This window comes from Lepidochelys kempii, chromosome 11 (assembly GCF_965140285.1).
Source record: "Lepidochelys kempii isolate rLepKem1 chromosome 11, rLepKem1.hap1, whole genome shotgun sequence".
Taxonomy (NCBI): domain Eukaryota; kingdom Metazoa; phylum Chordata; order Testudines; family Cheloniidae; genus Lepidochelys; species Lepidochelys kempii.
The window spans coordinates 78,192,745-78,481,102 of NC_136390.1; the positions used below are offsets into that span (position 1 = coordinate 78,192,745).

At 51.2% G+C, this 288,358-nt stretch overlaps 1 protein-coding gene across 10 annotated transcripts; it reads right to left on the reverse strand.

Annotated features, from left to right (window-relative positions):
• Window positions 1–1,020: 1,020 nt before the first annotated feature.
• On the reverse strand, window positions 1,021–240,098 carry COL18A1 (collagen type XVIII alpha 1 chain). 10 transcript variants are annotated; one of them, XM_073306919.2, is made up of 44 exons: window positions 240,058–240,098; window positions 239,905–239,972; window positions 70,363–70,907; window positions 57,131–57,214; window positions 55,987–56,046; window positions 51,409–51,556; window positions 50,073–50,188; window positions 48,913–48,939; window positions 47,469–47,684; window positions 46,610–46,636; window positions 45,641–45,703; window positions 45,396–45,482; window positions 44,017–44,070; window positions 43,654–43,803; window positions 42,783–42,845; window positions 41,530–41,574; window positions 38,906–38,992; window positions 37,284–37,424; window positions 36,173–36,244; window positions 35,616–35,642; window positions 34,586–34,630; window positions 27,723–27,785; window positions 26,651–26,686; window positions 25,991–26,080; window positions 24,648–24,677; window positions 24,487–24,513; window positions 23,570–23,632; window positions 21,974–22,048; window positions 21,158–21,193; window positions 18,403–18,456; window positions 17,300–17,362; window positions 16,329–16,394; window positions 15,265–15,307; window positions 13,818–13,880; window positions 12,561–12,604; window positions 11,841–11,963; window positions 9,373–9,517; window positions 9,133–9,212; window positions 7,390–7,521; window positions 5,583–5,618; window positions 5,156–5,428; window positions 4,338–4,535; window positions 3,895–4,010; window positions 1,021–2,800 (listed from the first exon to the last, which is right to left on the reverse strand). In XM_073306919.2, the coding sequence occupies exons 1-44, from the start codon at window positions 240,066–240,068 to the stop codon at window positions 2,587–2,589; spliced, it is 4,206 nt and encodes a 1,401-aa protein (XP_073163020.2). In that variant the 5' UTR covers window positions 240,069–240,098; the 3' UTR covers window positions 1,021–2,586. The 10 variants fall into 10 exon arrangements, with proteins under 10 accessions (XP_073163020.2, XP_073163019.2, XP_073163014.2 ...); XM_073306918.2 differs by lacking the exons at window positions 239,905–239,972; window positions 240,058–240,098 and adding an exon at window positions 100,240–100,955; XM_073306913.2 differs by lacking the exons at window positions 239,905–239,972; window positions 240,058–240,098 and adding an exon at window positions 99,313–99,754 and having other exon boundaries at window positions 7,390–7,518.
• Window positions 240,099–288,358: the final 48,260 nt, after the last annotated feature.

The window sequence follows — 288,358 nt, forward strand, 5'->3', positions numbered from 1 at the left end:
CTGGTCAAGTTCAGCCATCTGATTTTAAAAGGTCAATTTCATGCTTTCAGATGTGTTGGTGTAACCGTGGGGGTCCCAACCCAAACCGGGGGTCTGTCTTTGCAGCTGGGCGGCCAGAGAGCAGCGGCTGCTGTCCGGACACCCAGCTCCAAAGGCAGCAGCCTGGCCAGCAGAGCACAGAAGAGAGGATCACAAGGTATGGGGAGTCATCACTTTTCCGGGGGCAGGGCCGGCCTTAGAGGAGGGCAACTGTGATCATGACACCATGGTCCCCCACAGCCTGCTCAAGGCCCCTTTAACCTGAGTGCTGGGCCCAAAGCCAGAGAAGGGCAAGGCTGAGGGCGCCCCAGCCAAGGGCTCCTACCATGAACCAGGCTCCAGCTGCTAGTCCCGGCCGGGCTGGGGAGAGATGGGACTTCCTCTTCCCCGGCACAGACAGCATCAGACCCACCTCTGGGAACCTCCCCCGGCTGCAGGAAGCTCCACGGCTGCTCTGACTCCACAGCCCACCCTCACATCTGTGCTGCCCTCAGAGCTGGGCTCCCAGTCAGCCAGGTCCCGGCCCTGGGAGTGGCCTCTGCAGGAGAGGAGGAAATCCCTCCCCAGCCCAGCCCAGGCACTGGAGTCTGGCACAGGACAGGAGCCCCCCTCCCCTAAAACAGCAAGATTTCACAGTCCCTGATGTGTTTTTCATGGCCGTGAACTTGGTAGGGCCCCAGTGATGACATTCTGGAAGGGACAGTAAATCTCATGTCTCAGGGTGTCAGCCAGACTCGAATAGAAACCAGAATGAGACCAAACGTGGATACTGCACAAGACGAAACTCAGATCTGCTCCTTGCAGGTGTTCCTCTGACCTTCCACTTGGAGGAAGCCAGAGTCCAGCTGCCTGCATTTCTTAAGGGCTAGCGACCATGCATTCACACCCTCTTCGCAGCCAAGTGACTGGGAGTACAAGAGGAGACGTTCCTTTATTCAGTGCCTTTAGAAAAGGTTTAAAGAACACAACTGACAAAAAAAACAAAAATCCACAGGCTTTAAATTGCATTAATTACACAAATACAGTAGACAAGAAGAAATGGAAATTGTGTGACTTGCACAGCCTTTATGGTAATAATTTCAGTACAATAAGAAGCTAGTTAAAAATTTAGCACCTCAGATTTCCAAAACTGATTAAAAAATCCTTTAGACATTAGTGCTTCACAAGTACGGTACATGAGGAGTATAAAAGTGTGTGGAAGGCTTCTGGCTTGGAGGTGGGACGTTCTCCTGGAGATGATGCTCAGCTGCAACATGGGACCTTAAATCCCACCCCCAGACTTGCCCGTCGCGGGCTGGGGCTCCCTCTGGCAGTCAGGGTGTATGGCAGCGAAGAAGCACCTCCACCCCGTAATGCTCATGGAGGTCACAAACCCTCCTGGCCCTGACGCTCAGTATTGCTAGAACAGGTACTTTTCGATCTGCCCTCTGGAAACTGTCAAACTTCCCCCACCCCCAAGCAAAGGAGAGTACATCCAGTCCCCTCGTCAGCGCACGCGCCCTGACCAGAGTAAGGCACATGGTGGCCAGGGTTTGGTGTGGATCGGCTGGGCTAGCCTGTGGAGGGGACGCCCGGCTAGCCAGTGCCCTGCGATGGAGAAGGCACTGCCCAGAACAGTTGGGGTGGGGAGTCGGGCTCTATTCGACTTTCCTCTTATAACAAACCCGTTCCGTTCTTCCGAAAAGGACCCGAGTCTGCTTTCAAAGGACAACCCGCCCCTCTGAACGGCTCCCAAAGTACTGCCCCACTGCCAGCTTACCCATGCCATGGGGGGAACCCACTTCTCACTACCCACTGCGGGGAGCAGGGCTCTGCTGGCAGGAACCCCACTGCCAGCTCAGAGGCGCCTGTGGCTGGGGGCCTGGCCCCACTCCAGCTGCCCTGGAACAGGGGGAAGAGGGGAGGTGAAGCCAGGGGCTATCAGACCCAGCCGAGGGGGAAGCCGACCCGCAGACAGGGACACAGCTAGAGACTCGGGGCCTTTCGCCCAGCTGAGTCCCTGCAGGGTGCGTGGTCCGCGACAGACAGCAAAGCCCTGGGATGCCCTCAGACCGTGCGGTGACAGCCCACCCTGCTCCGGCTGCTCCCGAGGCCAGAGTGCTGTCCAGCGGGGGCAGTCACCCACCCCACAGCGCGAGGACCGGCCGTGCAGCCAGCTCTCCAGCTGGGCCTCCCTGTCTCCACGCAGAGCATCTTGTGCTCCAGCACCCTGCGTGGGGACCGCGGGGCCCTCCCTGGGGCGACCGTCCTAGCAAGGGGGCAAAGGGAACCAAGGGGAGTTCACCCAAGAATACAACTAACCTGGTTAAATATGAGGGGGATTAAAAGAGAGCGCCCCGCTGCATCTGCAACGGAGATGAGGAGACGGTCAGCACAGCCAGCCGGCTCAGCCCTCCACATGCTGGCCGGCGCCGGGCTGGAGTTTCAAACTAGCTCAACACTCTTTGGCTTTTCATCTGCTTCTCTGGGAATGGCTGTGTGAAGGGGGAAGCAGCTGCCCCATGGGGGTCCCACCTCTCTGTGCTCCGAGGCGCGGGCGGGGGCAGGTCACTTTTTGGAAGAGGTCATGAAGCTGTTCTCGATACACAAGACGATGAAGGCGTTCTGGCAGCTGCTCACCTTCTGCTCCAGGAGCTTGCCCGAGGCCAGCGAGGAGGCCTGGCCCGTCACCACGCTGTTGTCCGTCCTCCATGTCTCGCAGTAGCTCTCTGTGAGCCGGTGGCCCTTGGCGTCAGAGCCGTGCCACACGTTCTTCTGAGGCCTGCAACACAAGACAACAGCTCACTGCCAAGCCCGTGGGCAGGAGCAACGGCTGGAGAGACACGGTTTGCCGAGAGACCCTCCCAACCAACCCTGGCCTCCCTTCCAGGAGCAGCAGGCTAGGCTGGAGCCGCCAGTGCTCCCTCCCTGCAGCTTCCCGGGTGGCAATGAAACACAAAACCCCGACTGCAGGGAGGGGGGATGGGATCAAACCCACCCTGGGGAGGGAGGCTGGAAAACCGGAGTTTCCAGAGCAGCCCAGCATGGAGGCCCCCTGCTCAGCGAGTGTCACTCTGTTTGCACAAGACCCCCCACCACCACATCCAACCCCCCAGATCCCTCCATTCCCACAAACAAAGCCAAGAGAGGCCCTGAGGAATACGGCCCAGTGAGCTCCCCCAGCCTGGCGGGGGTGGGGGTTCTCCCACACAGAGGGGAGCTTGGCTGGCTGGACACAGCCGTGCTATCCAGGCAGGAAGGCCGGCCCAGAGATCACGAACACCGGCCACACGTGGCCCTGTTTGAGCCAGCACTAGCCAGAGATCTTAAAACACCCGGACCAAGGAGATCCGCTCCCTCACCCTTCCTTGCCCGTTACCGGTTACACAAAGGTTCTGGCCCCCTGCCCAGCTTGGTGACTGTGGGCACCTCGCAGGAGTCAGCTCCCCACCACCAGCTATCACGGCTCTGCTTCCCCGCACGCAGGGCAGATCCGGGGAGCAACATGCAATCCAAGCCCGTGGGAATTAGCCTGGGGTGGGAACTCGGCCCAGAACTACCCAGCACACAGGCTAACTCCAGCCCCTAGCACTGCACTTAGCCAGGAGGCGGGCTTGTGCCCCGTGAGGAGCCCAGCACCTGCCCTGGGAGGCTCACATGCGCTGTTCCTACAGCAGACGGCTCGTTCCTGGCAGACCCAGCAGCTTCTGCCCATGGCATTCACTTGCCTTGCGTGATGCCGGTTGGGAATCATGAAACCCCATCCCCTTCGATGTCAGCCCGAAAGGGGACCCCCTGTGTCGTGGGGACCCCACAGCTGCACAGCAATGGGTCGCTCCCGGCAGCGGCAGGAGGCAGCCGTTCTGGGACACCTACCACGCAGAGTCTCTCAGGACATCTCTTCCGTCGAACGAGAGGATGCGAGCGCCAGCTTGGAACTGAGCCTCCGTGCCCGAGAACAGCGCCTCCCAGTTGTTAAACAGCACTTCATCCTTCGGGAGGAAAAACTCGTCACAGCACGTAGCATCCGGTCTGCTGGGACAGCGCACACGACAGACCAACCGGAGCCCCTCTCCTGCACTCAGCGGTCGGCCGTCGGGAAGCGGGGCGGCCGGCCCAGTTCTGCACGAGGCTCCCATGCTTCCCGCGAGGTGCTACGCGCCCCGATCCCCATCTACCGTCGTGGGAGCGAGGGCGCTTGGTGCCGCTTGCCGGATCAGGCCCTGCCGCCCCAGGTGATGGGTGCACCTCTCCGAGCGCTAGCAGGCTAAGCCCAGGGTGTGTACGTGCCCTTGCCCCGCGCCCACCGCCCTGCATACCCGGAGGTTGACGATGGGCACCCCGCTCCGGTCGGCCCTGCGCACGATGCTGTACAGGTCTTGCAGCCGGGAGGACAGGAAGGCTCGGAACGTGCCCGTCAGCCCGACTGCCCGGGCCTGCTGGAAGCACTGGAAGTCGGCTCCCCGGATGCCGCGCATGCTGCCGCTCAGTGGGGCATTCAGCGCCGCCAGGTGGAGCTGGAACGACAAGGCGAAGAGGACCCTAGGTGGTCAATGGCCATTGGCATCTTGCCCTCGCCCCCAGAGCCGCTGCCCCACCCGCCAGTCGTGTCCTCCCAGCGCCACGAAGAGACTGCCGCGCTTGGGAGCAGGCAGGAGCGCCCCAGAGGTCACCTCCTCCAGTGCTAACAGCAGCATCTCTGCAGGATGCTCCCCCGGACGCCGGGAGCTAACGCTGCTATCTCTGGTGTGCCCAGCCCCAGCCCAGGGCCGCGCGTCCCTGCCCCTCCCCATGCTCTCCTGCCAGCCAAGGGATCTAGTCTGGCTGGCAGGCTCCGAGCAGCGGGGCAGGGCTGGCGGGCCGGGCACAGTGCTGGAAGAAGGGGTGCGGGTGGGGACTAGGGGCATGGTAGAGCTGAGCACGACCCTTGGCGTTAGCACCCACTCTCAGCATGAGTGCAGGCGACTGCATAGCCCGGGGGGCCCTTTCCCTCTCACGCTTCCCAGGGACAGCCCCCGCCCCCCGTCTTGGACGGGTTGGGCTGCCATAGGGTGGCTTAGGGCACTATCCCCTCCGGTCTCTCTCGCTCGGCGGGGGCAGCTGCCGGGGAGGGCGGCTGTGGCTGGCCAGTACTCACGGCGGGCTGGAAGTCGTGGTGCGTGTGACCAGCGGAGGGGGCGCTCTCGCCCCGGCGGCGTGGGGGGAAGCTGTCCAGCAGCTCTTGCTGGGGCCGGGCGCTGTGGGGCGAGTGGTCGGGAAGGCGGTGGTGGTTGGCGACGCTGTCGTCCGCTCGCCAGGGCCGGGCTGTGGAGGAGGGGTTGTGCTCTCGGCGCGGGTGCAGGGAGCCGGAGGAGTCAGCACCGCCATGCGAGTAGTGGACACTCGGCGGCTTGTCGTACACTTCGTTGTCCTGTTGGGAGAGAGCGCGATGCTCACTGCCCAGCCCTGGGGCTGGCGAGCAGCCCCGGCCAGCTGGAGGAGAGATCCCTGGCTCTGCGGGGCAGAGTCGCACTCCGTGGGCCTGAGAGCACAGCCCTCGGGGGGGGACAGAAGGGCTCACTTACCAGCCCCGGGCTGGAGAGGGAAGTGTGTTCCTCCAGCTGAAACAAAGCAAGGAGGCTCACGTTACTGGGGAGTCAGTCACCCTCTGTCCAGGCAGAGCCAGGCTGCAGGCTCCCTGGGCAGCCACACCACACCAATGAGAACAGTCAGTAAAGGGAAAGATTTCGGGGGCCGTTCCAACGCAGCTGGCGGGAGGCTGTGGCCCACGGGCTGCCCAGTGACCACCCCCGCGTCAGAGGGTGCCAGGCTCTGCGGAGGAGCGAGAGGCAGCATGCTCCAGCTCCATGCAGACCACAGGCTTCACCACAGACCGGCCAGGGCCGAACCCCCCTCAAACCTGTGCCAGAAATCCCATGCCTGGGGCTACAGCTCAGCATGTGCTTACTATGTGGGGAGATTCCCAGTGCAGTGGTGGGGTCCCTGAGCGTGTGGGGCGTGGGAGGGGATTCCCAGTGCAGTGGGTGTCCCTGAGTGGGTGGGGTGTGTGTGGGGGGGATTCCCAGTGGGGGTCCCTGAGCACGTTGGGGGAGATTCCCAGTGCGGCAGGTGTCCCTGAGCGGGTGGGAGGCCAGTCTCCCTGAGCTGGAAGGCAGAAGAGGCTGCCAACGCTCACTTAGCAAGCAGCATCTGGGGCTGCGAGTGGCCCAGCAGTGCCAGGGGCTCCAGCAGGAGTGATCGGGAAGGGGAGCTGTGGGTGCTGGTACCCTGGGGGTCAGTGCAGTCCACACCAGGGGGACGGTGCAGAGCTTCTAAAGAGCATTCACTCCCGTCCCTGGAGAGAAGAATTCTCTGGATCTGGAGAGTACTCTGCAGCTGGAGAGTACCAGGGCCCCGCACCACCCCCGCTTCCCAGCCAAGGGAGCCACACGAGTTTGCTGAGAGGGCCTGGCGCGGGCACCCCGCCCACTAGCTGTGTGTCATTAATCCCCAACGGACAGGGCTGGGGTGCCCTTCCCGCCAACGGCTCTGGCAAGCCAAGCCTGGGAGTAGCGGCGGCACTAAATCCAACCTGCCCTCCCCATCAAACTGCCCCGGCCCCACGCGCTGGGTGTGCCAGGAACAGGCTGGGCCATAGGCTGCATAGGAAACGGCCCCTGCCCCTGTGCTGTTTGCTCCCCTTGGCACACAGAACAGGCACTGCCAGGCTCGGTTTCTGGGGCTCTTCCCTGGGAGCAGCAGTCCCAAGGATCTGCTATATGTCAGTCTCACGCTCAGCCCTCATTCAGCCTGGCTGAGCCTGTCAGCAGAGAACGGCCGAGGCTCTTCTCAGCCCCATTCTGCCCAGCACGCAGGGTGACCCTGCATTGTTTATCCGGGAGCCGGATGGTCAGAGGTCTTCAGATTTCACCTCTGCCCATGGCTGGACTGGTAGCAGGCCCAGCTCCTGCTGCTGGAAATGCCCAGGAGGCTTCTGCAGGGCGAGGGGTCTGTGCGAGCAGAGCAGGCTCCACGGCTGGACTCGAAGGCCCCGATCCTGACAAGAGACACATGCTCAACCATACCCACTGTGGGTCTTTCCCTGCCCTCTACAGGACTGCTCCAAGGGCATGTGCTGTGTAGGCCTGGAGCCTTTGCCTGGCAGCGCCTGGCGCACAGGTCTGGCCCTGGCTGGGCCCCGGCACACCTGCGGTGCTCTTCAGACAGCTCTGGACGCAGGTATGTGCATAGCAGCCTATCCTCCCATAACAACGTCGTTCATCAGCCCCAGGCCCTCCCTGGCCAGGCTCACAGGCACCTTCTCCTGTATGACACCCGCACAGTCACTCCCCAGTAGCCTTGCCAGGCTCGGCAGAGCCACCCCGTACTCACCCGGACTCTCCGGAAGCCGCTCCGCACCCGGACGTACAGCTCTTCTCTGTCCTGTGTGAAGACCAGCCAGCCCTCGGGCACCTCCTGGGCCGTGCTCAGCATGGACTGATACGATGGCAAGATCCGCAGCTGCTGGGACACACAAGCGTCAGCGCACAGGCAAGGGCTGGGCTCAATGGCAGGAGGAGCCTCTGCAGCCCAGCACGGAGGTACAAGGCACAGTTCCCGACGCCGGCATGGACTCGGAGGAGAGGGTGGAGAACGCCATGAAATGGGCTCAGCAGCACTGGCATGCTTAGTGCTCCGGCATCAAAGGGCTCAGAGGTCACCCCTCAAGGAGGCTGTCCAGTGGATGCTGGGTTTATACCCTGTGTTCTGGAGCTGCCCTGGTGCATCAGACCAGGGCCCTGGCGCATCAGACCAGGGCCCTGGCGCATCAGACCAGGGCCCTGGCCAGGACAGCGGCCAGAGGCTTTAGGGAACAGCGTGAAACTCCTCCGGACAATTCTGCCATCACCCACCCCTGGGGGAGGCTCCTTCCTAACGCGGCTGCTGTATCTCTTGGCATGAGAGCGGATTCCCCTTGTACCCTTATTCTTGCCACGGTAAGCATGCATGCTGCTATTCCTACAGCGGTCCAATCCTTTTCTGAACCCGGCGTCTCTGTCTCTATAATATCTTGTAGCCCCGAGGTCCACAGGGCAATTCTGCCTCAGGGGAATCAATTTTACTTTGTCAGTTTCAGATTAGCTGCCCCCCTATCTTATCGGATGTCTCCTTGTTTTGCTGAGGAGGGCTTCACGCCTGGCCTTCTCCATGCCACTGGGGTATATCTAGTTAGAGTCGCCCCCATCTCCTCTCTGCACTGAACAGCCCTGTCTGTCTCTTCCCACCTATGAGTGTTTCTATGGCTTGACAGCTTCCACTGCTCTTCTCGGCCGAACGGCGGATACCTGCCCCTCACAGTGGGCAGCGTGGCCTGTGGCAGAGAAGTGGGCTCTCGCCGGGACACAGGGCACTCCTGGCACAGAGTGGCACCGCAGAGGAACCAGTCTTGCAGCCACGCTGCAGACGCACAGGAAGGACCCGCTGCCTCCCTAGATAAGCTGTGCCAAGGGTTGATTCCCCTCACTGCTAAAAATCGGCCCCTCATTTCTCGCTGCAGCTCCCAGGCGGGGGGCTTCTAGACTGGAGAGCCCCCTGTGCCACAAATCTCCTAGGGGTAGGTACTTACAGTCCCCGCCCCCCTTCTCTTGGATAAAGGCAGGGGTCTGCACAGATCCCCTCACGAGCACAGTGCCGTCAGCTCCATGAGCCCTACGGCATGGGGCTTTCGGTCTCCGGTCTCTGCCAGTCCTTCCCACGTGGCTCTCCTCACAGCCCAGCTCCCGCAGCGGGTATCGCTTGCTTTGCGCTCAGTGTCCGTGCCACTGGCAGCCCCCCAGCCAGCATGAAGCAGAGGTCAGTGATTTTCTGACTAGTGCCACCCCGGCAACCTTAAGGCCTGGCCTCTCCTGCTCCTCTGGGGCCCCCATCTGGATCCCACTCTGCCCTTCACCCGGGATATTCCTCCTGAGAGCAGATTTCTGAGCTCTCCTACTAGGGCTTGTGTCTGGGTCTCCCCACTGCATTGCCCCCGCCCTCTCCCGGGCCTGCTGGGCAGCTCCGGGCACGCTGCTCACAGACAGGCCCTGGCCCAGACCGCACACGCCACCTGTCCCCTCCCCACAAGCCCTGCCTTACCCCGGAGGAGGTCAACAACCCGCTGGTCCCTGGAGGTCCCGGTGGCCCTGGCGGTCCAGGTGGGCCAGGGATGCTGACAGCTGGAAGGAAGAACAGGGTGGCACTCTGGGGGGTTTAGCACCTCGGTAACCAGGCAGGTCTCAGGCCTGGTGGGGGTGAGTGGGACGCGAGGGGCATGAACGCGTGGGGAGGCAGAGCGCGGGGAGGGGCACAGAGATGACTTCCTGGGCACATACTCACTTTGTCTGTGGGGTCCTGGAAAGGAGGGGGGCCCGGGAGGCCCAGGGGGACCAGGGGGGCCCTGCCGCCCCTCGTATCCAATACCAGGGGGTCCCTGAGGCCCTGGGGGGCCAGGCAGGCCTCTAACGCTGTCCCCCTTGGGACCCTGGGGATGCACAAGGGAGAGTCTTCTTCAGGTTAATACACACAATCACTCAACCCACCCCTCCCAGCACCACCCAGCCCCTGCAACCCCCCTGCCCCCAAGGATGCAGAGCGCTTGCTTCCCCCTTGCCGACCCTCCCACCCCAGGATGCCGGGCGCTTGCTGGCCCCACTGGCCTCGTGAGGCCTTTCTCCCTGGGCATTGGGCAGCCGCCTGACTCTGTGGTCAGTCCCATCTATACAGTGGAGTAACATTGTATATCAAGGATGAGGTAGAATGTAAAGAAATAAGAAGCGATGGAATGGATAAGACAGAGTCCATCTGGGCAAAAATCACATTGGGGGAGAAAACTATTAGAGCGCCCCCTGGGATCGTGCTTGGGGTGTGCTATAGACCACCGGGATCTAATTTGGATATGGATCGAGCCCTCTTTAATGTTTTTAATGAAGTAAATATGAATGGAAACTGTGTGATCATGGGAGACTTTAACTTCCCAGATATAGACTGGAGGACGAGTGCTAGTAATAATAATAGGGCTCAGATTTTCCTAGATGCGATAGCTGATGGATTCCTTCATCAAGTAGTTGCTGAACCAACGAGGTGATGCCATTCTAGATTTGGTTTTGGTGAGTAGTGAGGACCTCATAGAAGAAATGGTTGTCGGGGACAATCTTGGTTCAAATGATCATGAGCGAATTCAGTTCAAACTGAACAGAAGGATAAACAAAAATAAATCTGCAACTAGGGTTTCTGATTTCAAAAGGGCTGACTTTCAAAAATTAAGGAAATTAGTTAGGGAAGTGGATTGGACTGAAGAATTTAGGGATCTAAAGGCAGAGGAGGCCTGGGATTACTTCAAGTCACAGCTGCAGAAGCTATCGGAAGCCTGCATCCCAAGAAAGGGGAAAAAATACATAGGTAGAAGTTGTAGACCAAACTGGATGAACAAGCATCTCAGAGAGGTGATTAAGAAAAAGCAGAAAGCCTACAGGGAGTGGAAGATGGGAGGGATCAGCAAGGAAAGCTACCTTATTGAGGTCAGACCATGTAGGGATAAAGTGAGACAGGCTAAAAGTCAAGTAGAGTTGGACGCATCAACTAGAAGTAACGGAGGAGGAGAAGGACCTTGGAGTATTGGTTGACCACAGGATGACTATGAGCCACCAATGTGATATGGCCGTGAAGAAAGCTAATGCGGTCTTGGGATGCATCAGGCGAGGTATTTCCAGTAAAGATGAGGTATATAAGCCACTGGTGAGACCTCACCTGGAATACTGTGTGCAGTTCTGGTCTCCCATGTTTAAGAAGAATGAATTTAAACTAGAACAGCTACAGAGAAGGGCTACTAGGATGATCCGAGGAATGGAAAACCTGTCTTATGAAAGGAGATTTCAGGAGCTTGGCTTGTTTAGCCTAACCGAAAGAAGGCTGAGGGGAGATAGGATTGCTCTCTATAAATATATCAGAGGGATAAATACCAGAGAGGGAGAGGAATTATTTAAACTCAGTACTAATGCGGACACAAGAACAAATGGATAAAAACTGGCCACCAGGAAGTTTAGAATTGAAATTAGATGAAGGTTTCTAACCATCAGAGGAGTGAAGTTCTGAACAGCCTTCCAAGGGAAGCAGTGGGGGCAAAAGACCTATCTGGCTTCAAGATTAAACTTGATAAGTTTATGGAGGAGAAGGTATGATGGGGATAACATGATTTTGGCAATGAATTGATCTTTAACTATTCATGGTAAATAGGCCCAATGGCCTGTGATGGGATATTAGATGGGGTGGGATCTGAGTTACAGAGTTACAGAGAATTCTTTCCTGGGTGTCTGGCTGGTGAGTCTTGCCCACATGCTCAGGGTTCAGCTAATCGCCATATTTGGGGTCGGGAAGGAATTTTCCTCCAGGGCAGATTGGAAGAGGCCCTGGGGGTTTTTCGCCTTCCTCTGCAGCATGGGGCACGCGTCACGTGCTGGAGGATTCTTTGCACCTTGAAGTCTTTAAACCATGATTTGAGGACTTCAGTAGCACAGACATAGGTGAGAGGTTTATTGCAGGAGTGGGTGAGTAAGATTCAGTGGCCTGCGTTGTCCAGGAGGTCAGACTAGACGATCATAATGGTCCCTTCTGATCTTAATATCTATGAATCTAGCTCAGGGATCCCCCTGCCCCTCCCCGAGTCCCCTGAGACTGGTCCCATGAAGGACCCCCCCTGGGGAGGGCCACAGTGCTGGCTGCATGCTGCCTGCCCTGTCAAACTCTCCATCACTGTGCCCAGGTGTGCCCACCCTAGCCCCATCCCCTTGCCAACAGGGGCACCTCACCGGAAGGCCAGGATAGCCCTGAGGACCTGGAGGTCCAGTGACGCTTGGTCCGTACAGTCCTCCCCCGCCAGACTCCCCCTTTTCTCCTTTCAGTCCAGGGTCCCCCCGGTCTCCTTTTTCACCCTGCCGAAGGGGACTGACATTAGTCTGGGCTGCCCGATGTCCCCAACCCTTCCTCCCCACCCCAACAGGGACAGGATGCTGTGAACTCCTCCACACACCCTGCTGCCTGCACAGGCCAGGACTGGATGAGCACAGCCCCCGAGGGCAGGGGTGCAGTGACACGTGCCCTGGAAGGCTGGGCAAAGGCTGCGCTGCCCGTCCCTGCGGTGCCTGGGAGGCGCATGCTCTGTGGGGACAGACAAGCAGAGCACGCCAGCTCCAGGGAGTTACTGGGACTGCCCTCTGCAGGGCGCCCCAGAGGTGCTCAGCCTGCGGCGGTGCCTGTAACACAGGGTGCCACCTGGATATTCAGGGACACTGAGCGCGGGCATCACTTCCTGGGGTCACAGCTCTGGAGCCGGGTGCTTGAGCCATGCCAGTCTTGCCCTGAAGCCACAGCACAACGGGCTCTCCGTGTGCAGCGACAGCTGGGGACGCCCCCTGTGACTCCTGCCAAGGAGGGGCACCGGCTCCGTGCACTCCTGCTCCTAATGCCCTCAATGGCAGCAGTCCCACTGATTCCCAGGGGGCAGCCCCACATCTAGGCGAGGCACTTACCCGGAAGGTGGAACCAAATTCGTTGAGATCATAGGGGAACTGGCCTGCGAAGAGACAGGAACAGAGTCAAGAGTGGCTAGTGGGCGCTGTTAAATCCCACCGCTGAAGGTCCTGGTACATTCCCTGCCACTCTCCCCATTGCTTCGTCCCCAGACAGCTACCAGTGGCTCACCACGCCAGGCTGGGGTGACTAGTGCCAACCGCAAGGGCCTTCTAACACGCTAACGGAACTTTATTAAGGTGCAAAGTCAAGCACCCGGAAGTAGGAAAGGCGGGAATTAAGGCTGCCCGCGGGAACAGCACTCTGCCCCTTTGTGTGCATTGGGATATCGTCTCATGACATGATGGCATGCTGTTGTTTCCTCAGAACCAGAGCACAGGCGGGCGGTGCTCCCTGATGAGCAGCTAGTCCATATTTGATTTTCTTTTCATCGTTCAGGCCTTATTTACTGCCCCCTGTTCAAACCCTGCTCTGAATCCAAATGATTCATTTCCTCATGAGCTTTTCTATGCAGCTCAGCACTACGGTATCCGAGTGCTCTACAAACAGTACTGCATTTATCCTCTCCCACTCACCTCACATTGTGCTGTATTATTCCCATTTTACAGATGGGGGACTGCGGCACAAAGAGATTATGGTCAAAAGTATCCACTAATTTCGGGTGTCCAGTTTGAGATACCTAGGCACTGTACAGCACAGCTCCCGTTGACTTCAGCCACAACTGTGAGCACTCAGCACTTCTGCACCTCACACCCCAGGCTCTCAAGTTGGGCACCCAGAATATTAGGAACAAACCAACCAAACTTTCATGGGTGGTCACTATTAAGTGACTTGCCCAGCATCACACAGGAACTCTGTGGCAGAGGCAGGGATAGAATCCAGTTCTCCAGGGCAGCATTCAACTGCCTTCCCCACAAGACCATCATTTCTCTGCCAGCCCCGCCTCATTCCTGGCACACCTTCCAACTTCGGCAACAATCGAGGCAGGTCCTGCAGACAACACCCTCCTTCACTGCACAGCCCTGATGCTGCCTCAGAGCAGGTCCGCCCTGAACGAGGCCAGGGCCTCATCTCCAGGGAACATGGAGTTCACAGCTCCCGGGCTCAGCCACCCATGTCTCTTTGCAGAGACTGCCAAATGGTGCGATTTGCACTGACCTGGTCAGCACGATCTTGCACACATGTCACTGCAGAGCCATGAGGCAGGACCAAGTCCGGCGCAGCGCAGATGGAAGATCAGGGATGAGCTCACTTACCTGGGGGCCCTGGGGCACCTGTGTCGCCTCGTTCACCCTTTTGTCCTGGGGCACCCTGGTAGCCTGACAAAAGAAAGCACCAGCATTGGCCTAAGACTGTTCGGGCCACAGAGGAGAGACGCAGGGAACTACCGCAGCTTTTAACTGCGCCCACCACGTGCCCAGGGCGAAGGGCGGCAGTCCTGGAGTAACTGCAGGCCAACGCTGACCTTCGAGTGGCAACCACAGGATGGTACGTGTGCTTGGACACCGGAAGGCAGCACACACCCGCACAAACACCCTCCATCCGAGGAGTGGGGGACTGCACAGCCCCTGCCACGCGGCGGGGCGCTACTGGGCCATATGCTAAAGCAACCATGCTGCAAATTTCTACTGGCCCGCAAGAGATATGAAAACGAAACAGTCCCCTCCTGAGCGCCGGAAGAGACAGAGTGGTTCACATGTAGAGTCAACTCCCCTGGCAGCGAGAGAAACAACCGAGCAATGGAGTCGAAGAACAGGGCTCTGGTGGGGTCCAAGTGCTAACGCAGAAGAGACACGCTGGAGGGGGGCTTCCTAGCGTCTTCCCACCCTAACCAGAAGCTAACGGCAGGATCTCTCACCACCCAAGAGCCATAGCCCTCCACTGGCAGCCAGCAGCAACGATCTCCGTTTGCAGCTAGAATGACGGCGGCTATCTAGGACAGCCTACACCCAGCGCTATCCCTAACAGCGACCAAGGGTGTGCGAGGCAGCTCCCCAGCCAGACCGACCACGGGTGCTTACCAAGTAATGTTAGTCAGGCCCTGCCAGGGGGTAAGATGCCATAGCCAGGGGAGAGATACAGTCATCAGATCCAGGGTTACTCAGGAAGTAGGGCTTGTGGAAAACTTTCCACCAAAACTGGTTTTGATGGAAACCTGGCTTTCTGAGGTCACAAACGCTTTTGCGGAAAGTGTCTGCTTGCCATGGGAAATGTTAACTTCTCATCAAAAACCCCCAATGCATGAAAACCGGCACCTGAAATATTTCAACTTGGATATTTCAGTTTCCAGCCAAAACATTTCGGGTTTCATCTCCTCACTGAAAAGCTAAAATTGCGATTAAAAAGAAGGATTTGTTGCTCTTTGTAGGACCAGCCCCATTCCCTGCCCAGCCCTATCAGTGAAGGTTACAGCATAGCATGGCACCACACAGTAACAAAGGGGTCCGTTATCTCGTAGCCAGCTTAGACATCCCATAGCACCCAGCACTGTAGAATCCAGGACAAGGGTAACCAGGCATTACAAACAAGCCCCCGGTTTGTACATCTCCTGCTTGGGGCTTTCTAAAACCCCACCCTTCCTCACGGCCATGCTAAGATCTCCAAAGCCGTTCAGGGAGGCACCATTACAAAAGGTTCATGGGAAAAGCTCTGATTTCCTTCCCCCTTTGCTGCAGAAAGCCCCAGCGCTACCATCATCCTTACCAGGCAATCCTGGAGGGCCGGGAAGGCCCGACTCACTAAATGCCTGAAAAGATAGAAACAGCATCACTTTAAAACAAAGCACACTTGCCAGGCATTCTGCCACGTGCTACAGCCAAGGTCTCCCCAATGATGCTACGTTAGACCATGTGCCAAGCATGTGCACAGAACCTCCCCTCTTGCTGGGACTCCCCCTGCCAGCAAGCAGAGCTCACTGGTTCCTCTGCGTTTCCCAGCGCAGACGTGCTGCGACATAAACCATCCACCTCGTTAGTGAGCGCCATGATCGCTGGGAGTCCAAGATCCTGCCGCCTGCCCAGTCCCACATGCTGCGCGCAGGCCTGGTGAAGTCACTGGGCTGTGGGGCTGCCCAGTGTGCAGGGGGCAGAATCTGGGCCTAGATTTCACTCTCGGCTTTCAGAGCAGGGTTGGGTGTTTGCTTACTCTGGGTTTAGGACTGCACAGTGCCTGCGAGGCTAAACCAATGACAGGCTGCCACGAACGGCCACTGCCCAGCCCTGGGAAAGGCTTTGCTCGGCCGCTACAGGGGATGGCAGGCTCCATGCTCCCACCACCCCGTTACTGGGCAGGCCCAGGGGGTGCTTGGCTGGTCCCGGTTTCTAGGTGGATTTACCCTGAAGTTGCTGAGAAAGGCAGAGAAATAAACAGGGGGCCCTGGGCCCCTGGAGACGCGGCTCACTGCTCTGCGGAGCTGGACATGGCACCTTCTGCACAGTGCTCTGGGAAAGAGGCTCCTCCTCTGGCTGGACGATGCCGCGAGACAAGCTAGCTATCAGGCAGGCTAGCTAACCCAGTGGGTACAGCATGCAGCATGTGCTCAGGCTGTCGTCCTTCAACAGCTCCCGAGCACACGGCCTGTTAGCCCCCTCCTCAGTTGTGCTCCTGGACGTGGCCGCCTAGTGAAAGCACCCCTTTGTGCCCCTCGGTGTGCCTGCCGCCAAGCACACAGGGGGCAGTAAACAGCGGGAACACCTTTCATGGCCCTGGCCATCGTGTGACCCCGACCCCAGAGCATGGTGTGATGATGTGCCAGGACTGTTACTCACGTTATTGTCGTAGATGGACACTACACTGCCAGGGGCACCTGGGGGCCCGGGGAGACCCGGAGGACCCTGCAGAGAGAGGAAAGAGTTCATTGGGTTCCAAGAGGCTGGACTGATGCAGTCAGCCTGAGGGTCTTACTCCTCCGCAGACTAACCAAGACCCCCACTGTGGGTCTCTGCCCAATACAGCTGGACGCAGACACCCACGTCTCCAAAAGCACCTGGACACCTCCGCCCCTGAATGCCCAAACGGAGACGCGGAAGGCCTGGCCAGAGCGGGTGGTGGTGGCAGCGAAAGGGGGGCGAGGGTTTCAGTCAGCCATTGGCATCCATCACGGTCCCCTTCCCCCTGCCCTCTCTGCACAGGACTGGCTCCCTGCTGGCACATGCCACGCAGCACCCAGTAGCGTGTCGGTGAGGGGGGGACAGCAGCAGAGCGCCCGTGACTGATGGCTGTTTCCCTCAGGGCCCTCCGCTCCTGGAGCCTGCACAGCAGTAGCTAGGCTGGGACATGTGGGGACGGCTGCCCCTGGCCCACATGCCCGTTCCCTTTCACAAAGCAAACCAAGCTCCATGCCGACAACGTGGGCACCCCCAGCCCAGCCCTCCGGCCCTCTCCCCGGCGCCAGCTCTAAGGACAGGGCGGGTGCCCTGACCCCCGGCATCCAGGGGTCGTCACCACACCACAATCCATCACCTCCTCTCTGATTGGCTGGCTGGGGGTTTTTTGGGTGCTGTGGCAGTTGGGGGACCTGAAAACGTTTTCCACCCTGGGCTGCTCTTGCCAGCATCCCTGTCCTCTGTCCACCCCCCAGCCCAGCCCTCCCCTCTCACTCATTAAAGCTGTGTGGTGCCTCTTCCCCATGCTGGGGTGGTTGCCCTCTGCACAGCGCCAGGGCAATGCGGCAGGCCATTGCCAAAGCCAACTGCAGCTGCAGCACCTCCGGCATGCCATCGTCCCCCAGGGCACTCACCTGCAAGCCGAGCCCTCCGGGGTCTCCCTTCTCGCCCTTCAGTCCGTTCATGCTGGGACGGCCCTGCAGACAAACATCGAGTCCAAGGTTCAGAATGGAGTAATTGCGGAGACACTGCTCACTCCCACAGCTGGGCTGACTCCAGCTGAGGGCACCACACCACACACGGCGCCCGAGGAGGGCCTTCTTAGGCTGCACTCCTCTCGCTAAATCAGAAGGGAAAATGCCCCCAACAAATCGGAGACGTTTGCGAGCCCCCAAACTCTACCAGTTCACGTACTTCTCCTGACCAGTGCTCTGACCATCCAGTCTGAGCTCCCATACAGCACAGTCCAGAGACCTGCCCCACAGTAATTCCCAGCGCAGAGCTGGCAGAAAAGCAGCCGATGTTGGTTTAAAAATGGCCTGTGCTGGAGAATCCACCGTGACCCTTGGGAAATCGTTCCAGTGGTTAATTACTGTCACTGTTATAAACGTACACCTTATTTCCAGTCTGAATTTATCTGGCTTCAACTTCCAGCCATTGGAGCGTGTCAGAGCTTTTCTCTGCTAGACTAAAGAGCCAGTCATTAAACATTTGTTTCCCATGTAGGCACTTACAGACTGTGATCAAGATACCCGGTCACCTTCTCTTAGGTAAGCTACATAGATTGAGCTCCACGAGTCTATCGCTATGAGGCAGGTTTTCGAATCCTTTAATCATTCTCGCGGCTCTTCTCTGAACCTCTCCAATTTATCAACATCCTTCCTGAATGGTGGGCACCAGAACCAGACACAGGATTCCAGCACTGTTTGCACCAGTGCCAAATACAGAGGCAAAATATCCTCTCTACTCCCACTCAAGAGTCCCCTGTTTATGCGTCCCAGGATAGCAATTGCTCAGCTTGCTTGTGAGCATCTGGTGAAAACACGACCACAGCAAGAGCTCTCCAAGTGAGCCAAGCTGTGCAGCATTGCCAGTATTCCTCATTAGCCTCAGCATGGGGGTAATCTCCACTTCTTTCAGCCAGGGAGGCAAGGGGGGCAGTGCTGGCTAGTGAAAGGAGCACCAGACCCAGCTCACCCAGGGAACAAACCAGAGACAAGTTAAGAGAAGTTCTTACCGGTCTGCCAGGAAAGCCGATTTCCCCCTTCTGTCCAGGTTGTCCATGCCGGCCCTAAAGGGGAGAGCAGGAAAGGAACACACACTCAGACTGCACACCCATGCAGGAAAGACAGGGGCAGAAACAGGGGGATAAGAGGTGCAGCTGGCTCTGTGCTGAACTACTAGCTACGAAGGACAAAGGACACTGGAGTGGAAAAGCCTGGCCATGCTTCATTCCTTTGTCCTCAGCATGCACCTCTTGGCTCTGTGCATTCCTGAGTCCATCAGAACAGCCATACTGGGTCACACCGACGGTACATTCAGCCCAATAATCTGTCTTCCAACCATGGCCAGAGCCAGGTGCTTCTGGCAGTCGGAGGTTTAGGGATACCGAGAGTGTGGGGTCGTGTCTCTGACCATCTTAACTAATAACCATTGACAGACCCATCCTCCATGAACCGATCTAGTTCTTTTGTGAACCCAGTTATACTTTAGCCGTTACAACATCCCCTTGCAGTGAGTTCCACTGGTTGACTGTGCGTTGTGTGAAGAATTACTGCCTTTTGTTTTAAACTTGCTGCCTATTAATTTCATTGGGTGACTCCTGGTTCTTGTGTTATGTGAAGGAGTAAACAGCACATCCCTAAGCACTTTGTCTGCATCATTCATGATTTTACAGACCTCTGTCACATCCTGCTCTTTAGTCATTGCTGAACAGTCCCTGTCTTTTTAACTTCTCCTCATATGGAAGCTGTTCCATACCCTTAGTCATGTCTGTCACCTTTCTCTGCACCTCTTCTCATTTGGGTATCTTCTTTGAGATGGGGAACCAGAACTGCACACAATATTCCAGATGTGGGTGTACCATGGATTTATACAGTGGCATTACGACATTTTCTGTTTTATTATCCATCATTTTTCTTATGGTTCCTAACAATGTTATCTTTTGTTGACTGCTGCTGCACATTGAGTGGATGTTCTCAGAGAACTACCCACAATGACTCCAAGATCTCTTTCTTGAGTGGTAGCAGCTAATTTAGACCCCATCATTTTATATGTAGAGTTGGGATTATTTTTTCCTATGTGCATTACTTTGCACTTATCAACATTGAATTTCATCTGCCATTTTGTCACCCAGTTTTGTGAGATGCCTTTGTAACTCTTTGCAGTCTGCTTTGGACTTAACTATCTGAGTAGTTGTGTATCGTTTGCCAATTTTGCCACCTCACTGTTTACCCCTTTTTCCAGATCATTTAGGAATATGTTGAATAGGACTGGTCCCAGAACAGACCCCTGGGGGACACAGCTACTTATCTCTCTCCATTCTGAAAACTGACCATTTATTCCTACCGTTTGGTTCCTATCTTTTAACCAGTTACCAATCCATGAGAGGACCTTCCCTCTTATCCCATGACTGCTTACTTTGCTTAAGAGCTTTTGGTGAGGGACCTTGTCAAAGGCTTTCTGAAAATCTAAGTACACTACATCCCCTGGATCACCCTTGTCCACATGCTTGTTGACCCCCTCAAAGAATTCTAGTAGATGGGTGAGGCATGATTTCCTTTTACAAACACCATGTTGACTCTTCCTCAACAAATTATGTTCATCCATGTGTCTGACAATCTTGTTCTCTACTATAGTTTCAACCAATTTGCCCGGTACTGAAGTCAGGCTTACCGACCTGTAATTGCTGCGATCAGCTCTGGAGCCCGTTTTAAAAATTGGATTCACATTAGCTATCCTCCAGTCATTTGGTACAGAAGCTGATTTAAATGATAGGTTACAGACTACCTATCATTGCAGGTAGTAGTCCTGCAATTTCACATTTGAGTTCCTTCAGGACTCTTGGGTGAATCCCATCTGGTCCTGGTGACTTATTACAGTTCAGTTTATCAATTTGTTCCAAAACTTCCTCTAATGACACCTCAATCTGGGACAGTTCCCCAGATGTGTCACCAAAAAGGAATGGCTCGGGTGTGGGAATCTCCCTCACATCCTGTAGGGTGAAAATGTATGCAAATAATTTATTTCGTTTCTCCAAAGAGCTTTGTCTTCCTTGAGCGCTCCTTTAGTCTCTCCATCACCTAGTGGCCCCACTGCCTATCTGGCAGGCCTCCGGTTTCTGATGTACTTAAAATTTTGTTGTTGTTAGTTTTTGTGTTCTTAGCTAGTTGCTCTTCAAATTCTTTCTTGGTCTGCCATATTATCCTTTTACACCGGACGTACAGAGTTTATGCTCTTTTCTATTTTCCTCACTAGGATCTGACTTCCACATTTTAAAAGGAGGCCTTTTTGCCTCTAGCCACCTCTAGCTCCCCTGTCCTTAACGGCTGGGCCTGTCCTGCAGCTCAGATAGTGCACATGAGTTGTGGGCATTGCTCAGCACCGATTCACAGACACCCAGGTTGGAGGCCACACGCTTGCTCCTAGCAATTTGACCCTGGCTATAGAGTCAGAAGGGCTCCAGAGCAAGCTCTGGGGTTTGCCAAACCCTTGATTCCTCTGGCCGACGGCCCCGTGTGGGGCTTGCTAATGAGCACTCACTCTGAGCACCACCCACTTGGGCTGGTGTTTCTGTCGCAGATCCAACTTCAGTACGTCTCAAACCAGTTCTGAGCAAGACAAAAGGAGGCTGCTCCCGAGTATGAAGACCATCCCCTGAACACACAATCTGTTTGCGTGACCCCCAGTTGTAGTGAGCACCTGGCACACGACGAGCGTGAAAAGCCATCCCTTACTGACAGAATGCTAGAAAGATGTAGGTGCTAACTTACCGCTGGGCCCATGGGTCCCACGAGCCCCTGCTCACCCTGTGTGCAAAGAACAGGAAAAGAATTAGCATTATGATGCACATGTGGCCACCCACAGCCTCTTCCTGGGGCTATTTCTCCATCACCCCCATGCTGATGTCACCTCCCCATCTAGGGGTGCTGCGGCCCCCCCTGAGCAGTGGGAAGGAGGATGCAGCAGGCTGTGCCTACCCTGTAGCCCCCAGCACCGCCCACCCTGAGCACAGCTGCTGACAGTGCTCACGCACCGCCGACGGATACAGGGGCCCTGGGACATTTGGGGAATTGCGTCCGCGTTGTCGACAACACGCCCGACTGCCCTGCAACCTCTTTAACCATGAGCCAGCCTCAAACTCTCCTCGCTCCTGCAGTGAGCTGACCTCCCTCGGCAGGATCGGCCCTGGCAGCTGTTGGGGGGGCCAAAGGGCAGGGACGGCTCAGTGCCCTGGCTAAGCATCGGAAGGAGGTGGGGGGGGGTTGAGCTGAAGGAGATGGGTGCAGGGACAGAGCACCGTAGGCCAGTGGTTGTTGGCGGTTATGGTGCAGTGAGTCATGGCCAGCTGCAGCCCCAATTCCCCAGGCTGGCATGGGGACTGGGTGTGAGTCCTCACTGCATCCCCCGGCTGCTCAGTGTAGCCACTGCCCCCCAGAGGCAGAGAAACCTTCATGTGAAACTAGCCCCTGCCCTGGGGCTGGCCACCCCTGACTTCCCAGGGCGTGGCGCTCCACCCTGCCCTGGAGCGCCCAACGCTGGGTGAGCACCCAAAGCAGGCCAGGGGAGAGCCCGAGTCCGTGCGTGACCTTGTCTCCTTTCGTGCCGGCCGAGATGCCCGTCCCATCTGGGCTGATGATCGCTCCAGGCTCTCCTTTCTCACCCTTCCAGCAGGAGATAAAACAAGCAGGAGTCAGAAGAGAGACAACCCAGCCCCTGCCCAAACAACAGCTGCCTTCCCACGGCTCTCTGCGGCTGCCCAGGTGGCAAAGGAGAGCTGCTCTCAGAGTTTCTCTAACAGTTAAATACAAGCCCATGAGCGTCACAGAGGGCTACGCTCCAGCGGTGAACTCACCCTGGGTGGGGCGGTGCTCTGCTGCCCGGCCCAAGAGCAGACTGTGACCTGAGAGAGGTATGGCTGACAAACGGAGGGGGACTTTTGTCCCTTTCCTTTGCTTCTCTCTGGGCTCCCAGTGTGGGAGACCACAGTTTACCGTAGTAAAGTGTCATTGCTAAAGACTGGGGCTAACGAAAAATAATGGCACAAATTACTCATAGATTCTTAGGTCAGAAGAGACCACGGTCATCATCCAGTCTGAGCTCCTGCACAGCACAGGCCAGAGACCTGCGCCACAATAATCCCTAGAGCAGAGTTTATAGACAAACATCCCATCTGGATTTAAGAAGTGTCAGTGATGGAGAATCCATGACCGTTGGTAAGCTGTTCCAATGGTTCATTGTCCTAATGGTTAAAAATGTACACCTCATTTCCCGTTTCAATTTGTCTAGCCTCAACTTCCAGCCATTGGATCCTGTTAGACCTTTCTTGGCTAGATTATTAAATATTTGTTCCCCATGTTTTGTCACCCAGGTAATCAAGTCACCCCTTAACCTTCTCTAAATTAAAGAGGTTGAGCTCTGTGAGTCTATCACTAATCTTTTAATCATTCTCGTGGCTCTTCTCTGACCCCTCTCCAATTCATCATCATCCTTCCTGAACTGTGGGCACCAGACCTGGACACAGGATGGAAGCAGCGGTGGCAGGGGTAAATACAGGGGTAAAATAACCTCTCTCCTCCTACGCAAGATTCCCGTCTCTGCATCCCAGCACTGCACAGCTCAGTTTGCTCAGCTCCATTGTGAGCATCAGGGGACAGATGCAAGAGCTCTAGCACAGCAAGAGCTCCCTGAGCCAAGCTGGGGCTCCTCGCGGCATCATGGAAACCCCATGACTGGAGACATTCAGAACAAGACTCAACGAAAGGCAGCAGGGAGCAGTCCTGCAGCAGCAGTGGGGATGGAGGGATGGGATAAGCCAGTAGGTGATTTTACACCCGGCATTTCTGTCATTCCGCTGGGTTCACTGGGACCCTGCTGCTGGAAAGAGCACAGCTGCTCTCCTATTACTCTCCTGGGATCTGGTGACGCCTCACAGAGTGACGGCCGCCAGCATGGTAGCTCAGGTACCTGACCCAATATGAATTTCCATGCCCCAAGGAGTCCAAGGCCAGTGCTGTGACAGGATTGTGTCTGGTCCCTTCCACTATGAACTGGGAGCCGGCGAGTACCCATCGGTGGGGCTGGGAGTCAGAGAGCAGGAACTTGTAGACACAAGGAACATCACATTGCCACAAATCAAAATCACCCAGTGAGCACTAGGGACAGAGACAAGCAGGCCAGCCTACCTTTGGTCCTGGAGAGCCTGGGAAACCTGGCTCTCCTGAGTCTCCTTTAGATCCCACTGGGCCCTGCAAACGGAAGCAGGGAGGAACAGCCATGAAGACAGTGTAGTGATGCAGGACACTCCTTTACTTCCAGTACTGTGGGCTTCCCCCAGGGGGGCTGGAACAATCTGTACAGTGGGGGTGCTGAGAGCCATTGAACCAAACTGTAAACCCTGGATATGATGGAGTCCACTTCAAGCCATTACCCCTAGTTCCAGCACCTATGACTTCTTCCAAGGTGGGGCAGGCAGGGAGACGCCTTCCCAGGGGTTAGAAAGCTCAGGCCCACAGAAGATGTTCGCAGCTTGCTTCGCAAGCAGCCTGGTTGCTTTGGCAGGCAGGAGTTTGCACTTAATGTATTTGGCCAAAAACACCCAAACAAACGCCTGCAATGTATTACTGCAGGCAAATGTACCGTGTGGCCCCAGCATGTCTCGCACAGCCTGTGTCGCGAGCGCGTCTCCACAGACAACGTTACTCAGCCGTGTAAACCCTTAAAGCTCTTGAAAGTGACGGGAATCGAAATGAACCTCAGCTCTGGCCCAGTCACAAGCAGGCTCCACAAACGCCCCGACCCACCATCTGACAGAGTCGGTGTCTCGTGGGTGCCATGTTAGGAACAGGGAAGAGGCCAGCTAGTGTATGCCAGCTTTGACTCCAGTGGGGCTACACGGGGGATTTACATCAGCTGGGGATCTGGCTCAGAGAGAAACTCAACATTTAGCTCCAGGTCCAGGCTGTGAACACCCCGGATTGGTGGGTGTCTGGATCTGGGGGGATGGTTCGGGCTCCCACCGGGGACATGGGCTCCTCAGCATGGGGCCCAGGTAACTTTCCCATTCTCAGGGCTCCGTCAGTAAAAACATAAAGCTACTCACCGGGAAGCCAGCTTGGCCTTGTCTGCCCTGAGGAAAGAAACAGACACCTGTAAACTCTCTCTCCTCAGACACTGGGAGAAGTGTAAAACCGTTGGTGCACAAAGGGGACTGCTGGGGCTGCTGGCGGGGCAAATGGCAGGGGGATGCTCAGGACTACGTACCTCAGGGCCTGGTAAACCAGCTAATGCTTTCTGAAAAGGAAAAGATACATATTAGACCACGGACCCCCGCTATCTTCCTCCTGTCTACCTCAGCGATGCCCAGAACTGACTTTCCGCCAAGGGAGGGGCTGACCCAAAGCCCCCTGGGGTCAATAGGAGACTTTGCATTAACTTCAGCCGGCTTTGGCTCAGGTCCACTGCTCTGTTTGCTAAGGGCGATGTGCCCTCTCCCAGCGTGAAATGCCCCCGCTGAACTCGGAAGGCCATGCCGATGGGTTCTATGGGTTTGGTCCTTTCCACTTAGTGCCACTTATTCCCTCTCCCACTGACATGCTTTTATCCTCTCTGCTGCACGCAGCCATTGTGTCAGGGCCTGGAGCCACAGGCCCTGTGCTGAAGATCTCACCATTTAAAACAGTTAGAGATAACCAAGCAAGCTGTCTGAGCCGTTAGGAACATAGCCTAAGACAGACCTCTGCCCATTTACTCAGTTTAGCTTCTGTTTAACCGTCCCATCAGTTTGTTCTAGCCCATGTCTTTAATCACTCACACGCGCGTCCTGTCGTCGTGTTCAGGGTGCACATGGGTGGCGCTGGGCTGGGCTGGATTTCCTGCGGTGTACTTTTAGTTATAGCACTGGCCTGGTCTAGCTCCCATTTGTCTGCGTTTCAGCTCCAGCCAGCTCTGACTTCCCTTTGCCTAAACCCTCCCCTCTCTTCTTTCCTCTGCCAGCCCCTGCTGGAGCTCCCTGCCCTCCCACCTGGCCCTCTGAACAGTGCTAACGTTCACACAGCTGAGTATGCAAAATGGCAACGGCCTCCACTCGCACGGGTCTCGATCCTGCAACTGGAGGAGGACAGGCAGCAACCGGCCCCTGCCTGGAGCCCTGCCCAGGCACGAGGTGCAGCAGGGCATTGCCACTTGCAGGGCTGGCCCACGCGTTGCCTCTCTGAACTCACAAGGGTATCAGCATGTGGGAGCGCTCTCAGTTTCGGGGCTTTTACTCCGAGTTAAACAGGTGCCTCTCCCCAGGGAGCAGCTCCACAGCCCGGAGCAGTCCCGCCAACAGTGACACACCTGCTGACGTGTGCTCAAACGCAGCCCGGCTCCAAGCTGCATGAGCCGTGGGATGCTGGGGCCCCAGCTGGGGGTCAGCACCAGCCCATAGTAACTCACCAGTGCCCGGCAGGCACAAGGTGCCGCTCAGCCGGGTGCTAAGCCTGAGGGAACTGGCACACAGCGGCCGGTTGTGACTGCTGCCAGAGAGTGGGCAGAGAGGGAACAGCCTGGGCAGAGGGGACCCAGAGACAGAGGTGCAGGCCGCAGGGGAGACGCGTCCTTACCTCTTCACCCGACGCATAGATGACCTGCCCCGGGGGTCCAGGGAGCCCAGGGGGGCCTGGGGAGCCCACTCCATCTTGGCCTCGTTCACCCTGAGAAAGACAATTCAGTGCAGGCTTCCTTCCTACTGCACCCAACCTCAGCCCACACGGCCCCCTCTCGCAACTGCAGGGCCCTCCCCCCAAGCCTGCCCCCCCTTACAACCGTTGGCGCAGGCCCCCGAGCCCAGACCACACGCCTCACTGGGCCCCCGAGCCCAGACTGTGCCTCCCCCACCTTGCCCCCATGGTGCTAGGCCCATGAACCCAGACGGCGCCCCCCACCTCGCCAGGCCCCCGATCCCAAACTGCACCCCTTCCAGCCCGATGAGGCTGGGTTCCCAATCCTAGCCTCCCCCCGCCGCCCTGAGCAGCTGGGGGTGGAGACAGAGCTTCGCGATCAGAGCAGCCCAGAGGCTGGTGGGCCAGAAGCTGGGTGGGCCGGCATGGAGGGAAGGGAGCCAGCCAAGCAGGGATGAGACACTGTTCAGAATCAACAAGGGACCAAAATACGCACACAGACGCCACCCCCGAACCAGAGCAGAGCTCAAGGGGCTGGGGGAGATCGCGCCGTGTGCTCCCCAGAGAACAGCAGCGTGCCCCAGCACCCAGCACAGTACTCACCTTAGCCCCCTGGATGCCCTTGTCACCTTTGGGTCCCTGCAACGAGAAGCGGGGGTGAGAGCTGCTCACCTCCGGGCCCAGGAGAGAGACACAACACAACACACAATCTTCACATTGCTAGGGTGGCCTCTGAATCCACACTCCAGGCATCAAGTGGCAAAGTGCCAGCCTGGCAGAAGGGTCAGGCTCTGGTACCTACGAGGGTCTAGCGCTCACTTTAGAAACAAACTAGCCCTGCCTCCGCCGTCACGGGAACAGCAGGGGAGCTGGTCCAGAGAGAGCAAAGAGACAGAACAGGCTCAAATGTCCCGGGACGTCTCCTGTGGCTACCAGGCTGTCCCCATTAGCGACCGTGCGGCGAGGGACAGCCCTGGCGGGAACGGCGCCATCACACAGGCGAGCCGCACGAATGAGCCGGGAACGGAGGAGCTGAGCCCAACGAGGTAACCAAATGGGGTGAAACAGTCCTCCTTGGGGCTAGCGGGAGTTGCAGCTCTGCTGATGAGAACGCCCATGCCTCTTGGCATGGCCCGTCCTGTCCCCAGGAGAACAGCAGATGCGCCCCAGGATCTATCTGCTAATGGAGTTTATACACCAGTGCAGTCTCTGCACCTGGGGCAGGGCAGGGCACCAAAAGGAATCGGAAACCTGGCCAAACACAGAGCAGAATGGGACCTTCTGGAGTGCTGGGGGTGTGGGCAGGGACAGCGCATGGAAGAGATGGGAACCGGGCAGGGGTGGGAAGCGATGGCCAGTGACGGGCTGTGAACAGCCCAGGCAGGTCTGCTCAGCCGACAGAGAGCGACTCAGATGCATTTCATCGGTCTGCAGCGAGGACTTCAGTGACAGGGCAAGGGACACCTGACATTTGCCGCTGGGGAGCAGAACATCGGTATGTGTCACTTGAACGGTACATAGCAGTGAGAACAATCCAGGCCCTGCATCCGCAACCAGCGCGTGCTGAAATCGCCCCACTGCAAACACCTGGGCAGGGGCTCTGAGAATAACAGAGACTCCAGAGTCCACAAAGAGCAGTTAGGGTGGGTCAGGGAGCTGGAATCCCAACACTCACCTGAGGTCCTGGGAAACCTTCCAGCCCTGGGCGCCCATCCACACCTGGAGCCCCGTGGTCCCCCTGGAACACACAGACAACCATAGCACATTGAGACTTTGCTTTTGGCACTGAGAGCCTTGGTCTTTGGGGGTGTGACTCGCATTCCAACAGTCCAGAGTCTGGCTGCCACAGGGCCCCACCCAGCTCTAGGCAGACCCCCTAAGCGACCACACAAGGGTTTTGGGTGGATTTGGTGTCACAAAACCACACACTTTACAAATCTGCGTGATGACACTGTTGAGCATTTTGAAATATCCACCTGTCATTCCATCTCACCACCCCGTCCACCCAGAACCAGTAAGAGTGCGTGTGATCTGCTGCATACAAAATTAAGTTCTAATCTACGAAATGCATGTATTTAACACTTGCTACAGCCATCAGTACCTATGTATTTGAATCACAGGCGTACAGGAGGAGGGGAGTCGGGGCAGCCCTTGATTTTCATTAGATATACCGACCACTCTTTTAATGTGAAAAATATTCAGCGCATTATAAATATATTCAAAAAGAAGAATATTTTGAAACAAATTCTTAACATTGGAATCATTCTAAATGATTAGTGATCTCTCTCATTCAGACCACAGCTGAGTGCCCCACGATGTCATTGCTTGTCATCTCCCAAAGCTAAAGCTGATTTTTTCAGGTCATTGCTACACACCAGACCTCCCTGCCTTGCACAGAACTTGCTCCATGGCAGTTTGGCGCGGTTGCATACGCATCTCATAGATTTACAAAGTGCATCACTCTCACAAGAGCGCTTGTTTAACTTCAAAATATCCGGAGAGCAAGCATGGCACTGTCTGCTACGGTTTTTGGAAGGAGAGACTTGTCAGGGCGGATCCATCCCTAATGGATTCCAAACACTTTTACCCACACACGCATGGAGAGGTGCTCATTTTCCATTTTCTTTACATGCTTCGGTTACTGAGGGTAAGGAGCTGAGCTCTGGTGGTACCTTTGCCAATTCTTGCTGCCCGATTTCTGCCCTGTGTCCGACGTGGTGGCACAATTTGAGTGCCTGCAGCAGGCAGCCATGAATTTGGTTGCCTGTTCGATGACACCAGGCTCTGCTGCACTGATGTCACCCCGCAGAGAGAGGGAGCATCTAGCACACAGAATCTTCAACACAGTGCCTTTGCCAAGGCCATACTAGTTAGCTACTGTATCACAGCCTGAGTGCATGGGGAGCTAACAGCCCTGGTACAAGGTGAGCCTGTTCCTAATTAGCAGTAGCATGGATGTCTAGTCCAGCTCTCCCTTGGATTGAGGGGGTTCCATGCTCACTAAAGATATTGCACCCTGTTTGCAGTAACGGTGCAAGAGCGAGACAAATACGTCAGTGTCGTCTGATAACACGGATATTCCCACCAGTTCCTCTTTCGTGACCATCACCATTTGTTGTACAAGGATGCTGTCGGCCTCCTCATAAGAGATGGCCATATCTTCTCGGTTGATCACCACACCTCCCTGGTTTATTTCAATCGGGCTGCCATCTCTGCCTGTGACGATTAGCTTGTGCTTTAGTATGAGTCGTTAAACTTCTTGTCTTGAATGAGTTCTATACAAATCTTATCAATCAACTGCGTCTTATTTTCAGTAACCATCAAGACAATTTTCTGTGGAGGTGTGACAGAGTGTGCTGAAAGAAAAGGAGAACTTGTGGCACCTTAGACACTAACAAATTTATTTGAGCATAAGCCACAGGGTTCTATCACACCCGCCATAGAAAAAGAGCAGCAAAGAAGCCCTCCAAGCGGCCTAGAGAGACTGTGCAGGGAGCAGCAAATCAGAGGGTTGCAGACCCATTTAGAAGGCACTGTAGAGTGAGAGTCAGACAGTTGCTGCCTGGAGTTGGAGGAGTGAGACCTGTGTTCCAGGCTGGCTAAAGGAGCAGCACCACAGACAGATCAGATGTTGGCAGGGACCAGGGGAGTAAGAGAGAGGTCCTCACTGGCTGCTGGGACTGAGAAAAGGACTTTGGCCCTACAGTAAGGGTGAAGCATTTGTGAAGGTGCTGGAGTGGGGGAGTGGGTCAGGGAACCTAGCAGCACAGTGATTAATTAAAGGGGTTTTGTTTTGTTGAAAGGCCACAGACTGTGTGAGAGACTTGGCTGGAGGGCTGAGTCACTGAAACCGCCTGAGAAACCAGCAACAGAGGTCACCACAGACTGAGGGAGGTGCAGATGCACACCCAGGCAGGGGGTGCTCACAAGAGGTGCGTACCACCTTGTTGCAGGAGGTAGCTGTGTGCTTATATTCAACAGATGCACTTCCGTTTGTTTCTGTAGCTCTGCTAGATCTTACGACCCTCTCTGTGCTGAATTCTTGGAACCTGCCAAAGACAAGACACACATTACCTGCCGCTAGCTTGTGCTCAAGGCGGACTTTGAAACTGGTCATAAAGTCCTTGATGATACCACCTGCTGGCCAGTGAACTATCCAAAGAACTGCAGAACAGCCAGTGACCGAGCAGGTGATTTCTTGTGAAGTATGTCTAGTTGACACCTCAGTCTGCAGCTGCTTCCTGAGGCTTGGTAGAGGAGCAACTCCTATGATAAAATATTCTTGATGTCAACCTCTCATGAACTTGCTTGTAGGCCTATCACTTTTGAATAGATAAGGCTAGTGTCCAATACCAACCCATACATGCTTTTTTTGGTCACTGCCAGTGTCTCCACTACCCTTGACATTGTGCCATACAACCACCTGGGCCAGCTACATTCAAATTCTGGCATTTGGTGAACAGCACGTGTAAGCATGCGTTCACTCATTGTTTGTGGCGTCTCCTGCTGGCTGTCCTGGGAATTAGCTCCGCCAGTCTTGCGCTCTCCCTCCAGTGGTGTCTTCCCCCACCTTGTCTCACTCCGTGGCCCTGCTCACTCCAGGATCAGCAGTCTTCTCTTCGTGGCTTGGCCTCTGGCCAAGTCACTAAGGTCCTCCCCTGCCGGGGAATTCAAAGTCTTTTCAGACCCACTGTCTGGCTGGTGTCTCCCATATCCTAGCCACTCCCCAGTGACTGGTTGGGGAACCCAGGCCCACCCTCTACACTGGGTTCTAGTCCAGGAACCCTGTAACAAGCAGCCATAGTCCGGGTACAGTCCTATGCCTTGCTGCTGTTTCTCTGGGCTTCTTCCTACCTATCTGGCTTCCCCGCTCTCTGGGTTTGCCAGCCTCCAACTCTCTCCCCTCAGAGAGACTGCAGCCTACCCGAGCACCAGCTCCCATCTGCAGTCAGTTACCTGGTGTTATACAGGAAAAAGAGGTGGGTGAGGCTTTTTTTAAACAACTAACACAATCAGCCAAAGCCCAAGACTTGGTGGTGATGAGGGACTTCAGGTACTTAGACATCTGTTGGGAAAATAACACAGCAGGGCCCAGATTATCCAACAAGTTCTTGGAATGTATAGGAGACCATTTTTTTATTTCAGAAGGTGGAGAAAGCTACAAGGGGAGAGGCTGTTCTAGATTTGATTTTGACAAATAGGGAGGAACTGGTTGAGAATTTGAAAGTGGAAGGCAGCTTGGGTGAAATGATAGAATTCATGATTCTAAGGAATGGTAGGAAGGAGAACAGCAAAATAAAGACAGTGGATTTCAAGAAGGCAGACTTTAGCAAACTCAGGGAGTTGGTAGGTAAGATCCCATGGGAAGTAAGTCTAAGGGGAAAAACAATTGAAGACAGTTGGCAGTTTCTCAAAGAGACTTTACTAGGGAACAAGAGCAAACTAGCCTACTGCGTAGGAAAGGTAGGCTGTATGGCAAGAGACCACCCTGGCTTTACCAGGAGATCTTCAATAATCTAAAAATCAAAAAAGAATCCTACAAAAAGTGGAAATTAGGTCAAATTATAAAGGATGAATATAAACGAACACCACAAGTATGTAGGAACAAAATTAGAAAGGCCAAGGCACAAAATGAGATCAAACTAGCTAGAGACACAAAGGGTAACAAGAAAACATTCTACAAATACATTAGAAGCAAGAGGAAGACCAAAGACAGGGTAGGCCCGTTACTCAATTGCCGGGGGGTAGGGGGGCATGCGCAGGGGAAATAAGAACAGAAAATGTGGAAATGGCAAAGGTGCTTAATGACTTCTTTGTTTCGGTTTTCACAAGAAGGATGGTGGTGACTGGACATCTAACATAGTGAAAATGAGGTAGGCTAGAGGCTAAAATAGGAAAAGAACAAGTTAAAAATTACTTAGATAAATTAGTTGTCTTCAAGACAACAGGGCCTGATGAAATACATCCTAGAATACTCAAGGAGCTCACTGAGGAGATATCGGAGCCATTAGCGATTATCTTTGAAAAAAGTCATGGAAGATGGGAGAGATTCCAGAAGACTGGAAAAGCACAAATCTAGTGCCCATCTATAAAAATGGAAATAAGGACAACCCAGGGAATTACAGACCGGTCAGCTTAATTTCTGTATCCAGAAAGATAATGGAACAAATAATTAATCAATCAATTTGCAAACATCTAGAAGATAATAAGGTGATAAGTAACAGTCAGCATGAATTTGTCAAGAACAAATTGTGTCAAACTAACCTGACAGCTTTCTTTGACGGGCTAACAAGCCTTGTGGATGGGGGAGGAAGCTGTAGACATGGTATATCTTGACTTTAGTAAAGCTTTTGATACTGTCTGGCATGACCTTCTCATAAACAAACTAGGGAAATGCAACCTGGATGGAGCTACTATAAGGTGGGTGCATAACTGGCTGGAAAACCGTTCCCAGAGAGTAGTTATCAGTGGGTCACAGTCATCCTGGAAGGGCATAATGAGTGGGCTCCCACATGGATCAATTTAATATCTTCATCAATGATTTAGATAATGGCATAGAGAGTACACATATAAAGTTTGCGGATGATACTAAGCTGGGAGGGGTTGCAAGTGCTTTGGAGGATAAGATTACAATTCAAAATGATCTGGACAAACTGGAGAAATGGCCTGAAGTAAATAGGATGAAATTTAGTAAGGACAAATGCAAAGTACTCCATTTAAGAAGGAACAATCAGTTGCACACATACAAAAAGGAAGGAGTACCCGCGGAAAGGGATCTGGGGGTGATAGTGGACCACAACTTAAATATGAGTTAACAGTGTAACAACTGTTGCAGAAAAAGTGAACATCATTCTAGGATGTATTAGCAGGATTGTTGTAAGCAAGACATGAGAAGTAATTCTTCGGTTCTACTCCGTGCTGATTAGGCCTCAACTGGAGTATTGGACTGGAGTGTCCAGTTCTGGGCGCCACATTTCAGGAAAGATGTGGACAAACTGGAGAAAGTCCAGAGAAGAGCAACAAAAATGATTAAAGGTCTAGAAAACATGACCCATGAGGGAAGATTGAAAAAATGGGGTTTGTTTCGTCTGGAAAAAGAGAAGACTGAGTGGGGACATGATAACATTTTCAAGTACATACAAGGTTGTTACAAGGAGGAGGGAGAAGAATTGTTCTTCTTAACCTCTGAGGATAGGACAAGAAGCAATGGGCTTAAATTGCAGCAAGGGCGGTTTAGGCTGGCCAATAGGAAAACTTCCTAATTGTCATGGTGGTTAAACACTGGAATAAATTGCCTAGGGAGGTTGTGGAATCTCCATCATCGGAGATTGATAAGAGCAGGTTAGACAAACACCTGTCAGGGATGGTCTAGATAACGCTTAGTCCTGCCACGAGTCCAGGGGACTGGACTAGACGACCTCTCACGGGCCCTTCCAGTCCAGTGATTCTGTGTCACCATGGCTGCAGCTATACCTTGTGAAGGTGGTTTCAATGTATGTATCCTATTCCTGGAACATGGTGCAAGACATCCTCATCCTTTGTGAACCGCTCTAAGACGCTATCTGGCACGGATTCCATGGGTCGCAGGTCCTATAACCCTTTCCGTGTTAGGCCTTGCTGAAGCCCTAGGCATGGTTAACAATATGAACCAAAGAAAGTCTGGTCTAAGCAGAACAGTAACACACCAGGTATTAGCTCGCCAAGCATGCACCTTCCTGACCAGAGAGCACGGTACAAGAACATCCCGCATTCTCAAGAGATAGTCTCGGGCAGACATGTGTTAGTGTCCCTGTGACCCATTGGACAGGGCGCTAGGACCATGCTTTGCTAACAATAAACCTGGCCGAGCACCTTCGCCACCAAACTGAGCCTGTGGCCTCGAGTAACACTGAGATCTATGGATCAGCAGGGGCCAACGCGGGTGCTCCCGAACAGCAGAATCGCAGCGCTCTGCAGCACGCCCAGCTCCGGGCAGAGCGGGCACGCCCAGCTGCCAGAAAGTAAGGCAGCATCAGTGTCACCGTTTCCAGATGCAGCAGCCTGTCTCCTCTCTCTACGTTTACGTACACCATCACGTCTCAGTTCGGGGCGGGGGAGGGCGAGAGACGTACCAGCAAGGTATGCTGCTAATGCAGACATCACATATGTACCTCAGCGCTAACCCTGCTCCATAGCAAGGTATTCCTCTGAAGTTTTCATTACAAATCACTGAAATCCAACAGAAGTGGTTTCATGTGTCACCTGGCTTGTCAGTCAGGAGGGGCATGCTATCAAGGGCTCACTTTTCAAAATGCCCAACAGTGACAAGGGGTCAGCAGGCACGTTCTCTGAACTCAGGGTCTTGACATTCAGAATCCACACAAAAAAACCATCCCCACCCCCACGGTCTGGACACTAAAACACGGTACTGCCCAACGCTTGCATTGGCTCCTGGTCTCCTCATGGACTGGGCGGGGCAGGAGTGGAGCCACCATCCCTCCAGCTAGAACTCATAAGACAGGGTGCAAGATTTTCTGCAGCTCTATGAAGTGATCCTACCTTTTGTCCTGGCAAGCCAGGCAGCCCAGGGCTGCCAGTGTCCCCCTGGAAGGTAAAGAACAGTCAATCAGTAAGGAGGAGGAGCTCTCCTGCATGTAGCATGGGAAACGTGTGCTGGAAATGCACGTTTCAGAGGTTGCACAGACCACCCCATGGATCAGGCATGTGAGGGGGCCAAGGGGCTGACAGCCAAGCTCCCTTTATCCATGCTATGGCTCACCAACACTATCCTTCCTTCCGAGGCAATGATTTCTCAAGGCACAAAGGGCAGTCAGATGGCTAATTTCCAATGGCTCAGCAGGAGCCAGGCCCCTACCTGCCCTTTGTGCCTCTGGGAACCTCTGCCCAGGCTTTCAGAGCACTTCTGGGGACGGGGTGGAGTTTGTCCCTGCACAAAAACAGCTCCTCGCTGGAAGAGGTGCCGTCTCAGCATAAACAATTCTGCTTGGAGGCAAAGGATTAATGAATATCACGGAAAAGTCCTGGGGGGACATCCTGGCTCCAGGGAATTCAATGGCAAAACTCCCTTTGATTCAGCAGGGCCAGGATTCCTCCCCATGCGTCTCCATTGCAGACTGGTTGTGGGGCAGCACAGCGATACCCTGTGTAATATGTACTATGAATCGGTCAGCGCTCAGAACGGACTGGACATGTGCTGGTCAGATCGACCATGCTGAAAGGCTACTGCTCAGATTTTTTGAGACAACGGCATAATATCCTAACTCCTGCTGGGCTCTCCGCTGACTTCTGCGTTCCCACGTGATCTGGTCAATGCCTATTAGAGAAGGGGACAGGGTCGTCTGTAACACACGCCAGAGTGGAGAACGTAGGAGGGCTGGGGAAAATTCCCCACTCTGCGCAGGAGGGGGACTCCCCCGAGAAGAGCGCTCCCCAGGGACGGGAGCTGGACCAGCCCCAGGGACTGGCCCTTCCATCAGAGGACACGTGTCACTGCACTGCTTGGCTGGGGCTGAACAGCCCAAGTCTGCTAGGGCAGACGGGTACAAACAGATTCCCAATGGCTCCTGACCTTGAGTCCGGGGATTCCTGGTGGCCCCTGTATGAACAGTGAATAAATACAACACGGTATCAGGCGAATGAGCGCGTGTCCCCTCAGAAGCCCCTGAACCGCTGGGAACTTTGGTGTTTGTTAATAATTTCGCTACAGGAGGACACCAGCGGAGCCCCCAGGATCACACGCTGCCCCTGGGGGCGCTGTCGCTCACTCCCAGCCAGCACCAGCAGGAGATGGCTTTTCCCAGCATCCCCGTTCCCGCGCTCTGCAAACACCTGCCCCTGCTGGCTCAACACTCCCTACCTCACAAGCTGGCCTGCCACGGGTCCGGGCAGGCGCTGCCAGGCGAGCGGGCCTGCCGGGGGTCCGGGCAGGCGCTGCCTGGCAAGCCGGCCTGCTGGGGGTCTGGGAGGGGGTTGGCAGCTACAGGCTCGAGCTGCAGACATGAAGTCCATGGACTTGGGGGGGTCATTTCCTTGCTTAGCGTCCTGTGCAATGCCCGTTTCCTGGGCAGGGTGGAAGAATCCTCTGGAAGGGAGAGCCAGGGTTAACTGACGGCCAGGGGGACTTACCTGCAGCCCTTCAGGTCCGCGTTCTCCAGGAAAGGTAGAAAAGAAAGGCATCCCCGAGCCTTCCATGTCGCCCTAGGGTAACAAACACCCGGTGAGATGCAAACACGGCTCACTCCGCCACCCAGGCTGAAGCACAGAAGCCAGGCTGTTTTGCCAGGCAGAACCACAACAAGCAAACAGCGAATGGGAGCAGTGTCAGCCGGGAGCCCGTCAGCTTGGCCTTTTCTTCACATAGCGAAGCAGTGGGGGGATGTGGTACCCGGGGCACGGCACGCAGGCCTCCACGTTCAGACAGCAGAACAGCAGCTGCCCGGGAGGCACCATTACTGTGCACAGCCAGAACCCCCAGGGGCAGGCCCTTCCCCTCCCCGTATCCCGCCGGAGCAGTGGGGAGGGAAAGACTCCTCACACACCGGGAGGGACACCGGAGTTCTGCCCCACCACACTGCTGCAGGGCCTGCCAGCTCAAAGCCACTTGGCTAGCGCGTTGCAGGTCAGAGTGAGGGGGCTGGGCACACACGTCAGCCCAGAAAGGGGGTCCTACAAGCAAGAACTGGGATTCCATTAGGGTCCCACTGGAGGATCCAATGCAGGCACCAGAATGGGCAGACAACACGCTCCCCACGGGACCCTGAGTCTGGCCCCCCAGAGCACACAGACAATGTGCCCCCTACAGGATCTGCCAAGTGGGGCCCCCCAGAGCACACGGGCAACGTGCTCCCCACGGGATGCCCCGGGAGGGGCCCCCCAGAGCACACGGGCAACGTGCCCCCAAGGGATGCCCCAGGTGGGGCCTCCGCAGAGAGCACGGGCAATGCTCTTCCCACAGAACCCCCTCAAGTGGGCCCCCCCAGGGCACATGGGCAACGTGCCCCCAAGGGGTGCCCCAGGTGGGGCCTCCGCAGAGAGCACGGGCAATGCTCTTCCCACAGAACCCCCTCAAGTGGGCCCCCCCCAGGGCACATGGGCAACGTGCTCCCCGTGCAGGACGCCTCAAGTGGGGCCCCCAGAGCACAAGGCAACGTGCTCCCCGTGCAGGATGCCCACTAACTCATGGCAGGAATGGAGTGTTAGGATTTCAATCTGCTTAGCAGCCATGGCTGGTACTTACAAATCCAACCTCGTAGCCTGGCCCAGGAGGTCCAGCAGGGCCTGGGGGACCTGGTGGTCCTCGTGGTCCCATAGGTCCAGGAAGGCCTGCCAGCCCGGTTTCTCCTGGGGCTCCCGCCAGCCCCATCTCGCCCTTACTGCCCTGCAAGTGGGAACAAAAGGAACCCTGTCACGCAGACAGGCTACGGCCTGAGCTCTGAGGCTGCAGCCAGAGCAATGGGATCTAACAGCCCAGAGCGGAGGGGAGCATTCCCTCCCCCTATGCCCCCCAGCCGAAAGCACAGCGCAAGCAAAGACTGAGCAGCAAATCAGACCAATAAAACAAGCGATCCAAGACCCATGTCAGTTACCAGCACTTCCCAGACAGTCCCAGAACTGCCTACACTGGCAGATTTGATGAGAGAGAGGCAGACACATTCCGGGTGAACGCACCTTTCAGGGAGGTGAGAAACTCACCCCTGTAGTTAGTGCCAGGTACGGTGAGGGCAGGTTCTGCGTCCTCACTGCTCTGCTGGGGCACCCTTCCCCTGCCCTGCAGCACCCATTCTCCTCTCCTGAGCAGCAACTGCCGGTCCCACCCCCGTATCGCAAGACCAGTGCTCTCTGCAGTGTGGAAAACGTCCCCCAGGGTGCGTTCATGAAACTACCAACCTAATTCTTTCTTAGGAAATGCTGCTCAAAAGCCTGCCGGCTGGAAAGCCAATGAACTGAGTCAAGGTACCTCTCCACACGTACAAGGAAGCAAGGGAACGGCTAGCATCCCTCTGCAAGTTACATGTGCAGAGACCCTGCACTGTCTCTCCCAGTACAATTCTGTACGTCCTGGGAGCTCAGAGGCATGCCCCTGGCTTAGACAAGCCCACTTCATGCTTTCCTCGTTGGTCAGACAGAGCCACTCGTTGCACTAAGAAGTTTGACTTTGCATGATATTTCCCTCTCTCTATCAGAACATTAAGGGTCATGCAGACGCTGGGCAATACAGAATGAAAATACTGTACGGAAGGAGCAATATTCAACAGAAATTGTGAACTACGTTATCCACGTTATTAACTCCTCAGACAATAATAAAGAAAAGGTCAGCATTTCAAATGCTTTCCTGCTTGCACTGAATAAATGCCTTTACAAGTACCTATAAACCATACACGAAAGAGACCTGCAATTAACCCAGACATGCAATTAACCCAGGGGACGGATGCTTCTCAGGCTTGCTTTGCCTCAGTCTGTAACTACTTTGGGTTCCTACGCTGCCACCAGACTTTTAAATCCAGTAGCTCTTTATATTCAGTAACACATGACACTTCCACTGATCTCATGGAAAAAATTCCAATCAATTTTGTAGCATAAAAAGTGTAATTGGTAACATGTGATCACTCGCCCCCGGCGTAAGAGAGGCAACCACACCCCACGTGGCTGGGCAGAGTTTGGATGCACTGGACTCAACATACAAACACAAGCTCAAAGAGCACAGATTTGCCATGGATAACCTGACATGCAGAACCACACAGAGCAACTGGATTTAAGTGACTTTCCTCCATAGGATTCTCTTATTTTTGACAGCGAGAGCTCTGAGACACATGCGCCTGTCTAAGCCATGCCGTCGGCACGCGTGTACGGAGCCTTTACCTCGAACCTGGTCTCTCCCACAGGTGGGGATGTAGAGTAGTAAGAAAGCAGTTCTAGCAGGTAGGAAGGGATAGGAGGCAGGTTGCTCTGATTAGATGGGAAAAGAGTGAGTGGAGACAGAGAGAAGAGTGATAAGAGAAAAGAAATCATTTCCTATGAGCACTGGTGGAAGAGCAGACCTTACAGCCCCATGGCCTTCCAAAACGACCCTTTGCTGGGAAATGGGCTCAGGAGTTCATATTCCTATCTTCTGTTACATCAGTCCCAGATTCCACCTGGGACCTAGCAACGAGCTCAAACCCAGGAGCCAGCTCCTGCCCTGGCTGGTGTAAATCAATGGAGCTCTGTCAACTTCACGTCTTGATGCCAATGTGCACCAGTTGGGCGCTGGCCCCACGTGCTCACGCTGGGCCCTCCCACTACCGCTCCAGAGCAGCGTCCACGTGAGTGGAGCCCAGGCCTCATACCCACCCTGTGCAGAGCGATGCATCTCACCTGCTCCGAACAGCTGGGGACACGGCCTGGAGAACTGAAGATCTAGGCCCCGATTCTTTCTAGCACTCAGGCCCACATTTAACGGGAAGCCTCGGTGTCTCGCTGCTGTGACTGAGTCACAATGGACACAGCGGATGCTCCAGGGCGTTGGGGAATTGCAGCCTCGGCCCAGAGCTTCCGCACCCTGGTGCTCAGCCAGAAGGGCTTGAGTGGTTTTGTGCCCACAGACCCTCAGGAAGAGCATGTGTGCTTCCAGGCACGTGCTGCCCTCACCCAGCCCAGACATGACATCAGTTATACGTGTGCTCTGGAGAGCGGGACAGAGGAAAGAGGCAGGACAGAACAAAACACCAGCAGCGGGCAGAGGGGAACATGCAGGGAACGGGACCCACAGTGGGTAATCAGGAGACTGAAGGAGCCACTGAATTGGCCAAGGGTAAATGGCCTAAATGCAAAAAGAAAAGGAGGACTTGTGGCACCTTAGAGACTAACCAATTTATTTGAGCGTAAGCTTTCGTGAGCTACTGCTCACTTCATCGGATGCATATTGTGGAAAGTGTAGAAGATCTTTTTATACACACAAAGCATGAAAAAATACCTCCCCCCACCCCACTCTCCTGCAGGATCTTCTACACTTTCCACAGTATGCATCCGATGAAGTGAGCTGTAGCTCACAAAAGCTTATGCTCAAATAAATTGGTTAGTCTCTAAGGTGCCACAAGTCCTCCTTTTCTTTTTGCGAATACAGACTAACACGGCTGTTACTCTGAAACCGGCCTCAATGCAGGTACCGATCCACTGTATTCACTCCCAATTCAAGTATCGCTGTGCACCGCTCGTCGACGTGGGAATGGTTGTCTCAGGAATGGCAACTGCTGTAAGCTAGTTGGCCAGCACACCTCTTCTTATGTGGATCATCCCCTGGATTTGATTCTGGATTTCTATTTCTAACGGGGCCCCCTATCTACTATTAAAACTCCACGCGCTTGAGCGCCAGGGCCAATTTTGCAGCACTGAAAATTCCCAATTTTCTAAAATTGCATTGAGATCATTCTGCGTGGGACATCCATCAAAAAGTCAGCAGGAATAGCCTTTCCCAATTAGGAAAACTACACTTTGGCTTTCTTGGTGGCTCTAGGCTGTGGCAGTTCTCAGAATAAAATAAAAATCAAGAAGAAGAAGTTAGACAGAGACGTAGCAGCTTGACAGAGAAGCCATAAAGCAAATGGCTTTTGCCATATGGAATTTTGTTAAAGTTTAGATAAAGTTAAGGTCCCGTTTCAGTTTAAAGCACAGACGTCCGAAGAGTGACTGTCAGAAGGACGCCCTGCGGGTACGGGGAAGGCCTGACCGTGCGAAGCCTCAGGGCTGCATGGAATTCTGCTCATAAGAGGAGAGTAAAGTTACACAAGCGAGTGTTTGCAGGATCGGGGCCTTATCCCACACCAGTGACTGCACTGAATGCGCTGAGCGTATGAGTTAAAAAGTATTTCCACGAGTCACGCTGTAAGCTCAGTCAGGATTGTGACGAGCCCTGAGCCAAACTGCAGACATACATGGGACAGTGTCCTGCACCAAGACCTCCCCCATGCTGATCCGTGGCTGGGAAAGAGCGTTGCTCTCCGACAATCTTGCTGAGATCTGAGGTATCCTTGTATCCTCCTGGCCAGCATGTAACACCTGCTGCTACGCTGGAAGCTGTGCAGCCAGCCATTGATGGGAAAGCTCTTTACTGTAAGGGGCAGGGTCCCCACTTCACAGGCGGAAAAGGTGAAGCACAGAGTGTTTCCTGGTCAGCGTCACAAACCGATTCAGTGACAGAGCTGGCAACAAGATGGCAGAGCCCCAGCACCATGCTGCCGGCCACCACTCAGGAGACGTGCGAGCGGCACATCGCGGGTCACGTTTCCCGTCTCTTCCTAAACTTAGCCACACGTCCCAGGCCTGCCTGTGACCCCTGCCATGAGCTCTCCCTTCCACCCACCCTGGCTGGGTACAGCCTGCAATTGAAGGAGAGCAGATAGATCCCCAGTGGAATCTGGGTGCTGGTTTCCAAGTCACCTGCACTACAAGGGGCAGAGTAATCTCAGAGCCAGAGAACGGTTCCGGGGGAGGGGAGGTTACTGTACCTTGGGTCCAGGAGCTCCGGGGAGGCCTAGGTCACCTGGGTCCCCCTGGGAACAAGAAGCGAAGGAAGAGTGAATCGTCAGACACAGTGCTGCAGGCCAGGACAGAGGGGAGAGCTGTCTGGCCCAGTGGCACACTAGGACAGCTGGGGGGACTGTGTAACCTGTTCACACGCTTCTTTGGAGTCTTTTTGACACAGGGCTGGGGATACAGTATTACCTCACCTGGCCTTAGCTACAAGTCTGGGTAGGCTTCCCCCAGCAGAGCTACCATAGCCCTGCACAAGATCCGATCCTGGGCACGCAGGACAGCCGCAAGAGTGACCGGAACAGCTTCCCCCACCAAGAAAGCGACCACAGGTAACACAGGTCTGATCCCTGATTTCTGGGGGCGCTCGCTCCCCGGTGCGCAGCATGCGTGGAGCACAAAGTGCACAGACTCCAGCCAGGACAGCGAAGGTGTGGCACGCCGTGAAGGACTGCAGCAGGCTTGCACAGCAGCCTCGCACCGGCTCCGCGGCCGCACATCCCACGCTCTGTCCACGAGGGGACGCTGGGAGCAGAGGCCGCGTCCATAGTCCCCAGTCAGCCGTGATCATGCGCTGGGGTACCCTGCTGCAGGTCTGCGCTCTGTGGGCAGGGACAAGGCAGCCTGCGGGGACCAATGTCAGCCCGAGTCAGCGGCTACCACCAGGCTGCCATCCGCAGCGGGCGTGCTGGGCAGATGCCAGCTGAAGTGGGGGCATATGAGTGGGGTGTGGGCTGCTTTACTTTCCACTCCCTGGTAGCTGCATTTCCTGCTATGCCTCCTGTCCGGCCCCCTCCGTCCGCCAGTTACATTCGCTCAGCACACCAGGGGCACGCAAGTTCCCTCCAGCACTTTGCCACCGACCCCTGCTGCGGGCCAGGCGTGCTCCTGAGCTGGGATTTCTTATGACGCAGTATGGTGTGTACCATCGGAGCGCCTAGAAGGCCAGGCACGGCCCTGGGTCCCTGTGTGTTAGGCGCTGCACAAACGCAGAGCAAGACCACACAGCTGCGGGCGGCTCACAGACTGCATGCCCTGGCCTGCCCCCAGTCACCGTGGGGATATATCCCATACTTTTCAGTACCCAAGGCAAAGGGTGCTTGTTCTGACTCGAGGCAGGGCTTGGGGCAGGACAGAGCTACCCCAGGCTCTTGCCTGCCCCTAGCCAGCAAGTTACTGCAAAGACTCTGTGGTTCCAGCCCAGGACCCACGAAGAGGGGGCACGTACCCGTTCTCCTCGAAGCCCAGGCTGGCCGGCAGACCCATTTTCTCCTGGAGGACCCGCAGGACCCTGCAAAGTTAGAGAGAGGTAATCTCAGTTGGAGGAAACATTTCAGAACTGCCATTTTCATGCTGGTTTATTGCATTAACTCTTTACACGTCAGAGGAAAAGGCCCAGCTGCCCTCAGTGGTACACGGCCACCATGCTGCGCACTGACTCTCACGCCCGGGAGTTGCTTTAGCTTTCGATGAGAGTCACTGCACACCGGGCTCCTCTCCAGCCACGCCCCAGCCCAGGACGGGCCATCGCCCCCCGCCGGGCTCTTCTCCAGCTACGCCCCAGCCCGGGACGGGCCATCGCCCCGCGCCGGGCTCCTCTCCAGCCACGCCCCGCGCCGGGCTCCTCTCCAGCCACGCCCCGCGCCGGGCTCCTCTCCAGCCACGCCCCAGCCCCGGGCTCCTCTCCAGCCACGCCCCAGCCCCGGGCTCCTCTCCAGCCACGCCCCAGCCCCGGGCTCCTCTCCAGCCACGCCCCAGCCCCGGCTGTCACCCACTCCTAGAGCTGACATGTTTCCACGGGTGTCTCCATCCACTCTATTGCCCCGCACCCCACATCCTCTGACCACCCAAGCTAAAGGCAGCGCCTGGGTACAGCTGCTGTTCGTGTGCACCAGGTGTCCATTCCCCCCGAATTCCAATGAGAAGGCGTGCCCCGTGCCCCCCCATGCTCCAGCACCTCCAGCCAGAGCCAGGCCGAAAGGCCCTGGCTCTGGCCCTGCCACGGGAAATGCTGGCGCACTGCCCTTAATGCCAGCAAGCACCAGGAGCAGCCCTGGAACACATCGCCATTCCCAGCACATGCTCCCCTCCACACTTACTGGTAGGCCTTTGGCTCCGGGGACGCCAGCTCTGCCTGGCAGGCCGGGGGGTCCTGGCAGCTCAGTGCTGTTCATCCCAAATCTTCCTGGCTCTCCTGGCAGGCCGGGCACCCCAGGAGGTCCGGGGGGCCCTGGTGGGCCTCGGGGGCCCTGAAACAAAGTAAAGGATGTTTGGCTGCACGTGGCCACGTTCTCCCGTGCCTGCGGCACCATCTCCAGACGCCGACTGGTGTCCCTTGGCACGCCACGTCTGGTGCCACTCACCATGGCAGCCTGTAGAATACCACCCAACACCAGGGCTAAGCAAACGAAGCCTTCAAGAGGTAGCTGGAGCAGCCCCCTTCCCTGCGCTTCACCACTCACCCGGAAGCTTTCCAGATCGCCTCCAAACCCAGAGCCTTCCATGTCGATGAACGTCTGGAAGAGAAGCACACGGACACAGACGTGACTCCCATGGCTCCGGGGAGCTGGCACACATTGCCAGCAGGGACTCGGCCCGCTTCTGTGGTGCTGGGGAGTGAAGGGTTCCGTGGGCTGGACCTCGGCCCCCGCTGCTGAACTAGCAGGAAGCACCTCCGGAGCGGCCGAGGGAGTCAGACTGGACGTGGGGAAGAGCAGTTTCTTATCCGCACCAGCCACAGAAAGCAGGGCAGTCTGACTACAGAGGGCAGATACGCCCCACAGGCAGACGCCCAGCACGAGGCTCAGGGGCTGCATGAACCCACTCACAGCAAGGCCTGAGCAGGGCTGAGGAGGTGCCCAGACCTTGGGCTGGCCTCTGCGTAAGGGCCATATCCCCCATGGAAAAGGTGTTGAGCCCTGAGCCCTGCTGCAGCCTCCGTCTGCGGGGCCCGGCCTGCTTTCTCCGGCAGCGCCGAGCGCGTAGCAGAATCCAAGATTCCGATTCCAAAATTCCAGTTTTCTTTCGGTTCCAAATCCGAGTGAAGAACTGACATTGCAAAATCTCTCATGGAACACAATTCAAAAATTTCATTTAGGAAAAGCTGAAATGACATTTAATCAAAACGTTTCATTTCAACTTTATTGACAACTTTTCTGCTAGAGTACCGAATCATTTGTAATATATTATAAAAGTGAAACGTTTTGACTGTCATATAATGTATATGATATAATATGATGTGACAGGACAACAATAGTCAAAGCACTTTTATATAATATTATAAATGACAATATAATAGACTTTTATAAATTGGTGATTGGTTTTGGAATGGGTATTGGTAATAATTGGTTTGGTAAATGATCCTTTGTTTACTCCACTCTTATTGTAACTGGTAATTTCCTATTGCAATTAGTAAAACAAAATAGTATAAAAATAAAATTAAAAATAAAATAAATGACAGGACATATTAGACACTGACATGACAGAATAGGCAAAATGTCTCTATTACCTAAGATAGGAACAAAAGATTGTGACCTCACTGAAAGGAATAAACTCATAACTTTTCACTGAAAATTGATGAACCTGGTAAGTTCTGGTGGAAGGGCTGATTTCGTGGGATCGGCATTTCCCAACAAGGAAGCGTCGCGCAGGGAGAACCGTGAGCACCCTTCACACTGCAGAGTGGGGCTGCTCCATTTTACCGCCACACTAACATCACAGCAAGCATCAGCTCTGCCAGCTGCTCAGCGCCATGGCAGGAGCCAGGATCTCTGTGCCCCTCAGCAGGAGGGTCAGAGCCAGGTCCTTGGACCCAATGCCAAAGGGCCCCCCAGGAACGTACCAGCTTGTCCTGTTTGGAAGAGAGGCCTGGTGTCCCGGGCGGCCCGGGCAGTCCAGGGGGGCCTCTTGCGCCGACTCCGGGCTCACCCTAAGCACACAGAAGAGACAACAGAACTTGTAACACGGGCTCTCTGTTACTCCACTGCACATTAGGCACACAAAACAGGGTGGTTCCAAAGAGGTCACGCCTGGAGCCAGAGAGAGCCAGTTAGACCCTCCCTTCATGCCCGCGTGCCAGGAACTCACCTTCTGCCCCTTGAGGCCAGGCTCTCCGGGAGTTCCAGGGAATCCCTGGGGCCCAACGTCACCCTGCAAAGGGAAATAAAGAGACTGATGGGGAGCTAGAGCCAAGGGCCTACTGCATCCCAGAGGGTACACTGGGGGCAGTTCTCTGTCACACGACAGACACAGAGCAATGCGGGACTGGAAGGGGCCTCGAGAGGCCATCTAGTGCAGCCAAGAAAACCCCTGAGACCATCTCATGCAGCTGTTTGTCCAGCCTGTTCTTCAAAACCTCCAGGGATGGGGATTCCTCAGCCCCCCTTGGAAGCCTGTTCCAGAGCTTACCTACCCCAAGAGTCAGATATTAGGAAAAACTTTCTAGCTCTCTCTCCCTTGCAGCTGATGAAGCCCATTACTTCTTGTCCTGCCTTCAGTGGCCGTGGAGAACCACTGTCCACCACCCTTTTTGTAACAGCCCTTAAAGTATTTGACGTCTGTTCTCAGGTCCCCCGCTCCATCTTCTCCTCTCAAGACGGAACATGCCCAGGTCTTTAAGCTTTCCTCACAGGTCAGGGTTTCCAACCCTTTTCTCATTTTTGTTGCTGTGCTCCGGACTCTCTCCAACCTGCCCACAGCTTTCCTGACGCGTGGCACCCAGACCTGGACCCAGGACTCCAGCTGAGGCCTTCCCAGTGCCGAGCAGACCGGGACAGTGACCCCCCACGTCTTACACATGCCAGTCCTGGGAATACGCCCCAGAGCGCTGGCCCTTTGCACAGGTGCACTCTAAGCAGTGTTCCTGTAACACCCTGCTAGGCCTGTAGCGATGCATGCGTGGAGCACTAGGAAGCACGCACTACATGGCAGGGACTCAGCCAATCCCGGGTTAAGAGAACAGGAGTACTTGTGGCCAGCCCCGTGAGTGTCTGCAGGTGGCACACGCGTACACCAGCACACTGGCAGTGCGAGGGGGAAGCAAACGGTGACACTTACAGGTTTCCCGTCTTCACCAGGATCACCCTAGAGCCAACAGAGATGGAGAGGTGTTAACGAGACGGGGAGATATTCACCACCCGGCCACGCCCTGGGGGATGCGCTGCCCTGCCCTGCCCTGCCCCCTGGCTCCTTGGAGTACTCCCCCTTCTCTCTCACCCAGCACCCTGGGGGCTTTGGTGGGGTTTCAGCAGCACCAGCAAGGGCGTTGGCCTGCTCTGCCGGGCCTCTGTGGCTACTGCCACGCTTTGCCCCAGCTCAGCAGCCCCACCCGCGCAGCCTGGTTCAGAATATGTCGAAGCCCCTCTTCTCTCCACGGCACATCTGGGAGGGAGGATGAGCACCCGAGATCACCCCCAGCTCCAAGGCCAAACAGCCAAGGGTGGCTGGGTCTGTGCTGGCCCAACAGGAACCTGGGGTGGTGGGAAGTGCAGGCCTGGAGCAGGGAGGGAGGCAAGAAAGGGAAGCAAGGAGATAGGCAGAGGCGGGGGGCAGCTTGCGGGCACGGAGTGGTAAGGAGAAAGGGGAGCTTTCTAATCCCATTCGGGTGGGACCAGTGGAGAGGGAGAGGAGATGGGGACAGAACGAGGAACAGAGCAGGTGGAGACGGGGGGAAGGCAGGGTCCTGGGCAGCAGGGGACAGATGCAATGCAGCGGGACCCAGCCGATAGCTGGGATGCAAAGGGCCAGGCTGCATGGGGAGGGCCAGGGAGGAGAATGACGAGGCCGCACCACAGGGTCCCAATAGCACTCCGCTGGCATCTCCTGGGGCAGGAAGGCATTTGCTGGCCCCCATCCCAGAGAGCCCAGCAGCCCTCAGCCTGCTCCCCACGCTTGGCTGGGTTGAAGGTTTACTCACGGGCTCTCCATCCTTGCCAGGGAGGCCATCTTCCCCGGGCAGCCCTGGGGGGCCTGTTGGTCCTGGAGGCCCGGCAACCTGCTCCACCACAGAGCCATCCAGGCGCTGCACCATAGAGCCAGGGGGCCCAGGCGGGCCAGCGGGGCCGGGAGATCCCTGGGCACCTGGCTCCCCTTTCTGCCCCTTCAAGCCGGGATACCCAAATCCTGCACTTCCCTGGGGATGAAAGGGGAAACCATGAGCCACCAGCCGCATTCCCCAGCCTGGTCCAGGCACTGCCTATGGCCAGGATCCCCAGAGTTCCCTGCTCCCTCACTCTGCACTGATGCTGTGCCCTGGAAATGCCAGACTCTGGCCTTGTGGAGCTGGCTGGGCCCAGCATGGGCCCAAGGGGTGATACAAAATGCCCACCTAGTTCCCTCAGCCAGTCCCACATGGAGAAGTACGACTCACCTCTGGGATTCCCTGGCTTGGCTCTGTCTGCGCACACATGCTGACGCAGGCAGCCCCACAGCCTGGGACATGCAGCCGATCACACTGGACACCAGTGCTCCCAGCCCGCCCAGAGGCTGAACTGGCTGATTTCCCTGCCCCAGCCTCTGTTCTTGGCCTGAGGGCTCCTTAGAGCAGGACACGCCAGGAAGGGGCCTGGTACATAGCAGGCTCTGCTCCTGAGACAATGCCATCACCACCACTATGGTATCGGATACTGCCACAGGCCACGCCAAGCCAGCGATTCCAGTGCTGCAGACAGCGATCCTTGTGACCCAGTCTGCTCCTGAATGCCCAGGGAGGGTTATGAGCTGCGAGCTTGGGCAGCAGGTCTGTTGTGAGACAGCAGCATGCCAGGCACCTGCGGTGGAAAGACAGGTGCTCTGCCCAGCTCTGGCATCACTCCCAGCTTTCCTCTCCCAGGTCCTGCTGCCCCGAGCAGCCATCAGTGTCTGCTCCCTCTCCTGCCGTGGCCCGGGCTGCCTGCCGGCCAGTCTCACAGGGACTCGCTCAACACGCACATTTGTGGGAGGCGAAGATGCCGAGCCAGGACCAAGTCAGGGGAGTGAGGGATGTGTGAGAACTCAGCAAGACCCCTGGGATTTGGTCCTGGGCGATTGCCTCCGAGGGTCCGACTCAGCAAACGAGGGCCCGTGGATTCCTGTGCGAATCTGGGCCTGGCTTCCTGGCCCACTGAGCCTGGGAAGCCAGCAGGTGCTCTGGCCTCTCAGCACCACTCGCCCCCAGGCCTTACAGGGAACATGACTTGTCCAGTTAGTCTCCGCAGCAAGGGAACAGCGTGGACAGCACAGCCCAAGGCCATGCCACGGGCCTGGGCTGACACCCAGCAAGAACGCCAGCCAGCGAGAGTATCTGCCCCTGTCGGTACAGAGCATGGGCCCCCTGCCTGTAACCCCACTTCTGTACAACACCCCGTGGTCACCGTGCTCACCTTAACGCCCAGGTCTCCTTTTTCCCCCTGCAGAATAAAAGAGTGAAGCATCATTGCACCGACAGGTGTCCTTGTTTACCCTGCACCCCCGGCAAGTCACGGCGCGCGCTCCCCTGACATCACCCTCAGCGCACATGCGGCTAGACCTGAGCCAGCTGCTTCCTGGAGCAGCACCGTACAAGGGAGTTCAGTGCAATGCAGTCCTCTGGAGCCTGGACATTACCACCCCTAGGAGAGGTAGGGATGTCGGCTTGGCCCCCATGCGCACAGCTGTTGTGAAGGGGCTCGATCCAGCCGTGGGGGTGCTCCTGCCACCCTGCTGACATCAGTGGGTCCTGGAGGCTGTTGGCACCAGGCATGGCTGTCCCCATCATGCTCATCTGACAATGCATGGGGACAGCCTCTGCACACACACTGCTCCCCTAAACACGGGGGATGCGTTCGCGGGAGCCGCTGGGATTTGCCCAGAGCGAGCGTTTGCAGGGCTGGGCTGCTGTGCTCGAGAAGAGAGCTTCTCTTGCCCTAGCCCTGCCAATGCTGTGGCTGCTTCCCACCAGCTGGGCGCCCTGCTATGCCTGAAGGACGTGGGGAGCTGGCCCGCAGTCAGAGCCCGGGAGCAGGGAGGGACTCGCTGCCTGCTCTGGCACAGACCAAGGCCGTGGAACGGGCAGATGGTGAGAAGCGCCTCCCAGCATCACCAGCTGCAGGAGGGGGAACTGTTCAGCTGTGCCTGACGAGCCCTGCCACACGCCTTTGCCCTTTGTTCCAGGTCATAGCCCTGCCCTTGGCCTCTTCTTCGTTGGCTCTTCCTTACTGCCTGGTTTACTGTCGTCGCCCCTTCCCCTCACTGCCAGATCCTCGCCAGCAGTGCCCAGTCTGCCGGGTCTGCTGCACAGCCAGGAGCTGGACACGGTCACGACCGGCTCTCTGCTCTGTTCCCCCTATCAAAGCCAGGCTGTCCCCGCTGAGCCCCACCACTGCACTGCACACGAGGGGTGCTCGGCGGGCCAGGGGCTCCAGGGACTCTCCCACTGAGGCAGGAGGAAGGGGTGAGTGCGCTGGTGTGTCTGCAGGCGGGAGCCGTGGCGTGGGGAGGTTCGTAATGTGCTTCGGAGCCCGGGGGTGAAGCTGCTAGAGAAGCACTAGGTACCACCACTGACCTTGTCACCTTTGGTGCTGCCGGCTGCTAGAACCCCGCCGGTTCCAGAGTCCCCTTTTGGGCCACGTTCACCTTTCTCTCCCGGGGCCCCCTTTTCACCTTTTGGACCAACCCTGGCTGGAGTGAAGAGCCACATACGGTTACAGGGAGGATGCAGGGTCCGGCTGGCCAGTGCTGACCGCTCTGCTCAGGCAGGGCTGGGGTGCGGGACAGCGTGTTGTGCTGAAGACACCCGGGCGTGAGGGCTGGGCAGTCTGGGGCTCTCCGACACTTCCCCACTAATGGGGCTTGCACCAGCTGCCACAGGCACTGACTTTGTCCTTTCCCAGAGGATGCTTGACCCCCACTCCACCCCTTCCCACAAGCCCCCGCCCTGTTCCACCCCTGCCCCGAGCGTGGCTGCCCTCGCTCCTCTCCCTCCCAGCGCCTCCTGCATGCCCGCGGCAGGTGGGAGGCGCTGATAAGGGGGCTGCTGGTGGGTACTAAGCACCCACTGTTGTTTTCCTGTGGGTGCTCCAGCCCTGGAGCACCCACGGAGACAGGGCCTATGCTAGCTGCTGCCCCCAGCTCCCTGACGGCAGAACAGCTGGGGATCCCCGGTGGGGGATCCCTTTCCCCAGGCTGTTCACCTCTCCATCTTTCTAGACAAAGGACTTAGGCCTTGCAATGCTGCATGCAGCAACAACGGAATACCCTTCCAAATCTGGGCCTAACTGATTTAGGAGCCTAGGTCCCATTTTTCAAATGGAGTTGGGCACAATCTCACTAACTGTCAATGGCTCCAATGTGTTCGAAGAGGCAGGCCGCACTGCCTCAGAAAGCGAAATGGAGCACACACCACACGTGACGTCACGAGCGCAGCGTTGGGGCTTCCCCACGGAGAGGGAAGCTGAGCTCCCTGCATCAGCCCCAGCCCCACTGGTAGCAGAACAACAGACAAGGCAGGTAGGCCATGGGAGAAGTCCCTCCCAGGAGGCTCAGCCTGGCGTATCTGAGAGGTGCTGGGTAGGACACCCCCCGATCTGCTCTCGTGGCCCCCCAACCAATCAGCACGGTAACATGGAGGGAGCTCACAGCTTCAGCCAACCACTCTGCAGGGATTTAGCTACTGGCACGTTGAACACCACCCCCAAGCAGCCTGCATGAGCTGCCAGACCCCCAGAGGGCCCCTGCTTCGGGGACGCCACAGAAACCAGTGGCTCCACTTGCCTGTCTCAAGCCAGCTAATCAAGTTTGCGGCATTTCTAGTTTCTACTTGCTCCAGGTCATTTGCAGTTGTTGCCCCCTGCTTAACATCTCTGCAGGCTGGGTGGCAAAGGGGCAAATGCTAGTTTTACCTGCTGTAGAAACTCGCTGGGGCCCTTCCACTTGGATTTGCTCGGTTTGCAGCTGAGAGCCCACGCTCACTTTCTCCACTGTCTCCCCAGCGGTGGGGGGAGACGTGACGGGGGGAGGTTCCGGGAGCCGCGACACAGCCGGGGTCCCCTGCGCAAGACCAGAGAGGGGAAGAAGCTTGAATGCCTGAGAAAAGAACTCCCTAATCAGTCAATGCGGCCCAGCCCCCTCTGAGGCCCGTCGACTTTCCAGGCTGGACAGTGGCACAATAGGCATTTGCTTCATGGCTTACTGGAGGTGGTTACAAAGAGTAATGGGGAGTTACAGAGTCAGAGATCCCAAGATCAGAAGGGACCGTTGTGATCGTCTAGTCTGACTGCCTGTATCGCCCAGGCCATAGGACTGCTCCGAATTAACTCCTGCTTGTACTAGAGCAGGTCTTGTGGGCAAACAGCCAACCCCGATTTAAACATTGCCAGGGATGGAGACTCCACAGCCCAAGTCAGTATTTGTATACGTGCTGCAAAGCAACACTGCATTGTAAAGAGGGTTTAAAAACACAGCGTTCACCACCCAGAAACAAAAACCCCACAGCAGAGCCTTCCCCCGGGCAGGGCCAGGGCAGGCTTGGAAGGAGGAGATGGCCACATTTGTCACTAAAAGGGGACCCATGAGGACACTCATTCTGGCCCCAGAAATGCATATGCACAGCGCACTAAAGACAGGAGAAAGCTCTGAGTGTCCTGGTGAGCCAACAGCCCTGGTTTTCCCCTGAACTTTGTACCAAATGCTGCTGCTGGTGGCCCCGAAGCAGCTGTCCTTATTCCAGCAAAGTGCCAACTGATCACCCTGGGAGTTTTGCCTGAGGAAGGACAGCAGGATCAGGTCGGTGTGTAAAGGGAATTCAGAACGGTGCTGTGTACCACACGGGATTGGAAGAGAGCCCAGGAGAAATACTTCTAGCCATTACCCCTGTCCAGTCACTGGATGGCGTCGGCGTTCCGTGTTCAAATGTAAGGCAACAGCACGTTTGCCGTGTCTCACGGGGAGCTTGCAGAAATGTTCCTGTTTTGTGGCTTACCCCTCAACTAAACTTCCAGTGGAGGGAAAGGATCCTGCCTTTTCCCCTGCGTTTGACTTCTCCAATGCAGACAGGACTGATTCCTGCAGGTGTTTCACAGACCCAGAGACAGCTTTCCAGCAGGCCCACTCCTAGTTCTCATCTCATACAGACCAAATTCAACACCCAAAGCATTCTGGGAGCAAACATCAGCGGCGAAGTGGGAAAACAAAGGCTGGGCTGTAGGATGGACCAGTCTTTCAACCCCAGCGGGACCCGCTCTCCGCCCCAGAGGCCATAGGCATAAGGCCACACCACCAGTGTCCCTGTCCTGTTCTTCTCCCTTCATTCCACTAAGTCATGCAAAGGGGGCAGAGTATACAGCTGGAGACCGCCCAGCACGGGGCACACCTGGCTTCTCCCTGCCCCTCTCTGCAGCCCTCTGCACAGGGTGCATGTCACAGAGGCAAGGCCAGAAGAGACCACGATGGTCATCTAGTCTGACCTGCAGAGCACAGGCTGGAGACCCTCGCCCAGCGACTCCTACACGGTAAGTGGTGGCTAAGCTAGACCAGGGCTCTTAGAGCAACATCCAGCCTTGATTTAATGAGTCCAGAGATGGAAAACCCTGGGAAAGCTTCCCAGGTGAATCTCCCTCACTTCCAAAATGGGTACCTGATTTCTGTCCAGCTTCAGCTCCCAACCACTGATCTGGTTCTCCTTGTGTCTGCTGAAGAGCTGCCTGCCATCACAGATCTCCTCCTAACGTGGGTACATACAAACCACCAGCAAGTCGCTGCTTCACTTCTCTTGGATAAACTAAACAGATGGAGCTCTGTCAGGATCTCACCCTCAGGCAGGTTTTCCAGACCTTGAATCATTCTTGTAGCTCTTCTCTGACCCCTCCCCAATGTTCAGTGTCCTTTCTGAAGTGTGGAGACCGAACTGGGATTCCAGTGATGGCTTCACCAACGCAGTATGCAGGGGTAATACCAGCTCCTTACCCCGGTTTACTTGTCCAACCTCTCAGTTGGCTTACATGTACAATGGGGGAATAAACACCACCGGCTGCCTTCTAGGCAAGGCTCCGTGCACAGCTGAGTGCTCAGGGCTCTCACAAACACCAGTCGAGAGAGGTCAGAGCAGAACTCAGTCTTCTGGCTCCCAGCTGAGGGCAGTCTCCCCTGGGCAGGGCGGGATCTCAGTGAGAGGGAAGCATCTCTCTCACGCCCCGCTCCTCAGAAACGTGGTACCCTCAAGAGCTTTGTCGTCGGCAGGAACTGACCTCTAGCTGCACCACGGTGTGCTGCTGTTTGGACGTACTCTCAAGGGGAGGCCAGCTGTCAGCTGGGGGTGGGGGGAGTATTTAAAACGCCAGCACTCCCACTGCTCTACAGGGAAGCAGCAATGGCCTCCTTGGAACAACGGTGTCCACGGGGGAGGTTACCGTACGCCAGCATCCAGCTAACATTCCCCAGAGTGCCATCTCCTTAGTGAGGCATGCCTGGTGCGCCAGCCAACCTCCGAGGTAGCGAAGCCAGGCACCCTGTCACAGCCTAAGGCCTCACTGCCCTCAGCAGCAAGGAGCCATGCCAATGGAATACTTCACTCATTCCAGTCATCATATCTTCACTGCCTTTAGGCAGATCCTGCAGGAAGGACGCTTGGAAAGGGAGGTTCAGCCAAGCAAAGCCCCCTCTAAAAACGGCTTTGTGGAATTGCAAAATTACTGCCTCCTCACGATCTCCACCTCAGACGTGTTCTGCCTACATGGCCAGAGAGTGCTGTGATTTTCCTTGTGCCACCCCTGCACACCCCCTGGAGCTGGGACACATAAGCCAGGCATCACCACCAGTAGTAAAGCAACGGTGGGCCAGGTCAGGCCCTTAGTGAAAGCCATGCAACCCAGCTGACCTTAAATCAAGCTTTCACTGACATCCGGCGCTGTGGAACGGCAGTAGTTTGGCACAGCTTTCACTGATTGGAACTTAAACAATTCTTTGGCCGCACGAGACAACACCCAATCTGCTCTGTCTCCCGCAGCTGTGCTGTCTCTGCAGGGCGACGGGAATACAAACAGCAGGGTTTGGTAGGTCGGCACAGAGCCACTCGCGGAGAGAGTCGGCAGAGAGCTGCGGCACTGGGGCCAGAGTTACGGACGTTCTGTCGGAGAGGCTCCGCAAGCCAGGTCTGACAAACGACGAACACGAGCGCTGCCAACACTCAACCGCAGAGCACACCACGAGCAGGAAACGCCAAGTCCTTTGCAAATCCACCCTCCTCAGCTGCTCCAAAGCGTTAGCACACTGCATCGTCCCCCCTGCCCTCCAAACCCATCCTTCAGAACCCGGACGCGCTGTTTGGATTGAAATCTGAACTCGTGACGATAAAAAGGCAAATTTCCAGGTGCTAATGCACATCCGGAGGAAAGAGAAGGCTTAACAATTCTCTGGACTCTTGGTCTGATTTTCTGAAGGGTTTAGTGCTAATCAAAATCTGGTCTTGAGAACTGAAATTTCAAGGCATAATGGGCTTTATGGTAATTCAGGGGTGAATCATGCTGCCACAGCAGCAAGACAAGGCAATTGTACACCCTACTTTCCTGGGCAGGTCGTACAGTAACTGTACCACATACGTTACAGATGCTTTCCCATTACAACCCCGTGGATCAGGCCGATGGCTGCTCAGAGCAGGTGTGTGTTTTTGCAATCCGTACAAACTCCTAAAACAGCCTGGAGGCTCGGGGCAACCGCAGAGAACAGCAGCAGGTGTGGGCTTTCTATTGCAGCCATACAGCAGCAGGCATCATGCAGGGGAGGGATTAGACATTAGCCTGAATAGACGGCCAATTCCTAGCCCAGGGAGTTAACACCGCAAGCCTTCGGGGAGTCTGGTTCAAAGGAAAGCTCTAATTCAGTTACCAGTCTCTTCCGATTCTCCGCCAGTTTTCAGATTCCCAGTTGGCTTTTGTTCCAGATGCGCTAGTTAAAAAGTGTGATACAACCTGACTTACAGGAACGGAACGGCTCTGTGGCTCAGTGCATCAGGGGGACGTGATCAGGACAGCTGGCACGATCCAGGGTAAAGCACCGTGCTGTTCGCACCTTTCCCAATGGTTTCACTGATGGCACAAGATCGAGAGGGGGGACCAGCCACAGGATAAAGGCTGTGGCCCAGGAGCACAGCACAAGAAACGTAAGTTTATGTCAACAAGGCTTTTACTTCCTGCACTCTGGGCTGGCTGGAAAGGGAGAAATCAGGACCCCAAGCCATTACTCGTCTTAACCTAGGAAGATCAACCATTCATTGGCAGAATGACTGTCAACTCCCCCCAGCTCTCTGCTGCCCACTGCAGCAGTAAGGATAACTGTGAAGGAAGCAGAGAAGGCCCCACAGAAAGAGCCCCCGTCCCTCTGCCTGCTCGTGTGGTGTTTAGCCATTTGATGGGGCCTGTACCTGGATGGGAAAAGCAAGGCCAAGCCGGAAAGGACTGCTCTTGGGCCCACGGCCTCAGACTCACCCGCTCCTTTCCTGATAGGTGGGGCCTTTCTTCAACTCCACTTCCAAAATCTCCAGACGCCTACATTGTTCCAAGGGAGGGGGGAGAGAGAGAGGGAGACATGGTCAGCAGACAACGTATCCAGCATACCTGAGCATTCTGATCAGGGTACTCGACAGCGCTGGCTGCTTCGCACCCAGGCCCCGCATTCTCCTGTGGAAAGTGTGCGTCTCAAACCGCCTTTGATCACCTAGCAATGAGATCCTTCTCCTGGGTGCTGAGTATTCACATTTCTGCCTGCCCTGAGATTCACTTTGGGCCCACGCTGATTCTAACAAGGACTTATAAGCCCAAAGAGTCAGCTGGTCCCACCAGTGGCAACAGGCCGTTCGCTAACATGACTCAATAAAAAAACCAAAAGGGGAAATCCTGACTCCATAGAAGTCAATGGGAGTTTTGCAAATAAATCACTGGGGCCAGGATTTCACCCTGGTTCAGTGCACAGGGGAGGCTTTGGCTAGGAACTAAAATTCACAATGATCACTTGACACTAGTAGCTAGTTAGCCTGTTTCCTCCATCGTGGCAAGCCTCAGCGCCCAGGGGAGCAGCTGGAGAAGACACACCCCATTAGCAATGGCAGGAGGCAATACCACCACCTGGAGTCTAGTCTTCCATGAAATTCCTGGACAAACCCCCATCCATCAAGCACTGGGGCGGGGCAGATCTCCTGTGCTACCATCTGACCTGTTGAGGGATTGGGGGGACGACAAAGAGAGAAGGATGAGTGCCCATGGGAGATCCTTTCTGCACTGCACTGCCCGCTCTCCCCACCCACCTTGGGTGTTGCCATTTCACAACAGCAATTGTGTCTGGTATGGCAGGAGCCTGGGGGGAAGAGAGATGTCACACAAAACCACACAACCAAAGACCAAAACCACACAACATAATCTATATGTTTTTAAAGCTCATGTTGGGGCCAATCTCATGATTTGTTGGGGTCAGGCTCATGCTTTTTGGACATTTCGGAAAGGTGATCCTGTGTGGTAAATTGCATATTAACTTCCAGCAAGCAATCTGCTGACAGCTGGAACCACGGTAAGTTCTACACCCCCCTGTGTAAGCAAACCACAGCTATAACACCGAGCCATGGCAGACAGCACTCACCACATCCGAATCCTCATCCTGTTCCTCACACTGGAGATCAGCTGCTTGGCGATCACCTGTCACTTTCAGATCTGCAATCACCCCCTGTAAAACACATACCAGCAATCACCACCAGCAAATAATCATGGGTAGCTTGCGGGAGAGTGTGTTATCAGAATCCGTTGCCACTTGGCAGTGGCCATCCCCCTGTTAGCTGACTGGCTGGTGGGAAAGGTTCACAGTGTGAATTGCCGGTAAAGACAACCAAACGCAGCTCCCATTTCAATTGGGATCAAGTCCAGGGAATCGGATTGCCATTCTCCTGCACTGATGTATTCCCAGGGTAAGTGAATCAGAGCCTGTGCTTAATCACAGTGGCTTGCTAACTTCTTAAACCAGGGTCAACACAGCTACTGCACCCACTAACAACTTCTGGGTTTAATTGTGCCGTTTCTCAGGAGTTCTGTGGTGTGAATTCCAAACGCTTCTCACTAACGCTCAGTGCCAAAGCTTTGGGGGAAGGACGGAATGAGCCCACCCTCTCCAACCACTGAACAGTCACCGCCTCCTCTCTGCACTGCGTGGGCCGCAGCAGAACCAGCTCTTCACGTTCTCATGGGCACTGGAAGGGTCATGCTCTACGCACACAATATGCAATGAGGTGGCTGACTCTTGAATTGCATTCTCCCTAATTTAAGAAGTCAGCAAACTGCTGTGATGAAGCACAATTAGCCTGGGAATATATGAAGCCTGCTTGCACACAAATCCAATTTGCCACAAAGTCTTCTGTTATGTAACTGGCAAGCAGTTAAAGGATTTATTCACCTTGCTTGAAATAATTTTTCCTCACCGCTGTGACCCATCTCACCACAACAGATTCTGAATTTGCCAGCCCCATATTAACCTCCAAAAAAGAAACGGCCGAGTCCCGCCGATTTTCTGAAGGGTTTAGTGCTAATCAAATGCAACTTTAAGGGCTTGCCTCATATCCACAAAAACCGGATATGGGGTTCATACCGGTTTTAGGGCCACGGTTTACTCAGCTTCCAGACTTTAATGATTATCCAGGGCCATGTGGTTGGTTGGGACTCTTCCTTGGGACTCCACACACCAGGCCAGGGCCAGATTAATGGCATGGCGGAGGGGTGGCCTGGCCAACCCTGAGTGGTGCTGCGATACCATGGGCCAGGTTGCAACAACCACAGTGGGGGGACCAGGCCCAGCCCCGCAGGAAAGGATCCGCCACCACAGGGTTAATGCAGAGTGGGATCGCTCTCCAACACCCGCCTCCCCACCCTCAGGACTCCGCTCTGCACTAGGCCGGGGGAAGGGCATGTTGGCCTTGGACCGGTCATGGGTTATTCCGGACCTGCCAGGACAAACCAATGCAAACTAGAGCTGAGCTGTCTTACCCAGCCAGAGCTGGGTGTGAGCACGCAAGGGCTCTGCATCCACACATCAGCTTGCCACAGGGAGCCCTAGGACTGACTCACTTCAATTTCTTCATCCTCAGAGCTGGAAAAAGGCTCCCTCAGTCCTGTCTCTCTAAACAAACAGCTACATCCTAGTGCTCGTTTGATACTGGCCTCCATTTGTGTTTCTTAACATAACCCACACTTCCTTCCCATTTATTTAGTTTTAACAACTACTGTATACAGGCAAAGCCCAGATTTATACAACTCAGGACAACAAACCCTGCTCCAAAAAGCCACTCCTGGATGATCACCCAGCACCAGACCCCACCCGGCAGAGAGTTCAGCGATCTGTCTTCCAGCCACAAGGCTGAATTACATCACAGCACAATAGCTCGGAACGCCTTGGTCTCCGCTAGGAGAAGATACTGACTGATGATCCACAAACAAGAAGTCACTGAACACCTCCTATACAGGATTTATTAGTATTTGCCAGATGATTGATCTCCATTACATAACGTATGTTCTCCTTTGTTCACTCTGGAAGTTGTCTCTCCCCACTCAGGAAAGGCCGTAAGTGTCTTCAAAATGCACTGCAGAGCTGGCTGAATTAACCAACAGAGTCACCCAGCACAGTAGTGTAAAATGTTGCCAACTCATTTATTAAATGACTATCCAAAGAGCTCCAACGGCAGGGCACAACCCCAGTACAAGGTGACTATTTCTGACCCACAACTCTTCTGGATGGAAGTGCTCTGATCTGACAGATGAAGAGAATGAAAGATGCTCTGGCTTGCGGTGAAGAGCAGGTACAGAATGTCACTACATGGTGTGTAAGAGAGCTGCAAGGACAGCAGAGAGCTCTTTACACAGACTGGTCTCATGCCCCGTGCTGTACGTGTGTGTTTAACACACACACACTTATGGAATACATGTTTCAGTAATGCCATCTGAAGTCCTGATTCTGACACACCAAAGTCACTGGGACAACTCCAGCTGACCTAGTCTGGGTGCAGGAGTGAGCCCTTCGTTTGCACAAACGGGCCATTTGAAAAGAGACTACTAGAAACCACGCTGCCTGGTTGCTGCTAAGGCCCCAACTGGGCCCTTGTTTTCCCTTGCAGGGAAGCCTTGCAGCTGTGAGATCAATGGTGCTCCCCTGCAATGCAGGGACTGAGCTGCAGGATCGGGGTAAGGAGGGGAGGGGTTTTGGGATGGGGGTCTGCCGGGGATGGCGAGGGGTGGTAAGGGCCGGAGCAGGGAGGACTAAGAGATGTATTTGGTTACATGAGCCTTCTTGCACCCGCCCGCGCTACCCCACCCCACCTGCAGTGGGGACCTGCCCTGCCACCATGGCACCCCACCATGCCCAACCCTGCCCGCCACGTGACCCCACCATGTCCCAACCACAGTGAAGCCCTGCCCTGCCTACCATGCGACCCCACCATGCCCCGCCGTGCCCGCAGTGACACCCTGCCTGCCCTGACACCCCAAGAAGTCCCGCCAAGCCCTGCCCAGCCGCCAGGACACCCACCATGCCACGCCCCACCTGCAGTGATGCCCTGCCCACCATGGCACCCCACCATGTCCGGCCTCGCCCCCATGACACCCCAACATGCCGCACCCTGCCCTGCCACCATGGCACCCCAACATGCCCCGCCCGCAGTAACGCCCCACAATGCTCCGTCATGCCTGATGCCATCGACATCCCACTCTGGCAGACACCCCACATCCTGCACCCGCAGTGACCCCACCCCCGGACATGCAGTGACCCCGTGCCCTGACCCGCCCCCACAGTGACACCATGCTCGCTAGCTAGCTCATGAAACTGAAGTAATTTATTTGTAAGCCTTAAAACGGGTAATTGTGAAAACAAGCAACCTCAGACCATTCTGCAGCCTCCTCCTCAGCTTGGTGCCATCTCTCCTTGGGCCACAGTCTGCTCTTAGTGACTGGGAAAAATCCATATAAATTTCACAGGGCGAAGTGAAAGCAGACCCCGATCCTCAACCCCTTCCCCTCCTTCTGGCAGAGTCTGACGCCAGGGATTGTGGGAGTGCGATATGCAAATGGTAAACGAAATACTAGAACAATCACACCAATACAGAAATCAGAATGAAGTCAGCCCTTCAGCAGTGTGTGTCAGAGATCTCTGCGCAGAGCTCCTCTGGTGGAAATGCCCCCTTTTTTCTCCCCTAATCCTCACCATAATGCACTCGCACGCCAGGCGCACTTGTTCCCGCTGAGGTTTGACATCCACAAAAGGCAGGCAGGAAATTGGGACCTGTGGTTCCCCGGGAGAGCTGGGGGTCCATTTCTGTGTCTTGGGCCTGAGACCACAGGTAAAAATATGGCCCCTTAGCCTGCCTGGGCAGGAAGTGAGAATCAGCTCCCAGGCCCTAGAGATAGCCTGCAGTACCAATGCAAACGGACAGCGGATGAGATGAACGCCCATGCCCCACTGCCCTGGGCAGAGCGGGTCAGAGCACTTCTAGCCTGCCCTGGTGACACACAAACCAAGCAGAGCTCAAAGGAAAATGGAAACATTTGATGCAATATTGGGGCAGATCACCATTGACGACAATTTACACCAGCTGAGGATCTGCCCCATTGGGCCCAGAGCTCCTCTGTCTTGCTAGATGCTGCCCAGGGCCTTCCTTGGCTCATCTAGCCTATAGGTACACAACTGGTGGAATTCGACTTCTGGATTAACACAGCGGGCCTCCGCTCAGCTTCGCCGCTCTCCCTACAGTGCACAAATTCACATTCCGAGATTCCAAGGCCAGAAGGCGCCATTGTGATCATCTCGTCTGACCTCCTGCACAGCACAGGCCAGAGACCTGCCCCACAGTCACACAGCAGATTGTTTAGAAGAATATCCAGTCTGGATTTAGAAAGCACCACAACCCCTGGGAAATTATTTCCATGGTTAATTACGGTCACTGTTCTACATTGATACCTTATTTCCAGTCTGAACTTGTCTGGCTTCAACTTCCAGTCATTGAATTGTGCTGTACATTTCTGTGCTAGACGGAAGAGCCAATTATCAAATATTTGTTCCCCATGCAGGTGCTTATAGACTAGAATCAAGTCACCCCTTCACCTCCTCTTTGCTACGCTCAATAGACCGAGCTCCGCGAGTCTCACTATCAGGCCTGTTTTCAGTGCCCGCAAAGAAGGAACTCCAGCTGCAGGACGCAAACTTGAGGCCAGACTTTCGTTCATGTTCAAAGGCATTAAAGTGAGCGCTGTGACTGGCACTGAAATCCCCCAGCCCCTGGGAATGGGCTGCGACGCAGTTGCTGTGGGAAGCATGATGATGCACGGCCTCCTTGTAAAACTCACAGCCAGGCTGGCATTTCCTTAGCCAGGCTGCCAATCTTTTGTTCCTGAAAGGACACACAGGAGCATAAACCCCTCCCTCACCAGCTTCCAGGCCATCTCTGAATCCACTCTGAAGCACGGGCACCTATCTAGGAGGCTCTTTCTGTGGTTGGTTTAAGAACCTCTCTCAACTGGCTCTATCCTACCTGGCTGCCTCCGGGCAAGGAAGGGGGAACTCAGAACAATTCTCATACCCCTGTAGCACTCTGCTCTAGGCGTCCCTTTGCCCTGCCCCAGTCAGTCACTGAGGAGAGAATCGGAGCCCGCACAGCCGCACGCATGCAGCCCTCTGCGTTAGGGACATGTGTGCCATTGAACTCCATGGTTTCAGTTCTTCAGCCCGCTCGTTACTCTTGCACAATCCTCCAACAGTCCTAGGAACTAACACTGACCCCCAACTCCCATTACTTTTACTTACTGGAGTCATTTGAATTGGGAGTGCAACATACCTTCTTTGTGTGTCTATAAAAAGCACCGTCCAAGACTAACCCTGGGATCTCCAGCCAGACAAGCAGGAGACTCTGCAGCCTGACGGCTGTAGCTGACTGAGACATGCTTTGTGGGCCAGCCGCTAGAAGGGGACACCGCGCATACCCCCACATTCTCCTCGTACTCGGGGGCTAGATTCAAATTGCTCGCTCGCGACCACACGCTAAGAGACAATGGTGTTTCCAATTCATTCTGCTGCTCTAAGTCTCATGAATGGGTCAGTTTCTTGACATGGCTACGCAAACCACTGAGCCTCAAGAGAATTACTCAGAACCACGGCTCCTGGACAGGGCTCCCAGCCACAGAGAGCAAGAGGACCAAAGGTTTGCTACAAATGCATTTGGCTCAAGAGGATCCCAAACGGCTTTTGCTTGTGTGACTGCAGTTTGCTTTTCTACCCAATGTTGGGGAAAAGCAACCTCCAGTGACCGAGGGGAGCAATCCAGAGCCTCTGTAAGGCCCCACACCAACATCTTTTGTGTGAGAGACGGGCTGTGGACTGAGCCGCACACTCCTGCGCTGGGGGTGGGGGTGTGGGAGCATCTATAGGGCAGGAAACAGGGGCAGGAAGATGGCAGTGGAAGTAAAATCTGTTTGGTAGGAGATCTGTGGCTGCTTGAGGAGGGTGGAAATGTAGACTCCATGAAAACCAGCCAAGTCTATTTCAATTCAACAGTATTGGTCCAATGCGTCAGTGTGTTCTAGGACTTACATTGATCATAGCTTTGGGGCTTTCATGGCAATTCTGAATTCAGAGAGGCCCCAGAGAGTTAAAAGATTCACTTGTCTAACTGTACTGCAAGCCTTAGCATGTCCATTAATTACACGCAGAGCAGAACCCAGGCCAGCCAATATCCAGGTGACGGAGAGAGGCGGAATTCAGTCATTTACGCTTTTGTGGAGGGATATTCCGGATGAATTCTCCTGGCACTCCACTTGTGTACACAATCCCTGAGCACGAGGCAGCATTGGCCGAGACTCTCACACAGGGAAGAGCACCTTATGTGGATGTGTTCACGGATAAATGCTCCTTGACCTAGCCCAATAGCACATGATTCATCAGCAGTATCTAAACCCTAACCAAGGATCCGGCACAAGGAGACGCTGATTGAACAGTGGGAAAGGCTTTCTGCTAGCAAGCGTTAGTCTAGCTTTCATGTGCTCCCCAAGTTCTCAGTTACAGCCCTCTGCCGGCTTTTTGTCTCCTAATTATCATCTGAAGTCACAGTCAGTAACATGAATAAAATGTGGTTTTATGTAGAAAGCTTCCCCCTGCTGGAACCAAATCTCACACGCGCAGACAGCATTCCTGAAACCTCACGAAGAGCCGTGCCACAGCCTGAATGATTTGGGGTGGGACCCGTCAAACCAGCTGCCCCGACACGCACCAGTCAAACCACACCAAAGCAAACACAGCTTTGAAGACACCAATGCTGGCTGGTGTTCACAGATTCATACAATCATAGATTCCAGGGCCAGAGGGACTACTGTGATCATCTAGTCAGACCTCCTGTACAGCCCAGGGCACAGAACTTCCCCAAAACAATTCCTACAGCAGATCCTTTAGAAAAACATCCAATCTTGATTTTAAAATGGTCAGTGATGGAGAATCCACCGTGACCCTTGGTAAGCTGTTCCAGTGGTTAATTACTCACACTGTTAAAAATGTACACCTTATTTCCAGTCTGAATTTAGCTAGCTTCAACTTCTAGCCATTATCTCTTACACTTTTCACTGCTAGATGGAAGAGCCCATTATGAAATATTTCTTCCCCTGCAGGTACTTACAGACTGGAATCAAGTCACCTAAACTAAAGAGATTGCGCTCCATGAGCCTATCACTATCAGGCAGGTTTCCTAATCCTTTAATCATCCTCTTGGCTCTTCTCTGAACCTCTCCAATTTATCAACATCTTTCTTGAACGGTGGGCACCAGCACTGGACACAGGATTCCAGCAGCAGCTGCACCAGTGCCAAATACAGAAATAAAATAAACTCTCTCCTCCTACTTGAGATTGCCCCGTCCATGCATCCACGGCTCACATCAGTTCTTTTGCCCACTCCATCCCACTGGGAACTCATGTTCAGCTGATTATCCACTGTAACCTCCAAATCTTTCTCAAAGTCACTGCATCCCAGGACAGAGTCCCCCACCCAGTAAATATGGCCTATGTTCTTTGTTCCTAGATGTACACATTTACATTTAGCCAGATTAAAATGCACATTGTTTACTTGAGCCCAGTTTACCAAGCACTTCAGATTGCTCGGAACCAGGAAACGTCTGACTGGTGCAGCACCATGACTGCAGGAGCGCTGATATGCCGGTCACCTCGATTTCGAGGACGTTGACAATTCTAGTTTGCACTCGTGGGTCGTTGCATGACTCCACACACCACTTCGGGAGAACAACAGAGCCGTTTGTCCACTTGTCTTGATTGAGTTGCCCATTGTTTCTGGGCCTGGTGCTTCCAGCTGCTCCATGTAATTCTTCTCGAAGTCCCCACCACGCCCACTTAGGGCGCAGAACCCTGCAATGTGATCACTTGCCAGCTCCTCACAGGGTGAGTCAGAAACGTTCGCTTTGCTTGGGGACATGATTCCCAAGTCATTTACTTGATCTAGTTTCTGCCTGAATTAAATTCAATTGAGTAAAACTATTTTCCTTTTTTTAAACTGAATTGTAATTAATGTGTTTCAGCTTCATGAATGCCCACCTAGCTGCCATACAGACAGGGACTACAAATCAACAGAACAGAAATCCGCATCCTTCCTCAGATTCACTGAGAAGCAAATCAACCTTCAACTTTCCCCCAGCTCCTCAGAAGCAATAAGCCCATTGGAGATACTATATATTCAGTGCCTAGTTCACTGGCACCAACCCCAGAGAGCCTGGCAGCCGAAGGAGGAATGTCACCCGGGTTTGATCTCAGTGGGAGGCACAAAGCATACCACAAATACAAGGGTTGCTAGACCCATAAATTAAACTGGCGTTTGGAAATTCGCTTGAAGATGAAAAGTGTTAGTTATTTCCACTTCATCTGTCACTCTGGATGAGACACCGGAATAATATTTGGATTCACTTAAACAGTCTCTGTAAAAACAAACTTCAACAGAGGCAATGCTAATAAAAAGAGAAGTAATCCCCTAGTGCCCAGCCACTCTGAGAACCAGCGGGAAGGCACTGATCTAGAATGCTTTCCTCATGATGGTTTAGGTAATGATCACACTGCTTTGTGAGCTGCTTCAGGGGACGTATCTGCCTCATCCTTCCTGGTCAAAGACAGTCAGATTAATGTTCTTCACATTTTTGCACTTTTGACTCCAAATCAATCATCTATTACTAAACACCCTGCCTGAAGTTTCTGCTCAGGGTTTCTCCTCCAAACGGCTGCTCATTGGGAGCATTCTGCAAACGAAGGCAGGAGAATCGTATTCCAGGCAACATTTAAACAGAGGCTGCTTAGCCAGGGTGGTATCTTTCCCCAGTTTCACTAAATCAGAAAGTCTTCCCAGATTGGAGTCCTTGCTAACACAGAGTTATGAGGGAGAAGATATGGCCCCTTAATGTTCATAAACCATTAGAACTTACTAACAGTAAGCCCCCCACTATGCTAACTCAGGAATTCATCATTAAATTTCTGGCAGTGTCCATAACAATGGGACACGTCCCTGGCTCAATTCCATATGAAAAGATAGGCCATACTTACATGATGGGGGACTCTTTCATAGAATCATAGAATCATAGAATATCAGGGTTGGAAGGGACCCCAGAAGGTCATCTAGTCCAACCCCCTGCTCGAAGCAGGACCAATTCCCAGTTAAATCATCCCAGCCAGGGCTTTGTCAAGCCTGACCTTAAAAACCTCTAAGGAAGGAGATTCTACCACCTCCCTAGGTAACGCATTCCAGTGTTTCACCACCCTCTTAGTGAAAACGTTTTTCCTAATATCCAATCTAAACCTCCCCCACTGCAACTTGAGACCATTACTCCTCGTTCTGTCATCTGCTACCATTGAGAACAGTCTAGAGCCATCCTCTTTGGAACCCCCTTTCAGGTAGTTGAAAGCAGCTATCAAATCCCCCCTCATTCTTCTCTTCTGCAGGCTAAACAATCCCAGCTCCCTCAGCCTCTCCTCATAACTCATGTGTTCCAGTCCCCTAATCATTTTTGTTGCCCTTCGCTGGACTCTCTCCAATTTATCCACATCCTTCTTGTAGTGTGGGGCCCAAAACTGGACACAGTACTCCAGATGAGGCCTCACCAATGTCGAATAGAGGGGAACGATCACGTCCCTCGATCTGCTCGCTATGCCCCTACTTATACAAAATCATGAGTTCCCAGGAAAAAGATTTGGGGGTCATGGTGGATAATCAGCTGAACAGGAGCTCCCAGTGTGATGCTGTGGCCAAAAGAGCTAATGCAAACCTGGGATACATAAACAGGGGAATCTTGGGTAGGAGCAGAGAGGTTGTTTTACCTCAATATTTGGCACTGCTGCGACCGCTGCTGGAATCCTGTGCCCAGTTCTGCTGCCCACCATTCAAGAAGGATGTTGAAAAATTGGAGAGGGGTCAGAGAAGAGCCATAAGAATGATTGAAGGATTAGAAAACCTGCCTCATAGTGATTGTGCTCAATGAGTCTATCTATGGAGCTTAACGACGAGAAAGCTGAGGGGTGACTATAAGTATCTCCGTGGGGAACAAATGTTTAATAGCTGGCTCTCCAGTCTAGCAGAGAAAGCTCTAACACAATTCAATGGCTGGGAGCTGAAGCTAGACAAATTCAAAATGGGGAAAAAAGCATAATTTTGTAACAGTGAATAATTAGCCATTGGAACAATTTACCAAGGGGTATGCAGGATTCTCCATCACTGAACACTTTTAAGTCAACATCGGCTGCTTTTCTACCAGCTCTGCTCTAGGAATTTCTTTGGGGCAGGTCTCTGGCCTGTGCTGTACAGGAGGTCAGACTGGATGAGCACAATGGTCCCTTCCGGCCTTGGCGTCTACGAAAGGCATGCACACCAGTAGCTACACCAGGGTGTGCATCCTGCCACTGCTGCGTACAACTGCAGAGCATCCCTGCTGTAATCCATGTATGCAACAAGGCGGGTTATGTCTCCCACTGAGAAGCGCTACACAAATTCTTCCAGCTTAGGGTATGTCTACACTACAAAATTAAGTCAACTTAAGTTAAGTACCGCCACTGCAGGAATTACTGTCGTTTTTCATGTCCACACTACCCTCCTTCTCTCCGTGGTGTGTCCCCTCACCAGGAGCACTTCCACCCACTGAAGTGAGGCACTGACAGCTGGCGGCCTCTACCCCACCCCCCGCCCAAGCTGTCAGCCCCATGGCGGGGGAGGGGCTACTCCAGCTCTGAACCCCACGCGGGGTTGACAGCCAACAGGTGATGTAAGTAACGCAGTGTCTACATGGACACTGCATCACCATGACTGCACCACCCGAAACGCTAGGCCGCTCGCGGAGGTGGAGTTATTAGCTCAGTGTGCTGGGCAACATACATCTGCGGGAGCAACGCTGTAGCATAGAAAGGTACAGAGTCAGGCCAAGGTAAGCTGCCTTGCGTCGACCAAACGCTGTAGTGTAGACCAGGCCTTAGCCTGGGACCTGTGTCCCAAGCAGCCTACACTATGGAAATGCTCCCCCGACTGCATGGTGAGGCCACAAAAAGAGTTAAACAGGCATTTGCCCAGTGCATCTCCCCACTCCCACTGGTGACCCAGAAGGAATTCTTTTTGCTAGTTATTGAATAATAAAATAACTAACGCCCAATTGTCCGACTGCACCATTCCCGTCTAGTGGGATTTAGCCCTGGATTGTCAGCATCCCTATGGGAGTCAGGCACCTAAGTTACACAGACTGTCAGACCAGATGAGCAGAATGGCTCTTCTGACCCTAAATCTGTGACACACACCTTCTGCTGGGGGTGCACGGAGGAGCTGGGTATACCATGGGGATTTTCCCAGGCCTCTAGGAGGCTCGTCCAGAACTCAAATCCTGGGTGGGTGTGGGGATGGGTATTAAGGTGGCTTTGAGACACCTTTGTCCGTGCTTGATCCTGGGTTGCTCCAAGGGCTGGAGAAGCCCTGGGGTGACTTAGATAGCCCTTGGGCCCTGTCTGCTTTAGGGCAGTCTCTGTGGGCTGCCTCAGGTATCCAGGCCAGGGTGCTACAGCCCACCAGAGCACGCCCCCAACACCAGAACTCAGGAGAGTGCCTGGAGGGCATCCTTCCAGCTGCTTCTGCAGTGCTTGCATTGGGAGAATCCTCCTACAGCCAGCTACAGGGGCTTTAGGGCCCCTTGGCACCTCTCCAGCCCATACGCCTGGTGTACAGGGGCCAGAATAGGGGTGAGCATCTCACCCGGTGAATCTCACTACCTTAGGCTTCCTTTGAAAATCCCATCCCATAGCATTCTGCAGCTGGGACAGCGCCATGAATCTGAACCGGGGCAGGTTTCCTGTGAATGGCATCCCTCGGCATCTCCCGCCAGCACTGCCAACCCTCACTGAGGCCAGTGGCTGGGAAATGTCAGTCAGCAACTCCAGTGACAGTTGCTGGGGAGACGCACCATGTGTTTGTATGAACACCCCTCTGAATCCTGCACTCTCCATCAGCATAAAGCTTTCTCCCCACAGCACTGCAGGCCAGCTCAGGGGAGGGACAGTTCCTGGTCATTTAGGAGAAATTCATGAACATCCGCTTTCTCTTGCACGCTGTTTTTCCGCTCTAGAACCTTTGTTTTCCGAATTGATCATGCTTTTGCACCAAACAAGCAAACACCCGCCACCTACCAGGAATGCTGGGTTCAAGGCTCTTACTAAAATGTGAAAGATTAACTTCCCCACTCCACCAGTAACCTGAGAACAAGCAGGCTGACCAATAATTATTAACCGTTCTGGTTCCCTAGGGAACTTTTAGTGACCTCCCTCCCCCAGTTAAGTCCCTTAGGTCTGAACTGGAGCAATTATAGTCACCAATTCAAATATTTTTTAAACTTAGAAACGAGGGAACTTTGTGATTCTATGATTTGTGAGACCAGTAAATTTAAAAACAAACAATCATAGTTTTTCTTAGCATATGTTGTTCCTGTACAATTGGGTTCTGCGTGAAAGGAGTTCAGTCTAAGACAAAATTCTAACTGCAAGCACGACTGGTTGTTAGAAACAACGGGGCTCTGTTCTCATGGTAATATTCCACGTAGGTTTAAAAGATTTCCGTTTACAACATTGTATAACCCTGTTAAAATGTGATCAGTTTTAAAACCATGTCTCCACTAATCACCTGCTCTCCTTGCTTGTCTACGGATTTGCAACTATCTTGGCAAATAGTCAAATATCTGCTAACAAAGATAGACTTTGGTGCCATTAACATTTTCCAGCTAACACACAATATTTTATCAGCCAAGCCAACAGGCAGCGAAGGAGACAAGTATTTTTAGAAGAGCGCAGATTCAAACGGCTCTTCACAATTGAGCCTGCACTTATTCTGTCAGGGACTTGGAAAGGATAACAGAGCTGTGCTGGGTGCTGCGGAAAGAGCGCACCCCTGCTGCATCCCACCCTCTAGCTTACACTCCATGCCGCATGCTTTTGCTCCCATTCTTGGCAAGGATACGCAAACTTTCCCAGTGTAAACGATTTCTGAGAAATGCACATCCATGTTCTCCCATGAGTGTTCACTAGGACATTGCCACAGCCTCCGTTCAATCTAAAGCCCTTTTGACCCCCAAATCTAGGCAAAGCCCCACCAATGAGGACCACATCTGGGACAAGTTTCAGGCTTTTTGCTGTAGTCCTGTTAAAAAAAAGGAATTAAGCAACCGAACAATCAAGTTACACCCCGCCTCTCTCTCTCTCACACACACACACGCCCACTCTCTCCCTGTCCATTTTCTACTCCTGATTTAATTGGAACCAGTGATTTTGGGCTGTGGAGGACTTACCTGGTATTTATCTGGATCAGCCCCTCCAGCCTGACCCACAAAGAGCCCAGACCCATCCTCCAGTTCCATCTCATCGGGAGAACGCTCAAAGCGAACCCGGCGAAACTCCTCACAGTTCAGGTACAGAACCACCTCGTCATCCTCCACGCTGATGGCAAAGCGAGTCCACTCGTTCGCCAGGGAAGGCACAGAGAAAGTTGCAGCTGCATACGAGCTCTCGGAGCCCGGCTCCGTGTAGTAGAAGATGATCTGTTGCTTCCTGTCCTGCACGGTGGAGAGCTTCACTCCAACGTAGATGACCGTCTGCGAGGCATCTGTGATGGCAAAGAGCATGCCAGCCTTGTCGGTCGTGGGCTGAACGTGGAAAAGGAGCGAGAAGTCTCTATAAAAGGGGCTAGGAAGATGGTACCGGGCCACTTGACCGGTGTTGGCATCCGGCCCGAAGACATAGGCAAGAGTGTTGTCGGGGCCAATGACTTTGGTTATTTGCTCCGGTGGGGGATCTCCAATCAGCTGCAAAAGACTCACTTCTGTGCTGAAATGTTCTGTAAGAGAAGAAAACAGAGACGTCAAAAGCAAGCACATCCTGGTTGAATGCAACAGCGGGACAGGCCCCCTCAGAGCCTCGGCTGGGAAGATGTCAATGCCGAGTGCACCAGAACTACAGGCCTCTACTGCCCACAAATGCCACCCGCAAGGGATCACCTTGTATGCTGAGGCCAACAGGGCTCCGTGCAGACACACAGATTGAGCATGCGTGTGCCGCTGCCAGGGTAGGGCAGACGTTTCGGACGATTGGAGCAGAGCACGACTGCTCCGGTGCTAACCGGTCACATCAGGAATAATGCTAGTTCCTAGGCTCTCCTTCCTCGCTGCAGTCTGCACTGCTCCAAGGCACCAGGGCTGGGAGTTACGGAGATGCCCGGCACTGTATTAGCTGATTGGCCAGAACGCTGGGCGAGTATTTTAAAACTGCTGCTGTTCTTCTGAAGGTGTAACATAGCGACTGTGGCTGTAGGCTGAAAGGTTCACACTCCCATCTCTGCTCATTCGGTTCCGACATAAACTGAATTAACCCTGGCGGGTCCTGTAGCTGGTTAGCCTGGACTTTTTAAACACTCTCTTTCTTGGGTAAGGTTTTACTCTGGTGCCCTGGTGTTAGTGGCTGGATAAATCTGATCTGAACTGGGGGCACTGGGTGTGTAAGTAAGGCCATCTGACAATGAGGCGGTACTTGGGGCTAGCTAGACTGGCAGAATCACTGAGTTCTCTCCCAAAGACGAAGACAGTCAGCGAGGCAAACTATGTTTATATGGCCCCCTTTCTGATCCCATTCCCTTATTTCCACCCCCAGAGGAAACTCTCCTACATGCCTTCACTGGGGTGGGAAATACCACCTCTGGAACAGAAACAAGAAGCCAATCGCATCAGGAGTAAGTGGGTTATCGAAGCAAACAAGGGGGATGCATTTTGTGTTTCCATGCCTAGGGTCCGAGACAAGCGAACCCTGCTGTAGCAGACCATTAACAGCAGTTATACAGAGCCACAATTATTAGGAGCTTCGCAGGCAGACATGTGAGGTCCAAGGAGTGTGTTACATTTTGAGAGCCCCGTTCAAACGCTGCACACAAAATTTGCTCTGCTGAATCAGGGCTTAAATTAACTGGGTAAACTTTTTGTTCCCACAACAAAAGAAAGTACAGTATGTTACATAAAAACCAGAAGTGAGGGCTCACATCCCCTTTGGTACAGACAGGCAGCGCTGGTGTGGTTCAGCCAAGGTTTTTAATTAAAGGCTTTATCTGGGATCTCCTTCTTGTTCTGTCCCACATTACTGAAGGTGGCTGGTAGCTTCAGATAATGGGAGTTGGATATGAGCTGTTACACATTCGGGTCACCAGCTGTCCAGTGTCTCTCCTGACCTCAGAGGAGATGGAGTGGGCGATAGAAGCAACCAACACACTAGACACTGAGTCCAGGAGAGAGAGGCTGCAATTCTCGTCCAAGCAGGGCCGGGAGGAAGTGCCAGCTGTGAGCGAGGTAGCAGTCAGAGCATGACCGCCCGAGGGATTCATACAGGAAGGCGCTCCTGCTTGTGACAGACAACAGAAGCTTATTCTCCAGCTACCCTTGCCAAACTTGGCCCAGCAAGTCCAGTAACACCTGTCTACCCCTGACTTTCCCATTTCCTTCCTCTGTTTGTAGTTTAGTTCCCACACAGGACAATGAGGACGGTTTCCAATGGAAATGCCACAGCACAGCCAAGGGAGAGATGGAAGCAGGCAGCATGTAGAGATGGAATTCATACGAATGACAAACGCGTCTCCTTTCTCTGTACAGTTCGAGGCTTGGAGTGTCAGCCGGCACATACATCAATATTACTAATTATTTTTCCTTATAGCAACCAATAGCTACAGTTCACACAAATTACACAAGAAAATAGAGCGGAGTCCAAGGAACACCTGCGGCCATCACTATCCCGGAAACGCTGCCCTTCTCCAGCAGCCCAGGGTTTTAATCAGCAGAGGGGATTATCGTCAAGGGGAGAAGGGAATGTGTGCGCGTGGGACCCGGGGAGTGATAGGTTTCTCTGTTCCCTGTCAGATTCCCCCAAGGAGAGCAAACACACGCTACTTCCTTCGAAGGTTTATGGGAGAACTCCCTCTGTCTCCCAAGAGCCCATCATGTTTGACAGGCATAAAACAAGTTACCTCATCAATCCAGACACACGAACTTGGCTCTGGAGTGGCTTCAGACAGTAGCCAAGGGCCCTCGCAGGGCAAAGCAAAGCACAGCTATGGGGTAAAGGCCACGGGCACTCAGCAGCCCTTCCGGGGTTCATTGGGAGGGATATCAAGGGCTTCAGTTCAGCCGGAGAGAGTTCACACATGGGGGTGAAAAGCCCAGACAGGCTCGGTCAATAGAAAATAACCAGACTGCCAGTGCCGGGACCGATCTGCGATGGGCACGTGTACAGCTCAACCGGGTTCACGTAACGCAGCCCCGCGGCGGCCAGGGTACGCTCAGCAGCTCCCGCGCAGGGCACGTCTAGGAGGCGTGACGGCAGCATGCGCAGACATACCTGAGCTGGGCTTGCTCTAGCTAGACCGACGCTCGCGCAAGTAACAACCGGAGCCTGCGGCAGCAGGGGCAGCCTCTCAAATGCACACCCAGGTCCTGGGCAGCGTTGCGCTGGGGAGGCTACTGTTAGCAGGGCTCCCTTTGGTGGGGTCTAGCAAGGTCACGGGTAGCTCAGGTACGTGCCCCTGTGCTGCGATCACACCTGCTGACTGCTGCATGGATACACCTGGCCTGGGCTGGTTTTAATGGGAGCGTCAGTCTTCTCGTTCCCTGCTCTCCTTGTCTCACATAGAATCATAGAATTCATAGAATCATAGAATACCAGGGTTGGAAGGGACCTGAGGAGGTCATCTAGTCCAACCCCCTGCTCAAAGCAGGACCGATCCCCAATTTTTGCCCCAGATCCCAAATGGCCCCCTCAAGGATTGAACTCACAACCCTGGGTTTAGCAGGCCAATGCTCAAACCACTGAGCTATCCCCCCCCCCAAGACCTTAAGGGCCACTGGTTTGCTGCCTGTGAAGACTCCAGCTCCCCACAGCCCCGACTGGCACTTGGGTCATCACAGGGAACCTGGAGACGGATCCATGAAAACTCTGCTGCTCACGCACTACTTTTCCCCGAGGAGGCGCCCGCCTGCGCGTGTGTTTAAATGCCAGGATGCCTGCTCAGCCCGTATCTTGTCTGACTGGCACTAGACGTGGCACATGCCGGTCAGAGAGGACGGTGCGTACGAGTGCGACGTGGCGAGACAGACGGAACGTACCTCTTCTGCTCTGCCCTGGCGGTGGATACAGCTACAGTTAGCGATGCACCATGCCAAGCAAGCCCCAGCCCAGCCGCCTCAGCCATTAGCACTGACCTGCACCCCACCGCGGCCCTGCAGGCCTTGCTACACTCTGCTAGTTGCAGTTTACAGACTGCAGAGTTACCTGGGTGCTAGAGGGAGCTGGCCAGAGCTAAATCAGGTTCAGACCCATGTTACGCCCAGAATCAGGGTCATCATTTCTATGCAGCACGTGACAGAGGTGGGGGAGTCTCTATCGAGTGGAAGCAGCAGTAAAGAAACGGTGAGGGCTCTCAGAAAAGGCCGATTGTCACGGAGTCTCCGGGCGATGCTCTGAAACTGCTCCCTACAAAGCCAGGCAGGACTCTGGGGAAGTCTCCTTTCTGTGAGCAGACTGCCTTCAGGAATCATAGAATATCAGGGTTGGAAGGGACCTCAGGAGGTCATCTAGTCCAACCCCCTGCTCAAAGCAGGACCAATCCTCAATTTTTGCCCCAGATCCCTAAATAGCCCCCTCAAGGATTGAACTCACAACCCTGGGTTTAGCAGGCCAATGCTCAAACCACTGAGCTATCCCTCCCCCCACACAGCTCACACAGCTTCCACCTTCCTGGGTCTGACCTCGGAGCATTCAGCATCCTCTGCCCCTCCGTGCGCTTCCCACAGCGAGTCCACTCAGGCGGGGTCCTGGGAAGCCAGAGGGTCCTGCACCCCAACTTTGCGGTCAGACGCAACTCTAAGCCAGCGAGTAAAACAGAAGGTTTATTAGACGACAGGAACATGGTCTAAAGCAGAGCTTGTAGGTACAGAGAACAGGATCCCTCAGCTGGGTCCATTTTGGGGAGCAGTGAGCCAAACAACCACGTCTGCACTTCACTCCATGTCCCCAGCCAGCCCCAAACAAACTCTCTCCAGCCCCCCCTCCTCTGGGCTTTGTCTCTTTCCTGGGATAGGAGGGCACCTGATTCCTTTGTTCTCCAACGCTTTAGCTCTCACCTTGCAGGGGGGAAGGGCCAGGCCATCAGGTGCCAGGAACCAGGGTGTTGGCCATTCTGTGTCCAGACCCCTGCACACACCTGCCCTCTAGGGCTCTGCAATGATCATACACCCTTATCCCAGCACCTAGATACTTAAGAACTGCCTAGGGGAAACTGAGGCACCCCCACAATATTCAGAGGAAACATTACCCGCTTCGTCACAGCGTTCTCCTGGGATAACTCTGCCAGCCAATAAAACCAGTTAAGCCTGAACTAGTGCACAAAAGTATCTGTCTGAGCCTGGCCCCTCGTCTCTGGACTAAGGGCTTGCCATCAAATCCCCCGTGCAGTGCTGTGGTGGTGTATTTGGGGGGGCTGGGGGCACTCCAGTATGAAAAGGGCTCCGGGTGTTTCCCCGCCGCATCTGAAAGCCCCGAGTCCTGCTATGGTGCCAACATTCACACTCACCAAGTTACAACTCAAATGCAGTTAAAAGGAAAACACAACATGCTACAGGTTAATTGCTTAACAAGGCCTCGAGTAACGGAGGATGGGGCAGACTTTGCTCTAGCTCTGCTCGGCCCTTTCCCTCCCCTTCCGCAGATATGCCAGCTTGCATTAGGCCACTCCTGCCCCCCGGGCACCGAAGAACGTGGCTCTTGCCAGCATACTTTGTGCCAGTGTACAGCGCTGCTGGTGTCCTCAGCGTGCGAACGTCCCGCTGACAAATCACAGAGACAGACCAGGTCCTCAGTCGTGACTCCGTTCCCAAGGCCCCGCTCCCAGGTGCCCCAGCCCCTAACGGAGAACGCTGCAGATTCTGAATGCTCATGCGAAGCAGCATCTGTTGCTTTCTGGCAGCAGCTGCGCTCTGGGGGCCAGATGACACTAGCACCTGGTTCAGTGGCGTTTCAGTTATTTGTTCTTGGATGGAAAATCAAATTCCTCCTGCAAGCGCAGTGGGATTCCCTGTGGCAAGCCTCTCCGGCTCTGCTGAGGGGTCAGGCTGGAAACTTCTTCCTGCGAATGTGAACTTTGCAACACTTCCTTCCCTTTCCGTACTCACAGCTCAGCCACCGGGAGCCTACACAGCTCTGACAACTCTTTGCCAGTCAGCCAAAAAGGCTACAGTCCTGGGGAATCTCACTGCACCGCAGAGAGCACCAGGAACAGACCAGCGTGCTTGGGAGAGTGGCATCCCAGGGCAGCAGAACTCCCACAGGCCTGGCCTCCACAGCATGGCACCGGCTTAACTAAAATCGTTTGTCAAGTCAAGTCAGTGAAACCATTGCACACCCGGCCAGGATAACAACAGCCTGAGCCCAGTTCAGGGGGCCACCACATAACGCACAGGCTTCCCCATCTTGACTACGGTCCCCCAGCACGCAGGGCAGCATGCCCAATGCCACAGGGGGAAGTGCAGGCTCACTCTTCTCAGGACATGCAGGAGGATTCTCCGGCTCTCACAGCCTTTCAGTCCCAAAGGAGGGATTTTAAAGAGCTGTTCAAGCCCATTCCCAGGTACTGGGCTTGGCACAGACTCACGCTGTGGAATTCTAGGCCCCATGCCACAGCGGGTCAGTCTTGACCATTATGGTCCCTGCTGGCTTCTGCATCTTGGAACCACTGGTGGGGCACAGGACTGGCTGGCAATGGAGTGGCTAGGTCAGATGCTTTGTGAAGGACCTTTCAGGTAGGCACAAGCTCCTCAGCACAGGGGAGGAGAGGAAGTCAGTGGAAGGCCTCAGGTGCAGATAGAGCAATGGGCAAGCAGTGGCAGTATTCTGAATGGACTCGCAGGGGATGAGGTTTCGGTAGTCAAGCCATGAGATACGGAGATTTGGTGGTGTGGACCGAGAGGAAAGTCTGAATCTGCTCCCTGATACACAGGCAGACATTTCCAATGATGGGGTCAACAGCAAGATGTAGGTGTTTGCAATATTTTGCAAAAGCAAAATATTTGTAAGTCAAATTTTGCACCTACAAGAGAATGTCACGTCAGCCTTAGGGGCTTGAAGGCATCTTAGCCATGGAGGTGGGGCAGCAAAGGAAGCAGCATGAATTGACAGAGCACCACACTGATCCATCGAAGGCAGACAACTCAGTACAAAGTCTTTGTTAGAAATGCAGGAGGTTGTGGGAGGAAGCAAAGATGTGGAAGGAAGGGACAGGACAGAAGACTGCTGAGAGAGTACAAGATCCCCAGAGACTTGAAGAAATATCCACATGTACAAACCTAACACTTTGCAGGCAATGGGGAAAACAGGTGACATCTGGTTAGAGCCATGTGCATTTTCTTTAAGCCCTGTGGGTATGCCACACCACAGGTCCATGGTGATAGGAGTGTTGGAGGGGCCTTGGCCTATTTAACTAGTGGGCGTGTCTGCCCCCTGGGGGAGCAACAGCAAGTCCCGTCTATGGGGACCGCCGGTGAGAACGGAAATAAAAGTCCTCCTCCCGCCCCACCAGCACTGCATGGGAAAGTCTCCTGGATTGACACTCCATGTCTGGAGTCTGAAAGCTTCCAGATGAGCTAATTACAAGACGACAAGCCCTTTTATTCTTCTCAAGGCATGTTGGGGTTTTCTAGCCAGAAGGGTCTCTCCTACCAGCCTTGGCTGAACATCTGGCTCTGTGCAAGTCAACCGGCAGTAAATTCCTGTTGTTTTGGCAACACTGTGCATCCTCTCCCCAGCGCCCACACACTGGGCGCGAGATTTTTCCTAGCGTATGTCAACTGTTAGGGCTGGTGCCAACTTGGAGCCAGTGAGCTACACTGCACTGCCATTTAACTCCCAGTTTACCGAGAGCAAGAACTCAAACTCAGGACCCCCCATTACCCTGCAATTAGAGCTGCTCCTTGTTTTGTTCTGAACACACATCATCTTCCTTTGATCACTCCAGCGCCTGCCAAATTAACAAAAACCTCTTCAGCCAGATTAAACAAAAATCTGGACCCAGAAGTGGCAGAGGTGCAAATGTACACAGGTTACAGTTACAGCAGAGCAAGATACAGTCAGAAATGTGCCCTGACTCACTGGCCAGGAGCTGTAAAGACCCCGTGGCACAACGACTGAGCACTGGCTGATCCCCCACTTCAGATGGGATTCTGGATGCATTTCATGAGCTGGGCACACGGCAGAAAGCGTGCAGGCTTCAGTCCTTAGTAAGCACGATACAGCCAACCTTTAGGAAGATTTTGAGAATATTCAATGAAAAATAACTTGGTCGCTCCACTGAAGTCAGGGAACGAGAACATTGGGGTCCCGGTAGCCCGGGCTCGCTCAGACGGCAGGTGGGCCACATCTGTCAGACAGCTCAGTATCCCTCTCAGCCATATAATGCGCACTGCAGGATCCACGAGAGCGAAGCGTTAATGTGCTGAGCACTCATCCTTCCAGGAGGACGGCCTTAGGGGGTGTGTGGATTCAGGTGTTTTTCTTTGGCCCATTCCGAGCTATGACAACAGCTTGGCCCAGTTTTGAAACTGTGACTGTTTTTGTGGCAGGGGAGAGGAGGGAACCTAGGGTGAAACTGTGATCCTTAAGCAAAGCCCATTGGGCACCTATACAGCTGTCCCACAGCCACCCGCCCTCTACACAGAGCTTGGCCCCACATCCCTGCTATTCCCCCGGCTGACCCTCACTGCCCCTCCAAGTTCCTAAGGCGAGAGCAACCGTAATGCTGGCTCTGTGACACAAGGTGTCTCCAGCTGTCCATCCCTTCCTGCAGGACACAGTCCCCACAATAGCGGTGTAAGTCTAGCCTGGCCTGAATGGCTGAGCTGGGCTGTTATGTGGCAGGTGAGACTGGGGTTACCAGGGACCTCTGATGAACAGCTGCGCTAAAGAATGCTGTGATCATCACTCCCCGAAGCCTTATATGTAGAGGCTCTAGGCTCTCCAGGGCAGGGACTGTCTTGTCTTTTCATTGTATGTACAGCACCTAGCACGGGGGCATCTTGATCCTTGACTGGGGCCACTTGACGCTACCACAATACAAAAGCAAATAACTTTTAACCAGAGTTCTGGGAGATGGCTCTGCATATTCCCACTCAGGGGTACGGTGCCCCCTTACATTAAAAGCCTCTTCTAGCAATGTCAGCTATAATGCTCCTGCGTCTCCACCCACCCCCACCCCTCAGCATCACGATGCACAGAGGGCGAGGCAACAAAGGGGCAGAGCGGTGCAGGAGGCTGGGGAAGGCAGTGGGGACACCACTGCAGTTCCTTCCCCCACAAAGCCAGAGATACCGGACAACAAGGACTCTGACAGAGAGGGGAAGGCAGGTGGGAAATGTGACTATGCAGAGCCATCTCCTATAACTCCAGTTAGAGGTAGTGTTCACTACTTCTTCCAGGGGCTCGGCATGTTCTCACTGATGGGACAGATGGATAAGCAGCGCTGAAAACTAACCCAGAGGCAGGCCCAGAGTCCTGGCTGAATAGACTGAAGCACCATCTTGCTGAACATGGTGGCCACCCTGCAAGCCAAGTCCAGAGCATAGTACTTGGTGCAAGTCCACCCAAGTCCAGTTTCAGCTTTCAGCAACTGGCACCAGCCTAAGGCGGGCAAAGGGAGCAGCCACAGATCTAGCAGAATGCGGTCAAATCACTTTTGCTAGTGTGTAACATTCAGCAACATATTGTTTAATCCACTGAGCAATAGTCTGGGAAGAACCCATATACCCCATGCGGTTCTTGGCACGATACAAACAATCTAGGTGATTTATGAAAACCTCTTACTTCTGTCCAGGTACTGGGCGAGAGCTCTTCTATCATCCAAAATATGTAGAACCAATTCCCCCTTTTTAAAGTGCGGCATAGGGGGAAAATCCAGCTAATTAACTGTCTGATTGATGTGGAAATCAGACACCATCTCAGTTAAAACTCTGTGATCAGGACTGACAACTACCCTGTCCTTATGAAAAGCAGCACAAGGTGGGTCAGTCATACGGGCATTCAGTTCACTCATTCTCCTGGCTGATGTGATGGCAATAATGAAAGCTGTCTTGATAGATAAATGGTAGAAAGAAAACACAGTCAAAGATTCAAAGGGTGAATTCACCAGCATGGCCAACAACAAACTGAGATCCCAAGGAGGAACAGGCTCTCTCACAGAGGGACACACATTTGATAACCCCGTCATAACTGAACAATGACCAAACAGCAATCTACCATCAACTAGAGCAGGGGTGGGCAAACTTTTTGGCCCGAGGGCCACATCTGGGTGGGGAAATTGCATGCAGGGCCATGAACGTAGGGTTGGGGTGCAGGAGGGAGTGCAGGAAGTGGGAGGGGGTGCGGTGTGCAGGAAGGGGCTCAGGGCAAGGGGTTGGGGCAGAGTAGGGTGTAGGGTATACGAGGAGGCTCAGGGCAAGGGGTTGGGGTGCTGGAGGGAGAGCACAGTGTGGGAGGAGGCTCAGGGAAGGGGGTTGGGGTGCTGGAGGGGGTGCGGGAGGAGGCTCAGGGAAGGGGGTTTGGTGCAGGGAGGGGGCTCAGGGCAGGGAGTTGGGGTGCACGGAGGCATGCAGAGTGCGGGAGGGAGCTCAAGGCAGGAGGCTGGGGTGCAGAGAGGATGCAGGGTGCGGCAGGAGGTTGGGGTGCAGGCAGGGGGCTCAGGGCAGGGAGTCGGTGGAGAGGGGTGCAGGAGGGGTTGGGGACTCCTACCCAGAGCCGCTTACCTGGAGTGGCTCCAGGGTGGTAGCGACACGCACCGGGGCCAGGGCAGGCTTCCTCCCTGCCGGCCCTAGCCCCGCGGCACACAGGGAAGTGGCTGGCACCACATCCTTGTGGCCCCGGGCGGGAGGGGGACAGAGGGCTCCGCACGCTGACCTTGCCCATGGGTACCTCCCCCCAAGCTCCCATTGGCTGCGATTCCCCGTTCCACAGGCAATGGCAGTGCACGGAGCCCTCTGTCCCCCCGTTCTCCCCCGGGGCCACAGGGACATGGTGCTGGCCGCTTCCGGGAGCAGTGCGGGGTCCCTGGGGCCACAGAGGGGCGGCAGTCCCGCGGGTCGGATCCAAAGCCCTGAGGGGCCGGCTCCAGGCCGTGGTTTGCCCACCCCTGAACTAGTGTGAGATATGTGAAGACGGCTGCCAAATGAACCTTTAACAATGAGCTGGATAACCCCTGATGCTTCAAGTACATTGGTACTCCAGAACACAAGGAACGGGAGCAGAGCTGGGAGAAATAGGTTATTCCTTTATGCAAGTCTGATGTCTGGACTACTTTAGATAGTAACAGTTTCTAGTCAACTGTTTTCATGAGTTAATTAGCATGTCTCACACAGATGAAGAACATGACTGTTCAAGAGCAGGCAGAGACAGAATCTGATTGCCCACACCCTCAGGTAAGCTCATGGGCTCAGATGAACGATCCTGCTGGGACAGGAAAGGACTCATTAAAACTCCACCAGAAATGGAAGGAGATCAGTAAATCACTGCTGACATGGCCAATCCAGGGCAATGAGTATCATCCGTGTGTTGTCCTGTCGTATCTCCCTTATCACCTCTGAATCAATAGGAAGGAGGGAAAATGTTTACATCAAGCCCTTCCCTCAGTGCAAGGAAGGGATCTGCAGCAGGAGAGGTGACACTTTCTGTTGACCCTTGGTCTGAACAGGTCCAGTATTGGTCGACCCCAGCTGGAGAACACAGTTTGGACCAACTGATTCTTTAGGGATCATTCATGCAGCTGAGAGCTGTCTCTGTTGAGCTGTCTCCCCAGCCAGATGCAGGGCCACAGGACAAACGTCATGACAAATACACCAGTCCCAGACTTCTCCCCTCTGGACACAAGAGTTGATGTAATACATCGCTGATGTGTTGTCCATCAGCGCCTGCACAACCCAGACGCAGGGATTTCTCCTGAAAGGACCAGTGCCCTCAAACTGTCAAATGACTCAGATGCTCTCTCCAACTCTGTGACGTCGCGTTTGAAGTCACTGTGCAAGATGGACCCGGAGGATTGAACTGTACACCTCAAGACCACCAGTCTGGAGAGACTAGGAGATTCTGAGGCACGGTGATCAATAACTGAAGGCTGTCCTGCCTTGGCCTGTAGACCTGAGCTATTCAGTGTTGCAAAGGGCTCATGCTTAGATGGGCAAATGGGACCATGCCAGTAGTGGCTGTCATAAGACCCATGAGACACACAATGAAGTTTACATCGCTAGATCTGTTACAGGCACTGGCTCATCTTGAAAAATCTGTCCTCTAGCAGAAACACTCTGCCTTCCACAGAATCTAGCATGGCGCCTACACAGGGGATCCTTTGTGAAGGGGAGAGGATCGACTTTGGAGAATTGAGAAAGAGCCAGAGGTCTGAAAAGAGATTGGTTGCAAAGCTGATATGGTTTAATGGGTAGCCTTCAGGAGCCAGTCGTCTAAACAGAGGTAAACAAAAATACCCTGATTCCTCAGATGAGCCGTTACCACAGAGAAACCTTTTGTAAAAACTTTGGGCATTCTGAAAAGACCAAATGGAGCACCCTGTACTGGAAGTGGTGACCAGTCACCCTAAATTGAAGGTATTTGCAATTATTTTGGCAAACTGAAATATGAAAACACTTGTCCTTTAGACTGAGTGATGTGAACCAACCCATGACTGATCACGAAGGAGATAGGACATCTCTTGTATTGGAAAGAGGCAGTGGAGGGACTCCTAGCGGAGGGAACCCAGAGAGCGAGCTGTCAATCCCACACCCTTCAGTTATCCCAGCAATTCATCTACCTTTTCGCTGAAAAGACCCTCCTCCCCAAAAGGAAGGTCCTCAGCTTAGTTCTAGTGTCCACAGCTCAGGAGAAGGAACAGGCTTGCGGGCTCCTGACGGTCACAGCAGATGCTAGTGCACTGGAGGCAGAGCCCCGAGCACTAAAACAAGGCTCTAGGTGCATGTCTGGCTACCTTCTGGCCCTCCATTGGGATGGCATTCGCCAGCCTTCTTCTCTTATCCAGCAAGACCTGTAAAAATAAAGTAATCTTTTCGCATAGATTAAATCAGCAAAGGGCCATGACCGCCTTATAATTTGCCACTTTAATGCCCAAGACCGAAGAGAACACCTTTCTCCCAAGCGAGACAATCCTTTCCCCCTCTTTATCAGTTGGAAAGGAATGTGATAGTCTGGACCTCGCCCTGTTACTGGCAGCAGCGACCACCACCAGTAAATTAGGGACAGCGTGGGTGTACAAGTAGGAAAACCCCTGAGGGTATCTGATACAACTTGTCTGCTTTCCTAAATACAGGTTGGCAAGAAGCAGGCACGGTCCACATGGATTTAGCTGGCTGTAGCAAGCCATTCAAAATGGATAGAGATAGTCTACTCCTCGAAGCAGTCACATTATATCAAACACTGGGTGAGAAGTCTCTTCCACAGGCACTGCAGGAAGATTTGAAGGTGGCCACCATAAGATCCACCAAGTTATAGCCGAGCATAGCATCCTCGGGAGGAGAGAAGGCCAAAGCCACCCCGATATATTCATCCAGTGGTGAACTGGGCTCATAATCCATTTCCAGATGCTCCTGATCAAGCAGAGAGGAGCTACCTCCTCGGACATTCAGGCTTCACGGTCAGTAATGCCGATGGATCAGGAGGAGTCAGATCCATGGATCTCTGGACCATTAGATCCTTAGCAGGCAAAACATTACCTCTCCATCCACTCGAAGGGTAATTAAAACACTCCTGAGGTGGCCCCCAGTAAGGCCACAGGCCCCCAGACTGCCAGTATCCCCAGCAACTAGGGGTTGGGGACGTGCCTGCGGAAGGCGGACCATAGGCTGGTCTTCTCTGTTCTTTCTCTAGCTCCCTCCTTGTATCCAGTATAAACTAACGGTAATAACAGAGGATCTGAAGGGAAGAATGGAGATCCAGCTCTTTGTAGAAAAACTGTAAGCGGAGGAAACCTAGGCGGAGGAATCATAGGGTGGTCTGGGGGAACATACCAGCATCTTCTGGCCTCCTCCTCCTAACAGGGGATGAGGAAGATGACCTCGGATCCAGGGAAATACGTCTCCTTTGGGAAATCCTGTTTTTCCCACTGGAACACCAATGAAGCAACTGGAGCCAGCAAGCGAGCCCAGGCTGTCACGGTGACAGAGCACTCCGGAACGTAGGCAGAACTGACCCAGGAACTGACAGCGGATCCGTGGACGACATCATCAGATCCAATGTCAGCCATAAAGCCATATCCCTTGCTATGGAAGATGGACCGGATCTTCACTTCGGAACCATTGTCAGACTCGGACAGACCTGACAGCAGATGCACTGGAACCAGCACTGTGAACAGTGGCCATTTTGTCTCTATGCTTCTTTTCCTTCAGTGCTGTGACTGGCGGAACTGAAGGCACTGACCGCCCCGATTCTGACGCACTGAGCAACTCCATCTTCCTGGATCTGGAAGCGGGAATTGGAACAGGCCCTGGTCCTGCAGCTGCAGGGATTCTGTCGGGGTCAGATAGTTAGCAGGAATGAGATACGTATGCCTGAACTCTCTCTCTCGACCTCTCTTCCGGAACCGGGGCAGTTAGACCCAACCACGCTGCTCTCAGTTCGGACACTTGCAGCCTCAGGGATTTGACTCAGGGAGATGCAGGAAATGAGTCTGACCCAACAGGGGTAGCAGCTTCTTGGAACCCTTCAGTCACTTGGAGCTGCTGGTAGCCACAGGGGCAGAGACTGGCCTCTTAGACTAGGATTTGAGTCCTGACCGGGTCCAGAGGGTCTGACCTCAATGGCTTCCTTTAGGAGGAGGAGCTATAAGAGAGTCTCTCTGTCCTTGCGTGCTCTGGGAGGAAAAGTTTGACAAATTGAATATCCAGGAGGGGGACTGCCCTTCCCCCAGACACTTGAGGCACTGCACTTGGTCATCAGATGTGGAGAAGACAGCCGGACAGGAAGCACACCACTTAAATCCCAGCTTCTTCTGTTTCTTTGGTTCCTCCATAACCCAGAACTGGAAGAAACCCTTATTCACTAACTACATGGAAATGAGCTAACACTATCTATTTCTAAGCAGAAAAAAACTCCAACTCCAAAGAGCCTGGAGCAGTTCCCATATGTCACAGCACACGGCTGGAAGGAAGTGAGATGGGGAGGGTGCTCCTGCCCCTTGATAGCCTCGCTCCCAGTGCGTCGTGATGCTGGTGGGGGATGGCGGGGGGGAAGGAGGAGTACTCCAGCATAGCCGTTCTCAAACTGTGGGTTGGGACCCCAAAGTGGGTCACGACCCCCTTTTAATGGGGTTGCCAGGGGATGCCTGAGACTTGTTGGGGCCCAGGGCCTAAGCCAAAGCTCGAGCCCCCTCGCCCAGGGCTAAAGCCAAAGCCTGAGGGCTTCCGCCTTGGGCAGTGGGGCTCAGGTTACAGGCCCCCTGACTGGGGCTGAAGCCCTTGGGCTTCAGATCTGCCCCTCGTCCGCCCCCCCTTGGGCGCTGGGGCTTTGGCCCCCCACTCAAGATGATGGGGCTCAGGTGGGCTTAGGCTTTGGTCCCCCCTCCTGGGATCGTGAAGTAATTTCTGTTGTCAGAAGGGGGTTGCAGTGCAATGAAGTCTGAGAACCCCTGCTCTAGCGGACAGGGTAAGGCACCACAAGGTGGCGCCGGTCCCATAAATGGGAACATGCAGAGCCACTCAAAGAAGAATTACGGGTTTGAGAGAGGAGAGATATTACTGTAACGCCTCTGGTCACTGTAGGGTTGTGACACAGAGACCCCCCGGCAAAGGGTCTCAGCTCTTTGCAAATAACTCTCACTTCAGACCTGACAAACTCATTACACCAAATGTGTCTTGCAGGACGTTTATCTGTAACAAAAAGTTAACCAAACCAGGAATCTGGCCAGAGGGGGTGCATGCATTTGGTAATTCTCAGCATTACTGTAGTACAGAAAGCCCCAGGAAGGGATCAGGGCCCCACACCGCACACACACAGATGATCCATGCCCAAAGAGCCTAGCTTACCATCAGCCGAGGCAGAACACGGAAAGCCAGGCAACAGCAATCAGTTGAAGAACACAGACATTCAGGGAGAGCCGCACCCCCAGAGGACAGGAGCACACCCGTTCACACACGTGGCAGTGAAGGGGCACACATGCAGAGAAAGTCATCCTGCTCCACATCCCCCTCCTCCTCAGTGGGCAGGGAGCTCGGTGAACCAACCTGTCCATAGCCAGGGTGATGTACACTGCTCCACCCATACCAGAGGAAGAGCTGCATTTCTGCAGCTCTCACGTGATCACCACCATGATAGGCAGATTTCTAAGGTCCTCGATCCCAGACTCCACCGGAACCGCGCCTTTGACACTCTCCTCTCTCCACACGGCTGCAGAGAATCATGCTCATCATGGAGGGCTCTACAATGCAGGAGGGGTGAATGTCCTTTACAGCCCAGAAATAATCTGCCTGACACCAAAAATAAAGTACCACTGAGAAACCCTGAGCTGCTTGAGAGAAACACTAACCACATCTGAACTCCCTGCCTCACAAACAAGCCAGTCATGCTGGATTTGTGTCTGTCATGCCACCACTGCCCATATAATCTCAAAGAGAAATGATCTTTTAACAAACTTAAAATAAGGGTCACCAGAAAAATGGGTCTGTGGATGGTATCTATCAACTTGTTTATTATAAAAGACACAGATAACTGAACTCCCTGGAGCCATGCTACTCCAAGTGGTGGCCCGGGGACCGGTGCCAGTCCGCGAGCCATCGGCTGCCGGTCTGCGCGCACATTGGAAAAAAATATTGCCAGTCCCCCGCATCTGATAGCTTGAGAAGCACTGGACTAGAAAACACCACTTCTACTGGCCGCTGAAGCACGGAACATTTGTTGTAAGCAAGAGAGACAAAGCGCGTTCCAAGTATGTAAATTTAAGCCATCTGATCTCAGCAGCTGTTGTGTGCCGTTCTATACAGTGCCTGCGACCGGACCATGGAGTGGTTCTGGGAGAACAGGTGGAGTGAATCTTTCACGCTATGGTATAAACACACCGCACACAGGGAGGCAGGCAGACCTACAACCGGAGCACTTTGCTTTCCCAAGAAACAGCAAAGGGCCTCTCGTGCCCCTACACTGAACAGATTGCACCTCCTGGTACCTCCCAACAGCGGGCAAAGATGCCCACAGCAATGCAGGCATTCTGGACAGGAAGCATCACATACTTGTGGGGACAGGCAAGGAGGGGGTCACGTTTCAAAAATCTATGGATCTCGCTAATATAGAGCTAGATGCGACTGTGGGCAATGGCCACAGCACCCTGTGAAGGTGTGGGATTGCCTCTCCGAACATCCGTCCACTCCTCCCTGTTTACAACGGGGCTGTAGGGCAGGGTTTGGGGCAGCTTTTTAAGTGCACTTGAGGCAGATTTGACTATTGTACGTACGCCACCCTGCTCTCAAAATAGCTGGTCAGTGAGTCCATTTGGGAGAATTACATGGGTTTGGTTCCAGGACGTACTGGAAGTATTTCAGTGAGCAAGAAACTATTATTTTAAACGGGATCACTCAAGATCGCTTTTTTCCACAACTGGACTCGGTCAAGTCTGACCTCCAACATAACACAGGCCACAGGTCCCTGAATTAACCACTGCTTCAAGTCCAATCGCTGTCCTGGATCGAGAGCATCTCTTTTAGGAAAGCATCCAGTCTTGATTTAAAAATGTCCAGTGATGGAGAACCCACCACCAATCCCATGGTAAGTTGTTCCAAGGGTTAATCACTTTCCCCATTACAAATTTGTGCCTTGTTTCCAGTTTCTCAACATGCTTCTGGCCCACTGAGCACATGCGGCAAAGAGCTGTCAACATAAAAGTTAGACTTTCCTTACCTGAAACAGTCCATCAAGATTCATCTCAAAGAGTTTAGAAGTATTTCAGTAACCAGCATTCTCCTTGTTAACCCTGACATTTGAGTACCACCCAGGGGACCAGTCAAGGTCCTGTGGCGTTGGGTGCTGTACAAAAAGCCAGGGCCTTTCATGCGGCGATTACCATCGGTATTGTTCAAAACCATACAAACTCCTGATCTCCCATCATTTGGTTCCAGCAACTTTCCCTCCCTAGTGTCTGCCCCACACCCCAGGCAAGAAATCCCCGGACTTTCGCAAGAGCACTCAGCACACAGAAGGGTATGTCTGCACTGGGACAGCCAGATTTGGGCTCGCTCTGCTTGAGCTGGTGTGGTAGAAATACCAGTGTGGACGCTGCAGCTCGGGCTCTCAGGACCACGCCCCGGTCCCAAGCGCTAGGAGCTAGTTGGAAGTCTCTGCCTGAGCCGCAACGTCCCCCCCAGCTATTTGTAGCATGCCAGCTCGAGCCCCACTGGCACGTGTCCATCCACCCACGCTGCCAGGCTCACTGCCAGCTGCCGTGCAGGTACATCCTGCCACCACAATGCAACCTGTGGCTGCTCGCTCCTCCCACACATTGGGTTCCGCTCCTGCAGACTTCTGAAGGGCAGCGCGTCGCGCCCCAGAGCCGGATCCCCTGGCCATGAATCCGGGCAGGTATTTCAAAGCAGAGACAGAGCCTACGAATTCCGTCCCACCAAACCAGGGCAGCAGAGCAGAGCTGAAAGTGAATGTGTGTTTAGGGTGGTACCAGTGGGGCTGATAAGAAGGGGGATGCAGACAGGGGTTTTGCCAGCAGGGTGGGTGTCTGAACTCAAAGAGAAAGACTGCAAGGAGAGCTGTGTTCACTTCTAGGGCTGACCAAGAGATTCCCCCGTCCTGCTGACTACAACAGCGTATTGTCCTATAGCCGATTGCAGCTGAGAACATGACGAGAAAGGAATGTCAGAAAATTTGGGATGTGATGCAATTATTTTGCCCCTGAGCTGGTGCCATGAATGGAACAGTGGCTGTTCCAAATCCTCAAGGTGCTGAAACTCCCCGCAATATCATAGGAAGGCTGATAAAACCTATGCCGGAGGCTGTATGGTCTTTGAAACAACTAGAGTCTTATTGAGCCTATGGGATCCACGTCTGTCACATGCAGAGCACTCGGGAAGCCAAAGCATAAATTATCAATCCTTTAAATCCCCTAAAGCAACAGTAGAAAAAACAAAACAACTTTTCACCCAGTAAAAGAGCAACTGAAAGAGTTAAGCACGCGGTTAGAAGCTGCTGAGGGATGCAGCAGTTTCTCCTACACATGTAAGAGCTCAAGGTGAGAGCAGTTCTGCCTTTGGAAAATACTGGTTCTGATACTCCTCTCTTCTGCAACACTTTACACCAGTGTAAACCCTCGGGGGCCGGTTCCCAGTTACTCCATTTTGAGCATGGGGCAGAAACAGAGGACGGGGGGTCTCCGCCATCTTTACACTCCCTATATTCTGAGACCATGCAGGGACGTGCCTGGTGTCCAGTGAAAGTTAAAGCAGTCTCAGAGTTGCTCCGAGTTATGTTCCACTTCCCACAGCCCCTTGTGGCCGCAACTCCCACACTGCCACCGACAGGCTCAGAAACCAGATTGCAAAAAGTTTGTAATTTAAAACTCTCATGAGTTTGGGGGCTCGACTCCGGCTCCCTGAACGCCTCTGGCCGACGGTAGTGAAATGTCCCTGTTGGTTCTGGAACTCGGACCCTGGAGCATCACACTGGCATGTAACAGTAACCAGAGACTGAACCTTACACAAAGCGATGCTGACCTCAACATCGACTCCCTCAGCTCGGTGCACAGCCGCAGGAAACCATGTAAACGGTTCAAAGGAAATGCGCTCCCTGATAGCCGTCTAAGGCCCAGATCCTCAGCAGCCCCTGTGACACACTGATCTCACTGCAGGACTGGGGCAAGCTTCACACGAGCACGGCCAGCTCTTCCTCTCCCTCTTAAAGCACACCTTGATTTAATCAGATCTCTTTAGATGTGCATTATACAGTACACACAAATATCCCTCCTGACCCGCGGAGCATCAGAAACAGGCAGCCTTGAGTTCTTAGGAATATTAAGTAAAGAAGTAATGTAGCAGTCTGAGTGTGAAGAAAAACGTGAAATTCCCATGTACTCGGAGCTAAGACAGATTTGCGTGTGGAGACCACACTTGGCCTTATATGGCACTTTTCATGTCCTAGCAAAGGAACGAATCCGACAGCAGTAGTGGAGTGACTGCCTACCTGAAAGCAGCAGCCTTCCCATGCTCTCACGCAGCCTCGGGTGTTACACCTGTTTTCCAAGCTCTCCATCGAGCATGAACAGGACCCAAAAGGAGGGACTCCACAAGACATAAGAAGGGCCATACTGTGTCAGACCAACAGTCCCTCTAGCCCAGGGACGGGCAAACCTTTTGGCCTGAGGGCCACATCGGATTTCCAAAATTGTACGGAGGGCCGGTTAGGGGAGGCTGTGCCTCCCCAAACAGCCAGGCGTGGCCCAGCCCCCGACCCCTATCCAACCCCCCCTGCTTCTCGCCGCCCTGACATCCCTCCCCGGGACTTCTACCCCATCCAATCCCCCCCATTCCCTGACGGCCCCCCAGGAACTCCTGCCCTATCCACCACCCGCTGCTCCCTGTCCTCTGACTGCCCCTGGACCTTCCGCCCCTGACTGCCCCCCACCACCCCATCCAACCCCTCCTCTCATTTCTGACTGCCCCCCTTGGATCCCTGCCCCATCCGACCACCCCTTCTTCCTGTCCCCTGACCGCCCCCGGAACCCCAGCCCCTGACTGCCCCATCCAACCCCCCTTCTCCTTCCTAACTGCCCCCCCAGGACCCCTGCCCCCATTCAATCCCCCTGTCCCCAGCCCTCTGACCGCCTCAACCCCTATCCACACCCCTGGCTCCTGACCACCCCCTTGAACTCCCCAGCCCTCTCTCCAAACCCCCCTGCTCCCTGCCCGCACTGCCCAGAGACCAGGTCCGGCTGGGCTCTGCAGCCACGCTGCCCCAGGAGCTCGCAGCCCCCCCGCCCAGAGCATTGTGCTGGTGGTGCTGTGAGCTGAGGTGCGGGGGAGAGGGGATAGCGAGGGGAGAGCCTCCCGGGCCAGGAGCTCAGGGGCCAGGCAGGAGGGTCCCACGGGCCGGATGTGGCCCACGGGCTGTAGTTTGCCCACCTCTGCTTTAGCCCTACTGTCTTCCAGTGCCAATGCCAGGTGCCCCAGAGGGAATGAACAGAACAGGTCATCATCCAGTGATCCATCCCGTCACCCAATCCCAGCTTCTGGCAAACAGAGGCAAGGGACACCATCCCTGCCCATCCTGGCTAATAGCCAGTGATGGACCTAACCTCCAGGAACTTATCTAGCTCCTTTTTGAACCCAGTTATACTTCTGACCTTCACAACATCCTCTGGCAAGGAGTTCCACAGGTTGACTGTGCATTGTGTGAAGCAATACTGCCTTTTGTTAGTTTTTCAACTTGCTGCCTATTAATTTCATTGGTGATCCCTGGTTCTTGTGTTATGAGAAGGAGTAAAGAGCATGTCCTTAGTCACTTTCTCCATACACCGGTCGTGAGTTTATAGACCTCCGTCATCTCCTCACCCCCCGAGTCTGTTTTCCACGCCGAACCCCCCCAGTCTTTTTAATCTCTCCTCCTAAGGAAGCAGAGCCGTCCCCCTGCTCATTTTAGTTGCCCTTCTCACGTCGCACAAGGGAAGGGGGAGCTTGAACTGATGTGGGGGGAGGGGGCCTTGTCATTAACACATACCACCTCTCCTGCAACCTCGGCTTCGTGGCTCCGCATCTCCAGCATCAATAATTTACAACAGCAAACAATGACACCAACAGAGGGCTCATAAAATTGGGTCTAAAATAAACGAAGTTCCTCCGTTGAGAAACATGGCAGCTGCTGCTTTATTGAGAGGTGTGAAGCCACAATAAGGAGGTCACTTCCTCACTCTTGGCAAACAACTAGATTTTAAGGGGCCACCCAACCATCCAAAAGAGAGCAGTCCAGAAGACAAGCTGTTATAAGCCACAGGGAACGAGAACTGCTTTCTCTGCTCACTGCAGTTTTCGGCCAAGGCACAAAGTTTCTTTGAACAGAAGCCATCAGCTGGGCTGAAATGCCAGGTTCAGGTGTCAGGATGGGGAGACACCTCTTTCAGAGCTTCACTCAGTTTACAGTAAAACACGTTGACATTTCTTCTCTATTAAAGCACACACACATAAGGGGTTACACTCGCTGTGCGCTCTGCAAGGACTGGAATGACCGTTCGTCAATCCGGTACATTTTGATCCTAACCATCAACCTTTGGAAATTATTGATCATACGATCAAGATAAATATTTGTGCCTACAAAAAGCCCAGGAGAGTTGAGACATGCTACTTTGTGGAGCAATGTTTGAACCCACTTTAAATACACCTAAAACCTTTCCCAAATCTCCATTGAAAAGAACCAAAAATACTCCCAAAGCAGTGACGCCAGGTGGCAGGGCCTGAGCACTCAGCAAATGGAACAGCTTTAAAGAGAAGAAAATGACGAACCATTCCTGACATCAACAGCAACACGGTGACCTGGAGTCACAACCCACTGCATCGAAGATGGCAAAGCAGCTCAGTGCTGCATGAGACAGGTCATCCAACACCGCGGGGCTCTTCATGGACACTAAAGCCCCACAGCAGCAGAGAACCGACATGGGATGGAAGGAAGTGTAAAATACAGCACTACTGGCAACCCCAGTCCTGCAAAAACCATGAGTCAGGCCTCAAAAAACAGGAGGTTGGCTTAAAAATCATGACGTTTTTATAAAAACCACAAACACTCGGTTCTCTGCATTTGTCTCCCAGCTTCTGAGCCCTCAGGGCATGCTCTGGTCACTTTTACAGACCACTCTGCCAGCACAAGGGCTAGAAGCTTATTTTATTTTTTTAAATGAGAGCAGAGATCAGGTCTCACCTAGTCACTTGACTCCCGGAGCTGGGGCTTTAAGGAAGAGATTGAATACCATGAGTTGGCACTGCTCAAGCACGTTCTCTGGACTCTCTCACCCCCCGTTCATTGATTTTCGTAGACAACCAATTCCTAGGACCCTCTGGCAGGTAAGTTACACCCTGTGGGAGTCCCAGTGGGGCGCAAAGGTTCGCCAGGCCACAGGATTCCAAGCCCAGGGCACAGTACCTTTGTAGGTCTAAACTGGAGCGTCACTGAATGCTGGAACATCCTGGGGCTCCAGTCCACAAACCACAACAATTGCCTTGGTATATTCTGCAGCTGAATATTGTGTGCCAGTGGGGTCTCACGGCAGTCACACTGAACTCCTTGGTTAGTCTCTACGGTGCCACAAGTACTCCTTTTCTTTTTGCGGAAACTGAACTCCTTGACACTCAACTCAATAATGCTGTGAACACAGTGTCAGGGACGCCCAAATCAACTCCAGTCGACTGGCTCCTGGTACTAGTGCACATCCAGCCTCCAGAGATGAGAAGAGCTGCTCAGACATCTCGCTGACTTAACCATGTCAGTGCAAACCCAAGAATCCCGCTGCACTATGACCTGCAGAACCCGCCAAAGACAAGATTAAAATCCCGCAGCCCTCTATGGAACCGCATCAAGACCCTGACACCCAACTTCGATGCTGAGAATTAGTGGAGAGTCACATGGAGCATATCGACCCCTCCGAACAAACAGCTTGTTGTTGACACTGCCAAGGAACCACCAGGTTTTGATTTATGTCAGAAAGACTCATGCAGATTGAATCGCATCGGGACAGCTCATGGGAGGTGTGGACAAACCCTCTTTCAATGGAAAAGGAGGCAAACACCTGCATGTGGACACCAGGCACAAACAAAGGAGCAGAGCATATCGGAGTGTCCCCTTCATTCTTTTGCCAGGGGCCTGAAGGACATTCACCAGCTCACCGCTGCGGCAATGTGCTGGCTCTCAAACTCAGATGTAAATTTGTAGTCATTGCTACTTTCCCAAGCCATAAGAAAGAAGAAAACCGAACGCCCCAGGAGGGCTGCCTCACCAACCACACCCCTGGCTCTGTGCTATACCAGTGCCAGACACTTCCGTTTCCAGAGCTCAGCACCAGGGGCTGGCGAAAGAAAGGAAGAGGCAATTCCAGGGCAGAGTGCAGCTCCACAGCGCAGCAGGAACCCTGGCAGTGATGAGCTCTCACCCGCTCCTCCGCCGTCAGGCACGCCCTGGCTTAGCCGCACTCGGGAATTAGACCTCTCCAGGCCTCTTGGAGGACATGCCCCTCCCGTGGCACGCAGCACTCCCTGCTTGCGCAGCTATAGGAGCCTTGGGATGAGACTGCATGTGGTGGAGGAAGAAAAGGATTTGTGGCTCCCCGAGCCAGGGCCCACAGGACTGCTCAGGTTCAAGGCAGTGAACTGAGAGACCCCTCCCCAGGAGGGCTGTGTCTGGACACGCGAACGGAGCCACTCTGGCACACAGAGGGATGGAAGGATCAAAGCGTGAAAGCTAAATCTTCTGGGCTACCTGGTCAGGCCTTATGGCCAGCACTGGTGTTTCCAGTTTCAAGAACTCCTGCCTTCCACAGATTCAAAGAGCCCCGATCCCCAGCCTGGCAAACTAGAGAAAGAAAACAAACAATGAACCGAATTAAATATCACGCAATTTAGAAATTAACCCATACTAGTGGGTTGGGTCACCGGGTGATGTAAAATACAGCAAAACGGGGCAGACTTTATACAGCCTCCCACATCTGCATGGAACGACCAGAGAAGGGGAGGAATGGGACAAGTTAGGTACCCTGCAGGGAGACAGAAGTCCAAACCCCTCTCTTTCTGCAGTATCCCCTTACACTCCTGGGGAAATTCCCAGGCCATAGCAAATTCTAACTTCAGGTGGGAAACATGGAGCACGAGCAGCTGAACTGTTAACAAAAACCCAAACTACAGAAGTACCCCATTGCCCTTTAAACACCCTAAGAAAAGTGAAAATCCAGAGAATGTTCTTTAAGTAGCTTTTCCCTAAATACGAAAGGGTGAGTCAGCTGCTTGGCTTTGTCCCTGCTCACGGCCCCATTTCCACAAGCTAGCCAACAACAGCTTCCCCAGCTTGCTTTTCTTTTTTTGGACTATTAGCCTGGGAACTTTTAGCTGTGCAGGCCAATACGCCCTTGTATGTAAGAGTTGAATGACCGACAGCATTCCTGAGAACATTGAATGTGCACCCTTGAGGGACAGCCTAAAACAGTAACTCTTCAGTGTCAGGGGCAGTTATTAATGAAAGGTCAAATCCAGTAGGGAGCCATCCTTCCATCCATAAGAGTATCCAATTGTCGCTGCACGCTCCTCCTTCCCTCTGGTCAAACAGACCGTTTGCGTCAAGGCATTCTGGGCACACTTTATACTTGCTGATTGGAGTCCCCAACATAAAGAATTACATTGTTTAAAATGGGCCTTCAAAGTCATTGCAATTGAGCTATATTGAACTTAACTAACTCCACAGACATGACAAAAATAAGGGGACCAAGGAACCTACACACACTTGCAACTCCAAGAGAGCTGGCCAGGCCTGTCTGGGATAGTCAGATGCTCTGTTCAGATTAACTGGTGTTGTGGTGAAAACACCCAACTGGACACATCAGCAGTTCCAAGCACAGTGAAAAGATGATCCACGTCTCCTAAAAATATCCACATCACAGTCATGCTCACACATTGATGAAAGCGCCCTGGTGTACTTTATTTCTAGCTAGGCTAGACCGTACACGTACACTTGGGAAAGCACGATGCAGTTCTTGTACTCCCGGGCAGGCACGCAGAGAGTGTAAGTGTGTTCACAATCAGTGACACAGCTCTGATTGGTGGTTCCAGCCCTTTAGAGACCAGCCCCTGTACATTCTGTGTGCGCACAGAGACACGCTTTTTTGGGTTGACTTACACTCAACAAAACGCTGTCCCTATTTCCCCAATAATGGGAACCAAATATTTGCTGATGTGTAAATAATTAACCACAACAAAAGGAGCTCACTCAGCTGTCCTGAGAAACACCTAGGGTCTCCAAAAAGAAAGGTAAGCAAAGCTTAGTGCAGATGAGGTCATGGCCCCTGCACTACAGCGTACAACGTCTACAGGGGAAGGAGAAACACAGGAGTTTGGTCTATAGCTTCCAGGAACTTAGCACCCTGCTCTGGAAAGTAGAGCTACACAGCTCAGTACTCTCTGCCCCGGCTCGGTCGAGCCACCCAATGACGCGGGCCAGCGTCCTGCACTCCCTCCACAGAGCCCTGGGTTCTTCATCACCTGGAGTCTCTGTGATGTTCTCTGGTCTGTGCGAACCAGGAGGTCAGACTAGACGATCACGATGGCTCCTTCTGAACCTAGAGTCTGTGAACTCATGACAAGCTAAGTGCCCTCTAAGCAGCATGGCCACGTGGCAGCCTATTAAGCACCGCGCAGGCGGGGCAGGGAGAGATGCCTCTCCCCCAGCCCCGGACCTGCTGCGGCCAGGGGAGAGGCATTGATCCCGCAGCCCCAGCCCCGGAGCTGCCGCGAGGAAAGGGAGCTGGGGAGAATCCTCTCTCCCTGCCGTGGCCCTGGGGCAGCCTGCACCCCAAACCCCTCATCCCCGGCCCCACCCCCGAGACTGCACCCCCAGCCAGAGCCCTCACCTCCCTGCACCCCAACCCCCTGCCCCAGCCCTGAGCCACCTCCCACACTCCGAACCCCTCGGTCCCACCCCCATCACCTGGATTTTGTTACGTGCACCAATATGGAGGTGATGGGTCACACCTCACCTCCATATTGGTGCACATAAAATTCATTCCACACATGGATGGGAAAAATTGGAGGAACACTGACGACGAGAGGTCCCTTCTTCTGCAAGGGACCACTGGGAAGGAAGGCATCACGGGGGGAGAGGAGGGTGGAAGAATCTGCTCCTTACTAATGTAAGAACATTAGAAAAAAATCCGACACAGTCTCTGAGTGACTGCTGAACAGAACGTCTATCCGTGCCCCCCAGGAGCTGCTCCAGCATGGGAGAGCTGCCCAGGCTATGGCCGTCCAGCAGAATGCAAAAGTCCTGCCACACACCCCGTGCCAGGCACAGCTCTGCTCAGCAGAAGCAGGACATGTCACGAGGATGCAGCACCACCTAGAGCAGCGTGGGAAGCCATCAGCCAAGGACTTATCTGCATAGCCCAAGGAATTGTTAACTAAATGCGCAGAACACTGGCAAGCCCAGGGAGAGCTCAACAAATACCACAGGTTGTGGGGAAGGAAGAGCTGAAAGAAGGGACATGGCATCCCTATTAAAACCTCTGCCTCCTGGCTTCTCTCTGGCCTCAGGGATGTCAACGCACAGAAAAGATGGCCCAAGCAATTCCAGAGCGAGTGAAAAGCCCGTGCTCTTGGGCTGTGGGAACAGTACCTTGGTGCAGCGTCTGAAGTAGGTGCAAGCCAGATACCGGAACAACAGGGTCTGAACCTGGTTAGCGATGCGAGACATTCATTTTTAATCTCCTGAAACAAAAATCCCTGTATTTCTAAAACCTCTTGCAATAGGAATGGGCCCTGGATTGCTCAGAAAGCAATGATGAATTGATGGCAATATTTATTTGAAAGAGCTGAACCCAGACAGAATTAGATTAAGAAATCTGCCCAAAGCCTTAGATGGAGCGAGTGGGACAGGACTCATTTGTTTTAAGTTTCACCCAGTGCCAGCTCCCAGGCTGTGCTCCCCCTGCCCCCAGTGCCACTCCTGCAAGGTCTGAATTCTAGATGTGGCCCATGTTGCCCCCCCACCCTCCCCCGCACTGCATACACACAAGGGGGAAGGGCCAGTAGATCTGTGGGCAAATGCAACATTCTCGACTTTATACACTTTAGAAGTGTCCACTTTACACAGTGGATTGATGAAAGGACTCTCCATCGCCCCCAGAACACCTGCTATCAGACAAGTTCTAACCACCTGCAAATCCCACAGCCAGAGAACGTGGCGGGAGGGAGCCCAGCTCCAGAGTTGGGGCATTTTAATACGGTATTTTGAAGAGCTAGCAGGATTAGTATTGATTTCAGACCTTTTTAGGGCTGGGAACCTGACACAGAACTCTCCTCTTTCGCTAGTGCACTGCGAGAGATAGACAGAGAGAGCAACCTTTGGAAGGAACTTCATTCAGACCAGGTGGTGCAGTGCGCAGGGGACCCGCAGAGACAGGGAAGGTGGGAATGCCCCCAGCTCAGAGGTAGGGCATCGATACTGTGCATCGATCCTCAGGACCCAGTGACAAGCCTGCGCTAGTGAGGATAACAGCCCCAGAATGACAGAGGGATGGGTCCGTGCTCCTGGCTGAGCAAATCAGTAGAAGGCTTGGTGCACGTGCAATTCCTTGAAGGAAGCAGGGACCAGGGAGGGAAGGAAATTGGAAGACAATGTTCACGGCTTTGCCCACAGCCCGTGAAGAGACCCTGAGCAGCAGGGATGTACGGTGCCCCATCCCAGCATTGCACCATCTTCCCGAAGCCATGATAGGCAAGCTGGAATCACCAGAGAGAAAGCTGCCTCCAGCAGCAGATAGTTGATTTGAAACAGACTGACCCCCCAGCTCTTTGAGTCCCCCACCAAATGTGCAAGGACACTATGAAAACTGCCCCATCGTCCTGCTAGAATGCATGAGCCACAGGTAAGGCTCCAAGTAAGTCATCAGCAGCAGTCGTTCAGTGATTTCAGACCCTTCGCTGGCGGCAGAGGAGAGAATAAGAAGGTAAGAGCAGCCACACTGGGTCAGACCAATGGTCCATCTAACCCAGTATCCTGCCTTCTGACAGTGGCCAATGCCAGGTACTGGATAGATTCCACTCATCCCCAGCCCTCTGACCCAAAACTAGAGGGGTTGTGGGGCTGGGCAGAGGGAGGGGGGAGGAGTCACTAGCCCCCTATCCCAACTGCCATTCACCTCCTTCAGCATCTGGCTCGGAGGACAGGCCTCGCCAGCAGTGCGGTCTGGGCACCTGGGCTAGCGGGACTGGCCACAAGCCAGACCCAAGCTGGCAGAACTCTAAAGAGAGCAGCCCCAGACTGTCCCATTCCTCCCGCGGCACAGACACACCAATGGAAGGAGAGGGCAGGGGACAGCTTGATGGAAGTCAGTGCTTTACCCCCGCACAACCGCAAAGTTGGCAAAGCAAGTACAGATTTAGCTTACCTGGGGGAAGAAACAGAAAAATTGGTAAGAAACATTATCCCTGTGATATTACCTGCAGACACATTTACAAACACACAAGAATACCCAGCATCCTCTGCAGGGAGAGAGTCACATGATATTGGGAGGCGCCCCTCTTTCAAATGAATCCAGCACAGATCTCTCACGGCCTCACAGAACCCCCAGCACGGTGGGGGTGTTATCGGAATAGAAGCATTGCACCCAGGGACCAGCAGCAAGCAGAAAAACCATTCCAGGTAGCGGTGGCACCGAGATGCAAGAAGCCCCTCCCACTCATGCAAAGCAGCCCGAATTTCCACGTCACTGCCATGATGGAAATAATTCGGTAATCTGAAATGCTTTATGCCCAGGTTGTTGCAATACGGCAGATCGGCTGGGAAGGGCAAGCAGCGACCCGCTGTAAGAGTCAATCCAGGAAAGAAGGAAGCAAGCCCTGCGCTACCATTGTTATAAAGTTGCATAGTGTAGGTTAGTAAATCAAACTCAAGAAATTCAGAATTATTGGCAGAAAAAAAATCCACAGAATTAGTTGCATTTGTATTAGAAACAGCATCATTATGGTTCCTATTTAAATCAGCCACTACTATCCCAAAATGCATTGTGGAAGGGTCAGTGCTTTGCACTGATTGGCTGCTGTTATTTTTAAGGCTGCGACGGGTACTATTCCCGTAAGAGAGCGATTGGTTTGAATGTGCAACATAATGGGATAGCCAGTTGTCTAAAGAACCTGCCAGCTGGGCTGGAATCCCAGCATGCACGCTGATATCGGTCTGCGGCTCCCGCCAGTCCAGAACGCTTGCTGTCGGTGAAACTCCTCCTCTCTTTTCTGAGGCCACTCCCCCGCCAGCCCTTGCTTGAGGGAGGGTAGCACTTTCCTGACCCTCTGCAGAGAGGTATTCCTGGGAAGCCCCCATCTCGCCACGGGTGCCTCTACCTGATGAAAACGGGAAAGAAGCACTACCTGGAGGAGCTGCCGCAGGCTTCTGTAAGAGCGCCCGTGTCCTGTTCCAGGCAGGCGGAGGGCCTGTTGGCATGGGAAGCGAAGCCTCCGGCTGCCCGGTCCCCAGCAGGCCGTGGCCATCCCCTGTCGAGTTGGCAGTCATGTTCCCATGGCCAGCCAGCCCCGTTGCAGAGCTGGGAGCAGCCAGGCTGGTGCGAGTGGTTGTCCGAGGCGCAGCGGCTGTGGGCTCCCCTGCGTTTCCAGTCCTCCAGGTGGTCCCCTCATCCCATAGCTGGACCAGGCTCCTGATGCCCTCTGCTACGTCCAGGATCTCAGCCCCCACCCCCGCAATGTTCTCCCCCTGGTCCTGGGGCAGGGAAGGTGATGCCGGAGCGGGGACAGCGGTGTCCGCGGCTGGTGCCGGCCGCGTGACTGCGAGCTTGCTCCATACCTGGTCCCCTGGCTGCGCGGTCGTCGGCACAGCCGCCCGTGTCGTGGTGGCCACAGGAGAGGTAAGTGGTTCCGCCGTCTGTCCCTCCGAAGCAGGGCTCTCTGTGGGGGGCAGGGTCGTTACCTTGGGGGCTTTTCGGCTCCCCCAGAACCAGTCAAAAAATTGTGTCTCCACCAAGGAGCAGCAGCAGGTTAGCAAGAGCAGGAGACACAGACGCTGCTCAGCTGGAGCCATGAAAAATACAGCTCCGGGAAAAGCGTCCTGCAGCAGACCAGCGTCCAGGGGAGCTCACATTGGTCTGTCCTCTGCAGCTCTGGGAAGCATGCACAAAAATGAAGGGAGGCGTGGCTAGCCAGAGCTCCTGCCAAGCCCTGCTCCCAACCAGCCAGCCAGCCTCTCCTGCTCCACGCCCTCCTTCCCCGACAGGGCAATGCTCCCGCTGGGACTTTCCTTCTGCGCACACCTGGAGTTTTATCCTTTGCCCAAACCCTCCTGAGGCTCCTCCCTGGGAGCCAGCAGCCCTGCACCCTTGGTCCACGCTGGAGAAGCATTCTGCCATTTATTTCTCAGCCACACCCACTCACTAGCCAGGGATCTTTAACTCCTCCTTGCCCACAGCTCAGCACATCCAGAGACCTCTGCCCCTTCCCTGCCACATGCTTGTATTTTAGTAGCTGTTCTCCTGTAATTAGACGTGAGCAGAACTCCAGAGTGTGCAGGCTGCTTGTCAGACACGCAGGGGGAGGAGGCGGTGAGAACAGTGCTGCCGCCAGAGAAAGCACAGCGATGATTTGCAGTCAGTCACTTCACCCCCGGGCTCCATCTCTCCTCACGCAGCCCAGCTGGCAGCCTCCCCACTCCTTACTCCCACTCCTCACAGGTATTTGCTCTTGCAACTGTGGGGATGAGGCATTTCCTGGGCTTCCTTCTCCCCTCAGCTCGGCGGGGCAGCTGCACCCGACGGGGCGGCCCAGTCTCACCACGGGTGGTGGATGAGCTGCTCAGCATCTCTGTGGTCCCTGCGGACACAGGCTGCCCAGGGAACAAGGTAAATGAACATATCCCAGGTGTCCTGGCCAGCCCCACTCTCTTTGGGGCTGTACTCGAGAAATGGGGTTCATGGGCAGTTTGTGCTGCTGTGACCCCCACCCGCCATCTGTATGCGGACGTTCTGCTGTCCAGGCCTCGTGGCTGCAGCCAGGATTCCCAACAGTTATTCATCCTTGTTTAATGTCAGTGAGTTGAGATGTTCCCCAAAGACAGAACAGGAGGGATTCGGGATCCAGAGCCACAGAACCACCCTGGCATCGATGTTTAAGCATCAGATCACAAGCCTTTCACCGTGGAACGTTCTCAAAGGAGCTGCTGATAGCTCCCCATGCCACGGCATCCCTCCAGGCCTGCAAGGTGATGTGTGCATGAGTAGTGTGCCAGAGTAGTGTGTGAAAATATGTCACCATTTTCCACTGGAATGCCAAGCGCTTACTGTGGCTAGCATCATTCCCCGCTAATTTGTTATTCCATTTACTTTTCCCTTTCCAGCCTCACAGGGCTAATCTTGCCAGGTAATTCTGTATAAAAAAAAATACATTTTACTTTTAAAACCAGCAATCCAACTATCCCCGCATTTCCACACACATTTAAAAAACCCCAGAAAATAATCCCGCAATTTCTACTGTGTTGCAGATACGGGAAGTTAGGAGAAAAGGACTATTATTGTCAAGACATATTTCCAAACCGAACACCATTTACAGTATGCCAGATATACGAAATTAGACAGAGGAAAAGCAGGCACTTAAAGAACAGACCAGATCTAGTTGTTAATATTGAGCTTTGAATCCATCGTACCATTGCACAAAAGACCTAGAGGACTTCTGACTCTGACACACTAAAAAATGTGGAAACATTGAAGACAGTTTGAAAAACAAACCACTTGCACACCCGACGGTCTCCCACTGACAGGAAAGGCACCAACTCTGAGACTCGGGCCTGGTCTACACGAGGAAATTAGGTCGGTACAATGATGTGGCTCCAGGGTGTGAAAAATCCACACCCAAGCGATGCAGTTAAACCGACCGAACCTTTGGTGTAAACAGCTTTGAGTGACAGGAGAATTCTCCCAACCACCTAGCTACCGCCTCTCGCACAGGGGGGTAGGGGGGTGTCGTCTTCACTGACAGGAGAACCCCTCCCATTGCCGTAGGTAGCGTCTTCACTGAAGCCCGACAGCAGCTCACCGCTGCAGCGTTTTACGTGTCGCCCTGGCCTGATACTCGCCTGCTCACGGCGCATCCCAGACCTTTGGGCACCCATTCGGAGCTCAGCCTCTCGGGTGGTGCCGCCAGCCACGGGCAGAGATGGCTCTGCTAACAGCTTCCCCCATCAGCCCCCCTCCCGCCCGCCCGCCCCCCACTTGGCCGGCCCCAGGAGCTGCGAGGGGAGCCAATCAAGGTTGCAACGCCAACCTTACACCACACAGGGGATTCCCCAACCCCAGGCCACAAGATTTCCCAGCGCGGGGGCGTTGACTGCTTTCTGGCCCCTTTATGCCACAACAGTGGCGTATAGGGAACACTGCCCGGCACTGCTCAGAGCGCGGGCCACAAGCTGGTGATGTAATTCAGGCTTGTGCTTGTGCAAAATGAAAAGTGGCATAAAACACCTTGGGCTGTGGCCATGCAAACGGTTCCAGTTACACTGAAAGTCAAATAACTTAATTGGTTAGTCTGTTCTTCAGCTCACACCAGGCAAAAAAAGAATTTGAACTTTTCTGACCTCAGACTTGTTCCTATAATTAGCCAGCCAATGGGACCTGGGCCAAGAACTAACCGGGGGCCAGACCATTTGCTAGTCACATCTGCAATACGCTTTCCCCTCCTGAAACCCTGGCGTTCTGCTTGTTCCACACCCCGTGCAGCCATGATTTAAAGTGAGGAGCGTCTACAACTACGTGCCCCTTTGTTCCTAGTTTCTTAATGCACGTCATGAACCACAACAAGACTGAAGAGGTGGCTCTGACTGCTTGTGTACAGCGATGTATGTGGAGAGATCTTTGGGAACGTCCCCATATTCATTTGTCGAGAGCCACAATGAAGTCAGTGGAAAGACTCCCATTGAGCTGCGCTGCACCCACACACTGGGTGAACCGGGCTGGACACAAGTGCCTTCACGCTGAGGAACGTCACGCTAAGGACACCACATTGGTGAGAAAGGGTAACAAACCATGCAGAGCAAGGCATGCATGAAACGGTCATTCCACATTTCCTCTGCGAGTTCTTCTATATCCTTGCAGCAGGCTAAGCAATCCCCCTTGCCCACGCAATTCCCTGGCTAAGCAACAGCCAAAGCCTTGCTGTGTAGGACTGACAGCCTAGGGCTGACAGTGCTTGCCCCGAAGGACCCTCCCACTCCGTGTAGCCTGAGGAACAAGAAGCCCAGAAGCAAGACGAGAGGCATTCTAATCCCCATGTCCGTTCTGCAGGACAGTGCGAAGGGCTCTGATGCAAAGCGCGTGGGAGTCAATGAGAGCCCTTCCAGGGACTGTGATGGGCTTTGCATCACTTCGCGAATGGATAGTCCTCAATACTTCACAGATGACTAAAGTACAGGGCCCAGACAAACCAGTACACCCCTCACATATGGCACAGCAGCCACGGGCTTTCATCCCGTAATTCCTGCATTTTGTGAGGATCCCCTACATATCTGGGAGGGTGATGTTCCCTCCCATCCTCCAGCCTGCCATGCTCAAGGGACTCTTCTCCCTAGGTTAACCAGACCCCCCTGGATCTCGAGCCGATTTGCTCTTGGGACTTCCCAGAGATTAACTTCTTAGACAGGACTCTGCAACAGAGGGGAAACCCTTCATTCCAGCCATGCTTTGCGTAATCTGTCAGATCAGAATCAGCATCCTCAGAAATAGTAAAGCAATTACTTGGAAATTGCATTTCTGAATAGCTCAATATGCCTAATGCCATATAATCAACCTTGTGGAGGAGATTCCTCCACAGAGCACATTATGAGCCTGAGTGCACAATACAGTCTAGTAATCACACCATTTCCTGAGCTCCCTTCACTCCCCTCTTGGCTCACATCTCGCCAAACACCGGCAGGGCTTTGCAGTGCAGACTCGCATAGCAGTTACCAACTCTCAGACACAGCAAGGGTTTTCACACCCAAAACAAGGAATGTAGGAGATGGTCTGGTTCACCATCTCTCCCCACCCAGCACTGCAGAGACCCTCCAAAACATAGACACAACAACAACAGTGGGGAGGGCTAGTAATCGCCAGCATCGAGTTCCCTGTCAAACCAGTAACCATGTAAACACAGGTCTTCATCTGCCTTAGAAAGGCAAAGACTTCACAACCTTCATTTTGTCAGGTCATGTGGTTTATGTCAAGGAATGGGCCGTGGGCTACTGTACACAAAGGAAGACCAAGCGAGCACCTACCCAGACCAAGCACAAGCAGCCACAAGGGCAACGAACAGGACACACGTATCTTGGACTTTGCTGGTGCCTGCGGGCGAGGACCATACGCAGTTGGGAGTGGGGCAATGCAGAGGCAGGTCCCCCCCAACGTGAAGAGACGCTCGACAACCCTTTACACAATGAAGCCTGGCAGCCACCTCCCCCCCACGCTCATGGCCCCAGCTTCATCACTAACCCAGCGAGAGACTCGCTTCCTAACCGGAGCCCATCTGAGCTGCAGTGGATCACGCAGCTTCTCCTTCCCATTGCTCTCTTCTTCAAATATCAAACTCCAGACACACGGCAGCCTCCATTTTAAACTGCACCGCACACCTCCTTTGCAGCGGCCAGTTCTTCCCAATGTGGAATGGCTGTGCACGGGGCAAGGGCTCCTTTTCTCTGTTGTGTATCCCATTCTCCCAGGTCTTGAGATCCACGTACTCATTTAGATCCATACTGGGTCAGCCCAGGGTACAACACTGCCCGTTCCCAGGCACTCCTGAGGACATCCCCAAATTGTCCGCCATGTTCCAGAACTGTATTTGTACGGGACAGGATCTGGATTCTCACGCAGCTCTGCCCCCGATTTCCCTTTTCCAGGCCCTCCACGTACCAGTGCTTCAGTGCACGCAGTCCCCTCCTCCGCTGCTCTGGATACAGTCCCGCTCCCCCACGCCACTGCATTAGAAATTAACCAGGTTACAAGGGAACAGCCCCCATTATTAATAATAAACAGCTCTCTGTGAAGGACATACAGAGCAGATAACTACCCCGCTTAAGAAATTAAGGGGACTTCCTACCCAAATGGCAGTTTCCTTGTAAGCAGTGTAGCCACGCTCCACGGTGGGTCATGACAGTCTAGCAGGGTGCGGGAGGAAAGGTGGGGGAGTTGCACTGTATGTAAGAGAGTGGTATGATTGCTCAGAGCTCCAGTTTGAAACTGGACAAAAGCCTGTTGAGAGTCTTTGGGTTAAGTTTAGAGGCGAGAGCAACAAGGATGATGTCGTGGTGGGCGTGTGCTATAGACCACCAGACCAGGAGGAGGAGGTAGACGAGGCTTTCTTTGGACAACTAACTGAAGACCACAGATCACAGGCCCTGGTTCTCATAGGGGACTTCAATCACCCTGACATCTGCTGGGAGAGCAATAGAGCAGTGCAGAGACAATCCAGGAAGTTTTTGGAAAGTGCTGGAGGAACTAACTAGGGGCTGTGCTCCTCTTGACCTGCTGCTTACAAACATGGAAGAATTGGTAGGGGAAGTAGAAGTGGGTGGCTACCTAGGCAGCAGTGACCATGAGATGATTGAGTTCAGGATCCTGACAAAAGAAAGAAAGGAGAGTAGCAAAATACGGACCCTGGGCTTCAGAAAAGAAGACTTTGACTCACTCAGGGAACTGATGGGCAGGATCCCCTGGGAGAATAATATGAGGGGGAAAGGAGTCCAGGAGAGCTGGCTGTATTTTAAATAAGCCTTATTGAGGGTGCAGGAACAAACCATCCCGAAGTACAGAAAGAATAGCAATATGGCAGGCGACCAGCTTGACTTAACAGTGAAATCTTCAGTGAGCTTAAACTCAAGAAGGAAGCTTACCAGAAGTGGAAATTTGGACAGATGACTAGGGAGGAGTATAAAAATATTGCTAGAGCATGCAGGGGTGTAATCAGGAAGGCCAAATCACACCTGGAGTTGCAGCTAGCAAGGGCTGTGAAGGGTAACAAGAAGGGTTTCTACAGGTATGTTAGCAACAAGAAGGCGGTCAGGGAAAGTGTGGGCCCCTTACTGAATGGGAGAGGCAACCTAGTGACAGATGATGGGGAAAAAGTTGAAGTACTCAATGCTTTTTTTTGCCTCGGTCTTCACAGACAAGGTCAGCTCCCAGACTGCTGCACAGGGCAGCACAGCATGGGGAGGACGTGAGCGGCCCCCAGTGGTGAATGAACAGGTTAAGGACTATTTAGAAAAGCTGGATGGGCACAAGTCCATAGGTCCGGATCTAATGCTTCTGAGGGTGCTGAGGGAGTTGGCTGACGTGATGGCACAGCAATTGGCCAGTGCGAGGGGGGATCTGACAGCAGCCTTCAGCTACCTGAAGGGGGGTTCCAAAGAGGATGGAGCTCAGCTGTTCTCAGTGGTGGCAGATGACAGAACAAGGAGCAATGGTCTCAAATTGCAGTGGGGGATGTCTAGGTTGGATATAAGGAAACACAATGCAAACAAAGCTACCTCAGGCACGCCTGCACCTGCCAAGATCACACCTCCCAACTGCAGTGGAGACGTACCCTAAGTCGTGTGGTTACAGCAGCTATGTACTATTCCGGGGTGGCTGACAGTATATGAGATTGCCCAAGGATTCTGTGTTTCCTTTAGCTGGCAAAGGAATCGATTTTCTTTCCTTCAAGATTCAATTATTTTCACTATGTTTAAATTTATATATTTTATTTTTATACTGGTAAAAAATAAACAAACAATCCGAAGAAAGATACGAACCACTGCAGCGGCAGCGCTGTCCTCTATGGCTGTCCCCACCTAATCCCTCGTTCATGCCATAGCTACACCTGCAAAGACTTACTTATGTGCTTTTCTTTATACACTCCGAGGAGCAACTTTGCTCTGATTGGCTCTATTCACAGTGTGTAAAGCCAAGCATGTGTGTAAGTCCTTACAGGACTGAAAGAAACTGCAAGGTCAGTGGGTTAAGGGCTGTGTTCTCTATGAATCCAAACACACCCGAGTGCTATAAAATAATAAATCGTAATATCCTAGATACGAGCAGTTCATTCTAGATTTCACTAACCAGGAGGTCACGGAAAAGAAGCAGTGTATTATTTCTATGAGTATCAATTTTCGTCCATTCGGCTACAAAAGAAGTAAGAGATCAATTTAAAAATTAAATGTACAACTTTCTACAGCTTAATGCATGCTTTTGGCAACACTCCAAAAGTATTCCCCAGGACCATAAAATACTAGTTTTCTCCAATAAGACACATTTTCCACTGTATTTTTAAAATGTCGTTTGAATAAGTTTGCTAATTAAAATATTAGTTGACATAGTAACAATGCCATATTCATGCTTTGTTTGAAAAGGAACTGGTGTGATGTCACTTCTAGAGTATTTTTTGGTAACAGATACATCAAACCATGAAATAGGCTACAACTAATTGAATACTGAACGCATTTTTCTTTTTCTTTCGATAAAGTTTCCATATTCAACATTTACCCTTGACAGACTACACTAGAGAGGGAGGAAAAGTAGCTCATCTGAGATCTTGACAAACAAATATAAAGATCAAGGAAATGAATTCTTCAAACTTTTAAAGTAACTCGAGTGAAGTAATATTGTTTAAAAACAAATGCTTAGATATTTCGATCCACAAGTTTCTTCTTCTTATCAGATGACGACAGAGTTTTGTTGCAGTCACCTTCTGATGGTGCATCTGTATTCCCTCTCCACCCCAGCCAACGCACTGTGTTATCTGAAAGTGCACATTCTTAAACATGAAACCAGAAGGGAACAAACCCTTGACATGATCTGCTGGTAGTTATACTGGTAGCTATGTATGTCAGAGCTTCTGCAGGCATGCCAGTACTAAATCATTGTGCATTTTGGCCATCCCTCCGCTTTCTTTTAGGAGTCTTTTGGTTTGGTTTAAATCGGAACCTATACTCCATATCTCCACTCCGTGAGCCCCCTGCTACCATTTACCTCACTTCTGGGACTCCTCTGAACCCCTTGAGACATGTTCCAGTCCCGAGTACAAGCATAAGCTGCACGTTCCACTCCCAGACATTGGCTCTTCCATTAACACATGCCCTCCTGAGTCCTCAATGGATTCCAGGCCCCATATCTCTTGGTCCCCTTGGCTGCCTTCTTTATCTAACGGCAATAAAGAGGACTCCAGCTGTTGAATTAATTCACCAGAAAGAAAAAATCCTGGTGCAATACCAAATATTGGATAACTTCCACCCAAAACCAATTAGTGAATTCAGCTTCCTGCCCCCCCTTCAAAAAAGGATGAAATTAAAATTAACCTGAAACTAAATTCTGGAAGAATTCCCTTCTGCCCATGCATCGCGCGCACACACCCCCAATGCAATTTCAAACACTTGCTTTGAAAAAGAGTAGCTTTAACTGCTTGCTAAAGTGTGGTTCTCCTCTGAAAGGTGATTACGTCAAAAGGGCATCTTTCTCAGCAGGTCCAATTGCTGTGTGTATTCATAATCCTACCTGCGTACTTTAGGGACAAATAAGAGGTATGTGTTTCTTTAAAACTACTTTTTACTATCAGTCTTACACAGCCATCACAACTGAGAGAGAGAACTGGATAACGCCTCCCCAGCAGGATTGTTACGCTCGTCCCCACTACATCTGCATGGCCCCACTGAAACCTGGGCAGTCCACCTGATACAGGTGTCGCTGAGAGGACAATGGGACTGCACAGGTGTAACTAAGAGCAATACATGGGCAGAAGAATTCTTCTTACTGTTAAGTAAGAGGCAGGAAGAAGTCAGCCTGGCTTTTCAGATCCCAAGGTGAATGGGAAAATAAACAGTTTTATTTGTAAATGGAGACAATTTGATCAGGCATCATTCAGACACCATAAGCATGGAACCCCTGGTGCCAGTTTCACAAAGTCTCTTTTCAGAGTGGAACCAGTAAGCGCTTAGACTGATGGCACTGCAGAAAGCCCTGAGAGAGAGACACACACACACCTCCCCTTTCAGTGCCAAGAGCTCACGCCACCTTCTTTAGTGCAATAAGTCTTGTTTTTAAAAAGTTAAACCGAAGACATTGAGTTATCTGGGAGCCCTCATTCAGGGCTTGTCTGTGCGAACATTTGATTCGCAGCAAGCTGGGGTGTAAATCTAGCCCACCCGAGCCGGCCGTGCAGACCCTGCCACCGTGCACTGACAGTTCTCTGGTGCGTTTATCCACCCCCATTTCACAGCAGGGCATGGTTAGTGTGTGCCAGCAAGGTCCACATGGACAGTTAGTGAGGGGCAGGCTAGTGCGAGGCTGATTTACACCCCAGCTTGCCATGCACTAAGTGTCCTTGTCGACAAGCCCTCAGACAAGTTCTGGCAGCCAGACCTGCTTCAGTTAGACTCACCTTCCACTCTTGGGAATTGGTGGTAATTGTTCTGACACATGTCGTCATCCCCTATAGGGAGGGGTTGGGGAGGGAAAGGTCAGATGAAGGATAAATGAGACCCAGCACGAGCAATAGCCAAGTCAGCCGACACTGACAGCATCAGCCCCTCAACCCAGCCAAGGAACCCTAGAGGAAGTGACTATGTGGAAAAGGTCCTGGGTGACTCTCTGTACCCCCAGTTCTACCCCCCCACCCCAAACCATCATCTTTACTCTTAACCAGGACACCCGCCTGTTGGCTGCTTCTTTCCTGTGTGTCTCTTTCTTCTCAATTTCACAATCCCCTGACCAGCACTCAGCTCAGCCTGTGGACAGGCCCCCATTGTGAAGCGGACAATACACAGTCACAGATCCTCAGAACACAGTTTGGGTATAGCTACATAATTCCTTCCACACATTCTGTCCATATATTTTGCAATGAATTATGACCACCAGCGGGCTCTTGGTCAAGATTTCACATGCCACCCTTTGGTAAAACTTAATGTGCCTCCCTCTGATCCAGGAGATCCCTGGAACACTCTGTGACCCCCTCTGCCAGTTGGCACCAAGAGGTCTCTGGGTCACAGATGCACCGGGGGGCAGACCAAGGTAAGGATGAGAACTCCCGAGCTGACTTTCTTAGCTCCTCCAGATGGGCTGACCACGAGGCTGTCTGCTCTGGAAAACTCCCTCTCAATCGTTTTCTCATACTGCTGAGTGAGAGCTGCTGCCACCCCGATTGTTATGAGTCATTTAAGGCATTTTCCTCTCGTGCAGCTGGGTGATTTTGCTGGGTCTTGTCACAGATATTAAACAAGATCTCCAGATGTGCTGATGTCTCATTCCAAACTATAGATTCCAGTATAGCTAAGCCCTCCAAATCTGCTCTGGGATGAGGGGCCAAAGGCTCTGCTGGCATGGACGGGTGCATTTCCTGGGTTAATGGACTTTCACCCCACCACAAACACTGAATTTGGCTCTCAGAGTTTTCTCTGTTAGTGAAGTCCTCCACTCCACCCCCCCGCCCCGCCTCCCCAGCGTGGCAGCAGTCCTCAGGAGACATGCCGCACAGGTACACCCAGTGCCCTAGGAACTGTCTGGCCAGGTGGGTGGTACAGGGATGGGTCACGCTTTGCCTCAACATGAGCAGAGAGTTTGTATCCCCTGCAGTTTGCTGGTTAATATCAGCACATTCTTTCCCATGCCAGAGCATGGCCAGCTCCAGGGGTCTGTGGGTGATTTCTGTAGCACTCATTGAGGTCAGTATAGCCTGCTGGGGGGATAAAATCTGAGACCAATGCAAGCAGAGCTGGTGCCTCAGAGAACAAAACAGGGCTCACTTTGTACAAACCCAACTGTTTAACTCCCAGAAAAAAACCTTTAAACCCCATGACAATAGACGTATTCATTTGTGTCACAACGCAGCTGTTTATGAACGAACACACACACGCTTTTAAAGAATGTCCATTACATTTGCATTTTACTTTTGTTTGGACACCATGTTTCCAAAGGGTGAAGATTTCTCAGGCCACCTACCCCTGCCCTCCCCCCCCAACACTGTAGCGGGGGTGGGGGGGGCGATGGCTCCCCCTCTCCTGTCCCTGTCACCTACAGGCCCCTTATTTTCCCCCTACCCATAATACTCCATTAGACTCTGATTCCATCCAGCACCCCCCACACGGTAGCCTTCCTCTCTCATTAACCTGACAGGCTCTTGCCCACTGCCTAACTCACGATTCCAAACCCTGCAGATTCCTGCCCAGCCCGTTCAGCTCCCTTCTCACCTCCAGACCTGGATCAACGTCCCCTCCTCCTTGCACCAGAACCACCACTCCTTCGCCCTGCTCTTCACTACAGTAGGTCCAAACCCCGGCCGTCACCCCCTTCCCTAACCTTCGCATGCATGCCCGACGGGGCTATTGCTCAGACTGCAAGCTCTTTGGGTAGGGACTGTGCCTCCTTCTAGGTTTGTACATAAGAACACAATGCCAGCCATACTGGGTCAGGCCAGTGGTTCATCTAGTCCTGTGTTCTGTCTTCTGACAATGGCCAGACCCAGATGCTTCCAAGGGAATCCCTATCAACCACTCCCAGCTTCAGAGACTAGGGTCACCCAGAGCATGGGGTTGCGTCCCTGACCATCTCGGCTAATAGCCATCGATGGACCTATCCTCCATGAACTTATCTAATTCTTTTTTGAACCCAGTTATAATTTTGGGCTTCACAACATCCCCTCACAACTGGTTCCACAGGTTGACTGTGCGTTATGTGAGGAAATACTTCCTTTTCTTTGTTTTAAACCTGCTGCCTCTTCATTTCATCGGGTGACCCCGGTTCTTGTCTTGTGTGTTCTCTTTTGCAAAGACGAACAATCTCTGTCTTATTCACCTCTCCTCCTATGGAAGCTGTTCCATACCCCTCATCATTTTTGCTGCCCTTCTCTGCACCTTTCCTAATTCTAATACATCCTTTTTTGAGATGAGGCGACCAGAACTGCACGCAGTATTCAAGGTGTGGGTTTACCGTGGATTTATATAGTGGCATTATGATTTTTATTGTCTTTTATGAATATATTGAACAGCTTCGGTCCCAGTACAGACCCCTGGGGGGCACCACTATTTACCTCTCTCCATTACGAAAACAGACCATTTATTCCTACCCCGTGTTTCATATCTTTTAACTAGTTACTGATCCATGGCATGACCTTCCCTCTTATCCCATGACAGCTCACTTTGACAAGGTCCCTCACCAAAGGCTATTGAGCAAAGGCTTTCTGAAAGTCCAAGTACACGATATCCACTGGTTCACTCTTGACCCATGCTTGTTGACTCCCTCAATAGATAGGTGCGGCATGATTTCCCTTGACAAAATCCATGTTGACTCTTCCCCAACATTCATGTTCATCTAGGTATCTGATCACTCTGTTCTTTACTGACTGGTACTGAAGTTAGGCTTACTGGCCTCTAATTGCCAGATCACCTCTGGAGCCTTTTTTTAAAAATCGGCATCACATTACCTACCCTCCAGCCATCTGGTACAGAAGCTGATTTAAGCGATAGGTTACAGACCACAGTTAGTGGTTTTGCAGTTTCACATCTGAGTTCCTTCAGAACTCTTGGATCCCATTTGGTCCTGGGGATTTACTACTGTTTAATTTATCCGTTTCTTCCAAAACCTCCCCTATGGATGCCTCACTGTAGGACAGTTCCTAATACAAGTACAACAACAAGTACTTCAGTGATGCGGCGGAATGTCATTTCCAACACTATCAGCTGTAAAGGTAACAAACCCGAAAAGACAATTGTCACATGACAGCTTTCAGCCTCATCAGCGCTCTCCTTCTGATACTAGTGGTTTCCCTTAGGACTGAGCTCCAGGGAGACTTTGCCAATGTGAAGCCATGCGTCCGGCTCCTTGCATTCTCCTTCTTGGCTCCGTGGTTTTCTCTGTTCTCTCCTCTGTAGAGTGACAGCCTTCCTTCCCAAATCCCAGACACCTCCCCTTCTGCCCCTCCCCTCCTGGCCTTTGCATCTGCCCTCCTCCCAATACACAGACCGTTGTCCTTCCCTGCCCGCCCCCATTCAGCTTTCCTAGGCTCCTAGCACTCCACTTCTCCCCTGGCTGGCTGCTCATCTGACTTCCTGGGTCAGCCCGTCCCGCAGGTGATACAGAAACGAGAGCCACAGCACGTGAAACAAGCAGCTTGTCTCCAGCCCAACTACTTATTTTTTCAATTAGCGTCCACATATTACCGGTCTTTGAAGCGTGCAACTGGAAGTGTAATAGCTACACCTGAAGAAGAGCTCAGTGTAAGCTCGAAAGCTTGTCTCTTGGTCGAGTAAAAGATATTACCTCCCCCACCTGAGCTTCCTAAAGAAAGTTTTCCCCTCCTTTATGGCTAAGCAACAGAGCACATGTTTCCTTCAACACCGGGACACATACCAGATGTAATGTCTGTTTTTCAGTGGAACTTGGGACTCAAACATAAAAAAACTTCCAGCATTAACTTTGAAGTAAGTAACACATGATACCTGTGTACCCAACCTGAAGTCACCTGGTGCTATTTCATGTCACAACACACACTCTGAGACCCGGGAAGGAAGACGGATGTGCTGCTGTGGCCAAAAGAGCTAATGCAACCCTGAGAATGCAGAAAGAGGGGAATCTTGAGTAGGAGGAGAGAGGTTATTTTACCTCCATATTTGGCACTGTTGCCACCGCTGCTGGAATCCTGTGTCCAGTTCCAATGCCCATAATCCAAGGAGGATGTTGATAAATTAGAAAGGGTTCAGAGAAGAGCCATGAGAATGATTAAAGGGTCAGAGAACACAGCTTACCATGATAGACTCCAAGAGCTCAATGTATTTAGCATACCGAAGAGAAGGCTAAGGGATGACATGATCACAGTCTAGAAGTACCAATATGTGGAACAAATATTTAATAATGGGCTCTGTAACACAATGCAATGGCTGGAAGTGGAAGCTAGACAAATTCAGACCAGAAAGAAGGCGTAGTTTTTTAACGGTGACAGTAATTAATCATCGGAACAATTTCCCAAGGGTCGCGGTGGAGTCTCTAGCACTAACAATTCTTAAATCAAGACTGGATGTTTTTCTATCCTATCTGCTTCAGGGATCGTTGTGGGGCATGTCTCTGGCCTGTGTCATACAGGAGGTCAGACTACATGATCACAACAGACATACAATTTTCAGTATAGCAGAGAGAGGCTTAATCATAAACTAGCCAAAAGGAGTCAAAACAGTTTAATATGCAAAAGGGGGGATTTCAAACTCACAGTCTTGGCAGATTTAATTAATGAGGTTTACAACAAAACCGGTCTTCACACTCAGGAAGCCCTGTAACAGCAAGAGATGAATTCTGTTCCTCTTTTAAACCCACAGCCATGACGAGTTGACACCACAGCAAGGGAGGGAATTCTGCTCAGTGAAGTGCAGCACAATGCAGGCTGGTGTTGGGTAAGGCCCTCGGCATACAGATCCGCCGGCACCTTGGGTCTGCTCTGGGATCCCGGCCCCTGTCCCAGGCCTGCAAGTAGCGGCAGGCAGACCCACCACAGTGTGCGCGCTTTTCTGACGTTCACAGGTGAGCGGTGACACCTGGCCCCCGAGAACAAGTCATCAGCATGGAGATGTCGTGTCTTTTCAGGTGTGCTCATTCCAGAACACGAGGAGCCAGGTATCTGCTCACAGAACAGGATCCAGCAGTGGGGCTGTTCAGGATGGGCCACTGCTGCCCTACGTCCTGAACCATCAGTGCAGCACTTTGTGGGGCCTGGAACGGCTTGGGGCCCTGTCCCTTCCGAGAAACCGCATCGGATACGAGTGCGGGGGGGAGGGACGAGAGCAGAAAACAGGGCGTCTAACAATAGGGAACAAAGGGGAAAAAAAGAAACAAAACATGCCCCACAGACAGGGCCTCTCATCAGCCAGCCACAGAGGGGAAGCGATGCCTTCCGCTCCAGATACTGGAATAGCTCAAGCTCCATCCATGGGCACAGCCCTCGGTCCATACCCTCTCTCGCAGGGGCGCCATTACCCGCTTTGCACATTTCTGACATACACCCTGGCTGATCTGTTTCATGGTGAAATGGACAAAACATCCAGAGAGCCAGTGTCAAGCAGGGAGGAAAGCTGCAGGTCATTCCGGATTTCAGTGGCTAGAGCAAAGAACACGCTGGGACACCGACTGCAAATAAACAAGACACACAGCCTGAAAAAATGTACTTCACCCTTCTCTTGGATGAAACAGTTCCTTACACAAAGGGGTTTGCAGTTCAGGCGGAACCGAACAGGAATGTCAAGGAAGATGGGGGCAGAGCTAAAGGTTTCACGAGGTGCTCCTCATAACAGAGACTAATTAATTTAACGTTCTTCTTCTCACTGAACTTCCCTGAGTGCTCCTGCAGCAGGACAACTCCAGAACCGAGATCCCAGGACACGTGTCTGTCTTTTAAATGACCACGGCGATTACTGCGCCATTGAAACTATTAGCATAAATTACGTTTCTTATTCCTAGGGTATCTGAAATTAAATACACAAGCCTACAGTCCGGACTCCTGGATATACAAGACAGCAGTGAATTCACTGCTGAGTATTGCACTTGACCATTCGTCTTACTTTTCACTGGGCAGAAGAAAGACAAAAGGGAACAATTTTGAAGCAGTTGCAAAGCCAAACACTCAGCGAAGAAAGGGATTCCAGGCGCCTACCAGGCCTTTACAGTCATTAGTGCACAAATTATTCTGCATAATATCAAGAGATACTAAATGCAAAATAAGTCTTAATTTTACATCAAGACCGAACATTTCATTTAAATGAGGAAATTCAGTGTGTTAGAATTCCCACAATAACCTGCTCCCGAAAGATGTCAAGATGACAGTTTCTAGGTCAGACCCGTCACCTGTGACGTACAAAGGTCTCGGGAAAATCTGTTTCAGTTGAACTGTTTGGTAAGTTTTTAAAAGAAGACTTTGTGCCTGTGAAGTAATTTTCTCTCTTTTAATGAGCATCAAAACGTCTTTTTTCTGACTTAATGAATACAAGGAAATTCATTCAAACAAACTAAGTAAAAGCTCACAAAGGGAAGAACTCAGAAGTCAGCAAATACCAACTTCAGACTGCGAACCTCATTCAGTCAGCAGGTCAGAGGGGACACAGCCAATGCACTGCACACGAACGGCAAGTGCACACCTTGAACAGTGTCTTTATTCTCTGTGCACTGTCTGATCAATGCTTTCTGTGAGAGATGCAAAAGTTGCACGGATCTTGTGTTAACCCTCTGCCTTGGGGTGACTTCCATCCTGCACGAGACAAGGGCGCAGCAGAAAAAAACACCATTGTGTATATTACAACCTTGTCTGAGCTCCTCCTAGTGGACACTGCAATAGACTCAAACTTTGGACCCCACATACTCTTCAGCTGGCTGGGCTGGACAGTCCAGTCCTGGTCTCAGGCTCTGGGCTTCTAGATACATGCTCAGGGTGCAGATCTTGTACTTAGTGCCCCTTCCCAAGTGATGGAACACCACAGTCCCACTGCTCGGGCCCTGAAACTAGCGCTGCTCTCCCCAGCCGCTGTCGTCCACTCCACAGAGCTCCATGGAAGCCATGCACCCTCTGGAGAACTCGCCCCCCTGCAGAAACCACATGGCAGTCACAGCATGGGGGACACAGACTGTGCCAAGGCATTTCTAAACCAAGACCACTCATAGGCAAGGCACAAGAGAGATACAGATCAACAGGAAACACCACACACCTGCATGCAGAACCTTATCTTGGTTTCTTCACCCCTCAAGAGCCCTATGGTCTGTGCGTCCTCCAGGGCACCCAGGATTCTTCTGCACCCCTCTCCCTCTGCCCTGCCTTGTCATCTGGCTCTGACCTCTTCTCAGATGGATGGTGAGAGCCTCCCTTTTATAAAGTGCCAGTCCCCATACCCGGGGACCCGCCTTGGTAGCTTCAAGTCCCTTGTCAGGGGATTCCTTCCTCAGTTACCGCCCCCCAGACCAGGACACTGTGCGGCAGCCAGCTGACGGTTCCAGGCTGCAGCCATTTGGAGGCAAGACTACGCAGGGTACCGAGGCTTCGTTGCGTGCCGGGTAATTCAAGTGCTGGTGCTCTTCCTCGGGGACAGACCTCCCACTCCAGCACAAGAGGTGAGATGCAAGGGCACAGGGAAAGACACATCCGTGCGGTCACAGGAAACCTGACCGGAATAGAGAAATGTCACAGCTCAAGGCGGCTGCCCCCGTATTTCCCCTCCGTGGTCCGGCAAGGGCACGTCTCTCAGCTTCCACCCCTCAGCTGCTGCCTTTCGGAGTGGAGACCTGCATCTCCTTCCCTCCTGACCGGGGTATTTCCAGTTCCCTCCCCCCACTGTGCGTTTCCCACCAAGGAGAGTCTGCCTGAACAGGCCTGCTTGCTTTCTCTTCAGGGGTTGCTATGGACAGACATCATCACATGGCTCTTTCAAAGCAAGCCCGCTTCATTCTTAAGGTACAAAGCAGCACAGAGAAAACATATTAAAAACAGTAAAAACCTCCACACTTGCTAATTACCACACCAGGCATCACCCCACCCCAGGGGCTTCTTACAAGTTCCCCAGAGCTGCAGCTCACAACAAGTGCCCAGTCTTATGGGCTCTCCCCTAAGAACTGGGGCCCTCCGTGGACCAGGGGTCCTGTCCCTTTGCTGGAGCAGGAAGAAGGCCCCGAGTCTGGCTAAAAGCCTGGGTTTTAAGCTAAGGTCTTTTGTCTGTGGACCCTGGGGAATCCGGTTTGAACTGGGACGTGCATCCCTCTCCAGTGGGCTTCAAAGGCTGAAAATGGAGAAGGTTCATTGGCATATCCCCCCCACTCGAGAAGATGCGTACAAGGCCACAACACCACAGACCATTGCATTTCCATACCATGCGGCCAGAGGCGTTCGCCCTAATTCAGTAAGGTTGCACTTAACTCAGCGACGTTTACCTTAATGCCTATGGCTACGGTCAGCCTGCCACAGTAGGTCCCCCCAGGCTGTCGGGATTCGACTGTGCTATGATGCACCCGCACAAGCGGCAGAGTTACCATTAAGCGGGCAAAGGGTTTTGTCATGCGCTGGCCACGGAGGGCTCCACTGGGCAACCATAACGTTCTGCTCTCGTCAGGAGGGGGTGGGGGGAGGCCTGTGGAGCGGCCAGATTAGCAGTTGATGTATTCAGGATGCCATTTGTTATTTCATATTTTGTCAGCTGGGATGGAGAATAGGAGCAGCAAATGCAGTTACGTGGCAAAGGCTGTAGTAATCTGCAGGCACTGTTTTCCCTGGAGAGGTTCACATCTGTGAGCATCAGAATTGGGGTGTTGTCACCATCTGCGGAAAAGGAGGGACAATCACCTCCAGGGAAACAGGTGGGGCAATGTGGGTTGAGCCCCTTCTTCTCCAGATTATCCAGATCAACAGGATGGAGACCCCCAGAATCCCAGTGGTTTGGGTGCAAGCCATGCACTCCTGCCTGCCTGCCCGCCCGTGCCTTCTGGGCGCTGCCTTCTTCAGTCAACTTTTAGTTTCCTGTACGTTAAAAGGCAAGAGCAGCCAAGACAGAGACAGGCACTGTGCATATTTAAAGGGATACTGTTGACCTGAAATCTAATCAGAGTTACAAAAGTAGTTTCAGGCACTAAATCTGATCCCTTCCCACCAATTTCTATGATTTTACTAGTCTCCCACTCCTCCTCCACTGACAAGCGGAGCCAAGCAGCCTTCCTTCTCCCAGCCTGCCCCACCTCTGAATATGGGGATGTGTTTAATCTATCATCCGTGAGAACAGCCTTTCCCCAGATTCCACATCCGGGAAAACCATGCTGCACTGTATTCTCTCCACCCTCCTAAACTGCCGATTCATGCATGTCTCTCTAGCAAGGACTCCTCTGGAAGAGAAAGCAGCTTCCCAGATGCTGGATTCAAGTCTCCTTGGACTATACTTGGTTTATCTTCTCATCAGAAAGAAGCAATGCTACTTTGGTCATGACCCAGATGGTCAACAGCCCAGTACAAGCCTAATTTCTAAGTGTAGCTTTCTAGATTTCCTCTCGCCTCTCCCCAGTGGATTAAACTTCTGCCAGCAGACACAGAGAAGCAGCTCCTCTGGAGCCACAGAGCTGCACAGTAAAGCTACTCAACTTAAAGTGAAAAGTTCAAATGGAAAGAAAAAACACCCTCAAGAGGTTTCATAATGAGAACCAAGAATGAGGTTTCAGCCTCTGATGAAGAGATCAACTGCGGGTCAGAACCCAAAGTCACGCCTTGTGAAATGGAGGAGCTCAGTTAAACCTCCAACCTCCTGCTCAGTAAAAGGGGAGGTTGAAGGACCCTTGATTTCACACTGGCCAGCGAACATGATGTACAGTCTTTAGAGTCAGCCATCTGGCTTAGACAGTGTGTAACAAAGGACATTATAAAAGGACTTGGAGCCAAGCCACCAAAGCCATGAAGTATGGTATAATAGAGGCTTAACACCATGGTGGGTGCACTGAAGTTGCTAGAAACAGCAAGACGATGGAGTTTGAATCCTTCTAAACAGCTGATGTTTCAAATTCTCCATCGAACTCAGCTGTCATTTCACAGTTCGTTAGTCGTCACTAACGGCAGGGTAATTTAAATTTTTTCTGGCACATTCACTTTGCTCCAAGGATAGGGGATCTATTCGCATGTATAGTGGACACACCAGAACGAGGACCTGAAAGGGACAGTCATTTAGGCTGCTCTCTACATTCCTTCCTAAATGCACTGACCAGCACTGACCTACACAAGGGCTGAGACCGTTGAATAGTTGGCAAGGGCCACAAGAAAGGGCAGGTTGCACTTCATTAGCGGGCAGCAGGCTCCCAGCAGCTGGAGCTCCGGCTGGAGGAACAGGAACGCGTGGAGGGTGGGAGCAAGTTGACAGCATGGAAGGGCAGTTCAGGCCCATGGCCGCAGGAAGGATTCCAGGCCTTGGCTGCTAGAGCAGGGGGTGCAGGAGCAGGTCCCATTTCAGGTCACACACGAGATATTCAGCCAGTCAGGCTGCTGGACAGGCCACACATACCAACCCCTCACTGAAAAGAGGGGATTCTCAGGCAGGAGTGGCCCAGGCTCTTCCCACCAATGCTGGCGAGAAAGGGCCTGCCGGAATCTGTGCACTGGCAGGGGTGCATTGCGAAGGGATTATCCCAGACTCCCAGCACACTCTTCGTTGCTAGGGATATTCACAGATTCCTTGATCCCAAGGCAAGAAGGGGATCATCTGATCTGATCATCCAGTCTGACGTCCTGTGGTTCTCAGAGATCCAGGGGCCCCGGGAGGCTGCAAGCAGGGTTCAGGGGGTCCACCAAGCAGGGTCACTGTTAGACTCACTGGGGCCCAGGGCAGAAAGCCGAAGCTCCGTCATGCAGGGCCCAGGGCCCTGCCACCTGGGGCTGAAGCCGAAGCCTGGGCAACTTAGCTTTGTGGGACCCCAGTCAACTACCCTGCCTGCTACCCCATAACACTGGCCCTGGCTTTTATACGCAGAAAAACATTGTCGGGGCACTGGTGGGCCGTGGAGTTTTTAATAGCAAGTTGGGGGTGGGGGTGGGGGGGTCCTCAGAAAGAAAAAGGTGGAGAACCCCTGCTGTATAGCACAGGCCAGAGACCTGCCCCACAAAATTCTTAGAGCAGATCTTTTAGAAAAGCATCCAACCTTGATTTAAAAATTGTCAATGATCCATCATGACCCTTGGTAAATTGTTCCAATGGTTAATTACTCGCACCATTAAAAATACACCCCTTCTTTCCGGTCTGATTTTTGTCTAGCTTCAACATCCAGACACTGGATCGTGTTAGACCTTTCTCTGCTAGGCTGAAGAGCCTATTATTAAATACTTGTTACCCATATAGGTCGGTGATGGAGAGCGACTCAGCACGCTAGCGCCTCCTGCTGGTCATCTTGTGGATCAGCTCCGCAGGTCAGTATGCCAACTCCCGGTGGTGTCTCACCTGCAGTCACTTCTGCTCCTGGACCCATGTCACTTCAAGGATCACGGTGTCCTCTTCAGGACACAGCCCTCCGGCTGTGCAGCACTCTGTGAGCTCCCTCTTCCGGAGCAAGCAGTACCGCAGTTTGACGGTCAGGCCACTTCCACAGTGGTGAATGGGTATGGGGGGACCCAGACTCACCCACCCACCCACTATTCCAGGTCCCAGCCCAGGGACCCTGTAAGATAGTAGCCACGTGCTGCGTCCTCTCCAACCTCTCAATCTATTTCCATGGGCACTTCCCTGCAGCCCCAGCTCCTTCTTCGCCCTTGCCTCAGGGCCTGAGTCTGCAAATCCCTGCAGCCAGCCAGGAGCTCTTCCCTAGCTCCCATGGTCCCTGCTATCAGCACTGCTCTGTCCAGAGTGCAGGCTTTCTTCTGTCTGTCTGTAAAGCAGCCTGTCCTCCAGGGAGCAACTGAACCGGCTCTGCCCTGCAACTCTTCTTATATGGGCCTGCTCTGCCCTGATTGCTGCTCCTTGCAGCCCCCCTCCTATTGGCTGCTTTCTGCTCAGCCTCCCTAGGACTCCACTGACCCCTTACAGTGTGGCCCAATCATATGGTACTTATAGACTGAAATCAAGTCACCTCTTAACCTTCTCTATGTTAAGCCAAACAGATTGAGTTCCATCAATCACTATAAAGTATGTTTTATAATCCTTATTGATTATTCTTGTGGCTCTTCTCTGACCTCTCTCCAATTTACAAACACACCTCTTGAACTGTGGGCACCAGAACCAGACACACACTATTCCAAGCTGCGGTCACACCAGTACCAAACATAGAGGTAAAATAACCTCTCTACTCCTACTTGAGATTCCCCTGCTTATGCATCGGTTACACTGTCTGGAGGGTCTCACAACTTACAGTGCCAGCCTTAGGGGAGACTGTCGACACCCCCAAACCGGTGGTATGTTCCATAATTAGATTTCACCAACCCAGTAACGAATGTGAACTCTTGGATCACTGAAACAGTCTTACCATGGAGTCACAAGCAGACCCCTTAAGCGCTCCAGTCTATCTCGCCACCCAGGCAAGCTGGACTTAGTGATAAACGGTCACTTAGAACAACCTGAATATTTTGTGATTTTTGGTGTAAGTCTCAAGAGACCAGTCACTGACCCCAGGCCAATTTGTACCTTAGATCTCACACCAGAGACAACTCTTATACCAATGTTCCCTCTAATTTTTTAAATCCATGTGCAGAATGAATTTTGCTACCTGCACCAATATGGAGGTGATGTGTGGCGGGGGTGGGGCTGAGGGGTTCAGAGTGTGGGAGGGGGCTCAGGCTCTGGGGTGGGGCCGGGGATGGGTGCAGGAGGGGGCTCAGGGCTAGGGCACAGGTGCTGGGGATGAGACATCTCTCCCCGGCCCTGGCAGCTCCGAGGCTGGGACTGAGGGAGAGGCGCCTCTCCCCACCTGTGCGACCCTTGATAGCCTGCTATGCGGCCGCACAGCTCAGAGGGAACTTCGCTTATAGCCAATCCTCTAGTAAACTAATTAAGGATTTACAGAACAAGGAGTAATGGTCTCAAGTTGCAGTGGGGGAGGTTTAGATTAGATACAGACGCTCCCTGGGTTACGCAAACCCGACTTACGCAAATACGCACTTACGGAAAAAGTTCCGTAAACTAGAAATAGGAGGTTGTGTTGGGGGTTTTTTTGCGAGAAATGGTCAGAGATACGTTTCCGACTTATGCAAAATTTGAGTTATGCGAGGTGTTCCAGATTGGAATGCTTGCGTAAATCGGGGAGCATCTGTATTAGGAAAAAACTTTTTCACTAGGAGAGTAGCGAAGCCCTGGAATGGGTTACCTAAGAAGGTAGTGGAATCTCCTTCCTTAGAGGTTTTTAAGCTCAGGCTTGACAAAGCCTTGGCCAGGATGATTTAGTTGGGGATTGGTCCTGCTTTAAGCAGGGGGTTGGACTAAATGACCTCCTGAGGTCCCTTCCAAAACCTGATATTCTATGATTTACTAACTAGTTAAAAGAAATGAGACCGTTATTTACAGGTTAAAGCAGACAACGTATACCCACAAATGAGTTCAGTCAATGGTTCCCAAAGGTGACAGAGATGTAGTAATCTGTCAGCACTGTCTTTTCAGGGCTAACCCAGGTTGACCCTGGAGATCTCTGCTTTTTGTTTCTTAGCTCCAGCCCTTGAAATAATCTGAACAGAAAAGAGATGGAAATCTTCATGTCAGCTACCTTTATTTCCCTCTTTCACAATTCAAGCTGATGGGACGTACTCTCTCACACATGGCCCTCTTACACCAATGAAGGTGCTATTAAATCAGCCTTTGTATTGGGATGCTCCACAATGGCCATTTAGCCTGGAGAGCTCTTCTGGATGGGCAGGGAAAACCACTTCTCCTGCCTAGGTTCTCAAGTTCAGAGCAGGCATTTTTATGATTATAAAGCAAAACCTACATATTACCTTATAACACAGGATACCAACATTACAAGTAAGGTTAATGCACGCAGCAACTTACAAGCATTTTAGAGTCTAAACTCTGAACACATCCATACAACTCAAACACCCATCTTGAACAGCAGTGACACACAGGGTTTCCTGGTTTGGTTTCCAGCTCTGAATTTATCAGTGTTCAGATGTCACGGCATCCCAGGACCACATTACGGCTTTTGGCCACAGTGTCATATCCGTCTTCCTTCCTTCGTCTTCTCTGAGGGTGTGTTGTGATATGAAATAGCACCGGGTGACTTCGGATTATGTACACAGGTACCATGGATCTTACTTTAAGTTAATGCTTGAAATTTTTATGTTTGAGTCCCAAGTTCCATTGAAAAACAGACATTACATCTGGTATGTATCCCAGTGTTGAAGAGAGATTGTGCTCTGTTACTTAGCCATAAAGGAGTGAAAAACCTCTCTGCTAACTTTCTTTACTGGAATCACCACCTCTGGGTGCAAGAGACAAGCTTTCGAGCTTACACTGAGCTCTTCTTCAGATGTAGCTATTACACTTCCAGTTGCACGCTTCAAAGACCGGTAATATGTGGACGCTAATTGAAAAAATAAGTAGTTGGGCTGGAGACAAGCTGCTTGTTTCACGTGCTGTGGCTCTCGTTTCTGTATCACCTGCGGGACGGGCTGACCCAGGAAGTCAGATGAGCAGCCAGCCAGGGGAGAAGTGGAGTGCTAGGAGCCTAGGAAAGCTGAATGGGGGCGGGCAGGGAAGGACAACGGTCTGTGTATTGGGAGGAGGGCAGATGCAAAGGCCAGGAGGGGAGGGGCAGAAGGGGAGGTGTCTGGGATTTGGGAAGGAAGGCTGTCACTCTACAGAGGAGAGAACAGAGAAAACCACGGAGCCAAGAAGGAGAATGCAAGGAGCCGGACGCATGGCTTCACATTGGCAAAGTCTCCCTGGAGCTCAGTCCTAAGGGAAACCACTAGTATCAGAAGGAGAGCGCTGATGAGGCTGAAATGTCTTTTCGGGTTTGCTACCCTTAGAGCTGATTGCTATTTAAAGCACTTATTTGCCGCATCGCTGAAGTCCTAGGTGTTGTACAAACCTAGAAGGAGGAACTGTCTCTGCTGCTCGAAGCTGCTCACAATCTGAGCAACAGCACACTCAGCCAGGCAGGTGAAGGTTCAAGAAGGAGGGTAACTGCCCAAGGTTTGACACAATTTAGTGAAGAGCAATTTATCAACATCCTTCTTGAATTGGGGGCACCAGAACTGGACACGGGATTCCAGCAATGGTCACACCAGTGCCAAATACAGAGATAAAATAACCTCTCCCTTCCTACTTGAGATTCTCCTGTTTAATCCCATTAGCCCCTTTGGCCACAGCATCACACAGCTCATGTGCCACCGATTATCCTCCATGACCCCAACCTCTATTTCAGAGTCTCTGCTTCCTGTAAGTATGGCCTGCGTTCTTTGTTCCTAGATGTACACATTTACACTTTAGATGTACTAAAAGGTCTGTTTGAGCCCAGCTCACCACGCAATTCAGATCACTCGGAATTAATGACCAGTCCTCATGATTCTGTACCACTTCCCCAATTTTTTGTCATTTGCAATCTTTATCAGTGATGATTTTATTTTTTCTTCCAGGTCACCGATGAAAATGTTAAATAGCATAGAGCCGGGATCCCACTAAGAACACACTTGCTCAATGACAAGTCCTCATTTACAGTTACATTCTGAGACCTATCAGTTAGCCAGTTTTTAATCCATTTCATGTGACATGTTAATTTTTTTTATCAATATGCATTGTACCAACTCGAATGACTTACAGAAGAAGCATAAGTCTACTACATCAACACTATTACCTTTATCAACCAAACTTGTAATCTCTTCCAAAAAAATATCAAGTTAGTTTGACAGGATCTTTTTTCCGTAAACGCACGTTGACTTGCATTGATTACACTACCCTCCTTTAATTCTTTACTAACTGAGTCCAATACCCTGCTCCAACATCTTGCCTGGGATCAATATCAGATTAACAGGCGTATAATTATCTGGGTCATCCCATTTAGCCTTTTTAAATACCTGCACGTTAGCTTTCTTCCAGTCCTCTGGAATATCGCCCGTGCTCCAAGACGTAATGAAAATCAACATTCATGATCCAGCGAGCTCCTCAGTCAACTCCTTTAAAACTCTCGGATGCAGGTTATCTGGAGCTGCTGATTTTAAAATGTCTTACTTTAGCAGCTGCTATTTAATACCCTCTGGAGTCTCTCGTGGAATGGAAAGTGTGTTATCTTATGATATGGCTACATCACCTGGCCTTTTCCCAAATACAGACCAGAAGTATTTATCAAACACTTCTGCCATTTCGGTTTGGCCAGTGATAAACTAGTCAGTACTTTAATTTGCTTTAGAGTCTTCATAGGATCCCACTAAGAGCAAGGGATGCTGCACACATTTGTAATATTTTTGTATAAGTTTCTGATGCAAAGGGCCACAATGGAGCAGACTCCATCCACGGAGCTTCCACCCTCACAGGGTCACTCTTTCAAATACCTAACATCTATTAAAAACAAATCTGTCTGGCTCACTTTTAAACCTGGTCTTACAGAGTTTGATAAAAGTACATTTTGGATACTTCCCAATGGCCATGCCACTCAGGCATCCCAGGGGCCCAGCAGCTGTTTCTTGCTTCCTATTCGTTGCTCTAATCTGTTATGCTTTGGAGTAACAGCTGGTCCCTGTAGAGCAGGGAACGAAAAGGCGTGATTGGCAATGATGCCCTGGCAGCCTCTCTGTGAGAACACAGGCGCTCCTTTCCCATGTATATCAATTAAAATGTTACTGTGATTCATTTCAGTGGTCACCAGTTTTAACCAATTCCACCACCCAGTCCGACCAGGATAAGCCAATGAGGGAACCAATGGATTCTGCAGCATATCTTACCATTGGCTTGCAGGCTGCACCCATGGGCATAGCCCTAAGAAGGGCACACATTAGTTCTCCCCACAAAATAAATAAAAGACAGTTATATGACTAAATTTAGGTTTCAGAGTAACAGCCGTGTTAGTCTGTATTCGCAAAAAGAAAAGGAGTACTTGTGGCACCTTAGAGACTAACCAATTTATTTGAGCATGAGCTTTCGTGAGCTACAGCTCACTTCATCGGATGCATACCGTGGCACGGTATGCATCCGATGAAGTGAGCTGTAGCTCACGAAAGCTCATGCTCAAATAAATTGGTTAGTCTCTAAGATGCCACAAGTACTCCTTTTCTTTTTATGACTAAATTTAGTCCTTCTAGAGTCACAAACACCATTGGATAGAATGCAGGGAGTCACCTACTCATGCAGCTGCCTGCCCATTTCCAGTGCTAGAGTTTTACCAAACCATCTGCACAGAAAGGGCAGTCAGCCCTGTGGGTTCCTGTCCACACATCCTACTCCCAAGCCCCTTTGCACAAAACCACTTGAAAAGCAGTGGGGCAGCAAAGCACCTGAAGGACGCCCAGCAGACCAGCCCTGCTTATACCTCGGGGATCTTTCCCCATTAGTCAATGCTGCATCTCCTCACACAGGCAATGGAAGAGAGAAATATTGCGGGCCCGATAAATGCCCACGGAAGTCGATGAAAGCCTTTCTACTGACTTCAGTGAGTTTGGCTCCCGCCCTCACAGCACAAGGTGACAAATCCACGTCCTGGTTCAGCAAGGCACGTGAGCATGCAGGTGTTAAGCTGTATTAATTGTTTCCATGGTGCTTCCTCCTGCCGCGTGTTTTTGTGTGGCTCTGGTGCGGAAGGACAATGCGGGAGTCCTGCTGTCGTGCTTAGGAAGGTGAAAGCGCTGACGCCGACTTTTCGCCATCGCTCAGCAGCACTGCAGTGAGACCCCTTCATACCGATGTGCAAGCCTCTTACCTGAGCCCACTCCCCCCAGGCCTGTCCCATTCCCTCCCCCATTCCAGAACTATGGCCTCCAAGTTAGCGCACACCAAGGCCAGGCCAGATGCAGGGAACTGTGAAGTAAACCGAAGCAAAGAAGAAAACACAAGCCCACTGCCAAGTAGGTCTGCTCTCTCCCTGCAACACTCAAAACCAAGCTGTTTTGCTACCAGTCTTGTCCTTTTCCACTGCGCAGACCCTGGTTCTTCCTAATGCCTTCAAACCAATTGACACAAGGGTGGCTGGGCCTCGTCAGAACCACACCAGGGAACGACAACTTTGTGCTCCCGTAGCATCATGAAAAGTAAATGTAAACGTCACTGTGACGGGGTGACTTAGGCCCTGCTGGAGGCCGAGTGCCGGTGTGGGGCAAAGCTTATCAGAAGGGGCTGCAGGGAGCTGCCAATCAGGACCTAGCAGGCTAGTATAAAAAGAGCTTCAGGACCAGCGTGAGTTCAGTTCCTTGCTGGAGGAGCGAGGCTGGGGGGCCTGGCTGGCTGAGGGAGCTGCAGGACCTCGGACAGAGCGGTGCTGGCAGAGCCGGGGGGGGGGGGCGAGAAGGCGCGCCGGGCTGGCTGCTGGGGCTCAACCAGGACACAGCCCTGAGGTCAGGATGAAGGACGTGCTGGGGTCGTGGGGAAGTGGCCCAGGCAGTCCAACAGCGATTAAGGTTTATGTAAAGGGACGCCGCGGATGGCTGCTATCGATAGCGTCCTTGGGCTGGGATCCAGACCAGTGGGTGAGCCCATATCGCCGTCGCCGCCCGCCCCCCCCCCTCCCCATCACCACACACCCTACACTGCCAACAGCCACTGGGGACGTGGTCTGGACACGGATGCACCCCAGAAGGGAAACTGAACTCTTTTAGTGGCCCAGCGGGAGAGCTGGGTCCAGAAAGGCCCAGAGAGGCCTGGGGCACTGCTCCATACCAGGGTAGGAACAACTCGAGAGAGCCAAGAAGGGGCTGAGAAAGTTCGACAGGGACCTTGTCTTTTCTGAAGCTGCCTCCTTAGCTACACAGTCATTTTGGGGGCATCTTCCCAGGGTGCTCGAAAGGCTTCCCTTAGGAGAAGCATGACCTGAGGTTGAAGGGGAGTTAGATCTGATCTGTCCAAGGACAGAGGTACAGGGGATGGGGTGGCCTCCAGGGATGGTGGAGGGGGCAGTGGCAGGGAACCTTCCATGGCCAACAGTCTGAACTTTATTTCCCTGTTCTTCCTAGCCCTGCACTTCAGGGCCAAACAAAAAGAGCACTTCTGGGAGAGGTGGGACTCCTCCAGGCAATGACATACTTGGAGCGTCTGTCGCTCACCAGCATACCCTCCCAGCAAGAGAGGCAGCGTCTGAAGCCTGACGAACCAGGCATACCCTGCCAGGAGAGACCAAGTCTCCCGGGGGGAAAACAGCCCTCTCACCTAAACTAGCTAATGATACTAACACGAACAACAACTCTAACCTAACTAACTTTGAGAGGAAAATAAAGAGAAGGCCATGTACACTTTAGCTGAGTACGCACTAGGTGGACATGCTAGCATACCGTCACAGGCCAAGGTAGTAGAGAAGGAACCGAGGGTGGTTCGTCTGTTCACTGCTACATAGCCTCTATGCCTGCCATGAAGAGGCATAAGGTACATACACAGGCCGAATGGGCAGTGCTAACTAGAAATCTCCAGTCAAGGGCTCAAGACACGTGCACCTGAAGTGAGCTCCCATAGGAACGCTACTCAAAGAAGAATGGTTATTCTTTACCTGCTGATGCAATGCAGCAGAGAGAGCGAGCACATTTAACACACGATTAGACTGAAGGTGGCCATGACCCCATTGTTAAGGTTGTCTTAGCTATGTCAATTTAACAGGAGGTTTAAACTTTCGTTTTTCGTTTGGCGCAACACCAAAGTCAGGCCACGGAATGGAACCTTTGAGCACGGTTCGAATGAAAACTGCACAGAGAGAACGAGTCCCAAAATCACAATGGGAGTGAGACACCGTCAGACTCCCCAGTAACATCAGGGAATATTCTCGGAACTGGGAACGAGGGGACGACGAGTCCAAACTCCACCCCTTCAAGCTGCTGTTTTGTTCCCCTGCATTTCACTACCCTTATGACTGCCCAAGGCCAGACGCCACCCCTAGGAGGCAGTCAGGAGTGAGCTGCTGCATGTTCCCCTCCCCAGTTTCCAATAGGTTAATAGAGGTTATGCAAGATGAGTGCCCGGCAGACCAGGTCTCTAACATGGCAGACCCAAACTTTAAACAAGACAAGCTATCTTGCAGAGTGGCTCCTCCAGCCTTGGTTACCCCATGTCCAACCACTGAGCATCACTTCCCTCCCACAGCCAAGGACAGAGCCCTGGCTTCTGGGTCACTAGTGCTGAGCTCTGACTAAAGAGCAGCTGTGTAATGCACCAGGAAAGTGTCTCCAGACCTCTTCCAACGGGCTGCTCTACAGAGATTAGCAACTGCTCCTGCAGCTCAAGCAGCAAGGGTCAGAGCTGGGGTTCGGCAGGCCCCAGAGTTCAAACCCTGCTGCTGGCTGAGGCTGGCGGGTCAGGGAGAATAGTGCATTGCTCACACTGTGAGGTGTCCTTAAAAGAGGTACTGAACTTAAAAATGACAATAAGCTGCCAGCTATAGGGGTGAATCACTAAACACACATTTTATGTTTCAGCCATTCCATGGGCGCTAAGCTTGCAGGGATCGCAGGCTCCCTGGTATGAGCGCAGCTCCCGCCCGGCAATGCTTCGAAAGGAGAGAGAGGGCCTTTGATTTCCCCACCCCCTCCAGCTCGGTCTCCCCCAGGATAACATGCAAGGAAGCTAACAAGCACACAGGATGCTGCTCATGGAACGCCTGGGCCTTCACTGCCCCACTGCTCCCTCTCAGAGAGAGAAGCCGCAGTCAGGGAGTGACGAGACACCCGCCCGGTCCAAGCCACACCCTCCTGAGAGGCCTCTCAGGGACTCAGTCACTAAACACTCACGGGCCACCCCCTTCCAGCCCCTCAAACCGCCAGCGCTGCTCCCCTCGCTTCCCTTGGGTGAGCCTGGGAGCAGGGGCTCACGCTAGTCCTGGGCGGCTGCCCCGAACGCACTGCGGCGGGCCCCTCACCAGCCGTCTCGGAGCATGGTGGAACTGGTGTCGCCACTTCTCAACCGTTCCCGCGGTTCTGTCACGGTGTCTCCTGATAGCCAGGGCCGCAGGGTGGCAACCTGCGGCCTGCCTGGACAACACGTTTCCCAGGCACTCTGGGGGCTGCGGCTGCCCAGGGCCGCGTGAGCGTCAGTCTGGCTCAGAGACAAGAAAGCAGCACGGGAACTGCTTTGCACATGGGCTAGTCTCATTTCTCCCTGCTGCGGGGAGCTGCTGAGCCTGAGCCATCCCAGTGCTGTGGGGCACGATTCCTGCTCTAGCCCTTAGCCCACACTGCCCTCTTGCACCAGTGCTCCCGGCTAGCTGTTTCCAGCAGTGCAGGGGGTGAGAGAGCTACTGCCTCCCTCTCTCTGAATGGGACGTAGGGCCAGTCAGTATTCCCCGACACCATGCCCATGCTGGTTCTGCGGCGGCCAGGAGAGATCTGGCACACACGTTTGAGGGGTCCTGGCAGAGCATCTGCAGATTGCTGCCTTTCTTCCCCCACTTCCTGGGCCTCCCCGGCTGCTCGGATACCACGGTGCTGACATCCAGAGAGAGAACGAGTCCTGAAGAGGCTGGTGGAAGTGTGCTGATCTCACTGACCACCCTCTGTGCTCCTGCAGAGGGAGACGCATGGACAGTCCCAAAGCAGACACTGATCAGACTGCCCAGGTCTGCCCCACTGTGTTATTCCCCTCCCAGACTCATGCCCTCCTTTCCACTTTCAAACCACTCCCTTCATCAAAGGCAACTCACATGCTGCGCTGAGCCGCCCCGTCCTACCCCTCCGCGTTACCATTGGTCATGCATCCATGCACGTCTTTCCCCAGCCAGCTGGACCAACTCGCTGAGGGGCTGGAAGGGGATGTACACCGGGAACTGGCTCCCGGCCCAATGAGGCGCCTCACCACCCAGCCCAAAGCTAGATACAAACCCATATTTCCACCAGGTCAGAGGGGAACCATGCCAGACTGCATGCAGCCAGCTCACCCTGCCCCTACAGCCCAGCAGCATTGTCACCCGCTTTGCCTACTCCACTGTTGGTCTCCAGGAAGGCAGCCCAGAGCCGCCCCTTACAACAGGTGTACTAGTGGCCAATTTACTACATCAACATCAGAGCCTCTCACACCACAAAAAAGCAGAGCTTAGGTCCATGCCCATCACGGAAAATAAGATGTCCCATGGCAAGACGAGAACAGGACCTCTTCTCCCAGCCTGGGGACCTCTGACAAGAGACTCTTCACCATGCTCACCACGCGCTGAAGGCTGGTAGAATGGAGGAGTATGAGAAGCTCCCCCATCACTGCTTTCACCAACAGGCAGGCATGATTATTTCCTAGGCTGGCCGTGTGGAACAACCTCCGTACAGCGCTGCCAGAAGGCCCAGAGCGTGTCTGACATTTCCTCCACGCTCCTGCTCAGGGAACTGCTTCTCTGTAATGCAGGGCTTCAGCTCTGCACAGTCATAAGAGGATTTCATTTACACAAATAAGAGGTGTGTTTCCCCCACTCTGTAGACCCTGGGTCACACTCTGACCCTGCTCCCCAGCCCACCCCAGCTGCTGTGAGATACATAACAGAAGCAAGATCTTAGCACCTTCTCTTCTGCATAGTGTGGCACTGTAAGGAAAACTGGGCTCTGGAGCCCCCACTTCTGGACGAGAGGGCTGCTGTGACACGCTTGCGATTTTGGACGGGTCCCCACTACTTAACCATGTCCGCCAAGCCCATCCACGTGAGACAGCTTCCGCTCCTGTAGTCTCTCCATGCAAAGCCCAAAAGCACTTAGTGTTCCATACATTTCACATCTGGAAGGTTTGGCCACCTTGTGCTGCAATTTATTTGTTCCTGCGGTTTACTCTTCTGTGCATTCTTCTCCCAAATTCTAGGTATTTATTTAAACTAAAACAAACACTTTGTCTGGTGCAAAGACTGAAGTTAAAAGAACTAACTCATACAGGGAAGGGAGGTCCCCTGTGTGTCCAGCAGCCAATTTCAAAGACACAAATATGTTTCCTGTGCCCCAGGTTTAGCAGCTCTCTGTCCATGGTCTCAGCCCAACTGGCTGGCAGTCACAGCAGGAGGCCCCAGGCTGAACACACTGGGAGACGTGTGGTCGCTGGGGTCAGGAGAAGAGGGTGGCTGAGCTCAGAGAAGCTGGGGCCCTGCTGCTGACCACCACAGTCACAATGACATCCAGGCATGCACACACAAAACTCAACTTTGCCAAAGGCGGGACAAACCAGTGAAGTTGAAAGACCAGCAACAAAAATGGTCGAGAAGGAACTTCATGACCATGGGGCTGTGGCATGCTCTAGGCCTTCAGTTCTGACGGGAATAAGCTGCAGTCATAAATCTGAGTATTTAGACATCCAGTCTCCTGGTCCAGATGAGCGCATCCAGGCTGTGAAACAAATGGCTGCAGACGGGATCACGTGCTTGAAGTTAGCGCCACATGCCGAACTGGAGGCCAGTTCCGAAGATCCAAGGCAGGGTTTCTGTCACAGCTCTCAGCCTCCAATTGACAGCGTTAGCCCCAGTGCCCCGAGCAAACTCCAGCTGGGACAACAGCCCAAGTACTCACCGCTGGATACCAGATCCGCTTTCACTTCCTGCGCGGACCTACCATGCAGTATATCTCTGTGCTGTTAAACGGCTGCCATGTCCCACTCCAGAAGTGGCTGCACTTTGGAGGTTAATATATTCTGGGTGTGGTGGGATTCCTGGGGCAGAGAAAGGCAGGGGATTTGTCACCGGGCTCTTCCTATTGCCATCACCCTGGTAAGCCAAAAGGCAAAGCACTGGCTTCCTTACTGTTACACCGGTGGTGCCCAAACTTTTCCTGTCACGCCCCCCCTTATCAGCAATGGAATCTGTCCCACCCCCACCCCGGCATTACCGTACAGTTGGCTCAGCAGAGGGGCTTGGGCTGAAGGTGGAGCTGCGCTGGGGGCAGAGAGGGAAAGAGGGCAGAACAGGGGCTGGGAATTGTGGTTGGGAGCCGTGGCTGGGGGCAGGACCAGGAGCGGAGCCGTGGGTGCAGGGTGGAGCTGGGGGCAGAGTAGGGCTGAATGACGCTCCCTCCCCACCCCTTCCAGGGGCTGGCCAAGGCCCCACCGCACCCCCCCACCAAAATGCTCCTCCGCGCCCCCCAGTTTGGGAACCACTGTTACAGAACAGCCGTGGCAGAGCCAGTGAGGGTCACAGCCCCAGATCCCTGCTCACAGACACCCCTCGGGCACAGCCCAACCCAGGAGCACCAAGTCAGAGGGGCAGGCGAGCTTGATTGACGGGCTCTCTGGATTCCTGCCCACACCACAGGTCAGACAGTGCTCCCACATCTGCAGCCATGGGGGCGGGGGTCATGGGCTCACGCCTGCAGGGACAGGTTGAAACGCCTGTGCAAGGCTTACGGCTGCTGTCTCAGTGGTGGGGCGGGGGCTGGGTGGTGTTGGACAAGATCCCAGGCATTGCGATGACAGACCCCCTCCCCCCGGTGGCTCTGGCTGGAGCACCCCACAACCCCCTTGTCTCTGCACACACAGGCACACACTCTGGGAGCAGCTCCCCCCTCACCCTCGGGGAAAGGGCTGGCCTGGCAGAGCAGCTGGGGATGGGCGGGGTGGGGGAGCCAAACCTAGGGCCTAACAGCCAGGGGACCTGAGCGAATAGCCCCGCAGGGCTGCTCGCGGGTGGGGCAGCACTTTCACCCAAGGGGCACATCGTGAAGAAGAATCTCTGCCATGCAGCAAGGCTCTGCTCCACGCCCAGCCGGGGAGGCCTAGCCAAGACAGCTGCGTTCCCAGGCCCACAGGCACCCTCTAGCGGCCTCTTCCACGCAGCTCCCCATGCCAACCTTGTGCGCAGGGAGAGGAGGGAGCCCAGTGACCATGGGGCAGGAAGGACCACATGCTGCTTGCAGGGAGGGTGAGTCGGGCTGGGAACGCAGTCACAGGCCAGAACGCACAGTGCTGGGGGTACCAAGGGAGAACGGGGTCCGGAAGGGGCCCACGAAGGTGGTTGTGTAGCAGGCCTCCACCCCACACCTCTTGAATGCTGACAGAGGACTGGAGAGGAGAAACAGGGCCTGTCCTGGCTAAAGCCATCATGGCTGTCTGTCGTATCTGACAAGGTGGTCCTGGCCTCTCACCTATTCTTTGGCGGCTGTAAGGCCGACTGCCAGAAACAAGGTCACGAACGGATGTCACACAGGCACATGCAGGCTCCCACTGAAGAGCTGAAGTTTGTTGCACCTGTCTTTCCAAGGGTTTACACCCCGTACGGACAGTTGCTCTCCATTCAGGCCTGTCCTTGGCTGTGGCTTGAGTGGTATCGTGATTGATGCTGAGATGCTGCTAGAGGCTGCCTGAGAGCCATTTCTGCGCGTTCCCAATTTCAGCTCAGAGCAAAGGACTGTTTTCGGCGCCCGTTCCCATACACAGCCTGTCCGTCTCAGCGGGGCTTTGATCAGCAGTGCCTCAATGCTGGATGCTGCCCCGTGTAGATCCATTCACCCTTCCCCAGCTCCTCCCTTCTCTCCCAGTTCACAGGCAGGGGCTGCAGGCGCTCCCCTAGCACGGCCAGGGCTAGAGCCAGAACCGACCAGCAACAGCCAAGGAGGTGACGGCGCTCCCTGCTCCATCAGGAAGTCCAGGCAAGGGGACCCAGAGTCTCAGAGATGGCTTGCCGTGGAGCAAGGGGCAGAAGGGAGAGGAGGTACCAGCGCCAGGCAGCGAGCAGGCTGGCTAACGGTGGGACTGGAGAGTAGGGGACAGAGGAAGAAGACCCAAAACAGTTAATAGCAATGGGGGTAACTGGCTCAGAGGCTGCTTCCAAAGGGAGGAGACTCCTCCCTTCTCTAGTTGTACGTGAACCGCTGTGCTTCCGCACTGGGATGATGTGAGGGACAGGGAGACCTCCCCAGTGACAGCCAGACAGGCAGGGAGCAGGAGGCTCCAGTGGGGCACAGGAGAGTGGGTTGTGGTGCAGCTGACAGCCAGACAGGCAGATGGAGTAGGAAGGGCTGAAGGTGTGGAAGTCAGCTTTAATCCACCAGCATCAAGGCCATGCTTAACAGGCTCAGCTTGACAGACCAGGACACACATTTGAATGGGCGACGGTAGACTCCTGAAAAGTCCTCTATGGGGAGCCTAAATTCAGAAAGCGCAGGCGGGGGCCTCAGCACAAACACTTCACTGACACCAGTGCACTCTCCAAAGTTACCTGAATTTGTGCAGTTCGAGGAACATTTTGTCAGCTGCTCAAAAGGAAATGCTAAATATTGCTACTTACAAACCAGAGTACAAGGATCCAAAATCATCCTGCACTATTTATTCAAGAGAAAACAGCCCCAGACCGCACTGCTTTTGGAGACTGAAAAACTGTATCGGTACACTAAGAGAAATCGACCGCTAGAGGGAGCCACAGAACTGACTAATTCGAAACGGCTTTGATGACCAAAATAAATTTTGTGTTGGTGAATATTACACGGCTTCTCTTACTGGAGAAAAGGAGATGGCTGTGTGATCTTTGGGTCTTGGAGCTCCATGCACCTTGCCTTAATTGACGTTTTTAAATATTCTACTTCAACAAAAGTAACAGCAACACAAGAGCACAGAGCGAAAAGGAAAGCTGAAAACTGGTATAACTTTTCAAAAAGGAAACATCCTTAAATTTGGCATCCAACCTCCAGAGCTTGAATGTCTGTAGCAACAGTTCTTCTAAGGGGTATGCTTTCATCTCAGCAGGTGGGAATCCCTGCACATTCATACACGCCCAAGTGACAGCACTCGCCGAGTCTGTGCGGGTTTCTGGCCACACACAGAGTGCAAGAATTACTGCACAGGATCTGTATGTCGGAAAATAATTACTAACCTTCACCTAGTGCATCAGGAGCTCCCTGTCCAGGCTGAGCTGCCAGCCACAGTGTAGCAGGATGCTAGCTGTCCAAGTATTAAGACAATCTAAGCAGGAACTTGCCTTTAGCAAACACGAAGACTTCCTTTGGGGCTACCCCAATTCCTCCCTTCCCTGCATTGAGTCATTTCTTTGCCAGAATATATATTTTTAAAGAAAACAGAAAGAACAAGACAGGCCGGAACACACAGATTTTCTCTACCTATCCTTCCAGCTCCGTTGGAAACCACACACAACTGAAGTGGTTCAACAACTTTAGCCTAAAAAGCACTCTATGCCAGGACAGCCTGCGACATGCATCAACAGCACTGGGCACAGCTTGGGGAACAAGGCTTGTGTTTGTAAATCTTGACGACACTGGCTTTTATCAAATTACTCAAGGACTGAAATACATCTTGGAAGCAGCTTTTAAGTTAGTTAAAATCCAGAGATTCGTGCCAACCCCAAATCAGGATGTAACAATGAACCGAAATCTGATTGTGCATTGAAACCCACAGTAGTTGTTTCACTCAGACCACCCAGTGCAGTGTGTTGAATTCAACACGGAAGTTCTTCTTTTCATGAAAGACAGGCCAGACGCTTGGCACTTGGAAGCCTAGGCAACTGCTTTGTCAGAGGAGGCGCAATATAGCTGTCACTGCCCAAAACTTTCCACTGTTCACCCTCCATTTTCAGTTTCCTCCAAGTGGACAAGCACGAACCTTTGGGGCTGTACTTGGCCATTTGTTCTCTGCTCCAGGTGGAATTTTTTTATTTAAAGTATGAGCAACGACAATGCCAAAGACAATTCAAACAGGTCATTTTGGCTCTGTACAACAGCGCCTCTTGGGTGTGAAACAGGGACTTAGAATTTGCCCTGGTGCCAGAGTGAGACCTTGCCCTGGGCCTGCCTCCCAAAGGCATTCTGCTAAGAAATTTGTGAATGGCTGTGAAGCACTCAGCTGTGGCTGTGCTGAGCGCCAGAGAGAAGCCTGAGGCAATCAGTCATTCGGTGCAGGGCCTGGATGGCAGGCAGTAAATACGATACAGGCCACACAGCGAATGAGGAGGATAAAAAGAAATATTGAACACAGGTGCCTCACTCATTAAGCACTATCTATCCCAGGCACTAAATGGGGGGGCCCTGTGGAAAAAACAGCGCATGGTCTCAAATAATTAAAGATTGCATCAAGATGCATAAACACAGGATGCCTTAATTCTTGTATTGCCTAGTTTTTGAGTCCTGAGTCTGCAACTTTAATAATATTCGTTTAATAGTTATTGTAGGAGACTAACATGTAAAGATCACATCCCTCTTGCTAGGCAAGATTTAGTGGTACTTGCCAACCAAGTGTCCCACAAACCTCTGCTTTAAGTGGCCCCAAATACCTTTGAGTCACCAGTGGGGATGGAATTTCTTATATTTCTATGCAAAGTCTCCCTTCAGAATGACTCACGCTCTGTAAAAGTTCTCACTTTACCGCTATGACTTACATACAGGGCCCCAATGGTACGAGGGTACTCTCCACCAGTATCTCCACAAGGAAGCATTCCCAGAACAACACAGATTTGCCTGGCTGTAGCACTGTATGACACAAGCAGCACATTGCACAACCTTCCGATTGGTCTCACCGGTTGTCACACGCCGCCCCTTTCTCACTCTGTGCACAAGAGAACTCCAGGCACATTTCCTGCTGGGGTCAATTAGATCCCCCCCATGCACACCCAGCAAGCCAAGGAGTGGGTTAAACAAAGGAGAAGGCCATCCAACAGATGGGGAGCAGCTTCCATTGGATCCGGGGTGGGCGGGTGGAGAGATTTACTGCACAACAACCTGGAGTGGGCTTGCACACAGTCATCAATAAACAGAGACCAGGTCAGGCATATTGGGCTGCATTAGTAGGACCATTGCCAGCAGATTGAGGAAAGTGATTATTCCCCTCTATTTGGCACTGGTGAGGCCACATCTGGAGTACTGTGTCTAGTTTTGGGGGTCCCACTACAGAAAGGATGTGGACAAATTGGAGAGAGTCCAGTGGAGGGCCACAGAAATGATTAGGGAGCTGGAGCACATGACTTACGAGGAGAGGCTGAGGGAACTGGGCTTGTTTAGTCTGCAGAAGATTAGAGTGAGGGAGGATTTGTCAGCAGCCTTCAATTACCTGAAGGGGGATCCAAAGAGGATGGAGCTCGGCTGTTCTCAGTGGTGGCAGGTGACAGAACAAGGAGCTCTGGTCTCAAGTTGCAGTCCGGGAGGTCTAGGTTGGATATTCGGAAACACTATTTCACTAGGAAGATGGTGAGGCACTGGAATGGGTTACCTAGGGAGGTGGTGAAATCTCCATCCTTAGAGGTTTTTAAGGTCAGGGTTGCCAAAGCCTGGGATGATTTAGCTGGGGTTGGTCCTGCTTTGAGCAGGGGGTTGGACTAGATGACCTCTTGATATTCTATGAATATTCTCTAATATTCCCTAATATTCTATGATTTTATGAGTAAGGCAGCCACAGCTGCCTCTCAGCAAAACTCCTCCTGCATTCCTGCTTCCCCAGGAGAAGGAGCTGCCCACTGCTCATATTCAGAAGGATCCCAGTGCTCTCCTCCCCGCAGCCTATAGCTTGTACAGAGCTTGCCACTGGCTGTGTGTAGTGTGGGGACTGCGTGTGTGAGGGAGGGGAGTGATTATTGATACCAAAGGTGTTCCTCTCCTCCCCTCCACAGTATTTTCATGCCACAAGGACCCTTGCATTATAAAAGAAGCAGCACAGGCCGAGATAGGGAAATCTCCAGGCCGGGGTATCAGTAACAGACCTAGGAAAGAAAATCTGAGTGACGAATTCTAGGTGGGCAGTTAATAGCCACTGCCAAAGTGCAGGGCAAGTACTTACAGCAGGGGAGGGTTCTATAAACTCTATCTACAGTTTGATACAGTGTTTGTCATAATGGTATCTGCCATCCAAAGGGGAGGGGCCAGGTGAACAAATAGCCGGTCCTATCTGTAGGAACCTGCATGGAACTCAGAGGGAGGAGCACCAGCTGTGGGAGAGAGGAGTTTAGAGGAGGCACCAGAAGCCAGTCTGTGTGCACCTGGCTGGAAGGTTAGCTGCAGAGTTGTAGCAGCTCTGTAAAGAGGTCTCTTAATAAAGACAACCATTTAGATTGGCAAGCATGGAGTCCTCTCCCATTATGATCCAGCCCATGCTACATGAGGCTCTATGTAACGTTAGAGTGGAGATACTAGGGACCGTGGGCTGATCATTCCCATTTGCCAGGGCGCAGGTGGAAGGACCCACCCCCCACGGGTAAGTTAGTCTTGCAGCAACAGCAGGCTAGTGATGTGGTTTTGTTTTTGTTTTTAAGAGGCCTGGGGACTGTCATGGCCATTCGAGCAGCCTCCCATAGGAGACAGGTTCAGACTGAGACAGCAACAAAACCTCAGGAGAGAGAGGGTGTTTTCTCAAAACCTCAAAAACTAAATGTAATGCTGGTCAGTCCTTCTCCTCTTGCATCAGTGACTGGCCACTGCCAGAGGCATGCTACTAGGAGCGGAGGGAGCAGTGTCAGAGGCTGAATGACAAGTCCAGCATCTTGAAATCCAGAGATGATGTGGTGACTGGACAATCTCTCGAACAACCAGCCATTCCAGCAGGGACGGAAAAGCTGAACATCATCTGTCCCATACAATATGACTATTGGTCACCCAAATATGCTAACTGGATACATCATAGGTCCTGCTGGTCTAGCGCCATACAGCCTACCTTAGTAACTCCAGGCAGAGCTTAGAGGAACACCGGTCCCATGTTCATATCTACCTTTTTCTACCTGTGAGGCCCCAAGGCAAGTGAGGAAAGGTCCTAGCTCCAGTCCCCAGAGGGATGGTGGAGAGAAGACATGAGCTCCCAAACTCCCAGAGGAAGAGCCCTCCAGCATGTTGTGGAAAGAGAACTCCTTTCTGAGGAGACATTCAGGTAAGAAGATGAAGTAGGTCATCTCAAAGTATCTGAATAGGGAACTGGAAAGTCCGCATAACCTCACACACACACACCCCAGTTCTCTCTGCAGGTGTCACGAAGATAAAGGAACATGCAAGCTTGTCTACACAGGGAATGGTCTTAAACATTCAAGCTGGCTTTGGAGTCCATTCAGAACAAGTCTGAAAACTAGCTGGAGCAGCAACTGCCCAGGCTCAGGTACTCAGAACTGTCCTTGTAACTATTTTCATTAAACCAAACTGGTATGAATGTTTGAGCACCATTCCCCAGAGTAGACGGGGCACTACTTAACAGTTCCTTTCCTACATAGGAGTCTGCTGGGTGCTCACTTTGGAAGAGTAACAGAGCAACAGTGACTAACAAAATTATTGTTTGCAGTGTCATTGTAGCTGTGTTGGTCTCAGGATATTAGAGAGACAAGGTGGGTGGGGTAATATATTTTATTGGACCAACTTCTGTTGGTGAGAGCCAAGCTTTTGAGCTACACAGAGCTCTTCAGCTCTGAATAATCCCCAAACAGTTATATTCTGTAACAGCAGGGGGACTGATTTAAATCAACACAATTTAAATCATTGATCTTACTATTATTTAAATCAGCAAGAGGGAAACCTGAATGTAAAACTATTGCTTTTAATCATGTTTTGCAATAGTACTTTTTAGTTATTTCCCTAAAAAAAAGTTGATTCTCATTGGTTGGTGTCCACTGAAACATGCTGATTTGCAACTAAATATAGACTTTAGAATTGGGCACTTTTTGCTCACCAGGAGGATACATTAGATCTACTCATGTTTATTTAAGCAATTATATAGTTTAAATTACATTTATGCAGATTCTTAATTTTTCCATTATTATGATGTTAGAAAATGGTGAATGATTCATTTCTTATTTACTAATGGATGATTAATATTTAATTTGTGATTTGCATCAACCTCTATTTGGAGTGGGGTACAAATACACTAAAAACAGTATTTAAACCAAATAAAACTACCTTAAATGTGCTGGATACACAAGAAAGTGAAAGTTGATTAAAAAGGTTATCAAAATATGTTTTGTTTAAAACTAATTGATTTATTAAACAGGGAAAGTATTATCTGTAGTTAGTGAACTGTACTCATTGTTGCTGATCACCTTGTCCTTCAAAAGTTTAGAACTAGTAGAGCTCATCCTTTCTCACACAGTTTTTATTCATACATTGGAAGGGGAAAACAAGCTTTCCTGCTTTTTCAACTCCCAACTGGTTTCTTAACAGTCCGAACAAACTAGTCATTGAACTGAATTAGCTGAACAAATCAAAATGAAGAAAATATTCTCTCTACACCTGCACCGTCAAAAACTTCAGCAAACAACGGTTACAGGTGCTTCGTCACTAACTTCCACCAGTGCAGTGGTTTGACTTTCTTTAAAACTTGGCAGCAAATATGTACTGCTTAAGACTACTTTTATTTTTAAGATTTTTATTTTTATTTAGTTTTAATAATTATTGCATGTTTAGGGCTTAGCTTGTCATAATTTCACATTTAATTTTAAATAGGTTTAATTTAAAAACCTCTGTTTAATTAAAATAAAATATTTAATTTAAATTTTAAAAAATCCAAAGCGAGGAATTTCAGCACTGGTTTGGTTTTTTGGTTGTGTTTTTTTTTTTTTTTTTTAAAGTCATCGATCTTTCTCCCTCATATGTTACACGATGGCATAGCTGCAGCTGTTGTACTGCTCCCGGGCTCAGTCACCTCACCTCCAGAGGGAGACAGCAAATACTCCTCAACTCCAGAGAAGGATGAGTGTTATCTCTTACAGCATGGCATATATCACATTCAGGAAAGATAGCAGTAAGCGAATCTTTATACCGAAAATGGAAAGGTGCAGTGAGATCTGGTAAGACCCACTTTGCTGTCCTCTCGCACACAGTAACTGGAGAGCAGTAAAGAGAGGTGGAAAGGCAACATATTTCAAACGGAAAGGAAATATTTCTTTCCGTGCCATACAGTTGACCTTTGGAATTCAACACCACACAGGCCAGAGAAAGACCATCTAATAGGCTTTTTAGAAGGGCTGGGTTTTTGTTTTTGTTTTGTTTTTTTTAAGCACAATTAGTGTTTTTAGCTGGGCAAGCTGAGACACAGTGCTAGCAGGGCAATCAAACCTTTTGTGTGGAGCAAGCCACTGCCTGTGGGGATAGAAACCATTCAGCTCCTTTCCCATGGCCTTTCTTTGCAGCATCGAGCATAAGCCACGACTGAGGAAGAGAGCAATTCCCTGATCCTTTATGGCACATGCCATGTGCCTAACGTGACAGGCACAAAATACCAGACACTGAAAAAAGAAAGCACTGATTCTGGGGGAGATTTTCTATATCAGCAGCAGATCCTACCGCACAAATCATTTTGTAGGGGATGGTGACATGAGACAAAGCAAATTGGGGAATTGAAAGTGAAGCTCAATTTAGCTTCATGAGCAAGGCAGGCTTGACAGTGTCCCCAGGCAGCACTGCCAACCCCATGCGTTCAAAAAACCAAGAGCCAGGCCCCCAAAACCATGAGAGTTTTTAAAAATAATAATAAATGTTCAGTTCTCTTTCTTTGCCTGCCGGCATCTCAGCTGTTCGGGTGCACTCAGATTCACAGCTTTCCCTCACAGCCAGGAGGACTAGAAAGCTGAGATTCTCGTGCACTCTCTTGAGTCCAGCCGCTGGGGTAGTAAGAAAATCACCAAATATCACAGGACTTGCAATAAAATTAAAATTCAAATAAAATGGCAAGAGTTGACAACACTGTTCCACAGAACTGAACCCTGGAAGGGGCTGAAATACGGGATGGTGCAATGTTGATGTTGCCATGTACAGAAAAACGATTTTAGGTCAATTCTGAAGGATTTTTTCGTTCCTTGAGGAAGTTCAAATCCCACCCCCACCCCGAGTCCTCTGAAGTTGGACATCTGACACCAAACCACCTGGTCTTTTCTAACACATTGCAATTGCCCAGCCCCTAAGGGTAGCTAGGCACTTCCGATGCAGAACACAAGATGGGAAATGACAGGGGGACAGATTAGTACTGGAAGTAGCAGTGCTTTTGGCTGTTAAATCCCCTTTCCTCCTTTGCTGTCCCTTCCGCCTGGTGGGGAGGAGTTGGTGGTTTCTAGGGTGGTGAGGATGGGGAGGGTGCAGCAGTGGGCGCACTGGTTCTTGCGGCTAAGCAGGGAGCCTGCTCCCAGGCACTCAGGTCAGCAGTGAGCACTGCACTTGGTTACAGACCCTTGGACGGTGCAGTAATGGCCACTGACAGACGGTGAGGACACAGACATGGCCAGCGGGCAGAAGCAGGGGGCTTTCCAAGCCCTCATAGCACTGAGACATGGCGAGATCACCCCAGAGTCTGGCCCGAGACCTGACAGCTCTCCCAGAGCTTTCCCCCAGGGAAAAAGCTGGAGTGCCTGGCTCAAACACACACGCCCTCATCCACCCATGGGAGCGCCAGGTGCTTTAACCTGATGTTAAAGATGTTAAAGGATGTTAAGAGTAACAAGGAGGGTTTCCTCAGGTGTGCTGGCAATAAGAAGAAAGCCAAGGAAAGTGTGGGCCCCTTAATGAATGAGGGGGGCAACCTAGTGACAGAGGATGTGGAAAAAGCTGATGTACTCAATGCTTTTTTCACCTCTGTCTTCACGAACAAGGTCAGCTCCCAGACTACTGCACTGGGCAGCACAGCATGGGGAGGAGGTGCCCAGCCCTCTGTGAAGGAAGAAGTGGTTCAGGACTATTTAGAAAAACTGGACATGCACAAGTCCATCCGAGAGTGCTAAAGGAATTGGCGGATGTGATTACAGAGCCATTGGCCATTATCTTTGAAAACTCATGGCGATCGGGGGAAGTCCCAGAAGACTGGAAAAAGGCTAATGTAGTGCCCATCTTTAAAAAAGGGAAGAAGGAGGATCCTGGGAACTACAGGCCGGTCAGCCTCACCTCAGTCCCCGGAAAAATCATGGAGCAGGTCCTCAAGGAATCAATCCTGAAGCACTTGGAGAGGAAAGTGATCAGGAACAGTCAGCATGGATTCACCAAGGGAAAGTCATGCCTGACTAATCTAATTGCCTTCTATGATGAGATAACTGGTTCTGTGGATGAAGGGAAAGCAGTGGACGTGTTATTCCTCGACTTTAGCAAAGCTTTTGACACTGTCTCCCACAGTATTCTTGTCAGCAAGTTAAGGAAGTATGGGCTGGATGGATGCACTATAAGGTGGGTAGAAAGTTGGCTAGATTGTCGGGCTCAACGGGTGGTGATCAATGGCTCCATGTCTAGTTGGCAGCTGGTATCTAGCGGAGTGCCCCAAGGGTCGGTCCTGGGGCCGGTTTTGTTCAATATCTTCATTAATGATCTGGAAAATGGTGTGGATTGCACTCTCAGCAAGTTTGCGGATGACACTAAACTGGGAGGAGAGGTAGATACGCTGGAGGGTAGGGATAGGATACAGAAGGACCTAGACAAATTGGAGGATTGGGCCAAAAGAAATCTGATGAGGTTCAACAAGGACAAGTGCAGAGTCCTGCACTTAGGACGGAAGAATCCCATGCACCGCTACAGACTAGGGACCGAATGGCTAGGCAGCAGTTCTGCAGAGAAGGACCTAGGGGTGACAGTGGACGAGAAGCTGGATATGAGTCAACAGTGTGCCCTTGTTGCCAAGAAGGCCAATGGCATTTTGGGATGTATAAGTAGGGGCATAGCCAGCAGATCGAGGGATGTGATCGTTCCCCTCTATTCGACATTGGTGAGGCCTCATCTGGAGTACTGTGTCCAGTTTTGGGCTCCACACTACAAGAAGGATGTGGAGAAATTGGAGAGAGTCCAGCGAAGGGCAACAAAAATGATTAGGGGGCTGGAACACATGACTTATGAGGAGAGGCTGAGGGAACTGGGATTGTTTAGTCTACGGAAGAGAAGAATGAAGGGGGATTTGATAGCTGCTTTTAACTACCTGAAAGGTGGATCCAAAGAGGATGGATCTAGACTATTCTCAGTGATAGCAGATGACAGGACAAGGATTAATGGTCTCAAGTTGCAGTGGGGGAGGTTTAGGTTGGATATTAGGAAAAACTTTTTCACAAGAAGGGTGGTGAAACACTGGAATGCGTTACCTAGGGAGGTGGTAGAATTCCCTTCCTTAGAAGTTTTTAAGGTCAGGCTTGACAAAGCCCTGGCTGGGATGATTTAGTTGGGATTGGTCCTGTTCTGGGCAGGGGGTTGGAGTAGATGGCCTCCAGAGGTCCCTTCCAACTCTGTTATTCTATGATTCTATGACATCTACCTTCCCCCGCGCCCTGTCTCAGTACCGGGATGACCAGCAAGACCCAAAAGCTACCAACTCGCATGACAAAAAAGCCACCCTTGCTTGCGGAACATACCCCATTGAAAACTGTATGATGCTCAGCCTGAGTCGAGGAGAATCTAGAAAACAAAGGACCACCTGTTTAAACAGGCAGCGGCAGCTTTATCCCAGCTCAACAACAGCTCATGATTCACCAGTCAGCCTCGTTTACTGACACCCCTAACCCCCAAAAGACTTTCCCACTGAATACAGTGACCTGATGAAAGTCCGGATGCAACTGAAAATCAAAAAGGGAAATCAAGCGTCGCTCAGCCTCAGGTGTGGAGCCCAGCTGGGAGAGCTGCAGTGAGAGCAAGTGTGTCCGGGGTGAGGGCAGTGCCCGTGCAAGGTGGCGGGGGCCATCGGTAACTGCAGGTGTTCCAACTGCAGGTGCTCTCGCCAGTCACCGCAGGCGCTGGGTTAGAGTGGAGCTCAGGCTTTGCTCCAGGCCGCTTTCCAGCGGCATGCTGAGGCTCCATCAGTGGCTCTCCACCCCACCCACGACCCTGCCATGCTCCATCCGCACATGGCAGAAGTAGGAGCAGAGCACTGCTTCCTACCCCACCAAATGCCCACATAGCTGGCAGTGCAGAGCAGAGCCCAGCGGAGGGGGATGGAGCAGACGCAGAGGCGTGGGAGCAGCCTCAGCAGGGCTGTGTCTGGCCAGGGAGATGGGCAGAGCTGCCGGCGCCTATGACAGCAGCAGTGTCTCAAGCACGTGGGGACTTGAGGAGGAGAGCGCGTGCAGGGATGCAGCAAAACGGGGGGGAGGAAGAGGAGAGGCAGACAGCAGGGAGGAGGAAGAAAGAAGAGGAAGGAGCAAACATGCCATGCCACAGCTCCCACTGCCCCAGTGACTCTCAGCTGCACGAGCTGTGGCCAGAAGAGCGCCTGTGAGTGCTGCAAAGCCAAGCCCCACAGCCTGAGGGGACAATGGCAGGCAGAGAGGCAGGAGCCAGGAGGGCAGCACACGCTTCCAGACAGCACTCTCTCTAGGCAAGAGCACGGAGAACCCACCCCACCCCCCCATGTCCCCTGTACATGCCGAGGTTGTGATCCACCCCAACTCCCAAATCCTTCTCAGCCGTGCTGCTGCCAAGCCAGTTATCCCCCATTCTGTATCGGTGCATTTGGTTTTTCTTCCCTTAGTGTAGCACCTTCCATTTGTCTTTTCTGAATTTCATTTTGTCGACTATAGCCAATTGTCCAATTTATCGAGACCCCTCTGAATTTTAGCTCTATCCTCCAAAATGTTTGCAGTCCCCCTACCTTTCTGTCATCACTTCACACGCTGCGCACTATGAAACGCGGGTGTATTGTTACATGCAGGTCAGCAGTTACCATCCCACTGGGGCTGCCCAGAGAGGGTCACACAGGGACAAGGAAGAAGACCATAAGGCTATCACAGGGCTTGGTCCATTCTGGAGCCTTAGGGGCTATTTTTGGGGTACTCATGTGACCTATGGGCAAGAGCCAGAGGAACATGCCATTTAATTTCCACCCCCAGGTATCCACCTCTTTGGGACGTCTGTGACACTGGCCAATCAGAGACCCAGTGGCACCAAATTCAAACTGGAGCCAAGCACAGAGATGGCCTGAGCTGAGGTGCAGAAGAAAGCCCGCACTTGCCCAAACCGCTGCCCAAGGAGAGGGCTGGCGGCTCAGCCAAGAGCCACTGAGAACAGGGGTGCCCCTGCAGGCAAGGATGGTGTCACAGGCCTAGCAGGAGCCCAGCCACAACCCCAGGGTAGGAAGCACCTGGCAAAGTCCAGGCACAGGGACCTTGAACCCAAGCCAGACAGTGCACCCCAGCCAGGAAGGGATCTCCCCCTGTGGCCTTCTGATCTCCACACTAACTGCTCTGGGAGCCTAGGGCTTTTCTTCCTTCTCACTGCAATACCCCCACAAGTCTAGCCCCTCGTTCACAAGGCCATCGTAGTCTCTCTGCTTTGGCTCCCACCTTTCCCTAAGCCACAGGTCATTTCTGAGCTCCCCCACCAGCTAACACTAGCCCCCAGAGGGCCCGGCAGAGAGATTACGGTCTGAGGAGACAAGTCTTCCTCCCAGGGGAAATCACTGCTAAGGCAAATAGAAACTAATGAGATTTTCAGAGCAGAGTGTCAGGGAGTTAGGTGTCTGTGTCCCTTTGGCAAACTGAAGCTAAATCAGTAGGAAGTCCCATTTGCTCCTAAATCCAAAGTATTTCATGTTATGGGTTCAACTGAAGCTCTGTGACCCTGGAAAGCACTTCCGTACTCTGCCAAGAAATGCTTGCTGATGGGCAAAAGGGAGCTGAGTTGTACAAAGCAAACATCTGACATCAAACACTGCTTGTAAACATCCCAAACCTTCCGAAAGCCTCAGGAGTACAACGGCTTGTTAAGAACCAAAAGGCAGCGTTTCAGTTTCAGATTTCTAAGTTCCCCGGCCTGCCAGCCGGCTCCCCACAGGGTTCAGCTTGTGTCCTGACAAGCCAGCAGCAAGAGATCACAAACCAACCGGACCATTCCCACAGAGACACAAAGAATTCTCTTCTAAAGAATGCACATGCTGGGATCTCAGACATGCCAACTGGAGGTTTTGAGACGGGGTTTTTGTTTCCAGGGGTTTGTATCCGTTTCTAGCCTGGTATATTCTATTGTACTAGTCTAGGCTAAAATATTTAGAAGGACGACAACGAATGCTGCCAGAGTCCTGCATCCGGGCATGGCCAGGACCAGTGGAGTTTGATATTTACAGGAGATGCCTATATTACAATGTTCAATATGGAAGACCTAGCCAACAGGAAACAAACAGAATTTGTTAATAGCCCACAAGGGGGAAAGACGGTGAAAAAAACCCACAGAACTCCCTCTTTCCTAAAGCGGAAAATTTAAGAAAATGATCCTTAAAGTTGCTCAGCCATAGTGACAAAGTGCCGCTATGAGGGAAGGCTTTCAGCCAACAGCCACACCAGCCGAGGTTCCAGCTCGTTTGGCTGGCTGAGGGCTTGTCTACACTTACAATGCTGCAGCAGGGCAGCTGCTGCACTTTAGCACTTCAATGAAGACGCTGCACACACCGACCGATAGGAGAGCGCCTCCCGTCGGTGCGGGTATGGCAGCAGCTGGGAGGCAGTCGCTCCGTCAATGGGAGAAGCCCTCCCCCCAACATCGCCCTGTCTACACCGGGAGTTATGTTGGCATTACTGCATCGCGTCGGGGGTGGTAGTTATACCAACATAAGCTGCTAGTGCAGACCAAGCCTAAATGCAGTTTTTCCGGTGTGCCCACGACTAAATCCCACGTCCTATAACAAGCTGCCCTGTGCCCACTGGAAGCCCATTATGGGTTTGGGGCAGCAAGAAGAAATCTGAGCAGCCCATTAAAGTTCCAGCCTGGAGGCTCCCCCACACACCTAGATAACCTTCCCTGCCAAGAGGTTCAAACTGTCAGCGTAATCACATCCAAGCGAAGTGGAGAAGACCAAGGCTGAGAACGAGGTCTCTAACTCAGAAGAGCAAGCAACATTTCACTGGGCTGCCAGGGGTCATTCCCTGGAAAAACGTGACTTGCCTGGTAATCCTCGGCAATACAGGAAATTGCAACACCTTGTATAAAATTATGCAAACACATGTTAGCCTAGTTATCTGCAATCCAGACCTGGGCGTAGCCAACAGCAGTTTATATTCTGTTAAAACAGCACAGACGGCGAATACTATCAGGCTGAAAATGCCCTCACGCATTTCCCATCGGAGACATGCAAGAGTCTACAAGGGTTAATAAACAGAGATTAACTAAAATATACAGCTCAGGGTCTCAAGAGCTAGAATACGAGCAGCAGCTTTTATCACACGCGTGGAATGCCCCAATGCGGAGATATTTTGGGTCCAAAGTTCTAATTACTGCCCAGAAATTGTGAGATAGCAATTAACACTGCCCCCACCCCACCACCACCACCAGTATGCTCCTGGGACTTCACGAACATTTTCAACCAAAAGAGGCAACACACAAAATAAATGTTTCGGGCTGGGAGCATTAACACATTGGGAATGACAGGGAAAGTAACTGAATTTCAGAGACAGCTGGTATCTTTAAAGCTTAAGTGTGTTTGGGATTTTCATCTGCTCATCAGCTGAACAAACAAACAATAGCTTAGACACTCATCATGATGTATTTATTTATTCATTTATTGATGACCTTGAGGAAGTTGCTACATCTCAAGTGTTTGACCTCATACGTGCAGACATCTGGGTGATGCATTCCAAGAATATGGCTGACAAACAGAGAGACTGTAGTGCAGATTGTCAAATAAATGAACTAGACAGAAACAGGGAAAAAAAGCTGAAAAGATAGGATGCACGGTGTAGGTGGCTTCATATTAAGCTACCTACTTACAGGCAGTAAAGAACTACGCGTTATATGAATGTATTTTAAATTAGTCTGTTGCTTGGTTGGGTGGGAGAGAGCCCTGACTGGATGACAATGTGAAAATAAAATTTCTGTAGATTTGGGGTGGTCATGGATTATCTTGCTCTGGTCCCAATAACAAACCACAGCAACGCTCACCAGGGTTTAACAGCCTGTACCTGAGTAGCCACCTCTTGGAATAGAAGAGGGCTGTGAAGGTCAGGACAAAGGCTTAGTAGCAGAGCGTTGGGAAGGAAGCTAATGCAAGGTCATCTGTCCTGGTTCTATCATCATCGAACATGCCCAATCTATTGGGGACCGTTCTGCCAACCAGAGTGACCACACTTAATGGTGCTGCACCAGGCATCATGTAGGGAAGTTCCCAGGTCTAGTTCAATCCTGCGAATTTATTAATCTCTGGGGCGGCCCCTCAGGCAACGCCAGGTAGTGTCAGGCATGCACCCCTTCGCACATCGATGGAGAGTTTGAGTGCATGGTGTGCTGGGGTGACTGTCCATCTTGGTGACATCGCAGAAGAGCGTGCAATGCTACTTTTGAATATAAGGAGCGACTGAAGGAAAGCCAGATTTTTGCGAGACTGACATTTTGCACAAAATCAGACCACTTTATGCTCAGGATCTGGTGCTGACAGCACAGCACATATGGGATGCCTCTAGCTGTTGCATGTCCGCCCGTACGAAGGCCAGGTTTCTGACTCATACAGAAATAGAGGTAGTACATGGGCTTGACAGATCCTGAACTTCATCTCAGCACAAAGACATTTCTGCATCCAGAAGCAAGGTGCAGACTGCATGGAGGAGGCAGAGACAGCTATTAGTCAAAGAACGCCCAGTTTACTGTGATCATTTGAACTCTGCTTGCAGCCTAGGTAGATTAACTCATCACCACTTTATTATAGCCAGCATTAATCCTCTATCCACACTGCCTAGGAGCCACTTTCATCAACATTAACTTCATACAATAAAAATGCAAACAGCACTTTAACACTGAGCCATCTCCAGTAACAAAGATACGTACCTAGGTAGCCGATGTATATTTAAATATTAATTCACCACTTCTGGTTTCAGTTCATCACCACCTCTAATTTGCAAGTGTCACGTACACTGTTGACGTTTCAACCCTGTCCAAACAGACAACAGCTGTCCATACATCAACCATGAACCTGGAATCTCATCCCAGCAAAATCTTTCTCTTTTGAATATATATGGAAAAGGTCTCTCATCTCTTGACTTGTCTAAGCTGATGACTTGAGAAAAGTGCTTCTCCACAGTGAAAGGCCTGTTACGTTGCTGCTACACAATAGCAAACTGACCAGGAGGAGTGATGTAAAAACAAGGCCTTAATGTTCATTATACCCTAAAGGCTAAGTTGAGATGAGAACTACGGTCAGTCAACATTAGGCCTAAACACAGAGATGCAGGTCTGTTTTCTACCCTGTGCTGAGATGGGAGGGAGAGTACAAAATGAGACTCTGCTCCCAGTGACAATACCCAGAAGCGCTGGTGCTGGAGCCAAAGAGAGGGCTTCAGATGGGGACTCGTCACAAGTTCCTGGCGCTTCTTCAAGTACAGCACCCCTTCCGACTGTGCTAAGCAAACAGAGCCTCCTGGGGACAGTATTGCACCACAACACCTACCCACCAAGAGATGGAAACATCCTCCCACAACCACATTCCTTGATAAAATAAACGATTAAAAATGTCACTACCGCAACAGAGAATGACAAAATAACCCTGGGACAGCCCCCTCCTTGACTCAAAAACACAGGCCAGCTGCTCTCTAACAACAAGAGCTGTCTGTTAATCACACAGGAAAACATGCCACTCTGCACAGGCCATCAGCTTGGATTCATTTGTTTATTCACACCCTCCTTCATCACAAATGTGTATGTTCTCTGTCCTTCCCCACTTTGTCTTTATATACCAGGCATCAAAGTAATTATGCTTGGGGTCTGTACCTAAAATACACTCAGTTCTAGCTACTTCATTAACTTATTTTTAATTTAAATTTTTCTTTCCTTTTGTTAATGAACAAGCATTTTATTGCAAGAAACGTTATCGTGCTTTGCAGGATTTAAAATCTCAGCCTTGACCCTGTTACACACAAGGGGGCAGCGTTAGGGCTGCAATGGGAACCTTAACTCCAAAGTTCTTAACTTTTGCTCAGTTAAAATCTCAACCTTAACACTGCATTAATGTGACGCGTGCGTGTAACTTGCAATGTAGTCTAGGGCTGCTCATCCAGGCTATGTTACACAGTTCAGCAGCTTTAAGCCTTTATTTTGTAAAAATCTCATTGAAATGTCAAAATTGAAATCCTAGAATACAAAGGCTGAGAGCATTATTTGACTCATTCATGGGGGACTGACTCAAATGAAGTTGATACAGAGACAATAGTAAGAGGTTAAAACTCTCTCTCTCACAAACACAGTGATGTTTTCACTAGACCGTTTCACTTCTCTTTGGCCCCCTTCCCTAACATGCTCCGGGCCCTATCCTTTGGTCGCTCAGCCCATGATGATTCCGGCAGTGTCAGTCATACAGCGGAGAGTTTATCTATAGAGTACTTTTAACTTGATAGCCATGACGGAAAATACGTGCACCAAGGGGAACCTGCAGAATTCTAATTCATCACAAACCTGCCCCAGCGCCAGCATCTCACCCACTTCCAGGGGAGGCTACAAAGTATGTGAGACAGACTCTCACCAAATATCCCCTCAGCTGGGAAAGAGGAGACCAGGCATTCAAATCTCACCTCTTCCAAGTGCTGTTTAAATTCTCATGTGATTCACTACCTCTATTTTCTGGATTAGCGCCACAGACCCCAATCTAGAAGATGGTTAGGGAAGCACCGCTGAAAACACCCTCTAATTATTTAAATGAGCTAGCAGGAACTAAGGTGCAAGCCCGGAACCCAGATCTCCAACATGTCAGACCCCAATCCTATCCACTGTGCCACACAGCCTTTCATAGTGACTAAACCAGTCTGTGTTATTCTGTCTCAAACCACTATAAACCATGCTCCTGTCCCAGACCAGGGATATAATTCAGGACTCCTGATTATTGCTGCCTAGTCAATAGGTTTTGAACTTTGGGAAAGTGGGTGTCAAGTCCTCTGCCAGCAGCTGAGCTAGGAAAGGACTAATCAGTACTCCTAGAGCTCAAATAGCAAGCTAAGGATCTGAAGATCAAGGGATTCAAAAGCCTGCGACTGAGTTATGGGGGAAGGGGATGAGATGGAGTTGTATGAGATTTGCACAAGGAAAAGACCATTTAAAAACAGGCTTTGTATTTAATTACTCTGATAAATCTAAACTATGGCGTGAATCGTGAAAATAGATGGTTCACAGTCACACACTGTGTCACACTTGCCTGGAGCCCACTGGTCAGCGAGAGAGAGACGTAACTCCCACTCTCTGCCCCATCCACACACGACAAGTCCAGGACAGCTGATCCTGGCTGCATCCAACAGCTGGTCATCCATGAGAGGCTAGGGCAGGGGTGGGCAAACTTTTTGGCCTGAGGGCCACATCAGGTTTCCAAAATTTTATGGAGGGCCGGTTAGGGGAGGCTGTGTCTCCGCAAACAGCCTGGCATGGCCCGGCCCCCACCTCCTATCCGACCCCCCGCTTCTCGCCCCCCGACAGCTCCCTGGGACTCTGGCCCCATCCAACCCCCACATTCCCTGTCCCCTGACAGCCCCCACGGGACTCCGGCGCCATCCACACGCCCTGCTCCCTGTCCCCTGACCACTGCTGGACCCTCCACCCCCAACTGCCCCCCGGGACCCCTGCCCCATCCCCACCCCTATCTACACCCCAACTCCTGACCACTGACCCCGAACTGCCCTGACCTCTATCCAACCCCCCCCCCCCCCGCCCCCTTACCGCGCTGCCTGGAGCGCCAGCGGCTGGTGCTGCTGCAGCCCGCGGCTCTGCAACTGCCCTGCCCGGCTGCCCAGAGCCTTGGGCCGGCAGCGCAGCACGCTGAGGCTGCAGGGGAGGGGGGACAGCAGGGGAGGGGCCGGGCACTAGCCTCCCAGGTCAGGAGCTCAGGGGCCGGGCAGGAGGGTCCCACGGGGGACAGTTTGCCCACCTCTGGGCTAGGGCTTGTTTTGAGAAGCCAGTGGTGACACAGACTCCTTCATGGAGGTTCCCTCCATAGAATCATAGAATATCTGGGTTGGAAGGGACCTCAGGAGGTCATCTAGTCCAACCCCCTGCTCAAAGCAGGACCGATCCCCAATTAAATCATCCCAGCCAGGGCTTTGTCAAGCCTGACCTTAAAAACCTCTAAGGAAGGAGATTCTACCACCTCCCTAGGTAACGCATTCCAGTGTTTCACCACCCTCCTAGTGAAAAAGTTTTTCCTAATATCCAACCTAAACCTCCCCCACTGCAACTTGAGACCATTACTCCTCGTTCTGTCATCTGCTACCATTGAGAACAGTCTAGAGCCATCCTCTTTGGAACCCCCTTTCAGGTAGTTGAAAGCAGCTATCAAATCCCCCCTCATTCTTCTCTTCTGCAGGCTAAACAATCCCAGCTCCCTCAGCCTCTCCTCATAACTCATGTGTTCCAGTCCCCTAATCATTTTTGTTGCCCTTCGCTGGACTCTCTCCAATTTATCCACATCCTTCTTGAAGTGTGGGGCCCAAAACTGGACACAGTACTCCAGATGAGGCCTCACCAATGTCGAATAGAGGGGAACGATCACGTCCCTCGATCTGCTCGCTATGCCCCTACTTATACATCCCAAAATGCCATTGGCCTTCTTGGCAACAAGGGCAAACTGCTGACTCATATCCAGCTTCTCGTCCACTGTCACCCCTAGGTCCTTTTCCGCAGAACTGCTGCCTAGCCATTCGGTCCCTAGTCTGTAGCTGTGCATTGGGTTCTTCCGTCCTAAGTGCAGGACCCTGCACTTATCCTTATTGAACCTCATCAGATTTCTTTTGGCCCAATCCTCCAATTTGTCTAGGTCCTTCTGTATCCTATCCCTCCCCTCCAGCGAATCTACCACTCCTCCCAGTTTAGTATCATCCGCAAATTTGCTGAGAGTGCAATCCACACCATCCTCCAGATCATTTATGAAGATATTGAACAAAACCGGCCCCAGGACCGACCCTTGGGGCACTCCACTTGATACCGGCTGCCAACTAGACATGGAGCCATTGATCACTACCCGTTGAGCCCGACAATCTAGCCAGCTTTCTACCCACCTTATAGTGCATTCATCCAGCCCATACTTCCTTAACTTGCTGACAAGAATACTGTGGGAGACCGTGTCAAAAGCTTTGCTAAAGTCAAGAAACAATACATCCACTGCTTTCCCTTCATCCACAGAACCAGTAATCTCATCATAGAAGGCGATTAGATTAGTCAGGCATGACCTTCCCTTGGTGAATCCATGCTGGCTGTTCCTGATCACTTTCCTCTCATGCAAGTGCTTCAGGATTGATTCTTTGAGGACCTGCTCCATGATTTTTCCAGGGACTGAGGTGAGGCTGACTGGCCTGTAGTTCCCAGGATCCTCCTTCTTCCCTTTTTTAAAGATTGGCACTACATTAGCCTTTTTCCAGTCATCCGGGACTTCCCCGGTTCGCCGCGAGTTTTCAAAGATAATGGCCAATGGCTCTGCAATCACAGCCGCCAATTCCTTCAGCACTCTCGGATGCAACTCGTCCGGCCCCATGGACTTGTCCAGCTTTTCTAAATAGTCCCTAACCACCTCTATCTCCACAGAGGGCTGGCCATCTCTTCCCCATTTTGTGATGCCCAGCGCAGCAGTCTGGGAGCTGACCTTGTTAGTGAAAACAGAGGCAAAAAAAGCATTGAGTACATTAGCTTTTTCCACATCCTCTGTCACTAGGTTGCCTCCCTCATTCAGTAAGGGGCCCACACATTCCTTGGCTTTCTTCTTGTTGCCAACATACCTGAAGAAAGGAAGGACACAGAAGTGGACAATATGATTATTACAGCTCATGAACTTTTCCCAAGCAGAGTGGTATTTTTCTGCAGGGTTTTTATTCTAACGCAAACCACTATCAAACTCTGTTAATTCGCTGACCAGAAGGTGGAGGCTCCCCTTTGTAGTCAGTGATGGCATGGCATGCCTGAGCGCCAAGTGATGAAAATCCGAAATGACGATCTCAGGCAGGGTCAGCCCTGGCAGCCAGGGGAGATCTCGGGGGTCAGAGCGATTCATTCTGTTTACGGTAGAATACAGGCTCAGTGTGTCCATGCTATAGCCAAATCCTCTGGAGTCCGTGTACAGCAGCCGCACACAGCAGAGCACGCTGTGGAGCCGAGCTCAGGCCCGGTGGAACTCCACTGGCCTTGCATGGATGTCTGGCGAGACTGTGCTGAAAACTTGCATGAGCACATGACAAACAGCTTTAAATTACTTCCTTCCAAGCTCCTAAAACTTGACTTCTCTCAAGCCATGTTTCCTTTCCCATCCCCCGAGGCCATTCCACGATCCCACCCACGGGTGTTAGGACAGGAAATCCCAAAGGACAGCAGAGCAGCAATTCTCTTAGCACCATCTTTCCCTTCTTCTCAACCATCAAAGCACAGCACTTGGCTGCCACCAGATTCCTCCCTCCAAATCAAACTCCTGGTTCCTAAAGACAGGACAATGACAAGGAGCAGCTTTGTCAGAATCCGTAGGCATCAATGGACAGTCACAACCCCACTGCTGCTGGAGATGTTTGTGACTGAGGGGCTCATCTCCCTCGCTCCTTTAACTGTTCTCTGAGACTCACAATGCAACAATAGCCCTGCCGGCTCCACCCTGGTCTCCTACCTGTGGGCTGCCGTAAAGGAAAAAGAACAGGAGTACTTGTGGCACCTTAGAGACTGACCAATTTATTTGAGCATGAGCTTTCGTGAGCTACAGCTCACTTCGTCGGATGCATACTGTGGAAAGTATAGAAGATCTTTTTATACACACGAAGCATGAAAAAATGGGTGTTTATCACTACAAAAGGTTTTCTCTCCCCCCACCCCACTCCTCCTGTTGGTAATAGCTTATCTAAAGTGATCACGCTCCTTACAATGTGTAGGATAATCAAGGTGGGCCATTTCCAGCACAAATCCAAGGTTTAACAAGAACGTCTGGGGGGGCACGGGGAGAACAAGGGGAAATAGGTTACCTTGCATAATGACTTAGCCAGTCCCAGTCTCTATTCAAGCCTAAGTTAATTGTATCCAATTTGCAAATGAATTCCAATTCAAGTCTCTCGCTGGAGTCTGGTTTTGAAGTTTTTTTGTTGTAATATCGCAATTTTCATGTCTGTAATCGTGTGACCAGAGAGATTGAAGTATTCTCCAACTGGTTTATGAATGTTATAATTCTTGACATCTGATTTGTGTCCATTTATTCTTTTACGTAGAGACTGTCCAGTTTGGTCAATGTACATGGCAGAGGGGCATTGCTGGCACATGATGGCATATATCACATTGGTGGATGTGCAGGTGAACGAGCCTCTGATAGTGTGGCTGATGTTATTAGGCCCTGGGATGGTGTCCCCTGAATAGATATGTGGGCACAGTTGGCAACAGGCTTTGTTGCAAGGATAGGTTCCTCGGTTAGTGGTTCTGTTGTGTGGTATGTGGTTAATGGTGAGTATTTGCTTCAGGTTGGGGGGCTGTCTGTAGGCAAGGACTGGCCTGTCTCCCAAGATTTGTGAGAGTGATGGGTCATCCTTCAGGATAGGTTGTAGATCCTTAATAATGCATTGGAGGGGTTTTAGTTGGGGGCTGAAGGTGACGGCTAGTGGCGTTCTGTTATTTTCTTTGTTAGGCCTGTCCTGTAGTAGGTGACTTCTGGGAACTCTTCTGGCTCTGTCAATCTGTTTCTTCACTTCCGCAGGTGGGTATTGTAGTTGTAAGAAAGCTTGACAGAGATCTTGTAGGTGTTTGTCTCTGTCTGAGGGGTTGGAGCAAATGCGGTTGTATTGCAGAGCTTGGCTGTAGACGATAGATCGTGTGGTGTGGTCAGGGTGAAAGCGGGGGGGAGAAAACCCGGATTTGTGCTGGAAATGGCCCAACTTGATTATCATACACATTGTAAGGAGAGTGATCACTTTAGATAAGCTATTACCAGCAGGAGAGTGGGGTGGGGGAGAGAAAACCTTTTGTAGTGGTAAACACCCATTTTTTCATGCTTTGTGTGTATAAAAAGATCTTCTGTACTTTCCACAGTATGCATCCGATGAAGTGAGCTGTAGCTCACGAAAGCTTATGCTCAAATAAATTGGTTAGTCTCTAAGGTGCCACAAGTCCTCCTTTTCTTTTTGCGAATACAGACTAACACGGCTGTTACTCTAAAACTGTAAAGGAAAAGCACAAGGTTCTACCCAGAGCACGCTGAGATGGGCTTCCAGCTCTCGGCTGCGGTTTGAAGGATGAGTGCTGTAACACAGAGGAACTGCCACCTGTCACTGCTGTTCCCAGCACAGAGGGATTGTTAAGTGCAAAGATGCTGAGAGCCTGGACAGCCTCTTGGGGTGTGCACAGATAAAAGGCACCAACAAAGCCAAGTCTAGGTCACCAAATTCCTCAACAGGGGCCACACCGTATCCCACTGCGCTCAATAGGAGCTTTTCCACGGACTCCACTGCACTCTGGATCATGCCCTAGAGGTCAGGGAGAGACCCTGCCCGCTCTGGTGTGCTCAGGAGCCAGAAGCACCCCAAAGCCAGCTGGGGAGCCCCCCGTGAAGGGGCACTGGAAGTACCCCACCGCCAAAAGCCAGATGCAGGGTGTGTGCAGGGGCTGTAGGGGAAGTCAGGGCCACAGAGAGACTCTGCTGCTCCAAGCAGACCAGGGCTGCACTGATGCCAGAGGGCTGCTCCAGTCCTCGCAACACCCTGCAGTCTGGAGGGCACATGGGAGGCTTAGACCCACCTTAGCCCCCTCCCCTGGGCTGGGCTGCTCCTCTGGGAAGTGTGGCAGAGTCTCAGCCTACATTAGGTCTGAGTAGAAAGGCTTTTTGGGAAGGGACAGAATCCTCCCCTGGCACCAGCCTGGAGCCAGGGTGTCAAAGAGTCTCTAAACCACAATGTGACTTGCCAGTTCCATAGTGCCACACAATTCCCTCCCAACCAGCAGTACATGGCAGTGACCAGTTAAATGGATTGTGTTACTATGCCAGGCTGCATATCCCAAACACTGCTCCTCCTGGAAGTATGCCAGGGTCAGGTATTCTGCCATGTTCATGGGCAGGGAATTCACCGGTTCAGCAGCACTCTGAGCACCGCTCCCCACTCACAGCTAAGGAAGAGAAACCTGTCCCACTCGCACCCCACACTGTGATTAAAGTCATTACACATGGATTTACACAACTGCCAGGCACAGCAGCAAAAAACGCAGAAAAGAAGGACAATGGCACAAGGAGCCTGCATACTGCCAGCCATCCAGTCACACAACCCAGCACCCTGGGGGCACTGTCAGCCATGGGCCTTGGGGTTTTTTTCAAAACACCATGTTTCTGAGCCGGGGCATTCAGATACGAGGCTTGTTTGCAAAGCAGCTGCTCTGTTTTGCTTTTACATCGGTAAGGGGAGTTCCCAGTGCAGCAGCGGCCCTCATCACACCTCCCTAGCAGCCAGCACTTCTACCCTAACAAAGGCACGCCGTTTACCATCAAATGGCACAGCAGCGTCCCTCACACAGAAACACAGAACTCTCTTCTCCTGACGTCACACACAGACTAGCAACGTGCCCGAGGGTGCATCTGCAGGGTCTGATGCAGCACCTGGAAGGGCTAGCACCATACGTCTCCTCTATAACACCCCTACACCAGTAGCTGCTGGGCCATGCCCATGACAAAGGAGGAGAGCGTGGCACTGAACCCTGGAGCGAGGGCGGCTGCACTGCACACCAGGCCCTGGGCACCCTGCAGCAAACAGGCCGGGTGGGCAGGACTGGATGGGACTACTTCATTGTGGGGAGGGAGGAGCAGAACTCCCCACCCCCCTCCCGACAGCGCCCAGCTGCCCCACTGCCATCGTCCCAGCGTTCACAAAGGGGTTGGAAGCGGTGGTAGGGCTACACTGACTGGATACATCTACTACAGCTATCGGCAGTGAAACAGCTAACGCACGCGTGTACGTTGCCCTCCCTAAGGCCCAGAGTCAATACTGCATGCGAGTCTGGTCGCCCCATCTCAAGAGATCTATTAGAACTGGAAGAAGCAGAGAGAAGGGTGATGAACTGATAAGCGGTATGGACCAGCATCCACACCGAGGAGAGATTAGCTGGAACTGTTCAGCTCAGAAAAGAGATGAGGGAGGAAGGGGGCAATATGACAGAGGTATATAAAATCATGACTGGTGTGAAGAGAGTAAATAAGGAAGTGCTATTTAGTCCTTCTCATAACACAAGAACCGGGGTCACCCAATGAAATGAATAGGCAGGAGGTTTAAAACTAAGAGAAGGAAATACCTCTTCACACAAGGCAGTCAACCTGGGGAACTTGCTGGGGATGTTGCGAAGGCCAGAAGTATAACTGGGTTCAAAAACGAATTACATACGGTGATGGAGGATAGGTCCATCAATGGCTATTAGTCAAGATATTCAGGGATGCAACCCCGTGCTCTGGGTGTCCCTAAACTTCTGACTGCCAGAAGATGGGACTGGCTGAACAGGGGATGGATCACTCAATAAATTGTCCTGTTCTTTCATCCCCTCTAAAGTAGCTAGTAGTAGACAGGACTTTGGGCTGGACGGACCTTGGTCTGACCCAGTATGGCCGTTCTTATGGTTTTAACACCGATGAAGGTAACTAGGCAAGCATCCTGGCTCTCACAGGTATTGCTTCCGGTAGTCTGCAGACAAGAGGAAAGAGCATGGTATTGGTTTGCATTTGATTCGCATCTGAAAGGTTCCCTTTGCACCACCAAGGGCTAGGGACACTCTGTTTAAAGGCAGGTTGCATCCCAAAACCCAGTCCCGCTCGCTGCAGGCAGTGGAGTCTGCAGTGAAGTCCCTGGCCACAGACTCTGGAATACATGGGACCCTGAATACACTGCCCGCCTGCTATGGATGCATAATCCATACATAAGGCTACGTTTTAGTCACGGGTATTTTTAGTACAAGTCATGGCCAGGTCACAGGCAGTAAACAAAATTTCACGGCCCGTGACCCGTCCATGACTTTTACTAAAAATACCAGTGAATAAAACTTGCGGGGAGGACTGCCTGGAGGCTCTGCCGGTGTGGAGGGAGGGCAGCCTGGCTGCTTAGGGGCGCGGGAGGGAGGGAGGGGGCACAGCAGCACATGGCGCCGGACCCCTGCTGGTTCAGGGGCGTGGGTGGGGTTGGCAGGGCCGGCAGGCTCCCTACCTGGCTCTGCACCTCCCTCCCCCCAGCAGCAGCAGCAAAGTTTAGGGGTGGGAGGGGGCAGGGGCATGGGCTCCCCGGAAGTGGCGACATCCCCCTCGCTCAGCAGCTAGGTGGAGGCGTGGCCAAGCAGCTCTGCACGCTGCCTCTGCCTGCAGGCACCGCCCCCGCAGCCCCATTGGCTGCGGTTCCTGGCCAATGGGAGCTGTGAAGCCAGGGCTCTGGGCGGAGGCAGCGTGCAGAGTTGCTTGGCCACGCCTCACCCTGTCCCATGCCCCAACCCCCTGCCCCCTCCCACACCCAAAGTCTGCTGTGGGGCGTAGGGAGAGGGCATGGTGGCCCGAGAATGCCCCAGCAGCAGCCGGTGCGACTGGAGCAGCGGCTCCCTGAGCCAGGCACACTGGCCGCTGCAGAAGTCACGGACTCCGTGACTTCCCTGATAAACTCGCAGCCTTAATTACGGGTGGAAGAGTAGCACCAGCACAACCACTCCGAGTTTTTAATGCAAGGGACAAACATCAAGGAAAGGCCCGTGTCTCCTAACCCACGCAGTGCTCCTCAGCCAGAGCACCAGGCTCCTGGCAAAGGGAGACTCGGGGGGGGGGGGGGGGGGGGGGACTGATTAAAGCAGAGCTCCTTTTAGTGCTCCACTAAGCCTTCTGCCCCAGAGCAGGGGAAATGAGAGTTACTAATCCTGGGGCAGAGCCAAAATCAAGAGAGCGAATAGAGATCACGGTCACCATAAGCTAGCCTGCAAGGGAGACACAAGGAAACGTGCCGAAGGACTAGGGTGTTTGGGGGAAAGGGTCAGATGAAGATTACGTGCCACAGTCTCCCACAGAACGAGACCCCACGCACCACAGCGCCCTAGTGAAAGCACATGCACTGGACAGACTCCCAGAGCTGCTTCGGTTGCCACCCACTTTGTCCTCTTGGGCCGTGAGCAGAGCACTCCCACGTGTGTCGAACCGCACAGCTACGGGCCCACTCACAGCATGACTCTTGGGACCTCTCAGCAGGCTTCCGAAAACAACATTTCAAACACAAACAAAGAGCTTCCCTCAGCACCCAGGTGTGAGCTGCCTTGGGACACACCCAGGATCTTCTACCTCAGCTCCAGAGCTGCCACTTCTCCGCAGAGAGCTCAGCTCTGCGCTGATCCACACGCCAGGCGGGGAGGGGGGAGCGAGCCTGTCAAGAGCAGCATACGCCCCCTCCTCTTAAAATGAATCACTGGCCCCACACAGCACAGTACCGTCGTGTCAGCCTTTACACGCCCTGGTGCTCAATGTCAACTGCACTTACAATATTACAGACAGACAAGGCCGGGGAGGGAATCTCCTATTGGACCAAGTTGTGTCGGTGAGAAGCTGGTCCAATAAAAGCTATTACCTCACCCACCTTGTCTCTCCAACAGGCAGGGTCCGACGCAGCTCCAATGCTCACAGCATTAGAAACAGCCCCCGCTTTGAACAGCTCCGCAGAGGGCCGGACTGCGAGCCCTTCCCAGCCTGGGGGAGGCCAAGAGAGCATTCCCCTGCCCTGGCTTTCAAGGAATGATCCATGGGGCCTGCTTTCCTTCACTGATCCGCTCACAGGGCTAATTGACAGCTCAGAGATAAGGCGACAGGGGGATAGGAATGGAACGTGACCTCCCCAAGAGCAGTCAACCCCCAGCTCCCACTGATAAATCACTCCGGACACCGCGCTCTGCAGAGACTCAGCCCCCGGCAATCGGCCAGTCCCAGACAGCGAGTCCCTCGTTGCCCACCTTCTGTAGATCCAGTCAAGCACCAAATAACCTCCGGTGACTCACACAGTGTAACAAGCCAGCAGAGCAGCCGGGGCCTGGAGGACCAACGGCTGAGAGGGGCAAGAAGCCAGAGGATTCCAGCACAGCAGGGAGGAGCTGGGATGGGGGCGCCATCTTGGCAGCAGTGTGTGTATGTGGGGCTCGGTGGAGGGCAGGGGAGGACTGTGCTGGCCTGGGTGCGGGTGTGCGTGAGCCTGGGGGATGGGCTGTGGTTGGCACGGCTCGGCTGGGGCTGGGGGTGAGCACTTTGGGCGAGTCCCAAGGGAAGGTGGAGGCCGAGGAGCAGCACCCCACCAGGCCGGAGGTCCAGACCGAGCAGACACCTCACCCAGCTAGTGCATCTCAGCTGCACGCACCACTGGATGGGTTAGAGGCCTCAAGGCCAGAGGCGTGGGGAGCGGAGGGTTTTCAGCACCGCTGGAGGTGAGGGAAGGGATTGTGCTATTGTTTTTTCACCGTTGCTGTTGAATTCCTTTCAGTTCCCATCCCGTCAGCCTGTCGGTCCATTCCCTGGCCTAAAATCCTTTCATATGGATGGTCGCAGAACTCCTCTGCGTGCAACTGGGTCTTTGGCTCAGGGGCTGCCGGATCCACGCAAGCAAAGGGGGATCTAATGCCTGACCCAAAGAGAAACAGGACATGAACCAGCACCTGTGCCCAGTGTGGTGGGGGGAGCGGCTAAGCAAAGAGGATTCCTGGGACTGTATGGCCCACCAGAGACCATTTGCACCAAGATTAGAAAGAAGAAGAAAAAAATAATAATTAAGTACATCAGAAGCAGGAAGCCTGGTAAATAGCTAGTGGGGCCACTGGACGATGAAGATGCTAAAGGAGCACTCCAGGGCGATCTAGCCATTGTGGAGAAACTAAATTAATTCTTGGCGTCTGTTAGGGGGCTTATTCCTTCACCCACTTACTTCCCTGGCCTTCTCGCATGAACAGAGAGCAACAATACCCAAAGTCCAAAGGTGCAAACAATGCGATGTTTATTGGGGTGAACTTCCAGCAAGCATGATTCCAGTTTCCTTCCTTAGTATCCCCCTTCCCAGCTCTGACACCACAGAGCCTTACACCTGTGTCCCTGTTCCCATTCCTGCCCTTAGCCAAACATGATTCCAATTTCCCCACCCCCATTCCCTGTTCCCATTTCCCCCTTTAGCCAAACATGATTCCAATTTCCCCCACTCACTTCCTGATTGACTGCAGACTATATAGTAAAACTTGAGTTCTGCTTAGCTATACCTTAACCAATCATTTTCCTGAAATTTAACTAACCAATCCTAACATATTGTAACATGATTATTTAACCAACTATATCCCATCACTTTAATTAGTTTACACCCAGCAAAATTAATTATGCAGCAGACAGGAACAATCACAGAACCAGACAGAGATTATACAGACAAACAACAGAAAAGTGGGAGCTATAATGGCAAAACAATACAGAAATGAGGATTTCACATCCCAGCTATTGATAAGTGAGTTCTTGCCAGACAGGATGCTATCAAACTAAAGTTTCCTTTTACATTTTCTAGGCACTTCCCTTTCTCTGGAGGTGACAGGCACTATCAGGACAGGATTGTATTCCTAGCAGCCCAATAGCACCTTCTTTCAATGTGACTAGTTTGGAATGTGAGGATGTGACCGGTCGCTTCCCAGCTTATGGCTGCCCTTGCTGCTTAGCCAAAGGCCTTAGCCTAAGAACAGGGCCTCAGACCGTCACAGTAAGAGAAGGACCTTACACCGGCAGACAGTGATTTTGATTTTTTCTTTTATACCTCTAACTAGCCAAGTGATAAGAATTTAGGTGTATTCTTAAGAGTATAGGCCTTTACAGACAGGCTTGAATATCTATATCCTAACGGCGTCAGTCTTCAAAGATGAGGATGTGAGGGAGATTCCCAAACCCGACCCATTCTTTTTAGGTGACAAATCTGAGGAACTGTCCCAGATTGAGGTGTCATTAGAGGAAGTTTGGGAACAAACTGATAAACTAAACCGTAATAAGTCACCAGAACCAGAGGGGATTCACCCAAGGGTTCTGAAGGAACTCAGATATGAAATTGCAGAACTACTTCCTGTGACTTGTAACCTATCATTTAAATCAGCTTCAGTACCAGATGACTGGAGGGTAGCTAACGTGACGCCAATTTTTAAAAAGGGCTCCAGAGGTGATCCTGGCAATTACAGGTCTGTAAGCCTGACTTCAGTACCGGGCAAACTGGTTGAAACTCTAATAAAGAACACAAAACTGTCAGACACATAAATGAACATAATTTGTCGGGGAAGAGTCAACATGGTTTTTGGTGAGGCATGATTTCCCTTTACAATCTACTAGAATTCTTTGAGGGGGACAAGCATGTGGACAAGGGGGATCCAGTGGATATAATGTACTTAGATTTTCAGAAAGCCTTTGACAAGGTCCCTCTGTGATGTTTCACTCCATATTCTTTATGAAAATATGCTTATGATATGAATATGACATAACAGATATACTTTATGCAAGATGGCTCATGTGAGATATCATTGGAAAGGTTATGATTATCCAGTGTGTATGCCTGTATCATTTCTGTATCTCAAGTCAGGGATATTAACCCTGTATCTGTATTTCAAATGTGTTACTTGGGTGTCACCCCAACCAGCGCTTCAGGTACAACAATGGAAAAGCCAGACAGGGCTGATGGGCCATGAGCAAAGACTGTAGAAGAGCTTAGTCTTCCTGTGAAGGCTGGAGACAGCCTATGAGCAATGGCTGCCACAGCCATGCAGAGACATGGGTCCCAGTCACCTGATACTGGATACCCCTTTTCCCCTTTTGGAATGCCAGTGGTCTTCCACTAGAAGGCAAAGGGTTCCCACCATACACAAGAGCTATATAAGGCAGGGGAGTGACATCATCACGGTTCTCTCCTCTGTCGCCCCACCTTAAGAGACATTGAAAAAGACCTGGAAGCAAGAACTGAACTTGGGGGAGAAGGACTGAAACCAAGCTGAAAGGCATCCAGCTTGTGAGTAATACTAACTGAGGTTTCAAGCTGGAGACCAGTGCATCTGCCTTTCAAGACGCTCTGTAATCTGCCTTCAACAATACCTAGGGTGAGAAACACGACTTGTAATCTGCTTTGTTCTGTCTGTTATCTCTTACATTCACTTAAAATCCACCTTTGGTAGTTAATAAACTTATTTCTTGTTTATAATAAAACCCAGTGTATGCAATTTCTAACTGGGGGGAGGGGGGCAAGAAGTATGCACATCTCTTCACATTGAGGAAAAGGGCGGATTTTTATGAGCTTGTGCTGTGCAGATTTTTCTATACAGTGCAAGACGGTATTATTTTGGGTTTATCTCCCAAAAAAAGGGATGTACATGTGAGTGCTAGGGGAGTCTTCTCACACAGAGCTGACTTCTGTCTGTGTCTGCAGCGGGGTGTGACCATACCTGGGGGTGTGTGCTGCAAGAGGCCAGAGAGCCTCTTCAGCAAAGCAGGGAGAGGGAACCCAGGCTGATTGAGCAGGGAAGGCCCAGTGAAATCCCAGTACATCAGGTGGCATCCCAGAAAGGGGGGTCCAACCTGTAACACCCTCACCAAAGGCTCTTAAGCAAAGTAAGCTGTCATGGGTTAAGAGGGAAGGTCCTCTCATGGATCAGTAACTGGTTAAGAGATAGGAAACAAAAGGTAGGAATAAATGGTCAGTTTTCAGAATGGAGAGAGGTAAATAGTGGTGTCACCCAGGGGTCTGTACTGGGACCAATCCTATTTAACATATTCCTAAATGATCTGGGAAAAGGGGTAAACAGTGAGGTGGCAAAATTTGCAGATGATACAAAACTACTCAAGATAGTTAAATCCCAGGCAGACTGCAAAGAGCTACAAAAGGGCCTCACAAAACTAGGTGACTGGGCAACAAAATGGCTGATGAAATTCAGTGTTGATAAATGCAAAGTAATGCACATCGGAAAACATCATCCCAACTATACATATAAAATGATGGGGTCTAAATTAGCTGTTACCACCTAAAAGAGAGATCTTGGAGTCACTGTGGATAGTTCTCTGAAAACAACCACTCAATGTGCAGCGGCAGTCAAAAAAGTGAACAGAATGTTGAGAATCCTTGAGAAAGAGATAGATAAGACAGAAAATCTCATATTGCCTCTATATAAATCCATGGCACGCCCGCATCTTGAATATTGTATGCAGATGTGATCGTCCCATCTCAAAAAAGATATACTGGAATTGGAAAGGGTTCAGAAAAGGGCAACAAAAATGATTAGGGGTATGGAACGGCTGCCATATGAGGCGAGATTAATAAGACTGAGACTTTTCAGCTTGGAAAAGAGACGACTAAGGGGGGATATAAGAGAGGTCTATAAAATCATGACTGGTGTAGAAAAAGTAGATAAGGAAGTGTTATTTACTCCTCCTCATAACACAAGAATTAGGGGGTCACCAAACTAAAGGAAGTATTTTTTCACCTAACGCATAGTCAACCTATGGAACTCCTTACCAGAGGATGTTGTGAACACCAAGATTATAACAGCGTTCAAAAAAAGAACTAGATAAGTTCATGGAGGGTAGGTCCATCAACGACTATTAGCTAGGATGGGCAGGGATGGTATCCTTAGCCTCTGTTTGCCAGAAGCTGGGAATCGACAACAGGGGATGGATCACTTGATGATTACCTGTTCTGTTCATTCCCTCTGGGGCACCTGGCATCGACCACTGTCAGAAGACAGGATACTGGGCTAGATGGACCTTTGGTCTGACCCAGTATGGCCGTTTTTATGTAAGATCAGCTGGTTGCATACAAGTGAGGACCTCTAAAAATGCAGGTATCTGGAAGTCCACAGAAACAATACGTTTTTTCATAATCCCCCCAAACCAGCAGGAACACTGATATGTTTAATCCTATTTCCAGACATACCAACACTGGACAACAGCGCTTCCTTGAGCGGAATGCAAACTTGATGAATTAAGGCTGTGATAGGTCTCAGAGTAGCAGCCGTGTTAGTCTGTATTCGCAAAAAGAAAAGAAACCCTTATTTGTTAGTCTCTAAGGTGCCACAAGTGCTCCTTTTCTTAAGGCTGTGATGATTCATAAGAACATAAGAATGGCCAGACTGGGTCAGACCAAAGGTTCATCTAGCCCAGCATCCTGTCTACTAAGGGAGTGAACCTAATAATCTAGTGATCTCTCTCCTGCCATCCACCTCCACCCTCTGACAAACAGAGGCTAGGGACACCATTCCTTACCCATCCTGGCTAATAGCCATTAATGGACATAACCTCCATGAATTTATCCAGTTCTCTTTTAAACCCTGTTATAGTCCTAGCCTTCACAACCTCCTCAGGCAAGGAGTTCCACAGGTTGACTGTGCGCTGAGTGAAGAATAACTTTCTTTTATTCAGATTCCCTGAACTATCACACCTTCTGGAGGCAATGCCTAAGCAGTGCACGACACAGAGCTGCTATTTCAACTACTCCTCAGTAGCAGATGTTTCAGAGGCGGTTCAGGATCTCCATCAGATTCTGAGTACTGAGTCAGAGGACAGAACAGACAGAACCTGGGAGGAAGGTTAGCGTAGGAACTTCTTCAGCCCATGCAACAGCTCAGATTTAACCAGGGGGGCAGGAAGGGCACACAGGGCCTTACCAGAAGTCTTACAAAGCCGCTAACCAGGTTGTAACACAGAGCGGGGCAAACTATGGCCCGCGGGCCACATCCGGCCCTCAGGATCCTTCCCTCTGGCCCCCAAGCTCCTGCCAGGGAGTAGGGTCAGGACAGGTTTGCAGAGGAGCCAGCCCAACTCCCCGGCAGTGCGGTGAGAGGGGCAGAGCCTTGCCCCTGGCTCCTTCCCATTCTGCCCCGCTCCCTCCCTGCCTCCCTCTCAGTCAGTTCCCCCAGCACCTGGGCAGCATGGATGCAGCTCCGGCCGGGCAGCACAGCTATAGTGCGGCCAGACCTGGTGCTCCAGGGCGGCGCAGTCAGGGGAAGTTCGGGGGGGTAGGGGAGGAGGCGAGGAGCAGGAGGAGCTGCAGGGGGGTGGTCAAGCGGCCTGTGTCCTGCTGCTGGGGACAGTGGAAGAGCAAATCAGGGCCCGCCCTCCACCTCCGGCATGCTTGTTCCCTTCCCCAGCAGCCAAGCCCAGACAGGGAGCGAGCCCTGCCAGACTGCCAAGGAGAGCAGCCAAACGAGCAGAGGAAACACACAGGGAAAGGACTGAGCCCCCCTTTCTCCCAACCCACAGGTAATATGGGTTGGGGAGAGCAGGGAGGGTTGGATAGGGGGCGGGAGGACTCCAGGGGGGGAGGGGAGCAGGGGAGATTGGATAGTGGCGGGGGTCCCGGGGGTGGTCAGGGGGGATTGGATAGGGGATGGGCGACCCAAGGGGATTGTCAGGGGCCATAGAGATGAGGTGTTTGGATAGGATGCAGGAGTCCCAGGGGGCAGTCAGGGGTGGGGAGCAGGGGGGTTGGATGGGGGTGAGAGTTCCAGGGGGCGGGGGTGGGAGCGGGAGCCAGGACACGCCTTGCTGTTTGGGAAGGCATAGCCTCCCCCAGCCTTCCCTACCTGGCCCTCCAGACAATTTCTGTACCCTATGTGGCCCTAAGGCCAAAAAGTTTGCCCACCCCTGTTGTAACAGATAGCTTTTCGCAGAGGAGCTGTAGTGTTCCATGAACAAGCTGAACACGCCCTCATTGTGTCACAGTCTGAGTGGGTCACAATGTATTTTGTGGGGAGGAGCTGCTAGAAATCGTATCTTCACTGGTGGGGAACATCTGACCTTTTTCGATGTGCTGTTCATAGCAGCTTGCACCCCCACTGGTCTTGCCAGGTCACACCTCTCCTTGTGTGTGTGTACACACCGGCACTTCCACTTCCGGGGGACCGAGGAGGGCGGTACAACGTCTAAAACCAAAATACACCCAGTACCAAGCTAGCCTTTTCCCTGCTGCCCTGCAACCCTTTGGGACGGCAAGCCCCTTGATTACACTGTGGCCTCCCGCTCTCCCACAGGATGGAAGAGGTTGCACTGCCCAAGCAGCTCCTGTAATTCGACTCAAGCATGCTTCTCTCTCGAGGACACAATGGTCTTTGCACTGGAAAGCTTCCTAAATAAATACCATTAACCACAAGGCACCTGTTTACCTGGAGGATCCATTACTTGTGAAACATGCTAGAACAATCTGAAGAGGATGTAAAACGTCCTATATTCTTTGGTCCTCTGTGTATTTTAAGTGCACTTCTTAAGTATAACTTGTGTCACCACTTTTCTCTGGCAGAAGAAGGGCTCAGACAGAATAATGGCACGTTTATCTTCCCGGGCCTATGGCAGATGGAGTTCCCTTTCTGTGCGAATTCCTGAGCAGCCTTAAGTATCAATCCGTAATAATGAAATATTCAAAGCATTCCTTTGTCAACAGGGCTTCACGCTCTGGTATTCAGCTCGCAGGTGCTCTGGGATCATGAATACCAACAGTGAAAGTCTTTTCAGGATCCGAAGTGATGCTGCCCTGTTTATTACAGGGATGCCTGTTTCAAGCTCCACGTGGAGAATCTTAATTTGTGGTTGATTTAGCAATCTACAGCTGCGGAAGCAATACAGCTTGAAACGATAAGCGACGCTCTCCGATTTCCAGTGACGTGTACAAAGCACAGGTACCTGATGCTTATCATTGCGAACCCTTCCTGAATGACTCCTCTCTCCATGGCTGTGACTCTCCACTAGGGACCTCCTGGCTGAATTTCACACGTGCCAAGTAGAGTCACTCTCCTTTTACACTCAGTGAACCTCTAATCCAAGCTTACTGTGATGAGAGAAGACTCTTTGCAGCCGGTAGTGGATTTCCTGAACTGCAGTGTCCTCTCCTGCCTGCTGGTTTATTCCAGCACAAGTCTGTAGTTATATTGTCCATGAAATCTGTGATATGCAAATCCCCATGTGCTGCATTTTACACTCTGAATTCCAGTAGCTCGGGGATGCCAGAGGGCCATTTTCTCATACAGACACAGGTCTGCGGAAGGCTTGCCCGGCCTACAAGCCACAATGCTTGCTTCCCCTGTCAGGAGTTTAGTACACCATGCGCCTGGATTCGATTAGCCTCATGCCGCTAAGATCTGCAGCATACTGGCAGGAGCCGCCTGGGGGGGATTCCAGGCAGCTGGGTCTCCTGCCTTGAGCAGCATATAAGGAATCCAGGTTGAGCTAGCGTCCTTCCTGTAGGTACAACCACTGCTCATGCACAGCACACCCTCCAGCTCTTCTGCCCCTCTGCGAATTCAAAGGGGCTAATCCTCTGGGTAAAGCAAGCAGGTTAAATGCGCAGGGCGATGGGCAGGGTGGCTAAGATGAACTAAGCCACTGAGGGAAGGAACGGGCAAGGAGAGGTGCCGCACAGATGTGCCACCCCTGCTGGACTAGGGAATTCTCCGCGTGCCAAGGAGGTGGCTGGGAGGGTGAGCATGGGGAGGTACGGTGTAGAGTTCAGCAGCCACTCATGAAATGATGCCCAGGGACTGCTCGTTCCCATGAGCAGTGCATTTCACGCTCAGAGACAGGCCCACGCTGGATGGAAAGTTTTCAGTGGAACTGTCCACATCAAAATGTTTCACAGGAACATGTGTAATTTTTGTTTCCACTGCTGCGTCAATTCATATCATTTAGACTATTCCATTAAACTAGTAATTTTAATTTATTATATTACATATATAATGTGTATTATATTTATTATTTTAAATATAAAACTTTAAACAAAACCTTTTGATAGTCCCAATTTGAAGTTCTTTGGAATTTTCATTCTGAAGACATTTCAAAATGCTGGCTTTTTGTTCCAACACATGTATTTCTCCCCAGAATTTCAGTTCCTGAACAGCTCTACCTGTCGGTACAGGAATTAAACAGGATTAAATACCCAGGACAATTCCCTCCCCCCATCTCCTGCATTGGCTACTCTGATTCTAATCCCACACACAATGAAAGCACTGTCAACCCCAGCTCAGAGCCTGTCACAGTATGAAATTAAGCAGAACGTCCAGAACTGCCCAATGGGCATGTTGGTGTAACTAGATGCATCACAGTTTCCTGCATTAGTCAGGTTCCGATTTACACCACTAGTGTGCCAGCTTGTGTTGTGCACGCCCCTTTGCACGCTCTGTCAGCCGAGCATGTCAGCACGCAGCTTACCAGGCTCTCTCAGATCTCCCACCGGCAGCCTGCTGCTGCCAAGCACAGTGTGTGCCGTTATCCCAGAGAAGAGAAGCCAATCACAAAAACGTCCAACCAACATGCCCACCCAGAGCTCCAGCACGGAAAACCTTTGCACTGGAGGTTTGTTAAATGCTGGAATTCTTCCCCATGCCCCAATTAAACATGATGATAATAAACCCCCAACCCTACAAACAGGTACATGCAGGCAAAGGGGGTTGACACCACCCAATGAATGGGCCAGTTGCAGCAATGGGGCCCAGAACTATAATCCCCATGACCACTGAGTCGCATCACTCCCCATAAGGGCCCTGTGCAGGGCGAACAGCTGTAGTGCTGACCAGACCGGATACCAGGTCGGGTACCGTCGCCGCACTGAGGTGCATAGGAAAGCTGAGTCTCTCAGGCAAGGGAGGGAGAGAGTAGCTAGCTCCGGGGGAGAGACAGTCACATAGACCATCCTACTTTAGAGTCGGGCTAAGTAATGACAAGCCATAGACAGGGGGTGAGTTTTGGGACAAGCACCCTATGGTGAGTGAGGGAGGACGACATGGGAGCCCCACCCGTTCTGATTCACTCACAAGTCACCACCGAACCCATGAAGGAGAAGCACGCTCTCACCTGGCACTGCTGACGGAGAGGCTGACCAGAGAAGGGAAGAAAGCCAGAGCTCAAGGATTTGTTAGTGTTCTGCTTAGGCAGAAGTACAGAACTTCTGTAGCTCAGATAGAGGACAGGACACAAGACTGAAGCTAAGCCAAAGAGCAATGTTTAAACCTAAGACCAGGAGAGCAGGACTCAGCCCAGTGCCGAGGGAAAGCCAGCAGAAAGTGCAGAACATAAAAGCAATGGGCCACAGGCTGAGCAACAAACACCCTCTCCAGCCCCGCCATACTTTGCATGAAGAGTGGCAAAAATCTGGGGATGCACCTCACTGGACTACGTCAGCTCAAGAGGCACGAAAGAAAGAAAACCTCAGAGAGACAAAGATGAATGTCGAGGGATGGCAACTGCCTTTCTCACAACCCACCCGGACAGAGCCTCCCCAACACCCGACACCTTTCAACCGCACCGATGACACAAAAATAACAGAACTGTTTCCCATGAACTGAATCATTTACAGAGAGGGAAGCACACCAGCTAAGGAGCTTTCTGCTGTAAGTGGGATTTCCAGGAAGGGTAACAAAAGACACAGTGGGGAAGATAAAGAGAGAAGAACAGAGTTTCATAGGAATTGACTTCATGTTTCACAATGCACTTATTCACGAAGACTCAAGCTGAAAAAGACCCAGAAGGAGCAGGCTCAGCACAGGAACGGTTGAATTCACTACACTGCAGCAATAACTGTAACAGAGGACTATTTAAAACATCTGTGTTCCCCAGAGATTTGATGAAGGTAGTCAGTACCACTTGTGCAAGAAGACATTTTCCAGAGGCTAATGCCAAGCCAAGAGGAGAAGCTGTTCTGTAGAGGCAATACCTGATTTTAGGTGAAGGCACCCAAAAATGCAAAGTCACCTACACAAGATCTCCACAGTTGGAGTTATGAGAACAGCGTGTGTGTCTGATGTCACAGCTAGATCCTGATGGAATCTGTGATGCCACAGAGAGGGTCCTTGGTACTGAGACGATGCAGACAGCTCCGCCATGCCTGCAAATGCTGTTCGGGATCTGGATAGCCCAGAGGCTTGCTGACATCTCTACAGGTGAGGGACCAGTATAATGTATAAAGGAAGCCCAAAGTTGCACCTCTTTTCACCAGCTTTATACACGGTAATGGAGCAAAAACAGGGACACCCTGGTTTGCCCCTTCGCAGGCCATGTTTAAACTAGTACTTGCTAGCGAGGCACACCACCCATATTCAGGCTTGACAAAGCCCTGGCTGGGATGATTTAACTGGGAATTGGTCCTGCTTTGAGCAGGGGGTGGGACTAGATGACCTTCTGGGGTCCCTTCCAACCCTGATATTCTATGATTCTATTATTCTATGATTCACGCCAAAAGTCCTCGTTCCACGCCTGGCGGAGTGAACGGATTTCTCCTCACACCCACAGGCTGACTGGGATTCACCAGGGTGGGCAGTGGGAGATTTCTCCATCAGAGAGACAAGGACCCCCAGAGCTCCCTGGCTACATCGAGGGAGCACAGCCCGCTGCAGCTCTGGTGGCCAGCACACAGGGTGGGAGGGAGCTGTACCTCCCCTAGGCTCACACACCCTCTTTGGGGGAATGGCTGCTATAGGGGATGATTTTAATCACAAGTCTTGCAATATATGGAGGTTACTTACCTGCAACTGGAGGCTTTTCAAGATTTCCAGTCCCCATTTGTATTCCATACGTAGGCATGCGTGCCATGCCCCTGGACTGGAGACCTGTAGCAAGTTGCGTCCGTTGGTCGGTGCCTATGCAGTCACCCTCCTCCCTCGTGCTTGGAATCGAGGGCTTAAACTGTGGCACAGACCAACACCTCCCCAGTTCCTTCTCTTACCACAAATCTGACAGGGTCTGAACCAGAGGGGAAGGAGGGCAGGTAGTGGAATATAGATAGGGACCACACATCTCTGAGAACCACGTGTATTCCACACATGGGAGATCAGTGAACAGTATTCAGGAAGGGAAGGTGCAAGGATGTAGTTGGTATGAGTGCCTCTAAAATTATTATCCCAGCAGCTGCATCTGCAGAAGAGGCCTGAACTAAGGCATAACACTTCATAAAAGGTGTGAATGGAGCTCCAGGCATCCACCTTACAAATGTCTAGTACAGGTAACTCAGAGTGGGCCCTCATCCGGGAGCAGAATATACTGAACTGATCACACAGAATGATGCATCCAGAGATCTATTGGAATGGGTTACCTGGACTTGGAATGGGTTACCTAGGGAGGTGGTGGAATCTCCATCCTTAGAGGTTTTTAAGGTCCGGCTTGACAAAGCCCTGGCTGGGATGATTTAGTGGGTGTTGGTCCTGCTTTGAGCAGAGGATTGGACTAGATGACCTCCTGAGGTCTCTTCCAACCCTGATATTCTATGATTCTATTTAGTCTCTAGGCAGACAGCTCTTGTCCTTGCAATCATTCTGCTACAGCAACAAATAACCTTGCTGTTTTCCTAAGTGGTTTCGTTCTTTGCCAATAAAAGGCCAAGACCCACCAGACGTCGAGCGAGTGCAGTCTCTTTTATCCAGCAGAAGCATGGGATTTGGGGAAGAAGATCAGCAAGTGAACATGCTGGTTCATGTGAAACTCAGAAATTACTTTGGGGATGAATTTTAGGTGGATGTGAAGAAACTCTCTCTCTATGAAATATGGTGTATGGCAGGTCAGACATGAGTGCTTCCCCCCGTCTGGCCAATGTGATGGCAACTAAGAGCAACCTTCATGGAAAGGTGTGACATGGAACATGTGGCCCAATGGTTCAAAGGGTGCTTGGGTAAGTACTGAGAGTACCAAGTTGGGCTCCTATTGCAGCGTGGGTTTCCCCACCAGCAGGAAGGTCCTCATGAGGCTTTTCAGGAATCGAATTGTGGTTGGCTGAGTAAAGACAGAGTGGCCATCCACTGGAAGACGGAAGGCACTGCCTGCTGCCAGGTGGACCCGCAATCAGAAAATGGAAAGTCCTGACATCTTGAGGAAGAGGAGAGAGTCTAAAATAGCGGGATACCTGCTGATTCTAATGATAAATGTTTCTGTTGTGTCAAGGTAGAGAAAAGCCTCTGTTTAGGTAGGGAGCATTTTCTGGTGGAGACTTTTCTGCTGTAATCGAGGATAGTTTGGATAGCTTCTGAACATGAATGTTCCAGGTCTGACACCCATTCACATACCAGGCTGTGAAATTAAGAGCATCTGGTTGGGAGGTCTGATTCTGCCCTTCTCTTGAGTTAACAGACCCAGAAAGGGCCAAATACTGATAGGAGGATTGGTTGACATTCATAGGAAGACCAGCCACAAAGTTATCTGGGCCAACAGGGTGTGCTAAAGATGACCCTTGCCCTGTCGTGACAAATTTTCTGCAGAACTGAGGTAGCAGGGGGAGGGGAGGAAAGGTGTAGCTCAGATGATCTGTCCAGGATAACAGAAGGGTATCGGCCCTGAAGTCCCAGCTTATACAGCTCTGCAACAGTAGAGATTGAATTTCTTGTTTGCTTGAGAGGCAAACAGGCCCCAGAGATGGCATTCCCCACCGGGTAAAGATTTTGTTTAAGACAGAATTGTGCATTTCCCACTTGTGGTTTGTAGAGAAGTTCCTGCGGAGACTGTCTGCCAAGTGTTTTGCGCACCTGGTAGGTATGTTCCCCACAGTAATGTGGTTTCTGATGCATCAGTTCCATAATCTCACTGCCCCTTTACCTAGAGGAAGAGATTTCACTCCATCCTCTTTGTTTCTAAACATGAATTTAAATTTTATAAATGATGATTTCGTAACTCAGAAGTGTTGCAGCCAACATGGGGGAATTCTGTATTAGACCTTGTCCTAACAGATGAAGAACAGCTAATCAGAGAACTAAAAATAAATGGTAGTTTAGGTACAAATGATCATGACATAATCACATTTATAATGTGCAAGCTGAATCAAGTCCAAACCAGTAATGTATATATATTTGGTGCTTTAATAGGGCTAGTTTCACAAAGCTGAAAACAACTGAGACAGATCAGGTGGGAGGAAGAATAATCAGAAAATGGGAATCATTTACGAACACTTTACTAGGTGCCCAAATAGCCAAACTACCACACTCCAGGAAGAAGATCGTACTGATTAAAGAACCAACCTGATTTAGAGGGGAAGTGATGGCAGCTGTCAAAAATAAAAATATATAACAAGTGGAAGAAAGGGGAAGTTGATAGTAATGAATATAGATCAGAAGCTAGAAATTGTAGAAAATTGAAAAGGGAAGCCAAAGGACACAATGAGAAATCTATTGCCAGCAGAAGAAAGAACACTATGAAGGTGCTTTATTTTTTTTAAACATATTAAAAACAAAAAGAATCCTGACAATGATGTTGGTCCATTACTAGATGGAAATGGTAGAATATCACTAATAATGCAGAAAAGGCAGAAATATTCAATAAATATTTGTTCTTTATTTGGGGAATAACAGATAATGTAGTCGCATCATGTGGTGATAACACTTTTTCCATTCCACTATTCTCTCTAGGAATCTCAAGCAGAAATAGAGAGGTTATTTAACTTCTCTATTTGGCATTGGCCCAACCACAGCAGAAACAGTGTGTCCAGTTCTGTCTCCACAATTCAAGAATGATGTTGATAACTGGAAAAGGTTCAGAGAAGAGCCACAAGAATCACAGAATCATAGAATATCAGGGTTGAAAGGGACCTCAGGAGGTCATCTAGTCCAACCCCCTGCGCAAAACAGAACCAATCCCCAACTAAATCATCCCAGCCAGGACTTTGTCAAGCCGGGCCTTAAAAACCTCAAAGGATGAGTCAAAGAATTAGAAAACACATTCACAGTAATACTCAAGGAGATCAATCTATTTAGCTTAACAAACAGAAAATTAAGGGTCTATAAGGGTCTACAATTACAGTCTATAAGTACATATATGGAGAACAAATATTTAATAATGGGATCTTCAATCTGGCAGAGAAAGGGCTAACACAATCCAATGGATGGAAGTTGAAGACAGAAAAATTCAGAAGGGAATTAAGACATACATTTTTAAAAGTGAGAGTAATTAACTATTGGAACAGTTTACCAAGGGTGATGGTGGATTCTCCATCACTGATCATTTTTAAATCAAGACTGGATATTTTTCTAAAAAGGTCTCCCCTAGGAATTACTTTGGGAAGTTCTCTGTCCTTTGCTATGCAGGAGGCCAGACGAGAATCAGTAGTTCTCAAACTATGGGTTGGGACCCCAAAGTGGGTCACAACCCCCATTTTAATAGGATCGCCAGGGCTGGCGTTAGACTTGCTGAGGCTTGGGGCAGAAGCCGAAGCCAGAGCCCCACCACCCGGGGCCGAAGCTGAAGCCCGAGCCCCACCTACCCAGGGTCGAAGCCAAAGCTCAGCAGCGGGGCTCAGGACTCTGCTTCAGCCCTGTGCGATGGGGCTTAGGTTACAGGCCCCACGCCTGGGGCTGAAGCCCTTGGACTTTGGCCCTTCCGCCTGGAGTGGCGGGGCTCGGGCGGGCTGAGGCTTCAGTCCCCCCTCCTGCCGTTGTATAGTAATTTTTGTTGTCAGAAGCAGGGTGCGGTGCAATGAAGTTTAAGAAACCCTGGACTAGATGATCACGTCTGGGTTTAGACTCTATGAATCTATGTTGCCTCACATTATCTGGATGTGACAGAACCGTATAAGGGGGAAGGAATGTGTTGCATGCTGGGTGAACCGCCCTCAGTTCCAGGAGAATTGTATGAATTCTAGCCTGTCAAGGGAATCTTGCCCAGTATGACTGTCCACGTGGACTCCCCATACTATGAGGTATGCATCCGTAATTAGTCATGTCGAATGTGGGTGGAAGGAAAGGGATGAGTGCTTGCACCTGTTTCATTGTCGTCTGCCACGAAAGAAGCTGTGACTTTTTGAGGGACTGTTACCTTGGTATTCACGTTGTCCCTGTATGGTGAGTATAAACAGACTGAAGCAAGGCCTGCAGGCAATGGAGGAGAAGCCTAGTGAACAGCATTATATATGTACATGTTGCCATGTGGCCTAGTAGGGAAAGACAAATCCTGATCGTCATATGAAGTCTGAGGGTGACTTGAGTTATCAAGGTCTGAAATTGGTCTACAGGAAGATAGGCCTTCACTGAGGACAAGAGTCAAAGTGGACTTTTTTCTGTTTACACAGATCTCCAGTGATATCAGGAGGAGGAGTAAGATATGGTCACCGACTGAGCCTCCTGGCTCGATCTGCCCTTTAGTAGCCAGTCATCTAGATATTGGTGTTGGTCCTGCTTTGAGCAGGGGTTGGACTAGATGACCTCCTGAGGTCTCTTCCAACCCTGATAGTCTATGATTCTATGCTATGGGAAGATAGCGTAGCCATTGCGTCTCCTCTGCGCCACCACCTGATTTGTGAAGGCTTCTGGGTGCTCTCACCAGCCTCAATGGGAGCACCGTGAACTGGTAGCGCTCTTGTTGTACCACAAACCTGAGAAACCTTCTGTGGGACTGGGAAATAGCCACATGAAAGTAGGCATCACTCCTGTCAGGAGCCGCAAACCACGTTCTCTCCTCCAGGGAGGGAATTATTGTTGCCGGTGTCAGCGGGTGAAATTTTGATTTGGAAATAGAGACATTTAGTGGGCATAGTGTGAATTCATTGCTGATTCACCTGCTAGAGTACCATTCGTATTTAAAACAGTATGACGGGGAACTATTTAGTTTACATAATTTATTCTCATGGCAAATAAATTAATAGCTTAATTGGTTAATAACACAGTAAAAGCATCCTGATTGGTTAATAATTAAACTACACAGCGTTTTAATATCACGCACTGAAAAGAGCCACAGGAGACATGTTAAAGAGCCACTTGTAGCTCACAAGCCACAGTCTGAGTATCACTGCTCTAGACAGTGCATCAGCTACGTCCACTGCAACCTGGAGTGACGTCTTAGCCACCAGCTTTCCTTTATCAATGAGGGCTTGAAATCGACCCCTGTCCTCCTGGGGAAGTTTGAAATAATCTGTGACATTGTAATTTGCTAACAAGGCTGGTAGTCAGCAATTCTGAATTGGAGGCTGACTAATGAAAATACCTTCCCTCCCCAGAAGGCCAAAGCATCTAGTTCCCATGTCAGTGGGAGCAGTCTTGGGATGCTGTATCCTGCATCACTAAGGAGCCGGGCACTGGATGAGTAAACAGGAACTCTGCCCCTTTAGCTGGCACAAAATAGTGGTTTTCAGCCCTTTTTGGGGTAAGGGCACAGGAGGCAGGAGTATGCCACGCAGTCCTGGTGGGTTCCAAAATGGCCTTGTTAACTGGTGGGCTACCCTGTTAAGGCCAGAAAGTTGCAGGTTTTTAAGAGACTATGTTGTGTCTCATTGACCTCAAGAGAGATCTGGAGCTCGATCGCCTCCCTCTGCAAAAGCTCCTGGTACTGCCTGTGGTCATCAGTTGAGTATGGGGATGATGGAGCAATTGCTCATCAGGTGAGGAGGATGACACCCATCAGAACCCATGGACCCTGGTCGACCTCCTCCTCCGCAAACTGTGACAGAGCCAGTTGGTATCAATCACAGTGTGATTCTTGCACAGATCCAGGACACCTAATATATGGATCCCAGTGAGCCAGTATGAAGGATTGACCAGCAGGGAGTGAGGGAGCCCCGAAGCATTGGGTACCAATGGTCCCATGGGTAGTTGTATCTGAGAGGAAGCTGGCTCCATGACCTCCTAGGGATTCTGTCAGGACTGGCCCCTCTCAATGTGGAAAGGCTCATCTGGAACATGGAATGAATCCAATGAGAAGGTAGGACCCTGTTCTACTGAAAGTACCAGCACACGAATGCTCCATCTTGTGGACATGGTAGGGGAGGACTTTCTCCTCCTCTAGGTGGTTTCTTCTGGTGTTGTAGCATCTCTGAGGAGGAGACTGCGGATACAGTAAGGTAAAGATATCCTCCAGTGCGGTAAAGTTTCAGTCCTTTCTGGAATTCAAGGAGTCCTGGAAGTCAGGAGCAATGGATCTGGCGTGTCCAATGAGCTCGCACTGAGAGGACCCTACCTGGGATGTGCCAGAAATGTTGAATGGGGTGCAATGTGGAACTCCCAGTTAGTTTGCAGGGGCTGATCTTTCAGCCAGTGAGGCAAAGCCAAAACCAGTACTGTCAGAGCCTTCTTCCTTTGTGCCTTCCCTTCTTGGGCAGAAGATGTATGCGGACCTACTTCCTTACAATCCACCCAACTTAGATCAACACAGGGAAGGATCTTTTCTTAGAGGTAAATCTAGATAGGAGATCTGTCTTTATGCCTATAGATCACATCCCCTGTTCCGTGAGAGTTTCTTAGGCTTAGCGGTTTTGGCCTCTACCCCAGAGCCCTTGCTCGGAGGGATGCTGCCTGCAGTCTGAGGCTGCTGAAATAGGGGGTCTCTCTGGCCTGGACCTGATTGGGGTCTCATGGCTTTCTCCCTGAAATGTTTCCACAGACGGCCCTCTTGTCCCTCCAGGTCTGGGGAGGGAAGGAGCGGCAGGTTCTGCACTTGGCTGTGCTGTGAGTCTCCCAAAGGCAGTAAAGGCACCGCGGGTGTTCATCACCGCCAGAGAAGGAACAGGGTCAGGAGATACAGTTCTTAAACCCCAGGACTCTGGGCATAGTCCTTCTCCATGCAGAGAAGTTCCCCAGGATGGGGAGAAACTAACTAACCCATACTAGTTACACAAAACACTAAAGCACTAAGGCTAAGATTACGAAAAATGATTTACAAACTCTGAAAGTAGAGGAACATTCTGGACACCAAGGATTCTGACTCAGACTATGCAGTGGTAAGGACGACCTAGAGAGGCATCAGTCTATGCTGCCCTTTATGCCCTTGATACAGAGCACAAGGACGACAACTGTGCAGGCATGGATCAACAGCTACTACTTGTCACAAATCTGCAGTCTCAGGCCCATGGAGCGCATGTGTGGAATACGCACAGGGCCCACCACCCAAAGAAGAGTTGGTGCTTTTCTTACTCCACAGCTCCTGGACGAGCACAAGTCCATGGGGCCGGATGCGCTGCATCCGAGAGTGCTAAAGGAGTTGGCGGATGTGATTGCAGAGCCATTGGCCATTATCTTTGAAAACTCATGGCGATCCGGGGAAGTCTCGGACGACTGGAAAAAGGCTAATGTAGTGCCCATCTTTAAAAAAAGGGAAGGAGGATGATCCTGGGAACTACAGGCCAGTCAGCCTCACCTCAGTCCCTGGAAAAATCATGGAGCAGGTCCTCAAAGAATCAGTTCTGAAGCACTTAGAGGAGAGGAAAGTGATCAGGAACAGTCAGCATGGATTTACCAAGGGTATGTCATGCCTGACTAATCTAATTGCCTTCTATGACGAGATAACTGGCTCTGTGGATGAGGGGAAAGTAGTGGACATGTTGTTCCTTGACTTTAGCAAAGCTTTTGATACGGTCTCCCACAGTATTGTTGCCAGCGAGTTAAACAAGTACGGGCTGGATGAATGCACTATAAGGTGGATAGAAAGTTGGCTAGATTGTCAGGCTCAACGGGTAGTGATCAATGGCTCCATGTCTAGTTGGCAGCCGGTATCAAGTGGAGTACCCCAAGGGTTGGTCCTGGGGCCGGTTTTGTTCAATATCTTCATAAATGATCTGGAGGATGGTGTGGATTGCACCCTCAGCAAGTTTGCAGATGACACTAAACTGGGAGGAGAGGTAGATACACTGGAGGATAGGGATAGGATACAGAGGGACCTAGACAAATTAGAGGATTGAGCCAAAAGAAATCTGATGAGGTTCAACAAGGATAAGTGCAGAGTCCTGCACTTAGGACAGAAGAATCCCATGCACCGCTACAGACTTGGGACCGAATGGCTCGGCAGCAGTTCTGCAGAAAAGCACCTAGGGGTTACAGTGGACGAGAAGCTGGATATGAATCAACAGTGTGCCCTTGTTGCCAAGAAGGCCAATAGCATTTTGGGATGTATACGTAGGGGCATTGCAAGCAGATTGAGGGACGTGATCGTTCCCCTCTATTCAACATTGGTGAAGCCTCATCTGGAGTACTGTGTCCAGTTTTGGGCCCCACACTACAAGAAGGATGTGGAAAAATTGAAAAGAGTCCAGCGGAGGGCAACAAAAATGATTAGGGGACTGGAACACATGAGTTATGAGGAGAGGCTGAGGGAACGGGGATTGTTTAGTCTGTGGAAGAGAAGAATGAGGGGGGATTTGATAGTTGCTTTCAACTACCTGAAAGGGGGTTCCAAAGAGGATGGATCTAGACTGTTCTCAGTGGTAGCAGATGACAGAACAAGGAGTAATGGTCTCAAGTTGCAGTGGGGGAGGTTGAAGTTGAATATTAGGAAAAACTTTTTCACTAGGAGGGTGGTGAAACACTGGAATGGGTTACCCGGGGAGGTGGTGGAATCTCCTTCCTTAGATATTTTTAAGGTCAGGCTTGACAAAGTCCTGGCCTGGATGATTTAGTTGGGGATTGGTCCTGCTCTGAGCAGGGGGTTGGACTAGATGACCTCTTGAGGTCCCTTCCAACCCTGATATTCTATGATTCTATGAGTCACGTGCCTAAATAAGAACCTCAACTCGTCTTAGAGAGAGAGAGAGTGTTTCTAGCCCTCCTGGTTGTGTAGAAAAGCCAGAAAAATCTAGGACTCAAGAGCAGGCTAACAGCTTAGACAAGGCAGAAGGCAAAGAAAGGGAACTCAGCACATTGTTCGGATAATATCTCATGACTTTTGGAGGCCTGGCTCCTGCTTTTGAATGTTTGAAGTTGCCGATACTACACCTAGTGGCTCCAGATAGCAGTTGGACTGGGCAGATTTGGGATCAAATATTGTGGCTGGAACAATAAAGTAGTAAAGATTTTAAAACATTTCAAAAAGGGAAATAAGGAAAAGCTGTTGTGGTGTAGTTTTATTTAGAAAGTAAGAACGTACACTGTGCTACCGTAGCGGATATAATCCTGACTAGACATAAGGTAGCCATGTTGGCTCCTCGTGTTTGAGGAACGTGCAGTGCATGCATCACATTAAGAAATGGAAGACTCGCTCTGCAGTTAAGAAAATTAAATCATGGCGGCTTTTCAGTGACCCTTTTAGTTCTAACTGCAACCTACACATTCTCAGCATTCCTCTTTTGTTCCCACATTTAGTCATATTCATCAGCAACCACAAGAGATGAACAAATGTAACTTGTTTACAGAATAAAGTCCAAATAGAGCATGTCAGGTTGCTCTCAGATTGCTCAGTATTGAATGACAATTTATCAGTTTATGGGAAACAATATTTTTCCAAAATTAGCTAGAAAATGAAAAGACAGAGGATTTTCTCAGATAGGACCTTCCAAATTTAAAATGAACTTGACCATTTAATCAACTTTAACCCCCTGCTGGTATATGGATTCTGTTTATCTTAGAATCAGATAAAATTCATGACCACATACACCCAAACCAAAGAGATTCCCAGTGCTATATATCAGCCTATTGGTCATTCTTCTGCCTCTTTTCACTTCAGAGACAATACTTTGACTGTTGGCACTAGTTTTGGGGCTTACTTCCATGCTATCTGGGGCTTCCCTTTAAAGAAATGAGGAAGCAAGATCTCCTCTTAGGAGGTTCGTTTCATCCAAGTGCAGTCTGCAGAATATATTGTCACCAGAGAACATGTAGTGCCCACAGTGCTTAAATAGGGAAAACAACATCCAGCCCTTAAACCTGCGCTGCTGTGCAAGTTTAAATTAGTTTAACATGAGAAATATACTAATCTACTCTGGCTATACTAATATACATAATAATAATAAAATATACTAATCTGGCTCTTTAAAATAAAAAGACAAAATGTGTTTAAGCTTTAGCGAGTCCTTTAACAGGAGCAGAATCTCATTTCTCAGATGTCCCTGGAGAACTGTGAGGCAAACATTAAGAGGAAATAGTTAGCCTAGCCCGTTAGCCCTTCGGGATGCATAAAGACTGAATCGAGGGGCTGGGGCTTGGGTTTAGGGAAGAGGGTCTGTGACTATGTGCTACATTGGAACTACTGGGCCCAGGGAAGAGCTGACATGGGATCTCACAGGATAAAACAAAAGTGACTTGCAGCTTTCCCTGCTGGTTACTGAGAGCCTATGACGTTCTGCAGTACAGAGCCACAGTCACCTTCTAGAGAGGCGAGACACTGGGAGATGACAGGTCCCAGGGGAAATGCTCCATCTCCACCTTCATAGACGCACAGTGTAAGGCCAGAAGGGACCATCAGATCACTGACCTCTTGTGCATCACAGGCCATTAAATGTCACCCAGCTAGCCCTGTACTGAGTCCAATGCCTTGTGCTTGGCTAAATCATTCCATAATGATTCCATAATGTTACTACGACGAATATGGGAAGCAGCGTCGCACAAGCCACCTCTCAATCTTCTTTCCAACAAGCCAAACATATGGAGCGCTAAGTCTTTCACTGTAAGGCATCGTCTCCAAGTTACACCAGCGGGAGCACTGGTCTGTAGTCCCGGTGGGCCATACCTCCACAGCCAAGAGTTCATTACCTGAAAAACTTCTATTCTTCTGTGCAAGTAGGAAGAGGGGCCTCAGCTCCTGGCAAGTGGCCAATGCAGTCCTTGGTTTGGCAAAATAGGGGCATCTGGTATATCGACCTATCTGAACTAGATCTGCCCCCAAAATTCTCCCAAAGTCATAAAACAAGAGCGAGACTAGCCTATCTGCAAGGCAGGATGTACGTTAAAGAACATTGTAACTTTCCATACAGGTCTCGATTTTTCCAACATGTCAACAGGACAATGTTTCCGCAACAAAGCCAGACCAAGTCTCACGATTCAGATCTCAGCTCAGAAAGAGCCACAACCAACGTGTCCAAGGCTGCTGAAGCAAAAAGAGTTTCAGGTTTAAGAGCACCTGGTGCAGAGGCAGACGCCAATTGTAAGTGTGTAACTGGAAGCTATGCAGGCCTGTCACTCTTCTGTCCACCAACATTAACCACTAACTCCAACCTGTGGGTCCCAGGAGCGGAAGCAGGAGCCTGTCTGTGTTTTTCCCTTTTCTGAGTAAATTTCTTATAGAAACCACTAACTAGATCAGCGTCTATAGCAATCAATGATTGCTATGTGGAGAGCAATGAATCAAGCCACCGTGCATACCAGTTTCAAAGCCTCCGCTTCCCCAACCCCCACCCCCGTGCCCTCACTTCAGTGTAATCAGTCAGTAATATTTAATCACTAACTGGAACTCAGCCGACAGTCTCATTTTTCTCTTGAGACACAGAGAATCCAAGCCAGCCTAGCAGCAAGGCTAAGAATAAAGCTGCATTCAGCTGTGGATTAGGTAGCTGCGCTTAATGCCTTTTCTACAGCCATATTGTTTTTAAGTCATCCAACACACCACCAAGGACTGTTGTTCAGCCCAGTCTCTGCCCAACAGGAATGAAGTCACCGTGTTTCAGGAAAAGATTTTCTGACCAGTCACCGCAGAACTAAGACAGGTGTCCCAATACTGGCTTGTGTTCTGCATGTGCGAGTGAATACACACATGTATTTCTAGTTAAAAGACAGGCCTTTCAACTTGGTGTAAAGTTGTTACGGGTTTTTTTGGGGTTTGTGGAAGGTGGGTGATGTGGAAGATGGAAAAAAGTCCAAAAAAAAGTCTCTCTAATCATGTTAAAACCACTCCCCACTCTCGACTGCCCCAAACTCAGCAGAGGTCATGTAAATAGCAAGCATACCAGCTTGGGGGAGGGGGGAGGTACCACTGAGAATCTCCGGGAAAGAGACATACCGAGAGCTACCAGCGACAGATGGACTGGGACCCAACGGGAGTAAAGGGAAAACTCCACTCTGTGTTAGAGACAAGATGGCACAGAAGCACTCCATTCTCAGAAGGGAAGACATTTCTCACTTGGACCCTGCTGTCCTTAGACTAATCACAACAGTGCAAGTGTTCCAGCTTCATGAACAATTCAACACTCGGGCTTTAACTGCAACCAGAGTTTAGCAAGCTCTCGTTCTGGGTGTGACCCTGCACCCTGCAAACTCCAATCAGGAGAGCCAGACACAGGCAATGAGTGTCATCAGGGTGCCACGGGCAAGGCGGGAACCCTCTGCCCTAGTCTACAGAAAGCTCATTTCTCTACAATTTTCCACTGGTAGCAGCACTAAAGTGGACAAAAGGCACCGGAGCCCACTGGCACCACGCTGTCTGGATCTGCTCAGACCAGGGTGAGACAACATGGGGCTCTGCTGATAACCAGGGTTTTGGAGCTCCGCTCCAGCTCCAGGCAAAAGCCTGCAGCTCCACTGCTCCGGAGCTGCTCCGCGCTCCAGCTCCGGGCTCCGCTCCAAAGCCCTCCTGATAACGTGGAGCATGGTCAACACTAGCACGTCCATGGCTTCCCCCTTAGACGAGTGAGCCAGGGGTGGGGTTCTGGCAAAACCAAGCCCGTTGTGAACCCTGCTGACACGAGCAGGGATGCAGAGAACCCACGGTGGCTGCTCAGGCCAGGGGGGAAGGGCTTGGAGACAAATCCTCATTTGGTAAGTCAGCATCCTCTAGGACACAGGGCTGACATCTCCCTCTCCACAGCCCGCTCTCATCTAAGGAACCCAGAGGCAGCCCCTCACACTTCACAGCTGTTAGAAGTGATCACATGCAGAACCAACCAACCACCTCAGTCCAACTCAACAGCCCAGACTGGCGTGGGACATCTGGTTCACGGCAGGAAAGCTCTCCTTGCTGAGGGAGTGTCCTCCGAGTGTCCACAAGCAAGTGCAGTCAGTACGGTCTGGTGGGCCATTCACTCACTTCCCCGGAGGGTGCACAGGGCACATCCCTGCCAATTCAATGCAATCAGATTTGCCTCCACACTTTTGCTACTGTTTTGATTGTTGGTTTAAATCGGCCTTACCTGAATGAGAACAAAGGGGCAGGGGTGGAGCTGTGGCCTAAGAAACGTGGGTCCAGTAGAAAAACCGCAGAGCCATGAGAGAAACTGGCAGACAGTGAGCGACAGAACCCACCGTGCAGCATGGAGCTGCCATGTAAAATGAGCTCTTTGAAACGGCACTTAAGAGCCCGAGCCCAAACCTGAACTGGGAGACTCCTCAACTGAGACCAAGGGATCTTTCCTATGGGACTCTCCCACAACAGCTGCTAAAGACAACTGGCTACGGGAGCAGTGACTGCTCTAGATGAGCACCCGGGACACCTTCCCATCGGTGATGTCAGTCACAAGGCACACAAAAAATGTTCAAGCAAACAAGCATGGAGACCAGAAAGAGCATAAAAAGAAGGCCCTGGCAGGGTCTCGGAGGGTGCCAAGATCTGCTCACCCTGAACAATATTTGCACCAAAGCAATTCTGAGCGCTGGAGCCCCCCTGACAACGCTCCTGGCATTTTCCCATACGGACAGCAGCTTTGCCCTAGTCCCTTTCAAAGGGTGGGTGAGGAGCAGGTCCTTCCTCCCAGTGCCCTGCAGTTCCCACCCGGAGCCAAAGTGGTTTTACCAGCACATTTTCCCTTTTCAAAATGCTTTCCTCTCCCCAGTTGCTCTGAGAGACCCACACCAACCTCAGGGGAAGCGGACTAAGGCCTCAAGAGGCGGGCTGATCCCTGGCCCTGTCAATAGCCTCTCAGACATCAATGTGCTGGCTAAACCCCGCAGAATCCGGCACCGACGACCCAGTGCACAAAGTGAAAGCAACTGTGCTCCAAGTGCTGTCCCAGGCGGAGTCAGTGACTTAAAACGAACAGAGGAAACACACCTGCCCCCCGAAACTCCCTGGTGTTACCCACAACACTGGCAGGTGCAGCATTTCCAGGGAGGAGGAGAGGACCGGATGTTCCTTTAAAGTGGGGGCTGGACGCTGAAAAGAAACTCTGTGCAAAAAGCACAGTGGGGCACCACATTCCTAGAGTCTTGGTGGCTACAGAGCAAGTGTTTCCTAACTGACACCCCTGTAAAGTCAAGCTGGAGTCCTCCCTTCCCCTGCTCTAAGAAAGGCTGAAGAAACCCTGCTGCCTTCAGATTAGCTCCTCTGCGACATCTATGCAGCGACAGGGACTTCAGCCTTGCTCTGGGGAGTAGAGTCAGCAGATGAGTACATACAAACTGGTGACGTAGCTGAGGCTTAGGAAAGCAAGGCATGCAGGAAGCCTGTAAAAGACTGCACTTCGTTTTCTGGGCCAAGTCAGCCTGCATGCGTCAGGATTATTACGGTCCAGCACCCACTGATTCCATGGGCTACTATTACCCAAGGGGTGCTTGTATGGAAATGCCTTTCCAAGGGGGGAGAAGGGGCTTGAGAAGATTAAGGAAAAGGGGCAATTCTCAGCGAAGACTATGGCCGCATCAATGGAAATGTAACATCACGCAGAACACTGAGCCCTTTGGCTCTGTTCCTGCACTACAATGCTGCCATTATTTTGCTGACAACTGATAATTATCTACAAGCTGAAAAACACTGGTATTCCCAGCTTGCCACAGAAGGGTTTTTGCTATGTCCCTCTTAATTACATCAGCAGGATTTACACACCAAGAACTTCAAAAGCAAAAAACGTGATTAAAAGGATAAATGAAAAAAAATAACTCGTAATCGCCCCTCCACTTCCCATACATGGAAACCCGGGTTCACTCCCCCGCCAAAAACAGTAGCAATGTTTCTGTAAACAAACTAGGATAAGGTTTAACTACATCTCAGAATGATGGTCTCAAATGGACCCTTACACAGGAAGAAAGGTGGCCACTTCACAGGGGAGCAGACATGAGCCGTGTTTCTAAACTGTGTAGAAAAAACCCACTTTTCACGTTGGGGGAAGAAATTCCTTTAGGCAAGGAAGGGAGCGCCCCCATGCCTGCTGTCTGTAACCCTTCACGCTTTCTTTTGCCAAGGACACGACAGAGGGAGAGAATCCTCCACAACAAGGCCTGTTCTAGCTCAGCCAGCAGAGATGGGCCACTTGCAGCAGGCATGGAGTGAGGGCCTCTGGCCCGTGCCACGCAAGCGACCCCAGGTGTTGCCCATGAGCACCACTAAATCGTGAAAACCTTAGTAGCCACTTTTCAAACTTGGGCCTTAATCTGTATTTCGGATTTGCCCTCCATGAAAGGGGGATAACAATAGTTAGAGCACTTGCCTCCAGAGGGTGCTGGGAGGCTTAATTATGGTTTGTAAAGTAATTAGCCATCTTCAGATGAGAGTGAGAGTATGAACCGCACCAATTTCCTGCAGTTAAACTGTAAACTGGGAGTTCATAAAATTAACCTCCTCCTTGTTGCCAGCTCACCCAAACATTTAGCAATCACCGACACAAGAGCCTATGAGTAGCTGGAGTCTCTAGGACACTGCTAAAGTGGAGTGACTAACCCCAGCCCTGCTGGTACTTTCAGAACAGGGAAGGAGTTTTTACTTTAACAACCTCCACGGTCCGCCCACCCAGGTAGCAGTTTCTTTGCACGCTACATTCTGCCTGAACTTTCTTCAGGAATATAGGTGCTCTAGATCAGTGTTTCTCAACTTTTTCGATACTGGACACCAGCTTCCTGCCTTCCTAACTGTGTCGGGGAGATCTCAGGGACCAGCACCAGACCACAGAGAAACACTGCTCTAGGGAAAAAAGCAAAGAGACTATTCATCTCCCAGCCCTTTACAATTCTCATGTAAGAAAGGCTCACATTCTTCCTGTCTCGTCATTGCTGTGTGGACATCATTAGGTCACGACCCCTTCCCACACCAAAGTGCCAATGCAACCACCTCTGTGTGACACTACACCCCATATTCATCATGGGGGTATGACTATGGCATGATTATGACATAATTATGATGCATTTTGTACAAGATGAGTCATGTGAGGAGTCACTGGAAAAGTTATTTGCTGAATATGATTATCCTATTTCTATGCATGTATCATTTTTGTATCTGAAGTTATGAATATTGACTATGGATCTATATTTCAAATGTGTTTACTCTGGAAAACACCCACAGCTAGCCTTTTAGGTACAATAACGATGAAACAAGACAGTGCTAATGGCTCATCAACAAAGACAATGGGGCTATGGAAAAGCTCAGCCTTCCTGTAAACATTTCAGAGGGCCTGTGATGGCTGCCATGAATCAGCAAGGGCACGTGACCAGGCCACAGGATACTGAACTTCATTTTGGGTACCTGTATTTTTCCACAAATTGGGTGGGAACTGAGTTTGGAACAAAGGATTCCTGCCATATGTTAAAGCTATATAAGGTGGGGTGTGATATCATCGAGTGGCCTCACTCCCCACACAAGAGAACTCCTGTAAACACCTGATGAACAAAGACTGAACTGAGGCAATTGCTGGTCCAAGGGTAAAAGGATTTCTAGCTTGTGTATGGAAACCTGGTGGACCGCTTGCATCATCAGCCAGGGTAAGAAATTGCTAATTCATATTCAATCTTTCCACTATTTTAGGCTTAGTTAGCGGTTTTGTTTATTTGCTAAATAATCTGCTTTGATCTGTTCGCTATCCCTTATAATCACCTAAAATCTATTTTTTGTAGTTAATAAACTTGTATTTTTTGCTTTATCTAAACCAGCGTGCCTTTGAGTGAAGTGTCTGGAGAAAAATCTCAGCTTGATTAACACAGGCTTGTTGAGGGGAAGGGAGGGGAGGGGAAGGCGAACTGTATCCATGAGCTTACCTTGTACAGATGCCTGTGCAGTGCAAGATGGTATAAATCTGGGTTTATACTCCAGCGGGGGGTGCGAGCCTGGGGAGCTGGGAAATTGGCTGGTGTTTGCGGTTTTACTTTGGTGGCTTAGGTATAGCACTAAGGTAGCTCAGTTTGGGCGTGTGGCGCCACCTGGCGTCGTGTTGGGCGATAACGGGACCTGGTGAGGCTGGCTGTATCTCCAGCAAGCAGTATGGGAAGGGCCAGCCCAGCTGGCTGGTTAGAGGGGCTCAGCAGTTCCCACAGCTCCCAGACTGCCACCCCAGGGGTGACAACCCGTTACACTCTCATTTCCTGGTTTAAGCTTTGTAGGTTTCATGAGCTTTGTAGGTTTCATGAGCTTTGTAGTCTTTTTGTAGAGAGGCGGAGCTCCGGGACAACACAATTATGTCCCCTCACGCTTGACGTGTATTTGAGGAGGAGCAGCTGCTACCTCTCTGGATTTGTATCACACTTTCCTTGATAAACACTTTAATTTTCGTAAGACTGTTACAGCCTCCATGGTTTGCAGCAGGAACTTGAAATTTGCCAGAGGGATTGTCCTTGGCTCAGAGAGATGCCCCATGGAAATCTATTCAGTTGGGGCCACGCTATAAGAGGTCACCAATTGCCACTTCAGCAAGCTGCGCAAAGCAAGACCCAGGCAAGAAGACTTGCTGCTCAACACTCCTGCAGCATGCCATGGCCAGGTGAAACGCTGCACTGGACACACATTCTCCTCTGCCCCACGGCTCAGAGGAATGTGCCCTGGGAGCCAAGAGCTCATGTCTACTGCCACTGAATGGTGGTGTTAATTCTGTGTCCTGCACAGCTTTAATCACGGAGTGAGGCCTCAAAGGTCAAACACTCTAGGAACAGAACCCAGATCTCTAATACAGCAAGTGCCATCCTCAGGCCCTCAGCCACACTGACTCACAGGCTCTGCTATGCTGTTTGTAAGCAGGGCTAGCCATGCATATGGAAACCCAATGTTTCAGTGTGTGATGCATCCTTCATTAATGGCTAGCCCACAGACAACAGCCTACTCTGGCTGCCAGCTATTGCAGTTAATCCTTCAGCTGCAGTGGTGGTGGTCTGTACTGCAGTGCACAGTCTAAAGTTCAGATCCTGGAGGGAGTGATAGGAGCGGGGAGGAGAGCCAAGGTATCTTACAGTTGCACATCACTATTTTGTTTTTTCTTTTAAAAATCCTAGGAAATTACACATAAAAACCTATGTAAAAGAATATTAAAACCACAGTACCAAACTTTTGAAAGTTAGGAAATGCCCAAATGAAGTTTGCCTGAGTCACCTTAACTCTGCCCCCTTGTACCATGTTTTATGATACAAAATTTGGTTTAATTTTAATGGATACTGTGTGACTAAACCCTCAAGCTAGCTTAGAAAATTCTGACCTCTAATTACATTACCACATACTCTGTTTTCCCCACAGGACCCTGTATGACAAAGTTGGGTCAGAAAGCAGGAGGGACTAGGGAAGGGAAGGTGGCTCAGGAGCCTAAACGGTCACAGGCCTCTGTGTGATAGCACAAATCATTGTTGCAATGTAAGCTTGTGTCCTGAGCCAAGTCTACATTCTTAGGCCCTGATCCAGAGCCCACTCAAGCCAACGGAACAGCTCCTGCTGACAGCAGTGCGCTCTCATGCTATCAGAGCAGAATACAAGGTTCATACTGTGGCTCTTTGTTGCTCCTCTCAGATCCTTATTCCAAGGACAAGCCAAGGTCAGCTGCTGTCTGGGAACAGCCTTGTGTTCAGGAACGCTTTGCAACTGCAGCCTTCATTAGCCATTTGTGCTGGCCCCTGCCTACCCTAACTACAATCTAACGTACACGTGCCATCTTCGTTATGGGTCTTCGTTTAGGACACGAGACTTGTTCCTCCCAGTTACATTAGCCGTGCCATTCAGCAGCCCCGCAGACCCCACTACAAAAGCATAAACATCACAGCTTCAGCTTCTCTCTCACACACCCTTAGAAAGAAGCCAACCCACAAAAACGACAGCATCCCGTTGCTTTAGCAGAGACTTAGTAAACCTGAACTACCCGCTCTTCCATTAGTGAATATATCACAGTCGTGCCCCTGACAGCGGCTGACTCTGCCTTTTTGCGCCTCCTCCAGATGAAAACAAAGATGCAGTCATTCCCATTTCAGTACAGCGCAGGCATGCTGACCCGGGGCACCTGGCCATGTCTCAGCATGCAAGCCCAATCCTTACATGCACGGAATGAAGTCTTGGCTATGCATATTTTCCCCTCCAACGTCTTGTTTTATGAATGAGCATGGCCTTTTTCCATAGGAATCAGAGAAGCCCTGGACTATACACTGAGGGCACTCTCAGTGAAAAGATTACTTTCTTGTCTCCGAGAAATGAATACAGTCATTTATAGTACAACAGGCCAGCGATTCCCAAAATCGGCAGCCGAGAGCAGCTCATCACTGACTCCAGGCAGCCCACACAGCCATCCAGAAACTCATTTCCCTTTGTCCAGCGGGATACGCCCTTTCTCCAGGCTCTCAAGTCTTTCACATGACAGAGCCTTAGAGAGGATGCACAGAACAGTCTCCCTAAATTTCTAGGCTACAATTTACTGACCTCTCTTTCCAGGTTAACTCCAGTACCATGGGTCCTCTCACGACTGAATCTATCCACGTACTGCAGTCCCTTTATGCTGACTCCACCAGAACAGCCCCCGTAGGAGTTCCACCAACATATGGGGAGTCCCAAAGAGCTGCCACAGAACGCCTTTTGCCATTCCCCGGGGTCGGTGTATGGGGTAGGCACATTCCTGGGGAACAGGAGGCATGGCTGGGGTATTGCGTTGCTCGGGCTACTCCTGGCTGGCCGGAGCGGTGCTGAGAACCCCTTGCCACCAGTGGGCCAGACAGGGCAGCGCATTAACCAACACCAGGTTTCAACCTCCGGAGGCGAGGCACCTTCACCTGGGTGCCATGCTGAGCTCAGAATTCAGGCAAGAATAGAACAGGCCCATGCCCCTGGAGACTTGTTGTGAGCACTCCTCTCTCCGGCAGGATTCCACAGAGGACAAGCCCAAGCTCCCCAAATATTTGGCAACTCAAACACACACTCTGTCCTGCAGGAATCTGTCAGGGATGGGGGAGAAGGAACAGGGAGTGTGCAGGCCCATTCAGCGACTGCCTCCCGAAGGCTGGAGCTATGTAGCATTCACCTCACTCCATCTTTCCTAAGATTCTATTTGCTGGTCTTTAGTGAGGCAGGCCCCTGAGCTACCTGGGGCTATTGAAGGGTCAACCTGGTGCTTTGTGCTCTCGTCAGACTTTCCAACTTAGCGCGGCACAATGTCTGCTAGGTGCAGGGCAAACGAAAGTCTCACTTGTTCCGGAGGAGGCGGAGAAAGACAGACTGACAGCTGTAGAGACTAAAAGGACAAATCAGTCTGACCCTTACTAATTCAGAGGGGGCGTGTGGGGGGGAGGGAGATAAATTCGTAATTCCGGATCATTGTGATCACCTTGTCTGACCTCCTACGTAGCACAGGCCAGAGAACTCCCCCAAAACATTTCCTAGAACAGATCATTTCGACAAACATCCAGTCTAGATTTAAAAAGTGCCAGTGATGGAGAATCCCCCCTGACCCTTGGTAAATTGTTCCAATGGTTAATTACTCTCAAGGTGGGGGAGCCGGAACAGGAGACCAAAGAGCTGGAAAGAAGTGAGGTATTTACTCAAAAGAAATTAAAATGCTCCAGACCTGTTTCAGTTAACAATACTCAGGGCTTCAAATATTCTCCACTGAGGGGAAAAAAAAATTAACTCCAAAATTCAAAAGGGGAGCTTTCCGTATTTTCAAACTAAACAAAATGGGGGGGGGGAGGAGGGGGAGAATAGCTCAGTGGTTTGAGCATTGGCCTGCTAAACCCAGGGTTGTGAGTTCAATCCTTGAGGGGGCCATTTAGGGATCTGGGTCAAAAATTGGGGCTTGGTCCTGCGTTGAGCAGGGGGTTGGACTAGAACCTCCTGTGGTCCTTTCCAATCCTGAGATTCTTTGATTCTATGAACTATCCTGTCCATGTCGGGAGGGGTGTGGGGATGAGAGGGAGCAGTGAACACAAGCTATCCATTGTAGATTTACTTTTATCTTACAAGACTGAGAGGCTGCTAGGACAGAACTCAGAACATAATGTAAAACCAGAGCATACAGGTACTCCTCAGTCGGTCTGGATGGCAGATTACGCAGTTTTGTCTAATTTAGCAAGTTAATGTAACCGAGGAAAATCCTTCTCCTAAACACTGTCTGTGACCATTGTGAAAAGTTTTAAGAGGACTATTCTCCTGCTGCAATACTGCAAACCACTTTTTAGACTACTCCAGTCCACCCTAGGCCACAAGGATTAATTTAAAGGGACCATGGGCCATTGCACTGCACCACGTGTTGTCAGCTACACCAGCACAAAAGGGATACAAAAACCTACCTCATCAGAACGGTACCGTCCTACCCCGGCTTTGTACTGCTGTAAATAACTACACAGGATACAGGCCATGGTGAACGCACCCCAACGCTAGGCCAGAGTCAGCTCAAACATTAAGTCTGGTGAGGACAAGCACTGAAAATAACCCTCGAACTGACAGCAATGTTTCCATGAAAGATCATAATATGGTATTTTGAGCATACAATCCACTGTGATGTCTGTAACCCCAACACTGCGGTATTGCAGTGCAGTGGCTCTCAACCGTCCCGGACGACGGTACCCCTTTCAGGAGTCCGATTTGTCCTGTGTACCCCCTAGTTTCACCTCACTTAAAAACTATGTGCCTACAAAATCAGAGATAAAAATGAGAAGGTCAGCAATTTGTCAGTAATAGCATGCTGGGACACACTTGTATTTTTACCACATCATTATAAAATAGATCAATCGGAATATAAATATTGTACTTACACTTCAGTGTACAGAGCAGCATAAACAAGCCACCGTGTGAAATTTGAGTTTGTACCGACTGCGCTAATGCTTTTTCTGTAGCTAGTGTAAATATTCTGTAGTAGCAAATATCCAGATGAGCTGATGCACCCCCTGGAAGACCTCTGCCTACCCTCAAGGGGACCCATACCCCTGGTTGAGAACCACTGTTGTGGTGGACCGGAGAGAGAAAGGAACCAGAAACCGACTATAAACAAAACATGAAAGCAACTCAGCAATTTTCACTACATCTGATTTTTAAAAGTTAGTTCAGTTTTCATAAGTTTTTTTTTAAAATATGGCATTTTAATCTGTTCATGTCCCTATTCGTCACATGCCCATACAGTCCAATTACCTCCAAGGGCAGCACACCCAGGAAGATGGCCATATGTGGAAACAACCTCCGTGTGCAGAACGAGGCCCTACATGGCCAACCACGCAAAGGCTTCCACTGAGCTCCCTGGGCTTTGGATCAGACCACAAGCTACTGAAATTCACAACAGTAAGTAACAGAATTTTATGTAAAGCTTAAAAATGTTCCTTCAAAGCAGAAGCTAGGGACATTTTCATTTCAAAACTAATTCGTGTTTGGCAGCCGCTCAAGTGCCACAGACATCACCACTGAGTCCAAGAGAAACATCCCTAGACCCAGGCTCTGGCGACGTTCTGTTTTCCTTTGAAATACATTCATTATGTTCCACTGTATTTACTTTTAAACAAACATGAAGGCGCTTACTCTGAATACTGAATCAAATCATCATGATCTTATGGAACTCTTGATTTCTCTATCTGTTAACTAGGGCCGCAATTATGCTACCAGTACCGCTGGATGAATAGCTACGACGATGACACTTTCTTACGCATCTGTCTCCTATCCGCTTATGCCGTGGTGGTGTAGCTGTGAGAGTCCCAGGATATTAGAGACAAGGTGGGTGAGAATATTTTTTATTGGACCAACTCACAGAGCGTCACAGTATATTTCCAGCCCTGCGGAAGAGCTCTCTGTGTAGCTCGAAAGTCTGTCCGTCTCACAAACAGAAACTGGTCCAATAAAAGATATCACCTCACCACCTTCTCTCTCCTACCTGCTTAGTTTCCGGACAGCAATATATTTGTACTACCCACAGTTCTGCAGAACCAAGCTGTGCTCCCGCCTGCTTCGTGCGCTGACAACAGAACTGCCCACTAACGAGCCAGTCCTGCAAGGCGCTCCACGCAGACAGACCCTTCTGTCTGCACAGATCTGATGGCAGGATCAGGGACAGTTTTGATCATTTTGAAAATCAGTAAAGACTACTTTAATAAAAGAGCTGCCAGCAAATATGCCACCAGAACCAGCTCCTGGCACGGAAAGGTAACAGAGAGAGCACTGCCATGACTACCAAGACCCATCTGTTCAGATGGGAGAGTTAAAGCGTGCAGATGTCTGTAAACTGGACTCATGGGACTCTGCAAACTTCCCTGTGCCAGAAGTGCATGGAAGCGCCAAACAGCATTCTGGACAGAGACGCACCTCTGCAGAAAAACATGCAGGGGATACTTTGCCATGGGACGCTACACCAGTTTTAGCATGTCTGCAAGGGCCTGCAAGTCGGATTCCATCAGGAACAATCGCCGTTCGCCATCACTGGAGTTTTGCCAGTTCTCCTGTAGCCATTCTCTAATTAAAACATGTGGACACTTGCAGTGTAGAGTCGCAGGCAGCACTGAAAGAAGGGAAGGAAGTAACTGCCAACTTCAGCATTTCTTCAAATATATGGAGCGCAAAACGCTCCCTTTCAAGCAACTACTTAAACAAATGCAGCCCATTTGCTGAACCAGGGCTAGGGGGACTACAAACAAACAGAACTTTCCAAAACCAGACCAGTGTGAAAACTGGCACAATCCCCATCTTACAAAGTTTAGAAGAAAACAAACCAGCTACAGAAACACTTGCAGACTGATTCAGATTATGCAGCCATTAATTTGCATCCAGCATGAGCAGCAGAAAGGACCACTGCTTAACTTTCCTATTGCATCTGTTTTAAATAGCTTCCCAGCTCACTAGGAGAGAAAACTTCAACTACCTGGATCAAGCATATTCTTTGAGGAATTATTTTCATGGGAAAAGTTGTTTACTCTGCACTTTAAGCTCACTCCCCAATTAACTAAATGCAATGGCAATTTCAAAGAACTTTGTCCTAACTCAGGTGACCAAGTTATTTGCATCTCAACCGTGAATATCAAACCTGCCTCTTACACTTACAGAGCGGACAGAACCTCAGCCTCTCAGGCAGTAAGGCAGCCACGTGCCACGGCCTGGAACAAGGATTGGGCTCAATCTGACCACCCTGATAACAAAGGAAGAACAAGCCACACCACCAGTTCTGACTGTAAACAGGACACAGAGAACTTAAAATGCAGTCACTTTAAAAAAAAGAAAAAAATTAAAAAGTCCAAAGCAGTTGCAAGTACAATACTTGCCCTCGAGTCGCCCTGCCAATCTGCATAGTATTCTAATCACCTTTTCCTATTTTAAAAGGTCTCCCTCTGCCTTTTTGCAGTATAAAAAACCCACAGAAGCAGGTTTTAGAAGAAGTTTTACTTGTACTTTTGGCAAGTTGCGTTTTTCCTGTTTGTCTAGATCTGGCTGCCTGCTGGATTATAAAGTCTTCAGCGCTCATCCCATCTGTGGGTGTACAGCGCCTAACACAATGGGGCCCTGACCCTGGCTGGGGCTTTCTGTCCTATCAAAATACAAATGAAGAAAAAAAGAAAAGGACAAGAAGAAACAGACTCTGAAGCCAACATGAGAAAAGATGCACTACAACCTATTACAAGAAAGGATAGAGAGAAAAGTCCCCCATCATGTATAGCCTACGTTCTCTGTTCCTAGATGTATATATTTAGCCATATTAAAAACACACATCGTTTGCTTGCGCCCAGTTTACCAAGCAATCCAGATCACTCAGTATCAGCGACCTGTGCTCTTCATTCTTTATTACAATCCCAATTTTTGTGTCATTTACAAACTTTGTCAGCAATGATTTTGTTTTCTTCCAGGTCATTAATTAAAGTGTTAAATAGCATAGGGCCAATAACCGATCCCCACTAGAATCACACCCATTCAACGATGATTCCCCATGTACAGTTATATTTTGAGACCTGTCAGTTAGCCACCTTTTAATCCATTTCATGTGCCATATTAATTTTATATCTTTCTAATTTTTTCATCCAAAAGTTGTCTGACACCAAGTCAAACACTTCGCCGAAGTCAAAGTATATTACATCAACACCATTATCTTTATCAACCAAATTTGTAATTTCATCCAAAAAAGAAAGCGAGTTGGTTTAACAGAATCCACTTTCCCTAAAACCCATGTTGATTGCCACTGGTTATATCATCCTCCTCTACTTCTTTTTGATTGAGTACCGTATCAGCTGCTCCATTATCTAGACCAGGTAAGAACCTTGGACTGAAATACCCGGGCATCGGTATTGTGGCTGGAGCAGAGGAGAACTAAAAGTTCCTAATTCACATTAACATAACCCTCTTCAAACAAGACTACGTTAATATGAACTACCAACCTTTTAGTTCATGCCCAGTGTTCACACAGGGGAGTGACTGCTAGTCACACCCCCAAAGTCCAAACTGCAGGGGGTGCAGACTGAGCCCCAGGAAGCAAAACATCAGCAGAATGAGAATCGCCCCTGAAGGCTGCCATAAACGCATTGCCCTGCTGATGCAAGTGTTCCATGCCTGCCAGCTATGTAGGTGCTATCTCCCGTACACTGTAGGACTGGAAGGAACCTCAATACGTCACCTAGTCCAGTCCCCTGCGCTCAAGGCAGGGCTACGGAATAATTTCCCTATTCGGAAGGATGACATTACTTTCCTTTAAACAATATGAACACCCCAATTCGGGTCTCTTCCAGGGGAGTGCAAATCACAAAGACTATAAGCAACTCGGAACAGGAAGAGAACAAGTACCAACAGACCCTACTCCTGTTCCACCACCGCTACTTTTAATCATTGACAGGTTTCAGAGTAGCAGCCGTGTTAGTCTGTATTCGCAAAAAGAAAAGGAGGACTTGCGGCACCTCAGAGACTAACCAATTTATTTGAGCATGAGCTTTCGTGAGCTACAGCTCACTTCATCGGATGCATACTGGGGAAAAGAATGCATCCGATGAAGTGAGCTGTAGCTCACGAAAGCTCATGCTCAAATAAATTGGTTAGTCTCTGAGGTGCCACAGGTCCTCCTGTTCTTTAATCATTGACGCGCTCTGGATACAGATTAACTTTCTTTGCTTCATTATGTTTTATGGTTTTGCCCCCCTTGAAATGCGAACTGCACTCTCGTACATGAGCCGAAAGGCGGTTTTCTAGACTGCTATAGACACAGTTGCTTGTTTCTTGGCAAATTTTTCTACAGCAACGGCCTCTCAACAATCCTCATTATGACAAGTGTCCTGCATGTTATAGCTAAATTTACATCTGACTCTCACCAGCATGATGTCAGCACACTTTTACTTCCATATTTTGACAGTGGAAACATCCATAAGAAAACTAAGGTCCCAGGAAATGTTCAAGTTTAAAAGAAAAACACCATTTTTAAAAAAAAAAAATTCAACAACTTAGTGTAACATGCACTCCCACGCGTGGAGCTGTTGCCACACCCTGCCCATGGTACATGCTCTATGTACATCGCCGGGGAGCTGCACGCTAGCTGGTTCCGAAGGTGCACACACAGGGTCAGGGTCAGCCAGTTTAGCGGGAATGTGGACTAGCTGAAACGTTTTAACTAGGCCTCCCACCGCTGAGCCACAGAGTCCTTGCGACGCTCCCAGAATGCACTGCTCCCGCAAACTGAGCTGAGAACGGTGAGATAGGTACCCAGAGAGCACTGCAGCTGAAATGGTTTAGGACAATGGTTGCCAACCTTTCCAGACTACTGTATCCCTTTCAAGAGGCTGATTTGTCTTGCGTACCCCAAATTTCACCTCACTTAAAAACTACTCGCTTTCAAAATCAGCCCTAATACAGAAGTGTCACAGCACACTGTTACTGACAAATTGCTGACTCTCTCATCTTTACCATATCAATATAAAATAAATCGTGACACCCTCCCCCCCGGCTGAGAAACACTGGAATAGTACACAGAGAAGTATGAACAAGCAATTGTCTGTATGAAATTTGAGTTTGTACCGACTTCACTAGTGCTTTTCAGGTAGCCTGTTGTAAAACTAGGCAGCTCTCCAGATGAGCTGATGGACCCCTGGTAGACTTTTGCGTACCACTGGTTTAGGAGAGCACCAGTATGGACCTAGAACAACCTGCCAGGGTTCTTATCGCAAGCCAGCATGACTAGTATAGACACACTGAACCACCTATGCTTAAGCCAGTCCTATTACAAATGGAGCCCCTCTCTATTTAGGCAAGGCCTGTGTCCCCCACACCAGTGCACGCAGGGACCACAAGCCCAACCCTGCCAGGCACGGAGTACCCTCAACTCTCCGCTACGTTAGTGGAAAACAAGGGCGTCCAGCTTCACAGCCACCACGACCAGCATTTAACTTGGAGCCTTCACACTGAAAAACGATGACATAAGCCTCTCCAATGGCCCTCGTAGAGATGCTGTATCACCTGCTGTTGAGAGCAACTATTCTTAAAAAGCCCAACACACAGATACCCCGGTGTGCGCACAGGCGAACGGCCCAGGGTTTGAGCTACAACCTAACACGAGCACCGCAGAAGGATTTCTCTTCATTCCACCGCACTTTCTTCCACCCTAAGATGTACAAGTGACACCATTTCCCCACACTGGACTGCTGTCTGTCAGCTCCTCCGGTATGAGAGAAACGGCTTGTTCCAAGGAGGGGCACATAGCTGGCACCGCATGCCACAGCAAGACTCAGTGAACGCCATCGTCATTCTAAAGCATTAATCTGAGTTGCTGGGATACCAGCAAAGGAAGAAATGCAATACTTACGGATTAGTGTCTAGACTGCATGACCTTTCCCTTGGTTTGCTAGATATAATTGGGACAAAAATCTGGGCCCCATGAGTCGATAGCTGCTTTAAGAAAAGGAAGTTATTTGTCGTCCCTCAGAGAGGGGAGCTGGGGGAGGGGAAGGGGAGGGCAAAGAGACATTCCTGCAGTGAAAAGGCCATTAAACTACCTGTTTCAAGAAAATGATGTGCAAAGAAATGCAGTCCTTGCAGTCTACTGCCAAGCCTGGGATTTGCCCAGCAACCAGGCCTGACAAAGGGCTCTTTCATGGAAGGGGACAATGTCAACTCTTCAATTAGCAAGAAAAGAACTGAAAGAAGATTATTGCCTCCAGCACTGCCCTTGGGGGTGGGGCGCAGCCTCCTACCATTAACTCCATGCCAGCTGAAGCGAGGGAGATGGGAAGCTTGGGGAAGCAGGCGCCATCCATAAAGGCTGGCTGGTAACCCCTTCGGCCAAGCCAGGGCCTCACTGCCCTTCAGACTCAGTGGAAAATTAAATTCAGTCATCAAGCAAACTGAAGCCTTGAGAAAGGCACAGTATGTCGTTTGCTCGCTCTCTCTGGGGCAGGGTCTGTCTGTGCCTTTGTACAGCACCTAGCAGAATGGGCCCCAGTTCTGACTGTAGCTTTGAGCACTACCTCAATGGAAATAAATGTCACTGCCACCATCCAGGCCCAATACACAGGGCACAGCTACCATGGGTGTTGTATCCAGAATATCACAACATTTCCACCCTGGGGTGACTAGCAGGGCTTCCTCTTGGGACCCAGCGTCACATTCACAATGCCACGTGTGATGTGCATGGCAACTCTGATAAAGGCTGAAAGTGGGACGGCAGCGATACAAAGAGATTAGAGAAAAACATTTTGCAAAGCAGCTTGGCCAGTAAACAGCAACGGGAGCCGCGAAGAGCCGTGGGGACTGCAAGTGGCTTTTTCATTCTTGGATATCAAGGCCAGAAGGGACCATTGTGATCATCTACTGACCTCCTGCACAAGTCAGGCCACTGAATTTCACCCAGTCATTCTTGCTCTGAACCCAACAACTTGTGCTTGAACTAGAGAATCGCTTTCCGAAAGACACATCCAATCTTGATATTAACACTCCAAGTGATGGAGAACCTACCTACTCCGACCCTTGGTAAGTTATTCCAATGGTTAATTACCCCCATGGTTAAAAAGAATTTTAAAATGCCTTATTTCTAGTCTGGGTAACCTGTGTCTGGTAAGACAGCATGCGTGGACTGAACACACGAAGCACGTCCTGTGGGTGATGCACCCACGTATCCCTCACAGACGGCTGCTCCCACACGTCGGCTGCATCCGGAGCACACCCTGGCCAGACAGAATCGTCGAGATAAAACTACACTGGCAGCCCACATATGTCAGGCGCTGGTTCCAGGTAGTCAGGCCTGGTGGCTGGAGCAGAGGTCAAAGCAGGATGCAGGGTCAGGACTGGGCCGAAGGCAGCGCTGAAACTGGGGTCCAGGGACAGGCTGTGGGTCTAAAAAAGGTCAGAGTCCGTAGGCAAGCCACATGCAGCCCGAAGGTCAAAGCTGGGTGGGAGTTAGGTGCAGGGCTGGAGCAGGTCAGTAACAGTGCTGGAGCAAGGTCAGAGTAGGGCTCAGGCAAGACTGGGGCAGGAACGGGAACCGGATCTAGAGAAGGCTGGGAGCCTAGGGAGTCTGTTACACCGCAAAGCAGCAGGAGGGTTCCCGGCCAGTAATGCTGTTGCACAGACTAACTTGCAGCTCTGGCAGGGTTGAGAAATAGAACGTAGGACTGGAAGGGACCTTGAGAGGGCCTCTAGCCCAGTGCTTCTCAAATTATCGGATGTGGGGGACTGGCAATTTTTTTTTTCCAGTGTGCACGCAGACCAGCAGCCGATGGCTCACGGACTGGCACCAGTCCACGGACCACCACTTTGAGTAGCACTGATCTAGGCCACATCTGGGTATGGAAATTGTATGACGGGCCATGAATGCTCACAGAATTGGGGTTGGGGCACTGGGAGGTGGGGGGGCTCAGGGGCAGGCTCTGGCGCTTACTTCAAGTGGCTCCCAGAAGCAGTAGCATGTCCCCCCATCTGGCTCCTACGCAGAGGCGTGGCCAGGAGGTTCTGCTGCGCACTGCCCCATCCACAGGCACCGCCCCTGCAGCTCCCATTGGCCGCAGTTCCCGGCCAATGGGAGCTGTGGGGGAGGCGCTTGGGGCAGCATGCAGAGCAGATCCCCCTGGCCGCCCCTATGCATAGGAGCCAGAGGTCGGAACATGGTGCTGCTTTTGGGAGCCACGCAGAGTGGCCCCCGACCCAGCTCCCCGGCTAGAGTGCCAGAGTGGGGCAAGCCCCAGATCCTACTCCCCAGCGGGAGCTCAAGGGCCGGATTAAAATGGCTGGCCAGGCAGATGCGGCCCACGGGCTGTAGTTTGCCACCCCTGATCTAGACTGTACCTGACAAGTGTTCATCTAACCTGCCCTTAAAAACTTCCAATGATGAAGATTCCACAACCTCCCTAGGCAATTTATTCCAGTGGTTAACCACCCTGACAATTAGGAAGTTTTTCCTCATGTCCAACCTAAACCGCCTCACTGCAATTTAAGCCCATTGCTTCTTGTCCTGTCCTCAGAGGTTAATGAGGACAATTTACCTCCCTCCTCCTTATAACAACCTTTTATGTACCTGAAAACTGTTATCTGACCCGGCTCTGCTCAGCGATAGCCCCCGGGCACCCTGCAGCAGCCTGAGTCACTGCCGGGGCTGTTAGAGGAATCAGTGCAGCTGAGTTGTTGCTCACCCAAGTGATGACTCAGTGGAGCCTGCTGGAGAGATGAATCATGGCAGCTGGGTGAGCAGCCCTGGTCTGGGTGGGGGTTCACCTCACGATAAACACCTATTAACTTGCCTTTCCTTGAACAATCAGGGGACAGTTTTTGTTGGAGGTGGTTATACCACACAGTAGCTCTCACCCGACGATCTATGCATTAACCGACCATTAGTGCTCCAGTGACCTTCCGGTGACTCTCAGAATGAGACACTGAGTCAGTCAAGCAGGGGAGGATTCAGCATTGGGAGAGAAGGTGATTCATGAGAGTCTCTCCCTTACCAAGTGGTTTAAGGTACAAACAGTCATCAATTCCAAGGCTAGAAGGTGCGGTTGTGACCACCTACTCCAACTTCCTGTATAACACAGGCCAGCAGCCTGCCCCAAAATAATTCCTAGGGGAGATCTTTTCGGCAAATGTCAAATCTTGATTTTAGAAGTGCCAGTGATGGGAAATCCACCATGACCCTTGGTAAATTGTTCCAATGGTTAATTACTCTGAGTGTAAAAAAAATACACCTTATTTCCAGTCTCAGTTTGTCTAGCTTCAACTTCCAACCATTGGATCATGCTAGACCTCTCTCTGCTAGATTGAAGAGCCCATTATCAAATATTTGTTCCCCATGGAGGAACTTACAGACTGGAATCAAGTCATCCCTTCACCTTCTTTTTGTAAAGGCACTCCTTGAATCTATAAGGCAGGTTTTCTAATCCTTGCATCATTCACTCAGCTCTTCTCTGAATCTTTTCCAATTTAATCAACATCCTCCTTCAACTAAGGACACCAGAAGTAGACACAGTGGGTATGTCTACACTACAACTAGATGCCTGTGTCTGGCCCACGCCAGCTGACTTGGGTTTGTGGGGCTCGGGCTAAGGGGCTGTTTAACTGCAGAGATGTTTTGGCTTGGGCTGCAGCCTGAGCTCTGGGACCCTCCAACTTCACAGGGTCCTAGAGCCTGGGCTCCAGCCCGAACATCTACACTGTAATTAAACTGCCCCTTAGCCTGTGCCCCACAACCCAAGTCAACCCAATCCCAGGACAGAGTCCCCCATCCTTCAAGTATGGCCTACATTCTTTGTTCCTAGATAGACACTTTTACATTTAGCCTTATTAAAATGCATTTTGCTTGCTTGCACCCAGTTAAGAACATAAGAACGGCCATACTGGGTCAGACCAAAGGTCCATCCAGCCCAGATCCTGTCTACCAACAGTGGCCAATGCCAGGTACCCCAGAGGGAGCGAACGTAACAAGTAATGATCAAGCGATCTCTCTCCTGCCATCCATCTCCACCCTCTGACAAACAGAGGCTAGGGACACCATTCCTTACTCATCCTGGCTAATAGCCATTAATGGACTTAACCTCCATGAATTTATCCAGTTCTCTTTGAAACCCTGTTATAGTCTTAGCCTTCACAACCTCCTCAGGCAAGGAGTTCCACAGGTTGACTGCGTCCTGTGTGAAAAACTACTTCCTTTTGTTTGTTTTAAACCTGCTGCCCATTGATTTCATTTGGTGGCCCCTAGTTCTTATATTATGAGAACAAGTAAGTAACTTTTCCTTATTCACTTTCTCCACACCACTCATGATTTTATAGACCTCTATCATATCCCCCCTTAGTCTCCTCTTTTCATAGCTGAAAAGCCCTAGCCTCTATAATCTCTCCTCATATAGGATCCGTTCCAAACCCCTAATCATTTTAGTTGCCCTTTTCTGAACCTTTTCTAAGGCCAGTTTACCAAGAGACCCAGATTGCTCTGTATCAGTGACCTGTCCTCTTCATTATTCACCACTTCCACAATATTTGGGTCAATCACAAAAACTTTATCAGGGATGATTTTATGTTTTCTTCTAGGTCATTGATTAAAAATGTTCGAAGTGTAGGTCCAGACAGCTCATTCCCTAACAGCAGCAGCCACGTGTTTCCAATGCATTTGCTAGAGTAGTGGGAAGCATTTCCAACTCTCCATGTGTGTTGCAGGGAGCAATCTGTTGTGAATTAGCAAACAGACAATTTATGCAATTATAATCAGATTAAGGAATCTTACTTTTGTCTGGTATCTCTATGACAGGGCTGCAAGGGTGGGGTTTTGGTTTGCTTTTTGGTTGTTGGAGGAGAGGGAATTTGGTCTGTCTGAAAGTGAGTCACGACAAAACCAACTGGATTTTCATGCACGTGTCACCTGGATCTGCAACACACCTGGACGGAGCAGCACCTGCAGCCTGCCTCACAGTCACCCAATCAGGCAATACACATACTTTGGGGATGTGAAAAACCACCCAAGTGGGTAGCACATGGAGAGTAAATGTTTGGCACTTGTCACCTGAGTCTATATTTGAGACTAGGTCCTCCTGGATAGAGGTCAGGGTATTGGTATTCGTATTCATTTTCACTTTCTCTCTCTCTCTCACACACACACCACACACGCTGAGCCAGCACAGTAGCTAGCATGAGTCACTGGAGAGCAAAGAAGCCCACAGCACCGCAGAAGATTTCCAAGTGTTAATCACCACGATAGGGGATTTATGAGGAGATTCCAGGGGCCACTGAAGGAAGCAGGGTGTCGCAGATCTCACTCACTCACACACACACACACACACTCACACACCCCCCCCACTGTGCTGAGAGATCAGGGAGTGTCTTTACTGTACTAGCCTCTCTGCAAAGGGCAAACTAAAACAGGGCACTATACTAAGTTCCCAGGGCATCACCATGGCCACAGGACTTTAAAGACAGGGATGATCCAGCACTCCCCGAGGTGGTATTGAAGCTGTCACAGTGAAGGAGGTAGCTACGGCTGCCTCTTCTTCCATGCCCCTCACGTGCCCAGCTGGGGAGGCCTCTCTCCAGGACTGGCAGCTTGCGCACTCTCTCCTGGGCAGAGAACTTTTATCCCACACAGGCTCTCCACCCCTTCCTTGAGACACACACACACACGTGTTCACTGCGCAGGTGGGCAGGAAGCAGCACAGCCCTGGCTCCACCCTCTAGGAGCAAGTCAGCAGCCAGATGCACATGGGGAAGTCGGGGTGTAAATTTATCCATGCTTACCTAAATATTCCTTTCTTCAGGTAACCATAGAATAGCAGGGTTGGAAGGGACCTCGGGAGGTCATCTAGTCCAACCCCCTGCTCAAAGCAGGACCAACACCAACTAAATCATCCCAGCCAGGGCTTTGTCAACCCTAACCTTAAAAACCTCTAAGGAAGGAGATTCCACCACCTCCCTCGGGAACCCAGTCCAGTACTTCACCACCCTCCCGTAATAAGGGCCATAGCTGTGTTACGCTGGATACTTCAGCCAGCTTGCAGCTTGGGGGTACACCCAGACTCTCAGCCACTAGCATCAGAGAATGGCCCTGTCCCCCAAAGTTCTCTCCACTTGCGGGAACTTCCACAGCAAGGGTAATTCCATTCTACTGTCCTAAGTTATGGACTATGTTACACATAGTTCGAGGGAAAAAAACAGTATCTCCTTCTGCAGAGCATGAAAAACTCTCGCTAATGACAACAAACCCAAATCTTCAGACGTCAATTCCCACTTCTATTCTGGACGATCCATTTGTCTGCAGGGTGCACTGGATTTGTGAATCTTATCAGTCAAAAACAACATTTCCAGGTAAGCATGGATAAATTTTCTACCAACTGTGGGAAAGCTACAGATGGAGCTAAAGCGACAAAGGGCAGCTACTGGCCAAGCACTTGGTCCAGCTACCACTGGCAGAGTGGTATTTCCACTTGCTGTCCTTACAGCTTTCATCAACTTGCCACAGGACCCCAATTCCTTTCCACAGGGTCTGGCAGGAGTCACGAGTGTCAGTCAACTTTTCTGATGACTCAATAGCCTGAACTTCCCACAAGGTCTCCCATCGGGTCATTACCGTCTCTGGGAACTGATTTGTCTGACCCCGAAGCACCAAGCCCCATATATCCATGTGAAACATTTGTAACCCACTCTCTTTTCCGGGGAGAGCCCTTTGGCTATGGGGTTGGCAGGTCGAGAGGGCCCGTACTTGCAATAGTGCCCACCCAGGGCAGCACCGCTGGTGGCAGCCTGGGGGGACACTCAAGGAGTCCGACGACAGCTCATATTTTCCTTGACCTGATGCCCCCAAGAGTTTTTATCCCCATAGGAGGGGGGCCGAGGTGACACCTGCCTGGATTGGGCTGCCCTGGAAGGACTGGTAGCAAGGAGGCCCCTTTCAGGTAAGAACCAAGTCTCTGAGCTGGGAAGATGGCCACAGGTACCTTCCTTCGCGCCATCAGCTTGAATTTGAATTAGCGTGCCCGAGGAACCTTCTGGCCTTATACAGTGGGGCAGGGCTATAAAGACACAAACAGTCATTACAGTACTTGTTCTCCCTCTTCTGGGACACTGTCCCGCTCATCACTCCATAGCCCCCTGCTGCGGGGGCAGGAATGGAGTGGCACAGAAATCTGCAACAGGCGCTGGGAACAGTTACCTGGACATCAGGACACGGCAACCCACAGAGGCAGCTGGAGACAAGTAGCCCCATATTTTCTCCAGTCTTTTAGGTTGTGGCAAGAAATCCCTAACCTTCTATTACGCCTTCCCTGGGCACAGGAGGAGGGACACACACATTGTCTAGGGCAGCTGCAGGCCTCTGAAGCAGAGCTTCATAATACCTGGTACACCCTGCCTGAAAGAGTCTATCCTCCTTACTTTCTGATCCCCTAACCCCAACTCAGGCAGCTGCTCTCCCGAGCATGTGTGTACACACACCCTCCCCATGCCCTCCACCCCAAGTAGTCAGGCATGACTGTGACAGGCCTGTTCTTTTCTGCACTGACCTGCCGTGCCGCGCTCCGCAAAGGTGGGCAGGGGAACCGGGCGCTGAGGATTATCTTTTCCTGCTGCACGCTTGGGAAAGCTTCTGACTCTGCCTGACACCACTCGGTCTTTTCTTCCTGGGCTGGGGGCTTGCAAGCCGGCAGAGCAGCCCATCGTAATGGAGCTTAGCGCAAAAAAACATTAAGGGTACATAACAATGAATGGCATAGAGGGTAAATTACCTGATATTATGAGATAGCTGATGAAAGTGAAAGCAACAAAATTAAAAACCGGTAAAAGGAAACTACTTCCTCTCGCCAACGCATAACTCAGCTGTGGAACTCACTGCCACCGAATTCAAGAGCTGGGCAGGATTCTAGTCTCTTTATGGCTAACAGGAACACGCACAAGTACATTAGGGTAAACAGCTGAGGCCTCAGAGGTGGACTTGTGATGTACCTCACAATGTAATCTCCACAAAGAAAAATGTTCTCTGTATCTGCGAGTTAGTATGCGTCACAGCGGCCACGGGTTTGACTGCTAAGGTGGAGAGGCAAAAACGTTCTCAGTTTAAGCCATACACCTAAAGGGGTCAGATGTAAGGCTTTGACTCCATAGCATAGGTTTAACTTGATTCCTCCTGTATTGCTGATAACTCAGTTTCGCCCTCTCAGTGGCTCTCTGTTCACTGATAGGACAGGGCCCTCTGCAGAGTTTGTGGTTTGGATGGACATATTTCAGAAGCTACCTTAGATTACTGAGCCCGTATGTGACTTATTTTGTACAAGTGCAGGAGGGAGTTCGCTCGTGGAGTTGGGGGATTAGCAATTTTCTTATTGCACATTTCAAAGGGGGATTTGAATGGGACACTGTGGAAAACATCTTTGGGTGCTACTGGTTGCCAGCTTGCATGGAGCTGCCGGGGGTTATGTAATTGCTCCAGGAAGGTTGTGCAGAAATCTACCCTGTAGGGTCAGGGCTCTGCGTGTTCCAATGAATTTACAGATATCTTCTGGTTCCTCCATTTCCAATGGTTCCTCTCGTCACACTCACTAACACACTGCAGCTTGGTGTTAGCATGACAATTTAGGAAACATGTTTTAATATTTTTTGCCAGACCACGTTCCTTTCATGGGGGAAGAGGGTCAAATCTCTTTGCAAATGTTTTCTGCTGGATGGCTAGCACCAGCCTGTAGTTACAGCGCCTCTCCTGAGCTTAACAATGCCACCTTTTTGCTTATCTGCGGCGGGGTGACTAACAGATAAACCTGCAAGCAAAGCTGGGTTGGCAGAAGAAGATATGCCAGGAAGAGAGCTGAATCCAAGCCTGCTGACCCGAGCAGCTGGCCAGGTATCAGATACTTCACTGCACAAACAGCAGGGCTCTTCTTCTTCGAATACTCTGGGCGAAACCTAAACCCTTTAATAGATCTCCAGCATACCTCCTCTTTTCACTGCCTGCCACAATGACAGCTGTTTGGAAATCCAACAGGATAATCTAGACAGAAACAGGCAACTGTTCCTGTTGCTGCATGAACCTGGGGGAGCAGCCAAAGTGACCTGGTATAAAACGGCACTTGTGGTTAAATAAGCCAACCAACCAAACGCAGCCGAATACCAAAGGGCTGCCTAAGATCCCATCCACTTAGTCACATCTGCACAGAAAGAAATGAATCGGGGAAAGCATTTTGGCAAGTTTTTGCCAGATTCTCCCATTTTTAGAGGAAAGGCCGGGGCCAGCAGCCTGACTTGCATCCCACTCTGCTACTATACGTTAGCTTATTTTGGGACAGAATTCTGCCAGTTGGACCTGCATTGTGCCACACCCTGAGGCTCACTCCTGCACATACACGTGCATGAGTTTGCTCACTGAAGCAAAGGTACGCAGCGTGTAAGTGCTTGCAGAGGGGCCCTACACTTGTACCTCACTCAGGTGGTGACTAATGCAGTCTCCTCTCCCATATATCTTACTGCCTTTTCAGAGGAAGAACAGAGATACAGTCACAGTGAACCGAGGTGACCAGTGGATGCAGGCGACATTTCTATTTGGAACATACCTGTCATACCGAAAGGGGGGAGGAGCTGGGACAGGAGACCAGACAGACAGACAGACAAGCTTCCTCCAGCCCGTTGAACACGTACAGAAAGAACACAGTCACAGCGGCACATACAGCCCAGGGCACTTCACAGCCAGTCTCCCCGACTCCAGCTTCCAGACGTGGTTTCAAAACCCTTTCAGCCAGCATGGCTGTGGAGCAGAACAGACGCGAGCAGCACGGGTAGTGTAGAAGCGAAGTCAGTGTCGTGAAGTAGATGTGCCCAGTTGATGGCTGCTTTCCAGCTAGAACCTCTCCCTCCCCTGGCTGAACCCTTCCCCAGAAAGGGCAAAGAGCGCGTTTATTTAACAATGGCCTCGGTCTTCAGGTTTTATTAGGCTTATAGCACTTCAGTGATTCCAGGCCCCTCTTGCTCAGTTAACATGTACAGAATTCTTTTCCCACCCACCAGTTCCACAAATTCAGGTCTCAAGGACAAGCTGTGGCCTTCAGTGAACTAGTCACCTCTGTGAGTTAGAGTCCACAGGGCGAAGCCTACTTCCCACACCTGCCTTGCCCCACTGCTGGAGAGCATGCACAGGTGCCAAAGTGAGCAGAGTTTGGCCCTGCCATGGCACCTTTCTTCTGCTGATGATGCAGGAGATGGCTCAGAAACCGGCTCTTCCCCCCAGCGCAGAGCTGGGACCACAGTATTCCTCTTGTCACGAGAACCAGCAGGGCCAACCCTGAATGCATATGGGGGCAGGTCCACGGGGTAAGAAGGTGCCATTTTTACAGAGCTGAGCCAATGAATGGGAGCAGGGCTCGTGGACATGCAGGATCCACATTCCATCGGACGAGCACAAAAATTCACAGTTAAGACGGAGCCTTAAATCCTGCTCCACTGTGGCAGCACAAAGATGCTAAACAGCCGAGTACTCCGAAGCCCCCTCCCAGGGAGCGGGGAAGGCTCCACGGTCCGAAGATTCAGACAGGGTCAAGGAAGCCACCAGCAGGAGCAGTACTAGACCAGCTCCCACCAGCAATCCATCAGTGAGACTCTGCCCCGCCCGCAGAATGCACGGAGCGCTTCCTTCCTTCCCCAGCCGGCACGCTTAGCTGAAAGGAGACGGGCTGTAAGCAGCCCCTGTGCACGCACAGATGCCGCTTGGCAAAACTTCCTAATTGGTTGCTTGACATCCAGCAACCCAATATTTCCAAACAAGAGGCCCGGACGGACTTTAACAAGCCATTAATGAAGGTGTGATTCTCTCAACCCCTTGCGCAGCCCTGCGAACACTACCCTCCTTTGTCACTCCACCCACCTCCAGCCCCCACATCCGGAAAACCCTCCTTTCAGCAGGAGACAGCCGGGGAAGTCTCCAGGGAGCCCATTTGCACACCTCACACGCTGTCCACGACAGTCAGCGCACTCCTGTGCCAGAGGCTAGGTCCCCCCATCCTGCCACACTCCCAGCTCCCTCCGTCTTCGCCTGAGCGGAACAAGCTGGCAAGGCTCTTTCCCCGCCACAGCAAAACGCTGCACTATTGCGAGGACCCAGGAGGGCCAGTGTACACCATACACATGGAATCCCTGCCTCTGGGGCCAGGCTTCACCCCAACAGGAACGACCATGGCCAACCCCTCCCTCCGCCGTGCATCACCAAAATGGAAACAGAGTCAGACACAGGACCTGGAATTCCCCCTCTGATTTATACATTTATTTGACATAAGCATAACTGAAGCAAGTCTGATCACTCTCTGCCCGCTGAAGACAGAGGCAATGCAATAGTAGGGAGAATCCACATTCCTGACACGGTGTCAGGCACAGGAGGGCTCCTGGACAATGAAAATTCCAGGCGCGAGGGATTCGAGATGCAGAAACCTCACGCAGGCATCAGACACAGACTGTTCTGCAAACGGACCTTGGAGTGGAATGCGGGGCTTGTATTTTATTAGACAGAGCACACATTAAAGTAAATACCATGGATCACGTACCGTGCCATACCTGGGCCCCTCACTTCTCCTTAGGACGAAGCCTAAGTATCGGATTTGTTGTCTAGCGGTCACCCAGTCCAGCCACTGACAAGAGCTTGGCCCGTTTCGCTTCTGTTTAGGGTTTCCACTCAGGCCCCGATGCATTAAGACACCGATACAATGGCTATTTTGCAAACAGGCGGGGGGGGGCGGGGGATTTGGTTTTGTTAATCAGACAAACATTCCTGCTGGTCTTGGGTTTTGTGGTGAACTCATTTTGAAGGGAGCCCTGTGTAAGAGGGACAATACAGGTATGGCTGGCCCAAATCTGAACCCCTACCAGCATGCAACTTCCACTTCGCTCTTCACACGCACTTAACTCTCAAAACATGGCCCTGATCCTGCAATCCTTACTCAGGTGAAGCTCTAATCGCATCCTGGACACTGCACGGTACCCCAAATCCCCAGGCAAGGGATGGGCCCAAAGAAGTGCTCCCGTCATCTGCCCACAATCTGCTTCAGCCCTGCCGCCATGTCCACTTTATTCACTCTTCCATCCCCACCAGCATGGAGAAAGGGTCCCCCCAACCACAGGTCCCCAAGGGCCTCTCCCTGTGCTCCAAACTGGCACTGCCCTCACCCCTAGATCTCCGAGCACCTGCCCTGGACTGCTTCTCAGGGGGAGGGAAGGGCAGGACCCAGCAGGAGGCAAAGCAAACCTGTCTGCCTGGCTGGGAGCGGGGGGGGGAGAATTCCTGGGTGAGTGTGGGTGGGCAGACTCCCATGGTATAGCATCCCTGAGAGATACCTCATCTCCCTGAGCTCCACGCAGTCCTGCTGGCTTGAGGCATGACCAGCATCCCAAGGGTTAATGCTCTGTCTAGGCTAAAAAGCCCATCACCCACATATGGGGACAGACACCTGAAGTCCCTGGGATGTCCCCTTCACATTGTGGGGAAGCTGGGTTCACAAGCAAAGGCATGTTTCCCTTTAGCAGAGAGAGGAATTTGGAGAAGAGTTAGCTCAAACCTACAATGATGCCTGCAAACGCTAAGCTTGAACACCACCATTTTGCCAGCAAAGTACACATGTCCCATACAGAAGTAAGCACAAACAACCTTCAGAGACGGCAGGGTGTTTAGCATGCCTTAACGATGGTTTTCACCTAACGAATTGGTTCATAACTGAAGTCCATCGTCAGTCAGAACAACTATGAAGCAGCTAAGCCAACAGCACTCAGGCTGCACTTTATCAGCCATATCAGCTGTCCTGGAACAAGCCATGAGGAAAGACTTGCATGTTTGGCTTTCCTGCTGATTTAGGAGATTTTAGCATTTCCCTAATACGATAATGGCAGGGAAATACTTTCACACGTCATTTCTTCGGCTGGGAAAGTTAGAAGTCTTCATATAAAGTGAACAGATCTTAGTCCGACATTCACAACACAAACAGAGCAAGTCACAATGCTATGTATGCGTATTTAAGGTTATCGAAAAGATGCAGTTTAGCCATTAATCAACAATGCCCAGTTCATCTTGGTTACAGTCTTAGTGCAGGTGCAGTGTGGAAAAAACTGGACCTTTTAATTACAGAGTTTAAATTTGCTCTGAGTTTTCTGTTGTATCTGCAAAAAAACTAAAGGGCCTCTGAGCTGACATAGAAAATTGAATAATTCAATGCATTAGAGAAGCAACAAGAGGTCTCATTGTGCTAGATGCTCTACCATGGTAAAGTAATAACTTACAACCAAAACTTATTTAAAGTAGTCCTTACTGGTCTTTAGACACAAGCCCTCTCATGCATACTAGACCACTGCACAAATGATCTTACCCCTGTCCAGATGCCTGGACTCTGCTCAGGAGAACACCCACCACCTGGACAAATCACTGGTCGGATGGTTCAGTAAGAGGAAGCTTTTGGAGATAAATGAACAAAGCTGACCAAAAACAAAACAAAGACACCCCACGTGTTGTGACGTCTGTCAGTGCCAACTGGCAGAGGATACAGGGGTACACGTTTCTCCTGGATTCACCAGAAGAATGCTCGCACAGTCTCTAATGAAAGCCTGCGTCCTAGTCACTGTGAAAGGTATGAACAGAAAATGTGAGAAGTTATGTATAGATGCTAAAAATTATGTTCTCTAGGCCTTGTTTAAGGCAGGTTACTCAGAGGTAACGTGTCTTGAGACAAACTTCTCCGGAGAGGAGGTGGGGAACACTTCTCTCCCTCGTGGCCCACTGCATGTCTCACAACGAAGTCTGTGAGCATACGGAGACAAATGCTGATGAGGCAGTAGCAGAGACTTCAGAAGGAAATTAACAGGAAGGGGAAAGCAGCAAGGCAGGGGGAGGAAAAGACCCTGTTTCTAGGTCAGAGGTGGGCAAACTATGGCCCGCAGACCACAACTGGCCCACCAGCCATTTTAATCCAGCTCTTGAATTCCCACTGGGAAGCAGCTCTGGGGCTCCAGCTGGGGAGCAGGGTTGGGGGCCACTTCACACGGCTCCCAAAAGCAGTGGCATGTCCCTCCTCCAGCTCCTATGTATAGGGGCAGCCAGGGGGCTCTGCTCCGCACACTACCTCTGCCCCAGGTGCCACCCCCACAGCTGCCATTCGCCAGGAACCATGGCCAATGGGAACTGCAGGGGCAGCGCCTGCGGAGGGGGCAGCATGCAGGAGAGCCACCTGGCTATGCCTCCATGTAGGAGCCAGAAGGGGGACAAGCCGCTGCTTCTGGGAGCTCCTTGAGGTAAGCGCCACCCAGAGCCCACCCCTGAGCCACTCCCCGGAGCACCAACCCCGTGCCCCAGCCCTGATCCCCCTCCCGCCCTCCAAACCCTTCGGTCCCAACCTGGAGCACCCTCCTACACTCCAAACCCCTCATCCCCAGCCCCACCCCAGAGTCTGCACCCTGAGCCAGAGCCCTCACACCCCCACACACACATCCCATCCCCCTGCACCAGCCCAGAACCCCCTCCTGCACTCCAAACCCCTCAGCCCCAGCCCAGAGCCCACTCCTGCACCCCAAAGCCCTCATCCTCAGTCCCACCCCAGAGCCCGCACCCCCAGCTGGAACCCCCTCACTCACCCTTAACTCATTTCTGGCCCCATCCAGCAGCCCACACCCCAACCCCAATTTCGTGAGCATTCATGGCCCGCCGTACAATTTCCATACCCAGATGTGACCCTCAAGCCAAAAAGTTTGCACACCCCTGTTCTAGGTGAAGATCAAAGGTCTGGTCTGATACACCTTGGGGTGCAGAGAGACACCCTTGCATCCTTCATCTGTGAAGACAGAGTGCCAGTGGGCTTGATCTTAGGAAAGGGGGATCTTAGCCATCCTGGCTGAAAACACTGGGAAAAAAAGGACCGGGGTAACTATCCGGAAGGAGACAGGAGAATGTCGTGAGAGTTAAGTTTAGGCTCTAGAAAGCATGTTATGGTTTTATCTTATATGCAGCCACCAGTTTCCAATATTCTTTCTTACTGTCTTTTGAATCTCTATTCTCTGATGACAAGCTTATTCTTCTTTTTACTATAAATATATCGAAGTGTGGTGTGATCAGCGGGGTGGTGATCCAGAGTAGACCCTTGCAAGCTGGTGAGCCCTGTTCCTTTCCGAGTGGCCACCTCGAGCGTGCTGTGAGCGTTCAGTGGTCCAGGGGCTGGGCACTCCAGCGAGATGCTCAGAGGGCTCCAGGGTTGGCAAGTGACTAGCGTTAACCAGCAGAGAGAGCGAGGCCGAGAGGCCCGGGCTTGTGCTGCCAGAGGCTGGTGGAGTCAACCTGGATACCCCGGGAAGCACCACACACATTTCCATCCAAAACCGGTGTTTGCTACTCCTCCAGTTCACTCACAAGACCCCCTGTAACTGGGCGAGATTAGGGAGGTCTACATTCTCTTTTCCGTGTGCTACCTTTGTGCCCTTGGCAGCATTTTGCCAGTGTCCCGGTTTGGTTGATGGCAAGTAATACATCCTGTCTCACACTCTAGCAGGCTGACATCATCCTCGTGTGCTCGTTCTTCCCCAGACCGTGCAAGGGAAAGCCTACCAGCAGTGCCGACACTGACATGGCGGCCGGCAGGCAGGCGTACAGAGAGACAGGAGGGGAGCAGGCCCCAGTTCATGAGCTGCCATTGTTTTCAGGAAGCCCCAGAAGACCTCTCCAAGCATCAGCTGGGAATCAGAAAAAGCCCTACACATTAAACAGAACATTAGATAACTCTGCACATGCTGTCGGAAGGGGCTGATTTTTCCACAGTGGTTCCCACAAAAACGCCCCTCTGGCTTAGAGCTGGACAGGCCTGAGACGTTCCGGGTCAAACCTCCTCACTTTCTGAGGCAGTCCTCGGAGTTTGATGAGCTCCTGGAACACATCAGGATCAATCCAAGGACCAATCACACAGACAGAAAGCTAACCTGGCCCCTACTAGCCCAACCATTAAGCCAGAGTAAAACACATTTGCACCCCAAGCTCCCCTCCCAACTCCAAAGGCCACCCTGCCCCCAACAATTTAAAGGAATTGCACAGTAGCATTCAGGTATCCAATTGCAACACACGGTCCACCAGCTTTCCATTTAATGAATGCTTTCCACTTGCTGCTAGGATTGGCTGAACAACAGAATGAACATTCACAGAATGCATTTGATGAATTCTGCCAATATCCATGTAATCTATTTGCTGAACAGTACTTAACTACCGAACTTAGAGCTGGTTGGATATCACAAAAAGTATCAAATAAAGCATCAAATATATCAAATAAAGTATATCAAATACAGCCCACACCAGTAAAACTCACTGCCTGTCCCCTCTTCGCTGTTTCATTCTTTAATCTACTAGATCAAGGAGGTCTCTCATCCTCAGTCTACATCATTCTAGCTCACTTTGCTCTCCCTCATGTTTTTAATCCTCATTACTGTAACACTGGAAGGTCTCATTGTCCATATAAATATCCAGTCCTTTTTTTAATCCTGTTAAGCTCTTGGTCTCACTGACATCTTTGCAATGAGTACTGCGGGTTAATTATGCATTGTGTAAAATACTACTGCTTCTACCCAACTAGTGAGCATGACTAAATTGTAAGGGATTTATATACTGGCTAGTGCATATGTCCATATTCTTATTTACCAAACAAATGTCTAACTCTTTGCTAGCCCATCTGGAACTCTTGGTCTCAATAGCTTGTGGCAGCAAGGTCCACAGGTTGCATGTTGTGTCATTGTAAAATTCACTAACTCTGTCTCTAAAGCTGCAGAACCTCAGTGCTCTCTGCTTCAGTTCACTCCAAACCCAAGATTCTACTTTTGCCAGGGACCGTTTGAAAGGCACTCAGACATCACAACGATGAGTATAAAATAAATACCTGTGTGGATGGATAGAACTGTGATTCATAAAGGCAATTTTGTGAAGTTCCCCTATAAATCCTAAAAGGGACTGAACAAGAAACTGCATGAATGGAGCCTATTTCCCCACAAGTTCTCCGTTTGTCCTGGGGAGTTTCTCTCCTAATAATGCACTGTGTTATAGACACAAACTTATAGACACATACTATATTCTTGGAAATATTCACCTCTGATACATTGTCAGATGGGTTTGAAGATCACTAAAATGCTTTATTAATCCTATAGCCCCAGCTGCTACTATGTGTCTGATATTTAATCTTAGAAGTCTCCTTTATCATTTTGAACTCTCTTCTGAAACCCCAGCTTTAATTCTCTTCTTGGTAAACTGTCAAACTGTTAAAAGAAACATAGCACACTCTGGAACTGTTAAGTATTTAGAGCTTACTCTGGGAAATCACTGAAGAACAGCAAAAAGAAAAGGAGGACTTGTGGCACCTTAGAGACTCACCAATTTATTTGAGCATGAGCTTTCGTGAGCTGTAGCTCACGAAAGCTCATGCTCAAATAAATTGGTGAGTCTCTAAGGTGCCACAAGTCCTCCTTTTCTTTTTGGGAATACAGACTAACACGGCTGTTACTCTGAAAACTGAAGAACAGGTTAGTCTGGAAAAAAAAAGTTACCATGCACACAAGAGAACAGCAGGGAGGGGAAAAAAGGATTAAATGAAATGGTTTAAGAATCTCCGCTGGTTAAATTGCCCAGATAACCACACAGTAACATTCCAGGGCAGAGCCAGGAGGCCTAAATGGCTCCCACACCTTATGACCCAGGGGAATCACCGCTATACATTAATTACCTCCATATAAAGAGAGCACCCTAGAGGCCCTGTTTGCCTTCAGCTTCGCTCCATGCTCTCAAACAGTGCTATATATAACTCCACCATGTCCCCTCAGCCAGGCTTCCTCTCCTTTCCAGGCAGGACGGAGGGAATTCTTTGCCCCAGAGCTCTACACCTTTCACACCCTCCACTGCTTTCCACGCCACCACACCAAGAGCTATGGATACAATCTCCAGCGTGAATGCTGCCGTCTGCCCTCGCCAGCTCCACTGCCAGTCTGGGCAATTAGCAATCCCCCCAAAGCCAGGGAGGGCAACAGTCCCCCCACTCCAATTTCCCACCTCAGTCCGCTCTCTCCTTTGACACCTGCCCCACACGCCACAGCTCAGACACAGAGCTTCCACCCCACAGGTGCACACGATGGACTGGCCATGCACCCTGGGCCGCCCACCAGGCTCCCGACCAGGTTGTCTACCACCAGCCTGGAGGTCAGACAACCAGACTGCCACGCCAAAGCACCCTCTGACACGGCAACAACTGCAAAGAGAAAGTGACCTAGGACCCCTGGGAGGGTTATGTGCAGGCAGCTGCGCACACAGAGCAGAGCAGGTTTTACAAGTCTGCATTCTTCATCCTGCCCCCAGGATAAGCACCCTGCTCGAATCAGCCCCACGACCTAAGAATCCCTCGCTCCTGGCAGCGGAAAGCAAAGGCTGAGAGGATTTTCATTTAGTCACCACTTCAAGGAACAGCTCTGGGGGGAAAAAAAAAAAAAATACTCCAGATCTACGTGTCCCACACTGAACCATGTTGCCAACCCTCAGGAAGAAGGGCAATGCCCAGATACCTACCTACAGCAATTCCCTGGGGCTCAGGGGTATCTCAGGAGTGAGGCTGGAGCTTGGAAAGAAGAGAGCTGGATAAAAGAGGAAGAAAAGGGCCATTTCCTTCCTGGACTCAGTTAGCCCACGTCCAGAGACAGCCCATCACTAGAGTGACCAGATGTCCCGTTTTTAAAAGGGCAGTCCCATTTTGGGGGACTTTTTCTTATACAGGCACCTATTACCCCCGACCCCCTGTCCCATTTTTTCACAGCTGCTATCTCGTCACCCTCCCCATCACCCACCATAACAGCGTATTGCAGGGAAGAGACAAAAAGACCAAGACAAGGTCTGAAAACGCTGCCTTCTATGGAGAGACTGAAGCAGCTCACTCACTTAGCTTAGCAAAGAGGATACAAAGGGACTTGGCTCATGGTCTGTAAACCTGCACCTACACAGGGACATTTCCAATAGCAGAGGGCTCTGTAACCAGGCCGGCGCTGGACAGAACACGACTGCTGACGGGAAGCCGAAGCTAGGGAAACTAGAAATAAGTTGCAAATTTTTTTTAACAGGGAGGATTTTTTAACAAATGCCACCCCAATGTCTCTGAGGGACAGAGTGGGTTCTCCATCACTGGGAGCTCATCAGCTAGAGTGTCTAAATCAAGGCTGGTTGTCTTTCAAAAAGATCCACTCTAGCTCAGCCAGAAGGTTTTGGGCTTGATGCAGGAGTCACTGGGTGATGTTCTCTGGCTTGTGCTGTGCAGGAGGTCAGACTCGATGACTATAGCAGTTCCCTCTGGCCTTAGCATCAGTGACTCTGGGAAAACTTTTGCCAGTCCAATGAAAAGGGGACCTACAAAGGATTTTAAAAGAACTGGGACATGTGTTTCTTTCTGGGGTGTACTGAAGGCCTAATGAAGGTTTCTCCTGCTTGTTTTTCACCTTAGAAATACCCAGACTGTACAGCCTGCTCCGTGAAAGACTCACCTCTCCATGGCTGCCCGGAGCAGCCCCCTTCCTCTGGGAGGTGGCAGGAGGAGTGGTGGGCAGCGAGGGCGACCCATGCTGCTTCTGCCTCCTTGGGCACAGCAGAGCCTCCTGCAGCGAACAGCGAGTGGGGAACCCTGGGTCATGCTATTAAGATCTAAAAGCCCGATAGTGGCTGCCTTTCCAAGCCAGAAAGGAATGGGTCCCCAGCCCGCTCTATGCACCTGCTCAGCCAGAGCAGACAGCACCTGGTTCCTAAACACTCAGCAGAGGGCTCCTGTTCCCAGAGAGCTTTCCACTCGGGGGAAGCACCGCCTAGTGCCTCCCCCAGAGCCATGGACAGCACTGAGCACTGCCCTTACCCAACTGAGCATGAGGCCATAGGCTTCCCGCTGCCGGTTGCTCTCAGTCGCCGACACGCTCCGTTTAGTGGTGTCACCAATCCCAGGGGAAGCCTTCAGATGGGCAGCAGAGAAAAGAAGACTGTCCTCGGAAATGCAGCAAGGAGATGAGGATACTGGCGGTTGTTAAAGCCTCATGCACACTGCCCCGTGCGGTGACTAGCGGGACTCTTTCCCAGGACTGCTGATGGGGCTGGTGTCACTGCAGGCAGGGCAAGGATTGTGGTGTTTTCCCCTTTCCTGCCTGATTTGCTACAGTCCTGCTTGCCAAAGACTGAAATCAACTGGCAGCAGCATCCTGCCGGACGCAAGCTTCACTACCTGACATCCAAGGTCAGCTCCAGGTGTCAAGTACGTGTGCTTGATGGCCTCCACTCCATCCCTAGTAGACATCTAATCGTGTCACCGAACGCTGAAAGTTGAGAATGAGGCGGAACCAGGGCTTGAGAAGTCCTCTTGCCCACGTGAAGCCAAAAGCTTTTCCAGGGCCATCAGACCTTTCCAGCCCTGGCTGAAAACCCTCCAAGCAGTGCCACCCAATGCAGTACCGCCTCCCTGAGTCTGCAGGCAGCCCACTCTGGTGTCTCAGGTGCTGCTGCTGCTCCTCCAAACTCTCCCGACTGCAGCACAGTGCAAACTCCACAAAGCCCCGCAGTGAACACAGCAAGAAGCAGGTAAAGGGCAGCATGCCGCAGCTTGGAGACCGCTCGGAGCAGCAGCCGAGGCAGGCATGGCCTTGGGAAGGGCTCAAAAGCTGAGGCGGGAGAAGAGCAGAGCAGCCCGCGTGCACACGCTCCAGTTTCAATGCCCGGGCATTGCTGTCTGAAAAGAGGAACACTGTAATTGCCAGTCTGTGAAACAAAGAGCACGTTATTCCTCATGTTCGGTTCATGGGCAGACCTGCCTGGAACAGACAGGAACCCCTCTGCACACCCTCTGCCCATCCGCAGGCCATGCGGAGAGGGCATGCCCTGGCAGCAGAGGGTTGGGGGGGAGCGTTTACCGGATGCAGAAGCCTTAGTCCTTGAGCTAACAGGTCTCAGGTATATATTTCAAGCCCTGGTAGTACTGGGGCTACATCCTCCACTGTCCTAACTCCATCCAAGTCAGTTGAGCTCGCTGATTTACACCCACTGAGCATCTGGCCCCTGGCCTGTGCTCACAAGAGCTCTTGCTCTGGAAGAGCTGCAGTACTGCAAGGCTCAGGTGTGTGGGACAAGGACCCATCTTCCACCCAACCCAGGTGCGGTGCCTGGCTGGCTAGCTCTGCTACAGTGCTTCTTCATTCTCCCAGCGTCCAAAGAAAGGAACACACAGCAGTGAAGTCTTGCAAAACCTCTCTGGTTCTTCTCCCCAGGCGACTGGCAAACTCTCTTAAAGAGCCCAAGTGACCTACCCTTCCACAAGGATCTCACACACACGCGCGCGCCCCCCTAACCTGGGCAGGGAATTCCCAGCCCTTTTCTCCCAGCAGTCTTCCAGGCAACTCCACTGGTCTGAGACCCCTAAAGGTGTTAGGGTGAGATAAAAACAAACTGCATACAAAGATGGAGACAATGGAGAAGCCAGTCCCTGCTTTCACAGGCAGGCCCACCACTCTCTAGCCACCTGAGGGGGAGGAGAACGATCATCTTTTAGGCAAACTGCTGACCCTCTGTGCACACAACCCAAGGGATTTACTGTTTCCCACAGGGTGAGGGCTTGCAGGCTATTAGGGCTTCTGCCCCAAAGAGCAGAAACTGAAGATACCCGGAAATAGGCCGCTTCAGAAGATGAGGCCCTGCAGGCTCTATCTGCCAGTCCCTGGAAAAAGCCCCCGGAACAGCAGACACATGAGCTAGGTGAGGCAAACCCTCCTCCATTAGGAATGGATCTCATGGCCCAGAGCAGCCAGAGAACCAGCAGCACAAGTGGGCACCCGCCAGGCTCTCTCCCCCCGACCCAGGCAGCACGCAGGCGCTGGAAAGCGGCTTAGGCCTGGTCCACACTACGAAGTCGAGTCAAGGTAAGGCAGCTTGCACTGACCTAACTACGTACGCGCACACGCTACGGAGTTCCTCCCGCCGCCGTAACTCACCTGCTGTGCCGACCTAGGAAATCCACCTCGACGAGAGGCATAAGGCTTCGCGCAACGTCGTTCGGGCGACGCAGTGACGGCACTTGCATTGCCTGTTGGTTGTCAGGGTGGCTAACAGCCGCTGACAGGGTCCCCGTTTTGAATTTGGGGGCGAGGGGGAGTGTTCCAGCTGGGAGCTCTGCAGAGACCAGCCCAGGCTCTCAGCCTCCCACACTGCCTCTCTTACGCCAGTGAAAGCGCGCCTGGTGAAGGAGGGTAGCGTGGACATGAAAACCCACAGTAATTACTGCAGTGGCCATATGTCGACCTAACGTAAGTCGACTGAATTGTGCAGTGTAGACATGGCCTTAGGCTGTAAAGTCTTTGAGCAGGGATTGTGCGGCACCCAGCATGGTGGGGTCCCAGTCCATGACAGAGGTTCCTGGGTGCTCTGACAAATCAATAATAATGCTAGCACTCACCATACAAAGATGCTCATGGGAAATGAGGAAGGATTTCCCTTGCAACAATTAATAGCTCTTCATGTAGCAAGGACATGCTTGGGCAAAGCGCTGCTCTCAATGGCTCCAATACTTTCTGCATACCCCCTTTGCAAACCTTTTATCAAGGTGTGGGGAGGGAGGGTTTGAGACACCAAAGATGGTCTCCCAGCTGCTTTTCTACTTTCACAGGTGTTGACCCAACAGTTCATTATTACTCGTGCTCCTAAGGGCTGTATACAGGCTAACAAGTTCACAAGGCCTGTTTGGATTTATGCAGCTTCTACCAGACAAGACTCTGGAGGAATAAGGAGGCAGGAGTAAGATACAGGACAAAGTCAGGAGACATTGGCTGTATTCATGACCGCCAAACACATGCTGTAGGACCTGGGTGAACCACTTAAATCCTCCATGGCTGTTTCTCCGCCTAGAAATATGAATATTTGCTGCCTCTCAGGGGCAAGGCAAAGCTTAATATTGGGTGGTAGTGTGTACTTTTCTGTTGTGACTATGCCTAGAGATACCTGACAGGCACACGGTAGGAACTGAACAAACAGCCTCTGTGTACTACCAGTCCCCATTTGTACCACAGATGCTCCCCATGTGTGATATGCATGACACTTACCTGCCTTGCAGGGAGCCTGAGAGACCAAATTCAGCAGTGCCTGGGAAGCCAGGCAGCATCCTCAGTTGGAAGGTGCCGTGGAACACACTGAAGTGTCACCTTATGCAAATGAGCAGTGTTTTTATTTTCAAGGTAAATCAAGTGGCTGGGCTTTTCTCCCCAGACTGTCAGCATCACAAATCTACTCTGCCCCTTTACACATCGGGTCCGAACTTGCACGTTTCAGGAGTGCAGTTATCACAGCACTATTGAGGAATACAGGGTCAGGGACAGACTGTCCCCATTTTCCCATTTGAGTATCCAATAGCAACTATTTTTGCTTGGCCAGCATCAAAGCACACAAGTTATGTTGCCAAGCTCCACCTCTCTGGCATGGGAGAAAATCTTTCTGTTTTAACCTGGGCCATACAGACAGGCAGGACTCAGCTATTCTTAAACTCCAGCAATGGGGAGAACAAACACCCCGCGGGACCCTAGCGCTACCTCCTTGCACAGAGGAAAGAGACTCTCAGGGTGTACTGCACAGAAGGACGGGAGGCTTTAGGGGAGGAAGCCTTATCTGCAGACAGTGGAGAAGAGCATCTCAGAGGGAAGGTACACACTGCAGCAGTGGACATTTCAGACAGAGAGGGAGCAGCTCAGGAGGATTCCAAGGGTCAGCTTTGAGGTATTCCATCTCCTGCCGCCAGCTTCTTGCATCTAGGCTGGGATGGCTCAGTCCTTCACTCCCAAGGTAGCTAGATAACAGAGTTCCAGGCGCTTTGCTGTTCGGATTGTTCAGATAAGGCTTTACAAACTTAAGTCCTGTCAGCTCCAGAAGAATGTTAAAAAGACCCAAGCCCCTGATCCGGCCTAACAACCCTGCAGCATCACCAAGCTCATCTATAGAAGCAAGCTCCCCACAGACCAGGACACACCAACTCAGAACCTGACAGAACAGCAGCTGCAAAACCTGCAAACACCCCCCTGCCCCCCCCCACACCTTTCAAGATCCATGGGTCCTACGCATGCCTATCACAACACGCGGCACACTTCATCCAGTGCGCTAAATGCCCAGTAACAACTTGTGAGTGAAACCAGACAACTGCGATGCTCTCTAAGGAGCACACGCAGACAGATGATAAGAGATAAAAAGACCCTGTCACCTGTGGGTGAACACTTTTCACAAAGTGATATCGCTCCATATCCGACCTGTCAGTCCTCGTCCTCAAAAGGAAACCAGCACAATGCTTTCAAAAGACGAGCCTGGGAGCTTAAATTCATAATTCCGCTAGACATTAAAAATCATGGACTGAACAGAGACCCTGGATTTATGTTATGTTATTACAACAATCTGTAAACCACTAACCCCCTTTTTGTCCTATGACTGCAGAATGGTTAACTGGGCACTTCACCTTGAATGATCCATTGCAATGTGTGTCAACTCCTTTTGTTGAATCTGTTCCACCTTCTGTTTAGCTGTGACACACTCGGTACCTTTCCCAGACCTGAAGAAGAGTTCTGTGTAGCTCAAAAGCTTGTCTCTCTCACCACTAAAAGATATTACCTCACCCACCTTGTCTCTCTAAAGAGACCATGCAGCACTGTGTAGAAGCACGTTTCCCTAGCATCACTGAACACACAATGCCTCCTCCTTCAGTGGTAATGAAAGGCCAGTTCCCCTGTACCCCAGCATGTTACATTCTTGCAGGGTAATAGTGAAGCTATGATGCCAAACATCATAAACCTCTTTACTACACCAGCTATTTGATTCTGAACACTGTCTTCTAAGTCCCTACATTTCAATTCTGAACCATCATACTCTGCACTGCCCTTACTTATAAATCAACCCTAAATGCTGACACCCTACAACGGTAAAAAAATGCTACAGAAATCCTTCTGAAACAACTCAGAGGCTTCCCCTGCCTCAGAGCTTTTGGGTTTTCAAAAATGCTAAAAAAATCAAACAGGCCACAGATCAAAAATAAAGCACCATTCTTTATACCCTTGACTGGAAGAACCCAATGATGGACACATTTAATCGAGAGAGGGGGAAGTCCACCGGAATGCGAGCTGCCCCTTGCCACTAGCAGAGATCTCAGATGCACAAAATACCAATGCACAGAATTATAGCGCAAGCCCAACAAAGGGACAGGGTAGAGGAGGAGATGTCAGTTAGACAACCATAGTTTTCCTTTCCATCTGCAGACAAGCACTTAACCAGACCAGCTCTGTGCTCAGGGTACACCGAAGCTGACTGTACTCCTCAACTGAAAGATTTCAGATCTACCCAACTCATGTATTCTTCTGCCATTCATTTGCCATTTTACTTATCAGGCTGATAATTTATTAGTACCAGACTGGAGCTTGGAAAAGAGATGACTAAGGAGGGGATGTGATTGAGGTCCATAAAATCATGACTGGTGTGCAGAAAGCAAATAAGGAAGTGTTATTTACTCCTTCTCATAACACCAGAACTAGGGGTCACCCAACGAAATTAATGGGCAACAGGTTTAAAACAAACACAAGGAAGAAGTATTTCTTCACACAACGCACAGTCAACCTGTGGAACTCCTTGCCAAAGGATGCTGTGAAGGCCAAGACTATAACAGGGTTCAAAAAAGAACTAGATAAATTCATGGAGGATAGGTCCATCAATGGCCATTAGCCAGGTGTCCCTAGCCTCTGTTTGCCAGAAGCTGGGAATGGGCGACGGGATGGATCACTTGATGATTACCTGTTCTGTTCATTCCCTGTGGGACACCTGGCATTGGCCACTGTCCGAAGATAGATATTGGGCTAGATGGACCTTTGGTCTGACCCAGTCTGGCTATTCTTACGTTCTTATATTCCGATTCATATTTACGTAGTCAGAAGCAGAAAAATACGTAAGACAAGGAGAAGAGATGCAGAGCTACCGGGATAAAAAACAATCACCTCTGCTTAGAAAAACGCATTTCCAAGGCGCCCGTTAAATATGCTGCATGCACACATGACGTGAGAGTGTTCAGATACTGAAATAATGTATGTCTGCACTTTAGGGTATATTCTTCGTGCATGTTTTGTAACTTCCACTAGTGCCAATTATGCATCATTATGCACAAACATCAAGATGGAAGTATGCCTCAGACCACTCCTATTCTTTCTATTGAACTAACCTTAACTCCATTACCAAACCACACTATGGCTGGTAATAAATAGACTTCATTTCCTGCAAAACCACTCAAATAAAGAGCCTCCTGGGAAATATGCCTATGTGCTGAACTGTATTTACTGAAATGTCTCAGGACCCCTTAGGGATCACTGAATTTATCTCATTTCGTAACAAGAAAAACCACGACCATCATGTCCAAAATGCAAACTAAGTTAGTGTATGGGATAAACAGAAATCTTTTATGGACATCTGTTACAACCAGTCTTTAGGAACAACTGATCTAATGTGCATTTGCCAACAAACTGAACTCAATTACAATGTGCATACGTGTCTAAAGACACATTAATTAGACACATTAATTAATCTATTAGAGCACATCAAAAATCTAGACAGTTAAGTGGCATTCACAAGAGACAGATAACTTTTCAGCTCACTTGCACACTAGGATAGCCTACAGAATAAAAAATCCTTGAAGGACCATAGAAAAGAAATGCAAAGCAGAGCAAACCTTGTCGTCATAGAATCATAGAACATCAGGAGATCATCTAGTCCAACCCCCTGCTCAAAGCAGGACCAATCCCCAACGAAATCATCCCAGCCAGGGCTTTGTCAAGCCTGACCTTAAAAACCTCAAAGAAAGGAGATTCCACCACCTCCCTAGGTAACACATTCCAGTGCTTCACCACCCTCCTAGTGAAAAAGTTTTTCCTAATATGCAACCTAAACCACCCCTACTGCAACTTGAGACCATTACTCCTCGTTTTGTCACCTCCCACCACTGAGAACAGTCTAGATCCATCTTCTTTGGAACCCCCTTTCAGGTAGTTGAAAGCAGCTATCAAATCCCCCCTCATTCTTCTCTTCGGCAGACTAAACAATCCCAGTTCCCTCAGCCTCTCCTCATAAGTCATGTGCTCCAACCCCCTAATTATTTTTATTGCCCTCCCCAGGACTCTTTCCAGTTTTTCCACATCCTTCTTGTAGTGTGGAGCCCAAAACTGGACACAGTACTCCAGATGAGGCCTCACCAGTGCCGAATAGAGGGGTATAATCACATCCCTCAATCTGCTGGCAATGCTCCTACTTATACAGCCCAAAATGCCGTTGGCCTTCTTGGCAACAAGGGCACACTGTTGACTCATATCCAGCTTCTCATCCACTGTAACCCCTAGGTCCTTTTCTGCAGAACTGCTGCCGAGCCATTCAGTCCCTAGTCTGTAGCGGTGCATGGGATTCTTCCGTCCTAAGTGCAGGACTCTGCACTTGTCCTTGTTGAACCTCATCAGATTTCTTTTGGTCTAATCCTCTAAGTTGTCTAGGGCCCTCTGTATCCTATCCCTACCCTCCAGCGTATTTACCTCTCCTCCCAGTTTAGTGTCATCTGCAAACTTGCTGAGGGTGTAATCCACGCCATCCTCCAGATCATCAGTCCTGAGATGCTGAACTGAATGCCATCACTGGCAGAATCATTCTCCTTCAAATCCTTTGTGGTGTAAAGGAAATGGGGGCAGAGAAGGCAGCTTAGGGCCTGTAATACCTAAACAGCCAGCGGTTTGCAGATGTTTAGAAAGAAGTGGGGCCATCGCTCCTCGCACAGCAAGCAATTCTCTCCCACACGCACATGCATCAGCATGGGAACGGCCGCTTGGAACAGACAGTGATTCACCCAGACCAGCACCCTGTTCATCCCAAGGACTAATGGCACCATCAGAGGGAGGCTAAAAACCCTGTACTATACATAGTTATGGGATATCATACTATGAAGTAAAGTTTCCTGTTCAACTTATGCCCTGAAAGAGAAAAATGGATAGCTCTTGTATTTTTGTCCTTGTAAGTCCAATTCAGAAGGCTCTCTGTACTCATATAAACATCTAATCCCTTTCTTTTTGTGTACCAAGCTATTTGCCTCAGTGAGTTCCACGGATTCATCATCTGTTGATTAAACGAACCACCAACTACCCTATATCTCACAAATCCCCATGGCTAATGCCAAATGCTCAAAGCCATATGAAAAAGTGGAGTTCTCAGCTTGCCAATGCCAGAGTCAGATATAGCCCTGACCGTTTCTGAGATACCCAGGATTAAAACAGTCCCTGGCCCCAGATGTCACAATGCTATTTTGTATCTGCTCCAGGACCTAAAATAGTTCATCCTGGCCCGCGTACGAGAATAACTGTCTGTCTCTGGAGATCTATAACTGGCTTTTCATTTCAGTGGCCACTGTGAAGGCTGAAAGCATCCATGAAGTATGGGTAATATCATATATATGGTCTAGCATATATTTTAGGTGGGTGCCTGACAGCATTTGGACAACTTGTAGCCAGCTCATCCCTAGTTTCTCTGCTTACCTGCCAAAGGTTACATTAGACTCAGTACCTTTCCAAATGAGACTGGAAACGCGTCCAGAATCTGACGCAGGGGTTGCTGTGAAGAGAAGGCGTGTGTACGTATGTGCATGTGTATTTATTATACATATGACACACACACCCCCCGCCAAGGAAAGGAGCAGGAACATGGCAGAATATGTTTTTGGTAAGTTTCTACAGAAGACAGGCCTGAGTCACACAGACCTGAGCCTGGCCAGTGTCCAGCGGGTGTTTGGATGGGAGCCAGTCTCTATTCCTTAGTCTACCTGCTAAGCCGAGGAAAGCTGATAATCGGTTTAGTAATTTTTAACTTGTTCAAACAGTTGTACAGTTTGTGTTGCATGGGGTCTGTATGTATTACTGCCACAGGCTACGCCTACACTGCCCTGCAGTTAGAGCTACGAGCGCACACTGGCATGCTGCTCTGTAACTCTGCCATGTGGCTGCCGGGGGGTGTGAACTAAAAGGTACCCAGTGCTCATTAATGAAGTCCCCTTTGACCAAATGAGTTAATGTGAACTAGGTACCGTTTAGTTCACGCCTGTGGCTCCCACACAGGGGACTTACAGTGCAGCACGCTAGTGCAATCTGCAATTCACACCCCCACAGCACGCCGTGTGGGGCCATGGAGACAAGCCCTTAGACGCCATCTCCACTCCATGTATAGGGCTCTAGCCCCCACATCCTCAACGTGGCTGTCCTTTTATCCTCATTACTTCCATCCTGGAGTCAGTTATGCCCTGTGAGACTACATGAAATGCCTGTATCGCGGTGAAGGCTATAGCTTCCAGGTGTTTGATTCTGTGACATCGCAGAGGTAGCTGCAATGGATGCCCAGGTCTGAGAGTCACCTCGTTCCCCACTCCTCCCAAGGGAAAGGGAGCCTGGCTTGTGCTTCTCCAGGTACCAGCTTCCTGACACCTAGAGCCCGTTAGCCACCCAAGCCCTCTCCTCGGGACTAGGCCAGTCCTTACATTGCCTGGCAGGGTAACAACAGAACATGCTCTCTAGAGACTAAACTTAACAGATTAACCCATGGTCTAAAAAAAGTCTGGTCTCAGCAAAGTCTTTGCCATGTCTTCCACCAAGGAAGGCAGAGGTCTCATTTTCATGAATGTAAACGTGCTGGCAATTTACTTCCTAGGTACAGGATAAAGGGTGTCTCCTTGCTTTCTCCTTATACCCCCCAAAGTACATTGCCTGTACCCAGAGGCCAGATACCCCCACCCCAGGCTGATTCTCCAGTGTGCTGCCTTCCCATTGATTTCACATCCCCCATTGACTTTGTCTGTAAACGATTCAATTGTGTTAATCCACAATGCTTAATTTACGTGCCCAAGAGACAGGCTGACAGAAAACCTGTTTTTCAACTCTGCCTTGATACAGACTTTAAAACATATTTCCAGTCTGGGATAGATAGAATCTGTGTACGGAGTTACGTATCCGTTAACAGGCAAAACCACTAACAAAATGTTAGGAATCATTAGGAAAGGGAAAGATAAGACGACAGAAAATATCATAATGCTGCTGTATGAATCCCTGGTACACCCACACCTTGAATACTGCGTACAAATCTGGTCGCCTCAGCTCAAGAAAGATGTATTAGAACTGGAAAAGGTACAGAGAAGTGCAACAAAAATGACTGGGGGAATGGAACAGCTTCTGTATGAGGAGAGATTAAAAAGACAGGAACTTTTCAGCTTGGAAAAGAGATGACTAAGGGGGGCAATATGACAGAGATCTATAAAATCATGACTGGCATGGAGAAAGTGAATACGGAAGTGTTATTTATTTGTTCACGTAACACAAAAACCAAGGGTCACCCAATGAAATGAATAAGCAGTAGGTTGAAAAACTAACAAAAGGCAGTACTTCTTCACAGAACACACAGTGAACCTGTGGAACTACTTGCCAGGGGATGTTGTGAAGGCAAAAAGAATAACTGAGTTCAAAAAAGAATTAGATAAGTTCATGGAGGATAGGTCCATCAATGGCTATTGGCCAAGATGGTCAGGGATGCAACTCCATGGTTTGGGTGTCCCTAGCCTCTGACTGCCAGAAGCTGGGAATGGGCAACAGGGGATGGATCACTGGATGATTCCCTGTTCTGCTCAGTCCCTGTCAGAAGCCAGAATACTGAGCTAGAAGGACCATTGATCTAAACCCAATATGGCCATTCTTATCTGTATGTACATTTCACTATGGTATTAGTGACCAGTGTGGCCCTGGCTTTTATTTAAGACCTCCCGTGACACTCTTTGATGAAGCAGAATCAGGATACTCATCCCCTTGCCAGGAGGCACTGAGGGGTTCCTGGGTCACAGTAATAAGAGAAACGTAAGAATCTTAATCTACTAAATTCATCCAAAGCAAGGTTACCAACTGACTTGGTCACTGTCTAAGTACCAACATGGGGAAGAGCATTCTGGTAGCGCCGGACTCTTCTTTAATCTAGCACGAAAAGGTAAGATAAGATCCAATAGCTTGAAGCTGACGTTAGACAAATATGGATACAACCTAGGTACATTTGTTAACAATGAGGGCAACTGACCAATGAAAGGCTTTACCTAGAAACATGGTGGAAGCTCTATCACTTGAAGTCTTTAAGCCAAGACTGGATATCTTTCAAAAAGAATGCTGTAGCTCAAACAGATCTTATGGGCGTGACACGGAGTTCACTGGGCAAGCCCCTCTGGCCTGTGCTATGCAGGAAGTCAAACTAGATGGCCCCATCCGGCATTGACATCTATGAAAGCTGTCTGCCAAGAGGCAATGCTCTCTGCTCTACATGTGCGCCTTCCTTCTGTGAACCATTTCCTATTCTGGCCAGGAAGCCTGGCTGCTAATATGCAGTCAGGGGAGGAAAACGCTGCGGGGAAGGCAGAAGACTGGGAGTCAGGGGCCCAAGGGCGCTGATGTCCTTAGAGGATTGTGGCCTTGCGCAGTATCCCTACTCCTGTGTGTCACGCTGGACCAAGGCCCAAATCCGTTGACCTGTGGATCTAAGTCCTGGGATGGGTCCCTGCTTCAGCGTGCTGAGCTATTCCCAGAGGAAGTTGTTTCCTAAGGCCATAAATAATTTGTCAATGCAACATTCCAGCTCCTGCTCTGGGTTCCCAACCCGTTTATGTTGGGGGTGCTCAAGTCAGCTATTATTCTTGTTCCAGTAAATTGCGTTGCTTCCCTGCGCTCTCATTCCACTTTAACCACCCCTGCTCTAATGTGGGGACTGCTAGCAGACACCTTAGGATTTGTACGCACACAGACTCCAGCTCATGCTCCTCCACCCAACATTTCTTCCAACAGGCTGAGCAAGACAGCAGCTTAAAGTAAAAGCAGTTTTCTTGTTGTAGGGGCTTTTGATGAAGGATGTTAACAGAAACCAAATTTTAAAAAAAGCTCTTTAAAGTAACCCACCCATTGGTATTTAATCTGTTACTACTATTAAGCGTTCATATTATGGCAGTGCGAAGAAGCCCCAAACATTCTGTGCTTCCTGCTTCATCGTTTTCTCTCTCTAGAGTGGGTTCTGCTTCTATACTCACATTCCTGAGGAAAAGTGATCTACAAAACTGAGGCCCTGCTCCTGCAAGGAGCTCCACACAGGCCGAGCCCTGCGCCCGCACACAGCCCCACTATAGCTTGCAGCATGCTGCAGAATTTGGGTTCGCCAGAACAAGACCATGCCGGATGAACTGGAGAGTTTATGGAAAAAGATGCTCAGCTGCTTTGACAGACTAAAGGGGATGCAGCCAACTTAAAAAAATGCTAATGCTTTGGTCTCCAAGTGTTTTTCCTTCAGTTGTTAAAAGCATCAGCTAAGATTATTGTTACTGTCGGGAGAGAGACCAGAGAAAACTATTCCCTTGCTCAGTGACACTGTGTCCCTCAGCCCTTTGGGTCCAGCCAGTGTCACGGTTTGCCCTAAACCAGTGATGCTCAGAGTGCGGCTTGGGAACCTCCAGTGGCTCTTTAAAGTACATGATAGTAGAAACACTGTGTGATTTAATTATTAACCAATCAGGATGCTTTTACTATGTTATTAACCAATTGTAGAATCCTTGGTCAGTCATTTTGCTGTGAGAATTTAGAGACACCCAGTGCAAATGAAACAGTGAATTCACACTGCTGTGGCTCTTTGTGTAAATGCACAAGAAGCACCAGGAGCTACGCTCGGTTAAAGTTGCTAGTGACCCTTTAAAGGCATGCGAACCCCACCCTGGAAGGGATTACATGGAAGGCTCCGTCCCATAGCACCCGTCAGAACGGCTCCGGCCTGAAGGACTGACTGGGGAGAGAGCAGTACTGAAGGGCTGAAGCAGGTGGTTGAGCTGGCACCCAGTTGGAAGGAAGTTCTCTCTGCTCTGCTTGGAAAGAACTTCACTGCAGAGGCCAAAGCGCTAAGACGGGGTGGCCAGCCTGAGCCTGAGAAGGAGCCAGAATTTACCAAATGTACATTGCGAAGAGCCCCAGTAATACGTCAGCAGCCCCCATCAGCTCCATCCCCCCTGCTCCCAGGGCCTCCCAATCAGCTGTTTCATGGCATGCAGGGGGCTTGGAGGCAGAGCCAGGGCTTGAGCAGCGAGCACGCCCCGGCACGTTGGAAAGCTGGTGCCCGTAGCTGCAGCCCCGGAGTCGGTGCCTGGACAAGGAGCCGCATAGTAACTTCCGAAGAGCCGCACGTGGCTCCGGAGCCCCAGGTTGGCCACCCCTGCACTAAGACCTTGCCTGCGCTGGAAACGTGACCTGCTTCCAGCTGCTACTATGGCTGTAACTGCGCAGGCCTGACATGCCAGCAAGGAAAGCCAGGACTAAAACTGGGGAGTTCATAAGGGTCCCAAGCAGGGCAAAACTTCCCCTTTGCAAACTGCAGCTTTCCGTGCCTGCATACAAGGTCTGCACAATGCAGCTTTAGTGGCGGTGGGATGGAGACTGCCTAGAAGAGCTGGAAGGAGCAAAAGGGGGGTGGGAGGGAAGATCATTCAGGCTGCCGCTGCTCATTCACTCAGTGAGCAGGAGAACTAGCCAGGTCCCCGCAAGGCAAGAGAAAGGCTGCAGAGCAGAGCATGTGCTGAATTTTTCCCTCTACCTGGAGGATATAAGCTGTTTGCCGGCCTGATGAATGAGACACCGTCTGCAAGCCCGGAGGGAAAGGAAAGGCCTAGAAACGGAGGGGGGAAGGTGCTTCCCGTCTCTCCAGTGGAGCCCAGCCTGCACCTGGCTCGGGCTCCGAGTCTCTGGCATATCATCCTTTTCCCCAGGCTTGTTTTCTTTAAGGCTCCTAGACACAAACAGAGCCCTGACAGTGGGGACCCAGTATACAGCTAAGGGTTGGTTCTGGTCTCTTCATATCAACAGGTTAAAAACCGAATCAACTAGTCTTAAACAACATCACATGGCTACTCCCATTGCAAGCCCGGGGAATGCTCTGCCCTCAGATGCATACTGAGTGCACTCACCTTAAAATGTAAATTGTTTACCAATACTTATCTTTTTTTAAAAAAAAAAAGCAAACCTTAAGCCTGCGCCAGCCTCATCTGCCGCTAAGAGCTCTGTGCGTGACATTTCGTGGCAGTCCTTCTCTACAATCTTTCCTCAAGCAGGAGTGCGATACATTTACCTCATCCACCTCGTCTTTGTAATGAAGGTTTGTCAGTCACGCAGTATACCCTGCCCGAGTCTTCTTTTCTCTGCATGTGGTAGGGAGTATCTTGATGCACACAAGTAGGAGCAATACGCAGTTTTACTTTTGTAATCTAGCATTGTAACAAGAGACTATTAGGGATTGTTCATTTCAGAGGGCAGAGACAAACCTTTACTTTATTACTTGTTATATTACAGTATTACCCTTTTTTTTTATTCAGAGAGGTTTAGTTTTGTGGTGCTGAGTCTTCTTTCAGTTATACTTTGCTTTGGGAACATTGCGCATGCACATTATTCCATCATCGGGTCCATTTTCTAATGCATTTTACCCTCTACTGTATGGGATTTCCTCTATCGGGTATTCATTTGGAAGAGAGTCACCGTGTATCGTGGTGAATGGAGAGTATTTTCTTTTCAAAGCTCTTACATGAAGCTGCTTGCGCTGTACTTTCCCTTCAAATGATACCCTAAACTTGGACAACTTGCATAAAGAAAATCTGCCATCCCAAAATGCATGCTATGCCTTTTCTTTGTCTTATTACTAGGAGAAAGCAAGCAAATCTCAGCCTGACCTCTGTAAACCTCCGTCCCTTTGCCCTAACATGTTAACTTCAGAGTAAGCAAACTGACATGGCAGCCTTTTAAGTAGCTTTAGGATTGTTCCTCTTATCTACCATCAGTGTTAAAAAGCCCCCCACCCCCACCCTCCTTCCTGCTCACCCATACAAGTCTGTGCTTCACTTAATATAACCTGCACTTCTGTTGCTAGAACAAATCACTCCCACTTAGGTATGGTGCACAAGTACTTTTCAACCTTATAAAGCCAAACAATACTTCATACTAAATGTACAGGAGTTTAAGTATGCAGAGCCCATGACTAAATAGGTTTCAGAGTAGCAGCCGTGTTAGTCTGTATTCACAAAAAGTAAAGGAGTTCTTGTGGCACCTTAGAGACTAACCCATTTATTTGAGCATGAGCTTCCGTGAGCTACAGCTCACTTCATGGGATGCACTCAGTTGTGCAGATGTACAATACTTAATTCCACAATATTCCACTTGAGAATAGGCAAAGCTATAAAAAGGGATCACAAACCTGACACTCACCACATGTGTAAAATAGTACTCTCAGGACATACAGTCTGAAATATCCATTTAACAGACTCAGCAAAGACCTCCAAAAGCCCTGAGGATTAGGACGACTCAACAGGACAAAATACTGAAGGTGCCACGGCCCCTAATCAGGTCCCATTCTCATCCTGGGAAAAGCTGAAAACTACACGACCGGGGAAAGCGCATTCCCAGAGCCGCCTTCTACAGCTACAAACCAGACGCGTCCCGGCCCACTCTCTCTGTCCCACGTCCCACCTCTGACAATCATTAACACCTATTAACAGGCGCCATCAATGGAGCGGAGTGCCAATGGCTAAAACGGGGAGACACTCTCCGTCCTCAGACCAACGTCCGCGGGTGAGAGACGAGCCTTGGAGCCACCCAGCGCTCTGCCTCCAGCCTGGCCGAGGCAGCGGCCGCGGCCGGGCACCGGCGGTGCGAATACCGGGAGGACCGTGCCCATCACGCCGCGGGGCAGGCTGGTTTGCAGTGGCGAGACACACCTGGCAGTGGGGAAGCCGCGCGAAGCCGTGCTGGGCAAGGCCACGGATGTTCCTACCTGGCCACGAGAGAGACAAGGGGGGGGATCTTGGGCCGGACCCGCCGTTGCCGGCGGGAAAGACGCGCTTGGGAGCGCGCAAAGAAGAGCCCCCGGGTGGCCCCAAAGCCCGCCCCGCTCCCGCTCTAAAGTTACGCGGGGGCGGCGGACGGGGACCCCGCGCCTGAAACACGGACCTCAGCCGAAGCAGCAAATCGCGGACGCCCCCCGGCTTGGTCCCCCCCCGGCCCCGGCCGCCCGCCCCTACCTGGCTCCGGGGCCGCCGCCGCCGCCAGCAGGACGCAGAGCCCGAGCAGGAGCCGCCGCGGGGGACACCTGCAAGAGGGGAGGGGAGAGGTTAGCCCCGCACCGCGCCCCGCACCGCGCCGCGCCGCCCCGCGCCCCGCCCGGCCCCGCTCACCTGGCGCGCATGGCGGGGCTCGGCGCTGCGGCTCCGGCCGGGCGGCGCGGCGTGTGGCTCGGGCAGGGCTGCGCGGGGCCGCCTAGGGCAGCGCGGGGCGGCGGCCGCGCGGTCCTAGCGCCGCCTCGCCGCCGCGTCCCGCCCCCTGGGACCCGGGTGCCCCCCCCCCGCCCCCATCCCCACGCCGGGCTTCACTCCGCCCTGCGGCCAAGGGGGCCCCGGGCCCTGCCCTCCCGGTTCGGGGCCTGGCCAGTCTCCTGGGACTCACGCGGCTGGCGGGCTCTTGGCCGGGCTCGGCTCGGCTCGGCTCGGCGCGGCTGCATGGCTCTGCCGCCGCCACCCAGGCGGCGCGGGCCCGCGGAGCAAGGGGGCACGGCCAGGGCCCGGGGCTGTGCCCGGACCCGCCTGGAGGGAAAGCGGGAGAGAGGCGAGCGGCTTTTGGGGGGCAGGGGTGGGCTGGCGAGGGGCCGGGGTGCTCCTGCAGAGCCCAGGGGGGCCGGCCTCGACCCACGGGCCGCCTCTGCCAAAGGGGACCAGCCTTTCCTGCTGGGGGGGGGTGGCCCCGCTGGTGGCCTGGGAGCTGAGCGGGTTTGGTCAGCTCTGGATTTGGCAATGCTAGGGGCAGGTTTTTGATGTTTCTGCATTTCTGTGACAATCAGGGTCCGGACACTGCGAAGCATAGGCCGTTGAATCAGTGGGTCCTATACCATACATGTCAAGTAGGGTCTCTTAGGAAAGCCGGCATGCCCCAGGTGGTCATTGTGAGCTATCAGAGGGGTAGCCCTGTTAGTCTGTATCCACAAAAACAACAAGGAGTCCGGTGGCACCTTGAAGACTAACCGATTTCTTTGGGCAGAAAGCCCACTTCTTCAGATGCATGGAGTGAAAATTACAGCTCCGGGCATGATACATTGACACATGAAGAGAAGGGAGTTACCTCACAAGCGGAGAACCAGTGTTGACAGGGTGGATGCCCTCCACTGCCAATAACAGAGGAGGAGGTGTCCCTTCCAGGAGAGGCAAAGCTGCTTTTGTAATGAGCCAGCCACTCCCAGGCCCTGTTCAAGCCCAAATTAATGGTGTTAAATTTGCGAATGAATTTTAGTTCTGCTGTTTCTCTTTGAAGTCTGTTTCCGAAGTTTTTTTGTTCAAGTAGAGCTACTTTCAAATCTGTTATAGAATGGCCAGGAGGATTGAAGTGTTCTCCCGCTGGCTTTTGCCTCTCCTGGAATTGACACCCCCCCACCCATTATTGGGAGCGGACCACAGCCACCCTGATGGAATTGGCCCTGTCAGCACTGGTTCTCCACTTGTGAGGTAACTCCCTTCTCTTCATGTGTCACTATATCATGCCTGCATCTGTAATTTTCACTCCATGCATCTGAAGAAGTGGGGTTTTTACCCACAAAAGTTTATGCCCAAATAAATCTGTTAGTCTTTAAGGTGCCACCGGACTCCTTGTTGTTATGAGCTCTGTTCACACAATGGGCTGGGGTTATGAATTTATGTATATAAAGCTGTACTCATAATTTGTGCTGCAACGTTCAGTGCCACCTCACTACAGGGAGGTGAAACAAGCAGACAGAAAGGGGCCCCCTCCCCAGCCAGGGGAGACTAGCTCCAATGCTAGGGCATTGTGCAACCCAGGAAAAGACGATGGTGGGCCATGAAAGTTAATGGGGAAACATTCAAACAGCTTGAAACTGAAAAGAAAACCCTAGTCATGGAAAACTGAGGGCTTGCCTAGACTTACAGCGCTTAGTGAAGATGCTACCTAAGCTGACAGGAGAGCTTCTCCCATCAGCACAGGTACTCCGCCTCCCCGAGAGGCAGTAGCCATGTCAACAAGAGACGCCCATTTTTCCACACCCGCGAGAGACGTCGTTATACCAACATAAGTTTGTAGTGTAGACAAGGGCTAAGAAAGGAGGGAATTTCTCCACCCTGAGTAACCATGGGTCACCCTGAAAAGAGAATAAACGTCTTTTGAGAACAGGGCTCTTCAGCAGCTATAAACTTTAAGTTGAAGTTTCCCGAGGAAAGCTCCAAGACTTGATGTGATACAACCAGCATACAAAAAACTTACTAATTTTACTATTTCAGTTTATTCATTTGCTCAATAACATTACCAGATTGTGAATTTGATTATAATATTTATTTGATCATAACTTCCTTTTTCAGGTGCTACAACTGCTGCTCTGGTGTCATCTGCACAAATTGAAAGAAGCAGGTACAGTGGTATTAAAAATCTTAGCAAAAATTATCCAGTTTTCTGTTATAAATTAGTTGCCTATGAGAGAAGATCAAGATACCATAAACGTCAAGGACTTAGATTTTTCTCTGAAAAATTCATCAGGAATTTTCATCAATCTACTTAAGTTTACTGTAGGACACGATCCAAAATTCGAGGAGGCTCTGAAAACCACTCCGAAAAATGCAAAGTACACTTCTGCTGAAATTCAGAATGAAATCATTGATTTTATGAAGAAGACGGTTTTGAAAAATATTGTTGAAGATCATCAGAAAAATGGTGAGGTAGTGTCACGTTTCAGGGAGAAGAACTTGCCCAGGGAGGCTGTGACTGTAGAAAACTTGTCCACTCTTTTATGCCACTCTGTTGATGACAAAGCCAACAAGAGACTTACTGGCGTAGCCCAAGTGCACGATCTCACTGCTGAAGACATTACACAACAAATTTTGAAAGACCTCTGTGATCTTTGTTCTTGGTTTGGTAGTGCCAACGTTGTGTCAGGGTGCAAAGGAGGTGTACAAATGCTTTCACAACAGAAATTAAAGCAAATACCTTACACACACTGCTTGAATCACCAGTTACCTCTGGTGGTTACTTGTGTGTGAGAGAAGAGCTCAGCAGTAGATAGGTTCTCAAATTATAAGTCTCTATACACATTTTTTTGCAGGCATAAAGTGAGTGTGGTGTACAAAGGCCAACACCTGCAAAGACTCAGAAACTAAATGGACTGGTCACCTGAAAACCTTTGAAAGAAACAATCCTCAGTAATTTGGAAGAGATTCAGAGTATTCTGTCAAACTTTCGCTATGGCGACTTGTCAACTGAAGCAGGAGGGCTGTTGGAAGTTACAGAACCATCCAAATTCTTGTTCTTAACTGAAGTTATGAGTATTATTTTGAAAGTTTTTGTTCCTGCGAACAGTTACCGTCAAAAGGAACTAATGCATCTTGCTGAAAGAGTTGAATTGATGCCTGTTGCCTGTGGAAAAACTTCAACAAAAGAGAGAGACATCTGAAGATTTTTTTCTCAGCGGTTTCATCCAAGCACGCTGTCTTGAAAGATGCATCTGATGAGGCATCAACATTAAGGTGTGCCACCAAATGAACCAAGGTATTTCCCCAGTAATTTGAAGATTCCATAGTCACCGAGCACGTACCAGGATTCCAAAGTATAAATAAGCATCAGTGGTCCCAGATTTATCATGAATTGATTGATGGAACCAGTGGTGAATTGCAAAGAAGATTTTCTGAGAAGAACTCCAAGTTACACAAAACCCTGTCAGCAATCTTTTCCACCAGTTCTCCAGACTTCTTGAAATTGGAATCACTGCGTGCTTTGATTGACTTGCTTGGATTAGATATTGAGAAGGTGAATGTTGAAATGGCTGTACATAAACCACTGATAAGAGAAATTGCAAAGAATTTGAAGAAGTTCTAATGGTGCCAAGGAATAAAAGGAGGCTTTCTCATGTATTTTTGAAATATCTCTAGGGCTCTTGTTGTTTGGAGCATCAGCTGCAGCTTGTGAGAATTCCTTTTCTTGTCTGAAAGAATTTTATCACACCAAAGGATGAGCATGACTCATGTAAGAAAGAGAAATGGAATTCTCCTGCCATATGAAAGTGATATGACTTCAAAACTGAACCTGGATGTCTTGGTGGAGGAATTCAGAAGCCATTCTCCAAGAAGACTTCAACTTTAGTTTCATGAAAAATCTTTACATTGCATAGCACTTTCAGGTTAAGATATATACTTTTATGTTTCTGAATCTTTGAATTTTTTGAATGCCTGAATATTTGAATGCCTCAAAGAATCAATCCTGAAGCACTTGCAGGAGAGGAAAGTGATCAGGAACAGCCAGCATGGATTCACCAAGGGAAGGTCATGCCTGACTAATCTAATCGCCTTTTATGATGAGATTACTGGTTCTGTGGATGAAGGGAAAGCAGTGGATGTATTGTTTCTTGACTTTAGCAAAGCTTTTGACACGGTCTCCCACAGTATTCTTGTCAGCAAGTTAAGGAAGTATGGGCTGGATGAATGCACTATAAGGTGGGTAGAAAGCTGGCTAGATTGTCGGGCTCAACGGGTAGTGATCAATGGCTCCATGTCTAGTTGGCAGCCGGTATCAAGTGGAGTGCCCCAAGGGTCGGTCCTGGGGCCGGTTTTGTTCAATATCTTCATAAATGATCTGGAGGATGGTGTGGATTGCACTCTCAGCAAATTTGCGGATGATACTAAACTGGGAGGAGTGGTAGATACGCTGGAGGGGAGGGATAGGATACAGAAGGACCTAGACCAATTGGAGGATTGGGCCAAAAGAAATCTGATGAGGTTCAATAAGGATAAGTGCAGGGTCCTGCACTTAGGACGGAAGAATCCCATGCACCGCTACAGGCTAGAGACCGAATGGCTAGGCAGCAGTTCTGCGGAAAAGGACCTAGGGGTGACAGTGGACGAGAAGCTGGATATGAGTCAGCAGTGTGCCCTTGTTGCCAAGAAGGCCAATGGCATTTTGGGATGTATAAGTAGGGGCATAGCGAGCAGATCGAGGGACGTGATCGTTCCCCTCTATTCGACATTGGTGAGGCCTCATCTGGAGTACTGTGTCCAGTTTTGGGCCCCACATTACAAGAAGGATGTGGATAAATTGGAGAGAGTCCAGCGAAGGGCAACAAAAATGATTAGGGGTCTAGAACACATGAGTTATGAGGAGAGGCTGAGGGAGCTGGGATTGTTTAGCCTGCAGAAGAGAAGATTGAGGGGGGATTTGATAGCTGCTTTCAACTACCTGAAAGGGGGTTCCAAAGAGGATGGCTCTAGACTGTTCTCAATGGTAGCAGATGACAGAACGAGGAGTAATGGTCTCAAGTTGCAGTGGGGGAGGTTTAGATTGGATATTAGGAAAAACTTTTTCACTAAGAGGGTGGTGAAACACTGGAATGCGTTACCTAGGGAGGTGGTAGAATCTCCTTCCTTCGAGGTTTTTAAGGTCAGGCTTGACAAAGCCCTGGCTGGGATGATTTAACTGGGAATTGGTCCTGCTTCGAGCAGGGGGTTGGACTAGATGACCTTCTGGGGTCCCTTCCAACCCTGATATTCTATGATTCTATGATTTGTTACACTGAACAATCACATATATAGGTATCTCTTATTTTTTCTTATTTCATAAAAATAAAGTTAAATAAAAGCTTCTGACAGACTGTGTTTTTCACTGTGTTCATGAACATCTGAAGGCACCTCTTGTCATGCAGCCGCGCCCCACCCCCCATGTCAATGTCCCAGCTATGCTGCAGAGTGCGTATCCCTGCCCCACAGAGCAAGAGGCACCCTACCCTTTGGCTCCCATACAAAGACAATAAGCCATTGCTTAGAGACTGACTGCTCAAGAGGAGGATCCACCAGGTACGTCAGAACAACCTGAATTATGGCTTTGGGGCCAGAAGGCTCTTCGGGGAGCAGCAAAGTCTCAGGCTCGTTGTTTGTTCGTGCTGTACGTGAAACAGAACAATCTCTCCTCCAAGCTCCAGCCCACAGCACAGCACAGACCCACATAACACACAGGAGCCCAGACACAAAGCTGGGCAGGTTCAGTGGGAAAGCACCATTGTAGCGCCCCACCCAAGTGTGGGGTTCAGTGTGAAAACTGAAAGAGCAGAAAATTAAAATAGTTTAACCCCAGAGCCCTTCTTATGTGGGAAAAGCCAGAGAGAAGAGCAGGAAAGAAAGGCACCTGGATGCAGCAGGGGCAGAAGATACAAACCCAGCTCCAAAGTAACGAGGCACTACTGGGACAGTGAAAGCCAGGACTAGCAGCACAGACATGCAGCGACATCTGAAATCTGGCAGAGGGGTCCCCCGGCAGCGGGGCTGTTTCCTAGACGGCCAGTTCACCTGCCTTGCACCAGCCTGGCTGGTACAAAGGAGCCATCAGGCAGCAATGAACAGAATGACCCCTGCTCCCTTTCTCCACACCCTTCCCTCCCCATTCAGAGGGACTTCCTTTTAACAGTTCCCTGGGTTTGCATTTCTGCCAGCCGGTCCCCTGCTGGGAACCAGCTGATTTGAGCACAGACTCATGAAGACCTCCTCACCTACCCCAACTGTTGCATTCCCCATCAGCAGTTCTGCCCTTCCCACTATTCGGAAGCTGCTCCCTGATGTTACCCATCTGAGCTAGCAGTGCTTAGGGGAAGGGTCAAGTGTTCCTCGGCTTCTGTCATTTCCTCCAGGGGGAGCAGGTTCCCACCACCAGAGCACTGTTCTGAAGCTCAGGCCCCTCCAAAAGCCTCACACCTGGCTGGGCTGCTGCCTGCACAGGGAGCTTATTCCACAGTCTCAAACGCCAATGGGCAAGGCTTTTGTCTCTTCTGGAAGTGGTTTATGTAGGTTCCCTCTGGGCTAGAAGGAGACCCAAATGGACATAACAAGGGGCAGAGATGGGGCTGGCCTCAACTTAAGGGAAAACATCATCTGGGCATTCCCCACGCCAAACCCCATTCAGGTTTGTACCTCTGAGGGCAGTGCAATCCAGCACAAGGGTGGAAGGGTTTGCAGAGGGGCCTTGAAAAGGCTTCTAGCTACACAACCCTGAGTATGTCTTCTGCCCCCTCATCCATCCAACATGAGCCATTAGAAAGGGCAAAAGGCCAGCTCCAGTTTCTTTCTTGCTCCATGCCCAAGATCTGCGAGCTCCTTTCCGCTTGTCACTCTTCCCCCTCTGGTGTCAGGGCTCCCCTGGGCCTCGACTCCTCCTATCCTATCCAAGATCCCTTCCCCAGCTCCACACGTTCCTTTTCCGCTGCCCAGCACTGCTCTCAATTACCTGGTGTGTTGCATTGACCAGATGTGTTAGAAGGGTGGGTGCATTAGTGCTACCAGCCATGAGAAAACAACACTAGCCAACCACTCTTAAGAAACACCCTGCAGGGGACGGTCTGTTTTGCAGGCTATATACAAAGAACTTGCCAGCTCCCACTCAAGAGCACAAGTCAGTGATATGAATGCGCGGTCTCACATTCTCTCTATAATGCTCCATTCTGTTTAGTAAAGCACGAGTGCCTGAGTGGCAGAAAAAACGAGACACCCATGAATTCTGGTCCTCTCCCAGCCGTGAAAAGTGCTTTGGCATATTCCAGCTGATCCAGACCAGAGCGAACAGCTCAGCCTTGTGAAGGTGCTGTAGCTGAACAAGTCACCTTAGGAAGGGTGAGCCATTTAACTGGTCTTCTTAAACATGGCAGGATCAGGACCAACTTGGTCCTTCCCTCTTCAGTTCAGAGCTCTTAGGTACAGGTTTATGAATCCTAAGAGGAGCATGGGGTTAGCTCTTATTTTGTGAGGTGTGTAGTTAATTTAACTTTTTTATGGAGGTTGGAGGAAAGAGTGAAATTAAATATCAATATTATAAGTACTTATTAGCCCTACTGGCTAAAAGCCAAGCTGGGCTGCAGAAGGGGAAGAGTCTGGGCAGCATCCCTGCATTGCTAGGCCATGGTCTGCTGAGCACTGCTCTGATTGCACAGTTAGCATAATTTCCTGATACTACAACGCTGGTTTTGCTGTACTTAACCTGAAACATACAATTTTCATGGTGTGATGCAACTCTTGTGTCTTAGCAGGTACCGTAATGTCCATGAAACAGTTCATCAGCACATCTGATCAGCAACAGGGTAGTTTTCAGTGTGCAGGCATCCTATGATAGACAATCGTTAATGTACAACGGTATTGCCACAATACCACCAAGTGCCCACGTGGTCCGCACACCTCCTCTGATCTTACGTAATGCAGGGAGATGGGTCACGGCTTGTACTACCGCACACTTTCATCCACAGCCTTTCATCTCATGCCATTTACAGCCTCATCTAATACTTCTGAAATACGCCCTATGTTGTTCTGCTGCACTTCGGAGCCCGCTGGCAGCGTGTTTCTTACATTCAAACCCTGGAGCCCGCGGCATATGCAGAAATCTGACTCTTCCAATGCCTGCCGTGGGGTTTTGTCTGGTCCATGGCTTCCATTATAGAATAACAACGGAGGACAGTGCAAGGATTTCTGGTTGTCTCGGCCGCCTGCTTTGTCTGTCTTTTAGATTGTAAGCCCACTGGGGCGGGGACTGTCATTCCATGTTTGTACAACACCTGGCACGATGGGGCCAAACCTGGTCAGGCTCGAACTAAGCAGGGCTGCAATATTACTGAGAATAAATAAATAGACACAAAATCCTTGTTATGTTCCAATGCAGCATGATTTTTTGCAGCTGGGGATGTTATATTGGCATTTGCCCAGTCAGTGCTGAGGGATTCACGGCTCATTTCTGATTTTGCATTTGGATTTCTTTCCCTGTTATATTCTTGCCTGGGTCTTTGAGTTGTACAGAAAGCAACATGCAGGGCATGGGCTCTGCATTTACAATACATACAGGCTGGGGTTTTCAAAGGGCTCCCCAAGGCACCCACGCTCCCCCGGATTTCACTGGGAATTGGGCACCAAACTCCCTTTGTCTCCTTTGAAAACTCCAGCCACAGTCATCCAAGTACAACATTAAATCCGTTCGCCGCACATTAGAAGTATTTCATAGAAATGTTGTGGACAGGTGCAGTATGAAACTCATATTGAATGGTGGTTCTGGGAAAGCAGGACATATGCCAGCTAGCATGAGAGTCTGGGATCCCGGATAAAATTTGGGAAACACATCTTTACAAGAGAAAATGACAATATCGCTGGTGGCAATAACTTCAGAGTAAAACCATCTTCAAAAAAAAGATCACTCTTGGACGGTGATTGAAAGGAAAGAGTTACAAGAACTTGTTTTTAGTTAAGTGAGAAAATAAAACCCCTTCAGTAGTGTCCAGCTTTGTCCCCCTCTATATAGAATCATAGACATGTAGGGTGTGAAGGGAGCCCAAGAGGACATCTAGTCCAGTCCCCTGCACTGACGGAGGCCCTAGAGTGAGAGGTGTTTATCCAACAGTTAGTTGTTAAATATCTCTAAGGCCAGGAATCCCACAAGCTCTGTTGGTGACCTGTTCCAGTGCTTAGCTACCCTTATAGTTCGCACGTTTTCCCTAATACCTAACCTGAATCTGCCTTGCTGCAAACTAAGCCAATTTCTTCTTGTCCGACCCTTGGTGGACATGAAGAACAATTGATCACAATCCTCGTTTCATTGGAACAGATTCCTCACCTGATGTAAACTGGAAACTGAAGTTGGTGGCGCTACGCTGACTTACAGTCTGACCCTTTATGCACAATGAGTGGCTAGTAAAGAGAGACAATACTTCATCTCCAGGTTCTGGTAACATCCTAATCCACTCAAACTTTGCGCTTCTGATTTACAACAATGAACACGTCTAGAGCCACGTCTAATATCCTGCTAAGAACTTGTGTTCCAGGCCAGGACTTTGGAAGGACTCAAATAATGACAGACTCCTAAGAATCCACTCTAAGTCATAAAGCAGACCAGTGTATGCTGGGACAGAACTCCCAGAAGCAGGGTGCTCAGAGTCCTTACCTCTCCCGGGCTTCCATGGGAATTCTGAGCCCACATCATCTTGTATAATTGGGCCCTTGGAGTTTGATTTTCAATTTTGTCAGACCCAACACTCAGTGTCCTCCCATATTTCTGTATTTAATGTGTCCCCCTGCTAAAACAGTCAGCTGTGTCTGTGCATCTGTCCCAGCTTCTCTGCTGTGCTGAGACCCAATCTGGCAGCTATCCAGCTAGACAGTCAATATTTCATTTCCTAGATTCACATCCAACCAGCAGCCAGGCCTTCAGGAGATACAGGTCTGCAGACTATAGCGAGGTTTTCCCCACCTTCCTCTTTGGAATTCTGCTTTCGGAGCTTTTGGCTAAAATAATACTAAATAACAAGTCACTAAACTGACCTTTGATTGACATGATGTCAAAACACAGTTGCTGGCCACTGCCTTTTTTCCTCTCCAAGCAATGCAACAGTCACGGAACGCATACGAACCTGCGTAACATATGTGCCGGGGCTCATCACCAGCACCTCCAGGGAGAAAGATCTGCCCATGTGGAAACAAACCTGCTTTTCTGAATTCTAGCACCGCTTGCCACTCTGCTTGACCTCATGCCCCGTGGAAAGTCAGGCTGCTGGAAAGCTCAGTGGCATGAGAGCAGGGTGCCGAGTCAGTCACCGTTTGTGCAGATCAGGCCCACTTGATGGAACTGCCTGATATTCTGCAGTCTAGGGGCTGCCACAATATTATTAACTCCAAATGCGCTGACATTACAGTAAGGGTCATGATGCAAATGCCACAAATGCTTTGTCCTGGAGGACATGCTTTCAGGCACCCTGACACTGGTGTGAATACTGGCCATGCTGGTCGCATCTGAAATAATCGATTGCCCACTCTCTGCATGCTTTTCTTCCCTCTCCCCCTAACCGCTGGCCACTGGCCAACCGCATGTGGGTACCCCCTGGAGAGAAAAGGGTCTAACTTCAAGAGGGGCTGCCCCTGGGGTCTGCTACACAGCAAGATATGGTGTGATTGCAGCACAGCCTGGGCAGGTATATCCGTGCAAGCTTGCATCTGGCTAGCACGGGTAACAATAGCAGTGTGGATGCCGTGGCATGAGCTTCAGTTATTGTTACCCGGGCTAGGTAGATTAAAGCAGCCCGGGTGTGCCTACCTGTGCTGCCATCACACCTTTCATTGGCAGTGTACACGGAGTCCTACTCCCGGGCTTCAGCATGCAGCACACACCTGACCCTCCTTTGTAGCAGGTGAGGATGGATACACCAGGAGATGGTGTGGTGGCCATCCTGTGATGTCAGCATGTCTACCCCAGCACGTTTCTGGGTACACTGCTGAGCTCATCCCTCCCAACGATCTCCTCTAATAACTCATACCCAAGAGATACAAGGCACAGAGAGTAATAGCGATGGTACAGAACGACAGCTGCCATGCGGATGGGTGTCAGCATACCTGCTAGATCAGGGGTGGGCAAACTACGGCCCGGGGGCCAGATCCGGCCCTCCAGACGTTTTAGTCCGGCCCTTAAGCACCCGCTGGGGAGCACGGTCCAGGGCTTGCCCTGCTCTGGCACTCCAGCCGGGGAGCGGGGTCGGGGGCTTGCCCCGCTCCACACGTGCTGTAGCTCCGCATGGCTCCTGGAAGCGGCAGCATGTCCCCCATCCATTTCCTACACAAAGGGGCAGCCAGGAGGCTCCACACGCTGCCCCCGCCCCAAGCACCGCCTCCACAGCTCCCATTGGCCGGAAACTGCAGCCAATGGGAGCTCCCTGGCTGTGCCTCCACGGAGGAGCCGGAGAGGGGACATGCTGCTGCTTCCAGGAGCTGCTTAAGGTAACTGCCAACCGGAGCCTGACCCCCTCCTGCACCCCAACCCCCTGCCCTAGCCCTGATCCCCCTCCCACCCTCCAAACCCCTTGGTCCCAGCCCGGAATACCCTCCTGCACCCCCAACCCCTCATCCCCAGCCCCACCCCAGAGCCACACCCCGCTCCACACCCCAACCTCCTTCCTCAACTGGGAGCCCCCTCCCACATCCTGAACTCCTCATTTCTGGCTCCACCCCAGAGCCTGCACCCCCAGCCAGAGCCCTCGCCCCCTCTCCCCCACACCCCAACCCCCAGTTTTGTGAGCATTCATGCCCTGCCATACAATTTCCATACGCAGATGTGGCCCTCGGGCTAGATACTGCAAGCCCTCTGCCATGAATCTGCCCCAACCAGCCATACACCTCGCTGCTATGAGTACCCTTCCTGTAACATCTGCTTCTGTTCCCTGTTCTACATCATCCCGTGTACCCACACGTAAATGTTGCCCAGGAATGGAAAGCTTAAATGTCCCCCTTAGCATAGTTGACACAGGAGCAGTTTCCCATGTCAAGAAAATGTTCTCGCACTGTGTTTGATGTTTCAAAGTAAATATAGATAATGGAGTTCATCATTTAAATCAAACCATATCTGTGGTAAGAAAATGAGAGAGAACTCTTTCCAAATCAACCAAAGGACAAACAGTGATGCTCTCATGGTAATTCAATGGCTTGAACTCGCAGGTTCTTGAGCCCAGCCCAGAAGGTCCTTCTGCCTGCAGGCTTTACAGTTCTAGCAAAGTGTGTCATTTTTGTCTCTGTGTGCCTAGGCCCTGAACAGATTCCCCAGGGTCCCAATTTCCTCCCTTCCCTGCAGTCTAAACTGTCTTCCTTTACCCTCCGTGGGGCCATATATTTTGCTGCTGAGAATCCCCCGATTTGCAGTTAGCCAGGAGAAGAGTTTTTTGGTTGTGGCACCGTAGTGCGAACCTGTATCCTGGGGATCCAATAATCAGTTGATTCACAGCTCCATTCAGAAAGCTGTTCTTGCGAGCGCCACTCCATTTTGCCTGGACACTAAAGGCAGCATCAGCATAATTTGCATGATACGTAGTTTGCCCAAAATATCACAGCAGCCACCCTGCAGAATTATCGGAGTCTTTTATTTCTCAGGGTGGGGGAAGGAGCTCAGCAACGTCCGCTCCCTAGAATCCAAACATTTCTCTGTCTGCAAGGAGTCCACGCTGCATCTTGGGACAGTTCCCCATGAGCAGGACTTTCTGTGCTGCTGGGTGAACTATTGCAGCACCAGTACCAGATTGGCTGGAAGAAGTTGCCCCGTGACAGGGTAGAAGAGAACATTTGAGTGCTTTATCCTGCTTGTTCTTCTTCTTTTTCAGGTCCCTCCCCTCCCCTCCCTCGTAGAATAGGCCAGCATTCGTTCAGCTGGTTACATCTCACCCCTGGCCGCCGAGTCAGCGAGGGAAGGAAAGGGAAGCCTGCCGAGAGAGCAAAGTCACTTTCACTTCCAGCGCTACCTCCACCTTCGATCCCAAAGGAGAGAAACCCAGGGCAGGCCGTGCTCATGCCGAATCATGCTTTCATCCACAAATAGTCCTCCTAGTCTCCTCAGTGGGCATGAGGACAGCACGGTCTAGTTCAGGGATCGGCAACCTTTGGCACGTGGCCCGCCAGGGTAAGCCCCCTGGCTGGCCGGGCCAGTTTGTTTACTTGCCGCATCCGCAGGTTCGGCTGCTCGTGGCTCCCACTGGCTCCAGGCCAATGGGGGCTGCGGGAAGCGGTGGCCAGCACATCCCTCGGCCTGCACTGCTTCCTGCAGCCCCTGTTGGCCTGGGACGGCGAACCGCGGCCAGTGGGAGCCGCGAGCGGCTGACCCTGCGGACGCGGCAAGTAAACAAACTGACCCAGCCCGCCGGGGGGCTTACTCTGGCGGGCCACATGCCAAAGGTTGCCGATCCCTGGTCTAGTTCCTAGTATTCAACTTTAGCAAAGTCGAGGTGCTGGAGGAAATGAGCACCGTTGGCCCTGATGGGGGTTGGTGGATGCTGAGTTACGGCCATCGCGTGGAGGGAAGGTGGCACTCCAAGGGCAGGAAGCCCTGTTCTTCAGGGACCCAAGAAAAGAAGTAAAAATGGGTTACATCTTTTCTTATTTATCTGGAACAGTCAGCAGCGAACCCTGAGAGTCAGAGGGCCAGACCCTCCCCTGGGGTACACTTCATTGACTTCAGTGGAGCTCTGCTGCTTTACACCACCTAAGGATCTGGCCCGACAGATGTGGCTTTCATTTTTCAGCTCATGTTCAGGTGTTTCTGCTTCCAGTGCAGAACGAGCAGCCGACTCCTTTGGGGCAGAATTCTGCCCTGTACAGAAGCCACCATCTTAAATCCAAACCAACTCCACTGGCTTTGGTGCAGTTACTCCTGATTGACACTGGTGTAACTGAGCGCAGAATTTGGCCCATTGGTATTGAGAAGCCTGAACAACTGTGATTAGTCTAGTGTAAAAAATAAACAGCTGTGCAAGTGCATCCTGCAAATAGCTGTGGGAACAGCTGTCTGAGCAGGGGAGTGTGTGTCGAAATAATTACAATAATTTGCTCCCAGTTGTCCTATCCTAATTCTGACTATTAGCATTCCAAAATACACACAGCCCAGAGGTATAACTTACCTGACCTATATTTATGACAAGCTCTGTCAGCAATTCACAGGCTGATTGTTTCTCACAAATGGTTTCCTGAAAAAGTGAAATAGCTTGAGAAACATCAGATTGAACTGCTGTTGTCCACAAATCAGACCATTATATCCAGGAGCTCCATGCGCCCTTTATCGGGGGTTAACCACCTGCCCTGCAGGGAGAGACCCAGGCTGGCATGATCTCTAGGAGTGAGGGACTGGACTTTGGTTTGGATCCCTGAGTTAGCTAAATGATATTTAAAGGCTAGGGCCCCAATTCAGCAAAGTGGTTCAGCATGTGCTAAACTGAAGCCTGTAAGCAGTACCACTATCAGGCTGACCCTCTGTGTTGGTGCAGTCCTATCTCTCCTGCCAGGGATTCCCTGGCATGGGGGAGCCGCAGCGGGTGCAGGACTGGTGTAGCTGGCCCCATCCCACTCTCTCTAGCGACCCCTGGCGCAGAGAGGAGTCGTATCGGAGGGCACTGTACCCCAGCTCTCCACAGGTGGCCCTTGTGGGCCATTGCTAGCCAACACAGGCTAGATGGGGCAGGCCAGAGGAGCAGAAAGCTCTAGCGGGCCACCCACCGTCTGCTGCACTGATTAGAAACTCAGTGTATCAATCGAAGCTGCTATCATGGGCGTGACTGCAGCACAGATAGATTTTAATCATAGAATCAGAGACGATCAGGGTTGGAAGGGACCTCAGGAGGTCACAGAGTCCAACCCCCTGCTCAAAGCAGGACCAATCCCAACTAAATCATCCCAGCCAGGGCTTTGTCAAACCTGACCTTAAAAACCTCTAAGGATGGAGATTCCACCACCTCCCTAGGGAACCCATTCCAGTGCTTCGCTACTCTCCTAGGGAAATAGTGTTTACTAATATCCAACCTAGACCTCCCCCACTGCAACTTGAGACCATTGCTTCTTGTTCTGACATCTGCCACCATTGAGAACAGCCGAGCTCCATCCTCTTTGGAACCCCCCTTCAGGTAGTTGAAGGCTGCTATCAAATCCCACCCCTCATTCTTCTATTCTGCAGACTAAATAAGCCCAGTTCCCACAGCGTCTCCTCATAAGTCATGTGCCCCAGCCCCCTAATCATTTTTGTTGCCAATTTGTCCACATCCTTTATGTAGTGGGGGGACCCAAAACTGGATGCAATACTCCAGGTGTGGCCTGACTAGTGCCGAATAGAGGGGAATAATCAATTCCCTCAATCTGCTGGCCATGCTCCTACCAATGCAGCCCAATATGCCATTAGCCTTCTTGGCAACAAGGGCACACTGCTGTCTCATATCCTGCTTCTCGTCCACTGTAATCCCAGGTCCTTTTCTGCAGAACTGCTGCTTAGCCAGTCAGTCCCCAGCCTGTAGCAGTGCATGGGATTCTTCCTTCCTAAGTGCAGGACTCTGCACTTGTCCTTGTTGAACCTCATCAGATTTCTTTTGGCCCAATCCTCTAATTTGTCGAGGTCCCTCTGTAACCTATCCCTACTCTCCAGCCTATCTACCTCTCCACTCATTTTAGTGTCATCTGCAAACTTGCTGAGGGTGCAATTAATTCCATCATCCAGATCATTAATGAAGATGTTGAACAAAACCGACCTCAGGATTGACCCCTGGGGCACTCCACTTGATACTGGCTGCCAACTAGACATCAAGCCATTGAGCCCAACGATCTAGCCAGCTTTTTATCCATCTTATAGTCCATTCATCCAATACTTCTTTAACTTGCTGGCAAGAATACAGCGGGAGTCCGTATCAAAAGCTTTGCTAAAGTCAGGGTATATCACATCCACTGCTTTCCTCATAGCCACAGAGCCAGTTATCTCATCATAGAGGGCAATCAGGTTGGTCAGGCATGACTTGCCCTTGGTGAATCCATGTTGTCTGTTCCTGATTACCTTCCTCTCCTGCAAGTGCTTCAAAATGGATTCCTTGAGGACCTGCTCCATCATTTTTCTAGGGACTGAGGTGAGGCTGACTGATCTGTAGATCCCTGGATCCTCCTTCTTCCCTTTTTTAAAGATGGGCACTATATTTGCCTTTTTCCAGTCATCTGAGACGTCCCCCAGTTGCCACGAGTTTTCAAAGATAATGGCCAATGGCTCTGCAATCACATCCGGCAACTCCCTCAGATGCAGCACATCTGGCCCCATAGACTTGTGCATGTCCAGGTTTTCTAAATAGTCCTTAACCTGTTCTTTCACCACTGAGAGCTGCTCGCCTCCTCCCCATGCTGTGCTGCCCAGTGCAGCAGTCTGGGAGCTGACCATGTTCGTGAAGACAGAGGCAGGAAAAGCATTGAGTACATCAGCTTTTTCCACATCCTCTGTCACTAGGTTGCCTCCCCCATTCAGTAAGGGGCTCACACTTTCCCAGACCTTCTTCTTGTTGTTAACATACGTGTAGAAACCTTCTTGTTACCCTTCACATCCCTTGCTAGCTGCAATTCCAAGTGTGATTTGGCCTTCCTGATTATATCCTGCAATATTTTTATATTCCTCCCTAGTCATCTGTCCATGTTTCCACTTCTTGTAAGCTTCCTTTTTGAGTTTAAGCTCACTGAAGATTCCTCTGTTAAGCCAAGCTGGTCGCCTGCCATATTTGCTATTCTTTCTGCACATCGGGATGGTTTGTTCCTGAGCCCTCAATAAGGCTTCTTTAAAATACAGCCAGCTCTCCTGGACTCCTTGCCCCCTCATATTAGCCTCCCAGGGGATCCTGCCCATCAGTTCCCTGAGGGAGTCAACGTTGGCTTTTCTGAAGCCCAGGGTCCGTATCCTGCTGCTCTAGCTAGCGTGGTCACTGGAGCAGTTTGCTGCACCAGTGCACTCTTCTGCACAGGTGGTACCAGTCTGCCCGGGACCCTGGGCTGTTACTCGCAGGGTCAGCCCTTGCTGAAGCCTGTATGGCCGCAGCTTCATTGCTGCAGTAACGGAGCTGGCTCACCTACGTCTCGATCAGCTGAAGTCAGCCACCGAGTGTAGTGCAGACATAGTCCTCAGGACCCTAAACTGTCACGTGCACAGAGCCAGGAGAGACCCAGGAGCCACCACTGCCCGAGCCCCTGCAGTGGCAGGGGATTGATCAGGTGAGACATGCCCACATAATGCCAACAGGTGACAAGTGCCCCACTGCAGAGGAAAGTGAACCCCCCCCCCACCAATCCCCTGCCAGTCTCACCTGGGGGAAAATTCCGTCCTGACCCCGAATGTGGTGATCAGTCTGACCCCAAGAATGGGATCGAGGCACACCAGCTGGGCAGCCAGAAAGCAGATTCTCAGAGCACTGGTCCACCACATCCGCGTCTTGTCTCCAGCTCTGGCCAATCCCTGATGCTTCAGAGGAAGTGGGGGAAATGTACAGCCCGGGAGACATCTGGCCAATTATACACTGGGATAAAAATCCCTTCCTGGCTCTCGCAGGTGACTGGCCAAAGACCAAGATTCGATGACAGTCGCTGTCACGAGGCAGAGCTGCAAGCGTTATTAGCATGTTGAGGGCAACGGAGGCAATCCTTACGAAGGAGGGGGAGTCCTTCACCTCCCCAATTAGCTGTCACAATGTTTAATCAGGGCCAAATTAACCTTTTGTGGACCCCAGGGCCAGGATCATGGCCTCGCCCCCCACTCTGCCCCGAGGCCCCGCCCATGCTGCACCCTGAAGCCCTGCCCGCTGCTTGCATGGGACGGAGAGGGGGCGGAGAGGAATGAGCAGGGGCGGGGCTTTAGGGGAAGAGGTGGAGCAGTGGCAGGGCCTTGGGGCAGAGCGGGCAGGCAGAGTCCTGAGTGTGGGCCTGGTGCCAAGGCACGTTGGCACCATTGTAAACCCGGTACTGCGTTTAATCACCCTCACTGCTAGGAAAGTGCAACTTATTATGTCAAGATTGAATTTGTCTAACTTCAGCTTCCAGCCGTTGGGTTGTGTTGTGCTTGTGTCCGCAAGCTGGAGAGCCCCCCGGGCTCAGACCCCTTCTCCATGGGTAAGGACCGAGACACAGCGATCAAGTCACCTCTCAGCCTTCTCTGCGATACAGGGGGCTTCTTACGGCTCACACTGTATGGCTTATTTTCCAGCTCTGGGATCATTTTTGTGGCCCTCCTTTGAACTCTCTCACATCCTTCTTGAAATGCAGACCCCAGCCCCGGGCACAGCGCTGTAGTCGTGGTCTTACCAATGCTGTGTACAGAGGCAAGATCACCTGGCTTCTTATGCATCCTGGTTGCTGGCATGCTGCACTGAGCGCTCAGGTGAGATAATTATCAGTGAGGACCTTCTCTGAGGTCACGACTTTCCAAGGCAGTCTGCCATCCTGTAGGCATAGCCTGCATTCTTGGTTCGTGCATTGGGCTGTATTAAAACAAATTTTGTTGGATTGTGACCCTTTAACCAGGTGATTCATATCATTCTGTCACAGGAACCTGTCCTCCTCATATTTACTACCCCACCAATCTTTGTGTCATCTGCACATTTTCCCAGCAAAGACCTTGTAGCGTTGTCTAAATCCTTAATAAAAATGCGAAAGAGCATTGGACCAAGAACCAGTCCGTGGGGGACAAGAAACAGCCCAACTCGTTGATATCTGCCCATTAACAGCTACATTCTGAGATCTGTCAGTGAGCCAGTTTTTAATCCATCTGATATGGGGGGCAGGGATAGCTCATTGGCCTGCTCAAACCAGGATTGTGAGCTCAATCCTTGAGGAGGCCATTTAGGGATCTGGGGCAAAAATTGGGGATTGGTCCTGCTTTGAGCAGGGGGTTGGACTAGATGACCTCCTCAGGTCCCTTCCAACCCTGAGATTCTATGATATGTGCCTTGCATATAATGTGAGTTTTTAAATCAAAATGTCACATGGTAATACATCAATTGCCTTAAAAATCCAGGTATATTATATCAACACAGTGGCTGTTCTCAAGAAGCCCTGTAATCTTATAAAAATGGATAAGCTTTTCTTTTGACGAGACCGACCTTCCATGAATGCATGCTGACTGGCAGAAATGATAGTTTTAGGTTCTACCTCTTTGTTGATAGAGTTCCAGATGAGCTATTCCATTACTTTGCCCAGCATCGACATCATGCTAATCAGTCTATAGTTCATTTTACCCTTTTTAAATATTGGAACTATGATGGAAGTCCTCCCATACTTTTGCATTTCCCCAAAATAATTACAAATTTCCATTAGTGGTTCAGAGAGCTGCTCAGTTTGCTCCTTTAAGATTCTTGGGTTTCTTCTGGGCCTGTTGATTTGAAAGGGTTTCATCTGAGCAGATGCTGCTGCACGTTCTCTGTTTTTTTTTACAGAAGGTAAACTTTCTATTCTATCCACAGCATCATATGGGATGGATACATTCTCCTACTTCGTTCCAAATATAGAACGTCCTGGCACTGCCCTGAGCGCCGACTCCACAGCTCCCATTGGCCGGGAACTGGGGGAACGTGCCAGCCGCTTCTGGGAGTGGGTGGGGTCAGGGTAGGCAGGGAGCCTGCCTTAGCCCTGCTGTGCCATCAACTGGGCACTGCCTGAGGTAAGCGCTGCCCGGCTGGAGCCTGCACCACACACCCCAACCCTCTACCCCAGCCCGGAGCCCCCTCCTGCACCCAAACTTCCTTCCAGAGCCTGCACCCCGCACCCCCTCCTGCACCCCAACCCTCTACCCCAGCCCGGAGCCCCCTCCTGCACCCAAACTTCCTTCCAGAGCCTGCACCCCGCACCCCTCCTGCATCCCAACCCCCTACCCCAGCCCGGAGCCCCCTCCTGCACCCAAACTTCCTTCCAGAGCCTGCACCCCGCACCCCCTCCTGCACCCCAACCCTCTACCCCAGCCCGGAGCCCCCTCCTGCACCCAGACTACCCCCCAGAGCTTGCGTCCTGCACCCCCTCCCGCTACCCAACCCGCTGCCCCACCCCAGTGAAAGTGAGTGAGGGTTGGGAGAGCGAGTGACGGAGGGAGGGGGGACGGAGTGAGTAGGGTGGGGCCTGGAGGAAGGGGTGGGCGGCGGGGCAAGTGTGTTTGGTTTGTCTGATTAGACAGTTGGCAACCCTATTCACAGCTCCTCCATGCCACCTGAAGTGGACCTGTGTCACCTCCACCGAGTGACCGCCTGTGTTCCATCCTGGTATGGTAGGGGCTGATCAGCGCTGTCATTGCAATTGCTCCTCCTGGATGTTGCAGGGAGAGTGATAGCACAGGGGAGACAACGAGCCCCCGGCTGAACAAGCAGTATGGTGGGGAAAGCCACTTGACTGGAATACAGAGGGGACCTGCTGGGGATGAGAGGGGGAATAACCACTCCTCTGCTGCCAGCGAATATCCATGAACCCACTGCTAAACTGTGTCTCATCCTCTCTGCTGCGGATCCACACAGAGGATGACAACCTACTACTGCGACCAGTTACTCCATTAGTTCAAGTGGCAGAGGTCTGAGTTGTGGATGTCAAGGTTCCAAGCCTGCTGATGACCCATAGGGGTGTCAGCATGATGCCACAGGATGGATTTTCTGTTTTCTCAGTTTGCTTTTTTTAAGAACCTAGGAAATTACCCACTAAAAGCTATCTTAAAAGAACATTATTAAGGCTGGTTTCAGAGTAACAGCCGTGTTAGTCTGTATTCACAAAAAGAAAAGGAGGACTTGTGGCACCTTAGAGACTAACCCATTTATTTGAGCGTAAGCTTTCCTGAGCTACAGCTCACTTCATCGGATGCATACTGTGGAAACTGCAGAAGACATTATATACACAGAGACCATGAAACAATACCTCCTCCCACCCCACTCTCCTGCTGGTAATAGCTTATCTAAAGTGATCATTCTCCTTACAATGTGTATGATAATCAAGTTGGGCCATTTCCAGCACAAATCCAGGTTTTCCAGAATTAAGGTTGCCTGTGTGACTTTAATTTGCCTTCCCTCTCCCTTGTGCCTATGCATTATAAAACAGCCTTTAATTACATGATCACATACTATTTTCCCCCCAGAAGTCCCTGCCTCATTGAGTGCACTGGCTAGACCAGCTCTGGGCATGATTCAGGGCTGTGTAGTGAAGGAGGCTGTTATCAGTAGGATCCCTGCTTCTTTGTCACGGAGGTTGGGAGGTGCACAGTGAATGGGGCAGTGGCAGGAAGAGAAAGGATGGGCTCATAGTTCAGGCAGCTGGATGCTGCCCTGCAGTATCAGATCCTGCCCCTGCCTCTTCCATACAAAAGTCAATGGGTTAAATGCCCAGCTGGTGAAAAATAGCATTGTTCCATCGGAGTCAATAGGCCAGATCCCCAGTTGGTGTACAGCAGCGTTGTGTTCTTGAAGTCAGGGGGCTGAATTCTGATGAAGCGTTAATTGGCATCGCTCCACTGAGGAGCTGGCCTGTGTGTTTGTAATTATAACTGGAGACGGAACGCATCGGTGACTGTTAATGAACAAGAATAAATGCCCTCCAAAATTGGATTCACTCTCTGCCTCTGCCACAGAGTCCCTTTGTGATTCTGGGCGAGTTGCTTAAAATCAGACTTTTCACAGGCGGTCGCTACTTTTGTGTTCCTCATTTTTTGGCCCCAGTTTGAGTGGCTGGGGTTGATTTACAGACGGGCTGAACGCTCACAGCTGCAGCTGAAGGCAACGGGCGCTTGTGACGAAGCAGGACTGTTCTTAATGTTTCCTCCGAATAGTGTGGGGGTGCCTCAGTTTCCCCTAGGCAGTTCTTAAGTATCTAGGTGCTGGGATAAGGGTGTATGATCGTTGCAGAGCCCTAGAGGGCAGGTGTGTGCAGGGGTCTGGACACAGAGAATGGCCGACAGCCTGTTTCCTGGCAACTGATGACCTGGGCCTTCCCCCCCCCCCCCGCAAGGTGAGAGCTAAAGGGCTGGAGAACAAAGGAATCAGGTGCCCTCCTGGCCCGGGAAAGAGACAAAGCCCAGAGGAGGAGGGGCTGGAGAGAGTTTCAGTTTGGGGCTGGCTGGGGACATGGAGTGAAGTGCAGATGTGGTTGTCTGGCTCACTGCCCCCCAAAATGGACCCAGCGAGGGGTCCTGTTCTCTGCACCTACAAGCTCTGTTTTAGACCATGTTCCTGTCGTCTAATAAACCTTCTGTTTTACTGGCTGGCTGAGAGTCATGTCTGACTGCGAAGTTGGGGGGCAGGACCCTCTGGCTTCCCCAGGACCCCCGCCTGGATGGACTCGCTGTGGGAAGCGCACGGAGGGGCAGAGGACGCTGAATGCTCCGAGGTCAGACCCAGGAAGGTGGAAGCTGTGTGAGCTGTGTGTCCTGAAGACAGGCTGCTCACAGAAAGGAGACTTCCCCCGAGTCCTGCCTGGCTTCACAGGGAGCAGTTCCAGAGCATTGCCGGGGACTCCCTGACAGCCCCCCACTATGAACGCAAGGCGCTCTAGAATGCTACGTACTCTGCAAAAATCAAACTCAAATTGGGCACCTGAAATGAGTGGACACTTTTTACACGAATCTCTCTGTGCCTCAGTGTCCCATCTCTAACCTGGAGATACTCCCCACTTATCCCGCGGAAATGCTGTTGTGGAGATAAAGCCATTCATTGGGTGAAGCACTCAGATGCTGTACTGAGGAGCACCGCAGAATAGCCAAGGAGGAAATTTGTAATTCTGCTTTCACAGCAGGGTTTGAACAGTGAGCAGTAAACCCGGCCTTGGGCCACACACTGAACAATGAAGAGAAAACAAAATATTGAACAGCTGCTCCGGCAGTGAACACCGTCCACCCAGGCAAGGGTCCTGTGGAAAAACAGGATGTGATCATGTCATTAAAGACTGTATTATAATGAATACACACAAGGGGGCTGCATTAAGGTTTCACGGAGGACCTTAATTCTGGCACTTTCTAACTTTTGAGTGTTTGACCTTGCAACCTTCACATTGCTTTGAGGTAGTATTTTGTGTGTAACTCATAGAAAGGACAGGGTACCCCAAGGGTACGTCTACACTGCAATTAGACACCCACGGCTGGTCAGTGACAGCTGACTCGGGCTTACGGAGTTCAGGCTACGGGGATGTTTAATTGTGGTGTAGTCATTCAGACTCAGGCTGGAGCCCAGGGTCTAGGACCCTGCGAGGGGGGAAGGTCTCAGAGCTTGTGAGCCTGAATGTCTACATAGCAATTAAACAGCTCCTTAGCCTGAACCCGAATCAGCTGGCACAGGCCAGCTGTGGGTGTCTAACTGCAGTGTCGACATACCCTAAGATGGTTTTATTTGTTATCCTTAGGTTTGTCACCCGATAACCCTCCTGTCATCTCTGCACTGGCTATGACTGCAGCTGTTGGTATCCAGCCAGGGTTGATATTGGTCCAGCCCACTGTGTTGCAACTTGGTGGTGATATTTTCATGACATGCACAAAGATCCAGGACTGTTGAGGGTGTTTATATGAGTGTAGCTGCAATTTCTTTGTTAAACTCCTGAGGCAGCCCGCATACCCACACACACATGTTAACGTTTCTTATTTACCCTGTCAAAGAAAGCAGCTTTGAGCTCCCCACTTCTAGTGAGCTGCTCTTCTGTGTCTCTAGAGGGGAGCTCCATCTCACTCCAGTCAGGGAGGTTCCATCTCGACAAATGGGTGTCGAGACACAGAAAGCGTGTCTTGCCACAGGACTCAGACAAATTACAAACGGTCACACTTCTGGAAAGTTCCGTGCCACTGAAAGTGGCTAGTTAGTTTAAGAGTAGCACAAATATGGTGAAACGGACCGAATTACAAAGCAATAGAATTCACTCTACACTTTGTAAATAGCATTTAAACCAAGCCAACACCCATTACACAAACATTTCCCCTGGCTCAGTCAAACTCCTGTCTGGAGGTGCAACATGTGGGAACATCAGCAAATGTGTCAGCTCTCCCAGAGCCATTCCCCAATGCCATTCACGGATTCACAGAGGAAGAAGGAAGGCGGAGCTCAGCTCCCCCCACAAACACCTCTGCACTTTCTTTACAGCCGATTCTATCTTGATTGAAAATACTAAATGTTACAAAGTCTGCAGAAAAACAATCAAGGGCTCTGCCAGCTCCTACATAGTCCTGCATCACCCACCCTCCCACCTCACACTGCCTGGGCCCAGCAGGACAATGTCAGGGCCTGGCCATGGGGAAAGCAGGCCGTGGAAACACCACGCCCACAGAAGACTTGCTAAATGCCTTCCGAGTGAGGAGAAGAGCCAGAACTGGCTCCTGACATGTGACTGTCGTGGAACGTTCAGGGTCAAGGCCGTAGCAGCTACCGTGAATCCCAGAAAATCCAAATAGGATTTTTGTATCTCCTATAAATCCGGAGGCACTAACAGGTGTGCTCTAGACAAGCTGTGAGGGCTAGTGGGCTAGGATAGCACCTGCAAGCTGACTTGTGATCGTGCTCCAGAAATTACATTTGCTGGGGCAATATATGGCACACAATGAGTTTGATCAGCTTGTACACTGAGCAGGCTCTGGTAACGCTGACCTGAGCTGGACTACCTGCTTGGAAGTAGCATTAAAATGGCAGCGCTCACGTCAGAGCTAGCCACCGTTGCACACTAGCTGGTGAAGAATCGGTCACACTTCCTGAAATGTAAGTGACAATTATTTTGTCCTGTTTACATTACCACTTAAATACTGGTTCATGTGGATCCATTGTTGAAAACTATTTTCAGTAAGGTTTCATTTTCCTAGTGCAGGCAGGGCGTTTGCATGTAAGCCATATAGAACTTCTCTAACTCAATTTCCCCATGTAGAAAATGCATCTGATAATGCCATATACCTAACATGGGTGATGTGAAGGTTAGTTGAAGTTTGTAAAGTCCTGTGAGATCTTCAGAAGAAAGATCTTCTCTCTGTGAACAATAGAATAGTTAACCAGAGTATATATTCTCTTCTAATAAATTCACCCATCTAAGGCCTTACAGCTAATCACTGCGTAATTCATTTAAAAGAAAATTGCTTGCATTGTTTGTATAAGAAACTCCTTGGAAGGTAGAAACTGAAATCTGTTCCTTTGCTGGATTCCCTTGTTTTCTTTCCTCCTATAAATGCTAGGATGGCAACGTCTCTTCTGCAGAAAAGGGCACTGAAGAGTTTGTTTCAGAAAGAAAACCCACACATGGAATATTTAAGCAGAGTTTGCATGCAGATTTTTCTAGCTGTAAAAAGAAGCTTTGGAGCCTGCTGGTCCAAGTGTCCATTTGAACTGTGAGAAACAAGCACAATGTTTTACCTAAAAGCACTGGCTGCAACAAATTTTCACTTCACAGCCCCGCAGGTGCGAGCTGGGGTTCGGTCCTTATGCAAGGGCAATGCACTTCCTTTCAGAACACAAGTCTGTACGCTGGAGCCCAGGAATGACATTTCAAACTTCTCCTTGGATTTCTCCCCCTCCCAATCTTGGAGAGGCTGGTTCTGGCTGCGGGCCCCTGGCGGGAACCTTGTTTACATGACCATGAGGATTGCAGCCTGTGACCCTGAGCCGATCTCAGAATGCCAGCTTAAAGCAACTCCTAGCTTGGCTAAACTAATATGAAATCCTCCTCCTGCCCATCCCCACTGCCTGATCTCCCTCACTTTTCTGGCACTAGCAAATGTTAAGACTCCTACACAGCATGGAAGTCGGAAGGTCAAAGCCTGGGGCTCTCTTTATTAAGCTGAGTCACTCAGATAACAATGATAATTGCCTAATAAATGGGAAATGCTGAACTCTTTAGGCCATGATTCGATTGGGTGTGTGTGGGTGTGTTTCAGCCTCCCTCCTGCATGGTTTAAGGCAGACATCCAAATGTTTAAAGACCAGGCCCAGCTCACCTGTGTAATGACGTGGCCTGCAGAGGATGGCCCACAGATTGTGATGCCTTTTATTCGGAGCAGCAGCCTCTCTCCAGTACCGTAGGTCTAAAGAAACCTGGTTTGCCTGTAGTGAAATGCACAGAGGGGGACGTAGAACGTTCCGTACTTTAAAATACACCCAGATGTCTAATGGGTAAGAGTGGCTAAAAGCCAGCAGGAGGCCTTCATTTGCAAGCCTGAAGAGATCCTGCTAAGAGCTAGTAGCTAGAGTTTTGCTTCCTGGCCTGGTTGGTGTGACAGGGCACGACTGTGTTAGAAAGAGATGACACTGCCGGAGAGCAAAGAAAAGGGTTAAAAACAGGTTAGACATTCAGAAACCCGTGTGGAAGAGACCTGTGTTGCTCTTTGTTCTGCCTCTCAGCTCAGTTCGATGTGTCTGGATTTTAACTTTCCCTTGCTGGGTGGGACTGCAGGGAGTTTCCAGTTACAGATTAGACCATTTTGCTGTGTAGGAAGGACAATGCCGCCAATGAAAAGCTTCCCACAGGAAATTGTCAGTTTGTGCTAACACCATCTATGTGTTTTGCAGATTTCCTTTCCGCAGCTGCCAGGATCTGAGAACGTAGGTGTCTCCATCCCAGCAAAGGAACATGAGCGAGGGAAGGTCCTGACTATTATTTAACAGTTCACTTACCCTGATGAGCTACCCGGGGCTGGCTTTACCATGAGGTGAATTGAGGTGGCCGCCTCAGGTGCCAGACTGTGAGGGGCACCACTAGGACCCAGAGTTTCAAAGTTTTGGCCCAAGCGAGGGAGCATGGGGGCATCATTTGAGCTCTCCCCCTCAGGTGCCAAAATGTTGTGGGCCGGTCCTGCAGCTACCTGTTGGTTTCTCTCTCCTGAATCTCTGTATGGCAGAAGAAAGAGCTGCCACTGTGTGTGTGTGTGTGTGTGTGTGTGTGTGTGAAGGACGGCTTCCCTTCTCCTCCCTGGTCTGTCATGGCATGACACAACAATTTAGGTGTCATGGGCTCTTGCAGTGGGAATCACTAGTCTCTCTTTTGAGATTAAAAACTAACTGACAATGGATTTGTGGGGGACACTGTCACCTTCCCATCCCAGATCATTGCTGTTTGGGGTTTGCTGAGTTACCGGGCACTGTATAGTGACCCCTGCCAGGGGCTGATACAGATGCTGGTATTACGTCCCATTGTCTGGAGTGTTCTTATGGGGCCATCACATCTCCCTCCGTTTTATCCTGTGCTATTTAGCACACCTATTCCTGTGTATTACAGATGGGAATGGTCAGGGCTGGATTAAGACCTTTAGAGGCCCTAAGCACTGAAAAGATTATGGTGCCCCCCCATATGTAATTCAAATTTAAAACAGTACTATACCATAAAATACAATTTTATTTTTTGAAATGACACAAAACTTACATGTATGCTGAAATTAAAATAACTTCTTTCTAGATTTTCTGAATACAAACTCTAGTTCTTGCATCTTGTTTGCAATGTTTTCTGCCTCTCCTATAGTTTCTCCCTTTTGTGATTGGTCTTCAGCTATACTTTCTAATGCATCCACAATCTTTGAGTAGGACTCCAGAACTGCACTTGTTGCCACTGCACGTGCCTCCCAGCGAGTATTAGAAAGAGATTTCAAGACACGATCATTGCCCAAATATGTTTTAAGAACTGCCCATCGGTGTGTTGAGGCAGAGAAAAATGTATAAAATGACTGGACTGTTGAGAAAAATCTTACTGCCACCGGACAACAATCAGCAGCACCGCGGCCAGCAAGATTGAGAGAGTGTGCAACACATGGTGTGAATATGGCATATTTGTTCTGTTCTAAAAGCTTCTTCTGCATTCCTTGATAACGCCCTGACATGTTGGCAGCGTCATCATAAGACTGACCTCTGCACTTTGAGAAATCTATTTTGCAAAAGTGGCACAGATAATGCAGTACTTGATTTGCCATTTCTTCACCAGTGTGGCTTTTCAAATTGAGGAATGCTATAAATCGTTCAACTGGTTTTCCATCTGTGGGAGACAGAAATCTTAGTACAATATTCATTGATCAATATGTGAAAGATCAGGTGTAGAGTTGACAGATAAAGGGAAGTACCCAGCAGTACTTACTTCATCCACAATAGCTGAACGAACTTTGTCACTCATTAGACCAATGAGTTCATCACGTATTGTCTTGAATAAGTATGATGGGTTACCTTTGCCAGCATTCCAGTATTTTGAGATATGACCTGCTAAAAATGGGCCAAACTGAGCCACAAGCTCCAACAATCACAAGAAATTTCCATTCTGCAATGATCCAAATGTGTCATTTGATCCCCGGAAATGAATCACATTCAGCTAATGTTTGAATAACAGCTATAACACGCTGCCAGACATGTTGCCAGTATTCACACTCCCCTTTAATTTGTTCTTCCAATTTTTGTGTCAATCCAAAGCCCTGTCTTCGATTTAAATATGTCAACATTGAATCTCTGTGAATAGTGCTATTTTCACGTTGTTCAGTTAAAACAGTATTTGGCCAGTCACTAAATCCATCTGCAGCAAACCGGGATGTTGAAGGTTTATATGCAAAAAGTTTGCAAACAAAACAGTACACAGATGGTGTTGATGGTGAATACAGCAGCCATTCTCGAGTGTATTTCTCACCATTCACTTTCATGACAAAAAATATATTTTGTGGACAGTATCTTGTTTGTTTGCCATTGGTAAAAGTCCGACGTGATTTCTCAAATGGCCCGGTGTGGAGTTGACAGTCATTTGGTCCACAATCTATCCAGTAAGCTACATTATTGAAACTGAAATCAACCCACATACCAGGATTTTTCCTCCTATTATTTACAGCATGAGCAGGTTCAGTCTCTGACACATCCACACCTTCTAGAACAATGTCTGTTTTACCACCAGGAGTAGGATGATCAGTTACAGTCTCTGACACATCCACATGTTCTGGAATGGTGTTTGATTCACCAATAGAAGAAGGGTTAATCTCTGAAACACCTACAGGTTTTGGAATGATGTCTATGCTACTGAGAGATGTTGCTTCTGATGGATTCGCTTTGAAAAATGATGTCAGCTTTGGAAGATTTTGGAAAATTTCACTAGTTTTTTGTTTCTTTTCTTCCACCAGTTTACGTTTCTGTGCTCCACTCAGTTACGTTTCATCCTGACCCTTATCTCAGTTATCTGAATTTGAAAAAAAAAAAACAAATTACACAACGTACACTATTTTTATGTGTATATATATATATATGAAAGAAAAAAATGAATCAAGTATGTATAACTCAGGCGAATATATCAATAATAAAACAGAAATGTATTGTAATACATGACAGGATCTGATTTCCTCACATTATTTTGATCTACGTTAGTAGGACGCCCCCCTGGTTTAGGTGGGGATAAGTAATAAAAAGAAAACAGATAAACGGGGAAGAGTGTGTAGTGGAGTATAATGAAGTCTAACAACATTCTGGTTTTTCCCATGTTGACGACTTCGATACTTTATTTGAAATATCAAATATCAAATTTTTTCCCAAAAAATCTCATTTGTTTTGGTGCCCCCTAATCATAGAATCATAGAATATCAGGGTTGGAAGGGACCTCAGAAGGTCATCTAGTCCAACCCCCTGCTCAAAGCAGGACCAATTCCCAGTTAAATCATCCCAGCCAGGGCTTTGTAAAGCCTGACCTTAAAAACCTCTAAGGAAGGAGATTCTACCACCTCCCTAGGTAACGCATTCCAGTGTTTCACCACCCTCTTAGTGAAAAAGTTTTTCCTAATATCCAATCTAAACCTCCCCCACTGCAACTTGAGACCATTACTCCTCGTTCTGTCATCTGCTACCATTGAGAACAGTCTAGAGCCATCCTCTTTGGAACCCCCTTTCAGGTAGTTGAAAGCAGCTATCAAATCCCCCCTCATTCTTCTCTTCTGCAGGCTAAACAATCCCAGCTCCCTCAGCCTCTCCTCATAACTCATGTGTTCTAGACCCCTAATCATTTTCGTTGCCCTTCGCTGGACTCTCTCCAATTTATCCACATCCTTCTTGAAGTGTGGGGCCCAAAACTGGACACAGTACTCCAGATGAGGCCTCACCAATGTCGAATAGAGGGGAACGATCACGTCCCTCAATCTGCTCGCTATGCCCCTACTTATACATCCCAAAATGCCATTGGCCTTCTTGGCAACAAGGGCACACTGCTGACTCCTATCCAGCTTCTCGTCCACTGTCACCCCTAGGTCCTTTTCCGCAGAACTGCTGCCTAGCCATTCGGTCCCTAGTCTGTAGCTGTGCAGTGGGTTCTTCCGTCCTAAGTGCAGGACCCTGCACTTATCCTTATTGAACCTCATCAGATTCCTTTTGGCCCAATCTTCCAATTGGTCTAGGTCCTTCTGTATCCTATCCCTCCCCTCCAGCGTATCTAATTGGTGGTCCCTAAGCAGCCCTGGGAATGGTTACGGCTGCGGTACTGCTACCCTCAAGAGAGCAAAACTCGTGAGACAGACCCCCCCAAAATTACAAGAATGGCCCCCCCAAATCATGAGATTAAAAATAAAACCTCTTGTGTTTTTTATTCTGTTGTTTGTTTGTTGAGCTCCCCTGGCCCACCCCCCGTGTGTGGGTGACAGCTAGTGCTGCCCACGCTCCCAGACTTGCTGGGTAAAGGGATCCTGGCTCCGCTCCCAGAGCTCTCACCTCACATCGGCCCATCCCCTGCTCCCTATCTGCACATCAGTCCTGCTCCCCAGTGCCTCCCTCAGTTCAGCCCCCCAGACTCCCGCTGCTCCTCCTTCCCCCACTGCCCAGGTGGGCGCTGGACGGGGGAGGGGGAGAGTCGTCGTTGTGACGCTCTGTACCTGGGGGGAACACCCTACTCCCCCATGTTCATCCTTATAAAATGATTGTGTAATATCCAATGCAAAGTTTGTCATGTTGGGTGTCTTCAGAAGACTCATGATGCACTGTTATAGTGATGTTATAGTAACTGTTACAGTAATGTTATAGTCAGGTTATAGGTTATAATTTCATGTATATCGTTATGAGGCTGAAAATGTATCTTCATGGCTTAAAATAAACCCAGGCAAAAGCTCTCCAAGAGCTGAGAGGCAGTTCACACCTCATCAGGGCAGGTATGGCACAAACCCAGCCCAGCCTCACAGGAACAAAGGACGCTGGCCTAGGCAGCAACAAAAAGATCGGTTGGACTCTCGAGTGAGTCACCCATCCCACTTCCTTTGGTCAGTTTGGGACTGTGATGAGGTAATGCTCACCTGACTCTGAAGGGGGGGGACGCAAAGCCAAGAGGGAAGGAAGAACATGATAAAAGGGAGAGATGTTTTCCATGTTCTTCCTCTCTCATAGAATCATCTAGTCCAACCCCCTTCTCAAAGCAGGACCAACACGAACTAAATCATCCCAGCCAAGACTTTGGCAAAACGGGCCTTTAAAACCTCTAAGGATGGAGATTCCACCACCTCCCTAGGGAACCCATTCCAGTGCTTCATCACCCTCCTAGTGAAATAGTGTTTGCTAATATCCAACTTAGACCTCCCCCGCTGCAACTTGAGACCATTGCTCCTTGTTCTATCATCTGCCACCACTGAACACAGCCGAGCTCCATCCTCTTTGGAACCCTGCCTTCAGGTAGTTGAAGGCTGCTATCAAATCCCCCCTCACTCTTCTCTTCTGCAGACTAAATAAGCCCAGTTCCCTCAGTGTCTCCTTGTAAGTCATGTGCCCCAGCCCCTTAATCGTTTTTGTTGCCCTCCGCTGGACTATCTCCAATTTGTCCACATCCCTTCTGTAGTGGGGGAACCAAAACTGGACACAATACTCCAGATGTGGCCTCACCAGTGCCAAATAGAGGGGAATAATCACGTCCCTCAATCTGCTGGCAATGCTCCTACTAGTACAGCCCAATATGCCGTTGGCCTTCCTGGCAACAAGGGCACACTGTTGACTCATATCCAGCTTCGCGTCCACTGTAATCCCCAGGTCCTTTTTTGCAGAACTGCTGCTTAGCCAGTCGGTCCCCAGCCTGTAGCAGTGCATGGGATTCTTCATTCCTAAATGCAGGACTCTGTACTTGTCCTTGTTGAACGTCATCAGATTTCTTTTGGACCAATCCTCCAATTTGTCTCTCTTCCACCTCCATCTACAGACATCACTACCAAGTGACTGAAGCGCTGATCAAAGGGGAGAGCCTGGCTGAAGGGCAACCAGCCAGGCTGTGGTGAGAAGTATTTAAGTTTGTAAGGGCACTGAAAGCGTTAAGATCAGCTTAGAAATGCATTATGCTTTTATTTCATTTGACCAAATCTGACTTATGTTTTGACTTATAATCACTTAAAATCTATCTTTCTAGTTAATAAATTTCTTTGTTTATTCTACCTAAAGCAGTGCATTTGGTTTGAAGTGTGTCAGAGACTCCCCTTGGGATAACAAGCCTGGAACATATCAATTTCTGTGTTAAATTGACAAACTCGTATAAGCTTGCAGTGTCTGGGGGGCATAACTGGATACTGCAAGATGGAGGTTCCTGGGATTGTGTCTGGGACCAGAAATATTGACTAGTGTCATTTGGTTACACAATCCAAGGAGCAGCTTACATGCCAGAGGCTGTGCGTGAACAGCTCAGGAGTGGGGGTTCTCACAGCAGAGCAGGGTAAGGCTGACTCCCAGACTCAAGGATTGGAGTGACCTAGCAGATCACTGGTCCAGATAACACCAGAGGGGAATGTCACAATTGCTCTGCCCCTATTGCTCACAGAAGGGTCGGGCGAGGTGGCCACCCTGAGCTGCTGTGCTCTATGCTCCCTCCTGCAAACCCTACTGTGAGAATGGCTTCTGGTTCCTGAGGGTGGGGAAGGGGAAGAGAGAGAGATCCCACTTCCTGCAACAGCTCTTGATTGGTTGCTCTAACCCAGGAGGCAGGGCATTGGGTAGGCATCCAATCAGATGATTCTTTTCCCCAGGCAGGGCTGATATTTTCTAGAGGGTGGAGTTTCATCATTGCCAGCTGGCTCCAGTCAGGCCAATCCCATCACTGCAAAAACATTGTGAGAGTTGGCAGCACAGAGGTTGCTAGTTTTTAACACGAGGCTTCAGAAGTGATCCCAGCAGTTACAGGCCAATCAGCCTAACTTCAGTATCAGGCAAACTGTTCAAACTCTAGGAAAGTTAGCAGCACACATCAATGAGCATGATTTACTGGGTAAGAGTCAACACGGCTTTTGTCAAGGGAAATCATACCTCCGCAATCTACTAGAATTTTTTGAGAGGAGTCAACAAGCATGTGGATACAGGTGATCCAGTGGATATAGTGTATTTAGATTTTCAGAAAGCCTTTGACAAGGTCTCTCACCAAAGGCTCTTAAGCAAAGTAAGCAGTCATGGGATAAGAGGGAAGGTTCTCTCATGGATCAGTAACTGGTTAAAAGACAGGAAATAAAGGGTATGAATAAATGGTCAGTTTTCAGAGTGGAGAGAGGTAAATAGTGGTGTTCCTCAAAGGTCTGTTCTGGGACCAGTCCTATTCAACATATTCCTAAATGATCTGGAAAAAGGGGTAAACAGTGAGGTGGCAAAATTTGCGGATGATACAAAATTACTCAAGATAATTAAATCCAAAGCAGACTGTGAAGAGCTACCAAGGGATCTCACAATATTGGGTAATTGGGCAACAAAATGGAAGACAAAATTCAATGTTGATAAGTGCAAAGTAATGCACATTGGAAAACATAATCCCAACTATACATATACAATTATGGGGTCTAAATTAGCTGTTACCACTCAAGAAAGAGATTTGGGCATCATTCTGAATAGTTCTCTGAAAACATCCACTCAACATGCAGCAGCAGTGAAAAAACCATACAATGTTAGGAACTAGGGCTGTCGATTAATCGCAGTTAACTCATGCAATTAACTCAAAAAACCGAATCACGATTAAAAAAATTAATAGCAATTAATCACACTGTTAAACAATAGAATACCAGTTGAAATGTATTAAATATTTTTGCATGTTTTTCTACATTTTCAAATATATTGATTTCTATTACAACACGGACTACAAAGTGTCCAGTGCTCGCTTTATATTATTATATTTGATTACAAATATTTGCACTGTAAAAATGATAAACAAAAGAAATAGTATTTTTCAATTCACCTCATACAAGTACTGTAGTGCAATCTCTTTATTGTGAAAGTGTAACTTACAAATGTAGATTTTTTTGTCACATAAATGCACTCAAAACCAAAACAATGTAAAACTTTAGAGACTACAAGTCCACTCAGTCCTACTTCTTGTTCAGCCAATCGCTAAGACAAACACATTTGTTTACATTTGTGGGAGATAACTGCTGACTGCTTTTGTTTTTTACAGTGCAAATATTTGTAGTCAAAAATAAATATGAAGTGAGCATTGTGCACTTTGTATTCTGTGTTGTAACTGAAATCAATATATTTGAAAATGTAGAAAACATCCAAAAATATTTTTAAAATATGCTATTCTATTATTGTTTAACAGTGTGCTTAATTGTACGATTAATTGTCATTATTTTTTTAATCACTTGCCAGCCCTATTAGGAAACATTATGAAGGGGACAGTAATGTCATAATGCTGCTGTAGAAATACATGGTATGTCTACACCTTGAATACTGTGTACCGCTCTGGTGACCCAATCTGAAAAAAAAAGATATTAGATCGTAGAATTGGAAAAAGTACAGAAAAGGGCAACAAAAAGTTAAGATGATTATGGAACAGCTTCCATAGGAGGAGAGAATAATATGACTGGGACTGACCATCTTAGAAAAAAGAAATGATTAAGGGAGATATGACAGAGTCTATAAAATCATGACTGGAGTGGGAAGAGTCAGGAAGGAAATGTAATTTACTCCTTCACATAACAAAATGAAATTCACCCAGTGAAATGATCAGGCCGCTGGTTTAAAACAAAAGGCAGCACTTCTTCACACAACGCTCAGTCAACCTGGGGAGCTCATTGTCAGGGGATGTCATGAAGGCCAGAACAATACTGGATTAAAACAAGAATGAGATAAATTGATGGAGGATAGGTCCATTGATGGTTATTAGCCCAAGATGGTCACGAGCACAACCCTGTGCTCTGGGTGTCCCTAAATTTCTGATGGCCAGAAGCTGGGACTGGCGGACAGGGGACGGATCACTTGCTAATTGCCCTGTTCTGCTCATTCCCTCTGAAGCGTCTGGCCTTGGCCACTGTCAGCAGACAGGATACTGGGCTGCTTAGATCATTAGTCTGACTCAGTATGGCTGTTCTTATGTTCTGTATCAGTGACCTGTGCTGGTCCACACGCAAATTTGCACCAGTTTAAGGAAAGGTGTCTTTTTAAACTGATGTAGTTAAAGCTGTGCCAGTCTGTGTGGAAACATACGTCTTTTGGTTTAGCTTAATCTGGTAAAATCTGCCTTCGGGCTGTGCAGGGACACAGGGATTGATAAACCAGCTGAAAGTCAGCAAGCAAAGGGTAGTGGCCAATGGCATGTAGCCAGCTGAGAGGAAGGGTTCAGTGTGCGTTGGAACTATGGCCTCTGTTAATTAATGCCTTCATTACTGATCCAGGAGAAGGGTAAACAACATCTCAATTCAATTTTCAAAATGTGTATATTAAGAGGTTTTGCAAAGACGGGCCAGGACAGAGACAACATGCCTGGAGCTGGAGAGGGTAGGAACACGGACAGAAAACAACAAAACGCACTTCAGTCTAGAAAAGTGCAAGTCATCAAGAATGTGAAAATAATCTGAACCCCAGACGTCAACTGGAATGGAGAGATCTGGACAGCAGTAATGCCGGAGAGACTGTGGAGCAGCAGCGGACAGCACATTACAGGGACGTTGGCAAGATGACAGGTCACCAAAATGCTAACCCAGTTCATGCAGAGGCATGATACCGTGACTATGTAACCATGGCGAGGATATGCCTGGGGACAGCTCGCTGTTCTGGGCTGTGATTGGGAGGCGCCACACCATAACCATGGTGAGGCAGCGCCTGGGGACAGCTCGCTGTTCTGGGCCGTGCGTAGGGAGGCTCTACACCGTAACCATGGCGAGGCAGCGCGTGGGGACAGCTCGCTGTTCTGGGCCGTGCGTAGGGAGGCTCTACACCGTAACCATGGCGAGGCAGCGCGTGGGGACAGCTCGCTGTTCTGGGCCGTGCGTAGGGAGGCTCTACACCGTAACCATGGCGAGGCAGCGCGTGGGGACAGCTCGCTGTTCTGGGCCGTGCGTAGGGAGGCTCTACACCGTAACCATGGCGAGGCAGCGTGTGGGGACAGCTCGCTGTTCTGGGCCGTGCGTAGGGAGGCTCTACACCGTAACCATGGCGAGGCAGCGCGTGGGGACAGCTTGCTGTTCTGGGCCGTGCGTGGGGAGGTGCCACACCGTAACCATGGCGAGGCAGCGCGTGGGGACAGCTCGCTGTTCTGGGCTGTGATTGGGAGGCGCCACACCGTAACCATGGCGAGGCAGCGCCTGGGGACAGCTCGCTGTTCTGGGCCGTGCGTGGGGAGGCGCTACACCGTAACCATGGCGAGGATACACGTGGGGACAGCTCGCTGTTCTGGGCCGTGATGGGGAGGCGCTACACCGTAACCATGGTGAGGCAGCGCCTGGGGACAGCTCGCTGTTCTGGGCCGTGCGTGGGGAGGCGCTACACCGTAACCATGGCGAGGATACGCGTGGGGACAGCTTGCTGTTCTGGGCCGTGATGGGGAGGCGCTACACCGTAACCATGGCGAGGCAGCGCCTGGGGACAGCTCGCTGTTCTGGGCCGTGCGTGGGGAGGCGCTACACCGTAACCATGGCGAGGCAGCGCCTGGGGACAGCTCGCTGTTCTGGGCCGTGCGTGGGGAGGCGCTACACCGTAACCATGGCGAGGCAGCGCCTGGGGACAGCTCGCTGTTCTGGGCCGTGCGTGGGGAGGCGCTACACCGTAACCATGGCGAGGCAGCGCCTGGGGACAGCTCGCTGTTCTGGGCCGTGCGTGGGGAGGCGCCACACCGTAACCATGGCGAGGCAGCACCTGGGGACAGCTCGCTGTTCTGGGCCATGCGTGGGGAGGCGCCACACCGTAACCATGGCGAGGATACGCCTGGGGACAGCTCGCTGTTCTGGGCCATGCGTGGGGAGGCGCTACACCGTAACCATGGCGAGGCAGCGCGTGGGGACAGCTCACTGTTCTGGGCCGTGCGTGGGGAGGCACTACACCGTAACCATGGCGAGGCAGCGCCTGGGGACAGCTCGCTGTTCTGGGCCATGCGTGGGGAGGCGCCACACCGTAACCATGGCGAGGATACGCGTGGGGACAGCTTGCTGTTCTGGGCCGCGATGGGGAGGCGCTACACCGTAACCATGGCGAGGCAGCGCCTGGGGACAGCTCGCTGTTCTCGGCCGTGTGTAGGGAGGCGCTACACCGTAACCATGGCGAGGCAGCGCCTGGGGACAGCTCGCTGTTCTGGGCCGTGCGTGGGGAGGCTCTACACCGTAACCATGGCGAGGCAGCGCCTGGGGACAGTTCGCTGTTCTGGGCCGTGATGGGGAGGTGCCACACCGTAACCATGGTGAGGCAGCGCCTGGGGACAGCTCGCTGTTCTGGGCCGTGCGTGGGGAGGCGCTACACCGTAACCATGGCGAGGCAGCGCCTGGGGACAGTTCGCTGTTCTGGGCCGTGATGGGGAGGTGCCACACCGTAACCATGGCGAGGATACGCGTGGGGACAGCTCGCTGTTCTGGGCCGTGCGTGGGGAGGCGCTATACCGTAACCATGGCGAGGCAGCGCCTGGGGACAGCTCGCTGTTCTGGGCCGTGCGTAGGGAGGCGCTACACCGTAACCATGGCGAGGCAGCGCCTGGGGACAGCTCGCTGTTCTGGGCCGTGCGTGGGGAGGCGCCACACCGTAACCATGGCGAGGCAGCGCCTGGGGACAGCTCGCTGTTCTGGGCCGTGCGTGGGGAGGCGCCACACCGTAACCATGGCGAGGCAGCGCCTGGGGACAGCTCGCTGTTCTGGGCCGTGCGTGGGGAGGCGCTACACCGTAACCATGGCGAGGCAGCGCCTGGGGACAGCTCGCTGTTCTGGGCCGTGCGTGGGGAGGTGCCACACCGTAACCATGGCGAGGCAGCGAGGGGGGTACTGCACAGCACAATGTGTTACGAGCAGAATGGAGACAGGCCAGGAGGGAGTTCAAAGGAGAAGTCAGATGATTATGGGGATGGACGAATCACTGTAGGAGGAAATACTTTAAGATCTAAGGGCCCCCCGTGTTTCCTTCGGGCACAAATGCATGGAGTGGGGAAGAAAGCACCACACATCTGCAGGGCTCCTCCTGCTGTGGAATTGCAGAAATGGCCAGTAAAAGTGCTGGTGGCCTAGGAACGGAGGACACCCTGGGCTCAACCCCCTCCTAGGGACTGTCACCCTGTAGCTCCCACACCAGCCAACAAGGAGGCCAGGACAGCAGTTAGGCTGCTCGTGCCTGAGAGCCCTGGGTTTGGCCTATGGCTCTTCTGAGGGGGAACTGCAGGCCAGTCAGGGCAGCGAGTCCTGCTTCAGGCCGCAGTACCGATCTGCAACTGGTCCAGACGTTCTTCCATCGCGCGGGTGGCAGAGGGAGCGTGCGGCTCGCTGCGGCTGCTCCCTGGCCCCAGCTCCTCTCCCCCACCCAACATGCCCCCCATTTCTGGGTGGCTGATGGGTGGTGGAGATGTTTGGGGAGGGGAGAAAGGGGGGTGCCTGGAGCAGAGGGTGTCCCCTTTCAGTGCGAGTGGCTGTGGTTTGCCCCTGGCCTAGTGGTGGTGAAGGGGGAGTGGAGAGAAGAGCCAGGAGGAGACGAGTGGTTTAGCAGGGAAGAAAGGCTGTAACTGGAGGTTTCCGGTACAAGTGAGAAAACAGCTGTCTGGACACTGTCAGGAGAAACCTTCTGCACTGGGAGAATTAAGGCCGAGGGATCTTCTGCCAGGAGACAAGCAGTAGAGACTACACGGGTGGAACAAGCCTGTGCTCCCTGCCTAGAGCATGTTACGGGTCTGTTCTGGGGCTGCCAGGCGTCTGGTTTTCGAAAAGGGAACCTGGCAACTCCAGTAGGCACTGCTGACTGGGCGGTTAAAAGCGGGGCTAAGGCAGGCTCCCTGACTGCCCTGGCTCCATGCGGCTCCTGGAAGCGGCCGCCAGGTCCCTGCAGCCCCTAGGCGCTGGGGTGGTCAGGTACTGGGAGGCTCCTTGCGCTGCCCCCACCCCCAGCGCTGGCTCAGCAGCTCCCATTGGCCAGGAACTGCGATCAATGGGAGCTGTGCACACCATGCAGAGCTGCCTGGCCACCCACGTGCCTAGAGGCGGCAGGGACCTGGCGGCCACTTCCTTGGAGCCACGGTAAGTGCCTCTAGGACACCGCATCCCAACCCGCTGCCCCAGCCTTGAGTCCTGTCCCGCACCCCAAATCTCTCATCCCCAGCCCCATCCCAGAGCCCACAACCTCAGCTGGAGCCCTCACCCCCCACAACCAAACCCCCTCCTCCAGCCCAGAGCCACCTCCTGCACCCTAAGCCCCTCATCCCCAGCCCCACCCCAGAGCCCACATCCCCAGCCTGAGCCCACACCCCCTCCTGCACTCCGAACCCCTTGGTCCCAGCCTGGAGCCCCCTCCTGCACTCCAAACCCTTGTCCCTGCAACCCCAAGCCGGAGCCCTCATCCCCCCTGTGCACCCCAACCCCCTGCCCCAAGCCAGAGTCCCTTCCCAACCCCAAACCCCTTATCCTGGCCCCACCCCAGAGCCCACACTCCCAGCCGGAGCCCACACCCCGTCCTGGGAATTGTGTCTGAGGCCGGAAGAAAGGCAGGAGTGGGAGCAGGACAGGGATTCCCTGCAGGTCTGGAGAGTGGCCTCTTCCAAAGCTAGGCTGAAACTAGCTTCACATCTGCAGGGGCTCAGCATGGGAGAAGACGGAGCTCCTCAGCCCCTGAAGTGCACGAGCACCAACCGAGGGCATTCTGCGCAGCCTCAGGAGAACCCCAGCAGAACCAGTGTGAGTCTGCAGCCCAGACGAGTGAACACCAGGGGCAGGGAACCCCCTTCTGCACCATTACCAGCGAGAGGCCCTTTTCTTCTGCAGCAGCTGCAGGGTGGGCCTGGCATCACCCCGCAGTTATCACACTAGTGTAGCTGGGCTCAGCAGAGGTATGTGCTGAATGATATGGGGCAGGCCGCCCCCAGAGTCCCAAGCCCATGTGTCCTCCCTGCATGCAAAAGGGGAGGAATTCCAACCTCTCCATAGCGCTGCTCCCGCCCCATGCCAGAGCTCCCCCCAGTGCAGCGGGGCAGAGTCTGGGCTGTGGGGAGCAATTGGTGGTCCAGGAATAGGGCTGAATGGGGAATATGCTTCTGCCCATGGAGCCTAGGCAACAAACAACCAAACAACCAAATACAGGCTGGGACTGGGATCCTAGGGGCAGCTGCAACCATGGGGAGTCCTGGCACTGCAGCCCCCATGAAGCCATCATGGAGCAATCAGGGGCCAAAGCCAACACAGAAACTCAATGGCCACCACCTCTTGGGGACCCCCCTAGAGCAGCACATGGCCCTGGGGACTGGCCCTGCAGCTCATTCTGGGCGGGTGGGGGTCAGGGGAGGATCTGGCTCCCTGAAGAGAGGGCTTCTGCAAGGGGGCGCTCATGGACATCTCCTCTCCCAGGCCCACTTCTGTGGGTTTGACTGTGGGAGGGGGCCAGTGAAACCCCCCTGGCTTCAGTGGGGCCGCAGCAGGGTAACAGAGAGGAGATTCTGGTCTCTGCTTTAATTATGGTCTTGACACACACCCGCCCACACACCTAACACACGCGCACATCCTCTGATGCACGTGCGCTTGTGCACACACACATACACACCCTCACATGCATGTATATTGGGCATACTGGGCTGCGTTAGTAGGAGCATGGCCAGCAGATTGAGGGATGTGATTATTCCCCTCTATTCGGCACTGGTGAGGCCACATCTGGAGTACTGTGTCCAGTTTTGGTCCCCCCAGTACAGAAAGGATGTGGACAAACTGGAGAGAGTCCAGCGGAGAACAACGAAAATGATCAGGGGGCTGGGGCACATGACGTATGAGGAGAGGCTGAGGGAACTGGGGTTATTTAGTCTGCAGAAGAGAAGAGTGAGGGGGGATTTGATAGCAGCCTTCAACTACCTGAAGGGGGGTACCAAGGAGGATGGAGCTCGGCTGTTCTCAGTGGTGGCAGGTGACAGAACAAGAAGCAATGGTCTCAAGTTGCAGTGGGGGAGGTCTAGGTTGGATATTAGGAAACACTATTTCACTAGGAGGGTGATGAAGCACTGGAATGGGTTCCCTAGGGAGGTGGTGGAATCTCCATCCTTAGAGGTTTTTAAAGTCAGGCTTGACAAAGCCCTGGCTGGGATGATTTAGTTGGGGTTGGTCCTGCTTTGAGCAGGGGGTTGGAACCTCCTGAGATCCCTTCCAACCCTGATCTTCTATGATTCTAAGATACATGCACACACCTGCATTGCACAAACACCTCACTGGTACATACTCGGCTGCTATTTCGCACTAGCTATTGGACACAAAGGGTATTTCCTCTCTCTCCCCCTCTGTGACTCATTCCACACTTCGGAAAATCAGTGCTTTTGCACACATAAAAAGAACAGCTACAAAAATAGTTCCATGGGAAAGCGAAGAGGGCAAATGCTTCCTTTGTGCATCATCAAATAAGAGTTACAGGCTGCTGGCATCTGATGGTTTGTTCTGCCTTTCGAATGCGTGTAGGAAATAATGTAAACAAGAAACCATGCTTTTCATAGTCGCATCTGCAAAATGTCAATGGGAAGTGAGAACAGCTGGCTGAGCCCAGCAAGCCTTCAGAGCTGGGGTAATATGGGAAACAGATGGACCTTCGGGCCACATGGAATTGGTGCCAGGCATCCGCAGGGTCCACAGGACTGGGAGCTGCCTAGCCATCCATGGCTGCTCAGCCCCCGGTAAGGCACAGCAGCTCGCTCTGGAGCAGCGACCTGTTGAGGCCAGTAGGTAGATCCTCCTCTTGCTTTCACTGGGGTCAAAGTAACTTCAGGGAAGACAATGGGCCGGATCCCCAGCTGGTGTAAACTGGCGTTGTTGAACTGGAGCTACACTGATTGATACCAGCGGAGAATCTGGCTCACTCGAGCCATTGCTATCACCGGGGCAGAACAGGAGGTAGGTCTGGGGCAACTCTTGGCCTCAGACTCTCTCAGCCCTTGACCTCGGGCCCGGTCTACATATAATTGCTCCAGATCCCCTCTCTTGGGTGGGGACGGGATACGCTTACATCTGTTTAAGAGTGGCTGATAGCACTCTAGCGTTGCTCAGTGACAGGCGGTGGGAAGGGGGCTCCACCAATTTAACTCAATAGATTTAGGAAACAGCTGAGTTAAACTGAGGCAATTCCTATGTGTGGGTAGCCCCAAGGATGCCTCTGCGCTAAGTTAAGTCCGCGTCAAAGTTAACAGCCTTATCAGTTGAATTGCTCCTATTCTATGTGGGTTGTAATACTGCATTCATTACCATAGCATCCAAGTACCTTCCAGCTGAGCGCTGAGCAGTGTGGTTACTTTCACGTTTGTTCTCTCAGCTTCCCCATCCCGGAGGAGCCTGTTTAGAGCAGTGTCTTGTTTTGGTTGGGTTTTAGGGTTAGTTTTTTCAATTTGCATGTAGCTCTGTATTTGTGTTAGAGGTGGCAGGTCATGGACATGTGCCTGGCACTTGGAGCGGAAGGTGGGGAAGTTTGGCATAGTCCTTAGTTCCTGGGGGAGTTCATTTCAGTCTCAGACCAGCCCCCAAGAAAGTCCCATCTTCTGCACAGATGAGTTTTGCCCTTATGGTAAAGAGTTCTCTTGTGCCAGAGGAGCAAAGTTATTGACCACAGTTTTCAACCTTTTTTCATTAGCGGACCCCAAAAAAATTTCAAAGGGAGGTGTGGATCCCTTTGGAAATCTTAGACATAGTCCGAGGATCTGTGGACCACAGGTTGAAAATGGCTGCTCTATGGGAATCCAGGGTAGGGAGCAGAGGACAGACATGTTGGGCTTGCAGTAGCCTGTGTAGCTGAGCAGACATGCTGTTGTGTTCTGTACCAGCTGGAGTTTCCTAAGTGATGAAGATTTCAAGCCCAGGTACATCAAATTGCTGTAGTCCAGCAGAGAGGTGGCAAAGTAAGGAATAATGGAGGCCAGGTAATTGTCCATGTGAAGGGGCATCTGCCCCGCACTGGCCCTGATAGGGTTAAAACCTAGCCTGGAGGGCTGCAAGGAAACAGCCAATTAGAGCAGTGGCCGCAGCCAATTAGGGCGGCAGCTGGACCAGCCAATCAGGGCCCAGATGACCCATATTAAAGGAAGCTGCAGGCCAGAGCAAGTCAGTCTATTGCAGGAAGCCCAAGGGAGGGGACCGGCTTCCTAGAGGGCTGCAGAGACTAGCCCTGTGAACAGGGCTGCTAGGGCTTGCAGGCCCGAAGCCCTGGGAAGAGGGGGAAGGAACCAGAGGCAGGAGCCGAAGGTGCTGGGGCTGCGGGGAAGTGGCCCAGGGAATTGAGACAGACTAGTGGAGAAAGAAAGGAGGGACAGCAGGAAGCTATTGTTTACAGGGTCTTTGGGCTGGGATCCACAGTAGTGGGTGGGCCTGGGTCCCCCCGAACTCGCACTGAAGAAGCAGCCAGGCTATGGACTGCCAAGCCGCTGCGAGGAGCTGCTAGACTGTTGCAGAAGGCGTCCCCCGGAAGTGGGGAACCCAGATTGTGGTACGGCCAGAGGGCTGTGCCACGAAGCAGAGGCAGTGCGACTGGAACTGCAGTGGGTCTGCAGGTGGAGACGAGGACGGGAGAGCCACCACTACCAGAGGGCACACCCGCTGACCAGAGCTAATACCCGAAACGGCCAGCAGCAGGCTCCAGTGTGGTGAGTGACCCTGTGACAGTCCACCTGGATGAGTCGGAGTCTCCTAGCCAACCAGAGATGGTAGAAAATGTTACTCATGACTGTTGCTGTGTGAGAGCTCAGCGTTAGTGAGGAATCCAAGAGTACTCTTGGACTACAGATTGAATTGACCAATTGGGGATGTGAACCATCAACCAAAATTGACAGCACTGTGGCTGAAAACTCTTCAAAATGCTTTCCTCTGCCCAACAGCATCATCTCTGTCTTGCTTGCTTCAGCTTCTGCATCCATGAGCTGCTCTTGCCCAAGCACTGGGCCACACTGGCAGTATGTGGTGAAGGACAGATAGAGGTGTGTGCCATCGGCATATTACTGGCACTTGAGTCCATGTTGTCAGCTCACCTAATGGCTGGCAGTAGATGTTGAAAGGACCAGAGAGAGAATTGGTCCTTGTGGAACTGCACAAGTGAGGGGTCTAGTGGTGGAGGTGCAGGTTCATCACTCCTCCTTCGGTGCATCACTCCAGGAAGGACTCAAACCAGTTTAGTGCATTACCCTGGGTTCCTGCTACATTGCAGGTGATACTGCTGTATCTCATGGCTGACAAAATCAAACACTGTGGAGAGGTCCAGGAGGATGAGAATGTCTGTCTGTCCTCTGTCTATAGACAGCAGAAGATCATCCATCCATGCCACTAAAGCAGTTTAAGTCCCAGATCTTGGCCTGAATACAGATTGTGCTGTGTTGAGGATATTGGCTTCAGTTAGATGAGCTTGTAGTTGGCCTTTCGCTAGCTCCCGAGGCCTGGTCTGCACTTAAGCATGCACTGTATTGGCACGCCTAGGTCGATAAGGGGTGTGGCTTTTCCCCAACATTGCTGTGCAGTAAAATCCCTAGCGTAGATGTAACTAGACCAGTGTAGCTGTGCTTATCTGGTTCAAGGAATCTGCATAAGTTATACCAGCAGAAGCACTTTCATCTCCATCTAACTGCAGTCATACTAGAGTTTGACTGGGTTAGCTATCCTAGGAAAACCCGCCGAGTGTAGAAGGAGGGTTAAAAAATGTGCAATAAATGGGAAGTGATAACAATGATTAAAGTGTGTGCATTACAGAGATGTAGTCATAGGAAAGCCTGAGTCAGTGAGGGAATTCTGGGCTGTTATGACAGTGAAATTAACATTAACAATCTCCCTCAAACACCATGCTTGCCACCATGGAGGTCACCTCCCTACACACCAACTTCCCACACAATGACAGAATCGCAGCCTGCCTCAAATATCTACAAGACAATGGACAACGCTCAGATCTCCACGCCAAACACACTGTCGAACTCATCCATTTCATCCTCACCCAGAACAACAACAAACACTTTGCCCAAACTGTGGGAACAGCCATGGGTACTATGATGGCTCCCCAGTATGCCAACTTCTTCATGAGCCACTTTGAGGAAGCATTTCTGGACAAATGCACCAATAAACCAATGATATACCTGAGATACATCAATGATATTTTCATCCTCTGAACAGACGACCTAAACCCCCTCACAGATTTTCACCACAACTTCAACAACCACCACCTGTCCATCAAACTCTCTCTAGAACTCTCCCCCGTCAGCTTCCTGGACACCACAATCAGCTTCCTCAATGGAACCCTACAGTCAGCTATATACACAAGAAATCTACGGATCACCACACCTACCTTCACACATCTAGTAACCACCCAAAACACACCAAGAAATCTGTTATTGACGGCCAGGTGGTTGGCTATTACAGAATATGCTCCAAGAAGAAAGTTCAGGATACATAGCTTAACACACTTAAAAGAAGGCTTCACCAAACAAGGACACACCATCATAGAAGTAGGTCTCATCATCAAACAGGCCACCCAATTACTCTAAGAGACCCTGCTTCAATACAGGAAAAAACCCACACACTTCATGTCACCACCAAATGTCATCACCAAAGGTGAATACATCAGACATTAGGAGCAACTGGATCCAAGAGGTTAGAATGGAAACAGTTATGTAATCTGAATTGTATCTGGCACTGCAATTCCAGAATTTAAAACCATTCCACCTGCCATCCAGGCTTTCTGAAGTATGGACTCCAGAGGTACTCAGGGACCTGAATGCTGAAGGATGCTCATTTTGTGACATTCAGGGCCCAAATCAAGCCCCTGGATGTAGTAGTGGGCAGTAAGGATTGAAAATGATGGTCTCTTGAGAACCAGTTTGATTCGCCATGAAGTTTTCCTGGGGGAAGTGTTTTCCATCGGGGCTCTTCTGGCACAGACTGGGCCACTAAGATATGGCATAGTTCCTCAGAGGTCCTGACTTTTATTTTTCCCCAGGTGCTCCACCCCCAGGCCCTGCCCACATTTGCCTTTTCCTGCCCCTACTCTGCCCCCTCCCTTAGGCCCCCACCCACCTGCCAGCTGCTGCTCTCTAGGGTGACCAGATGTCCCTATTTTATAGGGACAGTCCCGATTTTTGGGTCTTTTTCTTGTGTAGGCTCCTATTACCCCCCACCCTGTCCCGGTTTTTCACATTTGCTGTCTGGTCACCCTACTGCTCTCTGCCCTCCCCCAAGTGCCTCCCGCCAGTAGCCAAACAGCTGATCTGCGCCACCGCCAAACAGCTGTGGCTGATGGGTGCTGAGCACCCACTGTTTTGCCCCCGGGGTGCTGGAGCCCTGGAGCATCCACGGAGTCAGCACTGACGTACTGCCCTGACGTGCTGTAGGGGCACCAGCCTCGCTGCCTCCAGCCTTCAGCAGATCTAGCAGCAATATGGCAGGAGCTGCTGCAGCTGGGCACAGACGAGCTGGGCTAAGGTTCGAGGGAGCCTACCACTGGCGTCCAGCCGCGCGCGGAGTGACGCCAGAACCAGGTTCCCGGAAGCACATGGAAGCAGCATGTTGTTTCACATACAGCTGGCTCCGATGCCTTTACTCAGGCAGAACAATATCAAGTCATTAAGATTACAGCAGCTTTGCCTGGATTAGGCACAGACAGGCAGTATGTTTAGTGAGAAGGAAATGGATCCCACATGTCTGAGGGGGTAGCGGGAGGGCTGATCAGCTGGATGTCAAGGGAAGGAGGCTGGGAAGTTCTGGATGGCATCGTCTACCAACCAAGATTTCTCTGAGGGCTGCACCTGGGCTCCGCAGAGCTCACCCTGCACTGATGTGGGGGCCAAAAGCCACACTTCTGTGTGAACAGCTTGGAACCCAGACTCTCCCCCTGCGGCCGTGGTTCCCGCCGAGGAGCGCCGTCGATTTTGGTGGAGTGACATCAGTGTCAGATTGGAGGACTACGGCTGTGGGTCTGGCCAAAGGCTCCGTGGCACTGCAGCACATCAGGTGCAGGAGAACACAGCAAATAGACCCCGTTTCCTCCTTTGGTGGGAGGCAGATGGTGGGACCCCGTTTCCTCCTTTGGTGGGAGGTCCTGTCCTGACCCAGTAAGGAGCACAGTGCTGGGGTTCCTGCAGGGTTACAGGTCCTGGGTCAGCTCCTAGGGAGTGGTGGAATCTCCTCTCTTAGAGGTTTTTGAGGCCAGGCTTGACAAAAGCCCTGCCTGGGATGATTTAGTTGGGGATTGGTCCTGCTTTGGACTAGATGACTTCCTGGGGTCCCTTCCAACCCTGATATTCTATGATTCTATGATCCTGCTCCTCCAAGTGACAGCAAAGTGGGTAACAGCCCTCGAGAGGCTATTGACCAGCTATCTGACCCCATCCCCAGAGCACCTGTGGCTGCCCTGTTACGGCAGGTGAGGGAAAATCTCCTTCCAGAATAATGGACTGAAAACAGTACAGCTTCACTGGCGTCTTGCCTGGTCTCTTTTCACCAGCTGTCAGTCTAGCTAGTCCCAGCTGCGTCTCTCTGTGCTGGTCCTTGAGCCGAGCGCCATCGGGCTGCTCACTGGCAGGAAATGCTGCTGAGCTGACGCCGACTCCCCCTGGCAAAGGGCCCGGTGAGTTTGTGTGTGAGGGGGAGGAATGTGCTTAACCAAAAAATCAGGCCCAAGCTTGATATGCACATGCTCAGAGCTTCGTTTGTGCCATGCCTCGCAGGGCTTGGCAGTTCCTAGCCCCCACACCTCTGGCTTTGCTGCGTCAGTTATGAACATAAGAAAATTGCTTGAGCCCCAGCACCGCTTTCATTACAAATTAAGCACTAAACGTGCTTAACTCTTCTGAGGAGAGCCCGGGAGGCCCACGGCACCAACGTCCTCACACCGCAGCCTATGTGCATGGCTCTGCAGAGTGAGGGCCCTGTGACAAC

What these genes read in the sequence shown, in the direction of transcription:
- COL18A1 (XM_073306917.2), bottom strand. Translation starts at nt 100,192, where the DNA reads ATGGGGGCTTCCCAGGAATACCTCTCTGCAGAGGGTCAGGAAAGTGCT. An exon ending in CTGGTGAAGACGGGAAACCT is followed by an intron (nt 45,704 to 46,609) that starts GTAAGTGTCACC and finishes TTCCCTTTGCAG; the next exon opens with GGTGACGTTGGGCCCCAGGG. An exon ending in AAGGCCAAGCTGGCTTCCCG is followed by an intron (nt 23,633 to 24,486) that starts GTGAGTAGCTTT and finishes TTCCGTTTGCAG; the next exon opens with GGCCCAGTGGGATCTAAAGG.